The 288,358-nt window shown below is 33.2% G+C and overlaps 16 protein-coding genes across 20 annotated transcripts; 6 read left to right on the top strand and 10 right to left on the bottom strand.

The window, feature by feature from the left end:
- Window positions 1-15,562: 15,562 nt before the first annotated feature.
- On the top strand, window positions 15,563-22,707 carry LOC106713245 (eukaryotic translation initiation factor 5A). Of its 2 annotated transcripts, none has more exons than XM_014505997.2 (4): window positions 15,563-15,639; window positions 18,363-18,610; window positions 19,396-19,597; window positions 20,787-22,707. In XM_014505997.2, the coding sequence occupies exons 2-4, from the start codon at window positions 18,402-18,404 to the stop codon at window positions 20,856-20,858; spliced, it is 483 nt and encodes a 160-aa protein (XP_014361483.1). In that variant the 5' UTR covers window positions 15,563-15,639; window positions 18,363-18,401; the 3' UTR covers window positions 20,859-22,707. The 2 variants fall into 2 exon arrangements, with proteins under 2 accessions (XP_014361483.1, XP_014361484.1); XM_014505998.2 differs by having other exon boundaries at window positions 15,603-15,705.
- A 1,289-nt stretch (window positions 22,708-23,996) lies between these two features.
- Window positions 23,997-28,381, bottom strand: LOC106713178 (death domain-associated protein 6). The gene is made up of 6 exons (XM_045681381.1): window positions 28,322-28,381; window positions 26,500-26,836; window positions 25,979-26,429; window positions 25,102-25,364; window positions 24,686-24,878; window positions 23,997-24,376 (listed from the first exon to the last, which is right to left on the bottom strand). The coding sequence occupies exons 1-6, from the start codon at window positions 28,379-28,381 to the stop codon at window positions 24,106-24,108; spliced, it is 1,575 nt and encodes a 524-aa protein (XP_045537337.1). The 3' UTR covers window positions 23,997-24,105.
- Window positions 28,195-31,616, bottom strand: LOC106713172 (F-actin-capping protein subunit beta). The gene is made up of 6 exons (XM_014505889.2): window positions 31,580-31,616; window positions 31,072-31,456; window positions 30,637-30,836; window positions 30,236-30,347; window positions 29,251-29,398; window positions 28,195-28,399 (listed from the first exon to the last, which is right to left on the bottom strand). The coding sequence occupies exons 1-5, from the start codon at window positions 31,580-31,582 to the stop codon at window positions 29,271-29,273; spliced, it is 828 nt and encodes a 275-aa protein (XP_014361375.1). The 5' UTR covers window positions 31,583-31,616; the 3' UTR covers window positions 28,195-28,399; window positions 29,251-29,270.
- Window positions 31,617-46,656: 15,040 nt separating this feature from the next.
- LOC106713102 (atypical protein kinase C) lies at window positions 46,657-170,541 on the top strand. Its single transcript, XM_045681396.1, has 13 exons — window positions 46,657-46,917; window positions 55,003-55,663; window positions 162,516-162,566; window positions 164,329-164,414; window positions 165,214-165,413; window positions 166,255-166,405; window positions 166,633-166,853; window positions 167,216-167,396; window positions 167,844-168,056; window positions 168,436-168,603; window positions 169,148-169,263; window positions 169,832-169,958; window positions 170,372-170,541. The coding sequence occupies exons 2-12, from the start codon at window positions 55,045-55,047 to the stop codon at window positions 169,917-169,919; spliced, it is 2,094 nt and encodes a 697-aa protein (XP_045537352.1). The 5' UTR covers window positions 46,657-46,917; window positions 55,003-55,044; the 3' UTR covers window positions 169,920-169,958; window positions 170,372-170,541.
- Window positions 170,542-175,106: 4,565 nt separating this feature from the next.
- On the bottom strand, window positions 175,107-187,881 carry LOC106713101 (inositol-3-phosphate synthase). The gene is made up of 12 exons (XM_045681191.1): window positions 187,497-187,881; window positions 184,789-184,961; window positions 184,216-184,328; window positions 182,980-183,137; window positions 180,694-180,827; window positions 178,806-178,926; window positions 178,533-178,683; window positions 178,035-178,126; window positions 177,722-177,830; window positions 176,803-176,979; window positions 176,206-176,381; window positions 175,107-175,303 (listed from the first exon to the last, which is right to left on the bottom strand). Exons 1-12 carry the CDS (start codon window positions 187,614-187,616, stop codon window positions 175,208-175,210), a joined length of 1,620 nt encoding a protein of 539 aa, XP_045537147.1. The 5' UTR covers window positions 187,617-187,881; the 3' UTR covers window positions 175,107-175,207.
- A 1,252-nt stretch (window positions 187,882-189,133) lies between these two features.
- On the top strand, window positions 189,134-218,985 carry LOC106711300 (broad-complex core protein). Of its 2 annotated transcripts, XM_045681188.1 has the most exons (12): window positions 189,134-189,505; window positions 189,788-189,981; window positions 190,343-190,640; window positions 198,767-198,953; window positions 201,904-202,071; window positions 213,450-213,560; window positions 214,671-214,794; window positions 214,931-215,063; window positions 215,221-215,545; window positions 215,941-216,081; window positions 217,399-217,455; window positions 218,464-218,985. In XM_045681188.1, exons 2-12 carry the CDS (start codon window positions 189,788-189,790, stop codon window positions 218,907-218,909), a joined length of 2,184 nt encoding a protein of 727 aa, XP_045537144.1. In that variant the 5' UTR covers window positions 189,134-189,505; the 3' UTR covers window positions 218,910-218,985. The 2 variants fall into 2 exon arrangements, with proteins under 2 accessions (XP_045537144.1, XP_045537145.1); XM_045681189.1 differs by lacking the exon at window positions 217,399-217,455.
- A 4,690-nt stretch (window positions 218,986-223,675) lies between these two features.
- On the bottom strand, window positions 223,676-226,488 carry LOC106711302 (H/ACA ribonucleoprotein complex non-core subunit NAF1). Its single transcript, XM_014503601.2, has 5 exons — window positions 225,875-226,488; window positions 225,496-225,656; window positions 224,884-224,990; window positions 224,487-224,626; window positions 223,676-224,353 (listed from the first exon to the last, which is right to left on the bottom strand). Exons 1-5 carry the CDS (start codon window positions 226,258-226,260, stop codon window positions 223,735-223,737), a joined length of 1,413 nt encoding a protein of 470 aa, XP_014359087.2. The 5' UTR covers window positions 226,261-226,488; the 3' UTR covers window positions 223,676-223,734.
- Window positions 226,489-226,869: 381 nt separating this feature from the next.
- Window positions 226,870-230,786, bottom strand: LOC106711304 (fumarylacetoacetase). The gene is made up of 9 exons (XM_045681264.1): window positions 230,556-230,786; window positions 230,055-230,162; window positions 228,958-229,082; window positions 228,613-228,753; window positions 228,372-228,469; window positions 228,106-228,261; window positions 227,705-227,911; window positions 227,293-227,441; window positions 226,870-227,210 (listed from the first exon to the last, which is right to left on the bottom strand). Exons 1-9 carry the CDS (start codon window positions 230,637-230,639, stop codon window positions 227,007-227,009), a joined length of 1,272 nt encoding a protein of 423 aa, XP_045537220.1. The 5' UTR covers window positions 230,640-230,786; the 3' UTR covers window positions 226,870-227,006.
- A 518-nt stretch (window positions 230,787-231,304) lies between these two features.
- LOC106711301 (protein phosphatase 1 regulatory subunit 7) lies at window positions 231,305-236,205 on the bottom strand. Its single transcript, XM_014503600.2, has 7 exons — window positions 236,061-236,205; window positions 235,772-235,988; window positions 235,403-235,531; window positions 235,159-235,321; window positions 234,693-235,001; window positions 234,025-234,274; window positions 231,305-231,417 (listed from the first exon to the last, which is right to left on the bottom strand). Exons 1-6 carry the CDS (start codon window positions 236,065-236,067, stop codon window positions 234,077-234,079), a joined length of 1,023 nt encoding a protein of 340 aa, XP_014359086.2. The 5' UTR covers window positions 236,068-236,205; the 3' UTR covers window positions 231,305-231,417; window positions 234,025-234,076.
- A 441-nt stretch (window positions 236,206-236,646) lies between these two features.
- LOC106711306 (TBC1 domain family member 31) lies at window positions 236,647-239,225 on the top strand. The gene has a single exon (XM_014503605.2). It carries the CDS (start codon window positions 236,789-236,791, stop codon window positions 239,204-239,206), a length of 2,418 nt encoding a protein of 805 aa, XP_014359091.2. The 5' UTR covers window positions 236,647-236,788; the 3' UTR covers window positions 239,207-239,225.
- Window positions 239,226-239,676: 451 nt separating this feature from the next.
- On the bottom strand, window positions 239,677-243,031 carry LOC106711307. Of its 2 annotated transcripts, none has more exons than XM_014503607.2 (9): window positions 242,962-243,031; window positions 242,463-242,594; window positions 242,030-242,155; window positions 241,473-241,654; window positions 241,170-241,335; window positions 240,801-240,877; window positions 240,378-240,552; window positions 239,904-240,165; window positions 239,677-239,831 (listed from the first exon to the last, which is right to left on the bottom strand). In XM_014503607.2, the coding sequence occupies exons 1-9, from the start codon at window positions 242,971-242,973 to the stop codon at window positions 239,677-239,679; spliced, it is 1,287 nt and encodes a 428-aa protein (XP_014359093.1). In that variant the 5' UTR covers window positions 242,974-243,031. The 2 variants fall into 2 exon arrangements, with proteins under 2 accessions (XP_014359093.1, XP_014359094.1); XM_014503608.2 differs by having other exon boundaries at window positions 240,801-240,865.
- A 252-nt stretch (window positions 243,032-243,283) lies between these two features.
- On the bottom strand, window positions 243,284-248,837 carry LOC106711310 (26S proteasome regulatory subunit 7). The gene is made up of 10 exons (XM_014503612.2): window positions 248,650-248,837; window positions 248,530-248,567; window positions 248,206-248,379; window positions 247,729-247,868; window positions 246,654-246,822; window positions 246,129-246,261; window positions 245,270-245,396; window positions 245,043-245,139; window positions 243,930-244,138; window positions 243,284-243,586 (listed from the first exon to the last, which is right to left on the bottom strand). Exons 1-10 carry the CDS (start codon window positions 248,720-248,722, stop codon window positions 243,442-243,444), a joined length of 1,305 nt encoding a protein of 434 aa, XP_014359098.1. The 5' UTR covers window positions 248,723-248,837; the 3' UTR covers window positions 243,284-243,441.
- A 426-nt stretch (window positions 248,838-249,263) lies between these two features.
- Window positions 249,264-262,597, top strand: LOC106711299 (GMP synthase [glutamine-hydrolyzing]). Of its 2 annotated transcripts, none has more exons than XM_045681326.1 (16): window positions 249,264-249,371; window positions 252,084-252,206; window positions 253,014-253,200; window positions 253,698-253,815; window positions 254,284-254,440; window positions 255,641-255,784; window positions 256,325-256,421; window positions 256,722-256,810; window positions 257,364-257,518; window positions 257,770-257,950; window positions 258,060-258,194; window positions 258,705-258,876; window positions 259,723-259,840; window positions 260,415-260,529; window positions 260,867-261,058; window positions 261,759-262,597. In XM_045681326.1, exons 2-16 carry the CDS (start codon window positions 252,105-252,107, stop codon window positions 261,858-261,860), a joined length of 2,064 nt encoding a protein of 687 aa, XP_045537282.1. In that variant the 5' UTR covers window positions 249,264-249,371; window positions 252,084-252,104; the 3' UTR covers window positions 261,861-262,597. The 2 variants fall into 2 exon arrangements, with proteins under 2 accessions (XP_045537282.1, XP_045537283.1); XM_045681327.1 differs by lacking the exon at window positions 249,264-249,371 and adding an exon at window positions 250,033-250,064.
- A 571-nt stretch (window positions 262,598-263,168) lies between these two features.
- On the bottom strand, window positions 263,169-265,408 carry LOC106711303 (protein MCM10 homolog). The gene has a single exon (XM_014503602.2). The coding sequence runs from the start codon at window positions 265,307-265,309 to the stop codon at window positions 263,180-263,182; it is 2,130 nt and encodes a 709-aa protein (XP_014359088.2). The 5' UTR covers window positions 265,310-265,408; the 3' UTR covers window positions 263,169-263,179.
- Window positions 265,409-265,858: 450 nt separating this feature from the next.
- LOC106711309 lies at window positions 265,859-267,685 on the bottom strand. The gene is made up of 6 exons (XM_014503610.2): window positions 267,618-267,685; window positions 267,118-267,311; window positions 266,732-266,901; window positions 266,507-266,597; window positions 266,123-266,296; window positions 265,859-266,021 (listed from the first exon to the last, which is right to left on the bottom strand). The coding sequence occupies exons 1-6, from the start codon at window positions 267,679-267,681 to the stop codon at window positions 265,872-265,874; spliced, it is 843 nt and encodes a 280-aa protein (XP_014359096.2). The 5' UTR covers window positions 267,682-267,685; the 3' UTR covers window positions 265,859-265,871.
- Window positions 267,686-269,079: 1,394 nt separating this feature from the next.
- Window positions 269,080-278,231, top strand: LOC106711298 (tudor and KH domain-containing protein homolog). The gene is made up of 13 exons (XM_045681218.1): window positions 269,080-269,251; window positions 269,650-269,840; window positions 271,721-271,939; window positions 272,367-272,524; window positions 272,660-272,795; window positions 273,701-273,858; window positions 274,574-274,687; window positions 275,372-275,470; window positions 275,567-275,659; window positions 276,009-276,123; window positions 276,770-276,899; window positions 277,222-277,316; window positions 277,875-278,231. The coding sequence occupies exons 2-13, from the start codon at window positions 269,654-269,656 to the stop codon at window positions 278,159-278,161; spliced, it is 1,791 nt and encodes a 596-aa protein (XP_045537174.1). The 5' UTR covers window positions 269,080-269,251; window positions 269,650-269,653; the 3' UTR covers window positions 278,162-278,231.
- The last annotated feature ends 10,127 nt before the right edge of the window (window positions 278,232-288,358 follow it).

The raw sequence follows: 288,358 nt of genomic DNA, 5'->3' as shown, positions 1-288,358 counted from the left end.
TAAAAATTATCCTATGTCCGTTTCCTGGTTCTAAGCTACCTGCCCACCAATTTTCAGTCAAATCGATTCAGCCGTTCTTGAGTTATAAATAGTGTAACTAACACGACTTTCTTTTATATATATAGATAGATATAGACTAGCTTTTACCCGCGAATCCGTCCGCGCGGAATAAAAAAAAAAAAAAAAAACGGGGTAAAAATTATCCTATGTCCTTTTCCTGGTTCTAAGCTACCTGCCCACCAATTTTCAAATCAGCCCAGCAAAATTGTCAAATCGATTCAGCCGTTCTTGAGTTATAAATGGTGTAACTAACACAACTTTCTTTTATATATATAGATATATAAGATAGATTTATTGTCTTTTCATAATTATGTTTCTAGATAGAAATGTAGAATATTTAAGTAATGTGTCTTTTATGGACGTATATGTAAAAATTTGAGTTTTCGCTTTACTTATACTAATCTTAATTTACTTTTTCTAATCTTACTAATCTAATTAATGCGAAACTTAATAAGTAGCCTATGTGTTCTTCCAGACTATGTTCTACATTTGTGCCAAATTTCATCAAGATTCGTCAAGCCATTTCGGTGATACTTGCAAACAAAAATTCATACATCCATCAATCTAAACATTCGCATTTATAATATTAGTAAGATTTTACAAGGAATTCTTGATATCACATTATGTTTTAATAACTTCGACTTAGATTGTGATTTAAAAAACGAACGATTACGTAGAAATATTTACGAAAATGCATAAGCACGAAAATAACATTTTGTTCGAGTTACAAAGTCCAAGTAATTCGTAATACCGAGTATTTGAGGGTTCAATGGAAGACAACGGCATTTTTTGCGACGTAGTAATGATTGACTTAACAAGAGTCAAATTAAAGAGATTTCACTATATCATAATAATACTACGGTAAATTCTATAAATATAAACGGTTAAATTATAAATAAATCTAGAAGTTAATATAGTCTCGTTTAACGTTTTATCTCAGTTAGTATTATTATTATCATAGTGACATAACTTTATTTGCGGGAGGAAAATGGCAATGAAATTCAATTGCAGGCATTAGGAGCGGCGGTGACCCACGTGCGCATCCTCGCCAGTCGTCAGTATAAATGACATTAATGGTCCTATGAATCGGTTAAACGATGCGCGGGCGCATTCACTGCCGCGAATGACGTCAGCGCATAGACACAAGAACGAGGGATACTTGCTTCTTTTAATGTTTCATATATGTACATATATTTTTACTTTAACAATTATACCTATGAAATAAACAGATAATATTATAAGGCTGTTTTCGGTATCAAAAACTTATCAAACTAACATATTTTTTGCTACATTTTTTTTTTTTGTTATAAACTTAAAAATTGTAACGCGAAGGAAGCACACAAAAAACGCATGAAAATGCAAACATGACAAATGATCATTTTGTGATACAAAGAGGGAAGATTTGTCCTGTTTTTTTTTAAATGCACAAAACAATACCAAGGACCATTTAACATTGCATGTGATAAAAATACTTCAGCTACATTTTTTTATAGAATTTTACAACCAAATCTTAAAACAAAATTACTAGATAATTTCATAGACAAAACAACTAAAACTCTATTTCTGCATTCATTGTATCGCACTCTGATTGTATTGGCTCGTCCTGTCTGCGCGCGTGGGGTCGTGTTCCTGCTAATCCTGTTTACAGTGTCGTTGTCGCATTACAACACCCACCGCGACTCATCCGTGTCGTAACCGTGTCGCATCTGTGTCGCACCCGTGCATCATACGTGGAGCACCGAACGTACCCAACATCGCAATGGTACGGATAATTTGATATTGTTAACACATGACATACGTAATTTTGTTATCCGAATTTTCTTCGTTCAGTTCACTTGATTAAAAGTGACCTCTTATAATTACGACACGTTTAATTAATGTTAAAACTTATTTTTGTTATATAACATCCGAATTAACTAAATTTCCGTTAAAACAAAACGAAAAAAAACGCGATTTCAATTTGAATGTGTATGCGCAGATTTTTTTCATCTTTTGAATGTAGATTTAAATCAGCATTCAGCCACTTATTTCATTAAAGTAAAGCACATCAAAAAACCCACCGGGCTGTTCTTGTATTGAATATAAACGGGCAAAATTATTTATTAAACCTTTTTTGTAGACACCAGCCATCTTCCAAGGCGAGATTCTTGTCACCAATTCAAATAAAGAACTCTTTTGTTTGATGACATGTGTAGGGTGAGAACCGATTTTTAATCTGTGAAATATAAGCATTGTATATTTAACGTTCCGATTTACGCACGTGTAAAAAACTCTCTACTATTATAGTCTATTATAAAGTTACAACATAAAATACGTTCCCCTTAAATTCAAAGTGACCTCATATCAAAATTAAAACTTAATTAAAATAAAATCAACAATAATATTTTATAATCATCTGCCTACGCTAAATATTTCGCGGCATTGGTTAATTGAAAATTATCATTCAGTATCTGTAGACATTCGTTTGTGCAAATAAAACATGAAAGCAACGCCGAGTTAATTAACCCATTTGACTCGAATTAATCCAATTGGAAGCTGGAAGTTGGATCGAAATTAAGCGATACAGATATAATTTTAGTAGCAAATTGTGTTTGCCTTCGTTATTGAGATTCGTACTGATGTTTGAAATACGAATGCGCTGCTATAAATTATTTTTACCTTTGGATATATTTAATGTATAATTCTTTTTTGTGATATTCATTTCTTTCATTTCGGCCATTTACTTATTTGCCACCTTATAATATTAAAAAAAAAACATGTAATAACTTTAGTCAGATTTTAAACTAAGAATTTAAAAATTTGATTATCGTAGTTTTAATTTTTTTGCTTTTAAGAACTATTACTTCTATTTATATAGATGAAATAATTTAAATGTAATGTAAATACATAATAATATGTAGGATTGGTGTCAGTCGGAGTTGATGTTATTGAATTATGTTTAATTCACGTGGCGCGATGCCCCGGAGGACTCAGCAATTCGATTCAGTCAAGCAAAATTGTATTATATTGACGGTCGTAATCATAGCTGTGCCCTTGAATTACGTCTAACGTTGTAAATGAAATGTGTACCTAAATTATTAATCCTTACTATATAATATTATAAATGAGAAAGTAACTCTGTCTGTCTCAAATTCACGCCAAAAATACTGAACCGATTTAAATGAAATTTGTTACGCAGATAGTCTAGAGCTTGAGAAAGAATATAGTCTATTTTTTAACGTGAAAAAAAAGGGTTGTCCGGTTTTGAAAGTGGGAGGGTGGAAATTTGTATACGATTAAGGAGCAAGGAGATATACCAAACATACTTTTCAGAAACATTTTAACATCGCAATATTGTCTTTTATAAAAGCAGCCATGCTAAAAAACTAATTAAAATAGTTAACCCACCATTTTATGGGATACTAACTAAAAAGAGGGTAAAAGAGGCAACAGTATGAGAGAAAGAGAGATATATGTTCCGCAAAATGATCGTAAACAAACTAACCTTAATAAGATGTTATTCAAACTAAATTCATTGCTTATTTCGTCAGCAAACGTCGTAAAATGATTAAACCAAATCTTCCTAATATTACAAATGCGAATGTTTCGATGGATGGATGAATGTTTGAAGGTATCTCAAGAACAGCTCAACGGATCTCGATGAAATTTCGTATAGATGTAGATCATAGTCTGGAAGAATACATAGGCTTTTTACATTTTTTTTTAATTCCGTGCGGACGGTCGCGGACGCCGGAGACAGCTAGTATTTAAATAAAGAGTAGAAATAACTTAACAAAATATTAGTCAGGACAACTATCATTTAGTCTTCAATACATTAAAAAAAGCCGGTACATTGGCCTCGTAAAATGAAAATCAAAGCCATATGATATCAAATAAACTGATTAAATCCAATTGAGTGGAATTATTGTACAATTCGTACAACAGTGAGACGAAACAATCAATAATATTTAATGAAAGTGCCACAGCGGGCTTCATTTAATATCGAACTTTTACAAACTGTAATGGAGATCAATTGAACAGTTTAAAATTAATTATTAATTACGGACAATGATTCAATCGGGGCGCGACAATCCGATCGATCGAGATATTCATACAGCCAGTAATACAAGTGTTAACTACGAGTATTAAAATGTTACATTAAAAATATTTGTGTTGAGTTATAAAAGTTATAAGTACTTACTTGAAACTATTACAAATCTATCTCCGTATTTTGTTCTAATTAAATTGATTATTGTAATAATGTTTAATCATTTTAAGATATAAAAAAACATAATTTTTGTCAAAAAACATACAAAATAAAATACTTAAGTATTCATTTGTTTTTTACGATTGTTTAAAATATTTTTTTTCATAACAATAACTCTCTACACAACATATCAATAACCAATATCAAGACTGTTAGAACTTTATTTTATTTCCTAAGGGATTTCAAGATATGCGCATTGGTTCCTTATCTATGGTATGGTAATGGACAAAGAGGTCAATGAACTTAACAAACTTGATCATACCCCTTTATAAGTAAGGTATGAATACAAAAATATAGCGGTAACAATTTTCATATTAAAGGATATACGAAAGTGGTTATTAACGACGGCCAGTGACATCAGCAGTACTAGTGAAACTGTACATGCGTTGCCCGTTTTTGAGAAGCTCGCTTCTTAGAAGATCCTTTGTAGCTAAACCTAAAAGTGTCCTGATTTTTTACCATAATAATATAGTCATATACTTTTACGATGCATTTAATATGATTCAAAATTTTCAACTAGTTATTACAACTTTGTTAGCTTGAACATTAAACATTGCATATTTCATTTGTAACGTCTTTACGTAAAAATACGATTTATATTTTAATACAAGGGCAACCCTGGGTGTGCGCCGTCAATCATAATTTGCGTAAACTGGTCTCCCTGGACTTTAATCAGTTTAAAGCGTATGTTTCTTTAATTTCAATTTAAATTTCTTTTCCATTTTCAATAATATCAAATAAACGTTTTGTTTTAATTAAATGTGAATAAAGAGCATAAGTGGCCAAGAAAATCCCGGAGTTCATGCGAGTTTACACACATTTTGTTCGTTGGATGATTAAAATAATACTGTAAAATACTGTATGGATTACGTAGGTTAATACAATTTAGATATTATTTTGTTGTATCAACTTGCACATGATTGTTGAGCGAATCTTTGAGCTGAGTACAATTACGTTCAATTACATTGCGAACGTAATGTCGCGACGCAATTATTCTTACTTTATCAAATAAACATCGCTCTATGTGCTGCCGATGTTAATTCTGCTCGTTAAATATGTGCAGGCGCCACTAAGAAATTATCATCAAGTCTACCCTTTTCCTTACGGAAGGTAGGCACAGTACTCTTCCATACATGTCAGCTGTCATTTCTAAATTTTCTCCTTTCTTATGTCCACTTTTATACAATCTTGGATAGATTATCTACTTTCATAGTATATTATCATCAAATAATTATTAAACATGTCTTATATCTATAAATGCGAATACGAATGTTTATATGGATGGATGTTTGTTAGAAGGTATCTCCGAAACGGCTCAACGGATCTTGATGAAATTTGGCACATATGTAGAACAAAATCTAAAAGAACGCATAGAATACTACTAATTAAGTTTTTTTTAATTCCGCGCGGACGGAGGCGCAGACGACAGCTATATGTAATAAAGAATAACGCTAGGTAAGCAATGTGTAACATAACCCAGTAAATAACAATGCATGAATATGCGTATCCCCACTGCCCGCCTCCCCCAAACCGAGGCATTCCGGCTTTAACTATAGCAATAAGCAAACAACTCAATTTGCCCAACTACTTTACTATTCACAAAAGCCCGCCAAATAATACCCACCCCCTAGCCTAGTAGTTTCAAAGCTTGCATATAATTCTAGAACATACCCGTGCCAGGTTTAGTTGGATCGAGTTAGTGTTAAATTGTGAAAGCCTTCCAATATTGTACTTAAGCGCTAAATGAAATATTGCAATGAACTCTTAATTCAGTTTTCATAGATTTGCTGAATAATATTTTTAGTGTTATTTGAACGCTTTTCATCTCTATGGTGTAAAATGTAATGTCTTTGTAAATTTGAATGAAGAACAATGTAGAGTCAGGTAAAGTGAATACAGTATGCTTCTAGAAGCAAAAATTCTTTCATTGATTATGAAGGTACATTGATGATTGTCTTCTTTTTCTTCTTTTCAGCAACGTAACGTCTACTGCTGTGCATAGGCCTTCCCCAAAGATGGCCATGTTGATCGGTCCTGTGCAACCCGCATCCAGGATATCAGATCATCGGTCCATCTTGCAGAAGGCCTACCCACGCTGAGTCGCCCTGACCGTAGTCGCCATTCGAGTTCTTTGCGGCCCTATCGGTCGTCCGTTCTGCTGGCAATATGGCCTGCCCAATAGTCTAAAGATTTAATAAAAATAGTCTACTTCACACCAGAAACAAATTCTTAAACGCAACCTAAACCCATTAAGGTACAGAAAAAGTATAATAATTATAAATTTATATAACAAATAAATAACAAACACCGGAAACAGTATAATGTAATTACAACATTAATATCTGAGTTTAGTAGTAAAGTGGTAACACCGCAAATATAGTAACACTTACAATCCCAGATTAACAACAAAGGCTGTATCACACGGGGGCGGATCACACCCTGTCTCGCAACCCTCGTTAATAATAAACTATCCTGTGACACCATGCGCAATCGCACGCAATTTGCTACCTGTGAAATATTATTACGGGATACTCTGTCTACCCAAAAGCAGTGATATCACTCTAAGGTAATTACTAAAGTTCATATCAAACTGCAATTCTAATTTGTATATATTTCTTGTATTAATATTATTCTCAATCAATACTTAAAGTAAAAATGAGATAACAATAAAGATAACTTTTTTACATTGATCGCTTGGGACGTTGATTGATAAATTAAACTTATTCATTTGTTTTTTGAAGTGAAAGAACAATAATTATATCTTAAAATTAAGTTTGTTGTACACGAAAGTATAATCTTAATAACAAAACTTGTAATAAACTTAGCTCTTAAACTCTTTTTAACACAATCCGTCTATCTTTGTAGATACACCTGAGAGCGTAGCAAATTCGTAGAGCTTCGTAGACATCGTAGTCAAAATAACGAAAAAGATTCGTATACAAACCTTTCCTTATATTCATTTTGATATAATAAAGATTCATGTTTTATTTTAAACCCGTAGAATATTATAAATGTTTTTTTTTTAATTCTCCACCTCATAAATGTATCTAAAACTCATGTTAGCTAGCTAGCTTGCATTCTCAGGAAATGCTTTTTGGATGCCAGTAATAATGAAAGCTGCAAGTTCTGTCGTTTAATTAGTTTTAGTTTGGACTTGTCTTCGTGACGCAGGGACGCTTTCAAGTTTACATCTGGAGAGAATGCGACGGAATGAAAAGACATTCACTTGTTTTTCTTATTCATGTTTCTACTAAGAATTTCTATTTTTACGTATGTTTGTGCATGTTTGTTCGTCTCATTGTTACCCGGTGTAGTCTGAAGGGTTTAAACTGTTATTCTTTTCGTATTTTTTTTAGTTTTATACAATCAGGTTTACATGATTTTAAAATTAAGTATGACTGGGTTTATGTTTGGGATGCAAATAGGTTAGTTTGTTTGTACATTTGTTGGCGGACTAGTTTGCCTTATTACTCTTTATTATATATACTAGCTGTCGCCCGTAATTCCGTCCGTGCGGAATTAAAAAAAAAACTTAATAAGTAGCCTATGTGTTCTTCCAGACTATGTTCTACATCTGTGTCAAATTTCATCAGGATCCGATCACCCATTCCGAAGGTATCTTCAAACATCCATCTTAACTTTCGCATTTATAATATTACTAGCTTTTACCCGCGACTCCGTCCGCACGGAATAAAAAATAGAATAAAAACGAGTAAAAATTATCCTATGTCCGTTTCCTGGTTCTAAGCTACCTGCCCACCAATTTTCAGTCAAATCGATTCAGCCGTTCTTGAGTTATAAATAGTGTAACTAACACGACTTTCTTTTATATATATAGATATATAGATTAAGATTAGTAAGAACTAAGATTACATTGCCTAATGTTTTTTTTTAGTATTGTCGATATAACTATAATATCGTTTATGTAATGTAAAATGTATGAGTGGCATAGCGCCGGCCGGGGCAATTGTCCGCGGCGCCGGCTCCGATTGCATATCAATACAATAACTTGCTGTATTTGAGCCTAATTGAGCCCATTGCTCGTGAGCCCGCGACGTCTTATTGGCCTTTATTCCATTACTGGCCGCCGATTGATATCTTGTGCAGTGTGACGTTGATAAAACAATTGATTCGACGCCGTCGTGCAATTTTCCATATATTGACAAATTAATAACAATAACAGTCGGTGGCTCAATGTTTAAGATCTTGACTTGCAAACTGCAGGTCCTGGGTTCTAATCCCGCCATTTACCAATGTGTTTTTTGATTTTCGATTTACATATGTACATTTATCCGATGTTCGTACGGTGAAGGAAAACATCGTGATGCAACCCGCCACATAAATGCTAATTGCCGGGAGAAAAAGACGGCGACGCGGCTCGCCATCCGTCACGTTCCGTCTCTCGAAATGGCGAAAAATGGATTGCGGAGGTTCATTTGGTCACACTAAATGGAGGACCGTGATATCTGCCTAACCTTCTGGGTTACAGGCGTGAGTTGTGTGTGTGTAATAACAATATATTGATTTGTTTCAGATGTGACCGCTGTTAGAGATGTATGGAAGAGTAGTATTTGCGACAGACGTGTCTGATGTTATAGACATAAGTGAAAATAAATTGCAATGGTTTTTTAACGCCACCTTGTCTATGACGCAACTCTGTTAATTCGGCTGTTACTCATTTCGAAATCCGACTATACAAAATCTGCGCTCCTATACAAAGTGCATTTTTGAACTACGTTATATAGTCACTCCGTAGCAAATGCACCTTGTCTGGGGGACGCAAAACTCCAAATCAGAAAATTTCAACCTAAACCTTCCTATATCTACTTACGATTTATCAGGCCGTTTTACTGTGCGCCGTGTGACTTGCCGGTCACCTCTGATCGCACTATTGAAGATAGAGAGGTTTGCCGTTAATGGACTACGTCACAGACATGAACAACATCACCATCATCATCATTGTCATGTCAAAAAAATTAATATAAATATATGGGTAAATATATTTAACATAAGTTTTCTATCAACGTAATAAATCAATTTAGCTACCCTGCTGTTATTTTTAAATAATTCAACACAGCAGAAAATCACTTCTACAAAAACATATTGATTTGATAATGTCATCAAATACGCTTCCGTAATTACATCAATGGAATCGAACGGTTATAGTCTCTAGTTTAATGAAAAATAAAAAAAGGAGAATTTAATTAATTTTCACAATACGTATTATCTCCTTAGTTAATAAGATATCCGAAGAAATTACAAACAAATTAATTGTGTGTTATCATTTTGAATAAAATTTTGAACATGTAACAAATAAATTGTTAATTAATTAACGATAAAAATTAACGCGTAAGTTAATTATTCCTCGTTTAATTCATTAACAACATTGACAAAAATATTATGTAGAGATCCGTTTTATAAAAAAAATTAAACCTAGTTTTATGTCACTTCGATTCGATCCTTTACAAAACACTATTTGCATAGATAATAAAACATTAATTTTGCACTTATAATAATTTTTTGGTTGAATTTGAAACTTCACTAAACTTTTTTACACTTTACAATAGTATGTCGTTAGATTAAGCCGCTTTAACAATTAATTAACACATTAAAAATATTTACCTTGTTTGCGTCTGAAAATATTTTGCCGCGTTGTATTGGCGGGAATGTTTCCCGCCGAAATGCGTGTCAAAGATGGCGCGGTCACCGCGCGGACATCGTCACTCGCGTGCTAAGTCGCGGGCCGCGGAGCGACGACTGCTCCCTCGCTCGACAGACGGACTGCCAGTGAAACTGTGAAACCGCCCTCGCCAAACAAAACCCCACCCGCGCACCTCCAGCGTTGGCCCAACGACCAACCCAACACTCTACACCAATAGCCAACGTGTCTAGTGCCATCTTACACTTGATATTGCAGTTCGTTTTATCGCAAACAAATTATTTTCTATATTTTTTTTAAGGAAAATTAAACTTAATTAGAGGTTCATGTGAAAAAACCACATATTTGGTTTTATTTAAAGAGGGCAAAATGTTTTTTTTTTGTAATTTTAGGTTAGGTAATAGGCTCTCAATAGGCTCTCTACAATTATAGAGATAGTTAAAGATTAAGTTTTCAATGTTGTTTAACTTTTGTCTTGGTAAAATAGCCAACATGTACCATAAAGAACATTTTAGCACGCACCTACCCCTCCCCCGATCCTTGATTTAATATCAAACGCGGGCACTGATTCAGTTATGCCGAACGCAACTTCATCGCCCATCTTGCTTGCACCTACACAAACATCGTGTTGTCGTCTCCCTTCAACGTTTCAGCGTGCGTTCGAAATACCGACGACTGAAAGAGATGGAGTCGCCGCCGCGGACACTTCTTTCCTTCAACTCGATTTGCATGCGGGGTTCGCTCCGCAAACTTTATGTCCTCGATTCGTAAATTATTTATACGTTTGGAAATATTTTAACGGCACGCTCGGTAGAGAAAGATTGCCGAGTGACGGGGATGAGCGGAATTAAGAGGCCGGCCGGTCAGATTACCGCACCGGTGACATAATTAAATTGCATTTCTCTCATCACTTAATAAGATATTTTATAAATTAATAGAAAAAAATGCGGTTGAACTGAGATTATATAATGTATGGACTAAGTCAAGCACCCACTTTATCTTTCATAATATACTGGCTATTATAATTCAATACAGAAAATAAAGTAATTGACAAGCAAACAGCTTATTTCTACTACTATTGTACTTGTAATTCTAACGAAAAACACTTTAATTGAGGCTATTTCATCAATTATTTCCTATTGAGAAAAAACAACAAATTACTTTTTAAAAATAACCTAAATTCCAAACATAAAAAAAAACTTTATATGTATTTGTTAATCATTCTATTAGTCGAAGTAATTAAATCTTCTAGGTTAGCTTAAGTTCTCACACCTCGCCGCTCCCGAACTCCCTCAACAGTCGACCTATCCAATTACCTATCATCGTATTATCCGGCACACAATCAACTAACTTCCAACCGTGACCTCTTTACTAAACTCTTAGTTTACTCAATACAATGTTTTTAAACACATCTGACTTTCTTACTTATAAATGCGAATGTTTAGATGAATGGTTGGTTGGATAGATGGATGTTTGTTTGAAGGTATGTCCGGAACGGCTAAACGGATCTTGATGAAATTTGGCACAGATGTGGAAGATAGTCTGGAAGAACACACAGGCTGCTTTTAAGATATTTTTTAAGTGCGGACGGAGTCGCGGGCGACATCTCTCTGTTATAAATTCGATGATCTTCACTAAGATTTCATTATAACATTTCTAAGATAGAAGGGACTTGTAATTATTTCTTTTTCAATAGTAATTTATACTCATATTACGGTATATTTTTATTCAAATCTTTTGATTGTATTTTGCGTGCTTTTATTTGAAAATTATTTCGTAGTTGACAAACGTTCGAATTCGCAATTCGTGAAACATTAAGCTCAGTTGAAATGGTTAAAGAATTAACAGCAAAGCATTACAATAATCTATTGAAATAGGTTTTAACCTTTGCACATATTATTAGGTACCTACTAGTTAAATACTTTTTACCAGGATGATACGAAGGTAATTTTTTGGAGGTAAGTAAGTTTACTTAAGAGTAATTTGTAGATTCGTTCTATTCTGACATTCTGCAGCATCGACTTTGATTCGATTCGTATTCCTAATTTGTTTTATTTATTATAGGACGGTTACAAATACTATCCTTAATCATAAATTCTTGTAGGTACTAATGACGAGGTTGAGATTTTTTTAATCGATAAATGGCCATAAAGACATAATTAATCAGTTAAGTTGTGGTAAGTTGTTTCAATATTTCCAAGTGTGATTAAACGACTGCATTAAAAATAATTATTCGAAGTGAGATTAAAACGTAATAAGAAAATCGTAAAATTTCCAGCGGTGGAAAACAAAACGCCATTATTAACAAAATATACACAGACAATCCAAAATAAACTGCTTAATACTTGATAAGCAATCGCTTCAACGTCTGATTCTTTAATCATAGTACAGATTCAAAATATATTTTCTTACAACTGCCACCGTTTTGCTACTGCCTAACTTTTAGATTAATTAATTTTGATACTTATTCCTTAGGTAATAAAGATAGTGGTTTATGAAGTGAGTTGTTTGTAGCGGTTAACAAATCTTGGAAGAGGTGTAAGTGACAATAAAAGGAGAGCTTAGCTCTCGGCGCCGTCTTCAAGTGGAACAGTGCTGTACCGCCAGAGGGCGGCGGGGGAGACGCGGGGAGGGGAGGAGGTGAAGGAGGAGCCGGATACGGCCGTCTCGCTCCGGCGGGCCGCTAGTCGCGCTCATCCGTTTTATTTCTTGTTTGTCCGCCGCGCGCCTTCCCCATTTGCTACATAATTTATTTTAAGCGGGCACACTTAAAAAATTGGTCGAAACGCGTACGGGATGAGCGGGCGACGGGCGACGAGGCCCGGCCGGGGAACGATGATAATAATATGGCAAAATGATTTCATTTGAATTGCTTTTCGGGTAATCGTCGGGAAGTTAATGGCGCGCGGGGAGTCCCCGGCCCATTGTCCGTGCCACATTCATTTTCGCACTGAATTTATTTTCGCGCTCTTTTATTGCCACTCGAGCTTCAGTCATTTAAACCTCTCAATACATATTCTATGATGTTTGTGGCGTCCGGTTTTACAGCGTCGGCCAAGTTTACTGTCTTATTGAACTTGTTTTTTCACTTTTATACAAATTTTATGCCATTTTTAATATTCCATGATGAATCCTACACATATTTTTCTTTAAAAATCAATTAAAAAAACCAGTGTTATTATTGTATTCCGAAAATAAGGTCAGGCGGAATTCATTTGCGTCTTTCTGAAAAAAAAAAAAATAATTAAAAGGTTACGCATAAAGTGTTATAAAGAAATAACATAAAACAATTTTTCATTCATGTCATTTCTTTATTCCTCTAATATACTAATTATTATGTCTGAAGATTAAAAATGCGACTAAAATTATCTGAACAGCTCTAAAATTATTTGTTAGGAGGATAATCTATTGCTGAAACCCTTCTGTAACAACGTAAGACAAGCACTTAGCTTTAATTGTTAATTGGCTGGTGATATTATCTTGAGTAAGCAAGGGAATTACAAAGATTCATTTTAATTTCGAAATAATCTATCAAGCAGGTTTTCAGTCAGATTTATTTTCGGATTTAAATCTTAGATATACATATATGTACAACCATATATGTATAGATTTAAAATATTATTAAATCTAAACAATTCAATGCTTTTGAAGTACATGTTTACGGTAAAGATTAATTATGAAACAAATAAAATGTTGCTACTTCAATCAATAATTAAAAGACATTCAATTGATTAAAAAAAAACAATTTGTCTATGACAAATACAAAGCGCTCACGGACACAATGACTTGCGAAAACGCTTAATCGTTCCGTAATAACTACATCAATGGATCGGTAATTGTATATCTGTTGTGAGAAGAGTGGAGTGGAGGTCTACCCTCTAATGCCGAAGGGTTGCCTCCCCGCGAGTGATTTATTGAAGAAAGCTTTTAAACCCTTGCGGTCTCCGTCCATTGTTGGAGATTTGTGTCTTGTATTATGCGTTAGGTCATTACTGGTTATGCCCGGATTTGCGCTATTAATTCAATGTTCTAAAGTCATTCCTTCCTTTGTATACTTTTTGATATTGTTTTCTGAATCGTAATTTATGTATTTCTCTAAATATATATTTTTTAAATAATAAACTTATGCCTTAAGATTCTAAGTTTAACTTTTTCCCTGAACTTTATATGCCAGAAGGTCGGAAGTCTTCTGTTTTATGCTATAAAAGTTTTAACTTAATATTAAATATATAGATACAAACACTAACCACGTCTGAAACTACTGTAACCCATATACTAATCACCACTTCGGCGCAATGTGGTCTAATTTCGAGGTATCTATTTTTTTTTATCGTAGAAAGGAGTAACCGAGCAAGTGTTTAAAATCCATTCAAGACCCCTGTGGAACAAATTAAAATTATTGTGATTTTTTATTAACAGCTCTATTGAAAATTATTGTTTATTAACAGTGTTGCCAAGGACAAAAACATTTCCTCAATCCCTCCCTAAATTATTTGGTTGGTATAATTTAAATTTGTATTAATTTTATATTTAAAACTACTGAACTCTTGACAAGGGCACCGCGTGCCTTACTAGATGGCAATGGCTGTCTAAATACAAAAGTTCAAATCTTATATTCTGGTATTTTACGAAAGGGGTAAATGGCAAGAAAAAAAGAATTTTACTTGAAGTCTATCTATGAGATATTGATACATAGATTTATTGGATGGTAGTAATTCTACAAATTTAATAATATCGATTTCTTTTTGGATAGCGACGATCATCAAATCGTTTTCGTTGTTAAAATATGTTCCGTACGTTGATAAAATATTTAAAGCAATCGTTTACATTATTTATTTGATATAACTTTAATTTGATTTCCTTGTGGAAACTTGTTCATCTATGCCTATGGAGAGTTCACAGAACGCGAACTCTGTCGCCATCTATCGGCTGACATCCTATAATATACACTCAATTTTTTTGCATGTTACAAGCTCTAAAAATCCGCAAACGACTTTCATAAACCAAAAATTCAATAATAGTTAGTGTGTTGAAATAATATTTTATCAACGTGTGTGCATCATAGTAGATTATAATGAAAAATTAAGATTATAAATGAACGGATAAAACATCATGCAAAGGTAAAAATCTAATTTATTTTGTTTCAGTTAGTAAATCTAAGTTACTGATGACTGGACTGTGCGACTCTCTCTGCTTTTAAATTAGCTTACAATAATGTTAGCTTAGATTTGGCTAAGATAAATATTTTTTTAAAGCACCAATTTTCACATCTAACTTTACCTTGTCTATGGACTGAAAATAAATTCCAACATCATGCTTTCAAGGTACGCGTCAAAAAAAAAAACGCTAGTACTGCCATCTATTAGAAGTTTTGAACGCTCAATAAATGTAATGTCGATAAAACAGACCGTTTCCTTTTTCGGAATTTTCAAATTAAACGTTTTTATATTTTAATTTCCCATGAAAAAAAAAATATTTTTAATTATAAATTATTATTGTTTTTTACTGAAAACTACACTCACGTTAAAACTACGTTTTTCAACGAAAAATTTGTAATTCCCGCCTTCACACAGCAACATTCACACAATTTGTGAACCCCGCTACAGGAAGTGAGTGATGAAGGTGCTACGCAGGCGCAAATTGACCTTTCGGTTGAAGAACCCGTCGGTCACATGTGAGTGTCGATAAATATCTTTGTTTTAACGCGAATACGTTTTAAATATCATTAAAGATAGTTTTTGTAAGTATTTCTTGTGGTGAATATATTTTTGTGAAATCGGGATTCCAAATAAGTGTGGATTTTGTGTTATTTTCTAAAAAGTTATGTCGCGGCGCCGGCACGTTTGTCAAACTGCTATTTTTTTCTTGCGTTATCTCTATCATTGAAAATTAAGCTGATGTCCATGTCTTTCATTTAAATATTTAATGTGGCGCGCTTAATTTCGTATGATTATTTGATTAATGTGGGTAATTGAAGTGTGCTTTAGCCATCAGGAAGGTTTGGCTTAGTTATATCTATGGGACCACATGTTCGGATACTACACGCCTGTCTTGCATTCTCCACCTCATCACATTCAGGCTTGGATTTCTATTTAAAATCATTTTATACTGGCTATAATTTGTATCTTTACTAATTTATATGTTTTATAATCTTGTACAAAGGCTTCTAGTAATACGCTAGGTGGGGTTAGGACGTATACATTTTTTTTCACTAAAAACCTGTTAATAAAATTTAAATATTATTAGGTAAAATAGATTTTACCCTTTTATCCAATTTTTGGCTTTAAATTAACAATAATTATTTTATTCAATCTTTAAGCATTTAAGAAATCGCAAATGATTCACTCCATCTGTTACGACCTAAAATAATAAATTTTGTCACGTCACAATAGCAAAAATGTTTTATTTTAATATTTGTTAATACCATTTATTATAAAGCTGCCTTATTTCATTGCTAAAGTGTTACGAATTTAACATTTTAGCAAATATTTAAAATAATATTGGTATTCTTAACAAAGAAAGCTTCTACAATATACTTAATTTACCTAATATATTTAAATTAATTTGATAATCAGTAAGATTGACAAGTTTTTCATTCATATGTGGCATATGGTCTCTTGACAATTCTACGTTTTTTAATGTGAAAGTCATTTAATTTCTAACCTTAACTTAAATCAAGTCTCATTGTACATGTGTGTGGTTTTTAGATTACTGTAAAACTTTTCTCATTATTGAGGTATACAGCATTAAAAACTCATTTGTGATTATTGTTTAGTTTACTTTTTTTAATTAAATCTTGACATTTTTATTATTCCCTAATAAGTTTTGGGTTAAAAGAGATTTAAGTAATTTTAAACTATTTTCTGCCTTAAACCAATTCATACTATAACTTTCACTAGGTAGACAAATTGGTGGCGCTGAATTTGTGTCTTAACTCTTTTATAAGCCCTTAGAATTGTATTTTCTATTGAATATGCCATATTTTTTTTACCATAAATGTTAAAGCCTTTTGTTCAAGTTCATTGACACATGGGTCAATGACTTATGCATTAATTTTTCTTTACACTGACTCATTGCTTACAGTTATATATTTCAAGGTTGCTTTAGTTAGAGGGTCTGTAACATCTATTTAAATTCACATGGCCTTTACAATGTCAATGCTTATTGATTATTTTTTCTATTCAGAGACATCATCTCCATGACCTTTTCCCACTCACAATGGGGTCGGCACAAGGTTTTACAAACCTTAAAGTTTTGGCTTAAGTTTTTTGGCCAGCTGCCAGCCTGTCGACAACCCTACTTGGGAGGAATTTTTTAAAATTTAAAATAATATAAAATAAATAATTCAAAATACACTAAAAATAAAAACGTGTAAGAAAACATAAATAGAAAAACTTTAAGCTCTTGTTGCTGTAGTTACTGATCCCGTACTTCAGTGGTACTGTTATTCTTTACCACCTCTATATTCTTGATAATCGGTCTTGCATTGATCTTTCAAAACTTTATTCACTGAGAGATATCAAACTTCTGACGCCACCTGACATAATAAACAAGAAAAGAAGTCGGCCTATAGTGTAGATCTTTTCCGTGTGAATTTTTCTATTCAGAGTATCAATAATTTTATGGTATTAACAAAAAAATTCTCTGTTTGAAAATAAATTATTGTATGAAACTAATTTTTTTATACTTTATTCATTAGAAAGCTATATGAAATTATCGGTGTACTAAATTACATCAAAGTATTGTTGGGCAACATTTAGATTGAAAAATTTGATTAAAAGTTTTTAATTAGTAGATTGCAACACTGCTAAAAAAAAAAAATAACATTTAATCCTTCGCACCATTACAACGCAATCAAAAACTAACATATTACAAAATAATTATAAATACATAAAACAGAAATACAAATGCTACAATACTACAATATAAGTCAAAATATAAAAAAATGCTACAATATAAGTCAGAAAACATATTGATGATGGTACCACATTTCATACCACTTTCTAGATTATGGTTTATTCATTATAATAGCAAACTATATATCCTCAATTTGCGAGCCCATAGAGTCGCGATTGTAGTTTTAATACTGCTATCGTGCTGAGGGTACTCGAAAATAGAACACCAGGTCCGACTATGCGTCTCATTATACTTGAGTATTCTGAGATCACCGTTCAGGAGTACAGTACAAATTCTGTTACAATAAACATAATACACATTAGTAATTCTACTAATGTCTCAATGGTCATTTGAAGACAGGATGGTCCTATAACCCATTTTGATACCTAGACAGGAAATTATACACTTCTGTTTTCTTGACCTTTTCTATTCAGTTATGTTATTGATATGGTTCTCATCTACAAGACATTTACAATGAAAGAAATATTTTTTTTTTTACAGATCATTTCAACAGTAGTTAAAGCTCCATAACACAGCACAATGGGTGATATTGAAGATACACACTTTGAGACCGGTGACTCCGGAGCCTCCGCCACCTTTCCTATGCAGTGCTCCGCCCTGCGCAAGAACGGTTTCGTCATGCTGAAGGGGCGCCCCTGCAAAATTGTTGAGATGTCCACATCCAAAACTGGAAAGCATGGCCACGCTAAGGTTCACTTGGTTGGAATTGATATTTTCAACGGGAAGAAGTGAGTTTAGATTATGTCATTATTTTTACATTGCGGTGCGATTGGTTTTCATATCAGTAAAACTTGACAATTGACAAGGGCACTGAACATTTTATATACGAGCCCATAGAGTCGCGAGTGCAATTAATATTGTTCTTGTGCTGAGGGTACTCGAAAATTATATTTCAGTTCCGACTATGCGTCTCATAGCACTATTGCTCATTGGGATCACCGTCCAGGAATACAAAAGCAATAAAAAATTGATTGTAACAGTATTATACAAAAGCTTAGAAAGAACAGTTTCACATTACGATAAAGTAGTAGTTTCGAAATACTGAAAATTAAATTGTCTAAAAAGAGTAAAATCAGATAATTAAGAAAAATATATCACTCACAGAACTAATTTGTTTTTACATTTAGACTCAGTAACCTGTAGCTAATCTTATCATAAAAATTATCAAATTTGTAATTAAATCCCTTAAACTGAAAGGTGTGTCATATCTTAAGAATGTTTGGTAGATTTAATTGTTAAAAAAGATTTAGTTTAATTACTATTTATTTTATAGTTAAATGATTTACATATATATATTCGTATAATTTCTACTAAGCAATACATACTAGAGTTTGATTTTTTGTTACTAAACCACATTGCTTGTCCTTAAATAAAGAATTTATACTATTTAATTATAAACATTAATAATGCAGCAATCTATATCAAGTAATCCTGGTGTTTATAACCAAAATCAAATTTGGTATGGTTTTTATATACAACAGTTTTTTTTAATATCTTTTGCGCTTGTTGACAGATATGAAGATATCTGCCCCTCCACCCACAACATGGACGTGCCGCACGTTAAGCGTGAGGACTACCAGCTGACGGATATCTCTGACGACGGCTACCTCACCCTGATGGCGGATAACGGAGACCTGCGCGAGGACCTCAAGATCCCCGACGGCGACCTCGGCACCCAGCTGCGTTCAGACTTTGACAGCGGCAAAGAACTGCTGGTAAGTTTACTATGTGCAGTTAAATTCAATGGAAATTTGAAATTATGACATATAAAAAATGTACCATTTAAATACTGAAACTTTCTAAAAATTATCAGCCAGTGAAAGGTGTAAATGTGTGTTTTTCGGAATATTTATGTTACATTTGACCATACAGTCCCAAACAGTTTAAGCTAACATCAAAGAGATCTGCAATATTCTCTTCTAATAACTGATATTACTACGCCTTAATAGACCAGAGTCCTTGCTATTGATTCTTACTAGTATTAAAAATGCATTAAACACACACATTGCTGCAGACATAATTCACAATGTACCCTTCAGTATGTCATAATTGATAACTTTCTAGCCTATTTAAACCTGGTTGTAACTTATATTTTACAGTGCTCTGTAGGAAGATTATATATTTAGACAATTCTTTATTTAAAATAAAAACGTGCTAAGATATTTTGGTTTGTTTGAAAACATTACTGAAATTAAAGAGCAATTTAACGCCGTCGTAGACACAGTTTCATATTAATGTGAAAGTGAATGCATTAAATTATTAAAAATAATTAAACAATTCTATTAGACTATTTATCAATACATACATAGAAGGTTTATCCTTTATTAAATACTCTTTATTTGTTACAAAAATTTTGTACAAAATTATATGTTGCTTGTACAAGTATTGATTATTTTAATAGAATTATTCATAAGGCATTGTTTTGTTTGATACACAATGAGTATGTCGAGTATAGAGTCTCTGACAGGTTTTCATAGCTTGCTGGTGCTAAATTTACTCGGAAATAATAACTCTAACTACAACCTGAGCTAGTATTTATCACTAGCTATATGGATTATATAGTTTTGAGAACAAATATAACGTTAGTTCAATTTAACAGACGACCTTTAAACTTGCAACAAAATAACTTTCTAATGAAAGGATTTTTTTTATATATATAACTAGCTTTTACCCGCGACTCCGTCCGCGCGGAATAAAAAATAGATAACGGGGTAAAAATTATCCTATGTCCTTTTCCTGGTTCTAAGCTACCTGTCCACCAATTTTCAGTCAAATCGATTCAGCCGTTTTTGAGTTATAAATAGTGTAACTAACACAACTTTCTTTTATATATATAGATTTTATTTTTTATCTTTGTTTATTGTGATAATATACATACTTAAGTTATAATTTGTCTGTTTCCAGTGCACCGTGCTCAAGTCTTGCGGCGAGGAGTGCGTCATCGCAGTCAAGGCAAACACAGCTCTCGACAAATAAACAAACTCAGCATTTATAGGGTTTTTAACAATCGTACTACAAATATAATTTTTTTACAATCAAACAGCTCTTACATAAATGTAAAACATAATATTATATGTAATTTAACGGTAAAGAAAAAAAAAACGCGGTCGGGCGCGGCTCGAGGCTAAGCTTTCTTGAACTCAAGTACGAATGCACCGGATAGAAAACTGTTTATGGAGCCTTCCAGAAACGTCTATTATATTATACGCCGAGGTCGTCGCATTTATCAGCCTAATATCGCCCTGTTGCCTTAATAAACCCATTGAGTATATTAATACTGCACTGATTTTAGATTCCGTAGTTTGCAGTCGTTTCCTAAGGTTTACATGTATCGGGTAAGACTGTTAGCTGAGGCCGCGCCATATCCGCTCTAATCTTCATTGTTTGTCTTGTTTTGTTTGTTCTCTTTTCGCTTACGTCTACATAACGTTAAAGTTAAGTTGCGCTGAAATACCGACTGTTGGTAGATCGAGAGATCGGTGTGCGAGAGATAGAGAGCGATAGAGGTAAATTCTGTGTGGTCGGATATTATTGTTTTATAGTGGTGTTATTAACATAACGAAAAGTTGGACGCAAACTTGAAGTTCTTACTGATATTATAAATGCTAAATTGATTATACAGCCCACGTCAAAAAAGAAAAATTGAAAAAAAAAAACAGAAATAAAGGAAATTATTGAATGTGTTGTGTGATTGTTTAGTCCTTTACTTGGCATCGTGATTTCGATCACGCGGTTTTTTTTACTTAATATATTAACCCTAAATGTGTAACACTTGCCATCTGTTCAAATGATCGGTCCAATAGTCCAATTTGCCAATAAAAAAATCACCACCAACTCTGATAAAGACTGACAAACTGACCATTCGGAATCAATTGCTTCAGCCAAGACTGAAATTGCATTTGTAGATGAAATAGTACTTTGGAATTAGTAACTGTGCAGTGCTTTGGTCTTTCCTTGCTCTCTTTTTTTTGTTTAGTTTGAACAAATGTGATATGTTACACAAGGGCTCTGGGCTGCCGTAGTGCTGGTGACGTTAGGGTACTTTGACTGGTTCCTCTTGGACATGTGGACTCATCAATTTTATCATCATCAGATTGTCAAAGACGATATGATACGAAATTAATGTAAGAATGTAAGGTAAGGCCCTATAGGAGAGATATTTTTTTATACAGTTGAAATTCTTTCATCGCGAATAGACTATTCCTAGGCTGTTTTTTGTAGAAAAACAGGTAACCCTTTTTTTTAGTTTTTTTAAATCCCATTTAATTCATATAAATGGTATACAACGTGACTTTATTTGCTCGTCTTTTAATAAGGATTGTGTCTTTACTCGATATTTTCACCAAAAAATCGTGACTCAAGAATTCAACTACCCTTACATAATTCTTACTAATATTGCCAGTACTTTGTACTTGGAGAAAAAAAGATAACGTTTCTTATTTTTTAAGTTACATGAAATAAGCGCGTTGTTGTATCATTTTTAATCTACATCTATGATTGCATAATCTTTATTGTTTTTATACATGCAGCTTGTAATCAGAATTATTTTATAATTACAGCAACACTAAGGTATCTCTGTAAAGACATCGGGAGGTGTAAAATAAAATAATTTAGTCAGTAATAACTATTTTTTACTAACGCTGTCGTGTTCCTTCCCGATGACGTCATGACGGTACATTGAAACAGTCTAATGTAGAACTTATGCATTAAATGTGAAATATTCGTAACCGTTTAGATGTAATGGCCGTCGGTGCACCTATAATTTATTACGTATTAATGTTTCTGTCGCACACATGGTCCATAATCATTAATAGAAATTTAATGTGACGATACATATACTATGAAATTACAAAAGAACCATGTGAGCGAGGGCGACTTAATTATAAATGCGAATTATTTAGACTTTAGTTAATTTTTTAAGGGGGCGAAAAACAAGGCTTATATCTGTGTGAAGGTAAACTAAAGTTGTGTATATACTCGAGGTTCATTAGAAGTGATCGGAAAATTTCTACAGTCCAATAGAACATTACCCGACTAATGGTTGTTTTAATGTAAACATGCGAAAGATTACCGAATTTGATAGTAATGCCCTAATTAATATGGAACTCAGTAATAAGTATTTAACAGTCAAATTAAATCTGTACAAAACAACACCGTGACTTGTGATTTCTTTTAGTTTATTTTTTTAATAATATTTTTTTTTATTTGCAACTTCAACTTCACCTTATGGCCATATTGGCCACATTCTACGGAAGATACTTACGAAATTTGCACTTACTAATTTATCCAGTTATAGAAGTACGTCACAACTGCACACAGATCTGGAAACTTAAGTATAAAACAAAATCTGTATATTGTCCATGAAAAGTCATTTACCTTGCTATTTAACACAACGACGGGAAGGCTAAAGTGGTCCGAGAGAGGTCTCTGAAGATATTGCTGGTCTATAAATGTCCCAGCCTATGACTTAAAGGTTACAGCCACAGGACTAAAATTGTTCTATACTATTTATTCTTTTATTTTTAAATCATATTTCAAAAGAATGGAAGTGAAACTAAAACTTCATATAACATTTTTAATAAATGTCCCATACAATATACTTATAAACTCAACGTTATTTACATAAAACACTAATATATGTAAATCTCAATGTATAAGGTTTACATATGTTAATAAAAATTCGTTTTGTAGGTTTCTTAATTAGGTAGGTAATTCCATAATGCGGCTGGATCTTACGTCACTCGACATCAGACATTGAACAACTAAATCAATACATAGTATAAAACAAAGTCGCTTTCGCTGTATGTCCGTATGTATGCTTAGATCTTTAAAACTACGCAACGGATTTTGACGCGGTTTTTTTTAATAGATAGAGTGATTCTTAAGGAAGGTTTGTATGTATAATAAATGCATAATATAGTAGAGAAACACTGATAAATTTAAAGGTTTCTAATGTGAACGCTGTGAACGTTGTGTATAAGGACATTCTGTAGTAGGTATATTTTGCATTGCACCCGTGCGAAGCCGGGGCGGGTCGCTAGTAAAAAATAAATCATTTGAAAAAATGACAATTTCATAACTAAAACTTATTTTAGCAGACTTGTTTACAAAAAAAAATACAGACTAATTGAGAACCTCCTTTATGAAGTCGGTTAAAAATAAAATAAGGCACTGACTCGGAGGTGACCTGCTAGTGAGACGAGTTGGTGCGAAGTGGACAGCTTTATTCTTCATCTGAACTATCCGAGATCTCCACAACAAGGAAAGGATCTTCTATATCTTGAACTACAGCCGTGTAATTATCACCCAGTTCTTCAAGTTGTTTAATAACATCTAAAGACTCTTGTTTCACTTCAACTTTAACAATATTCTTTGATATATCTGCGGCATTTTCAGCATCCAAACAAATTGAATTTTCACTATCTTGTGTTAATGATTTACTTGATTCTCCATTATTTTTCTCTTTCGATGGAAATTCTTGCATCAAGGAAAAACTAAAAACACAATTTAACTTAAAAAAACTTTTATGAATTTAGTAGTAATTACTATATTGTGTTGATATAAACTATCGCTCGAGAAATCAGTTCCTACAGTTTTTACAATATACCTGCAGTTTATCTAACAATTTTTACAGAATAACTGAAACTTACTCTTTTTACATAAACTAGAAACCAGCTTGAGTTAGTTCTGTCCAAAAATTAAGTAAATACATTTTGTTTCTTCCAACGAGATATCTGTTGTTTTAAATTAGAACAAAATATATTTTGTGACTAGTCAATTTAAATTAGTTTATTGAAACTTACGTCTCTAAAATCTTGGATTCCTTTATATTCGCCTGTCGTTTATTTTCTTGTAGCCGCGCTTCAAGCTCCGGGTCATTGTCCGCAGGATCTTTGAGACATTGTTCTTGATCCACTAATGACATAAGGTGGTACCATTCTTGCTTTTGCCGCCGCTTTTGAAGCGCTCGACCGCACTGAGTAAACAATGCTGTGGCTAAAGAATTGAAAACATGTCACAAGAAATAAAAAAAAACTTATCACATTCTTGTAGGTTAATAAATACAACCACAGAAGCTTTTTTAAAGGGATGTTTTTTTATATTCATGCCTCTTGTTTGAGGTGTTACAGTGGTCAAGTAGGCTATTTGTAAAGCAGCAAAGGCTGCTGCAGGCTAATTGTCGTTTTGCTAAATTATGTAATTTAATTTGAACACTCACCTTCACTCATAACCCTTGCTTTATTCCATGAAAGTCCATCCTCTCTATTTGAAGTAAGTACACATTCAACAACATCATTGAAATCTGGGAACAAAGGACAGCCATCACTGCCAATGTTATTGTTTAAAAATGCTTCAAGTCTTCTGACTGGTCCCGGCGGGTGCCCTTCTTGTACGTTCAGTTTTATTTTCTTACTTCTAACAGACTCTGTGCCCATTAATTCACACCATCTCTTATACATATCAACTAAAGCAATTTTATATCTGTAAATAATGCTGGGTAATTAGCTAATGAACAGGCATAATCTATAATAATGTAAAATAGTTCCCAACAGACTCAATAAGTTGATGAAAGAGTATTTACTTGGGTAGAGTTTAAAAATGGAAAATATCAAATGTTTCCTTATAATTGTGCTAGTACAGTGCAACCAACTTATTTAGCTTGGTAAAAGGTGCTGCTATTTAGGTTAGTTCTGTCAGAAAAATGGTATAACCTAGGCAAAGGAAATTACAAAAGAAAAAATACAAGACAGCTAGTATATGACAAGGACCTTGTGACACTTTTTTGGTAGTGAGCTATCATAAATTTGTTTCTTTTGCCCTCTGTGTCAAATTACTTTGTACATCTTTAAAGTCAATGTTAAATTTTTATTTATAGATTAGATCTTAGCTCTAGCTGTCGCCCGCGAATCCGTCCGCGCGGTATTAAAAAAACGTAATATGCCTATTTGTTCTTCCAGACTATGTTCTACATCAGTACCAAATTTCATCAAGATTCGTTGAGCTGTTCCAGAGATACCTTCAAACAAACATCCATTCATCCATCTAAACATTTGCATTTATGAGTAAGAGAAAAAAATGTATGTAGCAACACTTACTTTTCACTAAGGATATATGGAGACGTAACCTTATCATTCAAAACTTCTCTCTTCTCTAACTCCACAATCTTTTTCCTAAACTTTGCCATTAACTTTTCCAATTTTTGAATCTCAACTTCTTCAGAACTATAACATACTTCACTACTTGGTATTAAAAGAGCATTTTCTTGATTAATTTTTGATATATTTGGATTAAAACCATCATTATTTTCAATATTTTCAGATGTGATTAAATTTGTAGAATTGGACATTGATTTTGTTTGTTGACTTCTTTTTTCAGTCTTATTTCCATCATTTATATAAACTATATCATCATTTAAAACATCAGGCTCATCAACAATAACTACAGGTGGTTCATAGCAATCTAAATTGATAACATCTGTTTTAACCTTTTTACTTTTATCGTGAACACTGTCAGGTTTTCTCTTTGTGCTCTCTTCTGTTTCTTTTCCTAGAACAATACTAATGTAACATGTATATTAAAATTTCCAAAGTTAAAGATCTAAATAAAGTATATTTACCTTTTAAATTTGTTGCCAATGTTACAAAATTGACTTTTCTCCTAAATTTATGTAACTTTAATATCTCATAGAAACCTTTTATGTGAGAATATCTATGTATTGGATCACTTTTTAATAGTTTAATAGTGTTGTTTAAAACCTTATGAAATTTTTCTGATTTACTATAACTCTTATCCATGTCTTTGTATGCAGGGATTATCATTCTTTTAAAAATTCTCATCATTCCATTTGATTCTGATTTATTTACACATGTTTGATATAGCACAGATAATAGTTCATTTTCTTTGAATAACTCATGCTCTTCTTCATCATCATCTAACAATATGACTTCATCAGGCTGTAATATAAAGTTACAGTGCAGAATTAAACCTCTATAAATCTAATCTAATAACTGAGCTAAAATAAGACTTGTATTAAAAATTATAATATTAGTAAGGTTTATGGTATCAAGGCCACCTATTTTATTAAGAGGAAAAAAACTTTTAATTTAGATTATTGACATTTTAATAAAATTTTAAAAAAATTACTAAAAACCGAAAATGCGTGTTCTGTCTCGTGTATAACGTAAATTGGATCATTTTTTATTATAAAATGTGATTATTATAAAAATGGTGAGTGTGAACATACCTGTTACTATGAAAAGTATGCAACAGTTTAATTTTTTTCTTCGAAATAAATTAAGGCCCAAAAAACAACAGTGTAAGAAATAATAACCTATCGCTTAGATTTCATTTTATGAAAAATCGTCATGCTTCGCTATTACATTGAAAAAGTAAAGTTTTACCGTTCTTTAGAATAAAACAAACAAGGAATTGGTAAAAAGTAAATGGTAAAACTGTTTCATTATTTTCGATAATTTTGTTCAACTGTGTCAATGTACCAAATTAACTCACCTGTGTATCATCTAGTAAATCAATAATTTCAACATTACTCATTTTAATATAAAAAAGTAATAAATAATATTACAAAAGGCACACAAACATATTCGAATTGGTTGTATTTTTAACACATTTGATTTTCATTGACATTGTCAATTTGACAATGACATTTCCGACCAAAGAGAAAGAGCCAAACCATAAACATTGGTCTTTGTGGCAACTAAGTTTTGTTTTTCGTTGGTACGTTTCTTGTACTTAGTCTATGTAAAATGTGGTGGATTCGATATAATTTATTAAAAAATGTTTTTTGAGAATTTGTCCACACATTTATTAATAAACTTCTGGAATTTTTTACGAAAAAGCAAAATATAACACCATGTGTTAAGCAAGAAGGTTTTGAAGATAAAATCTATCCGGAGGAGTGAGAAAAAAAATCTTATTAATATTTAAACAAAATTTTCAGGTTACTTTGAAATAAAAGACCAAATTCTGATAAATAAATCTTTTATTTAGAGAGGCCAATTTAATGCTATTGTAAACGAAGGTAAACACAATCCCTCCTTTTGTTAGCAGTAAACAATTCGTAACAATAAAAACTGGCAAATTATTATAGTTTTTAAAATTAGTATCAGCGATTATCGTTATACTGAATCTCTTACTATTAGATATATCTTAATTAAAAATACAGTATTCTTAGAAATAGAAAAAAATATTAAGCGATAAAATGCAATTGCAAAAATGAGATGGAAAATATCAAAGACAAATAAACATGTGATTTATTATTAATAAAATTAAATACAGATTCACATTCATTCTGCTTACATCACATAATAAAAAAAATCAAATTATACAGATTATTAATTAAAAGCACCATATATGATGCATTAAACATCAAACAAATTATGTCTTTTCTTACCCTTAATAATTCTTATTTTTTTTCTCACATTCTGTATCCAGGCTACTTTGACTTCCCAAATATTTTTGTTGTCGTTGCTAATACTCATCTAATATCTCCATCTCATCTGGAAAATTATCGAATTATTGATTTAACAAACTCTAAAATTATCACATAACTTAATATTGGTGCTTCTTCGTAATAACGATATTTACAAACATTAGCTACAATTTTATTTTATTAATATTATTTACTTTGACAGTGGTAGATGCCAGCAACAACATCAGTTGCACGAATTGGCCTCACTCAGTGAAATACCACGACCACACAGAAGACAAGCGTTAAGTGGAAGTAATTCCGCGTACAGTCTGACGAGTGTGGTCCCGGAGACCTAATTTTAGTCCTCTTTCCCTTCCCAACCCTTTACTTATAAGGAAAGGATGGAAAGAGGAGGTGGATTTGATGGAGGAGGAGATGCATAGGAAGGTTAAATATTCTCTTTTTGTGTCTCCTCCTTCGTCGATTAGATTAGGGTAGGCAACGCATATGCAATTGCAAATGTCTATGGGAGCGGTCGCTTCGCCGTTTCGGCGAAGTCATGTGGCCGCTTACTCGTTTGCCACCTTGTGATATAAAAAAAATCTTTACATCAGATTATGGCGTGGGTACATCTCGCTCCAATCGGGAGAAAAATTTGAAAATCGAAGTAGGTGATATTACCGTCAAGAGTGGGTTGTCATATCATACTATCAATTTAAAGAAAAAAAAATCCTTTTTTTAAATTTTATAATAATTAATAAACTTCTATGAAAACTAATCTTAAAAATTACTTATTTTAATAATTTTTTTAGTGAAATTTGGTGGAATTCGTTGCTATGACTATGGTAAAGTGTGGAAAGTCAAATTCTGTACAAGGTCACTATTCATTTGTTGAGTTATATTATTTAAATTGTGTTTTTATACCAATGTATTGTTTACCTATATGCAATGTGAGGTGCTCAGTCGGCGCGCACAACGTTGCGTCGCTGAAGCGCGAGGGCGAGGTCATGTTGCAGCGCTGCTGTCTTTCGAGCAACATCCGCAGGCACCACCGACCTCAGACCGTTCACTATGTCTTTTGTCTTACCTAAGTACATATTTCAAGTCAGATTTTATAACTCATTAGTTATACCAGTATTCATGGAATGGTTGAAATTCGACTATAATTAAGGATCAAATATTTTTTAAATAGGATATTTATTTATAATATATAGGAGGTCATTGGATTGAAGACGAATTTTTACAGTGGTAGACGCCAGCAACAACATCTGTTGCACGAATTGGCCGGCTCGTCCGGTGAAATATCACAACCACACAGGAGATAGGCGTGAAGTGGAAGTAATTCCGAGTTTCGTCTGATGAGTGTGGTGCCGGAGGCCTTATTTTAGTCCTCTTTCCCTTCCCACACCTTTTCTTATAAAGAAAGGATGGGAAGGGGAGGTGGATTTGATGGAGGAAGAGATGCATAGGAAGCTTAAATATTCTCTTTTTGTGCAACTCCTCTTTCGTCGATTGAGGGCCCATAGGCAATTAATTGCCTATGCGACCGTCCATAGGCAATTAATTACCTATGGACTTGCTTGTTTGCCACCTTGTTATATAAAAAGAAAAGATAGAAAAAGTCTAACTACCTATTTGCTTTTGCTAATGATTCAAATTACAATCCAGCTTTCAACCATTTTGGCGGTAATCCAGTTCTACATATAAATGGTACAAATATATATTTAAGACTAAACTACTCATTGGCAATAATTCATTAATTTTTAGGACAAGTAGAAGTTGCAAAACAAAGCAGATTCATCTGCCAAATAAAGATATCGTCTGCAATTGCGGATGTCTATAGGCAGAGGTTACATCGCTATTTCAGTAAATCCTAGTGACCACTTGCTCATTTGCCACTTAATAATACAAAAAAAAAACATACCAAAATAAATATCATTGAGTGTATTTCTGATCTTGTTCTCCATGTCCTCAACCATGCGACCAATGTTAGCAATGTGTGGGGTGATGTCACTCACTGCAGAGTCTTGTTCAGCCTGCAACAAACAACTGATTGTATAATAAAACTAGCACCCGTAAACTAGAGGGGTAGGCAGAGACTACAAATTTCCTTTACCATCTTGGCACACCTCCCTCATATCTAATTGTAATAAACTGTTTAAGAATAACAATAGATTTTATTCTATTTATATATAAAATTTTATTTTATAATATTAATATTTGTTGTGTGTTACCCAATTTGACATAAAAGGATGGTAACATTTTCCAAAAAAAGAAATATGATAAAACTGTGGGTTACAATAATTTACATAGGAGCAATTATACCTGTCTGGTTAAGCTTCCTCCTAGATTCATAGTGCCGCTGCCTTCCTTATTAGTCTGCAGCCACAACATAGCAGTTGAGGTCAGCTTGTAATGGGCATTCCTGCCTGAACTCTTCTCCACTACTTCCACAACATGGATTGAGTCCCAGCAACCTTTTATTTTTTGAGAGCCATCGCCAGCTTTCTTTATAAGTATCACACCTAAAAATATATTCACAATAAATGCAGACAGAAAAATAAACATGTAAATGTAAAAATAAGAGATTTGCAATTAATAGGTTTCTGAACCGTACGTAAAATTTCTTAATTTTTAATAAATCTACTTGCATTAACATTAATTTGATGTAGATTGAAACATATCCTCGTAGTTGTAGTAGGAGGTGGACATTAACCCGAAATATAATTTACAACATAAATATTAATGAGTCAACAATACCTGCAAAACCATGATCCATGTCCCATAAATACACAGAGCTAACTCCGCCCTCAAAATACATCTCACGATATTGATCAAATGCATGATTAGCATCAATTTCCAGCTTCCTCAAACGTTCTGAAGGCATTGAACCATCTTCAAGTGGCGGATCATATGTGTTAGACCATGGCGAACGGTACGAGTCTCCATCGCGGTTGTAATCGCAAAGAAGATAATCTTTCCCGTTGCTTCGGTCTTGAGCAATCTTCAAGGGTTGGTCTACAGACGACAACAAGTCTTCGCAAAGACTCGGGACTAGGTCAATTAAATCAGTTAGATTTTTCTCGATTTGTTGGGGCGGCAGCCGGCGCATTAAGTCTAATGCACAATCCATCTGTTGCTCTGTCTGAAATAAATATTGAGAACAGTTTAATATCAAACCCATCGGTAACATTGAGTATTAGTCATCAAAAACATAACAAATAACTATTTATAAATCGCTTCTCAAGAATAGAAAAAATAATTTTACCATGTTTTATTAAAATATTATACAATTTAACAACAAAAGATATTTTTTAGATGTTATTTTTAATCACAGAAAAAACTTAAATTGTAAATTAAAAACCCTTCTTCCAACTATGGATGGCAGCTATGTTTGACACATGCTTATGCGTTCTAAAACGTCCATAAAATTTATTTAAAATTCTCTTTAACGCTTGAAAGATTGTTGTATCCCATGTGCAAACAAAAGCATGAAAATTATACTACAAAATGAATATTACTTTCTAAATATTGGAATAGCTTTAACAAGATTATTTTTGGAAAATTTAAAAGCAATAGCTATTTTCATGTTTCTAAACATACTTAACTTAACTGTTGACGTCAAAACTTGTCGTTTTTTTCACCTGACTAAAATTTGTATATTTGTCCCACTTACACTTAAAGTTTTATAAGTCGATTGGGTAGAGTCCAACTATTTAACTGATTTACCTCAGTTTACCATTCCTTCCTTTTTCGCCGCTTTTAAAATCCCGGAATGTGAATCTGACAGTTTGTCAACTCAATGTTGTTGTGTCAAAATTTTGTTGATAATCCTTTTTTATAAATAGGTATAATACAATTATTATTTTTTTAATTTGATAAATGAAAATTTTTACTTACTTGTAAACTTAATATGTTACTATTCTCTAATCTTGTTTGTTTAAGGCATGTGTGTCTTTGAAAATGATTCATGTAATGGGAATGTAAACCATGTTTTAGCACCTTTGTCTATAATATTTCCGCCTAAAAGGTGTGCAGGCATTAAACTTTGTTAGTGACGGTTATGAATTAATTAATGGGTGCTTAATTTCTAGAGCGAAACGGCTTAGTAGATTAAAATTTTGTACTTGATCTTCTTTGGGTGTTTACTTAATTCAACATGATATTGAGATTGACGTGTACTTATTTTCAGAATAACTTTTGTGATAAAGTGCCAATCATTTAAACGAGTGTTAACACCCCTGACATGATGCCAACTCAACTGGTGCAGGACAACCACGCGAACGACGTGCGTGTAAAGACTGTGTACAATGGAGAAGTGATGATAACATACATCAAACATAATATAACACTTGAGGAGTTCACTCAAGAGATGATAGCAATATGTAGATTCTTACCGGACCAGGTCAGTAACAAGATTTTTAAAAATGTGAGATAATATGTAAACTTGTAGCATTCATTGTAAAAAATGAAAAGCCTACTTACAACCTTACTTTGATATATGTACAGTGGCATTTGCTGGCACTATTGCACCTGTAAAGCTACAATAATTTGAATATCATGTCACCAATGATGTGTATGTCTGTTATCTTTATGTTTCTTTTTTTATTATTTGTACTTGATTGTGCTTGAACATGCAATTGGTGTACCTTTTTAAAAATAAATCATGTACAACACCTCGCATAAAACGTAAATAAAAAACAGTAAAAAGTCACCTTTTTAGTTGATTGTATAAGAAAAAGTAGGTGAATGTATACAGTAGTTAAATAGTTTACTTAAGTATAAGGAACAAGGCAATGTACATTTTAACCTTTGTATATTTAATATGTACATTTATTTTTATTTATTCATACATGTTTGGATGATTTATTTTTAACAGAATTAGAATTCAAGAGCTTCTCTTAAGAATCTAATCAGAAAATAAATTTAAGCATAATCGAAACTTTAATTTATCATTTTCAGGTGTTTACGATGAAGTGGGTAGATGAAGAAGGAGACCCATGTACGATATCAACGCAGCTCGAGTTGGATGAAGCATTACGGCTGTATGAACTTAATCGTGATTCGGAGCTAACTGTTCATGGTAAGTTCGTTTACTATGTTTTATTATAGAAATGTACTAATTAAATAAAAATTATAATGATTAATATATCTTTTGTTAAAACAATATATAGGTTACGGCAACCAAAGCGTAGCTTTTGGATGAAAAGTGGTTTATAAACAATACTCAGTATTAATTATTAAGACTACCAGTTCTAAGAACTGATTATTCCAGGACTTTTTGATGTTATTAGATCCATTTTTGGCTTGTATTAATTTTTTTATATTAAATGCCTAATTGAAAGAACATGTTTGAATGCTACAACACTTCTAAATTATGAATTACTAACTGTCGCCCGTGACCATCCGCGTGGTATTAAAATATAAAACATAATAAGTAGCTTATGTGTTCATCCAGACTGATCTATATCTATGCCAAATTTTATCGAGAACTGTGGAGCCGTTCTGGACATAACTTCAAACAAACATCCATCCATCTAAACATTCGCATTTGTAATAATAGCAAGATAGTAAGATTTGTTACTAATACTATTTCTCACTTTTTAAAATTTATATGTGGGCCTACAAAATACCTGTGTTTGGGAAAAAGGAAATAAAAGCAATTGTCCCACCAAATGTATTCCAGTATTTGTTTGCTTATCGCGTTACGTGTGGAAGTGCCTATTTCCAGTACCGGCAGGCAGTTGCAGATTTACGCTATAAAATTCCTTATCTCGTCGCAATGCGAGTACCGCTCTTGACTATTACCATATTTAGAATGTCGCTCGGGCTGTTGGCCGATTTTTCCACACAGCTATTTCGCTCATTTGTACATGTTGAACATTTTGTTAAGTTAAATATATAATTTAAATTTGTATGTTTGCACAGTTTTTGTCGTAGGTATCATATTATTAATCTTGAAACATACATATTTTGAATTATGCGTGTTTCCTGCATAAATAAATGTACGCAAACTTTAAAGGAAACAGGGAAAACTTCGACCAATAAACAACTAATATTACGGTGTTGGCACCCAACGTGTGCCAAGTTTGTACTTTCGATGCTTTAGTGTAATTAGAGGCTCCTTAATTAACTTTGATGGCATTTTAAAGTCGATTTTGTACATCGTTCGTTTAATATTTATTTCAATGCCTTTGGCGAAATCAATTGATACTCTTCAGTTCTCTATTGCTAATAAATGTAGATTGATTTCGTTGCGCTGAAAAGCTTGGTATTGTATTATTTTATTGGCTGTCTTGGTCTTTGATTATTTTGTGTGTGTCTGTCTGTTACGCCTGGTTTACATTATGCCAAAATTAGTGCTAACATATAACTGTAAAACCAACTGACGCCAGTGAGCCAAAACTGTCCATGTCAAGACAGTGCTACTGTCCTACTGTTCTGGTATAACGTAAACTAGACAGTACTTAGTAATTTAATTAAGCGTTAATTTTATAATTTTGTTTCTCACTTTGTATAAATACCTAGAATATTGTATGAACTTTAAACTGTATAGAACAAAGGTATTGCATAGTTTAGGATAGTTTAGGAAGTAAATTCTTGGAAGATTTATTGAGGTAAATGTTGAAGTTGGGACACTCGTTGCGTAGTGTAAATAAAACGGAAGCGCCACAACTTTGAGTGCAAACGGGTCGTGGGCGCGCTAACAACATACAAACATTGGCGCCCAATGTTGGGCAAGTTTGTTCGAGTCGCGTTTGTCTCTGTCGTAATTACCGGTAATTTAATTAACTTTGATTGTGTTATGTAAGTTGATTTCAAATGCTGTTCTGTTAATTGAATAGCGTTGTACGGCCTTTGTCTGTGCATTTTTGAACCGCTGTCACTCGGAACAACAGAAGTTAATATAAGTTTTTTTTTAAATTGAATATCTTAATATATATAAATCTCGTGTCACAATGTTTGTCCTTAATGGACTCCTAAACCACTTAACCGATTATAATAAAATTCGCACACCATGTGCAGTTCGATCCAACTTGAGAGATAGGATAGTTTAAATCTCAAATTATAGTCGCAATTTTAATTTATTGCTAATTATTTGTCTGTTATTATTTGACAGTCACAATTATCTGTTAACTCCAAATGATTCTAACAGATGTCGATACCTTTCGACTGGGTTGAGTAAGTAATCAATAGATGGCGCTGCTATGGTAAATCTACGAACCGCGCGGACGGAGTCGCGGGCGACAGCTAGTAGAACTATATGTTTATATACACAAAAGAAGAAACAGTTGTCTTCAACATTAGTCTTTCTAAATAGTTTTATTAAATAATTAAGTAAATTAAAAAAAATATTAATTGCCAATTACTTAATTAATTACTTTATTAATTGGATACTTATTATCTTTGTATTTTATTAACAAGGTTGCATTGTCAACTTGTCTTTGTAAATGAATGTGCCGTGATACGATTTGTGTCACCCGCATATACAACACTACCAACATAACAAATTCATAGATAGATTCATTGCCTCAGTGTAGTATGCTTCTAAATTTATCACGCCTCTGAATAAGCTTTCCAATTCTATGTCTGGAAATAATAATAAATTTAACGTTAAAAAAAGACTTTTAATATTTTAGAAAAGTGTAAATGTATACAAGTTTTTTAATAGATGCACAATGAGCGAATTATGTACCAAGGACTGTGGCAAATGAAACCTTGTATCCCTGTCTATCCCACTGAGTTACAAGTTTGCTTATCGACGCTTTAAAGGTAGAACGTATGTTAAATTTGATGAACTAATGTAAATTGATTAAACGTAAAATTTTCATTAGCTAGCTTTTGGTTTTACCTTTGTCAATACAAACAAGCCACTTTTAAACATAGTAACAGTTGACAGTTAGTTTGTGGTTAATCCCAAATTTGTGTTGATTTGTTACGAATTAACTAATTTTTAAATAATTTATAAATAACATTAAATCAATGTAATGTCAAGAAAAACTCCAATTCATTGCACAGTGAATACTTTTATTCCATTTTCAACATTTCTAACGTTCAATTCTACTAGACGACTGTCTTTCCACTAGACGACTTATCACATCGACGGATATCCAACGACTGGCCGAGCTCCTGACTCAATAATCAAACGCTGTTTCAACCCCACCACTCTCAATCCATTCGCCGGAAGTTGTCACAAAAGAGTGGCGGGGTCGAGCAGTGCTGCCATCTAAGAAAACTAAAACTACCTTTTATAAAATTATTACATTCGGCCATCCTACGAAATGTGTAGCCTCCTGGCACACTGAAACATCAGGAACTCTGCCAATTAATTACTTACTAACTTAAGTTACTTATTATAATTTTGAAGCCAACATAATAAAATCTTAATTTAATTTAACAATATAACTATAATACAATATTATAAAACGGTATAAAAGTATCTATTTTCCTCATAAAAGTATTCAACCTACGTAATAATTATTAGAGACTCAAGTAGAAGCTCTTATGAAAGATTTAAAATCGCAAGTCGATCAATCTAACCAAGAGCTTGATAAAAGGCTAGACTTCCTAACGGACCAATTAAAAAACATTGAAGGTAAGTTATCTACGTTAGCTGAGGAGGCGATCTGGAAAAACGGACATCGCTACTTGAAGAGCGATTAGATACTTTGGAACGTTTTCCTCTAAAAACAGCCGTTGAAATAAGAAACGTCCCTGGTAAACAAGCAGAATCCAAATCCAATCTCCTACAAACTTTTGAGCGCCTAACTAATACTTTGGATGTTCAAATTGAGAAGAATGAGCCGACTCCACAACGTCTACAGTCGTTGTCGAATTTACCAATACTTGGACTGAAATGGATGTGCTAGAGTCTGTCAAAAGCACAGAAAAACAGAACTGACGAACTAAACTCCAAGCAACTTCCTTTCGTCGGAGAAGTCATTCCAGTTTACATGTTATAAAGATTAAAAGAGATTAGCAAAAATTAGAAGAGTACATTTTCTCGCCAGAGAATTAGCAAAGGCAGAAAAATACGCTCCCAGCTGGGTTAAAAATGGTAAAATACTTTTGCGAAAAACAGAAGGGGCATTGTCATTAAAAACGAAGATCAACTACATTCATTACGGACACAAAATAAAATATTCTACGTAGTACAATATTTAAACACATTTGTATAACATATACCGTCCATAATGTTATCTTGCTTGTTCATTTTATAAATGTAATATGTAGACACACTTTACTAAAACATAAAAATCAACACTCCCAAAATAATACAATTAACTGGCAACAATCAACTTACTCTTATCACACATACTACCACCGCATCATAGAAGTGTACAATGCCAGACATACTTATAAAATTCACCTTAGTTCCCCAATTTGTTTATCATACAAGTATGCTAACCTTGAAATTAATGTTCCATATTACGGTTGCTTAATTTGTGAATACTGGTACTGTGTAAACATCAACACACTGTACGGCCTATTACTACTACCATTCGAGAACATTATATATTACTCATGTACACTAAATTTATGAAAAGTTACAATAAAAGTTGCAATATACGTGTCATATTACTAATCTACAATATCTTATATACAATGATATAAATATCAATTTCACACTATCAACTAACATTATTAAAACTCATGACAATAAAAATACAACATCATTCCTCCAATAGTGTCAACTTCATGAAAACTGTTATTGTTACTTAATAACGAAGCACGAATTTTGTTTACAAAATCAAAACATACGTTTTATCAATTTAAACCTCTATTAATATGTCATATTATGTATACACATACTAAGGCACTCTGATGTTTTACAAAACAAACAGCCCTAAATTCATTTTTTTTTGTAGGAGTACTAATGTACCCTTAATTATATCCGACATACAAATAAAGTACCACACAATCTCAATAATTAATGATAAAATCGACAAAATTGTACCATCTAAGGCACAAACCTGCACATCTGAAGAATTCAACTCGTTAATAAAATCACCAACACATAAACTAAAGATTCTAACACAGAATATAAAGAGTATATTGTGCAATTTTAACGGTTTCCTATTACTTCTTTCCAGAATAGCAATAAGTCCTGGCACCATTATTTTATTAGAATGCTGGTTTAACAATTCTTTATGTATCCCTTAAATAAAGGGGTACAATACTAGTAGTCTAGAATTTAAAAAAAAAAACCAAAACGATGGCATAATGATATACACTAAAAACTATTTACACTGTGATTCCTTTGAACATAAACTTTCAGATGCTACCTGTATTATAACAAATAAAAAAATGGTATTATCCTAAAGTCCATTAACAGATCGCAATCATTTCATAATGTAATACCATTCCTTAAATCATTAGAAGAACTATTAATCTCATGTAAGAATTATAAAAAAAACATCGTAATAACAGGTGATATGAACATAATGTTCAAAATGCTCTCACCGACCACGATACCATATTCCTTCCTAGTCATGGATACTAACCAAACAAAACCCTTTTTCACTATCACTGTTACCAAGACTAATTACAAAGAAGTTTCTGAAACAAACAAAGCATCAGACCTCTCAAAAATATTTATTACTACTGATTGTAACTTGACCACAAACTATCTTTTAGATAATATATCTAAACCAATTACCAGACACAAAAAAAAACTCTGGATCTTGACAGGACTATTAAGGTGCATGAAAAATAGAGATCGAATGCATATGAAATTACGAAATCAACCTGTTAATTTTATTTTTATTGAGACATATAAACGTTATAGAAATCACTGTAAAACCCTTCTTAGAAAAGCAAAAGCCAATTATGAAATAGAACGTCTGAGGGAAGCTAGTAAAGCGAAAAATATGAAAATAACGTGGCGAATCATAAACGAAATTACACATTTTAAAACAATTCCCAAGGTATCACAAGATCTTCTAGAAAATAACCAACTATAAAAAAAAGCAGTCAACGATGTGAATAGTTATTTTGTTAATATAGGTAAAGCTCTCGCAGGAAATATTTCTCCCGACACTGATATAAGTAATAGTCTACAGCCAACTAATACAACACTAAATTCCGTGATCCTAACAGGTGCCGATATACCTGAAATTCTGAACACCATTAACGCGTTAAAAATCGATAGCTCCATGGGCTGGGACAATATTCCCTCCGCTGTATTACGCCAAAATAGTTACTTACTTGGACCAGTCATAGTACACATTGTTAATCTTTCCCTACAGTCAAGAGTCTTTCCTAAATCTCTTAAACATGGCAAAAAATACCTATGCACAAAAGTGATGATAAAATGATTGTTGGTAACTAAAGGCCCAATTCCATATTAACATATTTATCGAAGGTTTTTGAAAAGATAATTAACAATAGATTGGTCAGTTATCTAGAACACAACAACATGTTCTCTAAAAATCCATTTGGCTTCCGAAGAAATAGGTCGACTTCAAATGCTGTACTAACATTAACAGAATATGTCGCCAAAAACGAAGAAAGAAGAGTATTGCTCTATTTCTAAATCTTGCAAAGGCCTTTGACACTGTGCCAATACCGCTACTTTTAAACAAGTTAGAAGGTCTTAAAAACAAGGAATCAAAATGTTCAACTTAACCTTTTCAAAGACTACCTCTCGGATAGGACACAGAGCATAAAGATAGGACCTCATATAAGTGACCCCTTAACTGTTAGCTGTGGTGTTCCGCAGGACAGTATACTAGGGCCTACCCTCTTTCTAGTTTATATAAACGAGCTTTGCAACCTCCCAGTCGATCGCGGTATCATTATCACTTATGCTGATGATACAGTTTTAGTTGTCCAAGGAGACACCTGGCCTGAGACTTTTGCATCAGCCCAGGGAGCGTTTAACAACATCTCAATGTGGCTCAGAAATAATAGATTAACATTAAATATAGAAAAACAAAGCATGTAACATTTTCCATTAAGAACCCGCAGAATTTCGAGTCCCTCTTTCTACTTGCACATACCTCATCTACCTGCCAAAACAGGTTCCCGAATATCATGTGTAAATGCCAGACCATACAAAAAGTTACCTCAATTAGATATCTTAGCGTAATCAATTAACTCAGCGAATCAGAAAATTAACTGCAGTTTTCAAAACATCAGGGTTTGTGCATATAAAAGACATCATTAAAATGTTATATTACTCCCTATGTCAGTCTGTGCTAAGTTATTGTATTTCGTCTTGGGGAGGTTCAAATAAAATAAATCTTTTTCCACTCGAGAGAGCCCAACGCGGTATACTAAAATGCAGCACAAACCGCCCATACAGATATCCAACAGCTAACCTGTACAGGGAATGTAAAGTTCTTACAGTAAGGCAACTATATATACCGGCTCTTATCCTTCATCATCACTCATCAATTACATACAATCACGAGCTAATCTTCATTCAACGCTCCGCACATAATATATGTGAAGTGCCAAGAGTTCATACTACGTTTTCCGGAAAATTTTCATACTTCTTAAGCCCAATCTTACCTCATTCAAATGCAAAAGATATTATTTCATATTATACTCATTGATTTAATTGTATAGAACCTTTTAATCCTTGATACAAACATAGAACTTTACTTTTAAAAACGTACATAAACATACACACACACGCAATCATACATCAACACACATTCATCCCAACAAGCGTCCTTACATACACACATTTACTTTTATTCTCACTTGACGACGTCGAAGTAGATGACGTCGAAGGAGCTCTTTTCCTCTTTACTTTCCTCCGTTTTGCGTATTTACGCTTCCTTGGTGGAGTTGTAGGTAGCGTACCTCCAACTTAGTCATCGTCTGACGTCATATCTAAATGTATTAAATCCCTGGAATCATGTCTCAATCTCTCTTATTTACATCAAAGTTCAGTCTCAGTCAAATTTAAAGTCATTCGTTTCCTACAATCCAGCGAGCATCATTGCTCACTCAATCATTAAGTTCAGTCGTTTCTTACAGTCCAGCGAGCATCATTGCTCACTCAATCATTAAGTTCAGTCGTTTCTTATAGTCCAGCGAGCATCATTGTTCACTCAGTCATTAAGTTCAGTCGATTCTTACAGTCCAGCGAGCATCATTGCCCGCTCAATCAATATCCAGCGTACATCATTGTTCGCTCAATCATTATCCAGCGAACATTCATTGTTCGCTCAATCATTATCCAGCGTACATCATTGTTCGCTCAATCATTATCCAGCGAACATTCATTGTTCGCTCATTCGGTATCCCAAAAACATGATATTTCTCCACTGTTTAATCGTTCGAAGCGAGTAATTTCAATAGACATAAATACAAAAAAAAAAAAAAAAAAGTAAGTAAATTACCCATATTCAATTTCCAAATATCCCGTAAAACGTTTAAAATTCTAAAGAATTCAAAATAGGTAGCATAAATATAAATAAAGAAAAGTGAAAATACGAGTTAAAATCACATTCGATACTTATAAATCAATAAGTCATTAAATAAATATTTTTAATAATGACGTAAATAATGATCTCAATAAAAAGTCTTTGTAACACTAGCTTTTACCCGCGACTCCCTCCGCGCGGAATAAAAAATAGAAAACGGGGTAAAAATTATCCTATGTCCGTTTCCTGGTTCTAAGCTACCTGCCCACCAATTTTCAGTCAAATCGATTCAGCCGTTCTTGAGTTATAAATGGTGTAACTAACACGACTTTCTTTTATATATATAAGATATAGAAGATATGCATAATTTGTATTTTTGGAAAATAGCCGTGATCAAATGCAGTATGACAGTGTCATATTTGTGCAGTATCGAAAGAAAATAAAAAAAAATAAAAAAATTAACAAGCGTTATAGCTACTTTGTACTTTAAAGTAATTTTTTTTTAATGTAAATTAGTATTTAAAATTCTGAGGGCGTTCATACCTGGATTTTTATATCCCACTTCTGAAATGTCAAGAAAAACTCCAATTCATTGCACAGTGAATACTTTTATTCCATTTTCAACATTTCTAACGTTCAATTCTACTAGACGACTGTCTTTCCACTAGACGACTTATCACATCGACGGATATCCAACGACTGGCCGAGCTCCTGACTCAATAATCAAACGCTGTTTCAACCCCACCACTCTCAATCCATTCGCCGGAAGTTGTCACAAAAGAGTGGCGGGGTCGAGCAGTGCTGCCATCTAAGAAAACTAAAACTACCTTTTATAAAATTATTACAGTAAGAAGTTTTTTTTAACGAATAAACTAGTGCTTGGCCATAAACCGACCTGATGGTAAGTGATGATGCGGTCGAAGGATCATACGCACTAGCTTGATAAATGCTTATTGACCCTACTCTTGAAAGCACCCACGTTATAGTAAGGGAGGCGAAGCGGGGATTTTTGGATATACCCGAGCGTGGTAGTCTAACATAAGGTTCCTCTCCCTGTACCAAGCCAAGTAATGAAAAACTTATATGGTGCATTTCATTTATGGAAGGTGTACTTAATTGGCTGCAAAATTCCTGCCTTAAGTTTTACTGCCACGCTCGAGTAAATCCAAAAATACCTGCTTCGCCTCCTTTACTATTATAGCTGGACGGAAACACTAATGTCGGAAACTTATTCCAATATCATGGTTAAAAATCGCTTAACATCACATTTCATAAATCTATGTTGTTTTTGGAAGTTTTGTTTGAAAACCTATCGACGTCTTGTATAGGAACTAAAGTAAAATTATTGATTTGATTTGAAAAAATACTATTGTGTTTTTAAATATAAATAAAATACATATGGAGCGTCCTCATTGGAAGAGCAAACTGTATGTAATTATTTAATTAAGAATTAAAGAGAAAAACGTGTCTTCATATCAGACCTATTTTTAAGATTCCACTCCGTTCGTCTAATGACGTCACTTATTTTTTTTTGCAATCATTACGTTTTGAAAATTATGAATACAAATATGTAACCTTTCTTCACAAATTAATCATATTTACTATTTTATTTATAAATCCTTTGTGATAAATATTTGGCGACAAAGTATTTTTATTGATGGTTAAATGTGGAAATTTTCGATAGCTGCCGTACAATAGTTGATGAAATTTTTATAATTAACATATTGAAATTACGCAATATTATTTATTTTGATTAATTTCCAAAGAATTAATTTTAAATTGTCCCTTTACATAAGTATTCTTGGCCTCTTTCTTAGGCCTTATATATAGAATTATTTTAAAAAATAAGTTCGTTTTATACATTCGGTTTCTATTCAACTCTCATCTCTTTTTTCTGATATTCTAATGAAATTTAAAAAAATGTAACATCCTAAGGTCATGGGTTTAGTCTTGACCAACACCGGTCACGTACATGAGGATACCGCGTGGGACACTTTAAAATTTAAATGGAATCCCATTTCGTCAAATTGTTTTAGGCTTTTTGTAACTTACCAAAATTCTCACTTTTGTATCACTCTCAACTAAAAAGGTCGATCGTTGATTCTAAAAAAAGATTTATTTCAAATTTCGTTCAAAATAAATCTAAATTAAAATTATGATCTGTATTTATTGTATACTGGCCGATTTTAGGCAATTTAAAAGTAAATTGTTTTTAATTTGAAATTGGAACAGCATTGACGTTTTTGAGTTTCTTTAAGCTATATTTAGACCTGTAATTGCTAAGTAAGGTCGATTATAAAACCTGTTTTACTGAGGCAGTATAAATATGGTCAAAAGTACTGATTACAATCAATTTGAAAATTAATATTAAAATTTTACTTAGCTTTAAGTTTATTTTAAGATTTTTATTATGAAACAGAGACCTTAAAAGTAATTATAAGTTTCGGCTGATTAGTCTTTAGCGTGCCTCAAAAGAATTGATAACTCACATACTATTAGCGTAAAGGAGCGATTTCACTGCGATTCCGATCTGCCACTCAAGTGAAATCACACCTTAACGTAACAATAGCCAAAAAAATTGTTTTCTAACTTAATAAATACATGCACATTTCAGTTAATAAGATGGATTTCGTTATTTGTGTTATTTTAATGTATTCTTGAATACAGTAAAAATAACGTTCTTGAGAATTCTTCTATTTATTAGTAGATTCACGTAGTTTAACATTCAAATGATACGGGGTTCTGTTTGAGAAAATATTATGCTCTATTTATTCAGACTATACTGCATCGCTGTCGCACAACGTCTACAATATCGTGTCGGAAAATTAGTATAGATATTTACTTAAAAATATGCTCCTGGTTCTTTGACGTAACTTTTTTTTTGTCGGTACGTGAAAATGTTACTAAAATTATAAATATCAGTACTAAATAATAGTACTAAAATTATATACTATTAGTCTGGAAGAACACATAGGTTACTTATTACGTTTTATTTTAATTCCGCGGGGACGGAGTCGCGGGCGACAGCTAGTATTCAATAAATTCAATTAATATGTATGTAATTATAATACGTTGTAATATTGGAGTTCAATGAAAATAAAAAAAAAATTGTTTTAATGTTTTAAGAATTTTATCTCCGTCTACTTTGTAAATTTCATGTTCTGTATGTTACTACATAAACTAGTTAGAAAAGACAAATCCACATAAGGTATGCCAGTATGAACGTGCGAGTTGAATTACATAATGGCTTTTGTTCACAGTTTAGCAGGTGTTATATTTGTAATATAGGTAATTACGCAAACCCTAACAGATGTCTGAATGTAGATCACGCTCGTAGACTAATAACGAACACAATTAAATATAGTAGATAATTTACATATTTAGTTAATTGTTTAAAAAATAAAAGAACCCAGAGGCATGCTTTTTTATATTGAATAAGCTAGCGCCTGTCCTTGAAGAAACACGTAGTCCGGTGAAATGTAGAAATTTTAAATCAGTTTAGACGTTTATAAGAGGCGGGCAACAGTGGAAATGAATCAATTGCGAGTTACACTAGATCTAGATTTTAGTTTTTTATTATTATTTTGTATTGTATTCACTCGAGGGCTCTTAATCATTGGTTGCACCAGCACATAGAAGACAGGCTTCAAATGGAGGCAATTCCCTGTTTGGTTTGACGAGCGTGCTTTCCGTAGCCCTAATTTTAGTCCCCTTTCTCAATTCCGGATGGATATGGTCACTTCGCTATTTAGACGAATTCACTTGGCCGCTTGGTCGGACGCTATCTTATGGTATGGTTTTAGCAAAATCTTGTCTACAATCATTAATTCGTTAGCACTAAGCTTATAAAGTTTAGCGGCTTTGTAGTATATGTAATAAGTGGTCCCATTTTAAAGCTCGAAAATGAAAAGTCGCTGATAAAAACGGAAACATACCTCGATGGCCTCGTTTCATTTTCCCATCAAACGGAACGGGTCCCGTTGTCAACGTCCGCATGAGAACACACGTCCCGTGACGTCACGACCTCGTCCGCGCCAATTTGAGCTCATAAAAACTACGATCCGGTCTCCACTCGATATAATTACGTATCGACCAATGAGTGCGCTGCATGTAGCAACGCTGAACGAACTTCGAACTAATAAAAAATATTAATTTGGCTAGATAGAGATAGATATGCCCGTTTCAAAATTTGAACAGAACATAGGTGAAGCGGTGAATATGGATTGAACATAGAGATGAGAGATATTATATTTTGTACGAGTTACCGATCGATTGTGAACTTCGTTATATTATAATCAGGCTAGGTACTGTGGAAAATAATAGTCAAATTGATAATGTTCTTTTTCGTATAATCGTCATAGATAAAAAAACAGATGATTAAGTTTTTTCTTCTCACTTCAGAATATGACGAAATATTTTATGTAAACGAAATATAAATAAGAATGTCATAAAATAAAACATATCTGTTAATGAAGCATACGGACACGTCGGTTGAGTTATGAAGACTAAGTTATGTAAATTCATGTTTCGCAGTTCATTGTTCGCAAGCGTGATTATTGTCGTTTAGAGCTTTTGTTAGGGTTGCCCTATTCAAAATTTATGTATATTAAAATTATTACTATATAGTAGGTATCTCTTACGTCTCACCGGTGTCTACACCAAAGTACAAAATAATATCGAACTCTAGTTCGATCCCGGTTTGTATATATAATGTACAATATTTGTGACAGTTAATATGGTTGAAAACAGAGCTTTTGATCGGTGTTAACTAACCCATGTTCATTTTTTTGCCGTACTTAATTGATAAAAGCAATTAAGAGAATAAGTCTAAAACTTTTTCATAAAAGTTTAAAGGTGTAGTGGGTTTGTGATCACTTCATTGAAGCCTGCCAACCCTGTCCGCGGCGAAGGCCGTGACAGCTAATTGACGGCATTCGGTGGTGTGCGGGCCGCGGCGCGGGCGCAGCGCGCATGGGAAAGAAACAGTGGCTTTGTGAAAATCTGTGCGCGTACGCGTGTTTGTTGCAGTCACGCCGTTTGCGCGCGAACGCCCAACCGCGGCCGGCGGGCACATTTCGAAACGTCCGCGCCGCAGCAGCGAACGTACCGCGTGTGATCATGTATTTTGCCGTGTTTTGATTGTGATTACGTGAAACGTGCCGCAAGAATGGAATCGTTGACCTCGACTGTGCCATCGAATGGAACAACACTCACCGGTTCCAAAGAGGTTTTGTGTTTGTTTCTGACCAGCTTCACGGCGCGCCTTTTTGCTCGATGAGTTCGCGGGCATTCCCCTCTGTTTTTTTCTGACTTATACTTTGTTTACCAGTGGTGTCGTAAGATGACCCACATCCAGTGTAATTTCGAAATTCCTCCCGTTGATTTACTGTTGCGAGTTACATTCAATGTGCTCCGATAAGAGGAAGGAAGCATTGTTTACTTTTTTGTTGTAGTAAATTATGAGCGTGAATTTTCCAATAGCATGTTTCGGATTACAATTGTCGATATTTCAATGCGAAGTCGGTATCGAATTCCTTTGCGATTGTAATCAATATGCCATGTGAAATGGATGGATTGTATTTAAGTTTATTTCTAAACAACAAAGGCGGTTTGTATTAACTTTATCAGTTTCGTACAAACGCAGTCTGTTCCTCGAATTAAACGAAGTCGGTCGGGTTAATTGTGTATTAAAGTTTTGACCTTCTCAAGCAAACGGAGCAAAAAATTAGTAAATGGCCCCGAGCAAGGTCAATAAAATTGGTGTATAGCTTAGTTTTTTGGTCATGGAATCATCACTACTCGGCGTTTGTTATGATTCAACATCGCTCTGGAAATGGTTTCGTTTGATTACATTTTGCGGCCGTCGAGATTGTCCTGATTTATCGTCTTTATCCAAACGAACCGCAATCGCTAATGAATTGTAAATTTATCACTAAGTTCAATCGAAATAGGAATTCCTTGTCAGAATTATTTGCGTTATAATTTTTTGCAACTTCGCTCTAACCTTTATATTCATAGCGTTTGTTTATTCTTGATGTTCATTTTTATATTTTATCACTAGCTGTCGCCCGCGACGCCGTCCGCGCGCAGTTTAAAAAAAATGAAAATTAGATGTTGGCCAATTCTCAGACCTACTGAATATGTTCACAAAATTTCATGAGAATCGGTCAAGCCGTTTCGGAGGAGTACGGTGACGAAAACTGTGACACGAGAATTTTATATATTAGATTATTCTGAAATCATGTTGAAAAACATGTTATTTGTAAGTGCACACTACACATAATATTATAAAAACACGTGTACATTTCGGCAGCAACCTTAAAAAGTGTGTGAATGTACAACTGATTTATGATACATGTCTAGTATATACTCGTTTGTATTACCAGTTGCGTGAGTATGTTATAACCGGCGATGTGAAACGAGATTGACCTTTATTCTTTTAGTACAACAGCCTATTTTCCTATTCCCGATTGAAGCGATAACAGTAGCGGAACTGGGAAACGACCGACATTTTCATCAAACGATTTCTATTTAATGTTGTAATAATGCAGTTAACCATTTCTTTCGGCAAAACGTATAGTTGTAATTGTATTTTACCGTGCGTTTCCACTGCCAAAACAATTAGACAAAATCATTGTTGTCTCCCTCTTTTAAAATAGAAGGAGAGAGATGAATATTTATTCTATACACGGATCGACGTCGATCGTCAAATGTAAGTACAAGATTACATTTTGACAAAACATCTGACAAGTATTGGTACAAGTTTTAGGTTTTGGTACAAGTTCAAAATTTGGTATAAATTACTGGTTTATTACGTGTATTGAAATAGAAGAAATATAACTAGTGTTAATTCTTATTGTAATACATATTTGTACTGTTGCTTTGTAACAAATGGACCGTGAATACATAAAAAGGCTTGCAATTGATTCTACATTGACAAAGGTTTTTTAAACGCAGTCTAATCGATTTATTCATAGGTCAATGAACTCGAAACTTGTAAAAGTTCAGTTCCGTATTTAGATAACACTGCATCTACTAACATAACCTTTTGTGATTATGGACCTAACATATATATTAGGTTTTTTTATGAAAATTACTTAAATTAATTCGTTGTGTACAAAATTAATACACGATCCGGACGTATTATTATTATGCGGTAGTGTGTATGTTATGATTTTTAAATAATCTAAAATTGGTTTTCTCTTTTTCGTATATGTTAAAATTTAAACGAACACAGTATACAGTTATCTTACTTACTCTATCATACTAATATAATAAATGCGAATCTAGATGGATGGATGGATGTTTGAAGGTATCTCCAGAACGGTTCAATGGATCTTGATGAAATTTGGCACAGATGAAGAACATAGTCTGGAAGAACACATAGGCTACTTATAATTTTTTTTATTTCCGCGCGGACGGAGTGGCGGGCGATAGCTAGTCTATAATAAATGCATTGCTTCTTTTATATTAACGATTTATTGTAATTTTCAGTTATGTAAATAATTTTAACTGTGTTTAGTTATGAACCTTATTTCGTTAATAATATTAATGGTATATAAATAACATTTTACGCTTAAATAATAATCGTTTTTAAATGCATTCTCAATATTATTTTAATATTCATCAAATATAAGTATTCGTACTTCAGTATTCGTGTTTGTGAAACTTTCACTTAAGGCCGAAAATAACCAATTGCTGATACAAGAACGTTTCCGCTTCACTTCTTCAATGTATACGCGTGTCACTTTCCCACATATATTGATCCGGTATGATAGACAAGGATAGACGATTGGGTGCACTTAGCTTTGATTTAGAGAAAGTATTGACGAATGCAATAATTGCACCGCTTTCTAACGCTTGATATGGTTTTTTTCCAGTTAAGGTGTTATGGTGTTATACGACCTTGAAGTTATGTGGTCTGGAGTTTAGGTTAGTTTAGATGCAAGTAAGATGCAAACAAGTGTTTGTACTGGAATGTGGATGAAGAATCCAAAAATAACTATCTTCATTTTTAAATTATTTATTATGTTTTTGTTGCATTAAAAATTAAATAATTTTTATGACAAAATAGCTTTTACCCGTGACTCCGTACGCGCGGAATTACATAAAAATAATAATAAGTAGCCTGTGTTCTTACATTTTCTGATCTACATCTATGCTAAATTTCATCGAGATCCGTTAAGCCGTTCTGGATATACCTTCAAACCAACATTCATCCATACATCCAAACATATGATAATGTTAGTAAGATTAAGTAAGATTTTTTTTCTTTCGGTTTATGTACAAGTAATTTTTGTCCGAGATTACATTATATATTAAGTATGTACTGCCTGACTTTGGGCAAAAAATGTAACATACAATCAGTTAGAGGAAAAACATTTTGTTAAAACACAAATTAAAAGAACGAGTAGTTGCTTTGTCCAAATGAATAATATTATTTCAATTAAACTGCATAATTTGGCCATATATGGAGGTATGGAATTGAGAAAGTGATTCCCCGAAACTGGTCGTGGGTTAAATTCTTTGTGAGTATTTAGAAAGCCTTTGGAATTTACTTGATGCGATACGTAATAGGCATTTATGTAGTGTTAAATAAATTTAAATTACGATTAAAATGTTACCTTTACCATTTCTCTCATCTCTGATAAAAGAATTTGTATAAATGCTGCGTCATTTTGAAAATTAATTTTTCAACAAAATGGGATTGAAGGAAGATTGTCTTTAAATTATATGATTTAATTTATGCTAATACTAACAATATAGACTTTGCCTGGGCTAAAATGTTTCCTAATTATTACATCGAATCGTTAAAAGCTGATCTGATATTAGCGGAAACTTTAAACGGCTAAATACCATGTGAATATTCACACAATTATGTCATAGTTGTAGCTATTTGCGCCGGCAACCAGTCCGCCGGAGCGCAGCGCATTGACCTTACCAGATCTGTGTTAATGGTATATTCGCTTGTTTTATGGATGTTAGGCTATAACATCGATTGTTACGGCACGATTTGTTCGCGAATCTAACGATATGAATTTGTTGATTCTTCTGTGATTATATTAGTATAGGATTGTACTCTATTCTATTAAATATTAGTACAATGTAGCAATATAATGGAACTGTTTGTAGTTGAATTTCATTACAAAATGAAATGTATGAAAAAAAAAATGTTGCTTTTTGTTTTATTTAGATTTCAAGCGATCTAAATTTTAATTAGGTTAATGTGCTAATAATCAAGGTAAACGAGATTGGATATATGATATGAAAAACATATTATGTCGTATGCAAACTGATCTTGTGTGACGGATTGTGACGGCTTGATGTAGTATGTAACACTGTGTTGCGAAATTATTTTTATTTTATATCTAATTATTATAATTAAACTGTGAACATATAAAGTGTCTTATCCAATATGTTGGTTAAATAAAATTAGAATTAACATGGAACGTTTATTAAATTATAGCTTTTTAAGATAGTTAATTAACTAGCGGTCGACCGCACTTTGTCAGCGCGGAATTAACAAAATGGCCTATGATCATCATCAATCAATAAGTCTTGACAGACAGAACACTGACAAAAACTTAGTAACCAATTACTAAGGTTAAAAGTAACTCAGATACATTTTTTTTAGATATTATTATGCGTATAATACGCGGCAAAAAGGATTTACAATTGTTAGTTGAACAAAGCTGGCATGGTCGTCGGATATATGTTAGAAGGATGAAGTAGAATAAACTGTTATGGCTAGGGTTTCTAAATGTTTACCTTTGAGCATATTCATACAAATGAAAACTATTCTGTCCGGAAAATGGGATGTCCTCTTTTAAAGGATATGTACGATAACGTTCTACGCTTCGTACCTTTATAAAGTCGAGGTCGTATTAAAATCGACCCGTATGTATGTTACCGAACGTGTATTGAACGTAGTATTTGAGCAAATTGTGTGCTGTTTTTTTCTTTTAATATTTTTATGTCATATTTTATAAACTGCCAAACTGTGATTAGATATGTAAGATATAAATTGCTTGTAAATGTGGGCCTAGCACGAATATTTGTGAGAAGCGCCTTCTTATCGTGATCGTTAATTGTGTCAAAATAAGTATGAAGTTTTTAATGCACTTTACGCTCGCTCGCTGCACAAATTTTGTCAATGATGATACGATGGCGCTTGTTACAAACATGCGTGTTAGGCCCGCTATAAACAATCGGTTGAAAATAAAAAAAAATACTAGACTGAATAAAGACTGAATTCAGAATCGTTAGGTGACATTACTATATCGCACCTTTTGTTTTAGTTTCAAAATGACATCATGCGAACCATGTACATTGTTATAATAAAGTCGCTTTAGTGTACGTTTAGATAAATTATATATATTGTTCAAATAGAGACACGCGTTCATATTAACTGCTTCATATTTATGGATCATTTCAGTTGACATCATCGTTCTATCGTACTTAATTTAGTGATGTCTTGAGTACTAACATCAAATGCTTTCGTGATATACAACATTCACTTTTATGTTTGGGGAACAAGACTGATATTTCCGTGTTAAAATTTTAGACTGTGTTTCAAACTAGGATGAGATAAAAATTGGTTAGCTCTAATATTAGAAAATATTGATGGTAGTCTACGGGTCGTATTTAGCACGCTGTGTGCTCAATCGATCAAATGATTCTAGGACATAGTCTAGTCTAGGAAATGTTAATATTTTTGCACTGTGTATTTTGTTATGTGCATATACGATCGAATAATTTAATATATACTGTTTTTTTCCCCTTTAATATATTAAGTTGATAATACTTTAATGCAAACATACTATTTGGTAGTCAAATGTAGTCTAAACATAGTCAAACTTTGTGATCGTCTAAATATCTTTCTACTTTTTGTGATATACAAACATTTAACTGTTTATTTTAAAATTAATTTTCATAATAGCTTTGGGATAAAGCTATTTAATTCCATATCGTTTGTTCCTTATCGTGTCTTTTCTAACTTGAACCAAGGTAGACTATTTTTAAATAGAATCTCCTTTCAAGACTGTCTTGTTAAAGCAAGTCCCCAGAGGGTCTGATATTTTATAAAGAAAAGGTCGTTTTTAATGTTGTACTTACTCATCTACCTTAGGTTTGGGTCTTTGAGTTAAGTTTTTGATATAAGTTACAGATATATTTATGGAGCAGAATAAGTTACGTAATAGAATACTTAGTTATATTAATTTAAAAATATATGACTTGGTAAAGACTTTTTTTTTTATAAAATCTAAATAATGTTTACTAATTTATCTTTGTCGAAGCAAATGTTTCAACGTGTATTTAATTATGAGCATAGATATATGACGTCACTTCATTAATACATGTACTGTGACCCGCTTGTTTATTGTGATGTATCGTAGTATGGGAATTAGAGACAATTTGTAAGGCAGAGTCGTTAAACTCTAACATGGAACAATTAAACGCCTGGAGAGATTCTTGTGCGTTGTAATTGACATCGTGGGTACGCTACTCTGTGGTTTATACTGCAAATTGTTTTGTAGAGCAAGTGTAATTATACGCGATAGTATACCAGTTGGATGGTATTATTATGAATTTTGGTATTGCTTCAATTTTATTAATGGCTTATTATAAAGTGCGCGCGTTTATTGAACCTCTTTTTTAATAATACAAATAACATATTTATGGAAGTGTGTAAGAGATATTTGCTTTAGCTGCTTTAAAAAATCTACGCTACTAACGTAAATAATCCTTCGTCAATAGTTATGTAAATAATTCTAAGATTGCGTTTTCGAATTTGCTACTCTCATAAAAATGAGTACATTTTACATTTTAGTGTGTGTTGAATGTGTCCTCAATATTTGTGCCTACGAATATAATTGTCACCAATTGTGGTGTGCGGCTGCTGATTTAGATCCAATTAAAGTCACGATACCAAAGAGAGTATCACCAAAGGACAAATGGAGCTACTACATGTTAAGTCATCATAGAAATTTTCTGTTTATTTATCTTATTAAATCCCTCTTGTTCAAAAATATTCAAACACAAACATTAGTGATATATCCCGGCTATACATTATCTAGAAAAATTTACTAATTATGTACAATATGAGGAAATATTATATACTGTATGTAATATTTTCCATGCTTCATTGGACAGTAAATACGGTTATGGAAATCACATTGGCCTAGTTAATGTTATTAAATGGATACCTTGCGATGAAATACCACAGGTGCTTCACGCAGGTGTTAATTATTATCACGTAATGTGTATTATCAGGGTTTTTAATGATTCTTTTTTAATTTAGAATACTCGAGAAATAATAGCGACATGAATCAAGAGTATGAAAAATTGAATAAGAACATAGGTAATTGTAGTGATGTCCATTTAGTATTTGTTTACGTCATCGTTGAAAAAAGTCATGCGTCTCGTATAACCTATACGTGTCCTTTTGTGTTTCGTTGTAGTTTACGATTATTTTTCTTATAAAATAGCTTTGTGACGACCACATAAAATGGATATTAAGACCGGGACTGAGATTACGTACAGTTTCGGTGAAAGTACTCGTAAAATTCGAACGATTTTTTTCGGTGACGGGATATATGACTGATTGAAAAATACATGTGTAATTTTTTATCTACATGTTCGATTTTGACTTTCTGTATCTTGAACGGTTGGATTTATAAACGTATTCTTTCTAGTAGTGGAGGAAGAATACGAATAACTCCATAGATAGATATAGGCTTATTGATTTTTTATAAATTAACTAATTATTAGATTGCTTTCTATTTAGTGAACCAGTTCTTTAATGTGTCTACAAAACATTTGATAAATGATGCAATATTTTTTTTTATCTATATTAATCGTTATCATATTATTTTGTATTTGTCGTATACATCGGATAACGGAGGCGTATCCTTCAGATCCCGTGACAGCAATCGTAAAGTCAGTCTTTTACACCGTCTCCGGGGGGATTCCTTCGGCGTAAGGAAATTGCCCAAATAAAATGTTAACTTCGGGGTTAGACTTCGTTATTTCCGGCGACATGGCAACATACATTTTATATTAACAGTAACATTTAGGGTTGTGTTTTTCCGTAGAAGAATTATGATCAAGGTTTTGACAATGTTGCCGCTTTGGATGGCATGGTTTTGTTGGCTTTCACATAACTGATCTACTGTTTATTTTAACGTTGTTGAGATTCTTGTTTGTTTTTCGTATGTCTAATAAATCAACGTTGTCTTACCAAAGTTATGTCGATTGTTATAATTATGTGCTCGCTTTTGTCCGTAACAATCACAAAACCTCTTGATTTTAGTGCAAAGTGTTATTAATAGTGAAATGAAAAAGGAATGCAGTGATGGAATTTTTAACATACATTGGTACATTGAAGGCGTTAAAAATGATCGTGTTATCAAATATGTTCCGCGGAGGACCGCAGCAACATTTAGGGATGAAAGAAGTGAATAATACCGAAGAAAAAAGTGAAAAAAATAAAATTTCTAAACTAGTAACACAGAGTTCTTTGAGACTTAAACCACGAACTAACAGACAACATAAAACAGATGTAAACGAAGGTGAGAAACAAGAAATGGAAGAAGCAACGAGAAGTGAAAGAGAGAAACGATTGTCTACCAGCGTTGACGCAATAATTACCAAAAGAGATTTAAACAGTAAAGTGATATGTAGTGCCAAAGGTTTATTAGAAACTAATTTAGATGATTTATTTAATGACGTTCAGAAACTGGATGCTTGGACTGATGAACCAAAGAGTTTAGGAACGAGCGAACCGACGTTAAGTTTTAGTGATAAAAGACCGATAGACCGACACAAGCGTGAATCACTAGTGTCAGAAGATGACACGGCAGATGATACGGCGACTGATAGTGACTGTTTGGATGAGGTTGTCCGTGAACAGAGAAAGTGTATGGGTGCGCGACGATTGGGTCATATGCTGCGGAGAGTTATTTCTAGAAATGGTAAGATGATATTTGAATATTCTTTTTAAATCTGATATCATTTAGTTTCTGTCGAAAAGAAAATAATAAATAATGTTAAAAACATCAAATTATGACCGGCCAAGTCGTTGGTTGAGAGCGGGCAAATAGAAACGGCGACGGTCATTTATTTATTTTCAATTGTCGCAAATTGCTTCTCCCGCTTTGATTGAGGCACCGTTGTAAAACACTTTTGCCCCGTTATCGTTGTAGCTTCCTATTGAAATTGATTTGATATAGTCACGTGATTTATTTTTTGTTTCTGTTATTACAATACTGTACTTACTCATTTTACTGAAGTCGTCTAAATTTTATTTTCAGTAGAAGTCGATTGGATGAACTTCCAACTTGTTTTTCGTGTTGTAAGGTCCAATTTGTGTCAATGAAATTTTCATGTTTGTTCGAAACTCACATTCAAAATAGTAAATTTTCTATATCTCAGTCAATTTATCAGGGAAAGTGTCGAGACCAATATACTATCCCACAATGTCTATTATACTATAGTATTCCACAGTTTTGTGATAGACGTTACGGAGAAACTATTACTCTTTAAGATGTGGGCATTGGCAAAGTAAATTCAATTTATCTCTTGATATGATAACACATATTATAGACCATAATTTTTTTATCTAACACTAATGAAAAAAACTAGAATTTTTCCAACACAGTTTTATTGTATTCCTAACGCCATCTGTTAGAAAATTATAAACACAATAAGACATGTCATGTTAATAGATTAAAAAATTTTTTTTTATCTTACTTCTTACTAATATTATAAATGCGAATGTTTAGAATTTAGATGGATGGATGGATTAATATTTTTTTGAATGTGTCTCCAGGACGGTCCAACCGGTCTCGATGATATTTGGAATAGATGTAGGACACAGTCTGGAAGAACACATAGACTACTAATTAAGATTTTTTTATTGCGCGCGGACTTAGTCGCGGGCGTTAGCTAGTATTAAATAATTTTAAACACGCACCGATTTTACTAGTTCACCATTTAGGATTCTCTCTACACAATCAAAGTTTGTCGATCGCAAATAATCAAATATCCTAGTTCAAATAGCTAACATCGTGTGGCAATCGGACCTAGGTAATCCTCAATTCATCCGCTAATCTAGACGCACGGATAGGTTTCAGCAAATCTTGTTACTTTATCAATTCCACTAGAGTTGCATTTCGCCCGAGTTACCAACCTTAAGAATGACGGCAAGAATTTTAAGAATTTAGAAAAAGTAAAAGTAAGAGTAAAATAAACAATAAAACTGTAAAAACAAATAAGGAAAAATTGGGATTTTAAGTATTGTAGATAAAGAAATAGGTTACGCCGAAACAAAATGACTAGAAGATAAAAATGACTAGTTAAAAAAAAAAACCTTAAGATTAGCTTTTCAGTACGACGATGTCAAATATTTATTCTTTGATGGAAAATTTTTTTTTTTTTACTTTTAAAGTTTAATAATACAAAAACCTTAAAATATAATTAAGTTTGTCGATAACAATTACGTTTATGTCGAGATACTTTCTAGAATATTCTATTATTTTGCATAAGTTGCAGAAAAAAGTGAACCTAATAATTTAATTAGATGTTGTGAAATACGTTTGATAATTATAATATAGTTAAATCAATATAAAACTTCCATTTGATTTATTTTGTATACAAAAAAAGAGAAGCGTGTAATCGTGTCACCAGATGTTAACAAGTCAGAGATGTTCGCAATTATAAAAAAAAAAACTGATACAATAAGAATGGATGGAGTATGGATATGTTTTAGTTGGGTACGTCATTAAGCATGAGTTTTGCTAAGTAGAAATACATACAGATACAAGGTCTTTGAACTTTTGTGCCGGGACTCATTCGTGCAAGTAGGAGCGATGGCGTGGCGTTATTGTTTAAGTGTTGTTCGTTTATTGATCCCAGAGGATACGTGATACATCATTTGGATGCTGTTGTTTATATTTTGATTAAACTTCCAACAATGAAATGTCTCTGGAGGTTACGTACTAAATATGTAAAGCTGTTTTCGCGATTAAATTTATTTAAATAGCAAAAAGTTTTTTATAATGGTAATTTTTTTTGATGGTATTTCTTTGAATTTTTAGACGTTCTTTCAGGCTATTTAAAATTCTACATCTATGACCAGGCATTGGTATTATACGCGTCTAATTTATATCGATAAAGTAGACGCAAAAATCCATTTGGCTTCTAGTCTGTAATCTACATTAGAATCGATCGTATTGAATAATTCAAGCTAAATTATAAGTATGTATGGATAAACTGTAATCCCATAATCGGATTAAAACCAGCAGGCGATTGTTATTCATAGACTAGTAAGTTAAAGATATGTTTACAGGAAAACAAAATCTTGTTACACAGGGTGAGCGATTATATGTACGTGATGAATTTAAATAAATAAAATACAGTTTATTAACTAAAAACAAAACAAATTACACTTACAAAAGATATCAATTAAAGAAAAAAATAGTTCTTGGCTAATGGGAAAAGGCTCAGCTGATGCTGCCTCTAGCTTGTTACTGTAGGCCGCGCTGGTTTTCAGCCTCTCCCGTAGTTACTCTAACAAGGTGCAGATAATTTAGTACAGGGGCAGTTGGGAGTTCAGCCATTCATGCGTTCATGTGTGTGCGCATGTGTATGTAATTTATATAGGTAACTAGCTTTTACCCGCGACTCCGTCCGCGCGGAATAAAAAATAGAAAACGGGGTAAAAATTATCCTATGTCCGTTTCCTGGTTCTAAGCTACCTGTCCACCAATTTTCAGTTAAATCAGTTCGACCGATCTTGAGTTATAAATAGTGTAACTAACACGACTTTCTTTTATATATATATATATATATATATATATATATATATATATATATATATATATTCTTCTGACTTTTTGACAAATCTATTTATTTTAGTAGGCGACAGCGGATTAGGGCTATCAATTGAAAGGATGTTGCGTCTTAATAAAAAATAGATCAAAGAAATGAAATGAAAACGTGCTTTAATATAAATGGAATTGTAAAATATAGTTATTTGCAGTGGCGTGAAATGCGTTTATTTATTATCTAATGCGAGAGCGGCTTTCTCTCATTGTTTTAATTAAAACAAACAGAACAATTGCCGACTCTACTGTGACATTAAAAATGCTTTGTACAGATGTTAGAGAGTTAGTACAAGAAATGATTCTGAATAAAAACTAATCTACAAATATAAATTACTAGCTGTTGACCGCGACTCCGTTAGCGCTGAATTAAAAAAAAGCTTTGTAAGTAACCTATGTGTTCTTTCAGACTGTGTTCTACATCTGAGCCAAATATCATCGAGATCCGTTGAGCCGTTATGGAGATACTTTCAAACAAACATCCATCCATCTAAAGTTTTGCATTTATAATATTAGTAAGATAAGATTCTTGTCTTGTATATATTCATCGGTCACATTGCTTTATTATATCTCATTATAATTAAAACAAATGACCCTTTTCTTGTTGATATAGTTATAGGGATATAGGTTATTGTTGACATAGTGAACATTGCAGAGATGACGCCGGTTTGTTTAAGTAATGATATTTATTCATATGTGCGTCTCGCGATGTGTATCTTAGATTTACTTAATGATAACAGGATTTATAACTGTGATATAGATAAGTTACCATTTTCAAATTTATTGTTTATTGCGGTATTGCAAAGATGTGTGTTACATTTGAAAATATAACTAATTGCAAAAATAATAAGTATAAAATAAGTATAAAAAATAATAGTGCAAAAATGTAGAAAAAAAAGGATATGAATGTCAACTATGACTTTATTTTAAAGTCCCATGTAATTATATTAATATTTATTAACTTGATTACATTAATATAATCGTCTTAAATTTCGTAGACTAATCTTTTTTTTCATTAAAATTGAAGAGTTAAATCAAGATAGCGCTTCATTAAAGGTATTGGATGGCAGAATACCAATCGAGATTAATTTTGAAGGCTCAGCCGCCGCTTGGTTATTGTTTAAACGGCATTGCATTTTCAATTAATGCCAACCATCGCCCCTCGCCTTTTAATTATGATTCAACTTTAAATTGGAAGGTACAGTTGATAATTTAAAATACGCTGTATTCAATATTTAAACAATTATTATATCTATATGCAGATATACGCCCTTGATACAACATAAAACAACACCAAGGATAGGTAGAGTTAAAATAATTCCTAATAATAATCTCTTAATTCCGCTCTTTTTGAGTGTTTTATCAATCTTGACGGTATAAGTCCGTCTGGGACGTCCCCAATCAAAACTGCCACTCACTTTCGTGCCATGAATTGTGCTTTGAGTCACTTAAATAGATGTAGTTAAAGATTACAGGTTTGTTATTGTATAACAATGATTTGGTGCTTAGAGAAAAACAGAGTTTTAAAGTTCCTATATTCTGAGTTAGGTCAAAAGATGCGAAATAATTTATAACGCGAATTTTATATCACGTTTATAGGTCACACTAGGTAAGCTATAAATAGGTTCTCCGCAAATATAATATACTATGTGTAAAAGTATAAAAACCTGTGCTCAGTCGACCGCCTCTGCGATTGCACTGTCCAGGGACGGAATAAACCTAATAAAATATACCTGGCTTTTATTGTGATTCTTTGCCATTCGAATAATGTTATGTCAGCAAACTTATCACCTGCCCTTATCTCACTCACTAGTGTCGGCGTACTTAGTTTTTGTCCTACAGATTGATATACCTTTCGATATAGTTAGTACTATGCTGCACAAAATCTTCAAAAAAAAAGAGTTATATAATATGCATATCCGGTATATAAATTTGTCTGCATTCCTGCATTTTCAGTTACACAATATTTAAATAGCAAATGTTACTATTGTACAGTTAAATACAACAGTCGTATAATTAATAGTTGTTACATGTCGCTGGGACCAACTGTAGTGGGATTTCACAATTTTTTTACGGACAGTTACTCTCTGACCTACATCGCGTAATGCGATTTATTTGTCCAATGTGTTTGGATACAATGTACATTTAAACGTGTTTTTAAAGAGCAATGCTTTTGTTTTTGTAAAAACAATTTTTCGTATATGGGTTCCCAAAACACATGTACGAAGTACACGTATATTCATAATTGTTGGCACTTGTCCGATAAAATCGTTCCCCAGTTGTTTTATGGAACATTAAAGTTATGTAATAGGCAGCAATGTATACCATTTGAATAACTATAATATTCCAAGAACCCTTTTAACCGTTATCTGTCACTATCCCGAAACGGCTTCTATTGTAAACCGCAGTAATTTCTGGCTTCGGATATCGCCTAAGAATCCTGCTGTACATTGAGGCGCGTTTCAATGGCGCGCAATTTGGAAAGTGGCTGGTTTGGGCTCATACCATTGTTAGTCTTTACTAGGAATAGAGAAGAAATATCTGGACAAGACTTTGAGAGTGATAGAAAAATTGCAGGCTAAATTGTAGTGTAGTATTGTCTTCCTTCTTTACTAATAACTAGCTGTCGCCCATGTCTCCGTCCGCTCGGTATTAAAAAAAAAACTTAATTGGTACCCTATGTGTTTTTTTAGTTTATCATTAGCCATTTAGCCGTTATGGAGATACCTTCAAACAAACATCCTTCCATCCATCTACCCAAATAAATTTTCGCATTTATAATATTAGTAAGAGTACTAGATTTTTCCATATGATAATAAATTACTATACAAAAATTGAATACATATATAGGACAATTAATTATTATCCTTTGATAATAATTGTAATCATTTCGGTGTCGCTGTGGGCGGTTTAAATGAAATAGCAAAGTCAAATTCTTAAAAAAATATTTTACGTTTCGAAGTAAGTAAAGTAGGAGTATTTATTTTTTAATGTTCATTTTCACGAATCTTTTGTTAATTTTTTACAGACAAATTTTTCATAGCTCTTTACTAAAATTGGGCAATGGATGTTTTAAAATATGTTCATTTTAAAAGAACTTTATTTAAAAATATGAGTATTAAAAATAATATTCTATTTCTAAAATGATGAAGAGCATAATTTTATACTTTTGATGGTTAAATATGATTTTATTTTTCTATACCTACAATTAATATAATTTGAGTGTCTGTATGTTATAAAAAAATAAACATATTTTGAACACGCGTTGTTAAAAACTAAAACCGATTTTTAAAATTTCTGTCTGTTTTTCTGTTCCCAAGTCCGCGTTTGTTCCGGGTAATCTCCGAAGAGGCTAGACCGATTTTAACGGGACATTTACAGGAAGGTACCTGATATATGCAGGAGTAACTTGGGCTATTTTTTTTTTAATTCCACGCTGATGAAGTCGCGGACAACAATTAGAAGTAACTTTATTTTTAAATCCATTATTTTTATTGGCCATTCATGAATCGTTAAAAAAAAAACTGGTATCTTACCTTGGATATTCCGTACCGAAATACGAAGCATATTTTGTTTCTTTAATTATATTAAGATATTTGTTTCTTCAGTTTAACGGTAACATGTATTTTTATGTGAACCGTAGTTTAATATCTGTTCTCTTAGGGAAATACTATTTCACTCTTTTACGTGTCATTAATTCCGTTCTAGAACTACTAAGTTGCAAAGCAAATCTTTCAAATTGATTGCTTTCCGCGCTATTTGCGATCTAAAACAGGTTGTTACTTTCTTGAATTGAAAACGATAGATGCAAAACATTTATCACTCGAATAATAAAAAGTTTTAAAATCTCTCTTTTTAATTAAATTAAAGTTTTAATTTTATTCAGAGTACGTTTAAAGTACACTATCTATATATATAAAAGAAAGTGGTGTTAGTTACACTATTTATAACTCAAGAACGGCTGAATCGATTTGACTGAAAATTGGTGGGCAGGTAGCTTAGAACCAGGAAACGGACATAGGATATTTTTTACCCCGTTTTCTATTTTTTATTCCGAGCAGACGGAGTCGCGGGCGACAGCTAGTTATTAATAAAAATCTACGGCCAAAGTTATGTTGTGTTTTCTATCAAACTTGTGTTTTAAACAATAAGTTATCATAAGCAAACATAACTTTATTTAATGATTAATATTTTATTATTGTTACAGGTAAGTGCTGACCCCGTTGTTAGTAGGTAAAGTATGGTTAAATTTAAATTTCTTAAATATGAAGAAAAATTAATATTCGACTTATCTTAACTAGAGTTTACTAGAACTAGAGAAAATGGAAACTCCATCTTTATTAAAAAAATCCTATTAATGTATCTATATCTATCAACATATCAATTTATAACGAAAAAACAATTTTTAAAATAATTTTAAATATGCCTGCAAGACTACGTTTGTTCCGGGTAATCTCCGGCTGGATCAAATTTGACGGAACTTTAACGGGATGATATTAAATGCTATATTAAGAGCTTCTTTTCGTTTCTGCGCTGACAAAGTTGCGAGCGTCCGCTACAAAATAAATAAATAATATCCAATCTTTCCATATAAACGTTATTGAAATTCGCTGTAGCATAGAAGCAGTTAAATTGTACATATCTTAATATCTTGCGGCTTGTGATATTAAAAGAATCACATGTAACATGATCTCTCTAACGTAAAACTTCAATAAATCTCTCCAGATAAACTCAATTTGGCAGCGCAACAGTTGTAGACCTCGACCCGAGCGCATCGAAGTCTTATCTACTTGTAAAAATCTTTTACCACAGTTGCTTTTTACTACGGTACCGATAGCAGAAAAGCTTCGTTTAAAACAAGTTAATTTTTAACAAGATTTGTTATCCGTCGCTCTTGTTTTGTAAAACGTTCATAAGTACACTTGATTCCAGTAGCACGATACCTAAAGAATATAAGTGATAGCTTTCACCTGTGACTCCGTCCGTGCGATTTTAAAAAAAAAAACTTAGAAAGTGGCAAATGTGTTTTACAGACTATGTTCCACATCTGTGTAACATTTCAGCGAGATTCGTTGTACTGTTCTAGAGATACCTTCAAATAAACATCCATCCATCATTAGTAAGATATAAATGTAAAGTTAAACAGCTCTCTCTCAAATTGGAAGCCGACCTTATCAACGTGAAATATATGTCTGGATAGTATGCGTCAAACCCAAATGAAACGTCGTGTCGTCTGTGAAGTGACAGGCCTTGTCTTGTGTCAGAGTGAATTAACAGCTGTGAGAATACAGAGGGAACTCATGAAATAATTACGACTGTAAATATAGCGTTGGATGAGTTTATTATAGACAACGTTAGATCGATAAAGGTAGAACTAAATATATGAAAATTAAAATATCTTTTGTTTCCCTTTCTGATTGTTAAGCAAATTGTTAAGTAACATGTTAAAAAATTTAAAATTTTTCGTTTTTCAAACACTTATGTAAACAAATCAAACAATGGATCTAATAACACAAGACTATTTAGTCGCAACACAGCACAGACACAAGACATACTATTCTGAAGGCCCACAGTCGATCATTATCAAGGTGAATATGGGGCCTTTCATCAACGTACCCTTTCAATCGAAGCAATCTAGAGAGTGGTTTGAGCGGTTACATGTTACCTTATTGTCTACGAAGATGTTCTACGCAATATGTTGTATGGCCACTGATGATGGGTACCTACAGTTGTCTACATGTCCTTACGTCTATAAGGTATAGATTCTATGAAAAACGTAGTTATTATTATTAGATAACTTAATAGTCATTAGTAGTTATACATCCATAGCTATACATCCCAAATGAGAGGCTCGGAGCCTACCCTAAGTTACTAGGCCATAGTCAACGACGCTGGCTCAGTGCGGGTTGACTTCACATATCTCTGAATTTCTTCGCAGATATGCGCAGGTTGCATCACGATGTTTTCCTTCAGCGTAAGAACGTACCTATGTAAATCGAAAATCGAAAAAGACATAGGTTCATGGCGGGATTCGAACCAAGAACATGCAAGTTACAAGTCTAGTGCTTAACCTATGAGCCACCGATGCTCTTATTATTAACTAATAAAAAAATGGTAGATATATTATTTTTCCCGAAACATCATAAATCAGGAATAGGTACAAACAATTATTTTTTGTAGTTTGAATTTTATTATTTGAATTCTACCAAGGTTTATTAGTGGTAGGGGTTTACCTGAGGTGGAACTTTGGTCCAATGTAGTAATAAATAATAATTATTGTTCAGTGTATACAGTTTAACAAGAGCTAAATCAATTAAGGGCAAAGGGCGGTTATTTACTTGACAGTGATAAATTAATCTGCCCTTAGATCTTTATTAAAATAATGTTATAGAAGTACTTGGTAAAGCTAAATAATTGAAATAATCAATCCGTGCATATCTATGTCTACGTACCTTAAATGTTTTTTTTTAATTAATAAGGGACAATTTTGCTATTGGTGTTCACTGGACGTAATGAATACGACCAGCCTACCGATCCATCGGCCCAATAGTCAATAGGTAATGAGTAAAACATTTCCATGAGACCTGTCGTCGTTTGCAAACCCCCAAACTAATCATGAATTCATTATATTTAATTGTAAAACTAAAGTATCTAAGGTCACTATACATATTTTGTTTAGTTTAAATCTCAAATTTATGAACCCAACAAACATGTTTCCATTTTGAAACTAACATATATAAAAGAAAGCGCATGTGATACATTTGTGAGATTATGCATATTTTGAATTCCCGTAGGTGATACATTGAATAAGTAAAAGTTGCCGATTACCAAGCCGCTGGGGGCTACATAATTTAAGAGTTGCGGCTTCATTCAGGGCTCTGAATATTGTAGGAGCGCTCTCCGGTTATCATATTTCTCCGACAAAAATATCCCAAACCTACATTTTAAATTCACGCTTCGGAATACAGTACCATTATCATCTTTATCCCGTCAGAATTTATAATAAAATATGACAAAATTGTAACAAGATTGGCTAAAAATTTATAAGAACTTAGATTTTACTAAATTTCAAATGTTAATTTAAAAACGATTGAATAACTAGAATCTCTATAAATTGTAATATTGAAAATCTAAAAATAAAACATGAGGTTTTTAGGACGTTAATTAAAACGTCTATTTACTACAACTAACGATTCCAAAACATAAACAGAATTTTATCGCTGTAAAAAGGTTGCAAATTGTCGATGAATAGTCGACGAACAATGAAGTTTTAACGGCCGTAGCAGCGAAGTCTTAACTGCGGCCTTTATCGTTACCTCGCTTTCAACAGTTTTAATCGACGAGAATTCGTCTCGAAATTTCCGATATCAATGCCTCTTTAATTTTTAAGCTGAAAATTTATACGTATCTAGCTTTTACCCGCGACTCCGTCCGCGCGGAATAAAAAATAGAAAGCGGGGTAAATATTATCCTATGTCCGTTTCCTGGTTCTAAGCTACCTGCCCACCAATTTTCAGTCAAATCGATTCCGCTGTTCTTGAGTTATAAATAGTGTAGCTAACACGACTTTCTTTTATATATATAGATTTACTACACGTTAACAATTAAATATTTTGATGGAAGGATAGAAATCACGGAAAACGGAACATTATTTAAACTAAACAAGCGGTTACACTTTCATAGATAGTTGAGTCTCGCATCTGACTCGGTTCAAACCCGTTGGAGGTCCCCCTTCAAAGTGATTGCTGGATCTGGACTGGAACTGGATTTCTGGTTCGTACCACTTCACTACCCGTAGTACAAATCGTGAATAAAGAAGCATTACCATAATTATATTCAGTAACAGCTGAAGATTTCCGTTTTCACGATTTAGGAATAGCATTGGGCAGTTTAAAATATTTGAAATGTTTATAATATTTTAATAAGAACCCGGCCCTCTCGAGCGATGCGAAGCCTCTGAGAATATTTCATTCCAGGAATGGTGGCGGTACGCCATTTGAATTATTTAAACGTACGCCATTTGGGGATTTTTTTATATGTAATTATTATAAAGTAGAAATAATTGAATTTTTGGATCCCATTTTTATCTGTTCTGGAACTATATAAACAGAAAATTTAAAAAAAAACATAAGGCGATTAGTCCCATAGCTAGCTATTTGTTAGATGAGCAAAATGTCCAGTACAAAAGCGTAGTATATTATGTATATTAGAGCCAGATAAAACTAAAGAACTTTTAAAAAGAAAATGACTGAAAAAGCTGTACCCCAGAACTACTCAATATTGTATAAGGCCTGTTGCACACAACCTCGAGAGCGAAGCGAAACCAAACAAAATAATAGTTCCTGTACCAAACTTAGATACAAAAACTGATCATAGAGTTTGCTATCCAACAGATCCGGTTATTTATAACATCCTAGACGGTTCAGAACAAATCAAACCATTTTCCCATGCTTAATATCAAATTCGCATCGCTTCAGTTTAGATTCGTTTGTGCGCTATACGCCTAATAAGATTGTGACGGCGACGCGGCGACGTAATGCTCGCCGTCTCACAAACTTTTGCACTTCTAAATGGAGTTTATCTTAAAGAAGATTTATGATGGTACACCGACTTAAATATAGTTTTATGAATTGTCGGAAATTAAGTTGTTAAGCGCAAATTTTACCTCTTTCAAAGTTGAAATTTATATATTTTTTTTGTTTTACCAAATTAACACATTACTATTCAGCATTTTTTTAAATGTATCGTCATACTATAGTTTACTTATTTTCTACCTCTGAGCTTCTTAAATGTTAACTTTATTTAAATTAGATATTTATGTTTTTCAATATATTTATTTAACTACTAAAATAAAAAGATCGCATTACCGCTGTACACTAAAAATTTGTTTTCACTGAACGGATTTCAGTTCACAAAAGTGAAGACTTAATTTACTGTCTAATCAAACACGTTCTGTACGTTGATTAAATGATTTGTCATTGTGCTTTTGTTTCGAACAAACTACAAATATACAAACAACAAATACAATATATACAAACGACAAATATTTACTATGTATACCTTTTATATCTATATATATATGAATTGCTGTTCGTTAGTCTCGCTAAAACTCGAGAATGGCTGAACGGATTTATCTTATCTTAGTCTTGAAATGTTCGTGGAGGTCTAGGGAAGGTTTAAAATGCGAGAAAAAATTCATACCGCAATTAAGTCGCGGGCGACAGCAAGTTATGAATAAAAAGTCATCGTGTTGTATTGTTACCAACATTTATCTCATAATACGATTCCGGATCCCGTGTCAGATGACAAACAAGGTTATTTACACAAAATGTAATTTGACTATAACGTATAAGTCACTGAATTTGTGCGAAATGACAACGTTATTTTTAAATGAACAAACGATCTTTGGTTAAACATTTTTTTTATTTATTAAATAATGTAATGAACGAAAATGAGTGTGTACCGAAATATTATACAAAAAAAATATATAAAAATTGAGTAAATTTACATAATAATGATATCATCGTATTTAGCTGTGAGAAGTCGATTCCAATTTTGTTTGTACAAATCTCATTGTTATACAGATTAATTAAAAGAACAATAGATAATTATGAAAAAAAAAATGTTAGAATGACCGAGACCTTCAAGGCGTACATATTTGGATACCAATGTCATGAGTATAGTTCATGATTTGATTTTTCGATTTAAACCATTAGAATTCGGTAAGACTTATAAAAGGGTGGGTGTCCACGAATGAGCGTCCGTTCACTTTACCATTCATTATTTTATTTATTCATTTTCAATTGGCTTTCGAGCTTTTCGCTTAAGGCAATAGAGCATCCAATTTAAATGCATTCGTGTAGAGACGTTCGCCGAATCGATATCGATTGATGTATAAATAAAGAATTAAGGTGGACCAGCTCAAAAATATACGCCAGTACTATTCCTACAATATTTAATAACTGTTCTGTAACATTTAAGAAGCGATAACACTAGTACAAAAGTAAATAATGTGTAGAACTAACAATAACTTGACATGTCATGTGCACTGACCTTGATCACATTTTTATTTATAAAACTTTGATAATGCAAATACCGCCCCTTCGAATGTCCAGATCGACCTCATGTATTGGAGTGAAGTAAGTCAAGAATATGGAGGTAGTCATGAAGAAGATTCTATTTAATTTTTAGATATTCTCAAGTAGGATTGGTGACAGGCAGGCGGCCGGCTGTAAAAATGAAGCCAAATCTTTAATGTTTATAAAACCTTTTGCGCCGACCCCATGTGACTGGGATAAGACTAGGGAGATGATGATTTTTATTTCTATAAATTTTGACCATTCTCTTATCGATATCAATAAAAAATTCATTTTATTTGCATTATATAAGATGTTTTATTGTAAAATTGCTAACATATTTCTATGTTAATGTTTAAAATGCTATATAACGCACAATTTAACAAAATATCGTAAATCTTTACACGTAGAATATAGTAACATCTTCCTAGTATCCTATAATATTTCTCTGTATACTCGTAGCCGGTACAAGTGATGATATCTCATTTCAAAGGTCATTCCAATTGTTAGAGACGTTGAATATTGTATATATCTCTGATTTTTCTATTTACTTTTTAAAGAAATTGTTCTTACTGATTGAATGAATATTGAAATTTTGCACAGGATATCCAAGATCATAAAGTTCAATTATCATTGGTCATTGAGAATCTATTCACCGAAGTCAATAAATGTAGAAACAGTATCGAAAAAAAATGTCTGAAAATATCGACGCTGGAAAGCGTAAACGCTGTAACCCCGAAAGTATGAACTTTACAGGAGAGCCAAAAAATGATAACTCGTGAGCTGATACGCCTACAAGTATGCGGTATTTAGCAATGTTGTGTAGTTTGTGCTAACCTATAATAAAATCATTATCGTTTGATAATGGTTGAAATTATTAACGTGTGAAAAACATATTCGTGATTTCAAGGGTTACAGCGTTTATGCTTTCCAGCGTCGATATGTAATTTGCTACAAATCTCACTAATATGATATTCTTAAAAACTAAATATGTCCTTGATTTAACATTGATGGTCTGACGACTTTGGATCTCTCAATATAATGTTTTCTTTTTAAATAAGAACATCATATCATTTACTAGAGGACAATAACTGGTCAGTTGCGCAGTTTTGGAATTGCGATGCTATAAATGCGTATCCATTGCTTGTACTGAGCCGCTCAGTAAATTCTCTAACTAATACTAATTCGCTTCTATACGGACGTAAAGTTGCACCATTTCAATGGATAAAAATTGTACAGTCTATTGTACATTCGTAACGTAAGTTGGAAGTAATTGTTCACCGGAAGGATTTTCGTTAATTAAACTGTCGCATTTAGAAAAAAGAATAAATTAGTTGCTCATGAACTCTTACGACTAAATAAAACTGGATAAAAGTAAAACCAATGCTTTTTAAAAGATCTTAATTGAGTCGAGGAGTTATGTTTTTACAGTCCTTGTTTTTTCTCCGAATACAATGGATACGTCAATTGTTTTTGATTTTTCACGATCAATCATATTTTCCAAGCAATCACTATAGCGTTGTCTATACTTATATATTTAGTATACATTAGTCACTCTTTTTTTTATAAGTAGTGTTATTCAACCGTCTAATTTTACATAAATATACAATAGAAAATAATACACATTTTTATAAAACCTCGAGCACATTTGTGCAAAGCATGTATTTCATAAAGGACTATGTTGGCCGAGATAGCATTGCGCAGACCTCTCAACGTAATTAATTCATTTCATCTCGCAGAGTTGAGTGCTCTTGATTAATTGACGCCTTCAGTACATAAACGGATTAAATAATTTTTTAACCACACTTTGTGTTTAGATATTAGAAACAAAAATAAACAACTGTAAAATCATTAAATTGCAATGAAAACGTAATCTGTATTATTTCAAATAATATAGTTAGACACTGTTTAATTAGATATTTTTTTTTACCTTTTGGCTGCCGGTGACTGATAACATGAATGTCAACATGGTTACTAAAGATATAAAAGATCAACATGTGATAAAAGAATTGACATATTTTTAAGATAAAATGTAATTGAAACACTAACTGTGCTATTTCAAAAAATATAGTTCGATACTTTTTAGTTTAACACGTATTTTAAGTCTTTGACTGCCACAGATTAATATTATTGACGTCAACGTGGTTATGTTTCACCAGAAGTATGCCATGCCAGATATATTACCAGAATGCTTTCGGAAAGCATCACAAGCCAATGCCTAATAATGTTTCTATATCATGATTTGTGAAAAATCTGCGCCGGCGCAAGATCCACGGTATAAGGGTTGACTTATGTTTATGCTTATACTAGCTTTTACTCGCGACTCCGTCCGCGCAGAATAAAAAATAGAAAACGGGGTAAAAATTATCCTATGTCCGTTTCCTGGTTCTAAGCTACCTGCCCACCAATTTTCAGAGAAATCGATTCAGCCGTTCTTGAGTTATAAATAGTGTAACTAACACGACTTTCTTTTATACATATGAGACTAGTTTTTATCCGCGACTCTGTCCGCGCGGAATAAAAAAATGCACACAAGATAAAAAAAGTTCCTATGTCCGTCTCCTAGTTCTAAGCTACCTCCCCATCAATTTTCAGCTAAATCAGTTCGACCGATCTTGAGTTATAAATAGTGTAACTAACACGACTTTCTTTTATATATATAGACTAGCTTTTACCCGCGACACCGTCCGCGCGGAATAAAAAATAGAAAACGGGGTAAAAATTATCCTATGTCCTTTTTCTGGTTCTAAGCTACCTGCCCACCAATTTTCAGTGAAATCGATTCAGCCGTTCTTGAGTTATAAATAGTGTAACTAACACGACTTTCTTTTATATATAGATGTATTTGAAACACTACACACAGACACACACACACACAGATTTTTATGGTTGTGCTCTATACTTTTTGGCATTGTACTAATTGTACGCTAGTACTGCAATTGTAATATCCACATTTGATAATCTCCATAATGCAATACGTAATTGGGTTAATGCAATTAATCATTTGACCCATTGATCACGCTGGCGGTGAATCAAATCACTTGATTAAGTAATTCATGTATTACTATGCAACTTAAGCTATCTGATATTTCGAGACTCCTATGTCTCACACTTGGAATATTACGTAAAAGAACCTGTGACGAGTTTTTTGATTAATGTTTTTTTTCATCTGCCGTATCCAGAGCTATTTGATGCTTACTTAAACAGTCGCTAAGTCTACATGTAATGTTCATCAAATCTACAATAAGTCATTCCTTTTGTAATCACTTGACAGCTTTAAGTGCGGCGATATATTGTTCTTACGTCGTCAGCTTCAGTCGCTCGGATTTTAAGAATTTTGTAGATTCGTATCAGCCGTGTAGAAGCTATCCCTATACTGACTGAATCGACTACTCCCGTTGACGATTCAATGTTGTGTGTGTAGAAACTCGTGACTAAAGTAACAAATACGTGAGATTTGAGCCAACGCAAATGAGTCAAACTATCTAGACGAATTGCTGATGCTGACAAACGTATTTTTATATGTGTCAAATTGTATTAGTATTTCTAACATATTTTTAATTTTAATAACGACTCAAATATTTCTAGTTTCGTTCTTTTTAGTGATATCTTACATGAGTAATGTTGGGTGTTTAATCACGTTCATACATACGGTCTGCGCGCGGTTAATTTGAAGCTGGTCCATAAATCTTGTGGCGGTTGGTTAATAGGTGAGGTCCGAGGCGCACCGCAACGCGCATAAGTCACCAACTACCCAGTACTTGGACGTATACTTACTGATATGTTATCTGTCCTTTATATACGAAATAATGTATGTGTACCCATATACCTTTTACGGTTAAATTGATTTTGACTAGTCAGGTGTCAATAATTTCGTATTCTTCCCCTAAATGGGGGAAGAATACGAACTGTCTGACGGTAATGCTAGTCGCATTTTGTTTCTATTAGTCGATTTAAATATTTTTTTACTAACAGATTTGACTGCCTCGAACTTTGTAAAAAATGTCCTTTTGTAATAATTCTGTACATTGGCTTGTGTATTCGTATAGTTCGTCGTTCGTCGTTCAGTATACGTTTGAATAATTCCATGCGCAAGTGCTGAATTACACGCCTCCATGAATTATAGCTAACCTAATAACGGGTTACCAATTCCAGCCGTTGTGTAGCCGCTATATAAAATATTGATGAAAACCACAGGCATCGTGGTTCTGATGCTATATGTTGTTACTCAACACACTTGTATATAGCAATATTGTCATCTCTTTTGTTCTTTAAAAAAATGTGATACTAAATGTTTCTTTATAATAATCTCGGTAGTAGAAATATATATCGATAATAACATTCTCGGAGACAATAATGTTAATAAACAGTGCCGCGACCGGACAAATGTACGTGAGTGTTTTAGCCGCTTCCTATTTTAGTTAATGATAATGTCTCACAAAAGCTTGAATAATTTAAAAACAATGGTTTTTTGTAACAGTGCTAATTCAGTTTGGTATCGCTGTATTAGTCATATCCAATTGAATATGTAGGTCCCGCCAGTTATTCGCCAGCATATCAGTTGAATGGTTATACGAAACTAAAATTTCATACGTATATGAATTTTTGTACCAATTGAGGCTTCTTTGTAAATTTCGTAAAACCAGTTTCATTTTATCGAACTTAGGCCAGAGAAATAAAAAATAAATCAATTTTCTATCTAATCTATTTAAATTTACTGCGAAAAAAAAAAACAATACTTTATACGAGGGGAGGTCCAAAAGTTCGCGGAATGGAGGGGATGGAGTGGGGATAGGGTAGCTCGCTTAGTGTCATACTAATTGGGCACTCATAATTAGTATATATATAACATTTCAACCCTATAGTGCCATTCGTTTACGAGTACTCGCCTGCTGAACAAGTCAATCCGGAAGCAAACTGCAACTATGGAGAAAATTGAACATCGCGCTGTGATAAAATTCCTTACCAAGCAAGGAAAAAACGTTCAAACCATTTTAAATGAAATGGAAGCCGTTTATGGAGATCAGTGCCCTGGTAAAACAATGGTTTATAAGTGGCATGGTCTTTTTAAACATGGTCGAGATTCAATTGAAGACGACTCTCGCTCTGGGCGGCCAGCTGACGCCACCACATCAGACATCGTCGAAAAAGTCGAAAAACTTGTACTCGAAGACACACGTTTGAAGAAGAAACAATTATCTGCATTTGTTGGAGTATCAGATACAACTATTTTGCGTATCCTGCACGACCACCTGGGCATGACAAAAGTCAGTGCAAGATGGGTGCCGAGAATGCTCACGCCGCTTCAAAAACAGCAGCGCGTCGACGCGTCTAAGCACTTTTTGGAGTTGTGTGGAGACGAGCCCGTGCAGATTTTGGAGCGGATTGTTACTGGAGATGAAACATGGGTTCATCACTTTGAACCTGAGTCCAAACAGGAGTCCATGCAATGGCACAAAAAGGGTACACCACCTCCCAAAAAATTCAAGGTGTCAGAATCGGCGGGAAAGTTGATGGCCACTGTTTTTTGGGATTGTAAGGGAATATTACTCATTGATTATAAAGAAAAAGGTACCACTATAACCGGAGAATACTACGCACTCATATTAGAAAAGTTAAAGGAGTCAATTAAAGAAAAACGTCGAGGAAAATTGGCCAAGGGTGTGTTGCTTTTGCAAGACAACGCGCCGGTTCACAAGAGCCGAGTTGCCATGGCTGCTCTGCACACACATGGGTTCGAACCACTTGTTCACCCACCCTACAGTCCAGACCTGGCTCCTAGCGATTTTTATTTATTTCCAAATTTAAAAAAAGAGCTAAGGGGAAGGAAATTTTCCGACGATAATGAAGTGAAGGAGGCAATTTCGGCCCATTTTGAGGCCAAAGACAAAAAATATTTTTTCGATGGTTTAGAAAAATTAATTCATAGATCGAATAAATGTATTAGACTTAAGGGTGATTATATTGAAAAGGAAAAATAAATTTATTGTTATATTTCATTGACAACCCTTTCATTCCGCGAACTTTTGGACCTCCCCTCGTACAACATTAATATAACAATAGGTTGTAGCTAAGCTGTGGCAAGTTGCGGATAATTTTGTATAAAGTTTAATGCCAATGCAGAGAGCTCGCAATGCGACTGAACGTACTAATAGTACCGCATACTACTGATTGGAATAGCGTTTTGTATATTCTATTTTAAATATACTGTAAGATATTTGATGCAAAAGTATTTTAAAAGAATTAAACTAACAGCGAAACAGTGAATTTAACTCTACTTCATAATAATCCTCGCTGTAGTATAAACTTTAAGCGAACGTAAGTAAACAAAAATGTCAGACGTTACGCAATGACGGATGGAAAGAGACTGCCTCGAGCAGCAGCGCATACTTCCTTATAAAACCTTTTTTTTGTGTGGCTACCGTCAACAGTCCTAACACGGCTTCTCCTGACATGAGACCGTCCTCGGGCTCGTTCTTGCAGCATCTTCAACACTGGAATTCGTCTGTAACAATGGCATAGAGTCTTTCGATACCAGCTCATTGGCAGGCGCTATGCGGGCGCGCTGCTCGTCGTCAGGCGCTGCACTGGCGCGCTGCTCGGCAACAGGTGCTGCATTGGCGCGCTGCTCGCGACAGGTGCTGCACTGGCGCGCTGCTCGGCAACAGGTGCTGCATTGGCGTGCTGCTCGCGACAGGTGATGCACTGGCGCGCTGCTCGCGACAGGTGATGCACTGGCGCGCTGCTCGCGACAGGTGATGCACTGGCGCGCTGCTCGCGACAGGCGCTGCACTGGCGCGCTGCTCGCGACAGGCGCTGCACTGGCGCGCTGCTCGCGACAGGCGCTGCACTGGCGCGCTGCTCGCGACAGGCGCTGCACTGGCGCGCTGCTCGCGACAGGCGCTGCACTGGCGCGCTGTTCGGCGACAGGCGCGGCTGTGGCGCGCTGTTCGCGGCAGGCGCGGCTGCGGCGCGCTGCTTGTAGGCAGGCGCGGCTGTGGCGCGCTGCTCGCGGCAGGCGCGGCTGTGGCGCGCTGCTCGCGGCAGGCGCGGCTGTGGCGCGCTGCTCGCGGCAGGCGCGGCTGTGGCGCGCTGTTCGCGGCAGGCGCGGCTGTGGCGCGCTGCTCGCGGCAGGCGCGGCTGTGGCGCGCTGCTCGCGGCAGGCGCGGCTGTGGCGCGCTGTTCGCGGCAGGCGCGGCTGTGGCGCGCTGCTTGTAGGCAGGCGCGGCTGTGGCGCGCTGCTCGCGGCAGGCGCGGCTGTGGCGCGCTGCTCGCGGCAGGCGCGGCTGTGGCGCGCTGCTCGCGGCAGGCGCGGCTGTGGCGCGCTGTTCGCGGCAGGCGCGGCTGTGGCGCGCTGCTTGTAGGCAGGCGCGGCTGTGGCGCGCTGTTCGCGGCAGGCGCGGCTGTGGCGCGCTGCTTGTAGGCAGGCGCGGCTGTGGCGCGCTGCTTGTAGGCAGGCGTCGCTGTGGCGCGCTGCTTGTGGGCAGGCGCGGCTGTGGCGCGCTGCTTGTAGGCAGGCGCGGCTGTGGCGCGCTGCTTGCAGACAGGCGCTCTGCTTGTAGTCACGCGCAGCTGCGGCGCGGTGCGCAACACAGCTACATAGCGGGACACAAGATCCGACCAAATCCGCATCTATATCAATAATGGTGTCCTGGATTAGTTGATCATATCTCTTTATGGTTCCAAAACATTCGACACATAACTATGTACAGCAAGCGTCCCGCAGTACGTCCTCTACATGACATCAGTGGCAGCCCGCAGTATGCCAGATACTGAACGTCCCGCAGTCCGTTCAATGCCTTAATTCACAAGACCATGTAGGGCAAGCGTCCCGCAGTCCGTTGCCGATAGGAGCGTCCCGCAGTCCGTCCTCTACATGATATTAATGGCAGCCCGCAGTATGCCAGATGCTGAACGTCCCGCAGTCCGTTCAATATTTTACTTCAAAAGACCATGTAGGGCAAGCGTCCCGCAGTCCGTTGCCGATAGGAGCGTCCCGCAGTCCGTCCTCTACATGATATTAATGGCAACCCGCAGTTTGTCAGTCCAGATGACACCCTAGAGGCATCTCCTGATACAGAGCGTCTCACATTCCGTTAACAATCTTACTTCTGCAGTTGGCTATCCCGCAGTCTACGCAACGCAGAGCATCTCGACAATACATGGACAAAGCAAACTGAACTCATAAAGGGCATCAATGACTATTACGACATAATGACATACGTCTGACTCAGGTAATGGCTTAACACGCTCAGCGCAACCGACTAGCCTTACAAGTTCACTTTAAAATGAAAAAATCATGTTGGCATGTAACGTGTTAAATCTTGCCACGACTCGGCCTTACCTGACCCTCACTAATAAACTGATCGAGGTATTCAATTTCAAATTGAAGTATAGAACACATCTTTAAATTAATTGAAAAGACTGATGTCTTATTTGGCATCAAAACTTGAAATATAAAAATATTGGTTCGATCTTACCGCAGTACAAATTGAATAGATCGCGTCCACAATCCTGTCTGCTGTGAAATACACAGACAGCGCGTGAGCCTCACTGCCCACATACTCCCATGCAGAATACACGGCTTGGTCCACGCTACCCTTGTTTCGCAAACACTGGTACGACTTTGATATCGACTCAACTCGCTTCGACTACAACATTTATCACGGTAACGATCTGACATTTTTCTTTTTGCATTTATTTTCACGAAAATGCAAACACAAACACAGAGTGAGCAAAGCGGATAGAATCACGTGGATCCTATCCCACTTCTGATGTAAGATATTTGATGCAAAAGTATTTTAAAAGAATTAAACTAACAGCGAAACAGTGAATTTAACTCTACTTCATAATAATCCTCGCTGTAGTATAAACTTTAACCGAACGTACGTAAACAAAAATGTCAGACGTTACGCAATGACGGATGGAAAGAGACTGCCTCGAGCAGCAGCGCATACTTCCTTATAAAACCTTTTTTTTGTGTGGCTACCCTCAACAGTCCTAACAATACTAATATTAGAAACTGTAAGAGATTAAAAACATTAAGAAAAAAAAACTTGAGAGGTGTCAAGGGACACCCGGATGGAACGAAGTTCCTTTCCATTAATTAGTGAAGGAACCAATGTTTATTCTATGAATAAAAAACTTAAGTCTTCACAAGAAGTACATTTTATTTCTATGAATTTTCGTTATATATTGTCACGTCGTTGCCATGGTGAAGTAGCGCTCATTCGTCGTTAACATACTTACTATGGCAAAAAGTGTCGTGACAACTTTTCGTAAGAATTTTTTCCGTCTAGCCCCCTTTCACAACGCGCGATAAGGAACTTCGTTCCAATTATAAATGCATCTCTCAAACTCTGAAGAAAAAATATAATAATGTTTAAAATTGCAATTGTTTCAAAATGTAATTTTACGATGAAATTAAATGCAATGAAGAAATGTGGTATATTAGATGAAATGTAAATTCTATGTAAATATGTTCATTACTTTTTCCATTCTTCGCTCCCTTCGTTGGCTTTAATGGCCCTTGAGATAAATTTCTTTTGACATATAAATATCAAATGCATCCATCTTGTGTCCTTTCCCTCGTAACATTTTATGACTGTCCATATAATAGTTTGGCTATGTTTACGATCTTGTGACATTTAAAGTGAATATAAACCTAGTATTACATCAGCTAAAACATATTTACTGAAACCGTAACTTGAGCTATGTACCTAAAGAAATAACAGGGATGTCGATATCTTTTTGTGCAGGTGTTCTGGAAGTGGAAATTAAAAAAAAAATCTAAAGATTTGACACATGAATATTTATCAGAACTCTAATGTATTTTTCATATTAACAAGATTACACCATTGTCAGCTCATAGATGTCGAGGGGTTAGTCGCTTACCCTAGTTAGGTTGACTAAGTTATAGTTAACCACACTGGCCTTATGCGGGTTGGTTGACTACACACATATCTTTGAATTTCATCACGATGTTTTCCTTCACCGTAAGAACGTGGGATACATGTTCATATGAAATTTGAAAATCTAAAAACACAGTACAAATCGGGGATCGAGATCTAGATTTCGGTGTAGTTCGATCAAGCGTTTAACAATTGCACCACCGACACTCACTCACGGGATTTATTTTAATTAATTTTGAATGGTGAACAATATCAATAAGTGTTTTAAGTATATTACATTGTCGATGTATGTACAGAGAACTGTGAATCGTACACAAAGATACTATTAACGATAAAAAAATCCAATAAACGGCAGTAGGCGTGCGCCAAACCTATTTACCTTTGCAGGCGTTACCTCGCTTTACCGTGAAGAATGATTATTGTTATTCGTACGAGTATGGGAGGTGATTTTTTTGCAAATGCCTATGGGATTCATGCTCTTAATAAATAGGAAGGTGGAAATATTTTTCTTTTTTTTTTTTCATAGTATAAGGTGACAAATGAGTAAGTGGCCATATACTTGCAAATAATTATTTTTAAAAGATAATAACTTGTCATTTTTTTAACGTTAATACAGTGGAATATTCGTATCATGTTATTTGATATTTTTATATGTTCAAACATATGCAAAATGTACTTGTACGTACACAATACTGATTACACGCCGGACATGGTGATACTTGTCCCAAATGGGTGAAACAGCTCTCGGCATGCCCCCTGGCGGTACAGTGCACTACTAAATTGCACATTACTCGCTTTTGTTTCCACAACAAAAACGGTTGGTATGTTTCAAATGATCGTATAACATATTACTTTTGATGAAAAGTTTGTTCAAATGTATTCGGAACTCTTTCAAATAAATCTTTCATATTTTATATATTTTTGCGATTACGAATATTGGTTTTTATGTTGAGTATATAAAAAGCAATATTATTTTAATATTAAAATTGTGCTCTTCTATGTGCAATAATATCTGTTTTCTTATGTATAATTTGCGTAATAATTGCGTATTAACTGTATTTTTTGTTATGTAAAGATACATTATAAGGTTTATCTGCAGTGGAAATTTATATCAAGATATATAGGTACAGTAGTAACTTAAAATAACGATTGTAGTACTGAATGTATAGAAGGTAAGACTATGTGTTCGTACTGTGGTAGAGTGTACTTCAAACATTAATCAGCAGTGGACTGTGGTGTACTAGTGTCGCAGAGCCGCCATAAATAAAGCTATAACTTCGCCCGCCGGCGTACTCCAACCGCAGTTTGACTTAACAACCAGATTAAGTACATTTCGGCTTTGCACCATTTGCCGTTGAATAACTCTAACACACGTACTAGAATGTATCCGCTTATTCACCAAAAAATTGATTCACATTTTACACGGTCCTGTCTTTTTCTTTATAACGCAAAACTACGTATGTGCATTTGTTAAATTGAGTTTGTCATTTTTGTTTACACTTTTAAGCGGCGTTTTCAGCATAATAATATCTTATTCGTCTATAAATTTCTAACAGACGTCATCGCATTTATTTGGCATTTCTTGATCTTGTCACCTTTTATGCAACCCATGCAAAAATACTTTGTGTCAATAGAAAGCGGCTGGATGCTAGTCTTTGCAATTTAAAATTTCATAGCAATTTACATTAGTTAATTCCACACTCGTTAATTGAGGCGGAGCTGTAAGCATAGGTCAAATTGCAATCGCAAAAAGTATAAACAAACGTATAGCTCTTTCCATTCCCCGCTTTGATCAAACTTCCATATCTAGTTTGCTGGAGTTGTTATTTTTGTTTTGAGGCCGCGGCGGGACGTAAAGAAAGTTGCCAATGTTTCCACTTGCCGCTGTTCAAACTATGACGCGAACTAGTTTTAATAGGCAAGTTTTAATTGACTTTACTTTTTCGTATATTGAATATACTAAGTTCTACGCTAAGGTTCTTTTAATGAGTGAATAATCTCTACATAGAATAACAGTTTTTTATTCTCAATCGCTGTTTATTATTACATTAAGTCTTTTAAAATATAACTCCGTTCTTAATATAAAAATTTCAATAGCCTAGATTCTAAGCTCTAATTAACTAGCTGTCGTCCGCGACTCCATCTGCGAAAATTAAAAAAAAATTAATAAGTAGTCTATCTGTTCTTCCATACTATGTTCTACATATATGCCAAATTTCAGCGAGATCCATGAAGCCGTTCTGTAGATACCTTCAAACAAACATCCATATAAACATTCGCATTTATAGTATTAGTAAGATTAAGTAACTATTAATTAATTAGCTGTAATCGATATGTATTCATATAAAGCACCTTCTTAGCTAAAAATAAGAAAGAATAATATTTTGGTAACACATAAATAGCTAAATGTTAAATAAAGTTATAAAGTATGAACCGAAATATCAGTGTTGTTGCGAGCGTTACCTCATCTGTTATAAGAAGTCATCAATCATAGCAGCTGCCGGGGAGTTTGATGGCCAAATCCGTGAAATATCCAACGAGATACATTTATAGACCAATGACGTAGTTTTATCATATTTATACTAACTTCACACACATAATTTGTTGAAAAAAAAAATTCTTTGGTAAAATGTCTTGATGAAATTGAGATCGCTTGTAATTTTTACAGTAACGTCATAAAAAATTAATTCAGTACCAAAAAAATCTGTATTTTTAAGTTTAAATCGAAGGTAAACTTTCACAATATAAAAGCCTAAGAAATTTTCTGAACAACAAACAGTTTTATTTGTGCCATTGGCGTAAAAGCAGCACTCTTGAGGCGAGCACTGCGCTTGACTACTAAATACGCAAGCACACGTCGAACGAAGCTTCGTATCGCGTGTGTCGAATGCTGAGTAACCTGAGTATTTGCAATTCTACCGCCAAATGACATGCACTGGATTTTACAGTACTGTTGACTTACCAACTTTGGGTTTCCATTGTACCTAACATTTATATGAAACATACCGTCATTTACTCTATTTTAAAACATATAATAGTATATTTTGAATTTTATTAATAATTTCTCTCCCGCTCTCTTCGAGTAAAAATTTATCACATTAAATGTAAATTCGTAATCACTGCCTATTCCTTTACGTAACTGGTGTGAGTGAATATTCCTTTGTTTATAATAATTTTCTTTCACAACCAGTCACGTTTTGCAGCTTATAAAATTAATCTAAAATGTTCTTAATTGTATTGTCATTTTGTGTCACGTTTTAGGACTTTTTTTTTAATTAAAAAAAGATAATTCTCATTATTATAGCCGGCTTGGAAATAAGCAACCGTCAGGGCTTTCCTTAATACTATGATTGCGGATTAATTAATTTAACTTTGTTTACTTTCTACTTCTTCTGATTACAACGCAATGGAAATGAAAATCAATATACAGTCGAGGACGTTTATTTCCTACCCTATTTGATCACAAAGCATTAAAATCGAATACTCTCATAGCAAAATATCTGTTAAATTATAGTTTCTATCCTGAACAGGAAGATAAATATTTTTTTTGACTGCATTTTATATTATATACGAAACTTGAAACAAATAAAGTCTGTTGTACGAGTATTTGGTCTCGAAATTACACCATTTTGTATTTCGCAACAGTACGGAGTACAAAAGCGAAATGGTAATGATAATTACAGTTCATTTGCTTAAACATTTTAATTAGGTTAAAGATATATTAATTAATAAATATGGCTTATTGTAATCACTTTTGGATACTACAGAGTGTTTTATATTAAATGAACATTTAAAGCGTTAGTTTCTAAGTAAGTTTCTAACTAAGTAACACTCGTGGAAACATATTGTTATCTCTGTCGCTTTCAGAATAAATGAGAGGGATGTAGTTTTTGTACAATATTTCTATAACAGAAACTTTTGGTATAACAGATTCTGATTACAAAAATACTTTAAAATATGTCCTAATCTTATTTTTTATTATTATCATAAAAATGAGCTCTGCCTTGACTTTACTTGTCAAAGATAAAAAAAAAACATTTTAGTAATGATACGTATAAATACACGTTTACGAATACCGAATTCTTTTAAATTTTACTAATATAAATGCGAATGTTTGGATGGATGGATCTTTGTTTGAAGGTATCTTTGGAATGGCTTAACGGATCTGGACGAAATTTGGCATAGATGTAGAGCATAGTCGGTAAGAACGCATAGGATACTAATTAATTTTTTTTTAACACCCCGCGTAAGGAGGCGCGGGCGACATCTGGTTTAATATATTTCTTACTATTGACATTAACGAAATCCTGTGAATTGAACCAAATTACTGCAATAATCGTTGCTAGTGATTTAATTTAGGTATGTCCGATGTCAAAGGTTAATCGATATCAATTCGCTTTACAGTACAGCGTCGATTTCCTCTCATTGATACGATTTACGTTACAAAGCTTACCGCGCAGAGCTTCATGCTAAAACGTTTGATTCTCTAGTCCTTTCATTCGCAGCTTTAATTGAAGTAATTCTCTACAGTATTAGTCAAATAGTCACTGATTCAAACTCATTGAAACTACGTATTTTAATTGTAACAATTGAAAAAAATTGAAAAATTATTTTACTACAATTCAAAAATTAAGTATACATTATACCTATACAGTTAAGATAAGAAACATTATTTATGGGTACAAAAGGCTTGTTTATAAGTAGTGACCAGTATCCTCGCGATACCGCGAAGATCCTGCACTTGAATTTTATCAAAGATTTGTTAGACGGCAATAAATTAACTAAAATACGCATGTTCAAGTGTCGTTGCCAATTGTTTTTAAAATAATAATGGCTTGTATATTAAATCGATTTTTACAGGGTAGTGCGATTCTATTTGTATTCTTCCACAGACCGTGGTTTTCTGAGACCAAAATCCCCGTTTAAAACTTATAGTTATTTCTGTTTTGTCAAAGATTTTTTTGATTTTGATCTTAGAAACCAACGGTTAATGTAGTACGTACAGTTTGGTATGTGTTATATTAATTTCTTTGTCTGTAAAAATATCTTATTTGGTATTAGAAATCGTTCAATAATTTTGAAATTTCCTTCTCTCTCTCGAATATGAATTGCCTGTAATATATTGCGAGAAGTTATATCATTCTCGCCGCTAAGAAAAATGAGTAGATCGCGTGGCGCATCGCAACGCGCGACCCGATATCGTTTCATATTCTGAAGATTCCTCGCAAATTCCTTAGATGTCGATAGAGTCTGGAGCTGGCTAGCGCTATTAATATTGCTTCCAGTTTTACTATAATATACTTGGTATTACTTTAGTTATTAATATATGTCGAGACCTTAAGCTCGATTTCTGAAAAATATTCAACTTATATTAGTGTCTATTCCATCGCTACGACGAAACTGTTTAACCACAGACCACAACTTAAGATAAATTTAAACCAAGATAATTGTATACGTGTTCTGCCCTAATGTTCGATTTTAATTGATTGTATATTTAAAATATGTTTAATGAACGTAACTTAATATAAAAATTACTTTGAAATTCCTACCCTTCCAACGGGAAAGGGAGATTATTTTCTTTAAAAGGGAGCAAAAAAATAATAATAAAGCAGCATTAAAAAGCAAGTTTACGGGTAAAATTTTGAGGCGGAGTTTCAATTGCAATTAAGAGGAAGGCGAAGCCGGGTCGACTGCGCTCATTAAAACTTCTTCATTATCACGGTCCGTGGGGAATGGGGCTCTTATTGCGACCGCAAAACTGCTATTTTACAACGAAACGAATAGAAGTTAATAAATATTTGGTGCGCTATATTTAGCTTGTCGTCAATAACATCAAACGATTATTAAGTTTAGTTAATATTATGCATACAAGAAACGTTTACATAATGGAATTTTTTGTTGATGTACAATGCAAAAATGAAATTTCATATTATCCGTTAATGTCCTTGTTACGATTTCTAAGCATAAAAATACATAACGTTTTGTTTAAAAAAAAATTGTTTTAAAATGAATACAGAATGTTTTTTGTCATTACCATAGCAACGCTTTTCCAGGTGCAATTATCTCTGACTTGGTTTTTCTAGCGCTCGTTTTATTCGCCGAGATATGAACGCGTTTTGTCATTCCTAATGACGCAAATTAGTGCAGTACAGGTGTCACCACTTGGGGCTTCTTAACGAGGAAGAACCAGGCTCTTTATGTTTTTTGAGAGCTTTATAACCTGTGCTATCTTTGGAATAACTTTTTGTTTTATCAGCAGAATATATTGCGTGATATATTTATAATTTGATGATTTCAAGATTGTTTTAAATAAGTTTTCTTTGTGTACATCAATATTCTTTAGAACAATTTTATTTTAAACTACACAGACTTTCCTTTAAAGCAATCAACTTTTTATATTTCTATATGAAACGATTTTGCCATTGTCTTTATAAAGGCAACGTGTTATTTTTCAATAGAATATTTCAAGCACAATTTATTATCCTCTCGACACCGACCTCCGTATCTTTTCAAGAAACATTTACCTTACATTATTCTGTGCAGTTTTCTTCGCTACCAGCTAACTGCCCAGACTGATTTAATGCATTTCATGTACACATTTAATAATTTATTGTCGAAGTTTATTGAATTGTTACCATTAAAATTATCTTGTTTCCAAATAGATTTATATATTTACATAGCTTTTATTGGAAAAGTATAATTTTATATCTATTATTTATTTTGCGATTTTGAAAATGTTGTCAGCTATAAAGTGTAAATATTGGATTATTAATTATGTCCTATTTTAGTATATAACCCAATGTAGTTTAACTGATGGGAAATTTAAATGTAATGGTTTTAAAGTAAAAAATGAAGTGATGTATTTGGAATTTTTCTTGATTCGCAAACGACATTTTCTTTTACGTGTTCATAACGCGTCACAGGCGGGTGCTGAGATCGGCAGTAGAATGGGTCGGTGGGAGTGCGACAGGTGCATCTGATTGACTTATAGGGTGAGGAATTAAGTTACATACCAGATTTTATGTTATATACTACCGTCATATTCTTTCTTAGGTTTAATTGTTGATATACGTTTATATGAAGCTATATTGAAAAACTAAATTAACTTTTTGATAACTTTGTTTTCATGACCAATAAAGTAGTTACGCTACGATAGTTAATCATGTGTTCGTTCTATAGAAAATAAGAACCAAATATTTGTGTAAATATACCAAAATTGCTACATAGACTGTATTCAAAAGTAACACAATATTTTACAGAGTAACTAGAATTAAAATCAGAGATAATCAGAATGACAAAACACATCTGAGTATTTAAAACAGAACCTGTACATTAGAGTGCAATTATTATTCGTTTCGTTCCTGTTCGTTCAGATCTGTGTAATTCAATTTACACAAATATTGAATTGATGCTCTTAATCTATATATATAAAAGAAAGTCGTGTTAGTTACACTATTTATAACTCAAGAACGGCTGAATCGATTTGACTGAAAATTGGTGGGCAGGTAGCTTAGAACCAGGAAACGGACATAGGATAGTTTTTACCCCGTTTTCTATTTTTTATTCCGCGCGGACGGAGTCGCGGGTAAAAGCTAGTAGGAAATAATGAATCACTGCACCGAAAACTTTTTGAATTAATTATCAACTACTGTTGTGTATATATGTATATTTATCATTATAAACTACTTATTTGAACATTTCTTGTTTTCAGGTAAGTTACTGACTGTTTTACGTTAATTTAGTAAAAAGGGTCCAACAATATTAGATATACCTTAAATGCTGCCAATATCTTCGACAACAGGTAAGTTACGATTATCAAGGATAAAACTGAGTGTTTCTTGTCACTTTTTATGGAAAAATAAGCATTTTACGTACTTTAAGGTACATAATATTCAACAATAGTTATATTTTAACTACAGTTAGAAAATAAGTCATCGTATGATAGAAGCTATTCAGTGGCGGTAATCAGAGTGTGACTGTTCCTGTAATAAAGAAGTTTTAATGACTGCAAGCGGTCCGCCTTTACTTCCCCTAATTGCAGTCGAATCGTGCTACCGTATTTTTTACTAAAGTTTTTCAATTCTACATAACATGTCATCGTCATGGAGACCATTTGAATACTTAATACTTAGATACGTAGACAAATTTCGATGGCGTCAAACACCGATGGTATACTATTGCAACAAAGGTATCGTACCTCACTTCGTTTAAATCGCAGGAATACGTAGACAGACATAGTATTGTCTATGGAAGTATCATCATCATCATCATTAGCTCACTACACGTTCCCATTGAGGGGCTCGGAGCCTATTCCAAGTTAGGGCTGACTAGGCTATAGTCAACCACGCTGGTCTAGTGCGGGTGGGTTGACTTCACACATATAATTGAATTTCTTCTCAGATTATGTGCAGGTTGCATCACGATATTTTCCTTCATCGTAAGAACGTCGGATAAATGTACATATGTAAATCGAGAATCGAAAAACACATTGGCACATGGTGGTATTCGAACCCATGACCTGCAGATTGCAAGTCAAGTGCTTAACCCCTAAGCCACCAACGCCATATGGAAGTATGGTATTTTAAAATTCCAATTAATGATGTGTTAAAATTCAATAAAAAAATGGTCACACATACTACTCGACTTTTCTTTATATCAGTTTTTAAATCGTGCAAACGTATTTCATATTTTTGCTTCCAATTTCCTGCCACCACTGCATGTGTATTTATTGACAAGGCAAGTTAAATGAAGTGCAACTGACCATCTCACGCCCTCGCCGCAATAGTTCACAACTTTGGCCACACGCGGCCGGTTGACAAACACCGCAACTTAAAGTCGCCTACTTTGTACTTGTACGAACTTTAACTATTGAAATATATGTTTTGCTTTTTTATTTGAGAAAAGTTTTAGTTTTATAGGATTAAGTTTTAACGATCACTTAAATTTATTACTTTTTTGTAAGTGTCAGCGGATTTTCTGTACTAGTTTAATTTATAACACAAAAATAGAGACATTAAACTGCAAAGAATTGGCTGCTGAAACACAAGGCTCAGCCTTAGTTTAAGGTCCAAGGCTCACACATAATTGTGTGTATGAGTTTCCCAATAAAGCATTTATTTATTTATTATTTTTAGCCGACTTCAAAAAGAAGGAGATTATCAATTCGACTGTATTTTTTTTTTTTTATGTGTGTTACCGCGAAACTCCGCCCCTGGTGGTCCGATTTTGATGAAAAATATTTTAATCGAAAGGAAGTGCTTGCAGGTGGGTCCCATTTTTTTGTTTTTTTTTTTTAAATAACTAGAAGACTAGTAGATTTTGAATATAGCTTCAAAATTTGTTGCGAAAATTAGGGACATTTTTGCTTTCAGCGCTTACGTAGGCTAAACTATAGGACCTACATAAAAATGATGTATGGCGAATTGTAGCTGTTTAAATGTGCTAATTAAAAGTCTGCGATAGCATATATCTATATTTTATAGTTTTCTCACAATAACCATTTTTTTCTTCAGAAACATCAATTAAATTCATGCCCTATTTCCGACGCTATTATTCGAGTTCAGTATTAACCCTTATGTAAATAAACATGTTCATTATCAAGAGAATTTAATGTAGATAATATTTGCAATTGAAACTATATCATTCTGTCTAATAGTTTAGGAGATATCGTAAGAATAAAATTACGCGGAAACGAAAAATGCTACACGAAAAGCACAATTTTGCTTTCTGGGCTTACGTAGGTCAAACTATATGACTTACATAAAAATGATGTATGGAGTAATTATAGATCCTTAAATTTGCTCAATAAAAGTCTTCGGTGGCATATATCTATCATCTATGGATGTCTCACAAAAACCATGTTATTGTGAACAAACTTCGATTAAAATGCACACGAAAAACAGCGTCGTAAGCTTACGGCGCTATTATATTATATTCGATATGAATCCTTATCCAAATAAATATGTTTGATGGCTAGAGTATTAAATGCAGATTACATTAGCCTTTAAACTATGTAATTCTGATCAATAGTTTAGGAGATATTAAATAATTAAAAACTACGCGCATTCGAAAAATGCTACTGCGGCGCGCGGCTGGACAAAATTATAGGCACGCTACGATGTATTAGTTCGTTAATTTTCAATTTGTATACCGATTTTGATAATTATTTCATTGTTTAAAGGATAAGTGGTTATCTGGTGCATTCTAAATTAGTTTTTGAATTGAATTACACGCATATCAAATAGGAAAGTCCTTTTCTTTATTTGTCTTATTTATGTCTTTATACGTATTAACGAAATATGTAATTGAACTTCAAATTCACTAAAAATTGTGAAATAAAACAAAAATTTTAATAATAAAAAAATAGCCGACTTCAAAAAAAAACAATCTCAAACAAAATGCACTCAAAAGTAACATAAAAAAACAATCTCAAACAAAATGCACTCAAAAGTAACATAAAAAAACGAATTTCAAACAAAATGCACTCAAAGGTAACCTAAAAAAACCAATTTCAAACAAAATGCACTCAAAAGTAACATAAAAAAACAATTTCAAACAAAATGCACTAAAAAGAAACAAAATAATGTCATGAAAACTCTCTAAACTCTAGTAGTTAGTAGTAGGGGCTCAGTTTTCCGCAACTCCACGACAAGCGCGTATTTTGCGTGTCTCTAAACTCTAAAGAAAGTTCTCTTCTTTCTTGTAATATGTCTATATTGTATAATTATTGTTATTTTGGAGTCGGTTTCGGCCTAAGTAGGGACATAAACGTAAGTATGTCTAATACATCTCAAATATAAAATTTCATCTATTTACTTCGTGCATTTTGTTTGAGATTGTTTTTTTATGTTACTTTTGAGTGCATTTTGTTTGAGATTGTTTTTAACAGAACGTTATTGCTAGAATAAGGTCAACAATATTTTTGACATCACTCAATGGGCAAGAAATTGGACCTCTTAAATTCATCAAACAAATTTGAGTACAAATTTGAGAACAATATATACAAATTCGTTTTCTTAAGACTGAATTTGACGTTTAAAAATCTCTATATTTTTGGATAAAATAAATAATAGCAATTATTATCTTCTTTACATGGCAGGTGTTATTCGTGCTCGTAATTACGTTACCCGGCTGCACTCACAATACGTTTTCATTAAGCGCCGAAGCCGACATGCCGTCAGCTGATATTCTCATATCCATTTTTTACAGCCGTCCGGCCAAATGCGTCCCGTTCTGCCTGCGAAATTAAAAATATTTCTCAATATGAAATTTGTTAAAGTCCACTGTTTGCAGTTTTTAAAAATATTTTTAACTTTTATAATTAAAATGAATTTTTTTACTTCAATTTTTAAGGGGTTGTATGTGTTATAAAATATCTGTACGAAATTTAAGCAAATTTGTAAGAGATGATACTTAATATTGGCCTAGCGCCAGTCAGTTTCTTGTTTATTCAAATTAACTATACCATGTTTGGTAACAAATATTACACAAATCGTGCCATCTTTTGGCAGCCATAAGGCGCTATATGTTGGTAAGTTCACATAGGTCTTGGTATCCTTCAAGCGTCTTTCACGTCTAGACATTTGAATTCAAGCGTGGTCTTGACACCTCGTTATATTTGGCCGCTTCGTTGCTTCACTGCTTCCGGTGAAGAGGTCTTCACATTCGATGGAGCAACCCTGACTTGTACTAGGTACACATGTACATAGATTTAGTATTTTTAGGTAGATAAGCAAAGTGTAAGTTGCCTTGTGTTAATTTTTTTTACCTCGTCTTGTTAAGTTTTGTGAGATTGTAATGCTTACCATCTAATGATCATAATTAGTAAAAGATTGATTTGTGATAAAAGTTTTTAATTAGATTTTTTTTTTCGATATCGTTTCAATCAAGCGTTAAATATGTTTTAATGCAATGATCTAAATCATAGACAATCAAACACGGTCTGTTTATTTTATGTGTCAATGCCGTATATAAATAAACGTACGTGATCAGATGGGGACTGGCGTTTAGTTTTATCAAGATTCATGGACAATCTGTGTGCGTACAACATTTGTATGTAAGGAGTGCACGGTTAGGAATAGGCACATACAATTCCACATAACAATGGCGCGGCAATTGGAGCGCGAAAGTGGTCCGCCTGAACAGAGCCGACTGGTAATGCTGTGGGCGTGTTGCTAAGCGATAGCGATTTTATAAGTATATATTTTAAGTTGTAAAATAAACTTTATTATTGGGATTGAAAGTCGTTCAGAGAAAAGGAGTCAGCATTATAGCAGATCTCATTTTCAATTAAATTAACTGGAGAGTTTTCCCACAATATTGTTTTGAATATCTGTCTTAGATGGAAAAAAGTTACGATCGAAACAAGGAATGTGCACGAATACGCAAAACTCTGCTACATAAATAATAACGTACGAATAAAAGCTGAAATAACTATTCTCAAAGTGCCTGTTTACCAAAATAAAGTTAGTTTCTTTTAGAAAATAAATCGAAAGAGCAATCTTTTTTAACGTTTCAATACTTGCTTGTAAAATATAAAAAAAATGGGAAATGAAAACGCTATCGCTTGTCAACGTAAACGTATCTGGCGACTAGACTGCGGCGCCACTTTACACCGCAAACATTTTGATTGAAGCGTTTTCGGGACACTTGCGCTCCTTCGTCGTTTAAATCGGATTGGTTTTTAATACGCTATATTTATATGTGTTTGACACAAAGTCACATAACTTTAAATAAAGCGATCGTTCCTTTTACCATGAATTAAAATATTTATTTACTTTTCTTAAGTTGAAATTTATTTACAAAGCTGCTTCAGCAAAGTGGAACAGCTCAAAATTTTTACATATTATTTGTAAGTATGCAAGCAATATTATTTAATAGTAAATTTTCCTTTGCTATATCAACATATTGCTAACTTTCTAATATTTTCTGATTAAATCACAATAGGGAAAGGATTTTGTAACGCCATTTCTTAAGTACGTAAGGTTAGGGTAAGTGCTGAAAACGTTTGAGGAAACGTAGGCCGGTTGATTAATTGCGGCAAAGGGACGGGTTTCACGTTGTACCAAACGAATTTAGGTCATTTGTGAAAGATTCTGAGAATAAATTGTTAGAACTTAATACAGTTTTAGTTTAATGATTGGTTTCTTAATTACATTCAGCAAAAATAAATGGGTATTAATTACAATGACTTTACGAGATCAAATTTTTTATCATTCCATCCCACTGCATGTCACACATTGATTCTTACTAAAGTAAACACGCAAGACGAGGCAATGGCACTGAAGTTCCTTAATCTTTATTAACCTAAGTACGTTGGATAAAATGTTGTATCCTTTTTTACGTGTACTGTTTTATTAAAGCCTCCGTAGAAAAATAAGTGTACCATATCTTTACTTTTATAATATTAGCATAAAATGAAACTGGAGCATAAACTAAAAATTATAAAATGCCAGTTGTCGCTCGCGGACGGCCGCACGAAACTAAAAAATATCTTAATTAGCTTAGTAGCTTATGTGTTCTTCAAGACTATGTTCAACATCCATCCCACGTCGAGATCTGTTGAGCCGTTGTTGTATTCTTTTAACAAACATCCACCCGTACATCTAAACTTTCGCAACTATAATATTAGTAAAATTAGTAAGATGTTTTTATCATTCGATAAAATTATTAATTTGTTACTGTTCTTGTGAATGAAAATTCCTTTTTAGGCTTTTCCCGACTTCACATTTTGCATTTTCAGTTACTTTTATTCCTTAAAGAAATATTATTTTAGAAGGTCTTTTTAGAATGTGGGAAATGTAGGACACAAAGGCAATTCAGTCTTTGTTCTGCGCGTTGCTTATTTTGTTCCTTCTATTGAAGTCTATTTTTTGTTGCTGTGTTGTCACTTTGAAAAACACTTTACATATACACATTTATGTCAACCGTTTTCGTACTGAAACACGACTTGGTACAAATCGTTTTATGTTTATTTCAAAAATGTTTTAATCGACAAAAAAATTGCGATCATAAGTTAATACATTTTTAAAATATAACTTTAACACTTTTAAAACATAACCTACAACCATTAACTTCACTTGTTTAATTTGAAACACGTTTTATATTAACCTGTAAAACTAGAAAGTAAAAGGTAAATGCGGAACGGAAAGTACTGTTACCGTAGCGCCGCACTGATCGTAGCACGTAGCGATCTCGTGTAGCAGTCGTAGCACGTCTACAATTGATCGGTCATCTCTACGAAACCGCTACAAATAGATGTAATTCAACATTTATTTGCGAGCCCAGGGCCTAGGTGTTTAATTTTATTTATTCAACATTGATTTTTAAAAATAATTTTTAAATATGTATAGGTTACCCTTCTTTTTCTGCCGCAAAACTGCGTATTGTAATTATTTGAGAGTTATTCCTTATCTCAGTAAAAATAAATACTATTTTCACTCAATTGTACGAGTGATTTACATACGACATTAGTAATTTTGTGTTATATTTCTTAGAGAAAAGGTTACGAGTTGGTGTGGCGATTAGTGAGTTTTTTACTAACAAAAATAGTACACGTACAAGAGTACTACACATTGGATAGGCGGCGCGAACATCCGAGTGCGCGAGACGAGCGGCGCGCGTCGGCGCGTTAATTTTAAACTTTATCTGGCCCGGCCGCGGATGGTATTAATTTTTGTTGTTGTTTGTTTTTGAAGTTTTAACGAAGCAATATTCGTGGCCCGGCGATGTTCAGTAAATAGAATTCATTCGTTCATAGATGTATTATCAAGAAAATAAATCCAGTTCCTTTTAAGTGTTTAGTTTGTTTCAAAATTTATTTCTTGTAAATTTATACATACTGATAACTTTCAAATGTTTCTAATAAATGTGAATAACATTTTATAAATATTTAATCGTTTCATGATATTCGGGCAAATTACTGATGAAAAATTGATGCTGTTAATTTAACTGCTACGACAGCACCGCCAGTAATTCAGGCTTCGCGGTCGCAGACGAATAGCAAATGTCATAATCATATGATAGGCTCGGCGCAATGCGCCCACCTGTCGGCGCGCGTGCGTCCGCCTTGACGTCACTGCCGACCGCGCCACGACTTCGCCAACCGCGCCCGATGCATAATAACAGATCTCTGCACGAATGTAACCAGCTACATCTGATGCATATTTTTCCAATCCAACTAGAATGATATTTAAAGTTTATAAATTTTGTTAGGGAATGAAATAGTGAGTGGCCGCGCGCCGCCTTTTATTTGGTTGTTAATCTAAGATAAATATTACATCAATCGGAGGGTGGGGGCGGGGCGGAGTAACGCGCGTGCGCGGCGCGCGTCCCGGCCGCTGGCAGTGCGACTCCGGCCGCCGACCGCCGCACACTTTCCCGCGGCCTCCCGGCGGCCCCCAGCCGCGACAGACACGCGGTCTCGCTTCTCTCCCGTCACCACTGACTACCGCCACTTCTCCCGCGCTATCCATCATTGCGTAAGTTTCACAGCAAACCTCATCTCCTTTGACAATCCCAAGTAACGCACGTATCGATTGTGTGCTTATCGTATGGGCGAAACGCTGCGTGTGAAGTAAATAGTGGCCAAATCGCCGGGACAGGAGTGGCTCCCGACTAATGGGGTAATCCGCGACCGCGGGCGCGGTCTTGTAACCCTATAGAACGAGTGCTGTTTGACCTTAAAACGGCGCGCCGAGAAAAAGTTCGCGTTAGCGTGTTTATGTTTGTAGGTTACCGTGTACGCTGTTGTTCCAATTTTTTTTGGTTCAACTGTGCACTAGTTTCATTTTGGAGCGTATCAAAACACTTTTCGTGCGTCTTTTCACTTTGACAGTAGTGGCCCACTCGATAAGATGCTTACTGTTGTGCTCATGCTGTTTAACACGGTCATTTTGCAAGCAGTACTCAAGCATACGCTGTTCTTTTCATTATTATTTACAATTCAGCACTTTTTTAATAGGAAAATAACTACAGTTTTGAATGCATAAGTTTTGTCTTGTAAAAAAATATTGTAGCACATTAAAATTCCTTGAGTTTACTCAAGTTTTTTAATCGTGTCTAATGACTTTTCTCACTAATTAATGACTTTGGCGCTGAAGGCATTAGAAATTCGGGAAAAATGTATACGAAGTCTCGTCACAACTTGATAAACACTTCATTAAGAATAGCGAGAATATTAAGCGACTGAAACTCATAAAAAATATATACCGTATATAGGTAATTTTATTAAATTTTTACTGTTAAAGTTTTTATATCTTTTATATATTTGTCACGTTTTAGCACGTTGAGATAATTCTACTAAGAAAATGTTTTGAGAAACAAAAATATGATTTTAAAATCATTTACTTAAGAGCTGAAGAGAAATCAGACGAACCCCTAAAAAGGGGCGTCAAACGATATGCGGTCACTAATTTGGGCCTTGTATCAGTCCAAAAATCATATGTTCCATATGATCGTAATTGCGTTTCAAAAATACGCCTCGTGCACAGTTGCGATATTATTTTTAATAATATCTGTCACGATTTATTAATGCCGGTCCCCTGGATGTCTATAACGGGTTTTGTCTGCGTATAAAACGTACAAAAATTGCGAAAATAAAACTTTACCTTAATTTAGTAAAAAAGATAAAATTTCACTTGTATTCTTCAAACCATTATCATCATCCTGCCCTACGGAGGGTCGACACAGTATGTACTAGTCATCCATACATCTCTATAAGCCGTCATATGACTGAATTCACTGCCTTCTCTGGTATATCCTATTTCACACAATCCACCCCTTACTTTCTTAGATTTTCCTTTTAGTTAACTTGTATTTTTAAAATATCAAACTAAAACATGAGTCATAGTTAAAATGCATTAGTTTAGTGTGTCATTGCAAACATCTATTTAAATTTCACCCTACATTTGCGTTAGAATGCGGTTTATGTTAATGGAGCGTGCACGTTGACTTTCAAGAAGGAAGTAGGCGAGAGCCATACTCGATATGAGCTCTGGTCACGATAGCTTAGTACTGCTACATAATAAAATACTATAAGAATTCCATCAAAAACAATAAGAATTGCTGGGAATTCATCAATTTTATTTATAAATTTTAGTCCTATCAATTCCAAAAAACTTCAATTCAGAAATCTAACCAATTATATCATTTAAAATAGCTTTTATGGATTTATCATAATCCGAAAAAAAAAATATTTTTACATTAAAAAAAATAATTTTATTTGTTATTTTAATTTGCGTATGTTTAATAAAGCAACATTTGTTTTTAAATATTAAAATCGCTTATGAAGAAAGCTTAGTATAAACCGATTGCTGATACGCGTTAAAATTTTTATATAAATTCAGTTCAGTACCGACTAGAGTAGATCGCAATTGGGCGACCGCCCAAGGCACTGGACATAAAGGGCTACCATAGGTCTGCATTCCACAGTCTCACGTAACCCTGTCAAACCCTTGAAGGTATGGCAAAAAAGCGGGCTCCGTAGTAATGTCGCCTAAAACAGGCAATGTATGTGATTATAAAAACAGTCAACTCAGTCAGTTGAATTTGTTACTTATTTCTTCCGTTAAAAGAAATGCCACATTCTGTTATTTTTGTAGTTTATGTAATTTTGTAACGTATTAACTCAGTTATACTTATCTCTCTTATTTGAGACATTAAGGTGGATTTGATTTAAATATTAAAAGTCTCCTACGCAATACGTCGCTAGCAATAAATCTTTAAGTACTTCAAAGCGTCTCTGACGTCGTAAACTTGGGGAATTAGTTGGTAGTTGGATGGAAGTTTGCGATACGGTAATATTGCTCATTTTATATCAGTACTTCCAGTGTTATAGCTTATTTGTAGTAAATTCAATTATTTCACATTCGGTAAAATAGCGATGACAAAACACTATTTAAATTGATAGTTCCTTAATTATCGAGAAAAACATAAATTATCACGTTTTTGTTAAGTACGTGGTATCATTACAACACATGTTCTTTACCACGATATTTATTATTCCTGGTTGATGTCAAAGGAGATTTAGGGTTGTATAATAATACCAATTTAAAATCCCTCCTCTCCAATGCCTAAGGCGTTCGTGCGATCAATCCGCCAACTCTCTATCCATATTTATAATCTCATCAATCTTTGCAGCCATCTAATACGTCAGCATTCTTTCGGAACTTCGAACGTGTAATTTGAAAGCAATAAGTGTGATAGAAAATGGCGTGGGGTTACTGGTCGGCGTCGTCAGTCCTACCCGACCGCGGACGTAGTCCTCGTCGCGCGGGCACCTCAGTGGTGCATTCCCATCCCAACCCGCCCACGGCCCGTGAGGTGCTGGAGACACACGATGAAAGTATCATACATACCGCGTCGACGTCGCGCGACAGCCGCGACCACTCCGCGTCGCCTCATTCGTCATCCAACGGAGGTCACTCACATCACCAGCACGAAGTGAGACATGCGGTGCCCGCTAGTGCTCTGTTCGGTGAAAGTTTCGGGGAGTTGTCTCGGAGACCGTCGCTGGATTTGGGTTCAGTGCGTAGTGCGTTAGCGTCGTGTTCGGGTGGGGGCACGCTAAGTGCAGGTTCGACACTGACGCGCGGGGGTACTCTGGCCGATTACTTGCCGCCGACGCCGTGCCCGCATCACCACCGAGTCTACGTCGACCATCATAAGCACTACGAGCAGCCGATACAGCCGGTGCACGTCGGTGTACCGCACCACTCGCATTCGCACGCATCCAGCCGACATCACACCGACGATGAAGATGATCTCGAGCCCGCGTATGCAACAGGTATGCTCAGTAAAATTACTCTTTAGTTTCTGAAAGCATTAATAAATAAATACGATATCATATAGAACTGCTGAGCAGAGATATCCACATATATTTTCATGTGGAATTCCCATATTTAAGTACCAAATGATGAAAGATTCTTAAATTATTTTTTCATTAATACATAAAAAAACTGTCACTTTAGCTGCATAAAGTTTTTTAGTATACGATGAACATTTCCAACAATTTCAATAAAATCCTCTATTGAACTGAAACATCCCTATGACTCCAATAACCCTTGAATGATCGGAAACAGAAAACGACAGCGAATAGGAAGTGAAAATACTGAAAAATTCATCGCTTGTTAATTTTCAATCGATACTTGAACGCTTACAATTTAACTTTATTACAAAAAGAAACATTGCACATTGTTTTTGAGAGATATTGCCGATGTTTGTAATTTTAAGAATTCATCATGAAAATGAGGAGAATAATACACACCGTCTTATTAAGTTTTCAGAAAAATATAATATACTATGGGGTTGTTATGTTGACTATATTTATATATATACTACTTTGAGATGTTAAAGTTACGAAAGGTTACTTTTAGATGTTCCTTGTACTACAAATTTACTACCACAGATTAGATGGTAAATTAATTACTCCCTATTATGTCTATTTAAAATGGCTTTACAATATAATAAATCTTTGTATAATGACCAGCTTTAAAGCCTGTTATTAATTGTGGTGTTCGTTAATATGCTTAGAGCCCACGTTTACCTAAGTTTTAGAAAATATGGAATTAAGCCAATTTTATTTGCATTTATTTAATAATCCGTGTATTTTTGTATAAAATATCTCTTACACTTACAATTACATTTAATATACTTCGAATTTTATTTGATATATTTAATGTCAAAGGTTACTTTAGAAAAGTTTGCTTTGTGAGTTATTAATATTGTATATTGGATTTTTGAACTGTCATTTAATTAAGTGTCCATTTATTACTTGATAAAATATATAGAAGTTGATTCATTTATTCATTGCTCCTTTGAAGTCGTAAAGTTACGAAATTAGACTATGTAGAGGGAGATGTGGTGGGAGACTTCGGAATCATACATCTTTTTCACGTTTTTTTTCTTTGCATATTTTTATTCAAAAAGCTTACCTGTTTGTAAAATCAGAGAACTTAACTCTGACTATTCATTAAATTCGTGATGTTGAATTTTTTTTTTTTGTGACTGACGAGCCACTGTTTGCCTTGAAGAGGCATTTACAGTTCCACCGGGCTTGAGGTGGCCGAACGCAGATGGCGCTTAGCCTTAATGGTCCGGGAGCCAGGTGCATTTTCAGTCAATTATTTCCTCTCGAGCGAAACTTCGTAAAATGCATAAGGGACATATACTATGAATACTCGCGACCGTCAGCTGCGACTACGTGGGTGGGGTGGGCAGTGGCAGCCTCCCAAACATGTAGAAAAAAATATTTTTTTCAGTCATTTCCTCTCAAGTAAAAATTTACCTGGTGATCGTTTATATGCTACTATGAATGAAAATTAATGTCAGCTTGTTGTACCTCGGTGGAAAGTTTGTCAGCTGGTACCTTGAAAGGTGTAACGCAACAGCATCTATGACCTACTGAAACTTATCAGCTGACGACTTTTCCCTTGACTTACAGCTAGCTGATTTTATTTATTATTTACTAGAGTATTTTAACAATTCTCTGATAAATTTTCATCCGGGAGGAAATAACGTTTCTTAAGTATATTGTATATACTAGCGCGGATATTGTGACGACACACTTTACATTACACTAGCACGGACACTTTGTCGATACACGACACATATTTACATATTAATTTCACTACATTACGCATAATATAATTTCTTAAAAACATCTGGTCCCGCGGTTCTTACAAATTGCAAGCCGTTGTAAACAATAGTGCCATAGACATTAAATCTTTTATGGCTTCCGCGGCGCGGTGAAGAAAGCTGGCAATAAAATAGATAATCTGTAACTCTTTGTTTAGGGAATGTTGCCTGCACTTTTGCCTTTAAAATATAATTGTTAAAATGCTCTAGTAAATAATAAAAAAATCAGCTAGTTGTAACTCAAGGGAAAAGTCGTCAGCTGATAAGTTTCAGTGGGTCATAGATGCTGTTGCGTTACACCTTTCAAGGTGCCAGCTGACAAACTTTCCACCGAGATACAGCAAGCTGACATTAATTTTCATTAATAGTAGCATATAAACGATCACCAGGTAAATTTTTAGTTGAGAGGAAATCACTGAAAAAAAAAAATTTTTTTTCATGTTGAGGAGCCAGCTGACGTATAATCCACCGTGTTATGGTCAGCTGACTATGTTTTTCTTTCAAAATACTACATAAACTATACTCTGATAAATTTTCAAATGAGAGGAAATGACTGAAAAAAATTTTTTTTCTCCATGTTTGGGAGGTTGCCACTGCCCACCCCACCCACGGAGTCGCAGCTGACGGTCGCGAGTATTCATAGTATAAGTCCCTTATGCAATTTACGAATTTTCGATTGGGAGGGACTTGGTCATGAAAATCTGTGGCTGGCTTCCGGACCATTTCAAGGTGCCAGCTGACAAACTTTCCACCGAGGTACAACAAGCTGACATTAATTTTCATTCATAGTAGCATATAAACGATCACCAGGTAAATTTTTATTTGAGAGGAAATCACTGAAAAAAAAAATTATTTTTTTTCATGTTAAGGAGCCAGCTGACGTATAATCCACCGTGTTATGGTCAGCTGACTATGTTTTTCTTTCAAAATACTACATAAACTATACTCTGATAAATTTTCAAATGAGAGGAAATGACTGAAAAATTTTTTTTTTGTCCATGTTTGGGAGGTTGCCACTGCCCACCCCACCCACGGAGTCGCAGCTGACGGTCGCGAGTATTCATAGTATAAGTCCTTTATGCATTTTACGAATTTTCGATTGGGAGGGGATTGGTCATGAAAATCTGTTGCTGGCTCCCGGACCATAACCTCGCCGTGATGTTGAAGTTTTTCTGATTGCTTTTAATCATAAGATATCGCTATAAATAGAATATTTGTACGAATAACGTTAGTATTCGTTTTTTAAAACACGATAGTGCTATTTGCATGTAGTAAATCGAATTACAAACCTGTTTTAACAGGCTTAGACTAGTCTCTCTCGTCAGTAACTCTTTAAACAGCATATCAACTAAGATTTAGGTCGAACGTAATCCAGTTTGTAATGATGTAAAATACGGCTTTAAATATTCCTACCACCTATGGAATAAGTCGTATAAATGAAGCGATGGCAAGATTAAGACTAGTTTACGGCTCCTTTGAAGTCGTAAAGTTACGAAATTAGACGATGTAGAGGGAGACGTGGTGGGAGGTTTTAGCTTTTATTATATTCACGATTTTACGGATTTAAAGAATTTAACATTTAAAATCACTATTATTTAGTATCATCTCAAGGTTGTAATGCTCAATGTAAGATCGAGCATGTTTGGGTTTGATTTATAGGTATAATTGAAAATCTTTCTAATATTATAAATGCGAATGTTTAGATGGATGGATGTTTGTTTGAAGGCATTTCCAGAACTCAACGGATCTTGATGAAATTTGACATATATATAGATCACAGTCGGAAAGAACATATCGGCTACATATTATGGTTTTTTCCCCCGCGGACTGAGTCGCGGACGCTACAGCAAGTTAGAATCACGATCTGATCAGTCGAAATCTGATCAACCGTATGAGCCGTTACATACAAATCTTCATACATAAAACATACACACGTTTGAAAAAACATTACCCTATTTTGTGTCGGGTAAAATCTATCAATATAGTATGGATGAAATTCTAACAAATAAAATGTTTTGTGTATGCGAAACAAACGGGAAAGTGTCTACATGTAATGTTTGCAAGAGGCAAACATTGTCATTGGTTTTCGAACATATATCAGAGCATTAGGAAAGCGAAATCCTCTAATGTTTACTGCTTTCTAGAGATAAATATGAGTTGTGAGTTATTACACTAATGTATTAGGATTTTGCCACTACGTGGTTGAAATTCGAGTAGAATTATTGGCATTCCTTTATTAATTTAACAAATAAGTCTGAAATAGATCCTACTTTGATGTATTGAAACATATTCTCATCTCTCTCACTTAGACTTAAATATTTTAACACAATTATTTTGGCAGTCAAACTCACGGTAATGGTAAAAATAAACTTACCTTAATTATTATCAACCTGCCTTTATCCCAACGGCCGTCATATCTGACTGCTGACTACATTCTTACGCATATCCTCTTGTAAAAGAAATATAAACTTACCTTATCACTCTTTATTCGTCCTTTCACAATTGTATAATTATCGAAAAAATTGGGAAATTCTGGAAATTATTTTTACCAATGAAAAATACTCGTCCCCTAAAATATATGAAAAAATAGTACTGTCAAACCTTTGTCAAACCCTTTTACATTAACGCCATGACAATCAATCTGTGTAAACTGACGTACTGGAGCAGTATGCGAGTGGTTACCGATATGCAGTGCCTTTCACTTTTAAAAGACAGGACCTGTCAAGCGCGCTCATTCCCCTCTGTCACATAAAAACGAACAATTTGTTCTAAACTTGCTTATGTGCTCATTTTGTGTTCACGTGAATTTTTCAGTCAGTATACGTTCATACGTTTCCATGTGTCAGCATGATATGCACATGTTTGATTATCTTCTAACTCACCATCCGGGAAAAGACGCAGAATTTATTTAGTACCTACAACGATGCTCTTTGCCTTGTCTTGTTTCTCTATAGTCAATGTACAGTGGAATCAACGGCGAAAAGGTTATTATTTTCTCTACACGGAACTGCGCTTCAAGTAATTGGAAATCGGAATCTATTTTAATTGAGTTGACATTGCAGCGGTCTCTTTGTGAATTTAGGTCACGTATACATGTTTTCGCGTTTGTTTTCTACTTTATATAGTGTAGCTAGGGTATATTGTGGGAAAAAAACCTTCGAAAGACAGAAATTCGAAAAGAATATTGAGCAATTTAAAAAGAAAAATATTGTAATGATTGCTTTTCGTATTTCTATACCTCAAAAACATAAGACAAGTAAAAATAATTTTTAAACAATGTTTGCTATGTGAATATTTTTAAGGTTATCGTAACATAAGTTCAAAGATATTAAACGTTGACGTTCTCATACCAGACATTTCGTATTCACGATATCAATATTAAATGGAGCCAAATAAAATGTGTAATGGAATCATTTTTTACCTTAATGTTTATGACGTCACGGCTTTCCAATATTTCGCCGTCTCCCGCATCATAAAGGCACATATCTCAAAGAGAGTTGTTAATTTCCTTACTTACTTTGTCAGACAGACGCTGTGACACTGATAATATTTATTTTTGTTTTTTTTTTACGATTCATACGGTTTATTTTACGAGTCGTATTTCACTCTTAATTTTAAAGAACAGATATCCAGGTATGGTTTTTTTTTATATAAGAGAATTTTTTTTATAAAAAAAGCTATTTCTGTGACATTAGGCTGGCAGCACATTTGAATTTCGTCGGGTGCTGCGGATATCAATGGGAGTCGGTGATCACTCAACATTATGGACAACCGCTTGTGTAACCACATATCTTTAAAAAACTTGGCTTTGTTTGTCGTCAGTTTTGGCCGAAGATATCATAATAGAGTAGTCCTAAATAGCTTCGCTGTTTGGTCTTCGTGTGAAAGTAGTTTAAGTGGTTATATTGTCTTGTGAGGGCAGTATTTACGTTTATCAGCGTGATGTATCAACGCAGTTTCCGTGTCGTTGCGTCGCCCGTCGCCTGGCGGGAGTTCAATGAGTCTGTACTTTATCCGGCTACGCTCCGATCCTATCGACCCAATGACTTGTGAACTTAATACTAAGTTACACTAAGATGGACGATTTCTTTGTCAAATTTTTCATGTAGCAATACTTCTTAATTAAATTACTAAAATGTATAACATTTTATTGGTTTTTATGATTTATTTCGTTGTCCTGATGTTCTATAAATTACTTTATTATGTTTAGTGTGAAATTGAGCCTTTTTTTACTTACATTTCAGACATTATAAATTTGAATCACAAAGTATTATTAAAACTAGGAAACTTTTCAGTTTTATTCCAACACTTGTTTTTGTTTCATGATTTCATAATACAATTCCTTATCGTCAACAAGGACCGTATTTAACGTGTAGAGTGGTGCACTTAGCTAAATGTTTTCGCACGACGCGCCCCCGGCGTCGCGCCGCTGTGGTTACCTAGCTTTATTAAAACCAGACACGACAGCATCAAAGAGGATTAGATTTGTTAAGCGAACAGAACACTATACTTGTTTTTAGTCAAGTGCAATATTCTATATCAGGAAATAAACTAGGAAAATCGTTTGGTTTAAAATGATTTGATGATCTGTATTTCTACGTACAGCAGCTTGAAATTAGGAATTAAAAAAAAATTCTTCATGCTATTTTTAAAGGAAATATGGACACACTGAAGTAATTTGTCTTCAGAAGAGACATCTTTGGAAAGTCAGCTTCTATCCGTTTTTTTTAAATATATCATTGTCTAGGTATGCTATCTCACAATATGCGCAGACTCGTTGTAATATCTCATATATTATTTATTATAAAGACCGTCTGAAACTTGACGTTATTGTCTTATTTTAATTTGTTTCTTCTAGCTTTGAAAAAAACATTAAAACACAAGAGGCACACATAAAGTAACAAAATGTGCAATCATGTTTCTTAATCACTAAAGAAGTAGCAAATGCATAGCTCGTCATGATTTCTCAAATAATGGAAATTATCAAGGGAGAGAATAAATTTCCTTACTGTCGCTAGACGAATTCTTGAATGAAGATTTCTCCTACTTAATCATCAATTAGGGTTTCGCTTAGTGACCATTAAACAACTTTCAGTTTGTAATTTAATTTGATATTCATTAAGTAGAGCATTCGGTAGAAGTTTAGTGTTGTGTTACGTTAATTATGAGGGCTGTTCGTCTTATTTCAGTAACGTATTTGTTGCCTCGCTGCGACCTAGTTTCTGGGGGGCGAGGGGCAGGGTAGCCACTGCCGCGTTTTCATTTGGCGTCTAATGTAGCGTAGCTAGTGATGTGATAATTTGTTTTGTTAATCTTTTTCAATACAAGCTATGTCCGCGACTTTGATAGCGTGAAATAGTGTCTTTGGGCGGCATTTCCCTATTATTTGAAACGTTGAGGATAAAAATTTTACTAACTTTGTTTTAGAGAAATTGTTAGTCAAGATCATCTCGAGCGTATTGCGCGCTAAAGTTCCCAAAAACAAGTGACAGATAGCTGTAGTGAGGCGACGTAAGCGTTGATATTTGACATGTCTAGTGCTGCGCCGATACACCGGCACAGTGTTGATTTTTGTCTCTAACATTTGATTGTCATGTATAATAATATCGAGTCATCCGGCTAAAACATAATTTTTAAGCTTCTAGCTCTAAAAATGAGGATAATTCCATAAAAGTTTTCATTCCCCTTTTACCTCTTTACAACCCTTTCTTCGCATTAAAAGTAGCATATGTTCTTTCTCAGGCTCTAGACAATATGTATACCAAATTTCATTTAATTTGGTTCAGTAGTTTTGGCGTAAAAGTGCGACAGAGTTACTTTCGCATTTGTAATATTAGGCAGGGAGTAATTTTTTATTATTGAATTTTTAATTAGATTAACCATTATAGATACAATATTATTTGAATTGTTTAATTTGATTTTTCATTTTAAAGGTACTTGATTACCTTGTATGTACTGACAGACCTATTAAATCTGGCTAAATAACATTTAATAAACATTTATCGTGTAAGTATATTTTTGTGTATTTCATTTTTAATATTATTTTATATCGGCACTGCTGTCGTATTTTGCTGTAGCTCGTTTATTTGATTTCATCCAAATCTCCAGGCAAACGAATCTCTTTACTGATGTTAATCTCGGTTAAGTACAAGATTACGGTTCGCATTCATTGTGCTGCGTCCTGGCAAACACGATATCATTTATTTGGACCCAGCAATAAGGCGTGGAGCAATATTGTCGTGGTCTATTATACATGTCTGTTGTATGTATATAAACTGTATATGACACTCTTCAGACATATTTGAGAAATTGTTGTCTAATAATTCTTATCGTTTTCAATTTTTTAAATCATTTTTCACACTAGTGTTTTGTTGTGTTGAAATCGTTATGAATGTTTTTTGATGTAATTAAATAATTTCATAATTAATTTTTAATTAAAATTGCTTTTCTGTATTCAAAGCTACTACTAATTTAATTTATGATAATTAAAAAATGATTTCATTTTGAAGATATGAGAAGTACAAAAGAACGAATGGAACCGAATCTTTGGGTCGAACGTAATTACTCGTTCTATTCATCTGCAGATAAACATAGCTCAACGATGACCTGGATCCTGTCATTCCATTCATTCTTCCATTTGTCGTTCGCTCGCACCCATTGTAAGTGATGCGTATTTAACCCTTTTTTTCAACGTTTTAGCAATTCAAACTTATTTTCTATTTGAACGAGCAATTAGTGCGAGAAGCCTTTTCAGTCTCTTTAGAATGCTTTGTCCTTTTTCTATCTCATTATCTCTTTTTAAAAGTCTGACTGTTGTCTAAACTTATTTATCCTTTGATAGAATTAAATTGCGAGGAATTACTTCGGTTTCCACTGTCGTGATACTTGTATAAAACATATAGTAATTAGACACAAATATAAATACCTCAAAATTACTTGTTGGCAAGTAAAAAGTAATTTAAAAGTTAAAATATAATTCCGTGCGTAATTTATCTTAATTTAATGAGCCTTAAATAATCCTTTATCGATATTTGAACCGTTTCTCATAAAACGTTGAAATTAAAATCAGGTAACATTGAAGGGCGTAACAATAGGGGTGAATTAAAGTAGGCCATTAGCGGCTGGTGGCGTGTTTGGGTACGTTGGGTACGGAGGCGATCTTTATGCGTTCAATTAACATAAGCAACGCTATATGTAACGTATATTTAACATGACCTACATTGTTCGTTAGGTCACTTGTGTATTACTTGGTTTTCACAGAGTTTTCACAACCGTGAAATTTTCAAATAGTTTTCCTACATATAAGAAAACTTCACACAAAAAATTACTTTAGGGGATTTTTTCGTTTATATTTTGTTTTGGTTTTATTTCTTGAACTTGTTGCTTTCTGATATTATCAGATAAGTTAGTGAAGTGAAGACGGTTATTTGTGTCCATTGGTTGAATTTAAATATTGGGCATTTTGTTTCGCCGCCGCCCATTTCCGACTACGGCGTCGGTTGACTTTCGAATAATTTATTAGTTCTTAAGCCGACCTTTTAAGAACTGACTTTTTAATTAAGATCAACCCTAATTTATTACCATTTAAAGTGTTTGTAGAGAAATTTTAGCCTTAGCCTTCATTTTTTTTAAACATTTCAACATAGAGTTTATGCCAAGCCCTTATGATAAAGTTTCTAAAGTATTAACGAAAAAAAGCAAAGCAATACCCCAAAAAAGTAAGACCAAAATAAAAACTACCTGTTTGGAAACATTGCGATTACTTCACACACATTTATGTACAGTTTTTTTGATAAGTATAAGCAATTTAATTTTAATTTTTCTTCGTTCGTATTCTTTTTTCCATTCTACTTTATGCCACTAAACTCAAGGCGTAATGTATCTTACATTTACTTGTTTAAATTTGTACAACCATAATATCTTTGAGAACTTAAACCCATCCAGAAGTTTTACAATTCTAAGGCAGCTTCGGATCCCTAATTTAATTTATTCCATGATAAGTGTCTCCGGGGGTAACGTTTCGAGGGGATGGGTTACGCAACTGGCTGGATACTGAAAGGGATAATGTTCGAAAGTTTATTTCTTATTCAGGTAGCGGCGCGATTCGTTAGCTAACGCTCGACCTTGAGCGTCTCCGCATCGACCCTCTCTCCTAACACCAGCATCTACTAGCTACATATGTACTCTTTAGTGTGAGATATTTAAACCTGAACCATCGTGGTGAGTCGCTTAATCCAATACGACAAATTTTTTTTTAAACATTTTTGAAATATACTATGGAAAAAAATTAAAAGATATATCTGCTTCGTCACAGAACCTGAACAGAAATTTTATATAAATATGTTTTTATTTATATTTATCAAAGAAATAAATCAATACGACACATTTGCACGGAACCATTATAAAATACATTACCTAACGTCATTAATACGAAACGAATTAACTGTAAATTTATCGTGGGTCGTGTGAAATTGAGTGCCATTTTGCACATACAAGGGATTACAATTACAGGGGCCGTGTTCCATCTCGAGGATACGCGGATTGAATTTTTACGATTCTCTTGAACGTCCTCTATTAACTGTCTAGAGTACACCTGGCGGTACGGTGTCTAAAAAATACCTGCCCCACTTTCCGCCCGAGTACTAAATTCTCACTTGATTTTGAAATTAAATGTATCTCTTTGACTGAGAGAAATTGTATTAAAGACTGGAATCATGAAACTGTATTTTATGTTAAGCGGTTTTCTATTCAATAATTTAATGAGGAATATATTTGTTTTAATATTTTAACGACATTAGATCTAAAATTTTAACTTTTACGAAGTGTTTTCTACATACTCGTACTAATATTTTAAATATATACGAACGTACAATTTAATCATTTTTAATATGTTTATCGTCATAGTAATATAAGAGTCTGTTAAAACCATTTAATATTAGTGAACAATTAGAGTATGAAATTGCAATTTGATCACGTGCCACAGGAGCAAATACCAGGCTAACATAAATCGATGGAGTAAGATGATAACGAGGCATCATCCGGCCGGTCGGTGCCGGAGCGCACGAAATTACCCGCCTATTAGATGCGGGTTACGTGAGCAATATGTAAACTGAAGGCTAGCGTCTAACACCGCAAGTGATAAGCGAAAGCGAGCTTCAATTAGTGACCTTTATCTCATTTTCGAATTAGAAACGTTATGTTTCTCTTTCATTGTTCATGGTATATATCTTGTGCTCTATCTCTGGAAACTCTATCTTGTTATGAAGTAACTAAAATCGCTTCACTACGAGATGAAGCAGTTTCAAAATGGCAGATTTTGAAAAAAAAAATACTGAACAAGAAAACGGGTATGAGTATTTTATTATGTAATCACAGAAATTATGTCTAACCCAAAGCATCTTAATTTTATTTTGATACTCGAAAGAAGGACAATTTAAGAGTTGTGGGCACATTTCGTCGCTTGACTTGTAAAAACGCTATCGCTTGCTACGTGACGCGTGAGTGCGAACCCTTGTCGATGGGCTTGTATCAGATTGACGTGCAACAGACGCGACAAGGAAGCGAGGTGTTGCGATTTCGCCTGTCTATTACTAGGTCATGACAGTAGGATTACTCATGCTTTATGTAGCTAGATCGTTATTGATGAATGTTTAGAGTAGTCATGTCTTTGAATAATACGCATCAGTGCAGATAACTTGCAGAATCTGGTAGTCTTATTAAGTATATCTGCCAACTTCGCATTTAGTGTTGTATTATCTTAAATGTGAATAAAAAAATACAGTGAAGGAGTAAAAATTTAATGTGTAAAGGTCAATGGAAACGTATCTTTATATATTATATACTTAACTTTGAACATTGCTTGTTACTTTCTGTAAAACCTCGTTTCTTAAAACTCAAGTTATATGAGCCTTTTGTATCCTAACAATGATGTTGATAATGGATTCAAGAAATTACGTCTCTTGTCCTCTTTTTTCTTTAGTCAACGACAACTCTTTTTTAGTTGTTTTTTGTGTGCGGGCTTTTGTGATACTGTCTTTGTAAATCATGTAATTATTTAGACGTACCCTTAACAAATGTATTTTATAAAGAACTATTTGTAGTGAAATATAAATCTACTTTAAAATGTATATTTATCAATGTTTTTTGTTTCAGGTAAGTTGACGTAAATGTATGTCTTATTGTATTCTGGTAGGTATGATTAATTGTGTAATTTCTAATATTTTTAATTTATGCTTTTGTTTTAAGAACATTATCAGCTATGACTTATAGTAACAAAGTATAAGACAATGTTCCATCCTGAAGAATGAAACGCGTACATTGTCTCGAAACCCTCCTTAAACCGTCAGCAGTTACCCCCCTCCCATGACCGCGTTAGCTAAAGAATAGCTGTCCTATTTTTTATACGAGACCTAATTCTTTTGCCGATTTCGAGGGAATTAATCTGAATGTATCTCTTTCAATGCCAGCTGTGGCTACATTAAGGCGTTGAAAGTTAAGATCCATTGTTCGATGAATTCGCCGCTCGATTACAGTCGTTCGCTTTCGGCCAGATTGAAAATTTTCGATGTTTTCTTTTTCTCGAGTAATCATTTATTTGGAATTATTTTTATGAGATAAATGGAATATTAAAATTGTCTGTAGGTTTATATATTATGCCAGATATTTTCTTGGTTGTATAATGTTGTCGGATATCCGACGTTCTTACGGTGAAGGAAAACATCGTGATGCAACCTGCACATATCTGAGAAGAAAGTCAATGATATATGTGAAGTCAACCCGCACTTGGCCAGCGTGGTTGACTATGGCCTAGTCACCCCTAACTTGGGGTAGGCTCCGAGCCCCTCGGTGGGGACGTTTAGTGAGCTGATGATGATGATGATGATGATAATGTTGTTATACGTATAAAAGTTTAGGTATAAAACAATGAAGGGCTTTGTTTGTAAAAATACGAATATAGTTCTTAATCTAATATTATAAATGCGAAATTTTAGATGGATAGGTGAGTGGATGGATGTTTGTTAGAAGGTATCTCTGGAACGGCTCAACGGCTCTTGATGATGTGTCTGGAAGGACACGTAGGCTATTGAAAAAAATCGCCGTCATCAAAAAACGTTCCTTGATTTATTGCCGAATCATGAACATAAAGTTTTCCAACATATTTCACAAAAACACGTTCGTGATAAAATTTGACAATGTTTTCTCAACGAATAAAAGCTCGCCATTTGAAGGGTTGTTCGTAAAGTAGTCTTTACTATTTGCATATTCAAACTCGCGGATTCCGTAGTAACTTCTTAGAATATTATATTAAAGATAAAATTAAACACCGCTAAGGATCTCCCTTTAATGAACACTTACGGACTCTGAGTGCAACAGTAACGTTGTTAACACGGTAATACTTTTACCCGTAAGTACCAGGAGATCATAAATCGTAAGAGTACGTTATGATGGCATCGTAGCTTTTGAGCTAAGCGTAGAAAATTATCCGGCTATTAGGCAAGCTACGTGCATCGAGTTGCATCAAATTGATCCGACTGAATTGTGGTCCAAGTTATTCCTTTACGTGGATTTTGGCTTCAGTCACTTTATGTTGAGTCGCTCAATTTTCAAACCTATAGATACGAATGACTAAAGATTCTAATTAAAATTGTACGAGTATGTTTTTATTACATTCTTAAATTACTTTTTTAAAGAAAAATTATAGTAAAATGTAATACATTTCAGGTATTTCATCTTCGTAGATAAAATCGCGAAGACTTAGATCAAAAAGACAAAATCTCCGTTTGAAACGTTATCTCTGTTTTGTCAGAGATAATGTTTAATGATACAGTAGTTTTGGTTTCAGAAACCTGCGATAAGAAAACATATCTATGAAATGAAAGAATATGTGTATTTATTTGAATTAATTACGTTTTAGTTGTAGTATTTAGTAAAATACCAACACATTTATTAATGCTTACGATTGCAGCCAATTCTTTTTAGTTCATTTTGATCATTGGCGAGAGAATATTTATAAACTTCCAGATGGTTTGTTGTGAATGCAGAAATAGTGAATAATGGAGCGTGTTATTGCCGTGGATTTCGTTGTTTAACAACGAACAACGGAATCCACGGCGCAATAACGTTGTTTGTTTCGGCGAATGAAAGGGAAACTGCAAATGGGATGCGGATTATTTGTTTTGCTTTGCTTTTACTCATTTATTATAAGCCTTTTCAATAAATGATTATTATTCATTGTTCTTGGAATGTATTTCGTTAATTATTTTAGCGTTTAGTGTTATTTTAATCCTCTTTATTCTTACATGACTTGGCCCTGATAAAAAATTCAGTATTGTAGATTTTATTCCATTTAAATTTAAGGTTCAAATTGGAAATCGAATCATGGAAACTTGTTGCTGCGAGATTGCATCTGGTCGACATTTAGTGAAGCGAGACGATGGATATCTGCGTCCATTCCTCCGGTTTGAATAATGTAACGTATTTCAGGGCGTAGACATTTCCTTTTACAATGCTGCCTTCCGAATACTTTTTTAATCTATCGATTTTGAAGTTAACCTATTTGTATTCAGAACATGTTTTCGTCTTTCATTACAAATTCAAGTTATGAGCTATAATTTTAGTTGTTATTATTTCGTTAAAATATTATGGCAAATTAGATCTTCGATCATCAGAGTCATCACTACCTTCTTGATCATGTCACCTTTCACGAATTCCATCCATCTTTTCCTAGGTCTATCTCTACCAACTTACCCCTTCACACTCAAAGTTCTTTTCACATGCAATTCTTCCCACTTCATAACCTGTCTATACCATAACCTTAAAATATTTACTTTGTTAAAGTGCCTAATCCTTAAACTATCTAAAACTAATTACATATTAAGCGAATAAAAAATAGCCACAATAAATTGCTTAAGCAAATAGTACTTAATGAGTCTGGCTTTCAAAGCTATTATTCTCAATTAAGGTGATTATAATGGCAGGGGCGGCTCACGTAGTGTTTTTACGAGCTGATCTTGTGCCTCTGAGTTTCGGTACGGACGCTTAATTTATATACATATCCTAAGTTCAACCTTAGTACACCTATTCTTCGTACTAATGAATTTTGTTAAAGTAAATATTAACTATTTATATATATATGTAAAGAAAGAGAGTTGTGGGAATAAAATTAACATTTAAGGGACATTTTACATTTTTTTTCTGATTTCTAGTTATTGGTATCCGAACACGAATTAACTCTCTTAACTTAAAAAATTCAAGAGTATATTCATTCATTTTCATATTAATTCTAAAATTACTAGGTAAACAATAAATATCTTGCAAAACATTATTTGTCACATTTTGTCCAAAAATTTTAATTAAAAATATTCCCCTTATTTCAATTTTTAAACAAGCACTACTTAATTTATTACCGCAGCTGTTCCGAACATCTTTTTTGCTCACAAAATACAGACGAAAAAATTTCAGATAATATTTTCGCAAGGAATGGAAGTTTGCTATCGGGTAAGAGGAGTGTTAGACGAAGTGGGCCACCTTGCTATTTGCATATTCAGACCCCGACACACCGCAGAGTTGTAGTTTGAGAGTTCAATTTTATATCTACAACGTTAAACTAATGTCGGTTGAATAAGATTTGCATGGACAGAGGTTTTTACTCTATTGACACACATTTTTTTTTTTGAATTCGAGGAAAAGTAGACCGCTATGGGCGTTATTTAAAAACAAGTCCAGTTACACATTATAGTCTCTTATTTTCACTAGAAAATGACACTACAATAAAAAAACTATACTATAATTTCTTTTGAGTACGTGTGTTGTAGGTTATTTATGGCTTTAAACTGTGTAATAAATTAATAGTGACCATAACATGACTACAATGGACTAGGCGGTCATAATTCAAGTAGAGTCGTATTCAGCGACAAGCGTTCTCGATCAATATGCTGAACGAGTCACAATGAGTGCTATGAATACGGCCCAGAATACTGAGACTGAAAACGATCCCACTGTAGTGAGACTATGAATATAGGCTATACAGGGTGTGAGCACTGTTTGTGCAGGTGTACTCTCCCATTGTTTGTGTCCCGAATGGAAATTGCAACCGTCGAAATGCGGGACGCAACCGATGATTATTGCATGTATGAAATTTCAACTAATTAATTATTGATTCATTAAGTACATATTGCATTTTTGATTAAATTCATTGAACATATGATTAGATGAAAGATTATTATTACTGATTTCAAATTCCGTATAAATTATTATTTAAGTTATAATTTGAAATATCTCAAAGGTCAAATGCTGCTTAAATTAGAAATGATGCTTATATGATGATATATTTAAATAAGCTCGTACATTTTAATTTTCATAACTAAGGTATTTATTGTAAATTAAAAAAAAAAACTACAAGTAGGTTTTACTTCTAATCGATGGAATATGAGACAGATTGAAGTAATAATTGCAGTATTTCTACGTATTTTTTTGACTTAGTACCTACGCAAGTCTTTGTTATTCTAACAAAGGCGTCTCTTAAAATCGTTACCTAACGGTTAATGGAATAAAACCTGACAATTTCTATTATTTAATTACAGTTTTTCTTTTCGTTCGTTAACTTTGATTAAGGAAATTAATTAAGTTAATTTTTAAAGCATTTTAATGTTACTTATATTCCATTCGCCAGTGTTTGATCCATTATTTCAGTCACTTTGGAATTTGTTTCCAGTTATTATTTTATTCCAAGAAACTTACAATTAAATTATTTTACTCGGTTCTCAGTATTGAATATTGGGTCGCATTTCTGAGAACTTATTTTCCTCATGAGAATTGAAATTCTGTGAGTAACGCAATTTACCTTTTTTCTTTATGGAACGCTTTAGTAGGTATTTAATTTACTTAAGGTGGAGTTACACTATTAGTTTCAATTTGGGTATAGCAATTTTATTGATTATTTTTCCTTAAAGTAGATTAACAATCTTTTAATATTTTCTTTCCCATATCTAATAAGGCTTTAATTTTTTTATGTCAGAAAATGTTAAATATTAACGAAAAGAAAAAGTTCGTAACCTAAATAAATCAATGTGCAAATTATCGAGTGACCACTTTTCATGTGTCGACGTTGCCAGGGTTATACGTATAGCTGGCAAACTGCCCGCTACGGCGGTGCTACGTCTTTGCTACGGAAATTGCGCAATACTCAACTAGAATTGCTTCAAACTTTAACAATTTCAAATTAGCTGCGTTATTATCAAAGTCTTTTTTTTGGTATACATCAAATCGACATTCAAAAAATTCAAAACAATCAGAACGGAGAGTGATGACAGTTGTTTTTTTCTTGTGAATGTTTCTGCAGTGGAAACTCACGATAAACTGGGCATTTTGACATTTGAATACAAGCCTACATAATTACAACATACAAGTATGAACTCGAAGCTAGCTGAAAGCAATTTGACCTTATTGTGATTAAATTGGATTTCCGCCAAGCAACTGTGGGGTATGGCCATATCAGACAACAGCCAACTCATACATACTTAACAATTTTATTACAGTTCTTCGCCTCTTACTTTACGAGATTCTACATATAGTTTTAAAATAACAAATATAGAAAACGAAACAAAACTTCCTTTGTCTTTTGTTTGATGAGTTCATTCTTTACCTTTCTTATTTCCCTCTGAATTTTCCTGCACATTTGGAACCATCTAAGTCTTTTTAATATTGCATCACTACTACCATAAATAGATAGAATTATCCAAATTATTAATAAATTTACAATACTAATATAGTTTAAACTAACTGTCGCCCGCAACTGCTTCCGCGTTAGAGTAAAAAAACTTAATTAGTAGCCTATGTGTTCGTCTAGACCAGGGATTTCCAAACTATTTTGGACAAGTCACCCCTTTTTCCAAATTGAATCAAAGGCCCACATGGCCAAATTACCTACTTTTAAGATCAATTATTGTTATTATTATTTATTCTGACTTAGGTCAATAGAAGAAGACAGAGTGATAATTAGCAATGGTGTAAGTTCAATATTGACTCCTTTGGGAATACCCTGCCTAGACTATGCTGTATATCAAATTTTATCGAGATCCATGAAGCCGTTCTGGAGATACCTTCAAACTAACATCCATCCATCCATCTTAACATTCGTATTTATAATATTAGTAAGATTAAATCTGTATAAGGGTTTTAATCAATGTAGGGTAAAACGACGCGTGAATTTCAACACATAACAAGATTGTAGCCATTTAATCGTTTTTATATGCATATGCTAGTTGTAGAAATAGTATCGGCGTCAGTTGGTCGGGTATCGAGTTAACAGCTGACCGCAATGCGATGTTTAACCGTTTGACTGCGTTAAAGCTGGCCCCGGCTTCACAATTAACCGGACACCGCCCCGACGTAATTCAGCATTATTACGTTCAATCGGACTCTTGCGGTCCGTTAGTGACGTCACGAGTTATGACAGACATTGAGGTTGTACGTCGATTTGAAATTTAGATATTTACCTTTGATCTCGTGGTTATGATTACTGCAGAATGGTTTACGCTGTTATTATGGAATTGTATCAGGAATAGAACATGGTCGTGTTGACTATGTGAAAAAAATTATCTTTTCGTAGTAATTTTATCTTTATATAATCCATACATTTATTCTATTGCAGAATAAGTTTAAATATAAAATACATAAGCAATGGAATAAAAAGTCTAACCACAAATCAACAATGAGGGATAGATTTTTTAGTGCGATTATTTCTTTTCAGAATAGATGTTTTCACAAACGATTCACTCGGCGATAGCTTTTTAATCTCTATTCAGATTTCTGTTGTCTACCTTTTATTGCTTTTGTTCTTTCGAATAATTGACAAAGCTTAGTAACACAATTGCTGCATTCAATAAATAATAATATTTGCTTCAAATTTTATAAAAAAAAATAGAACAACAATTACTTTAAATAAATTGTTAACTTCGCAGTATTTTTTTTTTGAAAAAGTAACACTTTCAATTATACCATGCCCTGCAATACTGCTTACGCAGTTTGACTGCAGGTTACTCGCTTTATTATTATATACTCGCTATTAGTTATTAAATTAGGTTATATTAATACAATTAATTAACGTAAATGGTTACAACGTATTTGACAAGTGGTTTTTTTAACCTAACTTATACTTAATTATTTTTAACTAACTTATGCAATACTTTAAGTTTTGTATATGTCTTTATTAATCGTTTTCATAAATTTGTAATCAAACACAATAATTAAAAAAGAAAGATAAAACATATTAATAAAATAGAAGTTAACCGTGAGTCAATATTGTATATAAAATATATAATGGTGCTGAAATTTTAATTTAGCCAGCCGTTACAAAAGCTAATAATATTGTAAAAGGCAATTCTAATAGGCTGCGAGAAGGCTCTTAACTTGCCTTAATCAAGAAGCTCTCAACGCGCGACGTATCTGCCTTCTTTAAGCAGCGAATAATGACTTAATAGAGACGCTACAGCAATAACGATTTTTTTTCTATTCTATTATCTAAACGATTTCTTCTGTTTTTATGTTACTATAATATATTATAGTATATATAATATTATATGTAATTTTATATTATATTACTTGTAAGGTTTTATGGCAGGAGATTGCCATAAATCTTAAATTTTAGTTAATGTTTTCAAGAAAACCTTAAACAGATGTTTGTAATGTTTAATATACCACCTAATAATTAAACTGTGTCACATATCTCTGATATAACAAAAGAAGACATCAGAAAATCTTTTTGATGTTACCAAAATTTACAAGTCTTTGTAAAAAAAAAAAAAAAATTCTATGTAGAATTATTAAAGTTTCTTCTAAAATAGTAACAAAGAAGCGACTTTTAAAAGTTGCTAAATGCTTTATTCTCTTTGTCGCAGCGTGCGTTATTTGAGAGAATTTGAAGTGGATTTGTAACTTCCTAATGAGAGTGAACCTCCGCTTGCCGACGCCGGCGCCCTTTGTGTCCTCATACGACATTGTCTGAAAGACGTTCATTGTCTCACAATAATGGAATCTTACTATTCATAAAAATAATTAGCATACAAAGAATATTACGTTGTTAGGTTTCAAGAAAAGTGAGTTTTCCATTTAACTATCCAAAAAAAGGTCAATAAAGAGGTAATTGATGCTGTAGTCGACATTTTTTTTTCTATAGTATTTGAGTCAGGCAACATTGTCTTTGACGTCATGAATAATGTGGCCTAAATTATTAGAGCTTGACTATTTTTTCTCCCTATTGGGTTTTAGGATAAGAGATTAGTTCCTTGTTTGATCAAAATATCCACTTTTCGTGTTTATTTAAACTCTAGGATAAGAAGAGTGAGCTGTGTAAAATCAACGATTAAATCTATATATATAAAAGAAAGTTGTGTTAGTTACACTATTTTTTAACTCAAGATTGGTGGAACTGATTTAGCAGAAAATTGATGGGGAGGTAGCTTAGAACTAGGAAACGGACATAGGATCTTTTTTATCTTTTGTGCTTTTTTTATTCTGGGCGCACGGAGTCGCGGGTAAAAGCTAGTTTTGAATAACTAAAATGCTGCGTCAGTAACCGTGGACATTTTGCTCGTTCGAGTGATTTACCAAGCTGTCTCCTTTGTTCAATAATTCTTCTGAATGGCGGTTTTTTAAATTTATTGCTTTCGAGATAGAACGAAGATGGACCGCTTTCATCACTATAAATTTTGCTTTTTTTTGAACTTCAATTATATTTGATATTCATACTATCACTCGGCACTTCTTTCCTTGATAGTTCAAGAGTAATGAAAAGATTTATTTCCGAAGTGTTTTCACTGTAATCCAAAATTAATCCAAAAAATTTTTATATATCAACAAAGTTAAGTAAATTACCGAAAGGAAAAAGAAGAACTTTTTTTTATAGCAACAAGTTGGCAAACGGGCAAGTGGACACCTGAATTCTCCAAAATAGCGAAGTGAGCTTTATAAAGACATTAGACTATTAATATTCCTGTTCAATTTTTATTTGTAACTTCTTCTCGAAACCAAAGTTCATTAATTTTGCAGAAAATAAAAACATCCTCTTCTCGTTGTTTTTAAATACAAGTGTATGAATAAAAGTGTACTATAGAAATTTATCTGTGTATTAAAGTGAGGGAGCATATTGAGTATAACTTGGAAAATTAAACAAAGAAATCCAAGAATTGCTTACATAGACTGAAAAGTACATCGGTCGAAGAATAGAACTTAATGACAAAAGTTCTACGTAGTTTATTCTATAAAGAGTTATGGCATTTTATTTAGTTTTCATTTACTTTCTTATAATATAATTACATAGGAAAAACATCTCAAAAATTTAAGTATAAATAAAATAGTAAAGATGTTATAAGTGCTACATACATATTTTTCCCATTGTTATACGTGGCAGTGGTTTTAAAATTTTACAGAAATAATTTCATTATGATGTAAAGCTCGTAACCTAAATAAATCAATTTGCAAATTCTCAAATGACCCGCTTTTTATGGGCAACGTCTGTGCCAAAGCTCACGCCGCGCTATCGGTTGGCACGAGGCCACCGATTACATTTGAAAAGCTATATCACATATTTTTCCCGTTTTAAGTGCCAGATATGGATTGTGGTCATACCAAACGTATTTTAAATTAAAGGTTGAGATGAATTAAAATATAATTTCTTTTGAAATACATTACTTTCATTACTGAACATCTATATATATAAAAGAAAGTTGTGTTAGTTACACTATTTATAACTCAAGAACGGCTGAATTGATTTGACTGAAAATTGGTGGGCAGGCAGCTTAGAACCAGGAAACGGACATAGAATATTTTTTACCCCATTTTCCATTTTTTTTTATTCCGCGCGGACAGAGTCGCGGGAAAAAGCTAGTTTACAATAAGAGGACAATTTGTGTAATTTTGTAACGAACAAACTACTAGACAGATTAAACAAAATCTTTCGCCGTTTAAGTGCTACATTATCTCTAAATAATGGCTGAAATATTTTTTTAATACGTTGAAATAATAAATGTCCACCCATGCGAAGTCGGAACGGATCGCTAGTCGCATATATAAGTGATGTCCTATATTTTATTACTTCGCTCATGTTTTATGTCAACTTCATTTTAGGGCAAAAACATAAATATGGTAAACAAATTAGGGTTAAGTACTACTTAACCTTTTATAGGCAACGATCAAATATATTTACGACGACTACAATCCATCTAATGTTATTATCATAAATATTACTTATTACTTTACTAATATTATAAATGCGAAATTTTAGAGTGATTGATGGGTGGATGGATGTTTGTTTGAAGGTATCTCCGGAAATGCTCAACGGATCTTGATGAAATTTGGCACAGATGTAGAACATAATCTGGAATAACACATAGGCTTCTTTTAACGTTTTTTTAATTAAGCGCGGGCAGAGTCGCAGGTGTCAGCTAGCGATAAATATTAAGCGTGCATTATATATTTTGGTAAATAAAATTATTACATTTAATTGTTTTTTGTGTACCTCGATATTAAATAATACTAATTGACTCAGCCGTTGAAATGCCAAAGTTAAAATTTTAAATTATCAAAATAATCGCAAACAATGTCGTAACGAAAATATAAACTTTAATTGAAAAAAAATTAAAGCACATATCGTCTATAGCGTCCTCTGTACATCGTACTAGTTTACTTACTACTTAGTAGTCATTTAGAAATGCTTAGGGTACAACATAGAAGCATTGTTTGCAGGACATGCTCTTACACAGTTCTATGGCCAGGTCAAATAAGCCTTAATATCCTTACTATATCTATACAGCAACTCAATTTTAATATATAAAGTTTATTCCTAGATAGAACAATTCTATTGGCGTATGTCGATGTTGGAAGATTTTTATAAAATTGTCTTTGCATTCTGTGCCGTCACCTCGTGTGATATTTATCGCTGTGCCGTGTGCCGACGGTTCGCAACGCCGCTCCACCACTTTATTGGATTGTACGATAACAAGCTTCCCGCATTATAAAATATCTGACTATATTTTATAGAAAAACTAGTATAGCATAATACCAACGTAATTTACTTTTAATACTGTTACTGTCTCTTTCACCCCAATATTGCAACCCCTCTGATTTTTATTAAATAACAGAGATAACAATTATGTTTTGCTGCCGGTGTTACTTGAAATTCATCGTTATACTTGATTTACATTATGCCAGTAATACCAGACTGGTTTATTTTCTATTTGAAATAGAAGACGAAGGTTATAATCTTATCAGTTATTTTTCTGAAAGCAATTTAAAAACTCATTTATTCTTTTAATAAGGCTCACTTAAATGCTTTTAGTGTCACGAAAATAATGACAAGAGACGGCCCGCAGGCTGGCAGACCCACTTCTCGAAACGCTATCTGAGTTTTAATAGAGTTTTCTTTTAAAGCGAGACCGACCGTTCAGATAGGCTGGGGCCTCTTTCCAACAGATGGCGTAGACGCGTTAATAAAGAAACTTTTTCACTGCGTCAGCGGCCCTTGTATGTGACCTCTCCTTTGTCTCAAAAACTTCAGGAACTGTTAATATTGCTGTAAATTAAATAATGTGTCCGATAGTTTTTATCAAATATAAGTAATTTAATTTTTATGTCTGACACGAAAAGAGTGTCATAAGTTGAACATCTAAGTTTTTGGAAATGTGGAGTTAGCTTTATTTTATAGAGATTTCTCTATGCGAAGAAATGTGCGCAGTTTTTCTTTAACTTGATTTTATTTTTTACTGTATCAAAGAACAAAAGTATTTCTACAAAATCTATTTTTTGTAAATACTCAGATCTTTGAATTTTTAATGGTCATTTTCATTGAGCATTAGCTTTGAATGGGGCTTGCTTGGCGCTCGCTTTGATAAGGGCTCGGTTCACAACAGGTGTCGTCGGCGTGTTGATAAAGGCGCTATCTGCGTTAGGAGCCGTCGAGCGGTCGCTTCAGAGAGATAAAACAGGCGCATTTTAACGCCGACAAACATCGCCTCCGGTTGACGCCTTGTTAATGTCCCGAGTGGTTCCTAAACGCTCTTTATTCAAATAACAAGAGTCAACATTGCTGAAAAAGATTCAGAAAAATTTGTAGTTTTTTTAAATCCAAAAGAAGATATGTCTGATCTTTATTGTTTGTTTTGATATTAGAGGAAACAATAAAAAGCTAATTTTATAGAAATAAGTATGGGAACTTATAAAATTAATTAATTGCTTATTTATAAGTAAGTTAGGGGTAACTGGGCCAACCACACTGGCCAAGTGCGGGTTGACTTCACACATATCTATGAATTTCTTCGCAGATGTGTGCAGACTTCATCACGATGTTTTTCTTCACCGTAAGAACGTCGGATAAATGTACATATGTCAATCTAGTCGAAAAACGCATTGGTACATGGCGGGAATCAAACTAATGACCTGCAGATTACAAATCAACTGCTTAACCCCAGAGACGCAGACACTTAATTTATTTATAATTTCAATGTTTTTTCAACCTATTAATTGATAGAATTTATTACCATTCAGCCAATATTATTTAGTTCTTTAGTATTCTTATATAAAATTAACGTTACATTACATTATATTGTGGCAATGTAGTTATCATACTCCTCCGAAACGGCTTGATCGATTTATATGAAATTTTATATGCATATCCAGTAGGTCTAAGACTCGGCTATCTATCTATCATATACCCCTAAGTGATAAGGGTTGGAAATTTGGCACCGATGTAGGATATAGTTTGGAAGAATAAGTAGGCTACTTGTTAAGTTTTTTTAACTGCCCGCAGACAGAGTCGCGGTCAATAGCTAGTTATCTTATAAAAATAGACAGTATATTTTATTTTCCATAGATAGAGTCAAGGCATGGGCTTTTGTTGTATTCCTTAGAGAATTTCCCTTATTATTTCTTTGAACAAACTTAACTCGCCCCGGGAATCCCAAGACCTTTTTAGATTTCATAATTTCATTAGTTTTCTTTTATATAGTTTGAAATATTTTATAATAAACCGATTCTTAAGTAAATTTATATTTATTTTTTTAATATTTCATATTTGTACGTGCATTTTTTTACTATATCCGAATTATTTTTTATACATTTTATACTTAGCTAACCATTAAAGGTGTAGTTCTCTAAATAAGATCCAAAATCATACGACACTTTCAACAAATGCGTTGGGAATTAAATTGAAGTTGCAGGAAACTTGTATAATAAAGAGCAACTCGCCGCTTACCGACATTTCCTCTAATGTTACAACTTACCACATTTATTTGAAGTACAAAATTACATTGCGGTTATTCTGAAAGCCTGGCCCTTTGTATAAATGCCGGACTTGTTAGTTCTGTCCACTTGTTATTAATTTTATCCATATTTTTGTTGAGGATAGACTAATTATAAGAAATAACAAATTGGTATTAGCAAATTCTAAAGGTCTGTTAATTGTAATTTTGCTAAATATACCAACATTTCTTATGTTTAGTATAGAATTAAGTTTCCCATCTCTTTTGCAGACAAGGAGTTTGCGTTCTGCCAAAGAGGTGGCATACTGTCCACCAAGACCTTTGCCTTTTGTAAAAAAAAAAAAATATCGGTAAAAAATAGTAGCAGGATAGCGCGCGGGAATTTAACAACGGATTGTAGTAAATTAGAGTTTTACGGATTTTTTTTATAAATATGTATATAGTTTAAACTAAAGGATTTAACAACGAACAAAACGCATTTTTGGCTGCCGTGCTGGTGTTTTCAATTTATCTTATGTAAATATATATTATAAAAATAAAAAACTTTTTGGTATCTCAAAGGGTTCTAATAGATAAGAAAAAAGGACAAAGAATATAAAAGAAGAAACATTAACAAGGACAAAGTTTTTCGAAAGGTAAAAACATAAAGGCGGATAACAGAGGAGAAATCTCGAAAGAAAGAAGCGTAGGACGGCAATTTGCTTAAAGTTATTTACTTTAAGCCTCCATTTGCACGGGCGCTTTTTTAACGCCGCGTTAAAACTTGGCGTTGGCGGCTCTAAAGTGATGAACGCTTTAAAATCAATCTTGTTTCCTGCATCCAGTACTCAAAATGTAAGAAACACTACGCGATAAATCGTCGCGTTTTAAAAACGTTACTGTATGAACAGATACATGGAAATGTATTTGTTCTGTTTGAACGCTGTTAAAAAAACGTTGGATCGAAACGATGTGTTATGTTTGTATCAAAAACTTATTCGTCAAAGGCCTTCATGTCTCGTTGCCGACCACAGCCCGCCTTTTCCTTGTCTCCCGAAGTGCAAAAAACACGGCTCGCTGCCACTGAAAAGTATTCTAAGTTTCTTATATAACTTTTTTTCAACGCGTGTAATTTTCGCCGCATGAATTAAATTCCGAGCCACACTTTAACCTCGGTGTACTTTAAGAAACGTTAGAAGGCGGGTAAAATTCATAAAAACTTTTTTAATTTAAGGAAAAAATAATAACGTTCCTCTTATTAACATTTTAACTGACGCACTCAGAGACGTTAAGTGATCACTAATGAAACTTAAGTCTGCATGCAGTAAGCGACTGTTCGATTTATAAATAAGATAATTCAATCATACTAATATTATAAATGCGAATGTTTAGATGGATGGATGGATGGATGTTTGTTTGAAGGTATCTCAGAAACGGCTGAGTGGATCTTGATAAAATTTGGTACTGATGGTACTGTAACTGGTACTGTTGGTACTGATATAATCTGGAAGAATACACAGGCTACTTATTACGATTTTTTTAATACCGCGCTGACGGAGTCGCTGGCGACAGCTAGTTAAAAATAATGAAGAACAAATTAAAAAATGCTCGTGACTGTTGATCTATCTAAAAAACCAACGACCGCTTTTGAAACCAATAACCAATGTATTTAAGCGTGCAAAGTCATTCCACGTTCCGGTCCATCGAACATAAATAACGGCCTACAACTGGATGTAGACGTAATAAATAAAAACAATATAGAAGCTAAATCGGAATGTCCATTTGAACGGCGCCGGTGTATTTGAAATCCTGTTAACTTTAACACGATAGTGTTCGGGGCACTATTATGTCGGGATAACTTTTTAACGTTAACTTTTAACTGTTTAAATTATGAATTCAAACGGTACAAACCGTACTCAGAATCAAATAGTTGCTAAGATTGCCCTTATTGTAAAATTAATATAGGAAATCTTACACTGACGATTGTTTAAATTATTCTTAAATAACTCAGTGGGATCAAGTGTTTATAATCGACTAGCGGTTGCCCGCCACAGACAGACAGAAATACAAAAATGGGTTTTCCTTATCAACAACGCAAATACATCATGTGTACGAAATATGGTTCTTTTACAATATTACATACATACACTCCTATATGTACTGATAAGTAAAGTTAAATAATTTTTTTATACTTTATTTAAAAAATACTTAACATTTATTTTAAGAAAATGTTTGAAGTTTTTAAAACGTGTTTTAAATATAAAATAGAAATGTAAAGCTAGAAGTATCTTTTTTTACCCTTTCACCTATTCGTTTTTCTATGTATTCGGTATAAACCATTTCAAACTTTCGTCGACGAGTATCGGTCGAATAAATTCTATTATTTTTGTCTGCAGCCGCGTTGTTGAACGAAATTCAATTTTTCCCCCTCACAAGTGCGGGTCTGATGAAAAACACGAGAGCCTTAATTACTGACTTCTAAACGAAATGAAATTGAAAAACGTACTGGCCAAACATTGGACGGTAGTTCAATCAAATGTCGACATCGACAACTAAATCAACAGGAATAAAGAGCATCACTACATTTTATATTCATTGAATGTATTATACGATAGATGATTCTCAGCCTTCTTTTGTTTTACAAATCGATGCCACTCGAAATAATTTGTAAAGTTTTGAATTGCTATTACATATGACAGTTTTAAAGTAGGTAAATATTTAAAATCGTGACTCAATTGAGTAGACAGATCGTGATAATTTCGACATTGCACACATCTAGCTGTTGTACAACAATAAAGTGCTCTACATTGGTCATAATCGCGGATATATTAATTTAACAATATAGGTACCATATTAGGTTAGTTACTATGTCTGTGTTTTGCCATTTTTATTCAAAGTATAAAAAGCAACAACATATGTGATCTGTTCATCGGAGCTCTACATATTCTGCAACATGACATCACAATCGCATTGTTGGCAGCCGAGAGCTGACTAAATTAAATTTTCACCTCTGCCCGTCAAATACATTTCCCGATGGCCTTTATATTGACTTTATTTCTGAGCTCCTGTCACTTTTAAAAATCTTTTCGATGGAACATGTCATGTCCATATTATTCACGTCGAAGTTACAAAATATATTTTGTAAAATTGTTTGAAAGATCAACAACTATGTGTCCTCCTTAATTGTAAAAAGAATGTATACCCTGGGAAAAAACGATAATTATTTAACTCACCGACCCCACATTCAGTAAAATAAGGATAGTTAAAATACAAGAATGTAAAATTTTAACCATGTTTAAAGTTTTTTTATTTACTTTTAACGAGTATCTAGTTTGAATCTCGTTACATGAAATGACGACCTATTAAATTTTAACATAATTTTGTAATAAATTTCAATGTTGGCACTTTTTCAAACACACGGAACTGGATGTAAGCCAAAATCAAGTTAAGACTCTCACGTTTTTCATTACGTCTTACTCGCTGACTAAATCAAATTAGCTTGTAGCCCGACTGTGGACGGAAATTGTGTGATAGGTGACTCGGTCAGTACGGAACTAATTTTGTTAAAACAATTTGTTATCGTGTAGTTCTAAAGTCAGGGATCAAACTTGTATTTAATCCAGTTTGACTCTCGATCCTAAGATTAAAGAACTATCTTTAGGCTATAATCTTCTTTTGTTCTACGCAGATAAAAGTAACTGCAGAAAAAGAAAAATCCTGTTTTTTTACGAAAGTTTTATATGTAAAACTTCAAGAATCTCTGAAATTGCCTATGTGTTTGCTTCTTAATACCTTAAATGACATTACTAGTAGGTGCTACAGGATGCTTTAAATATTATAGTGTAGCCTCTTATTAAAACTCTATATTCATTCTCTACATGACCTATTTCAATTAAAAGTAGGCAACGCATCTGCAATTGCATATGTCTACGGGTAGCGGTTGCTTAACTATTTGGGCGGACTCAGGGTGGTTTTTCACCTTTTAATAAAAAAAAACTCTTTATAATAGAAAAATGCAACTTAATATACAATTTTATTGTATTGAAATACGTTAACATCATGCAATGAACTTTAGCGGGTGCCGCTCTTTTGAATTGCAGATTACAACATTTGTCTAAATAATGTTGCGAAACTTTCCAGACAATTCAATTTTGCAACTGGGAGCGCTTTACATCGCTCCTCAGTCGTTCGTTATTTAAAACTAAATTAGTAAGCATACAGTGTTGCTCTATACAATGTGAGAAAAAAGAACTATAATCTTCTTCATATTAAAATTCTATCAGTAATTTGAGGATTTTTATGTATATGTGTCCTGTGTAATCATGATTCCTTGTTTACTATTTGCAATCAAGTGGAAGGCAATGACACTAAAAATAAACAATTTGAACATTCCTCTTTATTTATTTATCAAGTAGACGTTCACTCGTTACTTCAAGTGAAAAACAAAACACAAAAGGTCTTTTGTTTCTTCTGTTTAAATAAAAGTAGAACAAACAAATAAGAAAACAAAACTTATAATCAATAATATCGGTGCAAGGCGGCGGTGGGTACTCGCTTGCAACTTGGCCGCATGTCTCTACTACCGATGCCGTTGCAGTTTAAAACTTTAATGACTGTTATTTACCCCTACTTGTACAGATAAATAGCGAAGCTAGACAATATTTAATAAAATACTTTTATAATATATAATTTAGATAAATTTCGTTACAAGCTAGATATGTTATCTACAAAACTCAAAAATATTTTTAAATACTAAACTCTAAATAACGTAATGTTCCTGAATAACTGAAATAATGTCATAGATCACACATTTAGAGTACAATCATTTTATGTATTCAAAATAAAATTCCTTAAAGTCAGAAAACAAAGTTATAAAAATCTCGCTCCAAACTTTATCCATTCCCGTGAATAATGTCACATTTCGGTATAAAATATGACATGAAACAATATGAAATAAAGAGGCCGTCGCAAGAGTAATGTGTTCGTGGCCATTCCGCGCCGGGACGTCCGGAGTTTGATGCATGATGTTTGGATACCAACGTATTTTGTTTAGGTCGAAAAATATTCGTGATACTATTTTATGTATGATATTGATCTATCGTTTAAACTTTCGTGAGACATCATAATTAATTAATTAAGAAACGGCTTAACTCACGTCTGATCGTCCGGTGACGGTACTGACTAGTTTCGGACTCATCGGATTCCTCGGATTAAACACTCGCCCTGAAGATGGACCCCCGATGGGTCCGAAACTAGTCGGTGCCGTCACCGGACGATCAAACGTGAGTTAAGCCGTTTCTTAATTAATTAATATTGATCTATCACCGAAATTTTAAAAACTTTTATACAAAGTTTACGTTTTCTTTAATAATAATATATTGCACTGTATTCATTTTGTTTTTATAAATAATATAATATGTGGGTAACGTTGTTCTAATTTTGTTATTAATGGTACATTTCTATTTCAAAAAATTTTGTAGAATACATTTTCGATCAGTTCTCAAACTTCGACAAATTGCGTTAAAAGAAAAAAGAAGAATTTTGTGTTAAAAGAAGTTGAAATTTTGATAACTTCTATTTACGTTTTACGATTCTATCTTTTTTTTTAAAGTAAATTTCTTTTGCGGCCCAAAGCAATCCAATTTTAATACATTACCGCGGCTTACATCCGTCGAAGTAATACGTTGTAATACGGAGTCGCGACCACGACGTACAACGGAATTCAATTTCATCGCCCCAGAAAGCCTCATGAAAATATAAGAAGCTTAACTTGATCAAAGCCTTAAGAACACATAAATGTTTTTATAGCAGCTGAAAATCTTTGAACACCTCTCTGTCAAACCTCGTCCATGGTCTCTGCCTACGGATATTGTTGTACCATATGGTGTCATATTATGATCGTAGACTATATTGAAGTGAAGATTACGCATCTGTTGATTTCTAACTTCAATTATATATAAATGAATAGTATTGAAGTATAAATAAAGTATACGAACTTGGAAAGCTTTCAACTAACTTCACTTCCTTTTCTTTATTTGTTTTAAACAAAGCACAAAAAAGTCTTGTCGTAATGAAATTGGCTCTACGGAAGCAAAATTTAACTCGCTAAAGTCAATGTGAAAGTTAGCCGTCGAGCATCACATGTTAGATTAGTTTTCGATTTCCCTCCAGCAACTTAGTTTCCGGTTAAGTCAACGGCTATCCAAATGGGTTTAAAGGATTTTAGCATTGTTGTCGGATATTGTATTGTTAGATAGCCTTTATCTATTTAAAGCTGTTACAAATTACTCCTTAACACTAGACTACGGAACTCTAGTAAAGTACGTCTGTCAATGTTTTTTTGCCTTAAAATATAGGCAAAAATTTAACACAAAGTAGAAATAATATGAGATATACGTGTAGATGTTAAAATATTTTAGAATAGTATATAAGTAAGCCGAAGCTTTGCTGATTTAATATACACTTCGTAAATTAAGTTAATTCGGGTTTGGGGAACGACGTCCTGAAATATTTATTATCTGATAAGTTACCTTCAAAAACTCCTTGCGGAAATTACTCGAGAGTCCCGAATAAGATTAATGTTATTCTAAAAATGTCTTTGGTACAATATTTAAAGTAAAATATGTAGTTTTCTTGAATTTTCATTATACTTCATTAACTGTATGCGTAGAGACAAAACTCGTTTATGAAAATTATTAAACGTGACGTATAGGAAGTTCATAAAAGAAGGATTATTAATTTTAATAAATAAATCGATAGGTCTTACGTATAAGGGCCAAACATAACAATTTTTTTGTGTTAAAAGCTACCTCTTAGTTTATTGAACAACATGCACTAAACAAAATACACATTTACAGGTATAAATGTATTTTTTTTGCTGAAGTAAAAGGGTTATGCGGCATCTTTTCATATGTGATTGAAACTTTGAGAGCCTCTCCTGTAAAGTTGTCAATTTGCATATTGGCACTTATTCGGAGGAGCCATCGATATTATTGCCTTTTAAAGTTTATATTACGTTGAATTTTTTGATGAATACAACAGTCTGTAGAAAGCAGGTTGCAATAACGTTGTGAACCTGTATTTTAAAAAAGTGTTTAAACATTGATGTTATGGGATTTAGCTCGCTATAGTCGCATAAATTTTCATATGACATATTTCATACCTTAACCCATTGTGTTAAGGTTCAATATAGTTCTACAGCTGCTGTAATACATTGTATTTACGCAATACACAAAGCCGGCGCAACTGTAAAGCCTCCACTCGTAAAAATTCCAATCGCGAACGGAATCATACTTTATGACTTCGAACGGCTCTACGACGTGAAAATGAAAACTTTCTACTCCTTGATTTCCTACCGATTTTCGACGAGCTATGAATATTTCAAAGTATGCGAAAGTCGTTTAAGCTTCAATATTTCTTAAGAATTTGTTTTAGAATGTTTTGTTATTTTGTAAGCGGTATGATTTATTTAAAATGTATTAAAATTAACATTTTCATATGGAAGTTAATACAATATTGAAGTTTTCATTTTTCAAAAGAATCAATGCAAGAATTCCAACACGATTCAGGCAACTTGAATTAAAAATCATTTCAATCGTTGTAACACTTGTATAAAAACACATTATTATTTCCATTCATCGTCTCTAAAAAATGAATATAAAATCTTATATATATATATATATATATATATATATAAAAGAAAGTCGTGTTAGTTACACTATTTATAACTCAAGAAAGGCTGAATCGATTTGACTGAAAATTGGTGTTATAATATTTGTACAGTCGAACTAAGCAAGAGTTTTTTGATCCCGACGGACGACCTCCACAAGCGGGAATCTCGGGTTAGAAGGAAACCGTTCGGTCCCTTCAACTCTCTCATCCAGGTTCGATTTTCGACAATGGAATTTAATTGTAATATGCACATAAAATTTGCAAAGCAAAATATTAAAAGTATCATGAATGTTTCTCGCGTATCTCGTCTTTTGATATTTTTAGCCGACAGTCTTATGTGCTTTCGAGCATTACGTCCGTTAGCTACAAAGGAAGCGCTCGCTCCTCGAGTGTTTACAGTGGCCCCGTGCCCGCGACTCTCTATGCTTTAGGTATACAAAAAAAGCAATACATTCTTGACACGTTGCTGTTTTATTGGTGTTGACGGGATAGCTTCGAGTCAAGGCGAGAGAAATCTAACTTTGTTCTTCTATTTAGAGATTTTTGAACACGTTCAATGTCGCTATGATTTTCACGCTTAAAAGTAAACTTGCAGAACGAGTCTTGGCTCCAACCGTGGGTTTCTGAGAGCTAAATCTCCGTATAAAATATTATAAATATTGTTTTGTTAAAGATGATAGAATGATAAAGATGATCTAATATATAAAATTCTCGTGTCACAGTTTTCGTTCCCGTACTCCTCCGAAACGGCTTGACCAATTCTCATGAAATTTTGTGAGCATATTCAGTAGGTCTGAGAATCGGCCAACATCTATTTTTCATTTTTTATATATATATATATATATATGGCTTCAGAAACCCACAGTTAATATGTTAAATAAAATTTGTCATAACCACTATCAGAATTTTAGTCAGTGTTTCCTGTCTCTATTTAATTTATTTTGTAAAACCATATTGTTAAAATTCTAGATACACTTAAAATTAATCATACATTTAATTACCGATAAATACATGAAATTGTTTGACAATGATTAAATGTTGGACATTTTATTTGATTTGTAAAAACTTTGTCAATTCTTCGTTCGTTAAAAATGATGGCAAGCTATTCAAATAGATAGGACATTGTCAGGCGGGCTATAGAGTAAGCACTTAGCTCTGACAAATGTTCTCAACGGCCCTGACCCACGATGAAAGGCGAGACATTCCCCAGCTAATATATCAAACAGTTTCGACGAACGACCATCAAATTTCACGAACTAATGAATCTACATTTACATAGATCCCTGAAATTCCAAAGGAAAAATGTACAAGAGAATAGACTTTTTTTACGACTCACTTTTGTTATCGTCGTTTGTCTACTTTTTTGACTATAAGTGTCTTTATATACTATTGGTTATTAATTTATCGTTGTCATAGATGAATTGGGAGCGTCGGTGGCTCAGGGGTTAAGCACTTGTCTTGCAATCTGCAGGTTCTGGGTTCAAATCCCACTACGTACCAATGTGTTTTTCGATTTACATATGTACATTTATCCGACGTTCTTACTGTGAGGGAAAACATCGTGATGCAACCTGCACATATCTGAGAAGAAATTCAATGATATGTGTGAATTCAACCCGCACTGGGCCAGCGTGGTGGACTATGGTCTAGTCACCCCTGACTTGGGATAGGCTCCGGAGCCCCTCAGTGGGGATGTATAGTGAGCTGATGATGATGATAGATGAATTATAGTTGATCATTATATGTTACAATATTCGTAGAATTCGTTATACATACATAAAATACTTATATGTAAAATTATTGCCTTTATATTTATATATTCTTCCTTAAACGAACATGTATACGTTCGAATAAATGTTAGGTTTGGGACTCAATAAGTCAATTATAAAGGTAAATAAGGTAGAAACCGCAGTTACGCCTTCTGATTTTTGTTGGCTACCGCTGCCCCTTAGTCAATATTGTATTCCAACGATATAGGACAGAGTATATTATAGAGGGAAAATAAATATATATTTTAGATGGAAATAAAAAAAAAAACGCCAATCTTACTAAGCATACAGAAGAATATTGAAGAAACGAAAGTGATGTGCCAAGGAGGAGATGTTTCTAGTCTTTGTCCGCTTGGAATTTAAAAAGGTTAACAAAATTTCCCAATGTAATTATAAAATAAACGAATCTTATCTATATAAAATTAGTATAGAATTAAATATTTACGATACATTAATTAATATAGGTTTAGCAATTAATATACGAACAATAACCCCTAGAGACCAATTACAGATCCGTAACGATTTTACTCAGTATAAAATATATAGAAAACAATATAATAAATACGGGCCAAATAAGCCATTAAAATTCCCTAAACGATTGTACATCAATTGGTAATTAGTTAGGAAAGAAATATTTTATTAGTATTTATATCTCAAAGGTGTAATTACATTTTTTAAAGCTATTCGAAATGTTCTGAAAATAAAATCGTGTAAATTCTTACCGTTTTTAGAGTAACATTTTTCTAATCCTTTTAACGGATTTATATGCACTTTGTCGCACTCAACAAAATAGGCCAATAAAACTCAATGCAGCTAGAAACTATTTCTCCTTTATTTAATACCTTCTTCTCGTTCTTGATTTTGTAGGAGCAATGGTACTGAAGTTACCATACTTTTATATGCATTATGAGATATCTACACTATGGGAGACAACTTAATAACTCTAGAGTGTGTAAAATTAATGTAAATTACTCCGATTAAATATAATTTATGTGAGACGGTTTTACGTCATTAGTATAACTTCTGACGTCGCTGTCGAGACATGGGTGATACTTGTGTAAGCTAAAGCGTGTGAATTCAACTTGCAGTTTGATATACAATAATATTGAGTACGTGATTCTAGTGATTTTCATTAAATAGCCGCCTTCGCTGCAGCGTGCATTATGATGCAAATGCGGCGTCGCGTTGCCGCTGCCTGCGGCGAAACCGCCCGAGACCTACTGTAGCCATTCTAAATAATATTACTCTATCGTTTTATATTAGACCTAGGCTTGGGATTCTATTGTGAGGAAATAATGAGCGTTTTCACATTGCTATTGTTAGTTCTTGAAATTTTTAAATGCAATTTCAATTTTATTACCTTTAAATGATCTTAGATTACATGAATGCTCTACGTTTGTTTAAAATCTAACTTCAAATTTTTTTAACACATTCATGTTGACATCTGTATGAAAAATATGTTTTTTCTCAACTGTTATTGAAAGCCTACTTATCGCCTCGCCTCCGTCGTGTTAATTACTTCTTAGTGGTTTTCAAGATCACATCGTCAAAATCATCTTATCTTCAATATTAATATTTAAGTAGTTAATTTCCTGTGAGTAATACAAACATTCCAGTAAGACTGGGTGTGAAGGAGAAGACTCCATTTAAATTCGTTTTTAAAAGAGTTAAAACGCTTTAGTTTTTTATCTTGGACCACTCCATTGAAATAACGGCGAGTGTTCGCTTTATGAAAATCCGCACCGGACTCGCCTCGCAGCATCCCTCTGTTTTATTCTCTTTGTTGCTCTCTCATAATTTTCTCTACTTTTTTACGGTTACAGAAATGTTGGATTTTTATCTGAAACGATAAAAATTTAAATATTTCAAGCGCACGATGTTTATGATATCTTTTATAATGTAGTAACATTTTTTCATTATTACAATTTTGTACTAGAATCTATCTAAAATCTATACAATTATTCAAACTTTCGTGAGACATTATCACTAACTTATATAGAAACGGCTAAAACACTCACGTATATACCGGATATATATACGTGAGTGTTTTAGCCGTTTCTATATAAGTTAAAATCTATACAGTTATATAAAATGAATTGTTTGTATGTAATATCAAAAAGTCATATTTTGTACACATGATGTGTTTGCGTTACTTATAAAAAAAACAATTTTTTAAGTTTTTGTATTTGTCTGTCTGTACCGTTTGGTCTGAGTAATCTACAAAACAGCTGAACCTATTTTGAAGAGACTTTTACGGGGAGGTACCTGATTTATTCGGAGTAACTTTTTTTTTTTTAAATCAACTCTGACGAAGTCACGAGCAACAGCTAGTTTTAAATAAGTTTCATTTTATAGTATTCTAGCTGTCGCCCGCGACTCCGTCCGCGCGGTATCAAAAAAATAAATAATAGCCTAGGTATTCTTTATAAAGATCCGTTGAGCCGTTCTGGAGATACCTTCAAACAGTTCTATGCAAAATTATGTCTACCAATTTAGGTGAATAATTTGACATCAGTTAAGCTTTTGTTATCTAATGATCCAAATATACGATAAGTTTCATCGATAAAATAATAACGTATTGTATTTTACAATCTCTTCTGGAGTTGTCGATGCGTTCGTTTCTTTTTTTTTTGTTACGGCTTTTCGCCTCCGCCAGCCGTTCTCATTACGGACCTTTGCCTCTGAGAGTTTTCGTTTTGTGCCGGCAAAAATTCGGCAAATATTTCATACCAGACATGAACTTTAGCCTTTTTTATTGCGCCGCTCGTATCGTAGAGCCCTAATTGAATTGCAACTGAAATCTATTGTCTTTTACTTGCTCAGTGATGTGATTAATTTGTTTTGTAGTGCTGGTTGCAGCCATTTGTTTACTGCTTGCATTTTGATACTATTTGCTTAGTTGATTTAATTAAAAATCTTTATGCAACGGCGCCCTGCGACTGTTATCGACCTTTCTTTGAATGTAAAACAAATGCTATTTTTAAAAGACAAACATAGAAGTTTATGAAAAATATACTGAAGATACTGGCCGTTATCAATTTTACCTCCTACTTATACACTAATTATTTCTCCTTTGAATTGTAGACTTTTTTTCTTTAATATTTCTCTAGAATAAAAAATATAAAATAAACCGCAATTCCGCTAACTTTATTTCCCGCTCGTCTGCACCCGCACTAACTTTGTTGGTAACTTAGTGAACCGTCTTTGAGCCGAGCCGCTAAGAACTTGTTCTTTTTACGATCCAAATTGTAAAGCATTATTCACGGTCCTAGTCGAAAAAAATTAAATTGTAACATTGTCTCATATTTTTACATACTACTTTTCTCTTGCGTATAATTTATGCTAGATACTTCTAGCAATTTCTGTCCTCCAACGTTCAATTTACTACACTGTGCTAAAGTATTTTGTGATGTTCTTTTAAAATTGGAATTTACCTGATAATGTACAGAAATTTTGTATTGAACAAAATGGAGACAAGTTTCTACCTTTCAATAACTAATGTGAAAGTTATTATCATATCTTATGAACTTAGAGTACAGAGTTAGGACGAAGTCCCACGTAGCGTGAAACCTCAAGTTGGTAAGTAGGGGATAATCGCTCCACGTAGAGTGGGGATTTAAAACTATCTCGCGTGTCTTATCCCCTAGCGCCGTGGCTTTTAACGATAGTTTAAGTTTTAATATACTTACAATATGTCTATAACGAAAATTTGGTGTATTTAAGATAAAAAATTCTAGTTAAATCAGCCAAAATCTGGTCAGTGTTAAACTATACAAATATGTAATAAATAAATGAGTATATTCAAGTCATAGTAAATTACAATAAATCCATTATCATTACATTTTACAACAAAACTATATTGCTACTTACTAGTACTAACCGTAGGTTCCAAAATCTCTCTATGAAACTTACCGTTATCCCTGTCACTAACTTTAATAAAACAGAGATAAGAATATGTTTTAAACGGGAATTTTTGGTCTCAGAAACCAACGATAATTAGAACACAGTTGAATACTTAAATACTCACGTAGTCACTCAGTGGTAATAATTACTGTTCTGTAAAACGCAACGCTTTACTTGTAAATCTGTTTATTTTTTTATACGCAACTATAACAAGACACTACGAAGCGTAATAACTTTTGGACAACACAAACTTGTTAAAAACATAAAAAAAAATATGTTAAAAATATGTTATATATAAAAAATATGTTTAAAATATGTTATAAAAAAAAATATACGACTCGATTTAATCATAAATAATTCACGGCGCCAATATGTGCCAGTGCTATTTAATGCCACCAACGTGGCGCCATCTATTAAACATTGATCTGCACTTAAACAATTACTTACACATTTATTAATCCAAATCTGAAATCCCGTTATTATTTATCATAAATGGTCAGCTTTAGTTTCAGCGTAATATATGGTTGCGATAAGCGCAAGATAAAGCTACAATCCGTCGAGATTATTTCGCTCGTGTGTGCTGAAGCCTCCACTTTAATTAATACATAGATCAGACGAAGTGATTATCCGTAAATCATAGTGTGAGTAAATCCATATTAATATTATACAGGCGAAAGATTTGTTTGTTTGTTTGCATTGAATAACCTTCGAAACTACTGAAATTCTTTCATTGTTGGGAAGCTACACTACCCTGATATACATAGATTATATTTATTACTTGATTTTTTTAAATCCGCGCGGACGAAGTCGTAAGCAATCAACAGTATTGCATGAATATTCTTCTATATTATGTATTAAAATACATTGATGTATTTTTAGAATGACATAATAAATAGGCAGTAATAAAATTAATTGTAGTAATAAAAATTAGTCCGCTTACGTCATATGTTATAATTCATTGTAAATAAATAATTAACATCTAATAGATATAAAACATATTTATATTGTCTCATAAATAAGTTGAAAATCGCAAATAAGGAGACAAGGGGACCATCCATCAAGCAGAGAGTCTTTTAAAACCGTTGAACCGTGTCTATAAATTAATAATAACTTTTGCATTGCCTGTCATAAACTGATTAACATTTCTTTATATTAAAAGGTGGAAAACGAACAAGCGGCCTCATGAATTTCCCGAAATTGCAAAGCGACCGATGCCGACCGATTGTTGCGGGATCTAGCACTTTTATAAATCTAAAAAAAAAACACTGCAAAAAATCTAAATAAAAACTATCAATCTTCAGTCATCAATTTCATCTTATATTTAAAGAAAAGAAAACAGCTAGTTACTTTTTTAGCGTAAAATTCAAATAATCTCATGCATATTGTATCCTCTATCCTGCAGATAATCCGAAATATCCAATGCGATGTCACAAGCGTAACAGCATCAACATATTGAGCAGGTTTAGGGCTTTCAGTTAAAGTTTATTTTAGTGTAATCCACCATAAAAATATCTTGGAAAATTAATGTTTTTATTTACTTCATAATATTCATATTCAATTAATAATAACATTAGTGTACTTTGTACGACTAGTGAGTACGTCACTAGTCAAATTAAACCCGGCGTAGCATTCATTAAAACGTAGCCATGTCGTAGACGCGACGTAGCAATGACGTAGCGCCTTACTCTGACCTTCGTTCTTTACTCATATGTCTGTGTGAACTATAATATTAAATTCGTATTTTTGATTTAAGCAACTCTATTGTTTCATTATAATGCACTTAGGTAATACTTATATTGACACCTATTTTTATCCCTCACGTTCTCTTTGACAAAACTGACATAGAAATAATCTTACCAATATTATAAATGCGAATGTTTAGATGGATGGATGGATGTTTGTTTGAAGGTATCTCCAAAACGGTTCAACGGATCTCGATAAAATTAAGCATAGGTGTAAAGCATAATTTGGAAGTACACATAGGCTACTAAGTTTTTATATATAACATAAATATCACAATTATTATTTCTAAAATTGTTTTATTTCATTATTCTACGTACGTGACATAACACAATGTTCTATATTGTCACGTACGTGATTTTAAGATAATATAAATGCTCCCATATTCTCGTGAAACGGATTGCATAAACCCCCGCTAACCATTTGAAGTTGAACAATCCCAGCCGTGCTTTTAAAACTAATCTGCGTATATGTTAGAAGTTATGCGACAAACCGCCTCGGTTATTAAGCATGGATTAAGTTCTAGATATATTTAAACAAAAAGAAATAACTATTGAAGTTGAAAATACAGAAAACCTGTATTTCGATTAGACCTGGATAACAAAATAGTATCAGTAATTCTAGTCTTATAAATTATTAGCTGTCGCCCGCGACTCCGTCCGTAAAAACGTAATAAGTAGCCTGTGTGTTCTTCCACATTATGTTCTACATCTGTTCCAAATTTAATAAAGATCCATTGAGTCTTTTCGGAGACAACTTCAAACAAACGTCCAACCATCCATTAATGCATACATCCATCCATCCATCCATCCATCCATAATTAGTAAGATTATTTGTTGAAATAAGTAATTGAAACATTCACCAGTTAATAATTTGATAAGCCAAAAAATATTTTGATTTCATCGGCTCATGGATACGATATAATTTAAATTACAAAAACAAAATTTGTTTAAAATTGCAACTCTCGTGGTTCGGACAGCGTTTTACATCGCGGCGGTCGCTTTTGTGAATGAAATTATAAAATGAAATGTGTTTTCAGATTATTCAATGTTTGTATTCTTTTAACACTTATTCGATAATGGAATTGTATTTATAAATATACTTCAATAAATAACCTTCACCGGTAAAGAGTAAGAAGAACATAATAATATAAACCCACTAATTTAATTAGAAAGAACAGACTAGAAGTAAGAATATGTTTAAAAATTTTCTTTTATTTCTTTTTAAATTGTATTATTCGGTAAGTATGTACTTAACAACAGCTAAAATAACTTTGTCTCCATTTCACTATTGGAATCTCAAAGAAGGAATACTAATTAAGTTACAACTTGAAATCCATTAACTTTTTGTACAACTTCAAAGCGGAGTGATTAATGTGTTTGTAGTTTTTAGTGATTTGTTGTTTGCGATACGAATTTGCATTGAATGCTGCAGTAAGATAAATTTATCAACTTCGTCTTCAAAGTATAATTAATATAAATCAGAGATCTTAACTTGTTTTCTAAGTAGATTTTTCCATATTCACTGGTTTCGATAAACTATGATAAACCATTATATTTCTCCTTCGAATTGTGAACTCTCAATTTTATTTCCCGTCATCGTAAAACAAGGTTTTCTATGGATAAAAGTGGGTCAACTGAACCACTTTGGAAATCACTGTTACTTAAATATGAACTTCGTAAAATTTCAGGAATTATTTATGGTAGAGGTATTAATATCACGAAATGAATCCGAAAAATTTAATCCCCATATTTCCAAAGCGTTATTTTTAAATACTGTATTATATATAAAATTCTCTTGTCACAATGTTAGTTACCATACTCCTCTAAAACGGCTTGACTGATTGTTATGAAATCTTATATGCATATTCAGTTGGTCTGAGAATCGGATACTATATTTTTCATATCCTTATTAAGTTTTTTTTTAATTGCGCGCGGATGGAGTCGCTGGCAGCTAGCACCGAAGATAGAAATATTATTCTATTTTCAAAAATCAATGTTATCTTATGTTTATTTAGTTAAAAGGAATTATTTAATTTATATAGAATGCTGCGACCGCGGTTCGTGAACTCTCATCTTTGATCCTTTTAAATGAAACGCAAATTATTAATTCAGGCCTGCTCGGGGCGTCCCAACAGTGCCATCCCCAAATCTTCTCGCAAATACAATTAACATCAAATATTTCAAATTGAATTAATATTTCTTAGATCAATTTTAAGTTTGCTTGTACTGTTTTTTGCGTGAGGAAACGCTATGTTTCTGTGCACAACGATTTTTGAATCATTTATACATACAAAAGTAAACAATAAAAATAATGTATCACAAACTTAACTATATAAATGAACAGACAAAATACATGTATTAATAAAAATCTTTGTTGACAAGCGACAAAGTAAGAAAACTTTTCTTCCGTAGAAAATATCACTCAATCACAGTCCATATAAATAACAATACATAGAACTTACTGACATTTACATATGTACACAGATGTAACATATATAAACCTTACGAAAAATTAGGATAGGTTTTGATTTAGTATTACTACATATGTCGTAGTACTATCACTACATTTTTTAAATGTAGTGTATTTAACGATGTAACGTAAATTCAACTTTTGTTTTTTTTATATTTTCTACCTTAATAATGTGACGTGTCAAAACAAATATTTATACTAATAGTAGCTGTCACTCGCGACCCCGTCCGCGCTGAATTAATAACAAAACTTAAATAATTGCCTATGTGTTCTTCCAGACTATGCTCTATATCCAAGCTAAATCACTTCAAACTTTCGTGGTTTTTACTAATATTTGAACCACAATTTTTATTTATTTATTTATTTATTTATTCTTTAGCACTTTTATAAGTACAAGGAGGACTTAATGCCTAAAGGCATTCTCTACCAGTCATCCGGTATATGAGAGGAAAGTATAATTATGTGCAGGGCAGATATGAATTGAAGATACAATTTTACTAATACAATATTATGTAATACAGTAATATATTAGAAATAAATAGGTATAAATAAAATATTGTATATAATATTAATAAAACATTGTACATGTAGAAGAAAAAGAATAAGATAAATAAAAGCTCTAGATTAATAAGTACAATAATAAGCTTAAATTTTACTAATTTAAAAACTATTTCAAATATTAGGTCCTTACATATGAAATTGGCGTTTTTCGTACTGGCCACTTTAATCACGAATTTCTCCTCTTTGGTAAGGAATTCCAAATTCAAATTTGTACAGCTATAGACTCATGTATTTGTGGTTCGATGACCGTCATTCATTTGTTTTTTTTCTTCTGTTTTTTTCTGTTTGCGTCACTCATTTTACAAAATGGAAAACTTAAAATATCGCATTATTTACGAGTACGAGTTCCGCCGTGGCACTAGTGCTGCGGAAACGACTCGAAGGGTGAATGATGTGTATGGCGGTCGTGTTGCAAAAGAAAACACAGTTCGTTTTTGGTTCCAACGTTTTCGTTCTGGAAATTTCGATCTGCAGAACAAGCCCCGTGGACGGCCTGAGACTCAAGTTGATAATGAAGAGTTGAAGGCTATTGTGGAAGCAGATCCATCGCAAACCACGTCCGAGTTAGCTGCAGGCTGCGATGTTAGTGATAAAACTGTTTTAATTCACTTGAAGCAAATTGGGAAGATTAAAAAGCTTGAAAGGTGGGTACCTCACGAATTGACTGAAGCAAACCGGCAAACGCGCGTCGACTGTTGCGTTACATTACTAAACCGGCACAATAATGAAGGTATTTTAAACCGAATCATTACCTGTGATGAAAAATGGGTTCTTTACGATAATCGGAAGCGCTCAGCGCAATGGTTGGATCCTGGCCAGCCAGCCAAATCCTGCCCCAAGCGAAAATTAACCCCAAAAAAGTTACTTGTAAGCGTTTGGTGGACTAGTGCCGGTATTGTTCATTACAGTTTTCTCAAATCTGGCCAGACTATTACGGCTGATGTCTATTGTCAGCAATTGCAAACCATGATGGAAAAGCTAGCGGCTAAACAACCTAGGCTGATCAATCGCTCCACGCCACTGCTGCTTCACGACAACGCTAGACCACACACTGCGCAACAGACGGCTACTAAATTAGAAGAGCTTCAATTGGAAAGTCTAAGACATCCTCCACACTCCCCGGACCTTGCTCCAACAGATTACCATTTTTTTCGAAATTTGGATAACTTCTTGCAAGGGAAAAAATTCAACTCCGATGGGGCAGTCCAAATCGCCTTCAAAGATTTTATTGATTCCCGTCCGACTGGTTTTTTTAGTAAAGGGATCAATGAACTACCTATGAGATGGCAAAAGTGCATAGAAAATAATGGTTCATACTTTGATTAATTAAATATATTATATTAAAAAATATTCGACTTTTTGTTCCTCCCATACAAAACGCCAATTTCATATGTAAGGACCTAATATAAAGAAGTAGTAAGGTAAGATAGTGTATTTTAAGGCAACTCACAATCTCGCAAAATTAAATCTTTCGTTAGTTTACATCTGCCAATGTATACCTCTTTGTTCTCATATCAAAGTTATTGAAAGCTTTATTTAGTTCGCTGTCAGGGCTATAGTACCGGACTGGTCCGGTAGGGGGCGTTATGTGTCAATAACTGATGACAAGCTATCCGCGTAGACAAAACCGCCTGAAGTTGATGTATAGCCGCTGCGTCATCGCTCACAATTAAACGAGTCGCAGAGAACAATTTATTTTGTTCGACGAGGGACCGATATCAAGGAAAATGTAGTCGAAATAAACTTGTTAACTAACTTTAACGTTTATATTATCTGTGCTTTACATTTGAATACAGTTATAGCATATAAAGTACTCATGTTCTACAAAATAATAGATACTTTTATCATCGAACTTAAAGTAGGTTCTATTCCAGTAGTCTAGTTAAAATTGTAAAACTATTATTGTGTAACGCTGATGTACTCACATCTCATCTAATCTATATATGTCTCTATCATAATGCCCATGCTTCTGAAATGACAAACATACTATTGTGGGCTATCCATCATAGTGGGCGTGGTGAGAAATTGTGAACCATCGGTCAGACGCGACGCCGAGCAGATTGATGGGGAGTACACATAATGACTCAATGAGTTCCGCTCAGGAGCAAGTCTCACTCAAGTAATGTAGACCGCGTTTGAACAATATTGTTACTATCGCAAGCTATATATATATAAAAGAAAATCGTATTAGTTACACTGTTTATAACTCAAGATCGGTCAAACTGATTTAGCTGAAAATTGATGAGGAGGTAGCTTATAACTAGGAGACGGACATAGGAACGTTTTTATCTTGTGTACATTTTTTTTATTCCGCGCGGACGGAGTCGCGGGTAAAAGCTAGTTTTTAATATACCTAAAATCAATATGATTACTCAGGAAAGTTGTATATCTTTGAAATCTTTGAATTAATTACTAATTACTAGAAGATTAAAAATGTGGCAATGTCTTTCAGCTTTAAAAGCTGAATAATTGTTGCACAAAGTTTTTCTGTGTGTCCTTGACACAAATTTTCAAGAAGAATTTCAACGACAATTAGTAAAATCTATATATATAAAAGAAAGTCGTGTTAGTTACACCATTTATAACTCAAGAACGGCTGAATCGATTTGACTGAAAATTGGTGGGCAGGTAGCTTAGAACCAGGAAAAGGACATAGGATAATTTTTACCCCGTTTTCTATTTTTTATTCCGCGCGGACGGAGTCGCGGGTAAAAGCTAGTTTTAAATAACTTTTTATTTCCGTTATACTACGATGATATAAAAAAAAAATCCATACATTCATTTTTTTATATTTCTTTTTTATATCAATTTTTCAATGCTGTGTAATGGTGCCAGTAGTATACTGTCATTATTAATATAATATTCTCAATACCATCACTGTTACTGTCACAGTAATGGCCGTTTATACAACCTGCAAGCAATCCATATTACTTGGTCACTTGGCAGTCGCCTCTGAGATATGGCATGTGAATGCTGTGGCCGCGCATGGCGAAGATCAACTGATAATTGTCCGACGACAACCGCTTGAAGCTTTCAGTGTATGGCGATTTAAGTCGTACCAATGTTTTTGTAAGACAATTCGACAAGCGAAGTGCACCGGATATGGCAGTTAGCCAACACCCGCAGGATTTCCGCTCACCATGACCCACTTGACTGCCGCAGTAACGCTGCATACAATACTTTCATCATGATTAATATTCTTGTATATATAACTAGCTTTTACCCGCCACTCCGTCCGCGCGGAATAAAAAAATGCACACAAGATAAAAAAGTTCCTATGTCCGTCTGCTAGTTCTAAGCTACTTCCCCATCAATTTTCAGCTAAATCAGTTCGAGCGATCTTGAGTTATAAATAGTGTAACTAACACGACTTTCTTTTATATATATAGATGTAACTATAATTGTTCGTTGGTATGTTGCACTTGAATGAATGGAATGGTCCCAAACCACTTTTTTTTCTTTTCAAGAGTTTGAATTTTACTTTCCGGAAAGAAAAATATGAAATCGAATATTCCAAATACGGTACATAGCTTAGAAGAATTTCCCAATTATAAATATTAGGGTTACGATTTGTTTTCTTTCCCGATGTGTTATACTCGTAGATGTAGATAAATGAATTCGTTTTTTTTTAATTAATTAATTTAATTATTTCATCTAAAATACTAAAGAAATGTTTAGGATGATAAAATCTTCAATTAACTAACTCGTGTGACTATCTTATCAAGATATATCGGTTTATCCGTGTTAAGTCAGCATCGCTCTTTGTGTTATAAGAGCGTACATATTGAAGAAGTTTTTAGGGATCGGTCCATATAAGAAATGGGAAATACTTTTTTACATAATCCCCTGCAAGGAGGATTACGGACGCAAGTAAACTTTATTTTAAACTAGCTGTCGCCCGCGACTCCGGCCGCGCGGAATTTAAAAAAATTTTTGTTAGTAGCCTATGTGTTGTTCCGGACTATGTTCTACATCTATATACCAAATATCATCTAGATCCGTTGATCCGTTCTCATCCATCACACAGGGTATCACTCTTGTTTGGACACCAGTCCCTTACCCATAGGGAAAACAATAAAGTTCTGGAGATACCCTCAAACAAACATTCATCTAAACATTCGCATTAAAAATAATACTAAGATAAAATTTACTTACAGTACTTTGTGGGACAATATTTTTATTGTCCCCCAAAATAAACTACCGCGCGGTTTAATAAATCATAAACATTGCCGGAATAAATCACACGTTTTATTTACTACATGAATTATTAATATCATTAATTAAAACATTACTTTTGTTGAATTAAATACCTTAAAATATACAGTTATGCATATAACCAAAAATAAGTAAATAGATGAAATATTGTGATATGTATTAAATATTATTCTTGAATATATTTTAATATTAACAATATAATTTAAGTTAACATGTTTATACAATAACCCGATGGCCAGACAATGTATTTTCATAGCGCAATAACTTAATAAAGTTATGAAGGTTACCAACCGCCCGTTGCGCTGGAAGTCCGATAATAATAAAATATTGATCTTTAGGGAGCTGGAGAGACCTCCCACAGGACATACGATTGTTTCGATACTTAATTAAGATTTATCAGCTCTTATAATATCCGATTTTTTTTCTTTTCATTAAAAAAGGATACTGGCAGAAATTATACTAATCTTTTTATGCATTTTTATTTATCTTGCTATAGATTAAAAAATCACTAATAAACCTTCAATTTACACCAGTGACTAATGCTATCTTACTAAATTATAAATGCGAATATTTAGATGGATGGATGTTTGTTTGAAGGTTTCTCCAGAAAGGCTCAACGGATCTTGCTGAAATTTGGCACAATAGAACATATTCTGGAAGAACACATAGGCTACTAATTAAGTTTTTTTTTTTTAATTCCGCGCGGACGGAGTCGAGGACACCTAGTATACTATAAAGTTTCTCTATATCTCAAAGCAAGACACTATTTCCAACACCGTTACGTGACTTGAATTATAAGAAAGTATTTAATAAAGTGCGCCTTGCTGTGGTTATATGTGATTCTATTAAATCATGTTCATGCTTGGCAAAGAAATTGATTCTCATATTTATTTAATTTGGAATCATTTCGTACTTCTCTTATTTAACAATTACAGATAGCAGTTATCTGTTGGTGTGTTTGTAGATCACAATACTTTAGAAGCTTTTTATGAGCATTTAATTTCGTATAAGGAACTAAACTAAAAAAATATGTAAATTATATTTCTTTCACATGATGTATTTACTTAGCTGATAACGCAATTTTTAACATTCTGTCTGTCTGTATGTCTCCGGAACGGCTGTACCTATTTTGACGAGACTTGGATGTGAAGGAAGCTGATGCATATGGGCATTTATAGGCTACTTTTAAAACTCCGTTCACGAATTTGCGAGCGACCGTCAGTTAAAGAATACTTGTAAAGATTCTCGGCATATACATATTACACCTTACTGCGTACTCTCAACAAAACTTGCAAAGAGCTTAAATTTGCTTGTTGAAACTAAATCTTAGCGATAAAATTAGTCTACAGGCTTTGTATTGCCAACTAATATGTACCACAGATGGCTCTACGGTCGCTGAAGCCAAAGCATACAAAATGATGGCAGACGGCCAACGAGTCAGGATTACAAAGGGTGACCTAGTTATTGTTTTGTGTAACAAAGACAAGGATATTCTAGGTAAATCATTTCAGGTGGTAACTGTCACCAACGTTCGAAACATTTTCTCCCGTTTTTTTTTCTGTGTCGTTTATTACTGTACTATACTTACATTTTTCATTGAGTTTATCAACACCCTGCCATTACAGTGACAATGTTTATTGTATCTATACAACTAAGTGGAGTGTATTTTCTTTGCATATAACGAAAATTCAGTGTTTAAAATATTTGTCTGTCTGTCCACAAATACGCGTTTGTTAAGGGCAATCACCAAAACGGTTGAATCGATTCTGACAGGACTTTTACTGGAAGATAGCTTAGATGTGCGGGAGTAACTTAGGTTATTTTTTTCATTATTCTACGCTAAAGAAGTCGCGGGTCAGTTAAGTAATAAGCACTTTAATTTATAGTCCTTTATAATCTTTGGCATTGACTTTATTTTCGTATTAAAAATATGCTATTTTATGACGCCGATATTTTCAATATAACTTACTTTGGTACACACATAAACTTTGTTACACAAACTCCCGCTGGGATAGAGAAATTGAGTTGAGTAATAAAGAAATTTAAGTATGTAGTCACGTTTACTTTGCGAGCCTTTTATATAAGGAAATTGTTTTTATATCGTTTCACTACTATACTTACTACATGATACTAAGAGCATATATACATACATACATACATACATACTGCAGCTGACTAACGATAAATTTATCTATATATACAGTTAATACAATTGGAGTGTCAGTATGTAATATTGAAAAAATAATAATTTTTAGTGTACATGATTTATTTTCTTTACGTAAAATGAATAGTTATATCTTAGTATGACCATAGATTGTCTTTTACTTCACCAACGCCACAAAATATATATCAAGATGACCATTTAAATGAATTTCATAACTTGCTTTAGAATTCAAACGTGGAATTCTGTGTTAAAATATCCTCAGTATGTTTAAATCTCAGCCTTAAAATTTAATGCATTAAAGTAATTCTTCGTATTAAATTCATTTTCGGTTCGTAATAAAAGAGGCATGTTAATGTGTTTATTAATTCACTTATAATTAAAAAGCGTGTTTCCTTTGTAGTATAGAGCTGTTTTGAAAGTGAATTTCAAAGCGTTACATCAAAAGATTAATTAGTTCTTAAAGTGTGCGTAATTAATTTGGTAACGCCCTCTACCTGCGACGCTCCAAACTTTTATAATTCGCTAATCTCACGCAGAGATAAGGTTCTCGCAGATCACACTCAGCTAATATAAAATTACTGTTAGCGAAAGTTTTTGATCTAATTAGTGAAATTATCTTTCTAATTTTTAGAAAAAATCCCAACAGCTCTTGACATTTAGATGATTTTGTTGATTAAAGTTTATTTTTAAATGTTTGAACATTTAAAAATAAACTTTAATCAACAAAATTTACAATATCAGTAACAATTCTGATTTTCTCAGATGGAAATTGATAACTTTTCTATTCGTAGAATATTGTCCTTTTTGTGGAATATTTTTCAGTAATCTATATATATAAAAGAAAGTCGTGTTAGTTACACTATTTATAACTCAAGAACGGCTGAATCGATTTGACTGAAAATTGGTGGGCAGGTAGCTTAGAACCAGGAATAGGACATAGGATAATTTTTACCCCGTTTTTTTTTTTTTTTTATACGCGCGGACGGAGTCGCGGGAAAAAGCTAGTTTAACTACTAAATAACGTAGTCAATGAAAATTAAATGAATTTAAAATGACGCCATTTATTTTAAATGCTAGTTAAAGATATGAAACTGTTCCTTTGTTGTCTTTAACTTAAATACGCCCGAGTACAAATAGTACGCCAATTTCGGGACGTTACATTAGCATACATTCACGTTTTGTATATCTCTGGTACGGAAACATATGTACAAGCTAATATATCATCTATTACGTTGGAATACAGTTTATATTTGCAAAGTTAAATTACGCACGTCGAGTGTACGTTTAATTTATGTTCGGCAGTTTGTTACCATGATAACAGACAATATAAAGGATACGGTCGAATGAAAAAGCAAAGTTCCCATTTTGAAATTCGAATTTCGCTCAGATTTGAGTCTGAGTTATTTATTTAAATTGATCGTTTCGTGTGGTTATGATTATAAGATACGCAATTGACACCAATGCCTTTATTAGAACTTCAGCTTTTTGGTTAAAACAATTGGACGAAGCAAACGAATACGGTTTGAATTTTACTTCAATAGATAAGTTAAAAATAATAGAAGATACTAATGTTCACTAATTTTTGTTTCAGGTAAGCCATCAGCGAAACAAAGTGATAATTGTTACAAAGGTATTTTTGCATACATATTTAAGCGAAAAAACTCTTAAGATGTTCTTAATAAATATCGTTAAAAAATCCTACATAATGTAACGTTTAAAAATAATTTTATCGTCATAGACAATACCCCTTATCTACATACAAAAAGTGAAATCTCTAATACCAAATCAAATATGTTTGGCCAAACATTTGATCAAACAGTATTTGATCTTTGAGATAACGCTGTTTTGTTTCTTTTGTTGATACAGAGCTAACAATCGGGTAGAAAGGGCACCATTGTAAATACATCATTGATACACTTTCATATCTGGGTAGATACGAGTACCTCCCTACCCCACGATCACCCAGCCTTGGGAGATATCGAAGGGGAAACTAGGCCACTGATACGATGTGCCAATATTTTGCGACGCGATCTCATTCAACTCCTTATATTCGATATGCACGCTTGTTTATTTGTTTCATTTTTCTTGCTTATATCGCGCTGGTAGTTGAATATTATGTGTTTATTATTTTTACATACTGAAGTGAAAAATATTACTGGTTTTATATTTGTGACGATTTTTTTTATATTCTTATATTTTTGTGGTGAATAAATATAGTGATATATAAATATATAGTTTGAAAAACTAACATTTTACAAATTATTGCGAATAAGGCGTAAATTTTAGACATTTTCCTTTTAGACTAAAAGTGATTTACGCATACAATCAGTTAATTTAATATATATGCATTTGAAGTATACAAAAATATTAATTTTTAATCATAATGTACTCAATAATTTGTGAAAAAATAATAGATAGAATGTATTGAGTGTAAATAATGAAATCAAAATGGTTCGAAATAAAAACGAGGATTGTTTATTGGAACTTTTTTCGCTACTCTGTGACCAAAAGAAGCCTGTAAAAAAGTGGCGTGACGTAAGGGGTAAGTTTGTGAGCAGCCTGAATATTGAATACGAAGCTTCGTAATTCCCTCGCTCCCGGTGTTTTTTTTTAATACTTTATTATCTACGGGTACGTTGTTCTTTATGAGTCCGTTTTTACTGGTAGCTAGATTTTTTTTTTATTTTAAACCGTTGTTGTCTTTGTTCTCTGGTTTATTGTATTTGTTCAGTGAATTTATATAACTTAAATACTATTTTCCTTTATTGCACTATGCTCTTTATTTATATTTGTTAAGATACGTTTATTCGTGAATTTTTTTTAAGTGAATCATTGATCTTTATAAAGTGTTGTTTATAATTTAATTTTTAATATGTTTTATATGATTAACCCTGGGTTTCTGAGACCAGTCTCTGGAAAAAAACGATAGTCATCCCTGTCATTATCTTTGACAAAACAGAGATATGTTTAGACGGAGATTTTGATCTCAGAAACCCACCATAAATAAAAAAACGCTTGTCGAAATTTCTTCTTCTTCTTCTACCAGTGCGTCTTCAGTATTGAAGGTTGGCGGCTAACTTGGAAAATTTATTTCTATCTAATGCGGTGCGAAACAATTCCTCCGCTGACCTAATACCCGTCCATTCTCTGATGTTACGTAGCCACGACTTTTTCCTGCGTCCTGCGCGTCTCTTGCCCATCATTATCAGCTGAAGTAGCTTATACCTATCATGCCGGAGTACGTGTCCCAGGTATTCCACTTTACGCTGTTTGACGGTCTGCATGAATTTTCGGCTCATACCAACGCGCTGGAGCACCGTCTCATTTCTCACCTTCTGCGTCCAGCTAATTCGGAGCATACGGCGATAGCACCACATTTCGAATGCCTCGAGGCGTCTCGTGTCGAAATGTGTTAAGTCGTATTAAGTCAGTAATAACATTAACGGGTTACAGTTTAAAATCAAATAGAATATACAATACATAACATCTGTTTTTCAAATGGGGTAAAAAAGGTTGGTTATGTTGAGTTAAAAATTAAAAAATATTGATATTTAATGTTTTCATAGTATAGTACGTACTTGTAAATGTTACCTCGTAAGTTAAAAAAATACAAAAAAAGGTGAAGTTACGTTCTCAGCGTGGCTGGAGTGTTTGAATCTAGCATCGGCTCACTCGACCTCGAGCGGCGCGTATATTTGGACAGCTCCAGGGCTGCACTCCACACTCTTGTAGTTATTTCGATTTCGAGTATGTTTAAAAAAACATGAACATTTGCAAGTATACAATTTTAATACAACCCTGTCTGAATTAGTACGGAAACAATTATTAGCTGAATGAAAAATAATATCACTCATTATTCGTTTTGATAACAATGGTTGCAAATATTTTTACTTCTGAATGTCAAAATACAGCTTTATACGATAAGTGCTCTAAGATATCCATTAAAGATGATCTCATGTATCGTAAAACGTAAGAATAAGCAAAATTTCCAAAGAAATCATTTAATTTCTGGTATTGTTGACTCCACTAATAACAAAGCGACTATTATCATTCGCTCCACCTAATTGCAATGAACGCTTATCAAACGCGATACGAGATCGTGAAGCGTATAAGCGATAGCGACCAGTCGCCGGCAAAACACCGACCGGGTCGTGTTTACACCGAAAACAAAACTGTCACAATATTTTACACATAACCTCACCTTTGACATTTTTACGCGAAGTTACTAACATAAATTTAAATCGAAACTACTAGTGATGTGACCGTGAAAATGTGTTTATCGATATAGTTATAAATAAGTACGCGATGCGGTCTTTTTGGACTGAGTTTCTTACCGCAGCAGCTAGTCATCCCTTCCCGGCTATCCCCGGCGATATACCCACGTCGTATGACTTTGATCACACTGAAGAATGTTTGTATCGATTTTTTATATGTACAATTTTTTTTCTTTATTGCTTATTTTTACGCTGTAAAAATTTATTATAGTAACATATATTTTAAACTTTAACCCTTTACTGGGTTCTTTTATTTATTTTTGTTCTGGTTAGTTCATTAAATTTGTTTTTAAGGATTTTTTTAGTAATCTTTTAAATAAATAATCAAATTAATCGACATAAATTAAGTTATGATTTTGTATTGATATTTTGTTAACTTATCTTAAACCTTTTTTTAAGAATTTTCTATTTTATTTCTTCTGGATTACTTGATAAACCGAAACCGATTTAAAACTAAACATCATTTTAAACGGGACTACAAAATTAAACAATAGAAACTATTCAAGTACTTTATTGTGATAGTGATAAAGTTGAAAATGGTGGTTAATTTGTATCAAAGTGATTTGTTTGCCGTACAAGATTATCTCCGGCAAAGCCTCTTATCTCGTATCTCAATCGAAGCTGAGCGTCGAGCGTAATACAATAACCATCGCCTCCGTGTGCCTTGCTAATGGCTCTTAATTGATTATTAACGCTACGTCTGACATTCTACTATAACTAATGTCCTACAATACGAACGAAATTCGAATTGTAAAAATATTCGCGGTATCGATTTAGTAAACTCGAATGGATTTTTTATTTAAAAGCGAAATGTGAGACTGTAGTAAGTGTTGTTTTTTCAAGATATTTTTTTTCATTGCAAATTATTAAGAATATAGAATATATTACGTTTATTGTTGGTTTATTAGAGGCTAAGTTACCAATTATACTAACATTAAATATGTACTTGTTTTTACCAATCAAAACTCAAGTAATGTAATATTATTTGTACACTAAACAGTGTACCAAATTTAAAAGCAATAAACCATTGCGCAAATACGTTTTTATCGCGCTGTTATCATACCATTGTTTCTTATCTTCGAATGTGAGCAGTAACATGTCCTTACGCCCACGTAATGAACCTGGCGTACAAAACTCAGTCACAACTATCAGTGCTATTTTCACCGCAGATGAGTTATCTCGCCACCGTGACCATCTAAAGTTATCTTATCGATAAAACATCGATATTTTTTTACAATCACGCGCGCAACTCTATCGTTTCTATTGGATTAAATATACATTTATCTAATCTCTTTAGTTCAAGGCATGTGTCTGAAACGAATTGTTCTTACTGTGTAATAATTTAATGTGTGTTATTTTCTGAAATGTGATTGTGATTTGAAATTGTGCTGCATTGATAAAGGATATGCGAATCACGTCTGTGTCTTGGTCTCAAACCGCCGAGTGCATGACAGAATGCCTTTGGAAAACGTTGTACTGCGGACTTAATGCTTCTCAGAAGTTGACATTCGCTCACCATCTCTTGTCGCAGCCCTACCCGTCTCTAGATGTCGTCGTTGCCGCCCCTACGATAGCCAGACACTGTTGAGTATACATTTTAATTACAACGACATCTATTGTTTTAAATAAATACTAGTATCGAAATATTATTTTGGAACGTAGTTCCTTATCGCGCGTTGTGAAAGGGGGCTAGACGGAAAAAATTCTTACGAAAAGTTGTCACGACACTTTTTGCTATAGTTAGTATGTTAACGACGAATGAGCGCTACTTCACCATGGCAACGACGTGACAATATATAAAGAAAATTCATAGAAATAAAATGTACTTCTTGTGAAGACTTAAGTTTTTTATTCATAGAATAAACATTGGTTCCTTCACTAATTAATCGTAAGGAACTTCGTTCCATCCGGGTGTCCCTTGACACCTCTCAAGTTTTTTAGTATATACATGATTATTTTAGAACATGTTATAACAGCACCAGTTAAATTATCTTTGTCTGAATATATCGCTTTATTATACTTTCCTTTTTCCAGAAGTATATTTAAATTTGAAAAAGAGTATCTTGAAACGTAAACACATTCTGACGGCATTCGAATATAAATCGAGTTTTTACGTCTTCAATCGAGATGGAAAATTTATACATGTCGTATGAATGAAACTAGATATGTTAATGAATAAATTTTTCTTGGCTTTCGTGGATATGATTTTTAGTAACATATATATCGAAGACAACTCATACATATTCCCCAACGAGGTACTTAGAGTATACCCAAGTTAGGGTGATTATGGCGTAGTCAACCACGCTGGCCCAGTGCAGGTTGGTTGACTTCACCGATATGTGCTGGTTGCATCACGATGTTATGTATATTATGTCGGATAAATGTACATATAAAATTCGAAAAACGGAAAAAGGCATTGGTACATGGCGGGATTCGTACCTGAACATATAGATTTTGGTCCGGTCTGGTCAAGTGGTAAACAACTGGGCCACCGACGTTCTGTTCCATATGTACTATGTAATATGTATGCAATAGTAAAAATAATACATTTTTCTCTTTAAAGTTTGATCAGTAATATGCCTAAAACTCCTTTTATTTAATTTTTTTATTTATTTAAGCTGTTACTCTATTTAGTTGAAATGTTTTATCAGTTTGTGAAATTATCATTAATTTCGTTATAACATTGCATAATTATTGCGAATAATGTAGAATTAATGTAAAAACGAACGTTTCCTTTGCCGATATCCGTGTACAAAAATATTTTGTTATCTCAGTTTCCCAAAGAGAATTGACAACATGTTTTCGTATCGGTATTTTAGCAATGAAAACGCATGTTTATAATCATTAAACATCGTGTTCGTTTTACGTTGAATTAACAAATGAGGTGGTTGAATGTCCCTCTGATTGGACATATTGACGGATTTCACGCTATTTAGGTACCTATACGTGTAAAATGAATGTTATATGTTTTATAATATCTACTGACACCAAACTGATTTAAAGCAGTACACGTATTTTTAAAGGAGATATAAAACCTACATTATTTTGTAATTTCAATATGGCATTTGGTTTGAAATTTTTTTAAAGAAAGAAATATGTAAGCACTGAAATTATAGAAAGGTTGATGTTATGCGTACATTAAGTTTGACTATGGTCAAGTATTAGGTTACTTAACCTATTAGAAATTAAAAACAAATAAATTTAGTCATTATTTGATGTTAAAATACCACAAAAAGTTTGTCCATTAAACCAGTAATAAAATATGTATATGATAAAACGGTTTTACTTCAGAATAATTTATTTTATCGAAACATAAATTTTAACACATTAAAATTACCTTTGTTTTATTTTATGACAAATGTGAATAAAGATATTGTAGCTTTAACGAAATATACTCGTTACAAGCTCGCGTGATATTTTGTCAGAACTTGAAAACAATTTCAACGGTCCCCATACTCGTGTTGAAAAAAAATATTGTTTAAAATTTAAAAACAGTTAGACAACAGAAAAATATTAATGGTTTTTAGCATACTTTTATATAATATTTTGTAATTGTCTTTGCCTTTACTCTCTTCTTTGTAAATTTCTGTTCAGCAACTTTCTGTTGCCGTGCCGAGAACCAACATTCTTAACATTTAAAAGAAATTACTCAGATACATAAATAATAGAATTAAGATTTGAGTTAAACTTAATAGCTCAACGTTATCTAAGTTTAACCGGAGAACAAACATAAGGCGCGTTCTTTGGCTATTTATAACGTGTAGAGTTGGACAGTTTGGCGTCCTGCCACATCTACGACTGCGGACAATGGCCAGCTTGGATAATGCCTGCTTTATCAAGTCTTCTTCCTTTATACAGTTATGCTGCAGATGTTCGTGATGTATTTGTAAACACTTACCATCGGTTTCTGATACCAAAATCTCCGTTTAAAACATATTATCACAGAGATTTTGGTTTCAAAAACCCACGGGTAGTCCCTCAATGGTTAACAACTCTATTAAAGATATTTTCTCTGAAACAAATCGTTATTTTCCACTACCGAAACACATGTAAAAAACATATTTGAATCTCAGTCTTCGTAATGTCTTCATGTCATGTACATTATCTAAAAATAATAGTAAAATATATGAATTTTTATATACAGTTAAAGTTAGAGTGAAAATAAATCAGAGAATAACTTTCGTGTAAATTATTTATGTTAAATAATTACAGTATGACTCCAACTTGAAGGTATTATAGTCAAGTTCGCACCTCGATACACAATATTAAAAACAACTGTTCATTTTACATGTCAGCTTATCATTGAAATATCAAATTATTTGTTTGCGTGCGTCCACCCTTGGTACTTTATTCATATCAACGTGGCTTTACAAAAACTCCTCGCTAATTGCAATTATAACTTTGGCCTTAGTCATGTTTTTGACTGAATACATTATTTTGTTACAACTTCCTCATTCAACGCTGATTGTGAATGCCACTTATAAAACTTACTTAAACACTATGTTAAGTTATAAGTTATTTTAAATACTACTCAACATATAAATACAGACTGATTCTATGATTGCTCTTATGTCATCTTAGCTCAGTCAGTTTATTGGTCGAATAGGATAATAATAGGAAACGTAGTTTGCGCTACAAAGGTCACATTGAAAGCCACACTTATATCGAAAAAAAAGTATCCCGTCTGTTAAATAAATAAAGATATTTAAACCTAACTTGACATTAAAATGTCATATGACATATAACGATATAAAAATATCCATCATATATCATTCTTATCTCAATCCTGTCCAGAATCGTTAATCAGGTGAGCTTTCTCACAGAAGGGAGGAGTGCAATTTGGCGAGCGGCCGCGCTACCGTACCGTATAGCCCTGACCCCGTTTAAAAATACGACCGGACACTTGCAATGAAAAGAACTCGTATATTCTATACCTTAAGCCCCCTTCAGCGTTCTGAGTTCCGTATATAAATTGATTTACAAGTCTTGTAGCGATTAATATCTCAATCCTGTTTCTGTTAGAAATTGACAATGTACATAAATATTCAATCAGTTAAATACCCATAAGTATATAAAAACAGCCAGTACAGATAATAAATACTTATAAATATTTGTATATCCAAATCTCTCGTACACGGAGTGAGAGATTAAATGTATGTTACGCGAACCAATATGTATTTTTATTTTTAATATTTATGTATTAAACAAATTCCATTATAGATTAAAATTTACTTAGACTTTGTTAACATTTCAATGCACAAAAGAAAATCGTGCTTAATTGAATTAAAAAGTTATATCAAAGATAAGGTTAATGTTTACGTTAAGTTTGTACGTGGTTTCATCTAACTTTATATTGAAAACGTTTATTGGTAAGTTTGTAATACGCGAGCTCAGCAACATTCGAGTCAGGTCTCGGGTAAACAAACCAATCGAATGATAAGTTAAGAAGAAAACTTGTTAAAGTACGTTCATTCGCTATCTGTATTTATACAACTTGCGCCAAAACGATTTTGATAAGAATAAATACTGTATTGGCAGATTTACTTTGACTTTATTAATCTTACTAATATTATAAATGCGAAAGGTCAGTTGGATGGATGGATTTATGTTCGTGAAAGAAGTAATAACACGTCAATGTATAAGTTTCGGAAAAAAAGTTGTAATAATTAAAGGAAAAATGTATACGTATGTATGTTCTACAATACAGTTTCTAAGCAAGTGTGCCCTTTAATTTTACCAAATTATTTTTGTTGCACAGTTTATGTTTGCCGTAACATAAAGTTAAATGAAAGTAGCCAGAGATATTCCGAGTTGCTCGACCAGCAATAAAGATAGCCTGAGCAGTAAAAAATTAATTCGCAGTCGGCATGTTTGTTTAGGTTTTGCCGTCAATGGACGTTACTGAGAACGTGCCTAAGTATGAAAATCCAAGGACAGTTAATTTGTTTACATAACAACTGCCAACAATAGTTTCAGCTTCAAATTTAATTGTATTTACTATTATAATTGACATGATATTCATGAGGTTGTAAGGTTCTAGATTTTTTACTTGATACTTCAATTTTATTTTTAGTTTGTGCACAAGAATTTAAAGTAACTTTTCTTTTTCTTGTTCTCTATTGTATTGTGTATAATGAATTTACATACATACATCATTTATTATTTACTAAAAATATATAAAAAATTCTCAAGAAATATCTCGAAAGCACAATAGGTCTAGAGATAAAAACGAAGCATGTTACATTGCTTTAAAAACTCAAGTAAGTGGTACCGTGTACTGCCTTAGCGATTGTATTAATACATAGTATTGTCTCTACTTAATCAAAGAAAATGAAAGGGGTGACAATATGTTTTATTTCAACAATAGAAATCTACCTTAAAGATTGGTAAACCCCAGCTAAACATGTAAAATCGTCGACTCAAAGCATATTTCTTGTGATAGCGACAGCTGGTGGTATAGAGTCATGCGGTCAAGGGTATACTGCGACAGCCTTTTGTTTTCATTAATTTCTTGCTTTTGTTAAACCGCGAACGGAAAGTTGGCAAGTGGAACGAAATGCGGTTCCCAAAATGAATAAATTTTTAGACTTTTTGGCAACTTGTCCTAAATAAAGAAATATTTGAAGAGTCTACAATGTTTGACTCTTCAAACTGTGTTGAGTGTAGAACACATTATGGAAGAACGCATAGGCTACTAATTAAGGTTTTTTTTAATTCCGCGCGAACACTAGTATAAAATAGATTTCTTCTTTTACATGTTATTTAAACAAAGCAACGGTAAAATTATCCTCTGTGCATACCATAAAAATTATTAAACAAGCGCTCAATGCTTACAAAGTTAAAGCATTTTTGTATAAACTCTTTAGAATTTGAATTTTCGTTTACAAAGGAATAACTAGAGAGGACAAAATTTTCTACAAATTACTTTGTTCGTTTAAACCCGTAATTTGTGATAATAATTACCTTTATATTTTATACTCTGTTGAGTCTATAAGTATTAATTAACACTTTAAGTTTCATTTTTTAACAATATAAAACATTTTAAGAAATGTAGTGTTTTTCTACAAAAAACTAGCTTGTGTTCCTTGCATTATGTTTTAGAACGTCTGTGTGTAGTCAACCTAAAGCAATATTTTACTTTGCTTCGTATAAGTAAAAAGGAATTTCAGTTACGACCATTTGTCTTGCGACTGTCCTTGGCGGCGACGCGGAAATAAGCTGGAAAACACTAGAAGAAATTGCCGAGCGAAATTTATTCCTAAATGTCATTTATACGCTTTCGTTGTAGATAAATTGTAAAAGGATTTGTAAACGTTAGCTTACGTCTCTAATGGTGTTATGGTCTTTTAGAAGAATATACGTTTAGAAAGTAATCCCAATTTATGGATCTTTGTGCACGTTCTTTTCCAGTGAACTTTGCTTATAGAAAAGAAAGAAATTGTTTTATTTTTAAACGAAGATATTCAAATTTATGTATCGATAGACAGTACAACTAGAGCAGATATGTAATCCACGACCTGTTACCACTAGTAAATAGTTTAACATGCCCACAGAAGTAGCATTATTTTGATGCATTTGCTACTAACGATTATTATAAAAGTGTTTCAAATGTCCGTTCATTAACTGATTTTTTTGAATTGTTTTTAAAAATAACAAAAAACCTTATCGGTAAAGAAAAGAATACGGTAGTTGTAGAAACATTCATTATTAGTTTAAATCCGAGTTCGATTTGAAACTTTCCTACTTTAATGGAAACTTTTATGTAACAGAAGGAAGGAAGGAAGGATCGTTGGTATTTCCATTGTTATTCCTACTGAGTAGGGAACTATTGATAAAGTCAGACGTAATTAACATTGTTTATTGGAAGTTAAAATTGTTGGAAACTTTTTAATTTTATTTTTTTATTATTTTTGTTTGAGTTGTATACAGATTATATTGTTTTCTGTTCTGTTGAAATTCGGTATTTTATATTGTGAAAATATCATTTTTTTATTATTAGACAAAATATTTTGTATGCACGTCAATTTTTATAAGGTTTTTGAAAAGTTCTACTGGTGAAATGTTTGTAAATTTTCGTTTTTATATTTAAATAAAGCAACGTACAACAGTGGCTTTACATTTTAAAGCGGTTAACAAAAAAAGCAGGTTATAGTTTAATTATAAAATTTTATTTTATTACACCATAGGGGCTTATAAAGTGTTGTTTTACTAACGTTATATAATAATAAGCCATAAAACGTAATGGTCGATTAAATGTATATTATGATTAGAAACCTTTATGCCATTTTCCTCGTTTTGGAAGTAAAGGCTTAGCGGTAATGGCTTGTAAGATGCTCGGTTCAAAAGCATTTTTACGTTGATCCTGTGTACCTCTTCCGTAATTACAGTGGTCTCGTGATATCCATAACATTGCTCTTCAATGGTAATGACCAAGATACTTCATAAAATTTTCGTATAATGTGTCAGGTTAGACCAGACTCGCATAGGTTTGTAAGTTAACCATACTTTACATAACCTTAATATAGCTGTTTCACTTTTCATGACGTAAATATACTCCAAAGCATAAAGAACGACAAATTAAATCAAATTTACGACAAAACGAGGTAAGTAATCGGTAGTTTTAACAGGCTACAAATCCAATTGCATGCAACTAACGTTCCGACTTCTTGCAGGGATTGTACAGGACGTTACAGTTTTCCTGTAGGTACTAAGTTATCAAAAAGCTTTGCGGTAGAAAAGAACACATTGCAGTGCAAATAAATACGCTATTTTCAACTGTTGTCGCCTTCATTCATACGGACGTTTTTTTAACGTGCGTAAAAAGGCGTTTAAGTAGAACAAATGCATTTCCATGAATTCCGTTCATACGGCACGTTTAAAACACGACGCTTTTTATGGCGCAGTGTTTTATTTTGATCGCTCTGCGAACAGAACAAGAGTGGTTATAAAGCATTCGTCTCTCGAGAGTCGTCAACGCCGAATTTTAACGCGACGTTCAAAACCGCCTTTGCGAATGAACGCTAAATGAGCGAATTAACTAAAAAACATAAAAGTTGCTAATTCTTATCTTTTAGGAAAATTTTAATTCAGTTATTGTAACTAACTATTATTAATTGTAAATTATTAAAACTTTGTTTTCATAAATCAAATTTATTGATGAAAAACTATTAAAAGTGTGGTAAAATAAATTAATATCATGTAAATTGCTTGTCTAGATGTTATTGTATGAAGTTATTCTAAATTCAACGTTCTGAAAAAGCAGTTTTCAATGTCGATTCTCCGGCGAAATGTTTCTCTTCTCTCGTTACGTATCAAATGGCTTTTTACGATTACCAGTTTCTATAGCCTTGGAAACGTTCTTAAGTTAACGGACCTAATTTTATTTTATAGCGTTGGCAATAGGTTAAATGTCCAACGTAATATAAATTATACTTACGTCTTTTTGTGAAACTCTATTATTATCCAGAAATATAAGACTGTTGTAATATTTACGTTTAATTTAATGAAATTAGTAGTAATTTTTATTTATTTATTTACTTCTATCTATGCCTAGGTTTTAAGCGTTGGTGTCTCAGGGGTTAAGCACTTGACTTGTGATCTGCAGGTCCTGGGTTCGAATCCCGCCATGTACCAATGTGTTTTTCGATTTACGATTTACACATGTACATTTATCTAATGTTCTTAAGGTGAAGGAAAACATCGTGATGCAACCTGCACATATCTGAAAAGAAATTCAATGATTTGTGTGAAGTCAACCCGCACTGGGCCATTGTGGTTGACTATGGCCTAGTCACCCCTAACTTAGGGTAGGCTCAGAACCCCTCGGTGGGGACGTATAGTGAGCTGGTGATGATGCCTAGGTTGCACTCGGTTTAATTATAAATAGTCTGTTATATGTAAAAATAATTATTCACATCCGAATCAGAATTTTTAAGTCATCGATTAAAAAAAAAATATAATTGTAAAAATTGTGGGCAACTAGTTATAGTTGTTTGAAAATAAAAAGTAAGCATTATTAAAAGTAAGCTGGCAGTGGATCAAACCGATTTGATCCTAGCAATCGTTTTACGATCAATCAAAAGTCTATCGTGTAAAAAGTTTATTGCTCAACTATACGATATCAAAACATTTTTATTACGTTTTTTTACCAGTTTTATACAAAAAAGGAAGCATTTTACTGATTATGTTTTGTGTTTATTTAATTTATCTGTCGGGAAATTCCACTGCAACTTATTTATTATATCTTATTCACTTATATTGTACAGTTGTTCAGAAATGTACATTGCATTGTTGTATGAAGCACTATTGTTACGACCGCAGACTGTGTTTCTGAAAACTGAGTTATAAATAGGTTACCTTAACACAATTAATTTCATCGTTCACTGTAACACAACTCACTATTCAAAGTATGAACAAAATATGTTACCGTTTTAGTTACATGAGTCCATTTAATGACATCAGAGGTACTAGCAGAGGGCCTAGCATGAAAATTTGCGAGAAAGTATTCGTAACGACAAAATTTGTATTATATTTGTATCGTGCGTTAAGTATAAGGACAAATCTACGAAATCAAATCTATTAGTTATAAGGCTAGTCTCCACTTTCAATGGTTCGAACAATTTACGTTCACTTAATATCACTTAGAATGGTCTTGATTCTCAACGACCCGAAATACGTAATTGGCCGAGACATCTGCACGAGTGGACACTCGATTTGCCACCGAGACTCGCCTGCAGCGGACTTTTAAATGAAATACCTCGTTAAATTTCTTCTGAAGATGCATTCTGTATTTATTTTAACGCATCAATTTAAACGACCCCAGCATTATAAATGTGATACCAACTAGTTTACAAAATAAATTTGACAGATATAATTTTAATCTATATAAATAAAAATCAACCTTTGTCACTTATGCGTTTTTAAAGCTCTGAATAAAATTTGTTAGAACTGGTAACATGTTCTGACAACTCCGTTACAAGTAATGGAATAATTAGGTGAAGACATTAAGTACAATAACGTAGTAAGTGTAAATCTTTCTTAAAAAATAAATCTAAAAATGTTTAACTGCTATTAAATAATGCATTTCCTACCAACAAGCTTTATCTTGGTCACATTTCCCTAAAGCAATAGAATGCAATTTGGCAAAGCAAATATAAGAAAGCCTCGGACGCTCGTTCGCCGCTCTTGTTTGCAGAACGTTCACCATGCTTAATATTATTAAAGTCATGTTCCGTATTCGTGGGTTATTTGTTCCAATGTTCCGCATATTTCCAACGTTATTTGTTCCAATGTTCCATGTTAACGTTGTTGTTTTGTTCCAGTGTTCCCGAATGTTCCCGCGGCGCCGGGGATGCCCTGCGCGGGCGAAGATCGTGAGTGTTGACTCTTTATATGATTGTTTTGATAGTGGATTGGATTTTATGTTGACCCATAACATGTGTGCGTTTATGCAAAGATAATAGTTTTGTTGAATCTTTTTTTGTATTTGTATAACCATTTTATATCAGTTTATGAATACAAAAGAGCTTTAGAATTGTATTTAATACATTTGTAAAACTTTTAGTATTCATTGTTCTTATAGTAGAAATTGGCAAACGAGTAAACTTAGCTGAATTTGCTACTAAAAGATTGATTGGACGGAGAAGGGGACGTACAGATAGAAGATAGAATATTTTCCGTTCTTGCACCTCCCATCTCCCTTTACCGATTTCTCTAAATAAAGAGCATCTTTGTTAGCCATTTAAAGAAAATGGAAAGAATTATAAATGACACTTCTTAATCGCTATCGTAAAGGTGGAGTCGTACATTTAATCAGTACGATTACTTCATCACTTGAGTAAAACATATTAACGATTGAAAAATTTCGCCTTAAATCGATAAGATTATGTGTATAAGTCGTGTAGTGTGCCGCACGTCTATCAGTGGCTACAATGTGTATACGAGCAAATGTCTTGTGCGTTTGTTGCCGTCAAATATCTGACAGGTTTGTTTGATTGTGTGTGAGAATTTAGTTTGTTGCAATAGTTAATAATAATAATAAATTTCAAAACACAATTATTATACACATACTTTAGATAGAGACATCCTCTTAAGTAATTACATACTTGTGTAAGGATGCCCCGTTCTTCCATAACATGAAGTTTTATACATTTTTATTCTGTTACATTTCGTTATAACTTAGCTAATACATTGCATGTATGTTTGCTTTTAAGTGTTAATGCGCGTGTGTTTGTTGTGTGCGTGTAACTGCAAATATAATATAGTTACTGCTAATACCGATCGAATTGAACACCTTCTCCCTTTTGAAGTCAATTATAAAGCAAGAAACCGTTTATGCAGTATATTGTTATCTTTGTATAGTTGTAAATAAAATGCAAAGAAAAAAATTATAAAAAAAATACATAATGCCAGAAATCTTTGACCTAATTACGAAATAAAAAGTAAAAGAAAGTAGAATACTTAATTCTTTTAATTAAATTAACATTTCCCTTAAGAATTATTAATTAATTAAATTCATAAGGAATTATTAACGTCATAACAAACCGTTGTTGGCAATTTAAAGGAGCAATTAACACTTTGTGCAAATATATTTTGGTGTCGCAACTCCCAGCGCCGGGTCTCTTCGCATTGTACAACTCGGTGACCCAATTCTTTTCCAACACTTACAAGTATCTAGATTAAAAAATAAAAACGCGAGTTGCCATATTAACAATGTTTAAAATTAATTTAATCTTAAGATATTTAATTGCATTGTTTATGGACGTATGATGTTGATTTTAAATACTGACTTAATTGATATTTAACATTATATGTATTACACATATTTATGTGTTTGTGTCTCTATAACAATATGTCATGTCATGCGGAATGAATGTGTCATGGGTTGTAAATAGTCTCGTGAAACAGCTGATATTTTACATGCTGCTTTTGTATAAAAAAAAGCTGCGTTACAATACAATACGCTTTTTATACAAACAATGCGAAAATATTTACAAATATATTTTTTAAAAACCTACACTAAGGGTTTTCTTAGTAATTAGCAATGACAATAATTCTTAGTTTCTGTATTTTTTGTTGTACCTACATTATAACTATTGTAAGATTATTACAGAGGCTCGTTGTATGTTATTACAGGAAGCATATATAGGAGAGGCGCGAGGAGGTGGCGGAAGCTATATCGCGTCAATGGACACATCTTTCAAGCTAAACGATTTAATAGAGTAAGTGTTAAGTGTTAATAATTTTAGTCCACGTTCCCTTTCCACCCTTTTCTTTTAAGGAAATGATGGGTAGTAGAAGTGGGTTTGACGGAGGTGGGGATGCATAGGAAGAGGATATATCCACTTTCTGTGCATTCCCTCCTCTTTCGATTAAAATTAGACAACGCATTTGCAATTGCGAATGTCAATGTGCAGCGGTCGCTTCGCTGTTTAGGCGGACTCATGTGACCAAGCGGTCGTTTGCCACCTTATGATTTAAAAAATACTACGGCTGATTACGTTAATTGTTTAAAGAAAGGGTTTCCATTGTTCAAACACTAGGATAAAAAACATATTGTTCACACTTTAATTTTGTTTGAAAAAACAGACACAATATGCTGTTATACAATGTGTCAGGTCAGTGGATTTTCACGTAGTTACACTTTCCTATGTTTCCATTTTCCGTAAATAAAATTATTTTATATTTAACAAGTTATATAAAAGTTATTTATCCTACCTTTTTTCAATAATTTTAAATTAATTACAGTCGTTACTACGTTTCAATTTATATACAGCACTTTGGAGTTTCATTAAGATGAGTGGTATGAACAACTCGAAACGTCGGAAATGGAAAATAAATAATTAACAATTTGTAATATTAATTTAATTAATATAAAGTTTTGAGCGTAATTAATTAAGTAACCATTTTATTGTTTACCGGACTGAAATAATAAAATTTTTGGTGTTTTTTTGTAGCCTAACGTCATACAGCTTGTTACATTGTATTTTTATAATAAAATTTATTTTTATCGTGTTCCAGCGTGCGTTCTGCGCGTTCTGCCAGGACCGTATCTGGGGTCTGGGTCGTCAGGGCTTTAAATGCATCCAGTGCAAACTGCTCGTGCACAAGAAATGCCACAAACTGGTGCAGAAGCCCTGCTCCAATGAACACGTCGACCCCGTTGAAGTCAAAGAAGATGCGAACGGAGAGGGTACACTTGGCAGAGCGTCTTCTGTTCGGTAAGTTATTTCATCCTCAAACTATGCCTATATGATGTCAGTTGTTAAACATACATGCTGGCTGGTTCGACCGAGGAAGTAGTAGGATCTCACATGAATATAGACCAGAAGGAAGGTTTTAACAGTGGTAGATCCCGCAACAACAATATTTGTTGGGTGCACGAATTGGCCGGGTCGACCAGTGCAATACCATGATCACACAGAAGACAGGCGTGAAGTGGAAGTAATTCCGCGTTTCGTCTGATGAGTGTGGTACCGGAGGCCTAATTTTAGTCCTTTTTCCTTTCCCATCCTTTTCTTAATAGGAAAGGATGGGAAGGGGAAGTGGATTTGGCGGAAGAGGGGACGCATAGGAAGGAGAAATATCCTCTTTCTTTGCGTCCACTTCTCCGTTAGTAAAAGGTAGGCAACGCATCTGAATTTGCGGATGTCTATGGGCAACGGTCGCCTCGCTATTGCGGCGAATCTAGGTGGCCGTTTGCTCGTTTGCCACCTTATGATATTAAAAAAAAAAAAAAAAAAAAGGCAAGTACTGAAGTAAAGGCTGGCATCTTATCCGCAGTTCCTCTAGTGTTGAGGATGTTCTTGGGCGTTAATGATCGCGTGGTTGTTCCCGCCGTTTGTCTCACTTACTCACTTATCTCCTAAAAAAAATCTGTTTAAATTAAGTGAGATGTCACAAGCCTAATGCTTTGGCATTTGAGTCCTGTTTTCCCAAAATCCCATTTTTTACGTATAAAATTTAAATAATAAACAAAATTCACTTCAAAAATAGTCTAGATACTAGATAGAATATGCTATAGATAAAGGTATAAAGCTAAATTATATATTTGTGTGTCAGATCGCGTGCGGAGCCCGAGCCGCTACCGGAGACGCCGCCCGCGCCGCCCGCACCAGTGCGCGCCGAGGACCTGGAGCCCGGCTCACAGCGACACTACTCACTGGAAGACTTTGAGCTCATCAGGGTCATCGGACGCGGCTCCTACGCTAAGGTTAGAATATCACATGAGAATATACTAAATAAAATTTACTGTAACGAATGTGAACTCTAATTTACTTTGAAGAAATCATATCTTAACTTTTTACGTAGCTTAGTGTAGATAAGTAGCACAAAAATAACTTATATTTAAGAAATACTCTTGTCAAATCGATTACATATTACGTAAACTTGTAAATTATATTTAGTAGAGATATGTATGTATGAAGTTGCGTATTGCAGGTGCTAATGGTAGAACTGAAGCGTACGAAGCGAGTGTACGCAATGAAGGTGATAAAGAAAGCGCTGGTGACTGATGACGAGGACATCGACTGGGTGCAGACGGAGAAGCACGTGTTCGAAACCGCCTCCAACCATCCCTTCCTCGTCGGCCTGCACTCCTGCTTCCAGACGCCCAGCAGACTCTTCTTCGTCATTGAATTCGTTCGCGGCGGAGACCTAATGTTAGTACACTTGTACAATATTACGAAGCGCTGCTAAAAATTGTACAATGCTATGAAAGATATTTAAAAAACATCTCTAATTTTATTTGCAGACGGTACTTTTTTATATTTGACATCAAAATATGATTCTACATCTTTTTGTAGTCATCTTTCTCTTACGCCAGAAATATATTGGTCCTTCGAGATAAATACTGCTTGTTATCAACTTACGATCGAAGATTATGTTTTTCGATTGCAAATATTTAAATAGTTTATATTTGAACCGTTAAGATTGAAATTTTTAACTAAAGATACTACGGATAAGGAAATTTGGTCCTTCGAGCTGGATACTATTATCCAAGTCAAGAGTTACGTTTGTTCAGGTTCCACATGCAGCGTCAGCGGCGGCTGCCGGAGGAGCATGCGCGATTCTACGCTGCGGAGATCTCGCTCGCGCTGCACTTCCTGCACGAGCGCGGCGTCATCTACCGCGATCTCAAGCTGGATAATGTACTGCTCGACCATGAGGGTCACATCAAGCTTACAGACTACGGCATGTGCAAGGTTAGTGCAGCATAAGACTTCGCCATTTTTTATAGTAGACGAAAAGACAGTGGTATATAGAAGGTTCAGCGACTTTTACACTTTCAATATCGTCTGGTACAAAGCTATCCGAACACAACGTACAATCCTTGAATGCCATGAGAATTGAAGTTGGAAGCCATATTATACAAGCTCTTACCCGCAACTCTGTTTACACGGATTTAAAATAACTCAATTAATATCCTATATGTTCTTCAAGACGATGTTCTACATCTATGCCAAATTTAATTAAGATCCATACATCCAAAATAATGGTATTTATAATATTAGTAAGGTTCATGTATTGTGTTATTCACCTCCTTTCGCTTATCAGGCACCATATGCATTGTTTAAGTTTACCTCCCAAGTTTTTACGTACCTGCACATCCATATGGCATCTTTCTGTCACACCTAATGTCTCGTGTACAGGAGGGAGTGCGTCCAGGAGACACCACCTCCACTTTCTGTGGTACTCCCAACTACATAGCTCCGGAGATCCTCCGCGGCGAGGAGTACGGCTTCTCCGTGGACTGGTGGGCCCTCGGAGTACTCACATACGAGATGTTGGCTGGTCGCTCGCCCTTCGACATCGCGCAGGCAGCTGACAACCCAGACCAGAACACTGAGGATTATCTATTCCAGGTGACATACACATTTTATATTATGCTAACTAGCTATCGCCCGCGAATTCGGCCGCGTAATTTAAAAAAAACTTAATAAGTAGCCTATGTGTTCTTCCAGACTATGATCTATATATGTGACAAATTTCATCAAGATCCGTTGAGTTCTGGAGATACCTTCAAACATCCATTCATCCAAACATTTGCATTTATAATATTAGTAAGAAAGACAATTGAAGATGTAAGTGTTTAATATAAATAGAAATAAAATATTTACCTTTTCTAATCTTTCCTTCATCGTAAAGGACTCAAATTAGGTTAAGTTATAGTGATTTTTTTATAGCTGTAAAATATATTATCTTATTTTTCAAGGATAATGATCTAGCTGAATATATTGTCAGGTGATCCTGGAGAAGACGATCCGTATCCCGCGTTCTCTGTCGGTGAAGGCTGCCTCTGTGCTGAAGGGCTTCCTCAACAAGAACCCGGTGGAGAGACTCGGCTGCGGCGAGGGCGCATTCCTCGACATCGTCAATCATCCCTTCTTCAAGAGCATCGAGTGGGAGATGGTGAGAGATTAAATTACAAAAGCGAGAGCATCGGTGGCTCAGGTGTTAAGCACTTGACTTGCAATCTACAGGTCCTGGGTTCGAATCCTGCCATGTAACAATGTGTTTTTTTATTTACATATGTACATTTATCCGACGTTGTTACGATGAAGGAAAACATCGTGATGCTGCACATATCTGTGAAATAATTCAAAGATATGTATGAAGTCAACCCGCACTGGGCCAATTTAGTCACCCCTAAGTTAGAGTAGGCTCCGAGCACCTCAGTGGGGATGTATAGTGAGATGATGAGGAAATCACAAAATTCTTGATAGATAGTCACTAGTGACCAGGGAAAGATCGGTCCTCCTCATAGATAAAGAAGTTATTGATAAATCTGAGCTTTCTGCAAGACTTTAGAAAGATTTCTTTAGTTATTTAGAGAAACGTAATTACAAGTGTCAATAATTTGGTTTTCATGTCCATCCATGTTCCTTTTTTCTGTAATTAGTGAAACTTAAAGAAACTTAGTGAAACTATGAAGTATATTGCTTGTGTTGTTCAGTTGGAGCAGAAGCAAGTGGTGCCGCCATTTAAACCTCGGCTGGAGGGAGAGCGCGACCTCGCAAACTTCCCGCCGGAGTTCACCGACGAGCCTGTGCACCTCACGCCAGATGATGAGTCAGTACATGCACCTCATACTGACCTCACACACACCTCACGAACCTCACATACGCCTCACACGAACCTCACAGGAACCTCACAGAAACCTCACACAAACCTCACACACACCTCACACACGCCTCACACATACCTCACACAAACCTCACGAAGATCACACACGCCTCACACAAACCTCACGAAGATCACACACGCTTCACACAAACCTCATGAAGATCACACACGCCTCACACAATCCTCACGAAGATCACACACGAACCTCACGCAAAACTCACACATACCTCACATGAACACTTATATACTATTACAATGTCATATGCTTGCTATTAAGTCGAAAAATGTGATAACTTAAATTTCTAGTAAAATGGGTGTGGGTCGAGTATAGTCAGTTCCACTTGTGTCATGTCCCGCCCCCCCCCCCCCCACATCCTTCAATTTACGTATTTAAATACAATATTTTGAGGTAATAATCAGTCTCAAATATGAAATTTTCAAATTTTCTTTAACACTTGCAGTGACTTCAATCCTATGGCATGTATGTGTTAAATATTAATAATGTTGTTTGCAGCACTGTGATAGCGGACATCGACCAGTCTGAGTTCGAGGGCTTCGAGTACGTGAACCCGCTGCTGATGTCGCTGGAGGACTGCGTGTGACAGCACGCCTGTCGCCTGCACCCATACCATCCCGCGCAGGTACATACAAAACATCTAGAAACCTTGCCCTTTACAGACATAACACGAAAAAGATGAACCCAAAAATTACACAGGTCAACAAAAAAAATTTTTTTTTTTTGGGTTTCTGTTCTCTTGCTTAAATTCTGATTCTAGACACTGAAAAACACTTAAATATTCATATTTAGTTCATAAAGTTTGCTTTGATCTGATTTATGACGATAAGTATGATTTTATTCATTTCATAAACAAAAGATGGCAACAAAAATTGTCCTAGTTTCTACAAAAGCAAGCTTTAATCGGAAAAAAAAATTTTCCTTATTTTTAAGTTAGACCCAAAAATCGTGTTGACCGGTGTTATAAGTAAAATGCACAAAATTCGAAACACAGAATATCGCAAATTTCTCCAAAATCTTAATATGTATGTATCTTAGGCTTATGGCTACGGCGCCGAATCGTCGTCGTCCGACTACGACTCTGTTTGCTCCGAGCTGCCGGCGCGCAAACCAACACTGCTGCAGCACATGTTCTGTCTGCCGCTCAACTGACGCCGCCCGCGCACGCGCACACACCCGCACCCCCCGCACCCCCCACACCCCCCACACCCCCCACACCCCCCACACGCAGATGACACATGTCACGAGACGTCACTGTGACACCTGTCACCAGTGACTAGTGACGCGCCTTCAGATACGCCCCTGTTCTGCGATACCTCCCTGTAAAGTGTCAACTTTGTACAGTTTCTATAGATTGAGTATAATTTTGAGTTTACTTCCTTATTACTTTACTATTTAAAGCAAGATTCATGTGTCAAATTTAGTTTTATTTAAACTATAAACTGACATGGATATTTAAATTATATTAGCTCACTAGCTACTTCCTGTGAATGACAAATAGTGTAACAATTTCGTCAATCCTTTTTGACTTTAAATATTCATTTTACAGCAATATTTTAAGCACTGTTTGAATTTTAGAGATAAACGTAAAAATGACGTAATATGAGTATTTAATTTTTTTTCCTTAACAAAATCAAAAATAATTATAAAGGTTATAGGGCGCATCGAAAACTGTAGTAAAATTGACACTTTTCAGGGCAATGGTACGTCACAATGACAGCTGTCAAAATAACCCGCGAAAAAATTGTGTGTTTTTAAATGTGTAAGCAGCAACAGATTATAAAATATATGCTAAAGGCCAAAACGAATCATTGTCGAGTGTGTGAGCAATATTAAAGTGCGCGAAAGTGTATTATTTTGATTGTTATTCTTCTTTTTATTAATATTAGTGTTTTGTTTTAGGAAACAATTGACTCGAAGCATTTAACACTTTTTTAATCTATGGTAAATGTCATTTTTAATATTTGGTAACTCTTTTATGTTTAATAATTAAAAACGATTAATAGTTGCGTTAAGAGAAACTTTATTTTAGACACTGCAATAATTTATTATATCAATATTCCTTATTTTAAATACGTCATGTATTTACTGTGGTTTTTTTCTATAATTTATTCCGCTCTAAACATTTTTATACAATTTTTGTGAGTTGTATAAGTTTGTGTATATTATAACATACAAAGTGCGCGATGGATGTTTTTGTGTGCGATTTAAAAATTTAAAAATGTATGAGATTGGGTAATGGCGGAAGAAATTGATAAATATATAAAAAAGTTCGAGATATATGTATAAGGAAAAGTATTATTCTATCTTAGAGCACAATCTTGTATAGAAAGTTGCAGTTTGCGATACACAAATCTTCCTATGTAGTTAATTAGTTCATAATATTCCCAAAGTCTCATCTTTGGTGCTCGCTTCTCTGTAAATAATTGAGTATTATTCATATAAACATTGATAAATACCAGAAATATTGTAATACTTAATATTTTTGAAACTATTGTAGTGTCTATTCATATTTTCTTTGAGAACGATGGTGTTGCTAGTTAGAATTGTATGTCTTTTGCGGCAACACTGATATTTTATTGAAAAATCTATAAATTCTTTGTTTTTATTTTTAGTTTTAATTCATTAATTGTTAATTTTTAAATCATTCATTCAATAGTTGTTTATTTTTACAAAAAAAAAAAATAACTACGCCTTAGTGTTGCCGCAAAATAAGATTGTAAAGACATTTGTAATCAATTTAAAAAAACAAAATTTCGAAGCAATAAAAATGTAGTATTTATTGAGAGGTGAAATGCTCAAATGAAGGCACGCGAGGAATTAAATACAACGGGACGTGTATCGACCGGCTCACATCATCTCCTAAACCTAGTAAACTTCCTAGACGTAGATACCAGCTAGTGATGTTACACTTGTGGAATCTAGTGTAGCATGTAACCTTTTATCGATATCGATACATATTAATATGTTAATAATTTTTTTTTACCTATTTTGACTTACATGCTACACTTATTTCTATGATTTATTATTTGACGATATACAAAATGATAGTATTTTTTATATTATTGTTTTGTATTTCGTGATATTTAAATTAATATATTCCATTTCCTATAGTAGGTCCTGTTATCCTCTCTAGATGTACACCAACACTTAGGTAGCCAACGAATTCTATTATAAATTATAAAAAAAAAATTATATATCGTGCACTGAAACAAATTTGAAATCGTGTATATTGTAAACTTATTACTTTATTTAATATTTAAAAAAAATATTGTTAATGGTAGTATGAAGTGACTATGTAAAGTGATTCGGAGCTCAAATGTCCACAGATTATTCTAAATAGCGTGTAGTATCTATTAGTCGTTTTGCACCGATATTATTATGTCTGGTTCACGCGGCGTGGTTTCTATGTACGGTTGGTCCTTCGAGCCGGATGTTGCTTGAGTTATCAGAACGAGTTAAACTCTCTAGTATAACGAGGGGGGGATATGGAATAAAAAAAAAGGTCTTTTTTACTTATTTCAGTGACGTGAAAAATGTTTCAGTTTTTGTGGCTGTTATTTTGTGTGTATGTAAATACACTAAGACATTAAATAAAATGTAATTTTACCTTTTTATTTTGGGTTAATCCCCAAATCTTAAACTTTATTAATATTGTTTTTTTATATAAAAACGGTAGTGACTTATTAATTGTAGGCTCTTCGTGTGTCTTTTAAAAAGCTATTTGCTTTCCATCTTTATATTTTTAATTCGCATTTTTCTTATAAATATTAATTCAGTTTTTAAGGCGTACTTTTTTGCGGGTCGTTCTCAGTCTGCGCGGGATGATTTTTTGTATTTGATTAAGTATTTAATTTTTAGTATTTTGGTACTATTTAGTATTAACACTTTAGTTTAGTAGTTAGTTAACATTCCATCACAAGAAGTTATGACAAAATATACTATCTATAAAGCGTAACTGATCTTTTAATATTATCAAAGTTATTGAATTTTGTGTTGAATGATGTCTTAAAAGGAATTTAACCTTTTAAAAGTTTAATAAAATTGTATTTATTCAATTTTGAAATAAACACTATGTTATGTAGATTTTTCGCTCTAGTAAATGTTATATTTTTTACCAAAAAAAAAAAAACAATCATGTAAAAAGCACTAACTGCATGACAACTAACTTTTTTTTAAGACGGATTTGTTACGCGTTAAGTTTAAAAACTTAGAACAAAATTTATTCTAGTTAAGTTTTATAAGTTCTGATGCATGAAAACACGTGTAAAGCCAAACTATAATTGTACACTTTCTACACTGTAATTGTTTTATTTTGTATAATTAACCGCTGTATGGATGTGTATGAACAATTGTTGCAAGTTGTATGGCTTGATGCGAGATCGCTACTTATTGTCAAATTAGACTGGAGACAATGTAACTATTCTATGCTTAACTGAAAAATAAACAATGATTAATCTATGACGTCTTTTTTTACTCACTGAGTTTCCGCAGACGGAAATACAAATATATATCTTTTTTATCTTTCTTTTCTTTTCAAAGAAAAAGAGAGAGTCAACAATATTTCAAATTACTTTTTCAGAGGAATAAGTATCAAGTGAAATAGAAATATTTTTTATTAACTGTTCCTAAGATGATTTTTCATTCAAATTTCGATGCGATAGATGGCGCTGTTATTTTTTTACCCAAATTCTTTATTAAATACTGAAAATTAAACCCAAATGTGATAATATAAGATTTATTTAATACATAAAACACACAGATTTGCAATTTAACAATACAATTACATATCCTTTTTTTTAACTAAAATCACTAAAATCTTTCAACATACATTTGTGAATTACGTACAAATTGAAATCTGTAAAATAGAGCCACGCTCGAAAATAAATATAGAAAAAAAAACATAATATTAAAGCATCTGATGCAATTTAACGCCAAAATAATTTAAAAAAATCTTAAAGAATACTGAATTTTTTTTAATACTTTCTGAAAATATCTAATTCTAGAAAGGTAAATATAATGGAATGCACATAATATAGAATTCTATATGCATTTATCTTTTTCTATGGTTATTTAATTTAAACAATTTGTAAATATATCCAAATGTAAACACTTCAAAGTATTTCAATGAATTCATGGCTTGAGTTATTAAGATATGTTTTTAAAAATAATATAAATCAGATTTGAATTACACATCGAAATGAAAATTTTGTCTACCCCCCTTTTGATATGGGCTTAATAGTTTTCAAAATAACAAAAAAAAAATACGTAAGCAAAATATTATTTATAAGATTTGATATTCGAAAAAAAATATTTCAAACTTTAAAAAAAACTTCATTAAAACCCAATTTTAGTTGTGTCCAAAACAATTTAGATTTATAATTATAACAAAATTTATATGTATTTAAAATAAAATTATAAATACACAGCCAAAAAATATGCTAAATAACTATGTAATATGTTTTAATACTGAATGAAATGTCTTACAGAATAAGAAAAATATAATACTGTCTATATATAACTCATAGTATATAATATTTATTCAAAAAGAATAATACTATAGAAGTAAAGAGATTCAAAGCTAACATATTGTAACATATATTTGTTGAGATAACATATGAGATTTAAAACACAATAAAAAGAACAAAATTTCACTAAATTACGTAAAATATTTATAAAAGTGCATTATCATTTGCGCTTCAGTAAAACAAAAATAAAAAAAAAACCGTGCAACTTTGTGCTAAATAAAAAGATAAATAAAATTTTCTCCTAAACTAAATACTGATTTAATTAATCTAATAATAGATTTTTTTTCTCTGCTGTTTCATAATATGATGACACATTGATAAGTATAAATGTATGATTGTGTATGAGTTACTGGGCGCCATTTTGTGCATGTTTCTGACGTTTGTTGGGCGGTGCTCCTGCAAACATGGCGCCTGACTGCAACTCAGCGCGCAAGAACGGCACCTGTTAGGGTTAAATTAGAGTTGAAATTACTGAAACTAAGATTTTTTTTATAAAATAGTAATTATATCATTATGAAATAAATACTATATACTATGTATATCTACTATATAATATGTACATCTATCCGATGTTCTGACGGTGAAGGAAAACACATATCTGAAATGAAATTCAAAAGATATGTGCGAAGTCAACCCGCACTGGGCCAATTTAGTTACCCCTAACTTAGGATAGACTCCGAGCCACTCAGTGAGGACTTATAGTGAGCTGATGATGATGAAATAAGCAGGTTATGATTCTAAAGTATTAAGTGACAACTATGACCATACATATAATGAAACAAAGTTAATTGAGAGAGTAAGAGAGACGTTGTTAACACATTTCATTCCGTTGGAAAATTTGTCGGAAATACGAATTTTATATTTTGCCAGCTGACATCATCTCAGCATGAGCTGCATTCATAATGTAACTTATTTTTACAATGGTAGACAAATAACGACTTCTGTTGCACAAATTGATCAGCTCGCCCGCTGCAATACCACAACCACACAGAAGATAAGCGTCAAGTGAAAAAAAAATCCGCGTTTCTGATGTGTGTGTTGCCAGAGGTCTATTTTTAGTCCTGTGGTTAAGTGTATTTGACAGAGGAGGAGATGTTTGTTAGAAAGGGAAAATATTCTTTTTCTGTGCGTCGCCCTCTTCCACCGATTAAATGTAGGCAACGCATCTGCTATTTTAGATGTCTATGGGCAGCGATTGCTTCACTATTTCGGCGAATTCAGGTAACCACTCGCTCGTTTGTCACCTTATGTTTTAAAAAACGAAGAGTGAGTGAATGAATGATTGAGTGAGTGAACGAATGAGTAAGTGAATGATTGAATGATTGAGTGAATGAGCGTGTGTACCTTGTGTTCGAGCTGCATGTGGTGTATGGGGCGCAGGGCGAGGCAGGCGCGCATCATGTTCTCGATGGCGGCGCGCTGCTTGCCGAGTGCGTTGACGACGGGCGCGCCCTCCGCCACCAGCGGCGCCTTCAGCAGATACGACACCAGAGACAACACAGCGTGCAGACTTTGCCACTCTACAAACATGCACAACCAAATTTTTGGTTTAGTAATAACAAGATGATCTAGATTGAAATCTCATATAAAATTCTCGTGTCAACAATTTTCGTTACCATACTCCTCTGAAACGGCTTGACAGATTTTTATGACATATTCAGTAGGTCTGAGAATCGGCTACTATCTACTTTTCGTACTCCTAAGTGATAAAGATTGTTAATTAGGCACAGATGTAAAACATAGTCTGGAAGAAGACCACATATTAAGTTTTTTTTTAATTGCGCGCGGACAGAGTCGCGGACGACAGCTAGTTAACATATAATAATTTCTTGCTCGGTTTCTTCGTTTAGGTGTATTTCGTTTTGAGTTTCAAACTACAATAATAGTTGAAATTCCTATATTTATTTTATGAGTGAGTGAGTGAATGAATGAATGACGTACCTTCCGTGTCGTCCCTGCGCAGCTGCACCCTGGAGAAGAGTTCAGTGAGCAGCGCGAGGTCCAGTATGAGCGGGGTGGCGAGCAGCGAGTCCTCGCAGGTGTTGTGGACAGCCAGCGTGTTGGTGCCGTGCAGCAATATCTCCGACGTGTACTCGTCCATCGCACGCTTCGAGTCACCTAAGATACAAAGATCAAGTTTAACAGTGGTAGACGCCAAGAACCAGAATGAATGGGAAGGGGAAGTGGATTTGACGAAGGGGACGCATTAGAAGGGGGATATGTCTTTTTTCTGTGCAGCTCCTCCTCTATTGGTTAAAGGTAGGCAACGCATCTGCAATTACAGATGTCTATGGGCAATGGTTGCTTGACTATTTTGGCATATTCAGGTGGCTGCTTGTTCGTTTGTCATCTTATGATATAAAAAAGTCAACAAGAACACTTACTAAAATATGTTAACTACTGCTCCTTATGTCTAAACATATTAAATTACTAGAAGACAGATAGATATATAGAAGATAATATAAAGTGATTGTATGAGTGTATAGCTAAGAAATACCACCGTGTCCGAGTCATTCATTCAATTATTCACGATGACTGAGAATGAACGAATGAAATAATGAATGACGCAGCAATCTGAGTGCAACTAACTGAGACATTTTTTAATTTTATCTGACATTTGGAGAATACAAGTTTACAGCATTGGAAACCAGTTATATCCAGTTATCATTATTCCAGTCCAGCTATTGAATCAAACACTGGATTATAATAGAAAAAAATGTAATCCCACACTAAAATACACTCTAAGTTCCAATGTAGGTCCAATATATTCAAGTTGTGATCCAGTCTGGATTCATTGATGTACTATAATACTGAAAATTTAACTTAAGTGTAATCAGTAGTAAGATATTATGTCACTCACCGACATAGGGCACGTATTTGATGACAACGACATGGTCGGGTTTCTCCCCCGGCTTGTACAAGATGTTGTTAGACTCCACCATGTCATCTACTACATTGCTCTTTGTTATCTGAAAAACCAATATAACATTAAAATATGCCACCAAATATATACACAAAACGCAAAATCAATATTCGATCTGAAATCGATCCAAAAATTACTTTAATATTAGTTTATATAAAACGGAGTAGGAAAAAATTTCGTTAGTCTTAAATAGATCGTGTTTATGAACCAAATTTTGAATTGAAATAATAGAGGAATAAAGTTTTATCACCTCTTTAGAGCGGAACTGTTTTGGTGCGGAGAGATTCTTGCCGTCATTGTTACCAAGGTGGTTGTAACTCACGATGGACACTGGCTTCAAACCTGAGAGACAATATTATAACAAATTAATTATAGTCCCACTAATATATTTGGCCTTGTAAAATAGTGCTGTTACTGCGATAACTTCTGTCAGAGAGATTCTCCATAGAAATCTTATTAATATATTAAAGATTCGAAAGTTTAGAATCATGTATGGATGTATTTGGAAGGTATCTCCAGAATGGCTCAACAGATCACGATTAATTGGCAGAGATATAAAATATAATCCGAAATAACACATAGACTACTAATAAAGTTATTTTTTTGATTCCGCGCAGACGAAGTCGCGAGCAACAACTACTAGAAAATAAAGAAAAGGACACAAATATTACAGAACTGTCGTCTGTCGACAGATGACTATATCCTTCCATCTTATAGTGGAATTATTCTAAGGTATTGTATTCCTCACCAGCAGTGACGAGGAAGTCTACGAGCACAGACTTGAGCTTGGTCTGTCCGGACTTGAAGTCATCCCCCGCTACAAAGACGCCGGCTCGCTCCGCGCGCTCCACCACTCCGCTCACCAGAGTGTTCTGAGGCGACCCGTTGATGTAGCAGCACTGCTTAAACATAACAACAAGAATAAAACATTAACCATATAAATTAAGAGAATAAACAGTCGGTTTGAATCAAAATACAGACAAAGTCAAGAGCAAGAACTAGTAATTATGAATCAACTCACGCCCTCGTCGATAGCTGCCATAGCAAAGATGGTGGAGGGCGAGATCTCTGTATCGTTGTTGCGAAGCGCACGCTCTAAATTGTCCGATGTATCGTGCACACCCGCGCGCACTTCACAGAACCTGTGACACAACACAACACTCTTACTGTTCCCACTGTCAATATACTTGTTCGTAAACATATCACGGTTAAACAGAACATAGAAATAGGAAAAGAAAAAAGCAGAGAAAGAAAGAAAAGAACATTAGAGATTACTTATAACAATAACATAAAAATATTTAGGTGATATTTTCATTAAATGTGTGATTATCTAAATATTTTATTAGATATTCTAGAATTTAGTATTTGATTCATTGAGATTTGAACATTATAGTGATGTGTAGTACAAAATATTTGGTGCATTCTTTACGAATTAAAATGCAAAGAATCCAACCGGTCAATGTATTACGCCAAGATTACAGGAAACCTGTTTTATACCAAATATCACGTTTTTTAATTTCCATGGAGTTTATACCTCTGATATATTAAAAAGAAGTAGCGTTTTATGAAATTTTGTTTTTATGGTGTCATATAAAAAATCACAAGATATAAGTCAAAAATTAGTGTCATAAATAGGAAATTTTAAAAATAGGGTATGTGTAAAGTGTAAATACTTATTTTTCTTACCACAGCCTTTTAAGACAGTAGCCTATTTACACAAAAATGTATATGTATTCAAACATTTATCTTAAACTACTCCATATTGTTGTAAATATAGTCATACGTTAGTACTAATGCCATAAGTTTTTGAATTAATAGATTTCGTAAAAAAAAAATTATTACAATCCAAACCCGCTATCGCTTATACACTATAGTAACAATCTTAAGTTCATCGTGACGTCGGACGGTCTCAAGCGAGCCGGCACACGTCACACTATCAACGAAATGATCAAGATCATTGCACCCAGACACCCAGCCATTGATAAACACTCATTCATAATTCCGCAACACCATACAAACTCGAATTAAATCAGGTCACATTAACACATATCGACTTGTCTCTGTCAAATTGTCTTGTTCCAGTTTCCATTGAAATGTATTCATTGAAATAAAACTTCTGATAAAATCAACCAGTGTATTTTAAATTTGTTTAAAGATAAGCCGAGATCTTATCTTACTAATATTATAAATGCGAATGTTTGGATGGATGGATATTTGTTACAAGGTATCTCCAGTACGACTCAATGGATCTCGATGAAATTTGGCATAGATATAAAACATAGTCTGTTTTTCTGTCTGTCATATTTTTTTAATTCCGCGCGGACGAAGTCGCAGGCGATAGGTAGTTGTACATACATTACTTATAGAGATAACAGTTCCATGTAGTGAGAGTCGCGTGACTAGAAGCTTTAGTGATAAAGGGGTGTAATCTTTCAACACCTTGTTGACTCTCACACTTTAAATTATTATGTGTAACATCTCTAATGTTGAGTGCAGAATTAAACATTCTGCCAACGAGATGGCATACTGGCCAATACTACAAAGACCTTTGTTTTTTTTTGTATTAGAAAAAAAAACGGAATGTAGTAATTATTTCAATTTTATGGAATGGTAGTGTAAATAGTAAATGGTAGTGTAAATATGTAAACAGTGTTAGTTAGTTAGTATTTAACATAGGAATAAAAAGAATTTTTGGCTGCCGTGCTGGTGTTTTCAATTTATACATGGTCCTTCGAGCCGGATACTATAGAAAATTAGAAATTCGATGCATTCTGGGTTTATTTCTATCCAAAATTTAATAATTAAATTATTTTTTCTTTGCCTGCACTTGGACCATCTAGCACTTTAAAAAATTTTGCAGCTAACCAGGAACCACCTTAAAATTGCAAAATGAAAATACTGTGACTGACCTCTCAGTGTTGGCTGTCCAGAGCACAATGACACTGTCCAGTTTGTTCCTGTCGCGGCAGTCCTTGATGTCGGCGCGCACCTGCAGGTACTGCTCGTAGCGGGAGCCGCGGATCAGGTTTGTTGCACGGTCCGCCTGAGAGACAAAGCACTCGTTGTTATTACTTTGCTATCAGTCGCAAGCTACAAAAGTGGTTACAGGATAGTGTTTTAGGAAGAAGGTTAACCCCACCGAGTTAAACTAAACATAAGTACAATAGTGGACAGACATCTTGACGGTTCTCACAGAACGAAAAGAACTATAAGAGTTTATTTTCATCGTCTTGACTATAAAATTTGATACAGAGAGTGTTAAGAATTTGGCCTAGTTTTTAGTCCTAGTTTGTCGCAGATACCATCTCTCTATCTCCCTTTTCTTAAAATCTCGGGCCACAGAACACGTATTAAGTTGGTTCGGTTTTTATCGTAACATCAGATTGCATGTTCCCTTGAATTTGTAACATACATCCAACGTCTCCATTGACTAGAAAGCGAACAAAACAAAGAAAAACAATGAGTGTCAGAGACGTTGTAGAAAAGTTTACAAAACATACTAACGCCCAGCATACATAGAGCCCTGGCAACAAACATTTTTCCACGCGGCGCGGTGGCTACGGAAGTGTTTACAAAAACAAAGGTAACCCGATCTAAAAAGCATTGGATTACTGCTAACTCCGCTTAACAAGTAGCCTGACACACATATAATGAAATACGATACCTAACTTCCATAGAAAGTACTGGAAACCGTAAATACGAGGTGTGAGCAATTCTATCCGACTTACCATAGGTTTCTAAGACCTAAATCTCCGTTTAAAACCTATTGTCCTCTCTGTTTTGTCAAAGATAATGACAGGAATGAAGATATGTTTAAATAACAGGCCTTTTTTACTAATTTTTTTTAGTATTTCTAAAAAAAATCATCATAAAAACTGAAGGCATTAAATTATACAAATAATATTTTTATAACAAAAATATGAAATCTGAAAGCCTTAAAAATATTTTCCACACAGATCCTATTTTGTACAACATTAGCTTTGCAAACTGACTACGATCAACCTTTAAATTGACTTCCAGATATCGAGAAATCAACATCAATCATACCAGCTGTCAACATCTAAAATGGACGAAATTCTATTTTTAAACTGTATAACGTGAACGGTAGGATAATAATGTATTCTGGAATATTCCACGCGACGTGTATTGATTGCGAGCGTCCTTACATACAGAAATATATTTATACAGTTCACCGTAACAGAAAATCAATAGTTAGCGCTCATGCAATATGGCGGTCAGGAATAAATAACACTATGAGTAAAGATAATTTGAGGAAATTATGATATTTTGTACCTATAACACATTCATTGATACTTCAATGTTCAAGTAAACTCGCAGGTTGAGTCATTTTCACATATTAAAAAAAACTCGTGGGACAAATTGGTGGCAGTTCACGTGTTAAAAAAATCCTAGAAAGAATTTTTAATGATACTATTAAAATCATATTGTTTTAGAGACATTTATATAACTCTCAAGAGATATGAACTTCAGTACCTTTGGAGTTGGCACGTCGGGAACAAGAATACTCTTGTATGTACATCACGTGTCAAGTAAAGTATAGTACATCGTATCAGACTGACACACATGTCTTAGTTTGCTAGGAATAAAATTTAGCACTAATTTGTAAACCTCTTCATCTTAATGTGTAATTTACACGTGCTCATATGCAAAATTAATCGTGACAAAACATTTATAAGGATATAAACTAGGCAACAGACTAATTTGTTAATCAAATGGAAATCTTAATTTGCCATTAGTTTATTTATATGTTGTCCAACACTTTATATGCATATTTAAATATACATACGTTATTTACATAATAATATTTACATTCAGATGACCTATAGACCAAAGAAACTAATAGCTTAGCTAATTTTATTGGACCACTTCTACTTTTCATTTGGTACAATCATAGAAGTGTGTGAAAACTTCGTGATAACATCCGTTTGTAATTTTTTTTTAAACAGAATAAACAATTAATGGAGAAGAGAAGATACAAGTATAAAAAATTATGCCATCAAAAATTAAAAAATTGCAATCAAATGTCAGCCGCTAGACGAACTTTACACTAGATTAAGACCCTTTTCTAATAAACAATTGGACGCATGAATTGAAATCGTAAATAAGCCACAAAAATAACAATAGCTAACGGGACCAGTGAAAATAGAGTCTAAAGGAGTGGAAACACTTCTGACCTGGTTAGCAGCGATGAAGTCTGGATCATAGATTGCGGGTCTTGGCTTCATTGCCGACATCTCCTTCTTCAGCTTCTGTTGCAGGTCGTAATCGATCACCTTTGCGCGCACCATTGACTCCGCCAGGTTCAACGGACTTATGTCCCAACCGTCAATTACTGATCAAAAAAAAATTGTGTGAAGTGAGAGGATTTCAATACATCTTTAATTACCAAAAAGACGAATGCTTTGCCATACTTTTTGGGATAAATCTGGAGAACGATGTTTATGAAGCATAGAAAGGTATATTACTAGCTTTTGTCAAAATTTAAATTTATAAGACCTTTGTTCATAACAGTACATCTATCTTCTATCTATATATATAAAAGAAAGTCGTGTTAGTTACACTATTTATAACTCAAGAACGGCTGAATCGATTAGACTGAAAATTGGTGGGCAGGTAGCTTAGGACCAGGAAACGGACATAGGATAATTTTTACCCCGTTTTCTATTTTTTATTCCGCGCGGACGGAGTCGCAGGTAAAAGCTATGAATATGAATAAAATATTTGTTAACAAAGAACACATTTCTGCAAATTCTACGAATTACAACGTTAGAAAAAGTTCAAATTTTAAAATTAAAACATAAATGAAGCTGTAGAATTACTATTGAAATCTATTAAGGTTAAAATAAAATTAGTGTTGAAAACACTGAAATGTCATTAGGTCACGGGAACTGACCTATATCTGCCAGCCTCTGACCATGACCCTCACAGTACAAAATCAATAGCATCCTATCCGGCCGTATCATCTGCAAATACCTGAATGACCGACTTTGAAATCATTGCGCTTGTGTAAATAAAAACGAAATGTTAGTCAATGAGTTTGTTTACCACATCTGTTTACTAAAATCGTATTACGTATCTGGTACATGAATTCCTGGTAATTTCTAAACTGAGTAACTTAATTATAAATGTATGTACTGTTACTTTATTTAGACTTATGACCGGTGTGGATTGCGAGTTTTTGGCTTCACTGGCTTTCGACCCTGGATATTAGAAATACTTTATAATTTTAGTTCAGGTATATTTAAGTAGAAATGAACATGAATGTAGAGGGGTACACCGATAGCGGCAGACCTAGGATGGATTGCCTAAAAGGTGATATATGAGAATTGAAATGATGGCATACTCGATGTGGCGATAACACTAAGTGAGGGGGATAAGGAGAGGTAGATTATGAATCGAGTAGGACTTACCTAAGTCGTCGGGATGCACCATAGGCAGAAGTTCAGACATGCCCACGTACACATCATTGCCGCTCTCATCAATACCCAAACGGACTGTTGACGCTTGAGTTATTGAACCGTACCTATTACAATAAAATTTATATTATATTCTTACCTTTAATATCAGAACTCTTTAATGCAGCACTAATGCATGCCGGAAGTCTAATTTTAGTCCGAAAAAAAAAAGAGAATATATTCTCTTTCTGTGGGTTCTTGCGTTGCCTACCTTTAATCGACAGAGGAGGATATATGCTTTTGCTATGCGTCCCCTCCTCTGTCGAGTAGGCAACGCATCTGCAATTGCGGATGTCTGTGGGCAGCGATCGCTTCGCTTTCGAGGCTTATTCAGGTGGTCGTTTGCTTATAATATACAAAAAAAAATTAGGAAAAGTAAGTTGATCGAATCACAAAAGAAATTGTTTTATAAGTCTATATAGTAGCAGATATATACGGACTTTAGACGACAGCTGAGAAGTCTAGAAAATTATATTCCTGGATCATCGCTAAGTCTATAAGTGTTTGCAGTAAATTCGTGCTGCTCACCAATTGGGATCCATTTTCCCATTCTTGGTTTGCCAGGAGAGCTGGTGTCGGTTGGCGAGGACTGCGGCCGTAAAGGTGGAGCCGTTGTTGCCGCCCCAGCCCACGAGCATGATGCCCAGCCGACCAACCTTGCGGGCGGTACGGATACATAGCGAAGTCTGGTATGGTTTTACCTTAACAATAACAGAGAGAAATCATTTCTTAGTCACAGGAAACTTTTAATAAATTATTTTAATGGAATATACTTGTTCCCTATTAATAATAGATCTCGATCCACAAATTATTATCATAGATATTTATATTAACAGTTTTAATCCATATGCTGCTATTAAACGTTGTAATGATAGTTATAATGAATGAAAACCCGAGTAGATCGATCCATTTTGTTTTCACTGTAAAAAAATCTTCGGATTAATCTTAAGTATCTTAGTACTACAAGATAATCCTAGACTTATTAAATATACTAATAGCTGTTTGTTTATATGTATACAAATTTATAACAAGGTACCAAATGGCCTGAAGATGTTAAATGCCAGACAATTTCAACGGGGATTCTATAATTTATTGCTTGGAAGTGGTATCTATATCGTAGAGGAATTTTTGTGTGGTTGACTTATGATAAATCTATGTGCTTCTGCATGGTATATATTTTTGTGAAAATTGTATGGTTTTTGTAAAAAGATGTAATAAATTAATTTGAATTTGAAATTTGAAAAGATCGATTATTGAATACGACCATAAAGCTAAAACAAATATATGCAAGCGACAAGATACACGTGCAGCCGACATTGATATAAATTACAATAAATTAGCTTGGTACAAAGTTACAGTAATTAGAATTCAAAATTTGTTGCCAACTTGCACATACGTGTGCACAACATAATTTATTAAGATTACATTGTTGCATACATCGTTTTAATTTATAAAACTACGAGCTGTCGCCCGCGACTCCATCCGCGCGGAATAAAAAAAAAACGTAATTAGTAGCCTATGTGTTCTTCCAGACTATGTCCTACATCTGTGCCAAATTTCATCGAGATCCGTTAAGCCGTTCTGGAGATACCTTCAAACAAACATCCATCCATCTAAACATTAGCATTTATTAGATTAGTAAATGTTGCAAGACGCTTGCGTTTTCATATTTATGTTAACATTTCGTGATTTTAGCATTTTCATATATTAAAAATGAAGTCAAGTGTCAAAAACAAGGTTCGATTCTCTGCGTACATTATCTCATAGCAATATTATTGTACAGATGTTTCAACAGTGGAAACTCACAGTAATGTTAGTTACTCATGAGAAATACTATAAATATATTTCGCTCAATTAAACTAATGTCTTTCAATAAATCTCGAATTGCAGACGGTACAGTAACGCGACGAGATATAAGACGGTTTATCGATCCAAACGTCTGCTCTCGAATGTTCAGGAAACAAAGACAATATCAAACAAATCTTTGGTATTATTTATATATATAAGACAATTTTTAAAAATACATCTACATATTGCAGATGTCTATGTGTAGCGGTCATTTCGCTATTTTGGCGAAATCAGGTGGCCGCTTGCTTGTTTACCACTTTATGATACAAAAAGAGCATAATTTTTCAGTGAGTTATACATATAATCCAAAATCTCTGTATGACACAATTAAAGCTTCCTTTAACATGTTTCTGGTTGCCGTTTATGAATGTATCATCAACTTGCAGTACTGCAAGTGTTAAACTTCTTTTTTTTCAGCTGCAGTCGAAATGGATAAACAAGAGTCTCTCACATAGAGTTTTCATTCTAACCAGAGTTTATCGCTTATAGAGATTATCTCTTGGGACGGAACAATGACTCTCACATGTAGAGGTTTTTTACACCTTATCCACATGAACATAATCTAAATCAGAGATTCCCAAAGAGGTCGATATTGGACTTAAATCATTCCTAATTCTTACTCTGACTCTCTTCTTCGATTGACCTAAGTCAGAATGAAAAATAATAATAATTGATCTTAAAAGTAGGTAATTTGGCCATGGCGGTGTGAGGTAACAGTTCATTTTGGAAAAGGGGTCATTTTTACAAAATAGTTTGGGGATCCCTGATCTAAGTCATAAATTTTTTGTATCCAAATTGGTGTAGTACACTAAATAAAGTATTTCTTAACACTCAATATTCAATTAATAACTCATGACTGTTGTGTTCTGAATTTAAAAAAGTTACAAATTTTAATGCAACTGCAGGTTTTGACACAGTATTGGCATTTCTTTTGAGACATATTGTTATCTCTCATATTCATGTTGAAAAAACAGAGAGATTGATATGTGTCAAAACAAGTGTCACTACAGTGAAAACCCGCAGTAATAGTGTAACAAGTGATGGTTATATCAAATAATTCAATCTTTAACCATTAATTCAAATCAAAACTGAGAACTGTCTCACAATTATTTTTAAGTTAAAGATGTAGTATGCCTTTTAAATTCTTACGTAATTTATAAGTTGTGAACATGTTGATAAAACATGACAAAAGTATTGTATTCACAAAACTTGCATCAAAATATTATTCTACATAAATGACATATAATATGCACAATTAATAAACATATATTTTAAGTGCGACATGTCTAGATCGCAATGAAATTTAAAAAAAAAAAAATTTAATTGATAGAAAAAATTATTACACAAATTGAGGGTAGGTTAACTCAGAAACCGCATATTACACTTACCAATAACTCATTATCCTTTTTAGTAACTAAAGTTTCTTCATACTCATAATCTGCATAAATATAGTTTTCAGTATATTTCACATTGGGTGAAATAACTTGTATGTTTGAACTTTTTTCCATGTTTCTTTCAGATGCTTTTTCCTTAGGTTGTGCCACAAAAATTCCTTAATTAACCTTTGAGATAACGCATATGCATTCAAAGTGTTTTGATCACAATATACTTCTGTCGTATTATGGATTGAATTAAATTCCGATCCTAGAAACTGCGAGCTACACAGGATAATCAGTACACAAACATGGACCTCAAAACCAAACCCGGCTATTTCAGACTTGACACTTGACTCACTTGAGTAAATTGAATGAATGTGATTTGAAAATTGCGATTGCGAACAAGTGAGTAGTGAAGTGAGTTCTAAATGAATTGAATGATGTTGAGTGAACCTCATGAAGTTCGAACGAATGAATGAAACTAAAATGTTGCCAGCACAAAGGCACATAAATGAATTACACAGATTACTAAACTATATAGTTGAATTTTTAATAATTATCTTCTTTAGATATTTTCAAGTTAAAGACGTTATTCAAATGATTTGTTGTAATTCGTAAAAGGATACTTTTGAAACTTGACTATTATTCTTTTCAGAATTTTATAATATCGTAAAAAAATCATTAGAAATCTTAATTTTCTTATTGTTTTTATCAAAATAGACACAATTAAATTAATTGTAAAGAAAGTTGAGAGAAAAACATACACACATACGTAGTTACAATGCTATATTGAATTTATCAGGCTAACAGCTATTTTATACAAGAACAAGAACATACAAAAAGTTACGAAGGGAGGGGCAGTTTTCTTATTTATATTGAAACTGGTTTTTAAACTTTATTGTACAAATATAATGTACTGTCTTTTATACACACATTAATATTTGTTGCAATAAATTGGATAATAATGGTATATAGTGCAGAATGTATATGGCTTTGTATTTACTTAAAATACTGACGCACGAACTTACATAATATTTCCTTAACTATTCAGCCAATATCAAATTATTTTTACATACATTGAATGGATAATATGAATAAGACCATTCAAAATGATTATGTAGCCTACTGAAGCCTAATGCAGACTATAGAACTGCGCATCTAATTTCTTTATTTTACAATGTTAACAAAATATTGTCTGTTGAACAGACATTCTGAGCCGCAGACGTTTTCATATACATAAAACATGCATTCGATGACAGGTAGGTACTTATAGGTTATTGGATGGAATCTAATAAAAAGAAGACTGAACTGTATCCGACTATTCCCTTGAATGTTTGGATGTGTGTGTTTATTATGATTGCTGTGTGTTGTTAAAAAAAGATCATAGAACACTTTTTACAATAGAACTTCTCGTCTTCATCCGACAATTTATTGTAAAAAGCGACCGAGTTAGGTTTAGTTTAACTTGAAGTAGAACAGTACAAAATTTAATCGATATAAGTTCATTTTATATGAATTAAAAAATCATTACTTTATTAAGTAATGAAAATATAAAAATGTTTAATCTCATCTTAAACAACTACTTATACTAGATGAGAACTTTAACAAATCCCTACTAAACTTTAAGAATTTTTTACATTCATGTTTTTAAAATCTAAGACTAGTGTTTTCAGTTAAATTGCTCAAATGCGAAGTAAAATAAAAATATTATTAGTACGCCATCCAAGTTTTACGTTACTGGTTGCCGGAGGAATGTATGTGCGCTAGTGTACAATTTATAAAGTTGTATATATTTAATTACGGTATAATAAAGCATGCGGGGGGCGAGGCGGCGCGGCGCGCTCTCATATTCCGTATATTGATTGTGTGCGAGGGGGCCGGGGCAAGGAGGGGGCCACGGCGTGCCCCACTCTGTTTTTTACGACACGGCTTTCTGTGTAACATAATAAGTATTTAAAATTTTTGTGAAATGTTTCGGTGTTATTTGTGAAAATTCGGGAAGTCGGAAAAGCGTAAATAAGGTGAGAAAATCGCGTTATGAGGGTTTTTGTCAAAATTTCCGTTTTATAAAATATAATATAAATAAAATTTTATAGTTCTAAATTCCGTCAGCGGCGCGTACCTACAGTATTACACTGTCATACCGCGTACGTATAGTGTTTTTTACGGGCATCGTTCTAAAAATAAGTTGTAATAATTATAATTTTATGTAGCGGTCGCAGCAGAGACGGTTTTCTGTCGATTTTTTATTAGACGTGAATTAGTGAGTGAATTGCGGTTGCTAAGTGTTTGTGGTGGTGCAGATGCAGGGGATGGTGAGCGACAAGACGTTCCACCTCAAGTGGAACAACCACCTGCAGAACCTGAGCCAACTGTTCACGACCATCTACTCGTCCTCTGCGCTCGCAGACGTCACGCTCTCCTGCCGCGATGGGACCCTCAAGGCTCACAAGCTCGTCCTGTCCGCTTGCAGCCCTTATTTCGAACAAATATTTAAGTAAGTCTTCATGTCTACTTTTCTTTTCTATTAAATAACATATTTTCGTTTCGTGGTATTTTTTTGAGAAGCTCACATTCTATTTTTACAAAATAGTTTGTGCAGATGTGAAATGTTCGATAAAATATAATGTTATTCGTCGAAATTTTTGAAACCAAGTATTATTTCGGTATTTTAAATGAAACAAATGTAATATTAATGGGGATGTAATTTTTGTTCATATTTTGTTATCTTATGATAACAAAGTATGACTAATTTTATTTTTCTAAATGATAATCAAACATTTTAGGATTGACTTGCAATATAAAGATATATTTCCATCTTTCATGGTTATTCATAAAAAAATATTTTTTTCTCATAGGGACAACCCATGTCAGCATCCGATTGTTATACTCAAAGGAATACCATTCTCGGAGATCAACCTCCTCGTGGAATTCATGTACAAAGGTTCCGTTGATGTACAAGAACTGGATCTCCAGTCTTTGATGCATACTGCATCGGAGCTGGAGATTAGAGGTCTGGCTTATGAAGCCCGAGATAATGCAGCGCAGCTACTAAACGTCAACTTGGAGTACCCATCATACTCACAGACTGTCACCGCAGTACCTACACAACAAACATACACACAAGCACGCACAGATGTGGAAAGGCTTAAACAGGTGAGTTTATATTTTTTTCTATTATTTGGTTATTTAAAGATGTAAAATCTTTTTTTTAATATTACTTGATTTCATCAATTAATAATTATGTTCTACATCATTAAATTAAAGTCACCTACTATTTTATTTTTTTCTTTTCTGTTAATGATACTGGCCATTAGTAATTAAAAAATAAACTGGAATATGAATATTAAATAGTGTTCTATTAACAAAACGTGTTTTATAAATTATTATCTACCTAAATCTATATTAAATATTGATGTAGATGTAAATATAATAACTAAAGAAATGTCAATTGGTAGAATTTTTAATTTTAAATGTGAAAAACTATTTATCATTTTTATATACAAGCACAATAACACAATAGTTAACCATATGAACAACAAATTTAATGTGAAGATTTTATAGCGTTTTATGTTACACAAATAAGATATGTAACTGTAAATTGCTACCATCTTGTTTTAGATGGTGATTCAATTGCTTACATGTTATACACATGTATAATTTAACTTCATTGACTCAATTTATAATCATTAGTTTCGTTAAAAAAAAAACAGAATTAAACTTTGTGTTTAATGTTCAAGGAAATGATAATGTCAAAAAAGTATTTGATAAATTCACTTGTATCATGTTTTTAGTACAATAAACTTACTCTGAGTTGAGCTCGAAGTAAATATAAACATCATTATGTGCAATGTTTTACATAATAGATGTTATAACATACATATCTTGAACTATGTTATACCAATGTACTGGCTAGGGCCGCTTCACATTAGTAGATATTTTTGTACAGTATATCTAATATATAAAGTTCTCGTGTCGCGGTGTTAGTGGTTAAACTCCTCCGAAACGGCTTTCCCGATTCTCATGAAATTTTTTTGTGCATATTGAGTAGGTCTGAGAATCGGACAACATCTATTTTTGATACCGCTATTGAGTTTTTTTAACTGCGCGCGGACCGAGTCGCAGGCGACAGCTAGTAACACAATAAATAAGCTTATGTCATTCAGGAATTATGCATTTTCTAGTAGTTTTTGAGTCTATATAAATAAAGTACATTCTTCCGGTCTCCCTTTTATAAAAGTATAGTGGATAGTCATAATATTGAGGGTTCACTACTTGTGGTTTTGGGAAAAAACAACTTATAGTTTATGGTTCAAGTTAAATGGTTAAGTTATGCATATACCATATCTCATTTTAACTTATCTTAGTTGAATAGTCCCAATCTTGATAAAAAGTTTCCTTTAAAGGCCCTTATCCGTAGTACAGATATAAGCCAAAGAAAATATAGCATTATATATCATGACACATAAATGACTCATTGATTTCTTTGAATTTATATATTTATCGATTTTTTAACCAAGGTTGTAATTAATTGTGTTTTCTATATATTTCGTGTTTTAATTTTTTGTTAAACTTTACTGGTAAGGGTTATTTATTATTTTAGTAAAATGAGATGGAACTTCTGAAGTTACATTTTTTAATTACTTTAAGATTAATAATATTCAAGGAAGTAAATAATTATGTTATAAAATGTGGCCTTAATCTATATAATTAATGTGAATGTATAGATGGATGAATGGATGTTTTTATGAAGCTATCTCCGGAACAGCTCTATGTTGATAAAATTTGGCACAGATGTAGAACATAGTCTGGAAGAACACTTAAGCTACATATTAAGTTTTTTTTAATTGCCGCTCGCACATAGTCGCGGGCGACAGCTAGTCTCATATAAGATGAACAAATAAAACATGCCTAACTTTAATACTCAATGGACTAAAGCTCTAGTATCATATAGGGTATGAGTCTGTATGCTAGGCTTGGATAGATGGTCTGGGATAGGTATGGAGTATGGCTATAGTATAGCTTACCCCCCGTGGCTCCGCCATAATGCGTCGGAGGGCAGTCAGGTGGGAGACTCTTACAGGAGGTATGGAGTATGGAAGGATATATGTTAAAAGTAAAATATATTACTAAAAGGGAACAATTTAATTACAAGTTTTTTTTTGTTATGTTATAGTTAGTTATGTTATATATATTGTTTAAATGAAAACAATAGCGGTTATCGACTTATATTTGATGAAGTGGTACAATTACAGACCAGGTACAATGTTTTTTACGATATTTACGATTTTGTTTTACGAATGAAAGTTTATATATATTTGGTATTTAATGACGTAAACAATACGTGACGTGATTTGAATCGATCTATTGGAAGTTACATCGATAGGCCTCGTAGAAATGGAGGGTAATTGAAATAGATGTTGCCGTGTTGCGTTTGGCAAGCGTGTTGGCAGCCGAGTGCTCTGTTGCTTAACACCTGTTTTATTTATTATGAATGAATTATCACATGTGACAGTACCATACAAGTTCTCTTATACTTTGTATCGCAGTTTAAACAACCCCTATATAGGTTTCTGAAATCATCCGTCAAATTATGTCTATTCCGAAAATCATTGGTTTCTTCGTTTCGTTCCTTTTTCTTCTGCGGTCTCGTTAGAATTTTTAGATGTATTCTTAATTTTTTTAACCGAATTTAATTATTCGGCTGGCGCAGTGACCCAAAATAGGTCTTGCCCTCCGATACCAAAGAACACCAACGTCAGTCATGTCCTGCGCCATCTTAATTTAATAAATAAACATCTTTCTGTTAGATGCTTTTGATTTCTCTATATTTTTTTTTGTTGATAGTTTTATGTTAAGACTAAATGATCAGTTAAATCTACATATGGTCCGTTAGGCAAGTTTGCATGGTCTTTAGAAACAACAGATTTCAGCTGACGTGTTTAAAATAAACAAAAAGTCTAATAATAGGATTCGTCATGGGTGGCAGTGACTAATGATTTAAACATCGCAATACTTTGATGTCTCACGATTTTAATTTGCTGTATATAATTTATATTTCTTATTATATATATAATATAATTTAAAATGTACATACAATGTTGCACCGAGAACGGACTGCGTTAGAATTCCAGAATTTCAGGATGTGTAAGACGTTTATATGTTACCCTTAACGCATTTGAAATAATTTTCACATTTATTAGTATATGACGGAATTAACCCCAAATAAATAATTATTTTACTCCTTATTAAAGGATAAATTCAGGATTCGTAATGTTATATTTTGTTCAGATGAGTGGATTTTTTTCGGATGCGCAAATTAACCAAAATTATTTCGTCGAATTCTTGTGACGTATTAGCAAATATTGCAACATTTTTGTACATATGACGTAAGTATACTATATTTATTATCAGGTATATTGCAAATAAAAAATATACTTTAAAAATATAAACGTGTGTTTTAACCGGATATTAAGTTAAAGAGAGATGTTTAATTTTTCACTACTGTAGAGGGGAGACTACGTAAATCTCTTAAAACGCGTGCTACTCAAAAGGTCAAACACGATCTTTGACCTTTTGGTGCCATGGAATTGTATTTTATTAAAGGAAATCATACTTTAACAATATAAAGGATCATAAAAAATAAACTATGACGAATTTAATAATCGATATTTATGTTTTTCATATTTATATTTTAAATATTATAATTAGTTAATTTTATTCCAAATAATATTAATATAATTGAAAAAGTATTAAGACGACATAATTCTTTTAAAGTTTTTTATATTTTTTTTTGTAAATGAAGTTGGTTATATTTTATCTGATAATTTTATCATAAAACAAACATGACGTCATAAACAACTAGATATACAGATTTCTTGTGAAAATAACGCACACATACATCTAAAAAAGTATCTTATTTAACAGTAATAAAGTTGTATTGGAATAAAAGAATGTATTTAACGATAATAATATAAAAAAAATGAGCTGTATGCTGAATGTCAAAAAAGTCACTTTGAAAATACGAAATCTGTCGTTTTTTTGTATTAAATTTCCTTTTTTTTGACAAAAAGTAAATTCGACTGTAGTATTTTTATTTGGTTTTTAAAAGTTTAATAAATACTCACTATTTATTAATTTATTTTTATTTTTTTTAAATGTAAATTTGATACTTAAAAATATTAATTTAACCGGTTTTTAACTGTATAATTAAGGTACAAAAACCATTAATATAGGTTCAGTACCCTCCTGATAGTCGAACATAAATCTTATATAAATGCGAAAATTTAGATGGATGTATATTTGTTTGTTAGTCGGTATCTTCCGAATAGTTCAATGGATCTTGATATAATTTGGCACAGATATAGAACATAGTCTGGAAATACACGTAGGCTACTTATTTTTTTTTAATTCTGCTCGAAAAGAGTCGCGGGCGATAGCTATGATAAATAACTTTTCCAAAATATTTTCAATGTCAACGACGTAGTTTGACAGTTTAATTAATATGTTAAATACGGTTCCATTGAAAATTAACATAATGTATAAGTGCTTCAAAAAAACTGCAGGACGGTTGCGAAAATGTAAACGAGTAGTAATAACGATAGGCAATATCAAAAGTGTGTTAGGTCATGGTTAGAATTAAATAAAATATTTTCCGAATGTATATGCTTTAGTATCAAGCTAGTGCTTAATGACTCAAAGCTTTCTAAACTAGTCTCAAGGGCTACGTTGATTAATTTATAAATTCAATTTGTGACGTAAAACTACCAACATACAAGAAAACTTTAGTAAAAATATATTCCCACTATAATTTAAGTCCTACGTAAATAAAAAAAATATGTTACGGAGAACGAGAAATATTATCCGAGTTAATTTAAAAGTATTATATCTTACTTGTTATGGATGGATGGATGGATGTTTGTTAGAAAGTATCTCCAGAGCCCTTAGACGGATCTCGCTGAAATTTGGCATAGATGTGGAGCATAGTCTAGAAGAAGACATAGGCTACTTACTAAGTTATGTTATAATTCCGCGCGGTCGGAAATGCGGGCGTCATCTAGATTTTTTTTAAATATTTATGATGTGTTATTACACTTACTCGAACCATCGTAATATTATGTATTGGTATATTAGATAAAAATATAAAATGTATATAAGCTATAAATGGATTAAATACAAAGAGAGACGGTAATGTTCTGTTACAAAAGACAAACAAAAGGTGAAATACGGCCGTACACTTTCATTAATGCATTTCTTTAGAGATAAAATCTACACGGATACAAAAGCGTATTAATCTAATACTTAAACTGACATTGTTAGTCTGTACAATTTTTAATTTACCATTAAGTTAAGCATTTTATATCAGGAATATCAGCAATAATATTAGTTTTATACTTTGAACAAATAATACAAATTATAATGGAACTTAACGCAGTCAACATCTCCCTGCCCCTTACCCTAAGGAGGATAGGCAAAATATGTACTAGCTGTCGACCGCGACTCCATCCGCGCGGAATAAAAAAAACCTTTATTAGTAACCTATGTGTTCTTCCACACTATGTTCTACATCTATGCCAAATTTCATCAAGGTTTGATGAAGCGTTCCGAAGATACCTTCAAACAAACATCCATCCATCCATCCATCCATCCAAACATTCACATTTATAAGATAAGATTTTAACTTAGTTCATTGACTCCATACACTTAATATTTGCAATACATTTGATAATTCACTCATCTACTAGCCCTGGTTTTGTCCGGGTGGTAATTAACATAAGTCTGATCTCTTTTCTTTATAAATAACCTTCTTGATAACGAAAATCGTATTTTAATCCGTTTCGTTGTTAAGCAGAAAATTGCAAGACAGAATTCCCGAAAAGAAACTGTCTTATATGATTTATAGAATAACAAGACAGAAACTGTAAAACATAAATGTAATTAAATAAGACAAAATTAAAAAAAAAGACAAAATTAAGTACCAGTTGTTACAAGACGGCGTCTTTTGTTTAAATCATATAATTGCAAAATAATGTTAAAGAAACTTAATAGATAAAATCGCTTTTTGCCAGTTCTTACATTTAGCGTTCATAGAAATGATTACATCTTACAATTAAAGAATTTGCATTCGAGGTTCATAATGGCAGGAAGTACACTCATTTTATATAATTTATACACACCTGAATTTGATAAAATGTAATGACATATTCAAAAAAAAAATTACACAATGTTTTATCAATTTTTTTTTACTTTATATTGTTTTTTTCTGCCAGCACTGATGATTTTTACAAAAAGATTTCGAATATTATTATATAATATACTATATAAATTAAAAAGATTTTGGGCCTGAATTTATCTGCGTGCTTTTCAAAAATTCTGTAATGTAATCTAAGTGTTTTTGTTAATTTACAATTAATTCTAGTGCAGGAAATATATTCCTCTCAATCATATATAAATTTTAATGAGAACAGTTTTTTATGCACTTACTAGTTGTCATCCGCGACTCCGTCTGTGCTGAATTAAAAAAAAACTTAATAGCCTATGTGTTCTTCCAGGCTATGTTCTACATTTATATCAAACTAGGTTTTACCCGCGACTCCGTCCGCGCGGAATAAAAAATAGAAAACGGGGTAAAAATTATCCTATGTCCGTTTCCTGGTTCTAAGCTACCTGCCCACCAATTTTCAGTCAAATCGATCCAGTCGTTCTTGAGTTAAAAATGGTGTAACTAAAACGACTTTCTTTTATATATATAGATTTCATCAAGATCCGTTGAATCGTTCCAGAGATACCTTCAAACAAACATCCATCCATACATCCAAACATTCGCATTTATAATATTAGTAAGATTTTGTTAATTTTGTTGTTTTATTACAAAATATAACCAAATAGAACAAATCACAAAAAGCAATGACGTTAGTCTATTGTTTTTTCAATATTTACGTCAATCATTTTCTTACAATAAAGAAGTCGAGGATAAAAAGTTTAAATACGTTGAAAATATTTAGTTCTGTGATATATCCATTGTTGGTTCTGATTTTAACTATTTGTCTGACCAGTGGAAAATGGATTACGCACTATTGCACTTGTAGCTAACGGTACAGACTGCATAAAGCATTCTGTGTGATCTCAGTATTCATGTTTTTTTTTCTAAAATTTGATATATTTATGATGTAATCCGGAAAATATGTCTGATGTCTACCAGGTGGGTATAAGTATAAATAAATGTCCTTTCGTTTAATATTTATATCTACTTCAAGGTATTTCAAACGTAATTTATAAATATTATTGTAGTTTAATCAAAATAAAAGTGCACTTTAGGTATATTATATTCTTACATTATGTTAAACAATCGTATGGTTTTCTTTATTTTAGAATATCTTTTTATATTTTTGTCACGTTTAAGTTAAATGTAATATATAGTGAAAAAAAAAACACCTTTTATTTAGTAAATTAATAAACGAAACTAAAATTTAATAGAAGATTTAAAGTCAATGCTGACATTCTATTACAGTGACAACACAGTCAGATCTTAATTTTCCATGCACTTACTACGGTTTCAAATTGTCCTTATTTGAGACAACAGTTGTTTGCGACGTCGTCAGTGCGGATTTAAAAAAAAATCGGGGTCTATATAATGCGAACAATCAAAGTTTTCCTCAAAAAATAAATTCCTTTTTTCAAAAATAAGGATACAGCATCCTGAATATTATATATGTAAATAGGTTTTTGTTTTAAAGCTAAAGTGTTATTTAACATTTTCACATTTAACTAGAAACAAAGGAATCACAACAAAAGGAAATGTCTTCCATACAGAGTATTATTCCGAATGACGTCGAATAAAATTATTTAATTTTATGACAAACATTTGTATTATTCGTCCATCGTAGGTATTAATTAAAGAGCAAATATTATCAACTTGAATAAATTAAACATTATTAAATTCAAGATAAATATTGTATACCCGATAACTTTAGCTATAATAATAAAAATTTTGTATTAACAACATGATAAGTTTATTATTGTGTGTTGTATTTTTTTTTTATCGTATTTTACGTCGACAAAATTGTCATGTTGATTTTTCGTATTTTAGAAATAATTTATAATTAAATTATTTAATTTAATCATGCTGTATATATAATCTTTAAGATATATATTTATTTAGACTATCATCGTCAGTTCTTCTGCTACACTTTTTTTTACAAACAATAATTAATTTACGCAATAAAAATAAAATAACCTGTTTCATAATAGGGACTTGAATTAACAGTTTCTTTGTATTTTAGATACATCTGTATCAGCAGTCAATGATGCGAGCGGAAGAGATGCGCCGGCGGCGGCGGGAAGACACGCCGGGCACAAACACCGCCGTCAACAACATACTGGCCGCTGCTGCCAGGGAGATGGAGGAGGCCAGGCAAGCGGCCAGGAACAACGAGCGTGTGGTGGCCAGTATTCAGACTGAGCAAGAAGGTTTGTTAATAAAAGTTTTGTGATCAGTACTACTGTTTAGCAAAAATGTTTTCCGCAATGAGATGTCCTGTGGCCAGTATTCCCTAGCAGAAATGCTTGTTTTTTAATCGTCAGTTTGTGGCCAGTGTTCAGGTCGTTCAAGAAGGTTTAAGGTTACAGATAATTTATGTGATTTAAAAATAGTACATTTAAAAAAAATAGATTGTATACTGAAAACATGTTTCGCAGATACAATAGTATTTTTATTACATTTAATTAAACAAATAGTGTTCCCGCCGCGCGTTTGCCCCCTTCTCTTATAAAAAAAATATACTTAATTAAATTGACGAATAGCAATCACAATATAGTGATGAAGCATTCACCTCACGCTTTCTACGATGTTGGTAGCGTCATTACACCGTTTCACAGTTACACATTGTGTGGATTGCTTTCGAGAACGATTGACGTCCTCTGATTAATTACTGCTGGTTATAAAATAATCCCCCACTACGATTGTGTCCGTTATACGTACAAGTTTAATTAAAAACTTCTTGTTGTTATTTAATTAAATTATGGAAATTAAGGGATCCCCTTTTGCTTACCATATCACAATATTAATAAGCAAACTAATTGGAAGTTCTTGAATATATAATACGTAGAATTGACTTAGACGATTGTTTCAATAAATAAACCATTAATTGAGGTTTTAGCTAGTAATTAATTTAAAATTTCAAAAAAACTACTACGACGTTGTTGGGAAAAAATGAATCAAATGTCACCTAAGTCATCTAAATCGGCCAAGTCGTTTAGGCTGTAGGTAGTCACAACGGAACGGAATTCCGTAATCACGAATAATACCCTCCCAATAGAGAGAAAAAAATATTAAATGAATATTCCGTGTATCGCAAATTTAAAAGAGAAATCTTTTAGTAATATCTTGTCGTAAAGAGAGTTATTCGTTTTGAATAAACAATGTAACGACTGCGAAGGGCGTAGAGCTCAAGATGGTCGGAGAAATATTAAGGTCGATCGCTACCTACATAAGACTTGTTCCAACGCACAGGAAAAAATGTACGAGGTATTAATTTTTTATGAAGGACAAAGTTGTTCAGTCATTTTAAAAAATATATACAATAACTATACATCTATTCCAATAGTAAATGTCGGCTTTTTCTTCCGAATGAAGGATAACATTATTTTTGTATGTATAAAAAAATCTCCATTCAATCCATCAGTTTAATAGAAATGAGATACATATATAGTTACATATAGGCTCCTACGAAAACTATCGTAAGCCACAATATTGCTATTTACCCTCTGTTTTATGTCTTTTAAATTAACTAGAGAAATACTTATTTCTTTGTTTTAAAAGTAACGTTAGTAAAAAGAATTGAATATATTAGTAGCCTATTTGTTATTTTAGTAGTCTATATTTCATGAATTTTACTAATGTCTATAGTTTTGTTTTGCAAAATTTGCGTTTCAAATATATGATAATTTCCGTTGGAGCCATTGATATTTCACTGGCTGGCAATGATATTTATTGTCTAATTATTTTTTTACAAAAGTTTTAATGTTTAAATTGATCAAACAATCATGTATATTTTTAATAAGTCTGTGATCACAGCCTTTAAAGGTAAAGTTATTTAGATATATCTATTATTTTTATTTTAACCTTGTGATAAAATACGCGCACAGTAATACATTATTTTTCAAAAGGAATAAATTAAACACATAAGTAAATAAATAAACTCTTATAATGACAAAGAAAGTTTTCACAATAACGTTCTATTTACCATTGTATTAAATAGACTGTTAAAAGTATCTACTAGTGTAAAGCTGGGTATAGACTAGAGCATTTACTTGTAACAAAACAACGAGCCGCTACATGTGTCTCACCTTTTCACACAGACTTGCTTTGGAAACTATGCTCTTACCTGTATTATACCATTCGTAAGAGCGTTAAAATACATAGACATGCTTGAGAAGATGCTCTAGTGTATATTCACTTTAATGAAATTAATAAATAAATTCAAATGTTACAATTATTACCGAAAGGTTAACAAGTAAATAAAGCTTACATTAGAGTTAGTAGATTTGTCTTTAACTATCGCACTCAGAGTCATTAAGGAATCACTAAGAATCCTATTTTTAACATTACTAACTTCAAGTAAAAATTTTGCCGCTCCATTATTGCTATTAAATATCGGTAATTTTTTTTTCTACTATTGAAATGCTTAATAAAGTCAATAATAAATATTATAACGGTCCCTCAGGTCGTTACACTAACGAAATAATTATTGAACGCTGATTGGATCAGATCTAAATCATTCACAGGCGGATGTAAAGTATAAAGAAAATAATAACATTTACAAAGCGTTACTAATAATTACAGCATTTTAAAATATTATCTTTTCTCTAGACTAAAGAAATCTAGGTATCCTAGAGATGAATGTTTGTCGCTGGCTGGATTTTTTTCTGTAGACAACAGTATTCGTATGTTCAGAATGAAACCTAAACAGAATAAAGAATTCGAGCCTCGTCTCATTTATTTGAATCAGAGGCAATTTTTTCTATTGCCTGAATGTTGAGGTGCTCCAAGGATCAATCTAACCCTTCTTCATTATTCAGTCGCTCTTCTATTTACCAAAAAAAAAATTGTAACGATACTCTAAATGTAATTGAAAATATTTGTGTATAGAGTTCACGTAATGTGTCGCCTTTTTATAATTAAAAAAAATTACATAACTAGGCTAGACCCAAAATGGCCCTTTGCCTCCGACAATCTTACTTCTAACTATCTTATTTAGATTGATGGATGGATGGATGTTTGTTTGAAGGCATCTCCGAAACAGCTGAATGGATTTTGATGATTTTCTTTTAATTCCGTGCGGACGGAGTCGCGGGCGACAGCTTATAATACAGTAAAGGTATCTACCTTTATTAAATGATTATTGTTCCTATTCTATAGGGAGCACGGCGACAGAATCAAAGCGTGAATCTGAAGAGGATCGGCCCAAGAAGCGTGTGTCCATTCTGTCGCCTGATGACGACAAGCTCAGAGCCAAAAAGAAGATGACTGTGCGCTTTCAAGAAGACAGTAAAACTGAAGAACGCCCCAACAAGATCACATCACCGGGTAAGTTTATGAATTTTGTTGTATGTAGAAGCTCTTTACCGTACTGAAATCCAAGAATAAAAACTAACATAGTTATTAAAAATTTACATTTTTCTTGTGTCTGAGCCACATAGTTAAATGTTGAATTTAAATTCGTTTTATACTTCCTACTTAATATTATATATACGAATGTTTGGATGGATGGATGTTTGTTTGAAGATGTCTCCGGTACGGCTCAACGGATCTTGATGAAATTTGGTATAGATGTAGAACATTGTCTGGAAGAACACATAGGCTACTTTTTATTTTTTTTTAAATTCCGTGTGGACGCAGTCGCGGTCGACAACTAGTCTTTTATAAAAAATTCTCAATCTGACTTGATCATTATTGTTTTAAATTGATATTTAATTGATCACAATTTAAGAACGAAAAGTACAAGACGGATACAGTCTACGTTTGGGTTATACATAATCAAATATGGTTTACCGGATCAATTTTTTTGTTAAGTCTAGTCTCGGGTTAGCGAACAATGTATAATATTAAAATAATTTATAACATAAGTCTTGTAGAAGCAAAAAAAAATGCGCTGACATTTGAAAGAGCAGTAACTCGAAATGGGTTTTTATTTTATTAAAAGCAAAAGCGCGCTGCCCGCAGAGCTATAGAGCAACGATCGCCGCAAGGTCGGCGATACTAACTTTTACTAATCTAATTACTTGAATATCAACTTAACCCGTATCGATTTCTAGGCATAGGAAATATTATTATTATGTCACGTTTGTTTACTTTCTAATGTTATTAATATTATAAATGCGAATATTTGGCTCAACGGATATCGATAAAATTTGGCATAGATGTTGAACATAGTCACGTCTGGAAGAACACAAAGGCTACTTATTTCGTTTTTTTTAATTCTGCGCAAACTGACCGAAAGCCAGTTATTAATGCGAATATTTAGATGGATGTTTGTTACAAGGTACCTACCTCTAGAATGGCTCAATGGAACTCGATAAAATGTGGCATAGATGTAGAACATAGTCTGGAAGAACAAACCTATAGGCTACTAAGTTTTTTTATTTTTTATTAATTACGCCCGGACAAAGTCGCGGGCGATAGCTAGTATATAATGAACATTTAACACAATAGAATACCTAATGAGCTTCAGGAGAATCACAAAAAAACACTATAATACTATAAAGGGAGACAGATAGAGATATTTTCAATTATTTGTTTACATTTAATCAAATCATTTAAAACAAACTTTCTCATATTTATCTACTACTTAGTTATATAAAAAATGTTAACCAAATGTACAAGTTTACTAAATAACGTAAAAAAACAATTTCAAACAAAATTCACTCAAAAGTAACATAAAAAAACAATTTCAAACAAAATGCATTCAAAAGTACCATAAAAAACAATCTCAAACAAAATACACTAAAAAGAAACAAAATAATGTCATGAAAACTTCTTTCTTTCTTTCTTCTCTCTTTCAAAAACCGTCTAAACTCTAAAGAAAGTTCTCTTCTTTCTTGTAACATGTCTATATTGTATAATTATTGTTATTTCGCAGTCGGTGTCGGCCGAAGTAAATAGGTGACATTTTATATTTGAGATGTATTAGACATACTTACGTTTATGTCCCTACTTAGGCCGAAACCGACTCCAAAATAACAATAATTATACAATATAGACATGTTACAAGAAAGAAGAGAACTTTCTTTAGAGTTTAGACGGTTTTTGAAAGAGAGAAGAAAGAAAGAAAGAAGTTTTCATGACATTATTTTGTTTCTTTTTAGTGTATTTTGTTTGAGATTGTTTTTTATGGTACTTTTGAATGCATTTTGTTTGAAATTGTTTTTTTATGTTACTTTTGAGTGAATTTTGTTTGAAATTGTTTTTTTACGTTACTTTTGAGTGCATTTTGTTTGAAATTGTTTTTTTACGTTACTTTTGAGTGCATTTTGTTTGAAATTGTTTTTTTTAAGTTACTTTTGAGCGCATTTTGTTTGAGATAGTTTTTTTTGTTTTGAAGTCGGCTATTTTTTTTTTCTTAAAATGTTTGTTTTATTTCTCAATTTTTAGTGAATTTGAAGTTTAATTACAAATTTCCTTAATACGTATAAGAACATAAATAAGACAAATAAAGAAAAGGACTTTCCTATTTAATATGTGTGTACTTCAATTCAAAAACTAATTTAGAATACACCAGATAACCACTTATCCTTTAAACAATGAAATAATTATCAAAATCGGTATACAAATTGAAAATTAACGAACTAATACATCGTAGCGTGCCTTTAATTTTGTCCAGCCGCGCGCCGCAGTAGCATTTTTCGAATGCGCGTAGTTTTTAATAATTTAATATCTTCCAAACTATTGATCAGAATTACATAGTTTAAAGGCTAATGTAATCTGCATTTAATACTCTAGCCATCAAACATATTTATTTGGATAAGGATTCATATCGAATATAATATAATAGCGCCGTAAGCTTACGACGCTGTTTTTCGTGTGCAATTTAATCGAAGTTTGTTCATAATAACATGGTTTTTGTGAGACATCCATAGATGATAGATATATGCCACCTGAGACTGTTATTTAGCATCTTTAAGGATCTATAATTACTCGATACATCATTTTAATGTAGGTCATATAGTTTGACCTACGTAAGCCCAGAAAGCAAATTTGTGCTATTCATTGTAACGCGATGTAGCATTTTTCGTTTCCGCGTAATTTTATTCTTACGATATCTCCTAAACTATTAGACAGAATGATATAGTTTCAATTGCAAATATAATCTACATTAAATTATCTTGATAATGAACATATTTATTTACATAAGGGTTAATACTGAACTTGAATAATAGCGTCGGAAATAGGGCATGAATTTAATTAATGTTTCTAAAGAAAAAAATGGTTATTGTGAGAAAACTATAAAAGATAGATATATGCTATCGCGGACTTTTATTTAGCACATTTAAAGAGCTACAATTCGCCATACATCATTTTTATGTAGGTCCTATAGTTTAGCCTACGTAAGCGCTGAAAGCAAAAATGTCCCTAATTTCCGCAACAAATTTTGAAGCTATATTCAAAATCTACTAGTCTTCTAGTTATTTAAAAAAAAAAACAAAAAAATGGGACCCACCTGCAAGCACTTCCTTTCGATTAAAATAATTTTTATCAAAATCGGACCACCAGGGGCCGAGTTTCGCGGTAACACACATAAAAAAAAAAAAAAATACAGTCGAATTGATAACCTCCTTCTTTTTGAAGTCGGCTAAAAACGGTACGCAAAATTTTGAATACAATGCCCCCGCCGGAGCCTAATGACGAAACACAGCCCTCAAATTTAGTCTGTGCAGAAAGTTTTTATACTACTTGACGTAAATATACTATGTATTAAAAGAATCAGTTTAGGAGCTGTACATAAGCCTTCAGGTATATAAAGCACTAAATTATTTCCACAGCTTTAAAGTTGATAACACATATACCTCTGTCTCTTTCATGTCCCAATAAAAAACTTAGAAAACAATGCGTTTTGTTACTATCTTATGGCAAAATACATTGTAAATACGTATTGCAGTTTTGTAGCGTCAAATAAAAATGTTATTCCCAGAATTTCTCTATAATATAGAAAATATCTTTGGCTACTCAATCTTTATTAGTCATATTTATAGTTGAATACGAAGAAAGTTCAAACGGGTCTAACAATACGATATAAAATCGGGCGCGGAGCTATTTCTGCCGGGTTTTATGTGAAGCTGGAGAATAAAAGTAAATCGACATGAAAGCCGCTCCGAAACAAGTTCCAGAAGGGTTTTTTGTATTAACAAAACACAATAACTCATTTTATTACTATTGCTCTCTTTTTTTCCTTTGTTATAATTTTATTTTCTTAATATTTTTATGTATATTGCAGATATTCAGAAATGGTTTTGAGTTCGTAGAATTGTTTTTAAATTATTATGACAATTAGTACCTGATTTCTTTGTAGGATACCGCTTCTACCGTAAGTTTCTAATAACGAAACATCTGTGGATTTTTTTTCTATTCTTGGGAGAAAAGAAGATTTTTCTTTGTAAAAAGCGATCCAAAATACGTTAAAAATAAAAACCTCATCTAAAACATAGGTTTGTCTATTTTATTTAGCTTTCGCCCGGCCAATGTGTTTGCACAGAATTTAAAAAAAGGTGAAATGTATTTAATTTGTTACTTGAAACTATGTTCTATATCTGTGCCAAATTTTATTAAAATGAGTTGAACTGTTGCGAAGTTATCGAGTAAATATGTGAATCAAACGTATCCCACAAGAACTGTAAACATTTCTGGGATCATAAGTAGCCTATGTGTTCTTCCAGACTGTGCTCTACATTTATACTAAATTTCATCGACATTCTGAAGATACTTTCGAACAAACATCCATCAATACATTTAAACATTCGTGTACTTATAATAATAGTAGGGATAAGTAATGTTATAGGTAGGTATTTTAATTTATTAATATTTGCCTCATCATTCTTTTTAAATATTTAAAAAACTATTAATATTCTCGAATGACTGTCAATTACAACTTTACAATGTACCCGTTCTTATAAAGTGATTTAATATTATTTATCAATTCTTCGGATTATAATTTCAATGACAAATATCGGGTTTTTCCTTTCAATTAATATATTAATGAAATTCAAAAGTAAAGTAACAGAAAAAAAATCTTGTTTTTATAATATTGATATATTGATTATTTAAAAATAAAAACCGACTCCCTCATGCCTTTATGTTGCGGTCACAGGTAGACAAATAAAAAAATACAGGTCGAATTCAAAAATCGATTGTTCCATTTTAAAACATAATGGCGGTTAACAGCAATGACTGCTAATAGTTTTGAATTTTTCAAAATGGCGGATGAGTTTAGTTTTTTTGTGTTTCTCAAAACCGGATAATAAAATCGCTTTGTTGTTTAAAATATAACCTAATTATATATTATGTTAACAAAAAAACATCAAAAAATTTGTGGAAACGAGTTCGCAAAGGTTTTTTAAACAATTATCATTTTCGGCTTAGCAAAACCTATATTTTTCAACATATTTTTTTTGCTTCAAAACTTAACGATAGCGTCCATTTTTGTTTTCAAAATATAGTTATTTATACAGTAAAAAGTTTAATAAGTAACAACGTTTATTTTAAATTAGCTTTTACCCGCGACTTCGTCCGCGCGGAATAAAAAAAATTTACACAAGATAAAAAAGTTCCTATGTCCGTCTCCTAGTTGTAAGCTACCTCCCCATCAATTTTCAGCAAAATCAGTTCGACCGATCTTGAGTTTAAAATAGTGTAACTAACACAATTTTCTTTTATATATATAGACATTAAACAATACTTTGCAAAATTAAAACTGCGATATTTACCTTTTTTTGCCAAAATTTATATTTGTCATAATTTTATTTGTGCCTCATGTTCATAAAGAATCATCACTGTCAACAGAATACGAAAAACCCGTATTGCGTCACATTTAATTTAACAAAAAAATATATAAACAAAAAAGAGATTAGATTGGTATTCGTCGGAATTATAGCATAAAAAAATCCATGTTAGATAATTTATTATTTAAAAAATAATCTACCAAAAATTTACGTCATTACCGTTATTTTTTCCTTCGTAATTACTAAATGTACCTAATTGGAATACGAAATATAGAAGTAATATACAATAAATAAGCTTTAGAAACCCTCCTTAAAATATGAAAATAAAAATTTCCATCCAATTCTCAATAAATATTTTGTATTTTTAAGAAAAAAATTCCAAGATAAAACTAGTAAGGTACCACTAATTTGTAAGTTTATCGTAAATTAAACTAAATAAATAAGGATCCAGTACTTCTTAAGTGCTCTGTAATAAAATAATATCAGAAACGTAAAATGTTACGGAATATTATTATTTTCTTTTATGTTCTCTTTTATTTAGAGGTATAAAAGCCCAAAGCCAATATTATTCTTTTGTTCTTGTATCTCGTTGGTCAATCATAAAACCTTTTTTTTTTTTGTGTATCTTTAAAGATATTTCATGTAAAAGCAAAGCAATTGTCCTATTTTCTGTGTATTTGTTATGACTCAGTAAAGTTGCCGGCTTTGATATATAAATTACTTTGTTCATTTTTTGTTATTTTGATAAAGTGCCTCATAAAGTTAATGGAATTTTTTTTATATCCCATTTACATTTTTTGGTAATATAATTTTAAGTGTCATAATATTCAGCTTTTGGTTTCTATTTTTTTATTTTTGTATGAAAAATATATATTTTTTTACTTTTATTGTTACTGTGTATACTGTTTAATAAATAACCTCCCACGATGGTATTAAAGCTTAATTTAAAAAGTTGGCATGACGAAAATTTTAACGAGGGAATTTTTCAACTAAGCCTGGGAAAACTTTATCTAAAATTACTGAAAAGTTTCTATGTGCATACATCAAAGTAAGCGTATGTGTGCGTTCATGTGTTGGTAAAGAAATTTAAAAAGTTTTTACCACACGTGAGATACAACCAAGTAAAATTATGAAACGCTTTATACGATCAGATTTTTATTTCCGATGCGGGTGTTTTAATGAAAAAAAAAACAGGTAAATTTCGACTTTAGTGTTTTATACTGCTGTAAAACGTTTAAAATGATATTTTGAAGTGCACTAAACATTATATTTACGTATTCAAGTCGCATGTCTTAAGTGCTCGTCAAATATAAAGTAAAAAAAATAGTGTTGGCGACCATTGAACCCTTGGTAAGAGGAAATGGGTTGGAGTGAACATAGCAGTATTCAAAAACTTTATAGTCACGAGTACCAAATGTTATTGTTATTTAGTTAAACAATTCCAATTAGATTCCCTTTTAGTTAAAATAATAAATAATCTTTAAGCCGTAGCTTGCTAAATTTAAAGACCTAAAAAGCAAAGTTTCAATTGTGTTCTCCTAAAAAAAATCCCTAAGTTAAAATATTAAGTTTGATAAATCATTGAATTTGTACAGAAGTTAAAGTAAACTGTATATTTTTAAGTAAAAAAAAATCGCAGAACACGTACATGAATAAAAAAGTATTAGAAAGAGAAAAAAGTATACATTTAGCTCGAACCACGTACACGGCCGTCAATTGTCAACATTTGTAACCGTTAGTTGAATCATAATTTACCGTGGGTTTTCACTGCTCATTATACCTGTCCTAAACATATCGTCATCCCATTCATCTTCCTTGAGAAAAAGAGATAACATTGTGTTTTTTTGTATGTGTTTCCGCAGTGAAGACATGCGGTTACATTGTAATGTTATTGCATGTAAAATAATTGATAGACTGCGGTACACCGGATCGACAATAATTTAGTAGAATTTCTTTCACTGTAATTGTTATAATTACCAATGTTAAACCAAGTTTCATGTGTAAAAATCGTTAACTCGTTCTTGATGCTCATGAATCATCAACCCATTTCTATGAAGTTTTTACTAAAACAAAAAAGTTACTTTTTTATGTATAAATTTTCACTATAGATAACTAATAATTATTACCTTATTATAATCAGTCCATTGGAAGAAACCATTACAAAATTTTAGTTCAACATTTTGTGATTTTTGGACAAGTATTTCGGCAATGGAAACCAACGGCTATAAAGTAAAAGACAACATGTTTAATATTTAGAACATAATTTTCTCACATTCTTTTTCATTTTTTAATTTGTATTCCTTATCACTGTTATGTATCATTCATTAATCATTTTTCTTATTACATTTTTTTTATCTTGTTTAGTCATCTGACGTTTGTGGAAAACCAAAAAATTTGCTTTGTAATTTTACTGAGGAAATATTTTTTTTATTTTATTTAAAAAAAATCGTATTCATAGACCGCGAATACACGAATTTATTTTATTTTTAATTTCAAATATTACTTATAGTAAGACCTTGTATGTGTTAGTGTGAATACGTCAACCCACCCACTTCCCACTCACACATAAGCAAATATACTCAAAAGCGCTTCAATAAACATGCTTCTTAATAAAGCGTTATGGACGATGTTTATTTATTTTAATTTTGCGCACATCATTGTTAATATCACATTCCGGCTGTTGTTTTATAATAAAACAAAAGTGTAGACAATGACTGACCGGACAACAGAATTTATTAATCACGAATATGTAGTGGAATTGTCTACCGTTTCACGTCACCGTTATGATGAACCGTAGACGAAATTATGTTATTTGGCAAAGTACCGGAAAATTACCAACGATGGGACATTTTTTTTTTCACCGAGAGTCATGCGAATATCATGATTTCTGAATTCGATCATTTTGTTGTTATAATACTAGTAGCTTTTTATTTATCCTACTTTCTCAATTCATGTGTCGCTTAAGCTAGTACATTTCATAGACTAGATGTAGACTAAACAATTCTATATACTCATAACTAGAGTTTGCTAGTCTAAAATTGGTTAACTTGTCTAAAACTCTATCCGTTGGTTTCTGAGACCAAAATCTCTGTATAAAACATATCGTCATCCCTGTCGTTATCTTTGATAAAACAGAGATAACAATATGTTTAACCGAGATTCTGGTACGATACAACCAGGAGTGTAGATATTGTCTCAATAATAATGCCATTAATTTGTAATATCTCAAACTTTTATGATTAACTAGCTTTTACCCGCGACTCCGTCCGCTCGGTATAAAATAAATGCACACAAGATAAAAAAGTTCCTATGTCCGTCTCCTAGTTCTAAGCTACCTCCCCATCAATTTTCAGCTAAATCAGTTCAACCGATCTTGAGTTATAAATAGTGTAACTAACACGACTCTCTTTTATATATATAGACTAGCTTTTACCCGCGACTCCGTCCGCGTGGTATAAAAAAATAGAAAACGGGTTAAAATTATCCTATGTCCGTTTCCTGGTTCTAAGCTACCTGCCCACCAATTTTCAGTCAAATCGATTCAGCCGTTCTTGAGTTATAAATAGTGTAACTAACACGACTTTCTAATATATAATAACATTTGTGATTATTTGAAATGATGTCTAACTCGTTCGATGTTTCCCCTTGATAATTAAAATAATCTTAATATATATAAATCTCGTGTCACAATGTTTGTCCTCAATGGACTCCTAAACCACTTAACCGATTATAATAAAATTCGCACACCATGTGCAGTTCGATCCAACTTGAGAGATAGGATAGTTTAAATCTCAAATTATAGTCGCAATTTTAATTTATTGCTAATTATTTGTCTGTTATTATTTGACAATCACAATTATCTGTTAACTCCAAATGATTCCAACAGATGTCGATACCTTTCGACTGGGTTGAGTAAATAATCAATAGATGGCGCTGCTATGGTAAATCTACGAACCGCGCGGACGGAGTCGCAGGCGACAGCTAGTAAATGTATAAAGTATAAGTACAATGTATAGCATATATATGTAAAGCTTGCTACTTTCAATTTTAACTTTATAGTTTGAACTGAAAAGTTTAACTGAAAATTTTGCCTGATGAAATGGATTAGTGAAGGTGTAACCTCAGTGGAAAGAGACGTTAAGTAATTTATAGCGATCTTAAGCTTATTAAATAAAATTGAATACAATTTAAATATATTCTCTATTATATGGTTTCGATAAATAAACAATAAATTGATTTTAAACTTCACGTTAAATGCAATATTATTTTGTAGTAGTAAAATGTTTGATATTCAAAGTGTATGAAGGAAATGCTGTTAGCGAAAGTCATTACGTATTATTGAGAATATTTACCCACTGTTATATAAATAGATGGCCGAGTAAATGGTTGATTACGAAATAGTTCTTTAGGTAAAATCGTTAAAAATTACAAAATAATGCATATTTTAAATACATTGTAAGTAATGTAACATCAAAACGATTTTTATTCCGAGCGGACGAAGTCGCGTGTAAAAGTTAGTTTATTTTTATATTTGAAAATAGAACATTGATATAAAATAAATGTCTATTTATTGAAATGTTAGAAAGCACGTGGCCAATTCATGCGTACAATAATAAAGTGTTACCGTATAAAATTGTTTGCCCACTACACCTTATAATACATAAATTACACACTTGTACTTGTACATAATAAATAAGCTACGGCATAATTATATCAAATGTACGTGTCGCTATTTCCTAAACTGTTGCATAAAGTCGGAGAGTGTGTGAGTATGAGTTCTGTAGCATGGGAGCAAATTATAATTTGTACTATTATCAGTCTTGACAAATATTTTAAAATATTTTTATGAGTAAAATATTAAAATAAACATATTTTTTTTAAATATTACAATTTTACTGTTCCTATCAATTAAAGTCGATCCTGGATAAGTCTCGACGAACGACCTCTATAAGCGAGAATCTCGGGTTACAGAAAAACGTCTCTAAGTAAGAAAAAAAAACTTGAGAGGTGTCAAGGGACACCCGGATGGAACGAAGTTCCTTACGATTAATTAGTGAAGGAACCAATGTTTATTCTATGAATAAAAAACTTAAGTCTTCACAAGAAGTACATTTTATTTCTATGAATTTTCGTTATTATATTGTCACGTCGTTGCCATGGTGAAGTAGCGCTCATTCGTCGTTAACATACTTACTATAGCAAAAAGTGTCGTGACAACTTTTCGTAAGAATTTTTTCCGTCTAGCCCCCTTTCACAACGCGCGATAAGGAACTTCGTTCCAATATCACGAACCCTTGGACTCTCACTTATCCATTCGACTGTATTTTCATCATGATGACGTCACATTATACCGCGGGTTTATACACCATTTTAATTGAAACGCATTACATTTATTATGATTGTTAATTTTTCGCGACTCACGTCCGTGTAAATCGTTACGCCATTTAATATTTTAACACGAATTGTTCGACTAAAAAATATAATTACTCTAAATTGGAAGCGGTTCTTGTGAGAATTACATAATCTTTATACATGTTAAACAAAAAAAAATAAGGAACACGGTTTTTACAAATTACTTTATGTTCTGCTAAAATCTTTGAATGCATAACAATTAGTATGAGGGAAAAACCATGCATTATGTTAAACGTTTTATTTGACTTATCTTTTATAAAAAAACTATACGATTTACAAAAAAAAAAATGTAAACCCGTCATAATTATAAAAATAATTTAAGTTACTGATTAACCGAACAGTCAATATTTACTGGATTAGTTCATCCCGTACATTACTTGCAAGTAAAACCGTGAGTTTTCACGAACTAAACACTCACAACTATATCAATATGTTTTTGTTCCGGTAAAACTAATAGTATGCAAACTCTATATTTCAGCAAAAAGATTTATGTCTATTACCTGCATCCTCTTCATTTGCTTTGTAAACTTAATCTTACAATATTTTTTTTGTAATTTTCAGGCGCTGGTATAGAGACGAGGAATGAGCTGGAGACAAAGCAGGGCGGCATCAAAGTGGTGCAGCTTGCCGTGCTGCAGAAACCTACCAACAATGAACATGATGACTCCGATGGTGAGAATATTTTTTTTTTTTTTTTATATCATAAGATGGCAAACCAACGAGCTGCCACCTGAATTCGCCGAAATAGCGAAGCGACCACCCATAGACTCTACTCAGTAATACTAAAAAACTTTTTTATAGGTATAATACTAAACCTGAAAGTAAAACCTACCTAAAATTGTAGCCTGAGATTACGTTTGATCCTGGCACACCTCTCTAGCCTTTTCCACAGTCATAAATGTATGCATACATGCACTTTGGTATTAGTTTTTTTTTAATGTCTTGGCGGCTTCAGGTCATCGGCGCGCTGCGCAGTGTCCTCCCCCCCTTATCCCCCTACTCGCACGAAGTTAAGAGCCGCCAAGATATTTGAAAATACATATATTCATTAAACAATAAGATCGAACCCGCAGTGATCAGTTACTAACTAGTAACTTTAGTAATTACTGAAACTTTCATATACTTTGAGACACCATAGTAAATCCATCGCAGTCAACAGAACTTGCACTTGATTATGGCCACCGAGGGGGTTTTAGTGAGTCAAGTCTCACATAACCCAGTCTTTCCCCCAGGAAGATTTCCCCGTCAACAAAAAAAAAAGTCCTTGTGCAGCCGGTCATGTGGATTTTTTTCTCGTGTGTTATACATTTTTTAAATGTAACTATTCGTTATCTATGTAATTTGTCAAATTGAAATTCGTAAAATGTTTTTATTTTCATATGATTGATTACTGTACATTTTATCATTAAAATGTTACTTATGTACTATCACATATCTACGTTATGTACTTTATATATTTGCGTACGCAAGTTAATTCAGCTAAATGGAAACGTATTTCAATGAGGTACTTCAGTGAATAAATAATACGGGATTGTTTTATTAACGTATAATAACTTATATGTGTAATTGTTATTCATTCTACTATCTACCAAAAAATAAATTTAATTCTAATTTAGTACTGTTATGATCAAAAATTGAAGTCATTTTACACAATTCACTGAATTAAAGGTTCACGGATGTTTACGTCCGATTCGCTTTGTGAAGCGGGTCATTGATACACGATACAACTAATCTGTCAAACCTGTAACGACAAAGAATATATAAATTATACTATAATTCCAGAGAAAGCGGGTAAAATGGGTATGGAGGATGACGAGGAGACGGATTCCAGTGGGTCCATTTCGGACTCCGCTGCTAATGACTCGCAGGACGGTCGGCCGCACGTCTGCGATATCTGTGACCTAAGGTAACATATTCAATAACATCTCTGAGTGCCTAGAACAGTACGTTTTGTTCCTGTGTTCCTAGTACCAGAAAATAATTTTAGGCTGGCAGGGAATGAAGAAATAGCCGCAGAAAGATTGACACATTGGTATTTTCAGGTTCCAGCGTTCGTCTCACCTGTCGCGGCATCGACTGACGCACACGGGAGAGCGACCCTTCACCTGCGGCGGCTGCGGACGATCCTTCGCCCGCTCCGACAAGCTGCGTGTGCACACCAAGATCTGCGAGCGGGTGAGACATAGAGACAGACAATGCCCGAATAGAAATTACGAAATGCAAAAATCAATTTTAAGATTTCTAGGGGAAAAACAATTAAAAATTTTTAGACATTATATTTTTTAGTAATATTCTTACGGCTTTCCACATAATACTATTCTACACAACACAGGAGGACCCAACAGTAGACATGACCAACGAGATACCAAACATAAAGCGCGAGAACAACTCCGAGGTAATGTCAGGCATGGTGCGCACCACTCACCGAGAGTCCGGACATCTGGTGTTCACACCCAGCGGGGACGTGATGCTGCCGCCCCACGCGCACTCCGCGCCCCACACTGCCCCGCACTCCGCCCCACACTCTGCCCCACACTCCGCCCCGCGCGATGACCTCGAGCCCCCGCGTCGCGGTCGCGGCAGACCCCGCAAGACCCCGCTGCCCCTCACACCCAAGATAAAGAAACGACGCGGACGACCCCCCAAGACATCGCTCGGTGAGTCGCAAGTAAAATTATACATTTTATATTCTTACTTTGTATCTAAAAATGAACTTAACTAGAATTATTTGATGCGATGACTTAAATCTTTTCAATTTACATGACCCTGTCTTTATCTGGATCCCGAATTTGGCGTGACAAAACTCAATTGATTTTATTTTTTGTACCAGCATTCAATAGTCAAGTGATAGATAAGGATTGTCAAAACTTCGAAATTAAAAAAAAAACTATTTGGTTAAAAAAATAGCATTTAGCCGACTTCAAAAAGAAGGAGGTTATCAATTCGACTGTATTTTTTTTAAAATTATTTTAATCGAAAGGAAGTGCTTGCAGATGGGTCTCATTTTTTATTTTTTTTTATACGTAATGTTTTTCGTTACATATAATTCCAGATATGGAAGGTTGTGTGCTGACTGGTGGCACTGTACTAGGTCCCAGTCCTCAACAGATGCCGCAGCTCGCGGCACCCCAGCAGCTGCTGCTGAAGAAGAAGCGCGGTAGGCCGCCCAAGAACTACCTCCTGCCGCAAGGAGGTAAACTACCTATCACCTCTTATCATGTTATAGCACCTTCTGTTTACTTCTCACTAGTTATTTTTAGATACTAAATATTACCACATATTCTTTGTATATTGTAAAATGGCCGTATTTATTTACTTATGTAATTTAATCAAAACAGACTTTAGATGAATCTATGTATTTCAGATAATAAAATTAATGTGTTAAAATTAAATTAAATAATTTAGTTAAAATATATCAAAGATAATCTTAGTTTCGTATTTCGTTTGTTGCAAAAACATTCTCTGAAAATTCCCTCTTAAATCATAACTCAAATGAAACGATTCGGCTGACATTAACAAATATACAAGATAAATTAAACCTTATTACATTGGAATAAAGATCAAAATTACATACATATGTTTTCCTACATATAGCTTGAGAAGTGTAGCGGAAATGTTATAATAATAAAGGCAATGACTCAAGATGAATGTTTTTTGTTGATGATTAATGTGTTTGTTGAATTATTGTACATACACGTGTTGTGTGTGTGTGTGTGTGTGTGTGTGTTTGTGTGCAGCAAATCACTTTGCCTTATAGCGGATTGCTTTTCCTTTATTTGCAATGTCATTTCTATTCGTTATGTTTTATTTATATAAACTAGTATTTGCCCGCGACTTTGTATGCGAGGAATTAATAATTATAAAAAAAAATATGTGACCAGCTTTCCAACAATGATTTTTTTAAATTGGTTAAGTAGTTTCGGAGCTTATAGAATGCAAACAAACAGACAATTAAATCTTTACTCTTTATAATATTAATATAGATAATGTTATATTCGTGTTACGAATTTGGTAAATTAGTATTTTTTATTCAGCAATATTTTTTTTTATTTCAGTAATTAGTATTTTTTTAGTCAAATTTTCGTGAGACATTATCATTAACTAAAATAGGAAACAGCTAAAACACTCACGTACATTTGTCCGATATCGGCACCGACTAGTAGTAGTAGTCGGTGCCGACATCGAAGTGCGGTACGTGAGTGTTGTAGCCGTTTCTTGTTTTAGTTAAATATTGCATATTTAATTAGTTTTGTCTATTTGATTTGAAATACATTTTTGTTAATATAAATAATTTGAATTATATTACGTATTCATTAATTTAAAATATAAAACATATTGAATAGAAACGATAATTTGCGCTTACTGGTATGTCTTGATATTAAAAAAAACATATACTAAATATTTTTTTTGTATTAGATTTGTAAACTGTACAATTATTGGATTTTTGTTAATTAATAAGTGTTGCCAGTAATCGCATTTGAGCCATGCTAATCGGCGAGTCTTTTCTTAGGTATGGATATGGCAATACCGATGCAGTACGGACTAGCCGCAGAAATGAGCAAGTTTTGTTAGTATCCCAACATTGATAAAGCATGAAGGACTAAATTTAAGATACAAAATTTTATTATGGGGTATATTGTCGGTACTAATCGGTATTCTTATGTAGTTAGTATGTTCTTATGTAGTTATATAAATTGACTAGCTGTCGTCCGCGACTCTGTTTACGCGGATTCAAAAAAATAACAAGTAGCCTGTGTATTCTTCCAGATTATGTTCTACATTTGTACCAAATTTCATTAAGATTCGTTGAGCCGTTCTTTAGATACCTTCAAATATCCATCCATCCATCTAAACATTCGCATTTATAATATTAGTAAGATATATGAAAAACCTATTGTTGATTGAAAACAAAAAAAAAATAACTGTTGTGTTTCAAAACATTTAAAAAAATGAAAAAACGATAGTAAGAGTAATAACTTCATAATTTAATTAAAATCAAATAAAAATGTACCTTTAAAATAGAAGTCAAAAATTGCATATGAAACTTTATTATCCTATTGTTACTTTGGTTCAGGAGTTAAGCACTTAACTTGTCTACAGTACCTGGGTTCGAATCCCGTATATGTCAATGTGTTTTTCGATTTACATATACGGTGAACGTATGGTTAGTTGATGATGGTTCTTTTAAAAAAAAAATAACGTGTTTCAGAGGTATAAGGGATCTTCCATTAATAACACTAACATGCTTGCTTTGCAACATCTCTAACGAGCATATCACATTTATATGTTATCAAAAGACTTTAAATTAAGCCAATAACTTGTTTAATTAGTTAATTTAATGATAAATTAATTGAACAATAACAATATCGAACTTTCTGGTTACTAGAATTACTACAATTTTAATATTATTTGGTCGAAATAATCACTTTTATTTTGGCTCAATTTAAAAGGATTTCATATATCAGCATGAAAATAAACTAACTAATATAAAATAAATTATTATACAAGTTACTTATCGAATGCGATTTTTTTTAATATTTCAGTTATAAATGAAACTTGAATGAATTTTTTTCAGATGGGAGACCAAATGAGAATTACAACGCTACAAATCTACCATTCGGAGACTTCTCCTATCTCACTGAGATGATGTACAACCCTCTGGCATACTCTTACGGAGTGACAAGTGTGGACCCTGACAGGAATGTTGATGCAGACCAGAGCGTCAACACGGAGACATCGCACGACAGGACCATTGACGTGTCTGACTCCTCATCAGATGACGAGGACAGCTCCAGAGTGGAACCGGAGGAGAACGTACCCGCCGTCGCCATGGAAACGCAGATAATGACAGTAGGTGACTGTCAGATTGTCAAACTACCCCCCAATAATGAGGAGAAGGAGGATAAAATGGATAATGGACAGCAGGAGGTGAATGTATCCACTTCCACCCCCAGCTCGGTGACAATCACCCCCATCACCACTGTGGGTGATTGCACCATACGACCTGTAGAGAACACATAATATGTACCAATACTCCTGATCTACCCAATTGTAAGGCCGAGCGGTAAGTAAATGTACGAAATTATATATCATCCTTCAGTTAAACTATTTTTTTTTTAATTATATCGCCTTATTGGCGATATTATTCTTTTGTTGTAATCTAGTTTGAATTCAAACTAATTTATTACATTTTTTTTCTAATTAATTATGATTATGTAAAAAAATTGGTAAATTCTAGTGTTATATTGATTCAAAAAAAAAATATCGAATTGTTTTTTTTATATTAATTATATTAATTTTGTTGACTGAAGGATATATTGAAGTTCGTAGTTTTTATTCGTGTGTTATTGTATTCGTCATTTCAATAATGTAATCTTAATCTTCGATTTATGTAGAAATGACGAAATATTAGTCTTCCGGAATGTTATCGGCTTTAAGAACAAATAAAAGTTCTAAATGGGTAGATCATGTGAGTTATTGTGTTGGCATTTTTGTATGCTATAGACATACAACCACACATTTATTAGCCTCGAATGTGATTAATTCGAGGGAAGCTACGCGATTGGTTGATATAATGTCACGTGACATGAATCAACCAATGGGATTGTTTGATTTCTGATTGACGATTTTTAGATATAAGTATATTGCCTAAATGTGACGGATTCTCTTATGATGTACGTAGATGTGCGTATTGATTTGCTGTATGTGTTAGCGATAAATAATTTCATTCGTATAACTTACACGTGTTCACTTTTAAAATTAGGAAAAAATATTTGCCTTGATCGTTACGTGTAGTTAAGTCTTCCTGCCCAAGAGGCATATACTATCAAGATGGAATCACGTCAGTCAGTGCGAATGCTGTCACACTGTCGTTATGTACGCGATTTTAAAACTCCTAGTTAAACTAACTGTTTAACATGCATTTAGATCGATGGTAAGATGTGTTAAAAAAATTACCGAAGAAATTAACCATTTTAAAATAAGCTTTACTTATCATCAGAAGAAATATGGCATCAAAATCACGTCTAGAGATGATCTTAAATATTTTAACCGATACATAGCCATAATAATAAGGAAAATAATTAGTTTTTAGGATACTTTTATGTACTACATTATATACTATATGATGCCATATTTTTCTAATGTTATAATAAACAGTGATACTCAAACACGACCTGATACCGAACAAATTGTCACAAGCTCGAGATTGCTCCGCGAAAATGCACCTTATTACCGTTCAATTAAGTTGAATATTCAATATCGCAAAATTAAAAATAATAAAAAGTAATTTATCTCTAATACTTTATGTATTTACCATATACAGATGTTACATAATATGGACTCTAATTAAATATATAATAGAGTACATAATCAGTTTTATTAATTAACATATCAAGATGTTCAGCTCTCGGTAATAAAGTGTGCGGGTTCAGTCTTGTTTAGCAGTTTACGTATATATAATAAACATATAGAATTATAATATTTTGAGATATTCTACATAGAGGCAGCATATTTACTAAGTAATTTATTAATTAGTATAATATAGAATACTCTTGCCTTAGTTTCCTTTCACCAATGAAATATCTGGATCTGATTAAAATCTAGTGGTTCTAGCATTCCACGAACAATTTTTTTTAAATTAAAATTGTAAAATACTCAATAACTGAGTGATCTAAATTAGTAGAGCAGTAAATCGTAAAAATAAGTTTCAGAATGACGTTAAAAATTCTAAAAGTTTAGTGGATGCGCACGCTATTTCGCCTTTCCCAATAATTCTGTGAATATTAGAAAGTAGGACGTAGTGTCTTAGATATAAAAAAAAAAACATATTCTAAATATTTTAAACATGGCAACACCACACGAACAAGTGATACGATAGCTACTTATTTTTAGCAGAACATAATGTTTATGACATATATATTTCTTTAATCGGATTTTTGCCTGTAAACTTAATGATAATCATAGTATTAAATTTAATGTAGTCGTGTAACTTGTGACAGCTAAATCTGTGCTGTGAGACAGCTCCGATTGGTATATTTCATTTACTTAAAAAAATTACACTTTTTAGTTCATTTACAGCAAATTTCATTCCCTATCAAAAAAAAAACAGACAACAAATATATTATTTTCCCTTTTTCATCAAAAATACAATTAATGTGATTTTTTTTTTTGGAAAAATATTTCGACTGGTAATTCATAATTATTTTTTTAATAATTAACTTACATTCAAACAATTATAATCGTTTCGAGTTACATTTACTCTTTAATTATAAAGATATCTTGAAAGTATTACTCGCTATAAAACCTATTTTGAAAAAAAAAAATATTTCTTTATAATCTGTGTACAGTAGTATAGTTCCTATAAAACATGTAATCGATGCAAAATTATAACCCTTGCAAGTAGAATAAAACGTAATTTTAATTTCATTTATAATATGTTTAGATTTAAGTTTTATATTCGATCAATTTAATGTAATATTAGCGCTTCACTACTAGTGTTACGTCACATCTTATTTATAAGTAATTTCGTTTAACTATAATTATAAGTTTAAACGTATTTGACGGAAGACTGCTCGGTACGATAACTACGTTGATTTTAACGTCGTTTCGGCCGGCTTTGCAATTTAAACAGTTTTTTTTTATTATTAATTCTTAGAGCCCCGAAGAGGCATTGATCGTCGTGAGTCTCATGGCAAGCTAAGCTTTCGAGAGTTTTAATTTTAAAAACGAAAGAATCTGTATTTTTATAATAAAACTAAGATAAGTTTACATTACTCCCTTATAACGTATCTTGTATCCCACATATTAGAGTAGTTTAAACGTCTAGGTTATGTTTACTAAAGCCCTATTGGCTCTGCGTTGACGTTAAAGTCTTGTTTACATTATGCCAGTACAGTAGGATAGTAGCGCTGGCCTGGCATGGACTGTTTTGGATCACTGGCGACAGTCAGTGTTATGCCTGTAATTTTGAGCTCTACTGTACTACTGTACTGGTCTAATGTAAACCAGGCACAAGTTTAAGTGAATTTCACTTGAAACTTCACGGGTCAAGGTCGTTTATGTTATTCTGTAGCTTTTTGTGATCTTTTTACATATAAAAAAAGAAAATATTTTACTTTTCTACCTCTTTTTTATTTTCAATTATTATTTTTTTTTGGATGAATCGCAATTTTACTTTTCTTATACCTAATAAAAAAAATTAAAGATCATTTATAAAACTTTTAATTGAAAGTGTATTAAATCAATCAAATAAATAACTTGTTTATTATAGTTTTTGAGAGCATGTAGTGGTTTAATCAAAAAATTTTTTTTCGTAAATCTTTAAATCGCGAATATTTAGTTTCAAATCAATTTTTAAACTTGGTTGTATTTAGATGTTGACCCGTGATCGTACGGTATAGTTTAGTTCCGGAGTATTTGATGGAATTATTTATGGAATGTTTGAGATGTTCGCTGTTTGATTGCATTTATTTTAAGTTTATTTCTTGTTGTTTTCATTGCGATGGTACAACTATAAATATGTAGTACCGTGACTTTATGAAAATTTACTTTAAAAATATTTTCGCATAACTAAATATCTTTTGTTACACCATTGTCACAATTCGACACAAATAAAGTCGTATACAAAATATGTTAATTTTAACATTTGACAGGTTTTTTTGTGTTTTTTTTCTTGTGAACAATGGGCAAATCATTGGGATATTATGTTTAAGATTGGTTTTATTTCAAATTTTTAAAGACAAAACAGTTATATGTTAAAAAAAATTAAACCCAACTTGTAACAAGCACATACATTAGTTACGTCAAAAAAGTTTTCTAGATTTAGGGAGCTAAAGCCATATTGTAATTTATTGGAAGTTTAATTTGTAATAAAAGAATTTTTGCAATTTATAGTTATTAATTTTGGTCAACATAATCCATCTTGTGCACATCACTATTTTTGACGTAACTGACGTGTGTGATTGAAAAATGGCGGGAAAATTGTTTTGTTCAATTTTGCTTGTTTTCCAAGTCCAAACATTACTTAGTTTATAATAACAATGGCTATTTCAAATGTTTTAGTTTATGGAAGCTGTTTATCTAATCAAGGGACAGTGGCTGCGAAATTATTATGTTTAGTTCTAATTGATATATTTTCTACTGTATTCCTGTATTGTGAAATGTTATTCATTTTACGTTGTGATCATGTGAGTGCAAAATTTGTTTATTGTAACCAGTTTAATTTGACCTTACGTCAATATGAGGGCAGCAGAAGTAAAAGCGCATGTATTTTTTCTGCGTAGTCCAAGAGCAGTATTTTTTAGCTGTAATCTTTATTATTATAACTTTTTTTTTATATTATAATTTTTAACATTTATGAAATTCGATCGTTAGTTTATTTCTAACAATGAAATATTTAATAAAGAAATCATAAAATAATTGGTCTTTTATTTAAAAAAAAAATGTACAATTAATAAAATTGGAGTGTTTGTATGTAATAATGAAAAAAAATACAATATTTCGTGCACATGGTTAATTTTCGCAAATTCGCGATTGTTCCGGGTAACCTCCGAAACGACTGGACCGATTTTTACAGGATTTGGACTGGAAGGAAGCTGGTGTATGCGACATTAACAAACTTTTTTTAAAATTCCGAGTCGATGAAGTCGCGGGCAACTGCTACTTTTGCGGCAACTATAGCATGACGATAAATGAAAAACTCATTAACATAAACACAACTGCTTTATTTTATATAAATATAATTTTATATTTGGATACCACACTTTAGTATTGTTAGAACGTTTCTCAAGTAAACATTATATGACAGGATATATATTACACAGATTATATTCACATATAAATTGAGTTAGGTGCCGGGGGGCGGCGGCGGTCTCCGCGCCCACTGCGGCTGTGGGCCCGGCGCTGTGCAGAAGCCAGCGCCGAACACGGGCCCCGCCTGCGGCCTCAGCGGCGGCGGGACGCTCATGGGCGGTATGGGACCGAACATTCTCGGTCTGCCACCGAATTGGTACGAATCGCCTACGAACGGAGGAGGAATGTAAGGATCAAAAGGCGGGACGCACATCGGTGGCCGGTTGAAGGGCGGCGGCCTAAAAGGTCGGGGAGCGGAGTCGTTGGGGTGCGGCGGAGTCCTGGTGTCGTTGAACGCCCACGCGGACCACGGACTGACGAATCTGGTCTGGGGGTTGGTGTTCGGTCGTCGGCCCGAGAAGGGGTTCAATCCTCCTCTCCCGTACCCGGCATCATATCCACCAAAGCGATTGCTACTCTCTGAGGGTCTTTGGTTTCTCCTATCCCTCTTGGGCGGTTGGCTATTGGTTTTGCTGGTCTCCCCGCTGTCGGTCTTCTTGTTCTGTTCCTTGCGGGCGCGGTTGGCGCGGCGCTCCTCCTCGTCATCGGAGTAGTCCACGTGGCTCGGAGGTGGCTCGATATCGTGCAGCCATGACGCGTCGGAACCTTTCGATCTGGAGAAAATTTCAAAATGAATGTTTTGATTTATTTCACACAAGAAAAAGTAGATTCCTTGTTTAAATAAAGTCTAAAATACAAGTACTCATGCATGCAGTCATGTAATGGTTGAGTTAGTTTTGTACTGACTTCATGAGCTCTGTGAGGAAGACGTAGTTGGTGTGGTCGCGGCTGCGCGGTGCTATGTACACGTCCATGCCGGGCTGCACTCCGCGCTCCTTCACGTGATCCACAGAGTTGAACCTCACACAGTAGTGTGGCTCGGTCACCTAACATATAGTGAAATCTTTGATTACAACAAGGCAGTAATAAGTACCAACAAATTCTATCTGCAGAAATAAAATTAGAAGCTCATTATCTTGTCCATCTATTAGTACAAAAATATCAAAATATATACAAATTTGGAAAGAAACTCGATTAGCAGATGGCAAAATGTTGTCTACAATGCTATTCACATATTGGGAACTTAAATAATGAGAATTTAGAGGAATCCCAGTTAAATTATTAATCAGTAATGTTCACTCACAGGTCCAAAAACATCAAACACCTTCCCCAATGCCCGAGCACCATTATCAAGGAACAATATGCTCTCTAAATCAACGGCCGGTGTTTCCGGCATCGCACGAATTATCACTGCAAATAAACAGGATAAATAAGATAAGATAAATCTATTTCCCCTAATGTTAAAGAATCATAAAATACAATTAAACCTGGATAAGCGAGAAACCTCTACAAGCAAGTCATTGTAAGTCCCAACAGTGTCTCCATAACCAAGAAACTCAAGCAAATGGAACCATTCCTTGGGGTCTTGCTTATCCAGGTTCAACTGTACATAGTTTTGATAACTGAGGGGTACACAAGGGGATTTCTTTAATTTGTAGAAACTAGTAGAAATATTCATGTAAAAAGTTATTTATCAAATAAAAAATAGTCACACTTTAGTGCCAAAAATTCACATGTGCAAGTTCACTTTAATACAAATCAATTTTAGTTATTATAGTCTACTTTATTTACAAAAATATTATTAGCACCGAAAGTGTCTAATTGTCAATGATTTATTCTGATTAGAAACATTTCACAAGCCTAAATAAAATAACGAAGTTTGGGGCAGTGTCATGTATAATGTTAAATGTCTCACCTAATCTATCTACAATGTTTAGGATGGTGCCTATCTTGGTGGTATCCTGGGCCGGCAGGCTGATGGCAAGGTCTTCAATGGGCGGCAGGTCATCCAGACCCAATTCTCCATGAACCTTTATTGGTTCCACTTTACTTGGTTTATTGTCACCATCTTCATCACTAAAGTTTAAAAAGGTTAGTAAGATTATGTTATTTGAAAGATTGTCAATGATTAAATTCATACAAGATTAAATGAGCATTGTTTGCACAAAATTTTATGATTTAAATAATAAATTCAATTTAATTTAAATAGTAATTACTATATTTACTACAAATTTGTAAAATTTGCTATACTATTGATTGCTACAAAAATCTTTGATAAAATGTAGTACACATACCCACTAGAATTATTACTCTCCACAGTCTCATTCCAACCCTCATCGTCGCTGGAGTCGCTCGATGGGGTGGAATAAGATTCACTATCAACATCTCTATATTCAGTCACTTCATAATTAACTACATCACTGTCCGAATCATCTATTATCATATTTGTTGCAGATTTTGTATCTCTCTCTGCCGCGGATGACAACGGGCCGTGGGCGCAAGCATTTATAATGTTATTTTTTAAAACCATTTCACTATGTTCCGTGTGATCGTATTCTTCACTGCCGATTTGTCCACTCGAAGCTCCTTCAATATCTTCCGACTCAGAATCTGATGTGCCGTAATCGCCAACGAGACTTCGCGGCACGTTTTTATTGTTTATTTCGTCGTGTTTTTCCATGGTGGTACAAAAATGGAAGGTATTTTTCAATGCCGTCCACGATGAGTATTGCAAAAAGTATTAACAAAGGATTTGAAGGAAAAAAAATTACACTTTTATGTAACCATATCTTGACAAAGATCCATATGAATCGCAACTATTCTCCGCGAAAAATGCAACCACGCAAACGTGAAAATGCAAAAAACGATGGAAGAACAGAAAACAATCAGTAACAATAAAATTATGACATTTGACTACAATTCGCACAGATAACATTATACAGGAGATGTATGACAGTAATAGGGATGTGACTTTTTCGTAGTTTTTACTATATCAGGTTTTCAAACTACAGCACTTTGGTACGCGGCAAAAATACTCGTATACAACAATATAAAATATGCAATCATAAGAAATAATTGAAAAGCTTGAGCCAGTCTATCGTTCGGTTGGCGTGACGCGGCAACAACAAACCTCTATCCACACACTTTATGTATGTAATTTATAATTATTTCCCTTAGATCTTAACACCTATTCTGTAAACTTTTATTGTTCCACAGGTAACCATATTTAACATTTCTTGGTGTTAAGAAAATGGAATGAGAGGATAAAGAAGGAACAATAAATTTCCGCAGCTCAGAAGTATTAGCACTTTTATTAACGCGTATAAAATATTTATTGAATATTTAGATACATCTGTTTAGATACATAGTTACATATTATATAGATCTTTAGTAAAGGCATAAAGTTGATATATTTATAATTTTACTTTATTCTTGAAAAGGTATAGCAGGAAGTAACTTTCCTTCGCAACTACCGAAGCCGATTCTTATGCCGTTTTCGTCTAAACAATACCCGCGCAGAATTATAGTGTCGCCATCTTGTAGGAATTTTCTTTCTTCTCCATTAAGCAAACGTAAAGGTTTTGTTCCTTTCCAACTGAGCTCCAACATACTTCCGTATGAATCAGAAGTCTGAAAATTATAATTTTTACGGATTACGTTTTTTTAAAGACTATAATAATAATGAAGCATAAATCATCGAACATAGACTGACATCGCCACTGATGGTGCCGGAGCCGAGCAGGTCGGCGGGGCGCAGGCTGCAGCCTGTGACTGTCTGCTGTGCCAACTGCTGCTTCACCGTCCAGTACAGGAAGCGGTAGTTAGAACGGCAGATGGTCGTGGCTACGGGGGAGCTCTCGGCTGAAATTAATTATGTTATTACTTGTAACTGAAATATATAAAAAAAAATAAGTGCACAAGTACAATATTTTACTTGTGCTTTTAGCCTTTTACATTTTTAAAACATAATTTTTCCATTTGGGTAATTAAAATGCTGCTGTTTGGAAGATTTTTCCTGATCTTGAGTTAGGGACTTTATTCCTCAAATTTTATGTAGTTCTGTACTCATAGCTACTAAAAAAGGTCAATATTATGACGAATGTATTCATAGAAACATTACTCACGTCTTAAATCAACTTCAAGTTTAATATCAAAGTTGAAGTTATCATCGTGCCGCAAGTAAGGGAAGGGCGGCTTGTCCTGCGGGTAGTTGTCTACAATGTAGGGGCGCAGCGCCTCTATGGTCACGATCCACGGCGATATGCTGGTACCCAGGTTCTTAGCTGTGAACGGCCCCAGAGGAACGTACTCCCACTTCTGGATGTCACGAGCTGAAAACATTTTAAGTAATCTACTAAACAAACAAAAACAATATATGGTCAAAATGACCATACGTACTGTGGTCTCTATACAAGCAAATACCTGTAGATTCGATATTAACTTTCGAAAGTGAATTACTTCTTAACATTTCTAATTTTTTTCAAAAGAAACTATAATTGAAATTTTTTAAGAGAACTTTTCTTACCACTCCAATCATTCATCAGAACAAACCCGAATAGTTTGTCCTCAGCCTCCTTGGCAGTGACCCTCTGCCCGACACTAGTGGGGGGACCACCCACAAAGCACGCCATTTCTAACTCAAAGTCCATTAGACGGCAGGGACCAAAGTGAGGATCGGCACCTATGACAAATTATATAACGAAATGAAGAATTCGTTAGCCTTCTTAGCGATTTTCAAATTAATTCAACAAACAATAAGGACAAGTGATATTGTTTCAAATTTTCGCCTACCGTCAACTGGTAAAGTCTGTCCATACGGTCTGTATATCGGCGTTCCGGACACCACTATTGAACTACAACGGCCGTGGTAGCCGATTGGTATGTGCTTCCTGAAATGTATAAAAATACCTTCGCTACTTTGAACTTTCTGGTTTCCTATATCTGAAGTGTATTAGTAGACAGGACCATATTATTTATTAATTTTCAATAGATGTCCCAATCTCATTAATTTTTAGATGTATAAAATACTAACCAGTTAGAGGGCAGTGCATTCTCTTTGCCGCGGAACATAATACCCACGTTGGTGGCGTGATGTATGGAGGAGTAGAAGTCAGAATAGTCCCCAATTTCGGCCGGGACGTGCATTTTTGCCTCGCTTTGTTTGACGAACGCTCTGTAAAATGAAAGTCAAATTAGAAGTAATTTCTTATGGAAATTACTTTGTTCGTAAATAAACAAAATTAAGTAAAGATTATTAACTAACAATATGGACATTTTTAAATAAAATAAGGAGTCATAGCTATGGTGACTGAAGATAAATATTTTCTTTGCTCTTTCTTGGAAGTCCAGTTTAAAAAAAATTATAACGCTATCTTACCGTTCTCTAAGGTTAGTGTCATTCTGTACAGTTGAATTGGAAACATCTAGGAGGCTTTGTATAGTACTTCTCGCTTCGAGCCAATGTGGTTTAGTCAAGCCCATAAAGGAATTCAATTTCTCCTCCTGAAATTAAACTAATAGGTTTGTGATAATACGAACGCAACGAAAAAAAAAACAGATTTCAAACATTTTGAAGTTTTGTGAATATAAAAGAAACATTGGCCCCATATTTTATAGACTTTAATTTTGAAAAATTCTTTTAAAAATATATGTTAATTTCATGATTATAAAAACGTCATCTGGTTTATATTAAGAAATTACAGCTTGTTTTACTAAATTTCCGCTTTTCAGTTTTTTAAAACATTAACTATAGTTACATACAATATGTGGAATAAAATTTGGTTACAGGTACGAATCCATAGCATTTGATCATCAATTTTAAATTCAACGAATTAAATTTTAAATTACATATGCGAAATAACATGACTAAATTAATTAACAATTTTGTTTCGCTTTCGTTTTTTTAGGTGATTACAATAATTTTTATAACACACGATATTTTATTTCGCCTGCATTGGGTTATTAATAGAACTGTGGCACATTGAACTTAAGCATGTCCTTTCATTCGTTTATAATTATCAGCTTGTATAAATAAAATGCACGACGTAACCGAAACAATGGGTGCCAAATAAAAATAAAATATATATTTCCGAAAGTCGAATGCAAACTAAATTGAAGTGCCAACAGCCTAATGGTTCAAAGTACGGACATCAGATACCGTGGTCAAGGGTTCGAATTCCGCCATTCGACTTTTGTCGTAAACCATATCGTAGCATAAGCCTCTTCATTAGTTGGAATGGTACAAGCAATATTAGTAAATAGAAGCTAGATTTTCTTATTTCTTTAAGTATAAATATGATAGTTATATGGGTTAGAAAGATCGAGAATAACTTGTTCGAATTTTTAAAACCGGTAGCAATAAAAAATACCGACATTAGGTTAATTTAAATTTTAATACAGTTCATTATAAAATGTTGTGCAATGACACACCTCCTTAGACCATAAACAAGAAATTAGCATATTGTTTACTTGTACCTTAAAAACATGTTGTTTGTCCTTCAACAAGGGTCCGTTGAATAAATGAGATATTACATTCAAGTCTAGGATCCATTCTCCTATTGCGACTCCAATATGTTTATCTGTCTGGAAATATAAAAATATTATTATGTTAAATCTATTAACTATCAAAAATAATAACAAATAGTAAGCGGTAGGCAGAAATTATGGTTTTATTTTCGGTATGACCCTAGTGTTTATTCTATATTAATAAAATTGAACAATTGCAAAAAAATCCATGGTTTTATCTTTAGAGAGATTTTAAGCGGTAGTTATAATACTTTAAAGTGGTAACAATAACAACATCGGGTCTTTGGATTGTCAAATTTACATTTATTAATCTACAACAACGTTAAAAATGTACATTTTTACGATGCTTGTTATTGGAATTATAATTTTAATTTACATTTCCACACAAATGAAAGTAAACTGACTGATTAGAATATCTTTATTACTGGTATTAAAAAATAAACAACTTACATTCATCGGCGATGTAAATACACCGTAAGGAAGATTTTCAATTGGAAAATCCGAATTTGGTGAATATTCGATGTACGATTTCATTTTGTTTCACCTATGTCCACTGTCCAACTAAATGATTTTGTTATTCTACGATTTGTAGAATAGATAAACTTGTTTTATTTATGTAAATGTAGTTGACGAACGAGTTATAAAGCCGGCCGGTGCGAATCGACTGACTGGATTCCTTCCGTCGCCAAGGTCTCAATTACATCGCGCTTATTTGTGAATGTGACACTATAGAATTCCACTGTTGAAAAACTCGTATTAAAACATATTTCTATATCTCTCATTGTCGTTGAAAAAATTGAGACAATAATATTTTAACACTAGTGTTACGGCAATGTAACTGGATCTTCACGCATACCGTCTGTGTCAAAATGCATAAACATAACCTAAATAGAGTTAATTACCTCTTTCCATTGTTATATCTGAAGCAGTATGATTAGTTATCATTTTGTTCCATACAAAAGTGCATTGAATTTTTGTACATTGATGAAATCAGTTGCCGGCGTCGGTTTTTCAACTAAAGATTTGTGGGTACATCCATGAGAAAATTAAATAATTTCGCTTGAGAAAAAAACTCCTACAAAGATTTTTATGTGGTAGTGACAACCCGCGACAACTTTGTTCCCATTATGCCATATAAAAAAAAAAGCAAAACACAATTTATATTTGAATTTACTTTATTACATCAAATAAATATGCGTATTTACATGTCGAAGTCGACTTTACTAAGGCTAGGGAGCAGTTGGTCCTTGCGCAGGGTCTTGCGGTTGAACGTTGTGCTCTGAAGGAGGCGTTCGTGAGATTCCTTGACTGCCTGGAAACATGCAAGCGTTGGTGTATGACAGAAATGTTAATTCTTTGCTTATATAAAACGAAACTTTTTGTGCCAGCTGTCACCCGCGTGGAATTAAAAAAAAACGTTATAAGTAGCCTTTTTTAGTGTTCTAGATGTTTTACATCTGTGCCAAATTTCATCAAGATTCGTTGAGCCGTTCTGGATTACCTTCTAACGAACATCCATCCATACATCTAAACTTTCGCATTTATAATATTTGTAAGATTCCTTGAACTCTTTATTATCGTTAAAAGTTATTTTTATAACTTGGTCATTGGTGAATTTAAGGCGCAATAGAACCGAGTCTAAAAAAATTTGGTTCGAATCTAGGGCGGTAAAAAAAAACAACTCTAACCTTATTTCTTAAACTATTTACGACTACACAATGACAGAGCAAGTTAATTATGTACTACCTAAAACTAAGACCTCAGAACTGATATACCTATAGCCTATAGGCTAGGGGGATTAAATCTTTCTAATATTATAAATGCGATTGTTTAGATGGATGGATGGATGTTAGTTAAAGGTATCTCCAGAACGGTTGCATGGATCTCAATGAAATTTGGTATAGATGTAGAACACGGTCTGGAAGAACACATAGGATACTAATAGTTTTTTTTTAATTACGTGCGCACGGAGTTGCAGGCGACTGCTAATCTCCATATAAATTCGATATTGAATGTTTCTTTCATTATTTAGTAGCAATGAACGTATATTAAAAACTATTATTTCTTAAACTCTCGCTCTCATGTATATTTCTAGCAGACAAGTCTACTGCAGAATATTTTAATAATAAGGGAATAATTAAAAATACGATAGAAGGTATGATAACAGTAAGCGTTTATATGACATAAATAGTGACAATTCTGTGGGCCTAATACGAATATTAGTGATAAAAACCTTCGAATCGACATCGACAATTATATTAAAATTAGTATGAAATTTTTGGTGGTGTACGTCAGATACACTGTACTTATATTGTCGATAACGATAAGATGGTGACTGTCATAAATATTCGTACTAGGCCCACATTTTATGGATGGTGTGATACATACATTAATACAAAGAAAATATTCGGATATGAACATTTTCCCCCCATACATTACAATGTTTACAAACGAAAGTAAGTAAGTAAACTTTATATCACTATGCTATCGAAATATAAGAAATTAGAATTTCAATTTTCATAGTATATAGTTAAAGAAATTTTTCTTTTTTTTTATAGTAACCAAAACATTATTGAGTAATATTTTTTAAAGAAATAATAGAGCAGAGTAAATTAAGAAGAAAACGTATAATTTAAACAGTACAATAAACCTATATTACTATAGTTTGTTTTAAACGAAATTGCCTCTATATCACTTCTTACGGGCAATGTGGATAACTAGTGCAAGGAAAGGCACTTTGGTGATTCGTAGTAGTTTGCTTACAAAAGAAATAGGAAGCAACTAGTTAACTTTAATAAATTCCAGACATTCTTAAATAATCATCTTTCAGCTGCCATATTTTAAATCGGCTTAGAAATTATATGTATACTATATTTTGTACACATTTAATAAATGGTATTATGAAATGGACTTGTTTGGAATGATGGGGGCACTACTACGCCCCCGGTTTCGATATCTCTTTTCCCAAACCTCCTTTTCTAACGTCTTCACTTTGTGAACTGCCATCTAGCAAACTGTTCGTTTACTTTTACATTAAAAAAAGGTAATATATCCAGCGATTAATACATGAAATGTAAATGGTCCCTGGATACTTACCGCACAATATACAGTTCAAATAACAACATATTTACTTAGGAACTACTATTATAAGACAATATAAATGTGCGACAGTTCAAGCTAATGTAATACAATGATATTTAACCTAATTTACTAAATTTAAATACTTAGTGTACATGAAAAAATGCTGATCTTTTTCTTAAAGGGATGTTCCAAATTAGGCGACATTAAAATACAAACTTAACAAAAGAAACTCCTTTACATACTTTAAAAAAAAAGTTATGACTTTATATATATATATATATCTCTATATCTTCTTATGTTCTTATGACAGAAAAAATTTAAATGGATGGATGGATAATGAAGTTTGTTTGATGGTATCTCCAGAAAGGCTTAATGGATCTTAATGAAATTTGGTATAAATATATAACATAGTCTGGAAGAACATATAGGCTACATATTGTTTTTTTTTTCTAATTCCGCGCAGACGAAGTCGCGGGCGACAGCTAGTTTAATATATAATACAGCCTAAAACCAATTGGGATAGCAAAATGGTCAAAAACCGTGAAAACTGATTCCTGTAAACTTCAAAAATAATACAAATCTAATAATGCCTTATTTTACTCCATTCCTTTCTCACCCTTTTCTTATAAGGATAGGATGGGGAAGTGGATTTGACGGAGGAGAGGACATATAGGAAGAGGATATATCCTCTACTCCTCTGTCAATTAAAGGTAGGCTCATTTGCCACATTATGATAAAAAACAACTTTATAATTTTAAAATAATTCAAGGACTGTGTCATTTCGCAGAACTTATTTAACACTAGGATTTTATTATTTCAAAATAACAATAATTTTTATCTTAATACAATCATCGCCTAATTTGAAACTACCCTCATCTAACCAACTAGCACTACGCTACTAATGAGAAACCATCGCCTCTACACAATGTGGCATCAATCTGCTGCAGCGAAGGAAGGCAGAGCTTCAGTTTTCTCCTGTACGCTGGGTCTGATGCTAGTGGGTTCCTCTCCAGGTATATTGTTGCTATCTTCTTGTTATCTTTTAAATATTCTACCGATGACCATTCCGATATTTGGTTGTCATTTAACTGTAATAAAAAAATATTAAAATTATAAAAGTTGATTTGTGAAATTTTTTAGTAATACTAGCTGTCGCCCGCTACTGCGTCCGCGAGCAGTTAAAAAAAAATGGGGAGGGGGTATGAAAAATAGATGTTGGCCGATTCTCAGACCTACTGAATATGCTCACAAAATTTCATGAGAATCGGTCAAGCCGTTTCGGAGGAGTATGGGAACGAAAACTGTGACACGGGAATTTTATATATTAGATTAATCTTAACACAATTAGTGCCGCCACTTACTTTGTAAGTTTATTATACAATATGAAATTGCAGTAGCATTGAAAGTGTTAACATTCAACAAAAGAAACTATTTTACAATTATTAACAAAAATGTTTAGATGTTGTTATATATACATAAATAGCTTTTAGAAACTTTTTAACTCACCCACAACTCTTCTAAATCACTCATATGTCTTAAGTTTTCAATAACCGTAATCCTGTTCATAGCTAAATCTAACGTTTGCAGCTTTATCTGGTTATCTAAATTCTCAATCACTGATATACCATTCTCTGAGATATATAGTTGTTCTAACTCTGTCAACTCTTGTAGATTCTCAATCTTTGTAATCCTATTACTTTGCAGCACTAATATCTCTAGATCTCTCAAGTCTTCTAGATTCTGTATTTTTGTAATTTTATTCTTTCCCAAGTAAAGTTGTTTTAGTGTTTTTAAACCGCTGAGATTTTTTATTTCCTGTAAATAATGACAATGTGACAATAATAGTAGATTTAAACCCATGACTGATTGATTGGATGTCTGTACCCTTAACCACTAGACTATTGCCCCTTAATGTAATACAGCCAGTCTCATTATAAGCAAAGAAAGTATGAAATTAAAAATAAAAACACACCCGAATTCTATTGTCACCCAGTTCTAATAATTCTAGCTGAGGTAGATGATTAACATTTTTAATTTCATTTATTTTATTAGAGCTCAAAAATAATTTCTTCAATTTCAATAAATTTCCCAAGCCCGTGATTTCTTTGATTCTATTAAAAGACAGGTCCAGTATTCTGAAACAAATAAATAATTTTTTTACAACATAAATATAAATTTTATATGTATAAAAAGATGTAATTAAAAATATCACTTACTCGAGGTTAACAAGGTTATCCAAATTCTCAATGACAACAATTTGATTGTCATACAACTCTAGTTCAACTAAAGTGTGTAATGTATCTAGACCCTCAATCTTTTTAATAAGATTCCATCTTAAATATAATCTGCAAAAATGGAATATGATAAACTTAAGTAGATAACTTATTGACAAAAATTATAAGAAGTATAAATTTGTTATATCAATTTCTCAAAATCCTTGCCGAATACCATGCTGTAATTTGACATCACTTTACAAATTTGAACATCACAATTTTGAACAATAGGTAATGTAACCCAAATATGTCAAAATAAAATGGAGCTTCAAACAAGATGTATTCATTAGGATGATTATCATGTATTCATACCTCTCTAGGTTTTTCAAGGGTTCCAGATTCTCAATCTTGCCAATCCTTCCATGGTTCAAGTCGAGCTCTTTGGTATTTTCATTTACAATAATTATTTCCTGAGTATCAACGTCTGCCGGCGGAGGAGGAGTGACTGGCGGTGGTGGGGAACCTTCGTGTTCCATTGCCTGACCCTCGTTTGTGTTTTCGTTCTTATTAGTCGGCGTATTCTGATTTTCTAGGTAATTTGAAAAAAAATTAAGAGATGGGGACTTATTACACTAAAAATATTAACCTCAAGGAGACGTACCTGCCATAGCTAATCCTGTTCACTAAGGAAACATGCAAATATGATTATAAATTGTATTATTTACAATAAATTATAATTTCTTCTGTGAATAAATTCAATCATATAAGGAAAATTAATAAAACGATAAATGATTCATCGATTGACAAATTGACATTGACAACAAATTGAACAACATTGTCAATTCATCGAAAACGATCATGTCGATGTGTCGATATTATTCACAATTATATTTTATTAACTTATGTAAAAATCTTATCAATTAAAGCTGCAATTGTTATAAATTATAATAATGAATGTGCTATAATATCTTTAAAGTTTAACGTGGTCTACTAAATTTTTGTTCATCAGTCATCACTTCAATGAAACGTAATTAACCCATATGTAGTATTATATTACATAAACATATTACCAACATTATTACGATTTTACAATTTCGGGTTTCTTATCTATAGTAATTTTTAATTAACAGTATTTCAGTAATTTTCTGAGTTACTAAGTTGAATGAATCGATAATTTATTCGTATTCGATTGTCGTGGATTACTCGTGGACGTGACATCTTTGACATTTAAGTTTAATACTGTTTTGTTTTGACTCCGCCAAAATTTAAATTTTTATCAACATAAGTAATTAAAAGGTTTTATTACGACCATTGCAATGCAAATGTGTTTATCCGATGTTTAAGTAAAATGTTATTGTGTTATCGCGGACGTGTCGTTTGTTCAGGACTATGGAGAACGGGAGTCATTTTGATGGAGACAAGATAGAAAAATTTGATATCAAAATAAAGAAGAAGCCGAAAGATGGAGTAATACTGCAGCTTCATCACACTGTTCGAGATTCGCACGGAGACTGCCGTCGAATTCGTTTTTCACTAGCTGTATTTGATGATAATCAGGAAAAGCTTGCGTGTACTGATAATGCAGGCAATATATTTATTATCGACTTTTGTGATTTAAAATTTTGGAAATTAGTAAATCATGGTATATGCACAGCTCTCCACTTTGTACCCGATAGACTCGACGCTTTAGTCGTTGCAAGTTCAGATAAATTTGATCTCAATTTCTTAGATACAGAGACTGGATGTGTATATCTTACATTGAGTGGACATACAGATCATGTGAAACATATATCATTCTCTAAAACCAAGTTAAACAATTTACTCACTGCTAGTCATGCTGAAGCTATTTTATGGGAACTTAAAAATTGTACAAAATACTTTACTTTAAATACTCATGTAGGATCACAAATTCAACAGATAATGTTCACACCAGCAGGTGACTATCTGGTTGCATGCTTTCAAAATGATACAGTGCAAATATGGAGACATGATACAATGAAATCTGTGAAACAAATTATTCCAAATGGCTTGAAGCATATAAAAAATATAGAATTCACAATGAATGGACGAGCAATGGTAATCGCAGGATTGGTACCTAAATTGATTTTGTTCAGCATGGATACATGGAAAGCTGTGAAGTCTATAGACTTAACTAAATACAATATTAAAGGTGTACAACATGTTGCATTTGTACCTCAGATGTTTGATGGTGGTGCAAATAAAATACTTGCAATTTTAAGTAGCAATTGTACTCTTCATTTACTAGATTTAGATACGCAAGAGCTTATTACTAACATATGTCCTCAATCCTCAAGTATCAAGAAGTTTGTTGTAAGTCCTACTGGAAAATACTTTCTGTGTATATTACACCTTGGAGAAGTTAATATATACAATTCATCATTAGTTATAGAGAATTCTAAGGATGTAATGGTTGCTCCAGAGAAAAAAGAATTGCCAGGTTGCTCTACACATGCATATCAATGTAACATACAACAAACTTTAGCAAATAAATCAGCAGTTGAACAGAAGATGCGTGCATGTATGGATAGTGCTAGATTGAGAAGAATTCTAATGCAATACGGTGAATATCCAGATAAGTTCCGTTCAATTATATGGAAGTCTCTTTTGATCACACCAAAAAATAAAGTAGCATATTCGGCTTTAGTTGATAAAGGAATCCATCCAGCATATAAGAATATTGAAAAACAGTTTACAATACACAGCACTGTCACACTGAAGAATTTGAAAAGATTACTCTCATGCCTTGCACATTGGTGCCCTCTATTTGGAGTGATGAAGTTCTTACCTGGTTTTGTATTCCCTTTTGTAAAGGTGCTGCAAAAGGATCCTCTTCTTTTATTTGAGTGCGTGGCAACTATTCTTATGAATCAATGTCAATTGTGGTTTGAATATGCACCATTTCCACCTATTAGTGTTTTAGCAATGATTGAGAACGTGCTCGCTGAACATGATCAGCAGCTACTTGATCATTACTGCCAGTTGGGGGTGACAAGTCAAATATATGCATTGAAGATTTTAGAGACAGCATTCAGTGAGGTCCTTACATGCACTGAGTGGTTGGTCCTATGGGACCACATACTTAGCAATGAGCCAGCTTACATTTTAATGATTGTTGTCTCATATAATATTGTACAAAAGAATGCTATCAGGAGATTAAAAACCGTTGACCAAATTGAAAAATTTTTTCACCTACAAAATCCAATAAATATGAAAGTGTTTCTTAAGAAAGCTTATGTATTTTTGAACGATACTAGTGAAGACGTTCATCCGAGGCGATTTTTTAATAGTTTTGTTTCGTTAGAAAAAGGTGGTTGTTATCAACAGTTTACTGGGTATCCAAAAGCTACAATATGTTTGAAATTAGCAAGAGAGAGAAAGAAAGCCGTCAGTGCAGATAGATATACTCTCAGAGAACTTACAAAGAAGAGCCAAGAGAAAATAATTAACGAAGGAATTAAAAAATTGGATATTGATTTCGACAAAGACAATGATAAAGATGTAAAAGATGAATACTACAAGAAGCACAGGCGAAAAAGTACAGTCCATCTACAGAATAAGGACGAATCCAGAAGTCGGGTTAGAGAGGAATTCTTGAAAAACGTTTTCTTCACATCCGATTTGGGTTTGAAAATAAGTAAAGAAACTGCGGAGTCAATGAGGACACGCAGATTTCGTGAATCTATACGGCCAAAGAAAAAAAGAAAAACTCCTGAAAAAATTCATTCATTAGAAAAGGAAGTGGAGAAATTAATTAAAAGTTGTTCAAATTCAGATACATCCGATTGATGCTTAAATTATTTTTATACAGCCAATGTCATTTATAATTTAATCGGCAAATAATTGTGTTCACCCCGATTGGTGGAAGGTGAATAATTTGAAAAATATTTAAAAATAAAAATAACGTTTTTGATAGTTTCCTATTTTAATTACCTTTGGTTTGCAAGTTTCGGCATATTATTCAATGTTTAAAAAAATAACGTCATACTTATGTTCTAATTACTGTTTTAAATGCATTTACGTAACGCGATAAACATATTCACGCCCGATTATGCAAAACGGTAAATGCAAGCAATATATTTGTGACTTCAGTATTATTTGGTCATACGATTGTTACACTGTTCTGAGATTTATTTTAAGACCATTCCAAATAAAAAACAGCTTGTAGTTTAAAATTTAATATATGTTATCAAATAAATTACAATTAAAATTTCATATCTTTACTAACAATGAAGATGTCACATACTTTAGGATCTTATCTATTCCCTTTTAAAAGAAGATGGTCTTGGTATGGTTGATTTGATGTGACTGTATTTTTTCTTTGTAGCACTGAGGTTTGGACTGGATTTAGATGTGGCGGGTTCATTAACTTTGGGTATACGGACCGGCGTAGCTATTTTTTGCTTGAAAATCACTAGAATGGAAATTATTAAAATTAATGATGAAAAAAATTGCTATCTTTTTCTACCGTAATAAATTTACTTACTGTTTAATTTATTATTTTTTGGATGTGATGCTCCATTTTCAGCTTTGGAATCAGTCGTATCTTTTTTAAGTTTGAGAAATTTGGGTGAAACTCGACGGAACTTCGCTATCTTTCCTTCTTTCGATAGTCTCTTGTTAGAAAGTAGGTCGGATGTAGAAGCGCGCTCGGCGTATAATTTTTTCGATTTAGGGAAGTCGTAACTGGCACGTCTTAGCCCCGAGAGGTTTGGACTTGATGCAAATTGAACTTTAGAAGATTCTCCCTGTAATTATAAAAATGTTTTGACATACACACTTAGATTGGAGACTTGTACATAATATAATGATCGGAACATTTTTTTTTTTTGAGATTTTTGGCTCTATACATTACCATGTTCGGTCCCCGTCCCCTGCCAAATTAAGGAATAAGGCCTCCAAAAATCAATACAAAGTCTATGTTTGAATTCGAATATGTAATTATAACTGTAAGGCATACCTTTAGTAAGGATATCTTCGAGACATCCAAAGCGAGGGAGGACATGGAGGTGTCACATTTGCCGTCTTCTTGAATGTCTTTCACAATATCAGCCAGCTTATTCCGTAGACTTTCTGCATGTCTTTCAGCGGATATAATCTTCTCTAGTAATTTATTTTGATGACCTTGTATAGGGCTGGAATTATTAATATTTATTAAGCTCAGGGGTTAAGCTCTTGACTTGTAATCTGCAGGTCTTGGGTTCGAATCCCGCCATGTACCAATGTGTTTGTCAACTTTCGATTTCCATATGTACATTTATCCGACTTTCCTACGATGAAGGAAAACATCGTGAAACAAGAATATGAAAGGGATGATAATATTGTACGACTCTAATCAAGTTTGTATGTTTTTACATATTATTAATATTTAAATAAAGTTCACCTCGATGTCTTGTTGCGTCGCGTAACGCTGTCCGGCGTCGAAGATAAAGTGTATGTACTCTGCCTCTGGTATGTAAACTGAAACATTAGTCAAGACAAAAAGGAAAAGTAATGGTTTTTTAAATTGAATTCATTGACATTTACGGGCTTAGGTTGTGTCTAAATGCGTTTGTTTTGATTTAATTAGTACCAAGAAAGACTAATTAGGACTTTTTTAGGCTCAAGAGAGGGTTGACTCTAATTTTAAAAGTTTGATGTAATGAATATGACATCTGAAATTTTATTATACCATAGTTTTACTTCTTGGATGTAAAGCTTACATTAAAGTATGTTTTAACCCGACATAAAATATGTAAATACGAAAATTTACCTTCTTTTTATCCATCGTGTCATGAACATCATTACACGACATGTCGGTAGAGACATGTTTTTGCAAAGGCCCCGGTGCCGGCAGGTTCTGGTCGTTCGTGTCTTTGGCAGTCAGCGTGTCTAAAGATCGGTAGCGGGTCGGTGTTTCCAATGCAAGTTGAAATTTACTGAAAGTGTAGTTTCACCTACAGTCAGCTCTCACCTGATCTACACTTAAGGCCTCCCTCAGTGAGCCATTAGCGAGCCTGAATCTCAATAAAAATCTAAGTTCTTATAAAAGCTTACAGTAGTTTGTGACTCTTACCGTTTGTCCGGAGTTTTCATTTCGAGCATGCTCATCGATTTGTTTTCCATTGAGTCTCGCTTCGGTTTCTCCAGATCAGATTCGCTGTTTTCTTTTATGCCGCGCATCATATCGAATAACTCTTTAGTTAAACGTTCGCGATATTGTTTCGGTAGGGTGCCGAGAAGGCTACTGCCATACTCCTAGAAAAAAAAAGAAAATTATTGAGACCAAACTACACTGAAACTTTAGCAACGTTGATGTAGTGGTTATGCACTGGACTTGTAAGGTACAGGTTGTACTTTCGATCTTTGCTATGTACCAAGCTTACTAATATTATAAATGCGAATGTTTGGATAGATGGATGTTTGCTTGAAGGTATCTCCAGAACGGCTCGACCAATCTCGATGAAATTTGGCATAGATGTAGATCATAGTCTGGAAGAACACATAGGCTACTTAGTATGTTTTTTTAATAACGCGCGGACGGAGTCGCGGGCGACAGCTAATATGTTTGTATTTTTGTGAGATTGTGGTATTTCACTGGGCGAATCGTTACATTGCAATATTATTATTTACCGTCTCTAATTGCTTCCCTCCTGTCATCCCCGACACTTGCCAGATCCCGCTGTTCTGTTGCTGCGTGCTCGCCGGGCACGAGCATGATAGATTGTTACTTTCCAATACCACATGCAGACCTGAAGTCTATAAAGATACTCCTTAATTAAACAGTTTTTATGATCTAAGTCAATAAGAACAGTTGAGCTATCTGATAAATTGAACACCGGTTTATCGTACAGTCGATTCAACTTACGATGAACCTTACGCTAAACTAAACCATTTACATCAGTCAGTCCAGTCATTTCAGCAATGAACTATTAATTACGTGATCTGTCAAGCGACTAGTTGAATGATTAATCGAGCGTCAGTCAATCTAACTAACTGAACAATATCTAACTAACGATTGTGTATTAATTTGCAATGAAATTGTTATATCATTTAATAGACTTACGGGGCAATTGATAACGACGGTTCTAGCAGGTCCATCTTCACTGGCGTTGCCATCGGTGGTGGATAATGTCTTCACGGAGTAGCCCAAGCATTGTAACAAAGCACACAACTCTACCGCGTCACTGTGTGTTTCCTGAAATATACTTAGTTTGTTGGAAGTAAACTAAATCACTTTACTGATTTGGCTAACCGTGCGTTTCTAAGATCAAAACTTCCCTATAAAATATGTTTCATTCAGAGATTTCGCTCTTAGAAACCCACGGTAAGAAAGGTACGTATTTACGTACGATTAGTGAGTCTATTTTGTTTGTTATATGCCCCATAACAGAATGTCTCCTAGTTTAATTTCAGATATTACAAGTAATTTATTTTGAAAAATCTCTCAAGTTAGGTATTTTCATTGGTAAATCAAAAATTTATTTGTTGTTGGAAAATAATTATGTAATAATTACAATACATAGGTATGTAACACATAACAATAATATGAAATTCACACTTACCGTTTCCGGCATCGTTTTCTTTCATATAACTAGCTTTTAATGGAATACTCTTTCTTTATTATATTATCTTAGGCGATATTTTTTTCTTTTTTATTAATTTACTATCACTTCCCGACACGATGTATGGCGAAAAACACATGACATTTGTTTTTTGACATTCGCTAAACTTTATCCCTCAACATTTACAACTACCCACAAAAAACTTCGTAAAATATTTGTCATTGTTAATTTTCAATCGATTTAATTATTCTCGATATGTGTGATAAATTCAAATAGCGATATTAGTTAATTTTTTTGGTAATTTCTTTCAATAAAACAAGAGTTTTATACTTTCATCACTTTATTAAATATTGATGTTAAAATGACCGCTATTAAAATGTAAGACAATTTTAACCTCTAATCTTTGCAACTTTGTCAACGGATAGTCATAGATCAAAGACAATACAGACTGGACATTTTTTAAAGAGGTTATATAACATTTTAATTATAAGTCATGTAACGCGGCGTGGCTGAGAACTTGGCGTAGGACTTGATGACCTTGTTGACTGCCTCCAGGAAGTCCTTCTCTGTTGCGACCTTGCGACGCGCGCGGATCGCAAACATGCCCGCCTCCGTGCATACAGACCTGACCAAGACATTTAGATTATTATTAAATATAAATAATAGCTAAATATAAAATAATAGAATTAAAGCCAAGAACAAGAGAAATCCACAATTTGTGTTTTAATTTTGTTGTTTGTTTATTATTATTTTATTTTTTTATGTACACCTTTTCGTGTCCTTAGTTTTAATTATATTAGAGATCTTCAGGTTTTATTTTCTTTTAATGTTTTAATTGTATTATAAGTGTTGTAATGTCTTTGAACGGATTAAATGTCTTATTACTATTAATTTTTTTTAAAATTTATATTAGCAAATTATTGTTAATAAAAAATACATTTTGACAGCAATTTTGGCCACATTTTTACCTGATTTCAGCCCCCGTTGAATTAGGACAGAGTCTAGCCAATAGATCAAAACGTATGTCACGCTCAACACTCATAGAGCGGGCGTGGATGCGGAAGATGTGCGCGCGGCCCTCTAAGTCCGGCAAACCGAACTCCACCTTGCGGTCGAGACGTCCGGGTCGCATCAGCGCCGGGTCTAGAGTGTCCGGACGGTTCGTTGCCATAAGAACCTATAAAATGTTCAAAATTGAGGTACACACCTATACCAACATTATAAAGAGGAAAATTTTTATTGTTTGTTTGCATTGAATAATCTCCGAAACTACTAAACCATTTGAAAAATTATTTCACTGTTGGGATTCTACACTATCCCTGGGTGAAATAGGCTATATTTATTCCTAGATTTATTAATTGCGGGCGGACGAAGTTTTGAGTCAACTGCTGTAACGAGTCAAATTTGTGGGCACAACAATAACTACTAAATATTATACCTATATATTAACCTATAAACTAGTAAAATTGAGCTTTAGAAACGACATATTTATATTTACAAACAAATAAGTTCTTTAAACGTTAGCATGCTGTCTGGTGTCTAATGACAAATGTTGCAAATGAGTTGAGTTTCTGCATTATGTTTAATCTATGAGACAGTCTCTCATAGATTAAACATCTTGTCTTGTATAGTTTAATTTGTACTGCAATGTGTAGCCTTGTCGCTTGTTTCATAGCGACAAAGTTGTTCATAGCAGCTACAGTTCACTGTAGGAGAGTTGTATCAGAAATCAGTCAATACTTGTAGATTGTTTTCTTTCTTTGCTCTCCAGACAAAAAAAAATATTAAAAAAACAACAAAGTAACATTCGCTCTTTTAGGTTTTCTTAATATTTTTTTTTATTAAAAAAACTAGCTATCGCCCGCGACTCCGTCCGCACGGATTTAAAAGAAAACTTAATAAGTAGCTTATGTGTTCTTCCAGACTACGTTCTACATATGTGTCAAATTTCATCATGATCACTTATTCAATTCCGGAGATACTTTTTAACATCCATCCATCTAAACTTTCGCATTTATAATATTAAAAGTAAGATTCCGTAGCAACTTTCTAAGAAGTTTCTATACATTTCTAGTGCTCACCTTGATATTACCGCGAGGGTCGAAGCCATCCAACTGGTTGATGAGTTCCAACATAGTTCTCTGCACTTCATTATCCCCACCCGCACCGTCATCAAACCTTTTCATAGACAAATTTTACACTTAGTTACTATGAGTTTCCATATTAGAACAACTTGTATAAAAACTCATTGAAAACTTAGACGATAACAAAGCTGTGGAAATTCAAAATTGATTAACTTATTATTTACCTAGCACCTCCGATAGCGTCAATTTCATCAAAGAAGATGAGACAGGCCTTCTTGCTGCGCGCCATCTCGAACAACTCGCGTACCATACGAGCACCTTCACCTACATACTTCTGTACCAACTCGGAACCTGAATAATATATTAACAATTTTATTCATAACCAGAACAAACCAGAAATTAGGTTTAGAAAGTATAAGTATCTTATGATAAAACTAGCTGTCGCCCGCGACTCCGTCCGCGCGTAATTTAAAAAAAATTGCCTATGTGTTTTCCAGACTATATACTACATCTTTGCCAGATATCATCAAGATCCATTCAGCCGTTCCGATGATACCTTCAAACATCCATCCATCCATTTAAACATTCGCATCTATAATATTAGTATCAAGATTATTAGTAGTACATATAAAAGTTCGAGATATATATATATTTTTTCAATTTGGGTTACAAAACGAATTGTACTTCAACAAAGTTTCCTTTGTCACATATCTTTAGTAACAAAGTGAAAAACAACCTTGAAATAGTTTATTCTCGGAGAGCTGTATCAGAAATCCATCAATACTATAAGATAGGATTCTTTCTTTGCTCTCCGCTGCTTACAATACAATTAGTTTGAAAAATTGTCACATTAACATCTTTTGTTCACAATTTGTGTTACATTTGATCTTAAGTGTTATAATTTGATAACATTGAATGTTTCATATATCAGAAGCTCGAAACATCGCACAAGTTGCTTTGCAGAACACAATTTCACACAAATTGCACCTTGCAAAGGGGCGTAAAGGGATGTGGGGGGAGGGCACTGCGCAATGCCCGGATGACCTTGAACTGACAAATAGATGGTAATCCTTTTCAACTCACCAATAACCCTGATGAAGCAGGCGTCAGTCCGATTGGCGACAGCTCGCGCGCATAGTGTCTTACCCGTGCCGGGGGGACCAAATAGCAACACACCTTTAGGTGGTTCAATACCCAACTTGACAAACTTCTCTGGCTGTTATAATAAAAAAAAATGAAAAACTGATTATTTATGGAAGAAACAAAAAAGGATGTCATCATAGCCTTCAAATCCTTTTAATGTTAATAAAATTCAATATGATTAGGTGAAATTTGAAACACTAAACACATTTTTTGTGATTTTTAACTCTAGTGCAGTGTTTCCTAAAGTGGGCGATAACGCCCCCTTGGGGGCGTTTGAAACCTAGGAGGGGGCGATAAGGGGCCCAAAAAATGGGGAGCATTGAAATTAATTAAAGTAATGAAATTGTGGTTTTTAAGTTTTAGGGCTGAATAAAAATTAGGAGCGCTCTGAAATATAATTAATTTTCAAAGGGGGCGGTGAAAGAAATAAGTTTGACAATCACTGCTCTAGTGTAAAAGACTCACATGCAACAATGGTGTTTCAACAACTTCTCGCAGCTTCTCAATTTGTTCCTTACATCCACCAACATCACTATATGTTACATCTGGCTTCTCCTCTACTTGCATCATGGTGACTGTCGGATCTATCTTAGGAGGTAGAGGAATGTGGATCTGGTATTTGTTGCGGTCAACACTAAAAATATTTTTTTTTTACATTATTGTTTCTGGACTCATCATTAAAAGATTATTTTAAGAAATTGAATAAATGTTAGATTAATTTAGTACAGAATACGGATTTTCATAGTTAATATACTTATTAAAAAAAAACCATTGTAATTCCAATCATTCTTTTTGAAATAAAAAGGGATACAGTTTTAAATTTTTTGTATTCACATGTTTTTTCTTATTTTTTTTTTGGTTTGGTTTGTATTTGTATGTTGCATATTATAACAAGTCTGATTTGATATTAATATGGTCAATATATTTGTTTGAATAATAATAATATAGTTCAATATAATATCTCAGTGTTCAAACTCTGTGTCGCACCAAGTGAAAGTATTGAACGCAATATTTTTGGGAAATTGTGTCAGAAAATGCTAAAACTTGGAAGCTACTTTCCAATTTAATTCCCAATAAAAAAATTACAATTATATGCAGAAGTTAACTCTTTTAAAAATTTAATAACATTTTAAAATTATGATTGCCATAATAGTGTCTAAGTTGACTGACAAATATTTAATAATAAATTATTTACAGGATTAAATGCATTAATTGGAAGACTAATGGGGTATTTGATAGCAACCAAACCTCTTTTATAATGAAAACAAAAAATAATGTTAAAACTACCTTGGATTAGCCTCACCCTTGATATTAAATCTATCTATATATATAAAAGAAAGTTGTGTTAGTTACACTATTTATAACTCAATATCGGTCGAACTGATTAAGCTGAAAATTGATGGGGAGGTAGCTTAGAACTAGGAGACGGACATAGGAACTTTTTTATCTTGTGTGCATTTTTTTTTATTCCGAGCGGACGGAGTCACAGGTAAAAGCTAGTAAATATATAAATATATGATAGAATAAATAAAGTACCAACCCTACTCTCATACCCTCCTCAATATCAGTAGGAGCCACAGAGTCCGCGAGATCAACCACAAATTTAGCAAACTGCTTTACATTTATGATATATTTCGGATCATTGGAATCTGCGTTGATGATTTTTGTGCATCTTGCAACCTTAAAAAAAAAAAAAAGGAAGTATAAAACATCAAATATTAGTATTACATTTTTATGGATCAAATAAGAAAACAATCAAAACACAAGAAAAGAAAAGTGGTGAATGAACACATAAAAGTATCTGGGTTCCTACAGTTAATATGGATGTTTCCCGTTGGGCTGAATGGCCTTCGAAACAATTAGGCCAATGGAAATTTCTTTTTCAATGAGGATATTAATACATTTTGTCATCCCTCTCATACACTTTGGAAAACAGAGACAACATGTTTTAAATACAAATGTTACAGTAGTGGAATTTCAGTGGAAGTCTTTCAAGATAATGAAATTATAGTTTTACCTGTAAAGGTTGTTCATTCTGTAATGTTTGTTTATCAGCAGCCAAGTCCCATAATGCTGGTGGTGCAAGTCCTGTGTCAGATTCCTTTATGCCTGTTAATTCATTGACCCTCTTCATTACTGTTTGAATACCATCTTCGACTTCCTTAATAATTTTAGTATATTGTCCTTGGCCCTAGAAATAGACGAATCTCTTGGTAGTTTGACTTTTATACTCACCATTTAACTACAATTTGTAGCAATACTAATTTCTAAGTAAAAATGCAAAGTCATTACTCTTACAAAACAAATATTCTATGTGGCGAATTTAATTTTAAATACTTACATATGACTTTAAAAGTGCAATATCTCCCTCATCAAGTGCTGAAAGTAGACCATAGTTATAGAATACATTATAAATGAAAATTATACACAAAGGGTTAGAAATTATAAACGAATAAATTACATTTAATCTCCTTTTCTGGCTCTTCTTTGTCATCTTTAACTTTTCTCATATCATCTCCTAAATGATCCGGCATTTTTGTTTATTAATTTTATTAATCAAATCAAATCAAATAAATAAATTTATATTTTAGCTTTATAAAGTACGAAAACGAAATTCATGAACGTAGAGTAAAAATTGACTTTGATAATTTATTTCATGAATTGTCATACATTGACCACAGCGTATATAAATCGGAAATTCGTATTTTTATTTTTGTCTATTAAAAAAACGATCTTTAAAAACACTCCGTCTTTTTATAAAAGACAAATCGTTGGTTATTTATCTAAATTTCGTTAGATAGGTAAAAATAAAATGTTCATATTATTTAAAATTGATTAGCCAGCTGCAGCATAGAAACCATGCCCGACATACGATATATCTCCTATTTTTACGATACACTATGTTGTTAATGATATCTTATCTTTAGATATCTATAAATATAATGTTTTAATGCGTTTCTGGCTACTTTATAATTTGATTAAGCAAAATCAAATATTTATTGATATTTTACTTTCTTTTCATAATTGAAATGTAACTGAACGCATTGACAAATCCTATTCGAGCGCCACCTGGCGGTCTTTTTTAGTACTAAAATTTTGTATTCGTAGTGCTGAATGGAGAATCACATTTTTTCGTGTTTTTAATGAATAATTGCTTTTGAAATCTAGAATATTCAAGTTTAGGTGAGAAATTATTTTACAAATATTTGCTATATTCTAGTGGTGGTAAGTGTTATTAGGTATACAAAAGTTTTTCCCTCATCATGACCCAGAATGTAAGTAATGTCAAACCCCGGTTTTACTTGCAATTTGGATTGCATTACGTGCATTTTAGATATTAGCAAAAGCAGAAATTATTTCCTTTTTATTGTAGTAAACTTACGGTTGATCGTCCATGCTGACGTTTCATGTGTATATTGTTGAGATCACAACGCGGTATCGCCCGGTCTTCGTAACATTTCTTTTAAGAATGTCTGGAAGAATGCTCAGATTTATCTCGGTGTTATCTGTTAAGATATCTTTTCATCTCCAATATCTATTCATTTTGTACAAGATGAATTACAATTCGGTTTTTCTCAATATAGAATTGTAATGTTTTGTATTTTGAAAAAGGTTGGTATTTGAAAGGTCTTTGTTACAATTTTGTTAATCATCTTGCTAGCTTTCGCGGTTTATTTAATTTTTAAACGTCACCCTGAAATCAATATGGTTGGATTACATCATTTTCTAGGTTTATTTGCTTATGGACAAGTGACCTAATGTATACTGATAAGTATATTTTTCTAACCTTTCTTGATATTAATTTGATAAAGTGTTAAAAGGTCAAATTTGATAGTCTGTTAGATTTCAGTTGACTTCTAACATTTATCTAATAAGGTATGTAGGCTTAATTAAATTTAAATTTTTTATTTTAATGAAAATTAAAATTTAAAATAAATTTAAATTGAAATTCATGTTATAAATATAAAATATATTATGTTTAAAATATTCTAATTGGAATAATATCATAAGTTAACCAGTTTTTTAATTTAACAAATTACATTAAGAATGAAAAGGTTATACAATGACCATACAAAAAACAACAACATTGGTCTTCCATTGCACCAACTATCAGAAATGTTTGTCCAATGTTTGACAATACACTTGTGCATGCTTCATTCATTTGGGATGCTTTCTATAAATAACCATACTGCAGTCTTCAGTGTGAACAACACTTGTCTTCCTTTATACATGATTTTTAATAAAGGGAATATTTTTTCTGCATTTGTTTGTGTTGTGTGAAAGTTGTGTATTCTGTCATTTTGTAAAATAATAGTGTGTCAGTGCAAAATGTCATTATATCCTTGTTCAATGCATCTTATGTGCTTTTTATTGTGTTTTGAATGTTGTGATGTATATTTTTAAAAATATCTTCAGTAAGGTATGTTGAGTTTGCTGGTTACATATGGAATAAATATTCATATTGTATATGTAAAATTATTGCTAATGTAATTCATACTTTAATTTCTTTATAGTTGGGTTTAAATTTGTTAGTTGCTTTATAAATATCATTTTTAAAGAAACCTAATTTAAATATAACAATTTATGTTTTTAATTAATTATAAAAAGAAATTAAAAAATATTTTCAATATATATATTATTATTAAATTAAAGTTATTTAAACCTTATTATTATATTTAATGGGATGAAATATAAAAAAAAATATGAGTAATATTTAATTTTATTAGTCTTGTTTGAAGTTATCATAGTTGCATGCAGAAGATTTAGAAATGTGCATATTGTTGTAGGATTAAATGATTGAGTAATTGCCTCAACTATTTTTATACAGCTCTTGTATGACTAAGGGATTTCACTTTAATACTATTATGATACAAAACAATGCTAATACATTTTATGTGCTTTATATAGTATATGATTGTATGGTCGCTGATATTGCTGTGTATAGCACAATATTTAAAATCTTTTTCCAATGCTTTTTATTATACTTATACTTGAAAAAAATTTGCAATTCAGTCCAGTTTTAATTGTGTAGGTATTAAGAAATCTACACATGTATCTGTCGCCAGCGACTCCGTCCGCGCGCAGTAAAAAAAAATGAAAAACTAAATGGGAGGGGGGGTTATGAAAAATAGATGTTGGCCGATTCTCAGACCTACTGAATATGCTCACAATTTTTCATGAGAATCGGTCAAGCCGTTTCGGAGGAGTTCAAGTTCGAACCCCGTGACATGAGAATTTTTATATATAAGATTTTTGTAACAAATAAACTCAACAAGTACTCGACGATTTCTTTCATCTCTGAGCAACATAGGCTAGGCCATAGATGGCTATTCAATGATATTTTGAGCATGTCACTGACCACAAAAATTCATTATGCACTACAAAAAAAGTGTGAAGTAGGTAACATAAGAGGAGCGAATTAGAGATACCTATGGCAATGATCTCAATAATCACAAAGTCAACATTACTTAATGGCACATCTATGAATTCATTATGATTTCTTTAGCAAAATGGTATGTAAATGAAGGTTCACAATCCCTAATCTATATATTTAATATTATCATAAATCTCTAAAAATTAATATTTCGGTCGAAAGCTGGAATGGACCAATAGTAATAATTAATACTATGTTTTAGTTAGATTGTAAACTAACAGAATTTACAATCAGTTGGTAACACCTCATTACTCATACCTTCTAAGAATACTCTAATACAAAGAAGCTTTTTGTTAAAATATTGCAAAGCTTTGTTAAAGTTAAAATTTTGTGACAAGTTGATTACTTAAATGAATTGGACTGGCCGCGTTGATTTCAAACTTTAAATTCAAGATAGTTGTGTTGTGACCCTAATCCGACTAGATTATGTATTACTAATATATTTGTTTTGTGATGAACAGTGTTGCGGGCGAGTCGGCGAGATGCACACAGCTAGCGCCGAGGGTCAGTACCGCGGTACCAATGGGTCTACGCATGGTAGAGACAAAGTCGCCATATTGGATGCCGGCTCTCAGTATGGGAAGGTACATGCATATCAACACTTTTTTTAAATATATATATGTCTCCTTTGTGTATGTATGAAAAAAAAACAAATATAAGTTATAAAGTGATAAGACTAATATGCAACATATTTTTTAATGTACTTGATTATTATTTCTTTATTATTATTTTAAAAACAAGGAAGTTAAAGCAGATATTTATCAATATTTCCAACAAGGAAATATGTTGAAAAATATGTTATCACTGCTTTTTTTTTCAAAGCGGAATGGTTACTTTATTTTAAAACAACTTCAAAAAGAAGGAGGTTATAAATATGTATGTATATTTTTTTATTCTTTGGTCAACAATCGGCCCTTGTTTACACAGTTGGTGAAGTTTGTTAGGGTGTAATGTTTATATTCAGGTAAGGCTAACCTTGTTACAAACATTCCTGGGAACTTAGTCTAATGACCCTTTATTCCACAACATGAATTGTTTTCTATAAATTGAACATTAGTTATTAAAATTGATATTTTTGTTGTAATATTTATTCTCATACTAGCTTTTACCCGCGACTTCGTCTGCGCGGAATAAAAAATAGAAAAAGGGGCAAAAATTATCCTATGTCCGTTTCCTGGTTCTAAGCTACCTGCCCACCAATTTTCAGTCAAATCGATTCAGCCGTTCTTGAGTTATAAATAGTGTAACTAACACGACTTTCTTTTATAGATATAGATAAATAAGCCACACTTGTTATGGCTACAGAATATGTATGAAATTTGTCAGTCTGTTTATATAATTTCTGCAATCAATTGAAATTAATTATACTTTATATGATTTAAATTTCCCAGGTGATAGATCGTCGAGTGCGTGAGTTATGTGTGGAATCGGATATATTACCGTTGGACACTCCGGCGTACCATCTCAAGGAGGCTGGCTATCGCGCGATCATCATCTCTGGAGGACCCAACTCTGTGTATGCCGAGGATGCGCCCAGATACGATGCGGATATATTCAAGATAGGGCTACCTGTACTAGGTAAATATTACAAATTATATCCTATGCACAATTTAAAAAAAAATTGTCATAGGGTTATTTTCATGTTATTAGATTTTTAAATTCTCCTTCTTTTTGCACCAACTTAGTTAAAACATAATAACAAAAAATATTTTCAACTTTTAACTTGTGAAACTGTAAAGCTTAGTTAATAGTAAACCAATTAAAAAATTAAAAAAAAAATTATTTTCAAGATATTTTAGGGTATTTCCTGTTGGGCCGATTAACCTACCAATCCATAGAATTCATAGAATCGAATGGACCAATGGTAATATTTTTTACTCTATGGACTAAATGTGTCCAATAGGAAAAAAATCCTATTAGGCTAATTGATCGGCAGGCTCATCACTTTCTAAGAAACCTCCTCATTTTAAGACATAAACCTCTGTAATTTACAATATTGTTTCTAGTTTATAAGAGTACAAACATACATTGATTTTTATTAATGTATATTTAAGATTTTGATTGTGTTTGTGCAGGTATATGCTACGGTATGCAGATGTTGAACAAAGAGTTTGGTGGCTCAGTGCTGCGGAAGGAGGCTCGCGAGGACGGACAGTATGAAGTCGAAGTTGAGACCACATGCCCATTGTTCAAGTAAGTTGTTACCACATTTTACTATGGATGTATATTTTCTTTGTATTTTTTGACAGGAAATGTGAAGTAAATGAAATGTTTTATGACTGATTTTTTTTTCGTGTTAAATTTAGTTATAATTTAGTTGTCGCCCATGACTCTGTCAGCGAAGAATTAAAAAAAAAATCTTTTAGACTGCCCTACATCAATGCCACATTTCAGCGAGATCCCTTTTCCATCCATTTGATCCATTCATCTATGTAAACTTTTTCTTTTTTATTAATAGTAAAATTATGACATTTAGTATTGTCTATGGTGCATATGAATATTCATACAGACAGCATCTTACCGACAGATAGACAGAAAAATGTTTTTTGTTTTTGTGAGTTGATTTTTTTTATCCAGACTGGTCGGTACCATAGTGAATATATGGCTTATGTTTTTTTAATGATTTTTTTTTCAAATGTTAACTTTTTTGCCCAATTCCAGTCGTTTGGAGAAACTGCAGCCAGTGCTTCTAACTCACGGGGACTCTGTGCAGAAAGTGGGTGAGAGGTTCCGTGTTGGAGCTCAGTCCAGCAACCATCTTATTGCTGCTATATACAATGAACAGATGCGTTTGTATGGAGTGCAGTTTCATCCTGAGGTAATTTTATACATATACTTTCTTTTTAAATCTCTATTGTGAGACGGTTTTGCAGTGAATTTATTTTATTTATTTATTTAAGCTTTGTACACAATATAATTTTTGTAACATTACATTAGAAATGCGGTGACGTATTGAGTTTGACTCTAAAAGAGTTCTCTTACGGCTGACCACATAAAGAGAGGATGTTTATCGTAAAGTGATCGGAATATCTGTGTCTGAAGTTAGTTTTTTTTTACTAGAAACTCAAATTGTTTATGATTCCAGGAATTAAATAAAACAAATTTTTGTAGCCTAAACTCTCTATCGAGCAGATTTTTGTGCTAGTATCTTAAATTATACTTTAGCAATCGGATAGCATTTAATAGACAGTTTCATTTATACACTATGAAAAGATTTTTATATGTTTAAGTTTTTTTTTACACTTTACTAGCTGTCGCCCGCAATTTTGTCCGTGCGGAATTAAAAAAACTTAACTAGTAGCCTATGTGTTCTTCCAGACTGTGTTCTACATCTATATCAAATTTCATCTAGATCCATGCAGCCGTTCTGGAAATACCTTGTAACAAATATCCATCCATACATCTAAACATTCTCATTTATAATATTAATAAGATTATTTTTTTCATTTTGTCATTAAAATTTTACTTGTTCTTAATGTGTATTTGTCATGTTGGATTACCTTTTTTTATTTTCTTTTACATGTAATTTGTAGGTTCTTTTGTATGGTCATTGAAGTGGATGTTATATAATATAATAGACTGAGTTCCTTTCATGTTATGCAATTATTCAGGTGGATGCAAAAGAGCCAACTGTAAACCAGCGCAGGGACTGTTTAGGCCATCTCTGTATACGCAGAGTTGGTCACCTTTTACCACATTTCTCTTAAATCTTAATATATATAAATCTCGTGTCACAATGTTTGTCCTCAATGGACTCCTAAACCACTTAACCGAATATAATAAAATTCGTACACCATGTGCAGTTCGATCCAACTTGAGAGATAGGATAGTTTAAATCTCAAATTTAGTTTTTTTTTTTTAACTGCGCGCGGATGGAGTCGCGGGCGACAGCTAGTTATTTTTATAAATATGTGCTGTGATTTTTTTTCTTTTGTATCTGTGTATAAATGAATTTCTTTCTTTCTTAAAATTAAATTAGTATATACTTGTTAAGAAGTTAATAATGTTGTTATTTCAGGTGGATCTAACACCGAAGGGTAAGCAGATGTTGTCAAACTTTTTGTTTGACATCGCAGGTCTGACGCGCACTTTCACGTTGCGTTCGCGCCGCGAGGCCTGCGTACAATACATACGGGACACTGTCGGTGATCAAAAAGTACTCGTAAGTATAATACATATTAATAACTAGCTTTTAGCCGCGACTCCGTCCGCGCGGAATAAAAAAAATGCACACAAGATAAAAAAGTTCCTATGTCCGTCTCCTAGTTCTAAGCTATCTCCCCATCAATTTTCAGCTAAATCAGTTCGACCGATGTTGAGTTATAAATAGTGTAACTAACACGACTTTCTTTTATATATATAGATTTTGGATTGTTTTTATGTAATATCCAGAAAAATAATGAAAAAGGGATTTTTTTAATTTTTGTTTGTATAACAAGACAGTGTTTGTTCCGGGTAATCTCTGGAATGGCTAGATCTATTTTGATCAGACTTGTATGTGAAGGTAGCTGAAGCACGCGGGCATGTTATAGGCAATTTTTTTCTCAATTCTGCGCTTACGAAGTCACAGGCGCTAGGCAGTAAATATATCCTGTAAAGACTACTCAATACTCAACTGCTGTACTCATAGTCGTTAAGTGATTTGAAAAAAGGGCTTTTATAACTTTTATTTCTAAAAATATAGTTTTTTTTATTACTTTAGGTGTTGGTAAGCGGTGGTGTGGACTCCACAGTGTGCGCAGCTCTGCTTAGAACAGCACTACGCGAGGATCAAGTTATAGCTCTTCATATTGACAATGGTAATATATTTTTTAAATGTTACAATATATAGAAAAAAGAAGCTTTACTCATTTGTATTTTTATGATATAAAAAATTTACTAACATTAGTTAACATAAAAAATATTACTGCATGAAAACATATGGATACAAATGTTTCTTGTTAAGCCGACTTAACGTTTCAGCGGCTCAATAGATATTTTTTTTTGGAGTCAATTGGCAATCCAAAAATATTCCCATTGGACCTATCGATTGGTAGATAGATTGGTCCAATGGGAAAAAATCTATGAATATATTTGAATTGAAAATGTTTTTATGATAGGATTCATGCGTAAGAACGAGAGTGTGAAAGTGGAGAGATCACTGCGGGAGCTTGGTGTACGTCTACATGTCATTAATGCTGCACATCAGGTATGAAAATTGTGCATCGTTGGACAAAATATGACACTGTCAAGATGACATTGTTCATATATCTTCCGACTGCCGCGAGATATTTGTCGAATATATATTTTTAATACAGTTGGTCAAAAAGTGGGGTAAAAAGAAAAAAAAAACAACCACGAAGTTTTTACAAAAAAAAATTAATAGAAGTTTTTATGATTCATGCAAATGTTTCTGAAAAGAAATTATTAATTTGTTTCAATATCAGAATTAATGATTTGATTTAATGAGTTAGGTTAGATTTCATATCAATAAAAAAAATCTACTGAAGACTTGACTGTATGGGCATAGTTCCCTTTGCCTACCCAGAATGGGTGAAGAAAACAAAAAAAAAATCTCAGCTTATATTCTTTTACGGTTGGCGCCATTTTCAAAAAAAAAGTATTCTATTATATTGCTTTATTTTTTCGTATTCGTCATTGCAACTTGTTCCGACTGTGAACAGTAGACATTTGTCGGAACTCTTTTCAATTACAGACTTTCCTTACTCGTAATTAAATATACTATTATTTGTATGTTGTAGTTCCGTCAAGGCAGCACTAGTGTACGTGATGCTGGAGGACGAGCTCGACACACTCCTCTGCTCTGTCACACCACCTCGCCTGAGGACAAGCGCAAGATTATAGGCGATGTTTTCATACGTGTCGCAGAGCAGGCAGTACGAGACCTAGACCTGCAGTATGTACACAACATACCTCAGCTCAGACATTCTAACTTAACCATAGATTACTAATCTCTAGAAATCTAATTATTTTATTTTTTACAAATTGACGTAGTTTTTTAATAATTTTTAAAATTAATTAACGTAACTACATGAAGATTTTTAATTTTCTTGCATGAAATAGTAAAATATGATGCTTATTTGCTTAATAATGTGGTAGTTTACGAAGTCACCTTTTGCTAATTACCTTGTCTATTGTCTTGTTCAGAGAGGACCAAGTGCTACTCGGTCAGGGTACGCTGCGACCGGACCTGATTGAGTCTGCGTCCGCGTTGTGCTCCGGTAATGCGGCCACCATCAAGACTCATCACAACGATACCGAGCTGGTGCGCGTGCTGCGGCAACGAGGACGCGTTGTTGAACCCCTCAGGGACTTTCATAAGGATGAGGTAAATAGATCTTTAAAAAATTTGCGTAAACGTAGAGAAATTAAAAAAAAATTAATAAAAAAAGCAAATTTTTTTCTTAATTTTTCTAAAAATCATGTGTATATTGAAGGTGCGAGCTCTGGGTGCAGAGCTTGGCCTGCCTAGTGCGCTGGTGGAGCGGCACCCGTTCCCTGGGCCGGGGCTGGCTGTGCGCGTGCTCTGCCAGGAGGAGCCCTACGCAGAGCGCGACTTCTCTGAGACACAGGTACTCACCGCCATCTATATGTCACCTGTCAAACTTGTTTGACTTTGATAGAAAAGGCAAAAATAACATACTCGTACAGCCACAAGTGTCAACTATAATTTTGTACTATAATATAGTTCTTTATTGCAGTATTTTTATGTATATAGGTTTTTTTAATATTTTCAAAAATAAAACAAATATAATTTAACTAAATTAGAATAGTAGAGTATTACCATGAATGTTATATAGAGTCAATTACAAGAATTCCATTACATTGTCAATCATCATTAACCTGCCATTATCCCTATAGAGGGTCGGCACAGTATGTACTACTCCTCCATACATCTCTGTCATATCTGAATTTACCCCCTTCTTACTCATATCCTCTTTCACACAATCCATCCATACTTTCTTTGGTCTTCCTCTACCTTTATAGCCATCCACATTCAATATCATTACTTTTTTGTTTATATGAACATCATCCCGTCAATAGTTGAAATAATAGTGTTCACAATGTGTATATTTTGTTAGGTAATAGTGAAGATAATGGTGGAGTACGCGTCCATGTGCGTGAAGTCGCACGCATTGCTGGGTCGTGTTGCTGGTGCCACCACTCCAGCTGAGCAGGCGGAGCTGAAACGTATCTCATCCAAGTCACCTGTAGCAGCCACACTGCTGCCTGTACGCTCCGTAGGAGTACAAGGTATTTCATCATAAACATCAAGGGTCTTAGGGTCTTTCAAGAAGCGATCACCATCTGCAATTCCTCTGGTATTGCAGCTGTTAACACCTTGGTGTTCCCGCTGTTTGTTTGTCCCCTTTTCTTATATAAAAAAATAATTAAAAAGATAATCAATGCAAGCCAAGAGAGCCCTATACTATCTCATATAGTTTACAGTTTTGTGGTACACTTATTTATTTATAAGTGTTAACATTGGAAAAGGCAAAATGTTCAAATAAATGAATACAATTACGTCCTATAAAACTATTTAAAAATAATTTGACTGCAGGACCAAATATTATTTTTAAATTTAAATTAAAAAAAATCATTTACTTAGAAACCATTCTTTCCAATTTAGGCTTTGGCAGAATCATTTTAATGTTATTTCTAGATGTATTTTATATCATATAAAATCTTTTTTTTATTCTTATAAAAAATATGAATTTAATTACATTACAATTTTATTGTATTTATACAAACGTCATCTGTTAGAAAATTATAATTAGGAACCAATATCTATATATCGACGCTGGAAAGCATTAACGATGTAACCCTTGAAATCGCGAATATGTTTTTCACACGTTAATAATTTCAACCATTATCAAAGGATAATGATTTTATTATAAGTTAGCACAAACTACACAACATTGCTAAATACCGCATGCTTGTAGGTGTATCAGCTCACGAGTTATCATTTTTTGGCTCTCCTGTAAAGTTCATACTTTCGGGGTTACAGCGTTTACGCTTTCCAGCGTCGATATATTATTTCATTATAATAATGTATACATTAAAATATATAATTTAAATAACAATGACACATGGGTGCAGGTGACGCGCGCACATACAGCTATGTGGTGGCATTGTCAACGGAGCGCTATCCACCAGACTGGCAGGACATGCAGTACCTCGCACGCATCATACCGCGTGTCTGTCATAATGTGAACAGGTACAGTATTCAATATATTACCTTAAAACTATTAAATTTGAATCATCTTTCATTATAAGTACAGCCACTGTTAGACAACCGCCCATTGACATAGACCAGTGTTTCCCAAAGTGGGGGAGATAACGCCCCCTTGGAGGCGTTTGAAACCTAGGAGGGGGCGATAAGATGCTAATTAAATTGTGGTTTTTAAGTTTTAGGGTTGAATAAAAATTAGGGGCGCTCTGAAATATAATTGATTTTCAAAGGGGGCGGTGAAATAAATAAGTTTGACACACTTAGACAGAGAGACTTCACAGGTCTACGAATTACACAATCTCATGTAAATCTGTTTTTCTCCCACACAATGTATGGTAAAAAAGAGGGCGTTTTAGACATCTCGCCCATTAGAGGTAAATCTGTTATTGCGTACAACAAAAGAGTGGAATACTTTGCTGTTAGTGTTTACATCTAAGTATGATGCCTTTGAAGAATAGAAAGAAACTAGCGATACCTTTATTTGACCATATTATCACATATGATATGGGATCATTGTAAAGCGCTAGTAAAACAACGATATTCTGTTTTTGTATCGCAGGGTTTGTTACGCGTTTGGTGGTATAATAAAGGAGCAGGTGACTGACATCACTCCCACCTTCCTCACTCAGCACGTCATCTCAACACTGCGTCAGGCCGACGACCTCGCCACACAGGTCTCTATAACTTCGATTTTTATATAAAACCTATATACATATATGTCTGTATAGTAGACTAGCTGTCGCCCGCGACTCCGTCCGCGCGCAGTTAAAAAAAAAATGTAAAATAGATGTTGTCCGATTCTCAGACCTACTGAATATGCTCACAAAATTTCATGAGAATCGGTCAAGCCGTTTCGGAGGAGTACGGGAACGAAAACTGTGACACGAGAATTTTTTATATTAGATATAGTTGAAATGAAAATTTTTATTACACTTTTAGTATAATTATTAATTTTTATTTGTGTAAATGGATAAACTTTTTCTCTGATCGCTTATATGTACGTATACGCAGGTGTTGACGTCCAGTGGATGCGCGGGACGTATAGCGCAGATGCCGGTGGTGCTGCTGCCAGTGCACCTGGACCGTGATGCTGCGCTGCGCGCGCCCTCCTGCCAGCGCTCGCTCGTGTTGCGCCCCTTCCTCACCGGGGACTTCATGACGGGCGTCGCCGCGCTGCCCGGATCCGACGCCATGCCGCAAGACGTGAGTAAACACCACTTACATCAACACACAGTGCCCTCGACAACTTCACTAATTCTAAAAACCCACGACAACTTCACTAACACTAAAAACCCTCGACAACTTTGCTAACACTAAAAACCCTCGACAACTTTGCTAACACTAAAAACCCTCGACAACTTTGCTAACACTAAAAACCCTCGACAACTTTGCTAACACTAAAAACCCTTGACAACTTTGCTAACACTAAAAACCCTCGACAACTTTGCTAACACTAAAAACCCTTGACAACTTTGCTAACACTAAAAACCCTCGACAACTTTGCTAACACTAAAAACCCTCGACAACTTTGCTAACACTAAAAACCCTCGACAACTTTGCTAACACTAAAAACCCTCGACAACTTTGCTAACACTAAAAACCCTTGACAACTTTGCTAACACTAAAAACCCTCAACAACTTTGCTAACACTAAAAACCCTCGACAACTTTGCTAACACTAAAAACCCTCGACAACTTTGCTAACACTAAAAACCCTCGACAACATTGCTAACTCACAGCGCCCTCTACAACTTCGTTAACTTGCAGCGCCATCTACAACTTAGTAAACTCACAGCGCCATCTACAACTTGGTTAACTTGTAACGCCATATACACCTTTATACCAATGTGGAATTAAAAATTGTAATTATTTATTAAAATTATGTATTTGTTTCTTGGTATCAGGTTGTAGACAGAATGCGCAAGGAGTTGATGAGCGTGCCGGGCATCTCTCGTGTTCTGTACGACCTCACACCCAAACCGCCCGCCACCACCGAGTGGGAATGATCACCCGTCACGTCACGTCACGTCACGTCACGTCGTACCACGACACGTCTTTTATATATTTTTTTACTGAACGAACGCACTCTAAGGCAGTGGTCCCATTCTCACTATATTGAACGGTTTTTATAATGTGATGTGAAAATATTTGCCTTAAGAATTTTGTTCTGTTAAATATCAAATAAAGGTGTTTTTTGTTCTTAATTAGAACATTTGGTTTGCGACTATTATTTTTAGTGTAGCGTACAATATGGTTGAGAGAGGCGTGCATTATTTTTCGTCTTGTTTCTGTCTATGCCACTTATATTTAAAATGGACGAAAAATGCTGCTTGCCATCTAGCATATAAACCTGTTATACTAATTGTTAATAGCTAAGTACGCAAATCGACTCCAATAGTTTTTTTTTTTTCGTTTTGTGTGGAATATTAGATATTTGTTATCACTTTAGAACTTGACGCTTGGTAAATGGTGTTTTTGTTATATGTCTATAGTTTTGCAATGGTAAGACTGTAAATAAAATTTTCAATGTAATAAATATAAATAGGATCACTGCCTAATAATGAATTTGTAAATAGATTGGGTATAAAGCGACACAAGGTATTGGTGTCCATTATCTTTAGCTCCATTGATCAGTTTTATAACAACATAGTAATTTATTGTAAAAGGCTGTGTAAATTATAAAGAGCCCACAAATACTGCGCACGTTGAGGTCGATTAAAACAATTCTTGTATTAAATCATAGAAACATTGGTGTTTTATGAAATGGTTCAGTGTTATTGACTGGAAGTTTCATAATAAAAATTATATTATGCTTTATTTTCAATAAGTTTTTTTTATTTATTTACCTTATCAGTCAACAATATAAATTACTTGAACAATACAAAAGACATTTACACATTTTTGAACATATCGACGCTGGAAAGCATAAACGCTGTAACCCTTGAAAACTCGAAAATATGTTTTTCACACCGTTAGAACTTTAGGAAGAAACGATAATGATTTTATTATAGGTTAGCACAAACTACACAACATTGCTAAATACCGCATGCTTGTAGGTGTATCAGCTCACGAGTTATCATTTTTTGGCTCTCCTGTAAAGTTCATACGTTCGGGGTTACAGCGTTTACGCTTTCCAGCGTCGATATATATAAATCGAGAGAGAAATTGATTTTCACACATTTCAAATTATTATCAAAATTTGTAAACCTCCCAAAAAAATTATTTGAGTTTAGTAATTTTATAAAGAGAAATGATTTAAGCCTATTTTAAAAATTATAGATAGATCACAAAATAATTTAAGCTACATGCTAGTTAATAAATATTTTTATGAGTCAGGAACCATTAAATTAATATTTTTGCCAGTAGTCACTCCACCAATAAAAGTTTCCTCTTCCCCTCTAATAGACAAACTATCACAGTGAGCTACTTTCTTTTCTCTCATCATTGCTGCTCTCTCCCATCTTGAACCTCCACAGTTACTACATGAATGTAACGGCAATAATTCCAAAGAAATTGTCCTATTACTACAATCCAAACATTTGAAAAATCTTTTAAATGTATCTAATACTTTAAGAGGATGTCTCTCATCTTTACAAAGTTGAGATGCAGAAAATGCTGTATACTTGCATTTAGTGCACCTCACAGCTTTGCACGCTAATTTATATGTATTCAACATCTTTTCTTCCATAGCTTCTTTCTTTTCAAGTTTATTAAAGTATTTTTCTTGCTCATCGTCTTCATGTTGTTGAATTAGATTCTGATGAGCTGATGTTGCTTCAAGAATTTTTTTAAATCGTTCAGACATTGTTGGTTTGAAGTTTTTATCTTCATTTGGTTTAACTTTTTTGCATACATTTTCATCAGTACCTGAAGTATTTAATTTATCTAAAGCTCTCTTTTTCCCTGCTTCAGTTCCCTTGATGTTGTTTGGATCTGTTTTCATTAAACCGCCACTTCTTTGAATAAGTTTTATAGCATTTAACTTAATCTGTTCTGCTGTTTTCTGTCTGTATGAAACACTCAGATCAATACTACCATTGCCTTTCAAGTTAAATCCTCTGCCTAGTTTTGGAGAATTTGCCACCTTTTCAGCTAAACTCAGTTCTGTTTTTGAGTTACAATTTGAACTAGACTGTGTTAATTTATTAAGTCGTACAGAATCTGAGATTCTTTGTGCTGTTGGACTATGTAATGTTGTGGTATTACCTTTCAATGAACCTGCTCCATATGGTGCTTTATTGTTCATTAAGTTGCTGTCACTTTCAGATTTGTAGTAATCACTTAATGACATTAGCCTATTTTGATCTTTCTCTTTTATTTTTTTATTATTGGCTTTTGGTAAAGCAGAATAAGCTTTGCCACCATAAATTACAGTATTTTTACCTAAGACTTTATTTTGCAAATTAACAAGACCTTTCCCCATAGTCGAAGACTGTAATTCCTGCCTTTTGGAGAATTTTTGATATTCTTGCTTTACATGGTATACACAATGTTCACATTTATTTATATTCACGACAGCTGTGCAGGGCTCCCCATTTTTCTTTTTACTCTTACATATTCCAAAGTCTTTGGATTCTCCAAGGATCATCACCTGGTTAGGACTTGTCACACTGAGGCAGGCCTGGTCAGCGCTATTCTGTGACCTATCCAAAACATTAGGGTTCAAAACTGCTACAACAGTTCCTTCATTTGTTTTCCACAATTCATGATAAGCTTTTTGAAATAAAAACATTGAAATAGTTTTTATATCATCTTTAAGATCGCTGAGAGTCCAAATTAAAAATTGGCTACCTTTTTGTGACTTTTTAGGTAAACTTTTCCTTACTATAACTCCAGCAATGACCCAGTCTTTTGACAAATCTTCATTTTCCACATATCTTTTAACTCGAAGCATGTTTACAGCTTCTCTGCCTTGCATTCTATCTAGCAGTGCAGCACTTGATACAAGTGGTCTAGTGATACGAATGCCGAATATAGGATCTGTAAAAACATCTGATTTGTATTTATTATTGCTACCATTAGTGTCGGGAGCTCCAAAAATGTATTTCGTTTTTTGTTCATGATTATTTACAGCTTTCTTTGAGAAAGAACTATGACCAGCTAGTTTTACATCAATATTAGCCTGACGCAATCTTACTTCAAAGTTTAACTTCTTGTCTATTTGATCTTTTTCCTTATTATCTAGCAATTTCTTCACTTCTGCCCCATAGTCGTTATATTTTCTTTCTGTATAATTTCTTTTTTCTTCATCGTCAGATGAGTCAGTGTCACCATTATGAATAACTGAGGCTTTTAAGGATTCACTACTGTTTGGTATATTTTCTAAGCAATTCGCTTCTTCGAAAATGTTCACTTCTTTAAAGCACGGTGGTTTTTTCTCAGTTTCTTCCTGTTTACCATCCAAATCTGCGCACAATAATTCTTCGAGTTGTGACAAATCATCTTTCTCATCCATATTCTATGTTTATAATACGAGTTAAGGAAGCCTACAAAGTAAAATATAACTTTTAATAACTTTCGGCTGATTATTGTCTGATTACTTCTGTTGCCGCCAAAAACTTTGACAACAGGATTGATTATTTCAGTGACAGTGACAGCAACTCTTCCACTGAAGTACTTTTTTATTTATTTATTAAGGCATTGGATATCGGTGTCTTTTAGCCTTGTAGTACTTGGTGATACCATAGCAGACAACTTTAGTTCAAGATAACTTTAGTGTGGCCATTCAGAAAAGATTGCTAAAAATGTATTAAACTATTCCAACCCTAGTTTTAATATTTTACTTAACATTTATTAAAAAAATAACATAGAAAAAATACTTTTTTGGGGTACGTTTTCGAATAGTTGTAGATTTTCAGTACTAATACTACTGTTCATTCTCCTCTGTCAAGGAACATAAAATCAAAATTACACAACGGTTTAAAAACTATATTAAAAAAACAATGTGAAAAAATTAACATTATATTAATTTTAGATTTTAGAAATAGTAATTAAGACGTCATTGACGTTTAAATTTTCTAATGATTACTACACTGACGTCTCTGAGGGAAGTATAAGTCTAAATAAGCCTCTTTTCTGAGTTTTTTCTGTATTTCTTGAACTTTCATAATCTTCAATGCGGCCTTGCAGCTATTATGGGCATGCGCGAAAAAGCAATCTCGGATTGGCTGTAACAAAATATATAAAAAAGTACAAAATAATCCAAATTCAAAATATTACCTGCTCCTAAAGGGCATAATACTTGCTTTAATATGTACCGAAAATTTACCTTGAATTCAGCGAGTTTATAACCCTGGAACTTTGCTAGGCAATGCGTGAAAAATCTGGAATAATGTTTTCTGCAAAGGAATATTCTGTTTTCGTATTGCCAATAGTCACCCTGAGCGGAGCATGACCGTCCACACGCGGCACAAACATCCAAATTGTACGGTACACATTTAATCTGAAAACAAACTCTTCGTTACTAAGAGATTTGTATAAAAACTAAGTAACAAAAGTTAGTAACGACAATTACTTAAATGAGAACTTAATATAGGTACAAGTCGACGATGAAAATTTTATATACCATTATAAATTGATAATCCGGCCTTGTATCTAGCGGCTATGTAGGATATGTATATTTTATTTCAGTCTTAGGAATATAAATTCATACCTCAACCGCGCATCTTAATGTTTTTTTGCCAGAGAAACTATAGGCAAAATTTAATGTTTTCCTTTTGCATTCAGGATAGTAGTCGCAGGGTCTAAGAACAAAAGAAAAATTGCAAACTATTAAGTCAGTGAGTAATTGAGACTAAATCATTTTCTTTTAAATAAAAAGGCTTTTCTATTTTTTTCTTCGTCATACTTAAAATACTAAGTATATCAGGTATCTTACGCGGGATAGTCCTTAGGTGTGAATAACGGTTTCCTTTTGGAGAGGGAGTTGAATGGGGCACAGTTTTTCGGGATAGGCTTTTCCGGTGGGATTTCCCTCGGCGGTGGTTGATATTCATGTTTTTCCTTCCAACGTGGTGTTTTCGATCCGTAATATAGCTTGCTGTATATCTATTAATATTTTATAAAAAAAGTTTAAAATTAGCGATAAACAAATGTTTCTTAATTTATTATTCGTAAATTAATACGTTATTACGTTGTAGTAATTTAAAGATCTTATTAAATTTCGTACTTATGTTGAGCATGTTAATCGTGACGACAAAGTTTTGTAGAAAAGCTTCCTTTATGCTTCTCGAATATTCTAAATTTAATTAGTACAATGCTTACCCTTTGTGTTATACGGGAAAATGCGTCTCGAGTTTCATTATAAGAGGCCGGACCCACATTGGGTTGGATCTCTCTAGCGATACGTCTCATAAAAGGATTTAAGCAGGGGCCAGATTGTGGTAGCACTTCTCGCTGTAATCCAGTCCCGAAGCATACCCGAGGTGGCTCCTTCTTTGTTATCACGTATTCGAAATCTGAAAAAATCTTTTAATATTGACTTACAAAAGATGTATACTTCTGAGGTAACCAAGTGAGAGCTGTAAAATACTGCATTCTCATTTCAGAATCTAAAAGGTCAAATAATAGACCTTTGGATTTAAGTAAGAATGCAAAATAGTTAAGGCAACCCTTATCTGTGTTTTTAAGACAGCTAAAAGAAAAAATAGACGGAGGTCAGAAGAAAAGTTTGACGCAGAAATGCGGGTAGTTTCACCACTTTAGTTAGCATTTAATAGTTCAGTTAATCTTTACACTTTCAAGTTAAATAAGACCGTAATTACCGCCGTGAAACGCCTCATGCATATTATTTGAGCGGAGATATCGACGTTTATACGGCCGCTGCATGTTGGCTTTCTACACGAACTGATCATGTTGGGGTTCGTGATGCAAAGATAATAAAAAATATGACAAATCTGTCTGTGAATGTTTATTGGGGCGCACGCTCAATGCCAATTAGGTTGTATTTAATTTTTTATTTCAATAAACATTCCTGATTTATGATGTCCTAAGAAATTAGTAAAACGATGAAAGGATAAATGTGATACGTAACGCATTTCATTTAACAGTAAAACGAATGTAGTTTCTAGATGTTTCTTAGACCCTCGGAGTTGGATGAGTTCTAAAAATTAATTAATTAATTAAGAAGGGCTTAACTCACGTGTGATCGTGAATATAGCAATAGTTAGTCATCTTATAGGCGAACAGTGATTTGCATTTGAAGTGATAAGCTATCACATAAGTCATTATAAACTCTGTTTTAATCGGTGTCACTCCACTTATTTTTCCAATAAATATTTCTTAATAAGAACCGGACCGAACGTTTGGTTTGAATGCTATGTATTAACAAAAGTAGCCTAGTGTGTACAATAATGTATGAAAATGGGGATTTCCAATAACTTTCAAAAATTATTGCCACCCTAAGCACAAATCGTGTAAGACAGGCATGCCTTCTTTTGTTCGCGTTATAAGAAATTGGTGACATGAAAATTGCGGCGTCCAAATCACGAAAAACAAACTATATTAGTCAAAGTTACCTTCGGTTATATCCCATGCCATTTTTTTAGATGCAGAACTGACATAACATTCATGAATTTCACATTTTTTACTGTTATTCTAGGAGCAACAGGATTGAATATACGTAGGGAATACTTGGGAACACGTAAACATATTTCATTTTATATTTTATAAAATTATTAAAGTTTCAATATAAATGTACGTATTTAATAAAGTTTACATAGAATATCACACTAAGCAAAATTAAATGATACGTAATTCGATAACACAAAGAAAAATCTGTTTATGAAATGGCTAAATAAAATGTCATTTTTTAATTCATTTTTTTAATAATACATTTCAGGTATAGACATCTTCAGTCTCCTCAAAATATTACAACGTTTTGAAAACATTTGGATATATATTTACGTATGTGTTTTAGGTGGTTAGTTTCTTTGAAACATTTTCAAAATCAAACAATCAAACTTTTGAGGTAGAGGGTAGACAGAATGTAAAACACTAGATCAGAAAATCGATGAAAAGCCAACGGCTTGATTTTTGTTTTAATTACTGTTCACAATCAACAGCTGTTTCGTAAAAAAAATAATACTTAATACGGCGTCCTATTTTAACACAACTAAATTGTTTAATTTCGTTTAATAAAATTAATTTAAAGTACCACTCTCCATAAACGTGGTTGACAGTTACTAAAACTAAAATGTCAACATGACAGCACAGTCATTGACAAAGTCAAATAAATATCCGTTTTTGAGAGCGCGTTTGTATAATTTTCCAATACGAACTATTCGATACGACACACGAGTTATTTGTTTTGATACGATAGCTATTAATAACGCGGTAGTTGCATTGTGAATAATTTAGTTAATAATTGTTTACGATAACTTTTATGTGAAAAATAAAGGTAAATTTAAGTTTTCTTGGCCTACTTGTTGATGGTGTCATATTACTTTCCAATGTTACTTTTCTCGCAATTATGTCATAGCTGCTAATAGATCACTTTGTATGTGCAATAGAAGTTTCAACTGAATAAATGTTACCGGTATTTTTTAATACTTAGGATTATATAACGTATTATTTACGTTTTTTGAATATTTATAAAAAGTGGCACTGGAGAACTTGGTTTTCCTTATGTTTCACTACTTCGTTGTGATAATACGATCGTAATAAGGATATTAAAGTATGTGTCCTTAATTTTAAGCTGTAATGAAATAATCTATAAAATATGTCACTGTTATGTGTATATCAATATTTAGTTCTCTCAGTGTAATGCTTATAAAAAAATTATTTCTGTTTTTTCAGTAAAATGCCTCTAAATACAAAACTGTTGTTGCCCGCTGCATTGGGACTGTCCATCGTCACAGTGACTGCTTTCGTGGCTTATTACATATTTAAAAAGGAAGAAGAAGAAACAAGTGAAAAGACGGTGAAAGCACCAAAATTAAACACAATTGAAGTGTCTGTACCAAAAAGCATTGTTCCTGCATTAATTGGTAAGTTTAAGCATAAGGTCTTCTTATGTAAAAAATAAATAAATAAATAAATGCTTGAAGTGCCAAAACTTTAAAACATCAGTTGCCTGTTTATTTTTTTAATTAATGATACTTCCTATCACTAATTAATTCTATAAGTGTTATGAAAGGAAATGTTATTTTTAATTAAAACATTATGTAACAAAAATAATATTCAATATTAAAAAAAATATTTCAACTTATATACTTTAAATCTTACTTCTTACTAATATTATAAATGCGAAAGTTTAAATGGATAGATGGATGTTTGTTTTAACAAATCTTCGGAATGGCTGATTGGATCTTGATGAAATTTGGCACAGATGTAGAACATAGTCTTGAAGAACATATAGGCTACTTATTGAGCTTTTTTTAATTCTGAGCAGACGGTGTCGCGGGCAACATCTAGTTATTGTTATATAATAAATTGAGTATAACAAAATAAAAAATGCATAAATCTGTCACAAAGTAATCAGTTACTTTGTAAGGTTTTATTAGGCACTGTTAGAATAAATTTTAAATTATTTAGACAAGTTTGACTCATCCAAGGTTGCAAGATGATATAATTTGTTTAAACAGTCATTCTTTTGCCAGTGACTAAGTTTATTTTCAACCTCAATAACTAAATAAACTTTGTATAATTCATTTTAAACTAAATATAAAATGTCTAACACTTGCACAATTTATTCGCTGTTGGCACTGACTAGTTTCAAGTTCATCAAAGGCTTTTTTTCAGAGTGAGTGAGACTGGCATTATTTCGTAATTGTAGCCTATCTCTCAGTAATAGCTGTTTTAAGTTTATAATGATGTCTCATAAAAGTCTAAATAAGTTAGTGACACACGTTGATATCATAAAATTATAAGTAAGATATATCTATGTTTTTTAAACTTGATGTAATTTTTAGAAATGCACATTGAAATATAAAACCACTAATGCTTCAATGGTTATTGAAATTTAAAGCTGTTATTCAATACAGTAATGACTCAAAAATTATTGTAATTGATACTTGAATTTTTAAAGTAATCATAAACAATCACTTGAATTGACAAGGTTGATTATTATAGGTGAACTAGCTGTCGCCCGCGACTCCGTCCGCGCGCAGTTAAAAAAAAACTTAATAGGGGTATGAAAAATAGATGTTGTCCGATTCTCAGACGTACCCAATATACACACAAAATTTCATGAAAATCGGGAATGCCGTTTCGGAGGAGTTTAACCACAAACACCGCGACACGAGAATTTTATATATTAGATTTATCATATTAAACATTACAATGGGTCCTACATATAAGGACAAACAGACAACAGTTACGACTTAGGGACCTTCAAGAAAAGAGCGTATACCTTCCTTAAAGGCCGGCAACGCATCTGCGATTCTTCTGGCGTTGCGGATATCCATGGGCGACGGATCGAATAATTCTCGGTCCGTTGCTCGTTTGCCCCCTTCTCTTATAAAAAAAAAAAATAAGGGCCAAAGTAACAAATTGATGACTCATACTTTTTTGTGTTAAAAGTTACCTCTTAGTTTAGTTAACATGCTCTAAACAAAATACACATTCATAGGTATAGGTGTAAATGTTTTTTTTGCTGAAATAAAAGGACCTATGCGGCCTATTTTCCTATACGGTTGAAGCTTTGAGAGCCTCTTCTGTTAAATTGTCAACATGCACATCAGCCCTTAATCATAGGAGCCTTCAATTAAACTTATTACATTTACATATACATATATATCTACAAATATAATAAAATAGGTGGATCATGGTGGTCATTGGTTCACCATCCCTGCCTTAGGAGTATCACTTAGAGATAAATTAGTTTATATCAATAGAAGGTACAGTGACCATTGAACTTTTTTTTCAGGTCGAAATGGCTCTAATATAAAGGATATAGAGAGTAAATCAGGTGCAATGATCCATTTCAAGAAGTTCAGTGACAAGGAGTATGATGTATGCATCATCAGGGGTCGGGGTCAAGCCACGCAGATAGCGGAGACAATTATACAAGACTTCATAAAACAACAGCCAGTTATTGAGACAGATACAATGTTGGTGCCGGGATGGGCTTGTGGCAGGATTATAGGTAATGTATAGTGATGTGATTGTTAAACTTGAACACATAGATTTCGTAGAAGCGACAAGTGTGGAGCGTCAGTGGCTCTGTGGTTAACCCCTTGACTTGTAATGTGCAGATCCTGGGTTTGAATCCTGCCATGTACCGTTGTTTTTTGATTTTCTATTTACATATGTACATTTATCAGACGTTCTTACGGAAAACATTGAGATGCAACCTGTACAAATCTAAGATATGTGTGAAATATACCAACAGCATGGTTAAATGTGGCCTAGTCATCTTTAACTTAGGGTAGGCTCTGAGCCCCTTATTTGGGATGTGTAGTGAGCTGATGGTGAAAAGTGTGATAGGAAGTGGTAGAGAAATGGAAATCTATTATCCCTGCTTTTCTGGGTTATATTTGTATTATGTAGTAATGAACTTTGCTGGCTTTTAGGCACCGGAGGTGAGAATATAAACAACATAAGTCACAGAAGCGGCGCCCGAGTGAAGATCGAAGGTTCACCATCTGCAGAGAGCAGCACCCAGCGGCAGATCTCTTTCCGCGGTACAAAAGAGCAGATCCAGGTTGCCAAGGATCTGATAGAGAACTGTGTAAGTTACATTTAAACTCCTCTAGTTATTTTTGAATCACTGTACATTTTTCCATAACTACGTTTTTTGAGTAAATCATAGACAACAATGTTGTAGACAACATTAAACAGAGAGATTAAATATGTGTGTGTCCAGGTTGCGCAGGAGAAATGCCGTCGCGAAATAGAACAATCAAAGAGGACACCTCGGGTCACTATTCCACCACCATCGGAACCTCAACCTCAGGAGTCCCCAGGTAGACCGGCCCTCAGACATGCAAAGTGTAAGCCTGGTAAGACTAACTGCATGCTCGTTCGTCCTGTTGTTGCACATTGTCTATGGCTGAAAGGTATCTGTCAAAATTACAACCAGTATTTGACCATAGACTTAGTGTTGCCATACCTGAATAATTTATCTACTTTTTTAAAGAAAATGTCTTTCAACCATAGATATGTTAAGCCTGTTTTCAGTGATTGCAGCTTTTATTGTGTTTTATTACATATTTCGTCTTTTAGAAGACTTTTAAAAAAAATATTTCACCTCAGATCCAAATAAATTGGAAAATGAAGAAGTTGTAAATGGCAACAATGTTTTTCCAGCGAACATCGATTTAATTGAAGGTAGTGTGATAAATATCTACAGGGTGTTTTTTTTAAGGGAAAATGTATGGGTTTGAATTTTTATAGTTTTGCTTGTATATTTTTTTTTATTTGTATCACTGGCATGTTTTTTTTATGCACTTGTTTTGTATTTGTATGCAAGCACATCATTAGAAAACATAGTATGTTTTGAAAGTATGGGAAAAGGAGATTTGATTATTTTATATTGCCTATTGTTCATGGAAATTGAAATATTTGTGTGGGTAAATGAGTTTGTTTTTTAGTATTTGTAAGCTGCATAGTATAAGGATTGGTATATTTTTGTTTTTTTTTTATTTTCTAGTATATTATATTATAAAACTTTGGTGAAATGATATTATATGGTAATTAGTAGTTTTTTTTTAAATTCTATTACATATTTTAGTAATATTTGTTTAGTTTATAATAAAAATCAAATGGTAAGTTAACGCAACAAGCTGTCACAGTAAGACTAATGTTTAAACACCTACATTTCTATGACAATTTTTCGATTTAATTTCACTTAAATGGGTAGGAAATAAACGTCCTCGACTACATCGACTTATTTTTAACCTCGTAGAGGCGAGCAGTTCCTCAATCGAGGTGTATGTGTCAGCGGTATCTTCTCCGTCGAGGTTCTGGGTGCAGTTCGTGGGTCCGCAGGTGGCACAGCTGGACAATCTCGTCGCACATATGACAGAATATTACTCTAATAAGGAGAATAGAGCTGCACATGCGGTAAGTATATAAGCATAGATATCAGATAATGTCATTTCTTTGCAGTAAATTATATGAAAGTTAGTTGTTTTTTTGAGTCGGATTTCATCAATTTTTTTACTGTGGTAAACGCCAGCAACAACATCAGTTGCACGAAATTGTCCTCGCTCAGTGAAATACCACGACCACACAGAAGACAGGCCTCAAGTGGAAGTAATTCTAAGTACAGTCTGATGAGTGTGGTACCGGAGGACTAGTTGTAGTCCTCTTTCACTTCCCACCCCTTTTCTTATAAGGAAAGGATGGGAAGGGGAGGTGGATTTGATGAAGGAGATGCATAGGAAAGTTAAATGTTCTCTTTTTGTGCGTCTCCTCCTTCGTCGATTGAAGGTAGGCAACAAATCTGCAATTGCGAATGTCTATGGGAAGCGGTCGATTCGCCATTTCGACGAATTCATGTGGCCGCTTGCTCGTTTGCTACCTTGTAATATAAAAATTATTGAGACAGTTGAAATATTTTACTGAAGTTACATTCAGAGGTTAATAATTTCTTAATATATTATCTCTATATAAAAGAAGTCATTGTTTATTTATAAGTGAAACTTATTTTTACTATTTGTTATAAACTTCATATCCAAGATTTTTTTAGATATCTCATACAAACACTACTATATTATTTTGGTGTTATTAGTCAATATATATGAGAAGTGTATGATGTGTGTGTGTTGTATGACAGCTGCAGACAGTAAGTGTGGGGCAAGTGGTGGCGGCGGTGTTTCGTCATGACGGGCGCTGGTACCGCGCTCGAGTTCACGACATACGACCCAATGAGTTCGACGCTACTCATCAGGTAACCACCACATGCTTCACCACAAACTCACTTCCTCACTTCGATTTCCCATTTATTTGAGCTCAGTTAACTCGATTTTCTCGACTCCTAGAATAACATTCATCACATAATCTATATCTATATATATAAAAGGAAGTCGTGTTAGTTACACCATTTATAACTCAAGAACGGCTGAATCGATTTGACTGAAAATTGGTGGGCAGGTAGCTTAGAACCAGGAATAGGACATAGGATAATTTTTACCCCGTTTTCTATTATTTATTTCGCGCGGACGGAGTCGTGGGTAAAAGCTAGTAGTTAACTAAATTAAAATTGCAATGTGATGTGATCTGGAATTCAGCTTACGGTTGACATTTGTGAAGCAGATCAGTAAACCGACTCACAGACAGTTCAATTTATATCTACATATTGTTATGACTTTTGTTTAGACTGACTTGTGAATCAGTTAAAGCTCTGCGTCTCATATAGTTATTTGCAGCTCACGGCTCATCGTGATGGCTGCCAATTTAGTAGTTGAGCCGTAGCTCAACGGTTCAAGGCTATGTGACCTTATTTACACACTAAGACCGCTAAAAACATTGATTTGAAGGGTGTCTGTCAAATGTTGCCATATACACTTTCAATTTCTACTGATCTAGAATATAAAATATTTTATTTATTATCAATTATGTATGTTTTGTGCAGGTGGCGGATGTGTTCTTCTTAGATTACGGCGACAGTGAATACGTCGCTACACATGAGCTCTGTGAACTTCGCGCTGATTTACTTCGGCTCAGGTTTCAGGTGAGTTGTTTACGGATTATATTAATATATATTAAAATTTGGTAGTATTTTTATAATATATTCAATTTTTTTTTCTCTCACGTTCTCTATGGTTAGGCAATGGAGTGTTTCCTAGCTGGTGTGAAGCCTGCAGGTGGCGCTGAGCGCTGGAATTCGCAAGCTATCGAACGATTTGAAGAATTAACACAGGTAAAGTAATTACTGTGTTAAATTGCTATTAACTTTAGTAAATTTAAAGCCTTGAAAACTTAAACTCTATTATAAATTACCAATTCATAAACCATGCAATTCAAAATTTTTAAAATATAATAATAAATATTTTACTAATATTATAGATATGAAAGTTTAGATGTATGGATGTATTGATGGATGTTTGTTACTAAGTTTCTCCAAAACGGTACAACGGATCTCGTTGAAATTTGTCACATATGTAAAGAACAGTCTGGAAGAAGCTACTCACAAAGTTATTAATTGGACGCGGACGAAGTTGCGGGCGATAGCTAGTTTTCATAAAAAATTGTCTTGTATTTCTCTAAAGGTGGCCCGTTGGAAGCCTCTACTGTCCAAGACGTGTACGTACAAGAAGTCAGTCGCTATGGTGGGAGATAAAGAGAAGGAGATACCCGGAATCAAATTGTTTGATGTCACTGAAGGTAACGATCTCTTTTTATATTAACATTTATTAACTTGCGAAATACTTTTATACAAGAATTATATAAATTTTGTAACCATACTTAAGTTAGTATTATCGAAATGTTCACATAATAATATGTCTTCTCAGTTTTCTTCAAAGAGAGAGAGAGAGAGAGGAGGGAGAGAGAGTGTGTGTGAGAGAGAAACATTTTTTTATGTGAAAGTTGTTTTTTTAATCGTTTCAGTACAGAGACAAACGAACAAATATTTTGTTTTTATTTATTGTATCTATATATATAAAAGCAAGTCGTGTTAGTTACACTGTTTGTAACTCAGGAACGGTCAAACTGATTTAGCTGAAAATTGATTGGGAGGTAGCTTAGAACTAGGAGACGGACATAGGAACTTTTTTTTATTTTGTGTGCTTTTTTTTTATTCCGCGCGGACGGAGTCGCGGGTAAAAGCTAGTTATCAATATTAGAAGACTGAAGAAAGTGTGGATGGATTGTGTGAAAGAGAATTTACTAGACTAGAGAAGGCAGTGAATTCAAATATGATAGAGATGTATGGAAGAAAAGTACATATTGTGCTGACCCTCCATTGGGACAACGACAGGTTGATGATAATTTAAGTATTTATAATAAGTATAAGGTGTTGTTTGTACAGAAGGCACTGTGGAGGTGGGCGAAGCGCTGGTGGAGGAGGGGTGGGCGGAGCGCAGCGCTTCGCCCCGCCCCTCGCCGCCCCCCGCACGCGCCACACCCAACACCCCCTTCGGAGACCTCGGCAACTCCAGGTAATACACATTCCTTGTTTTTTTTTTTTCGTATAAAAAGATATGACGTCACTATCAAGTTAGACCATGATTAAGAGGGGATAAGTATAATTTTGTTCCATTTTTGTTCCAAAGAGAATACTTTTTAAGATCTGGTCCATTTTTTCTTAATAAAAAGATACAATTTAACTTTGTATGTACCTTAATTGAAGTACTTCATTTATCAATTTTACATTTTTCTAGTCCCTGGAGGGGGGGGGGGTTGCTGCTTAGAAAACCCCTTTAGGGACATGTTTTATATGGATTAATGTTGAGGTGGTTGTTTTTTTATGTAATTTTAAAGAGTGCTGGGCATGTTGCCGAGTACCCGCTCTTCCTCCTTGCCCAAAGACCACAAGGATGATCGCAGCGAGGATCAAACGCCGGAACTAGTCAAAGGTAAATAAACATTTTTTTTTTAAATAAGTCTATTGTATTTTGACAACCTACTTTTTTATTATACTTTTTTATCAATTCGACTGTTTTTTTTTATATGTGTTACCGCGAATCTCCGCCCCTGGTGGTCCGATTTTGATAAAAATTATTTTAATCGAAAGGAAGTGCTTGCAGATGGGTCCCTTTTTTTTTTTTTTTTTTAATAACTAGAAGACTAGTAGATTTTGAATATAGCTTCAAAATTTGTTGCGAAAATTAGGGACAATTTTGCTTTCAGCGCTTACATAGGCTAAACTATAGGACCTACATAAAAATGATGTATGGACGAATTGTAGCTCTTTAAATGCTAAATAAAAGTCCGCGATTGCATATATCTTTCTTTTATAGTTTTCTCACAATAACTATTTTTTTCTTTAGAAACATCATTTTTCGAAATACACACGCAAAAAAAAGATAATTAATGTATTTTTTTTCGTAACACTGGCCGGTTATATTATTTTTATTTGAAAATAGAATATTAGTCATCAATTTTTTTTTTTTTTATTATATATTTTTTTCTAGATCTAACACCGATATCGCCGTCGAAATCTCTATCGTCAGGTTTAGAGACGTCTGACAAATTAAAATCTATATCCAATTTTGATTTATCATATTCCGAATTCGGTAAACCTTCACAAAATGGTTCCGATGAAGATTTTATTAATAAAGAAAGAAGTAACATGGAATCAGACATTTCATCAGTTCCCAGCACACCGTCGTTGAAGACGAGAGATGAATTCAAAGCGAATATGAACAGAATCGACTCTCATCATAATAATTTGGAGGCGTTAGGTCGGTCGCAACATTAATTATGTTGTCTAATGCGTTTTCATTGTAGCAATATACAAAAAACATATAACTCAGTTGACATATGTATTTATACGACATCGGAACAGTTAATTTGTTGAAGACTTTGAAATGTTGTAAAAAATATTTTCAAATTACAACATGTTTTATGTGATTGTTTCGTGCAGTGTGAACTCATAGTGATACTTGTACCTATATCAATTTAAAAATAGATAGCGGGCTATCTCTGAAATTCAATTGAACACTTTTTTTCTGTATACAACATATAATATATTTCAAAGTCTTCAAAATTTTAATGTAGTCGTTTTAATTAATATAATGACATTGTTGATTTTAATATCCAAAAAAAAAATTATGACCATCAACGATAGTTTTTTTTTTTAGTATTAATAGTCTGTGACTTTATTTCATGGCAACACCAACTTCCTGTCATCATATGTCATTTTTTGTAGTCTGTGATTGTAAATAACTGCTGTTATTTTTTTTATAAGTAGAAAAGCTTTAACATTGTCGCTTTGTAGATTTTGTATGAGAGATTGCAAGTAAGGAAATAAGTTGAAAATGGAGTCAACGAGACGAAAAGTTACTACTCCGAAAGTCCCTAATTGGTCGGTAAGGAAGACCCTGAGTGCGGCACTTAGTGATTTAAAAATATATTTCTCCGTTTGATAAACTTTTACAGCAAAAAAAGTTTAATAAAATAATCCCTTTGATGTTAACTTTAAAGTCAACGTTCGCTGCCTAAATGGTGCTAAATTAGAAAAAAATATATTTTTTTTTATAAAAAAGATACTTAATAGTTTTAATTATAGTCTGTGGTATTCGCTTTTGTAAATAAAAAGCAGTGCCATATCAACAAGTACAAATATTTATTCTGTTGTGATTGATATGTTTGTATGATTTGTAGATAAAGCGGGCCAAAAGAGGTTTTTTTTAAATTCTATATATGAAAACTATAAACGTACATACAAATTAAAATGAAAAAAGGAAATAGATACAAAATAATTGAAGTATGTTTATACAATAGGTAAAAAGTACGTAGTAACTTAAAAAAAAAATGTTTTTTCATGAACAGAAAAAAATATTTCTCCCGCTTTATCTATAATTCATGGTTATTTAATTATATTGCTACCTCCATATCAAAATTATTAAAATTAAAAAATGACGTAAAAATATCAGCAAAAAAAATAGAAAGAGAAATTTTTTGTTATTTCAAATAGCTTTCTTATTTTATTTGTTAAAACTCAACCTGCCGTTATAGGTTAGTATTGGTCGTTAATTAAATATGGAGGTAGTACATATTGAGTTATGTTAATTTCTAATAACTCGAATATACTGTTAAGGTTGATTTTTTGTAAGAATTTTTAAATAAAATACAATATTTAGTGCCTTTAACTTTTATTTCTATTCATGCTATCCACCAATATGACTTATCATTAAAAGATTTTTCGTACATCATTTAATGAAAATTCAATCGGGATCATTTTTCAATTCCTAGTTATTGGTAAGTGTTAATAATGACAGATAAATTGCTGTGTTGTGATTGCAAAAATTATACAATTAACTTTTTTATTGTCAGTGAGATTGTTTGGTTAACGAATCAGTTATGCAACCGGTACTGCGATTGAATAATAATTGCTTTTACCGCCATTATTTTACAACATGGCCGCTATCGAAAAAATAATAATTATGTAAATGCGGTGTTGGGCTCGTTGGGACTTGGAACAGACGAAACATTAAATAAATGTCTATTTTCAAGCTCCGTTATGGAAAAATCTAATACAATTGTGTTTTTTATTGTAAACATATACTTCAAACCCCTATTGGTCTAAATAAGACCATAATTCTGGTTTTTATTAATTTTTGTTGATTATAAAAAGGCTTTAACCATTCCAAACTACCTTTTAAACGTTCATATATTACAGCGATTTCCTTACAAAAAGGGATACAAAATATTCGCTTCAGGTATTTATATTTATAACAATTATTTATTATTTACTCTGTGTGGCCCCGTGTATATAAAACTGGCATTAATTTTATGAGACGCATTTTTACATTCCATCGATTTTTACCAGATTCCCAGAAATTATATTTAATCCCTACTTTATTGTGAATTTAAACATTTCTGTAACATTATTTTGTAAAAAATTTACAAACAATTTGAAATGATGTGTAACTACGACCGTGGAAAAGTACAAAATGTATATTGTTTCTACATCTGTTTCGTAATAAAATGTACTAATAGCTTTGGCTCAAATTAATCTCGTGTGAACATTTCTTACTCGAGACAAAAACGCAATCGAATCAGTATACATCGATAAACTTTATGACTTACTAAAGAATAAGTCCCTTTAAAATAAATTTCGACTTAAATATTCGAGTACTGTACTGTTTACATTTTATTTTACATAGCGGCTGACACGACTCTAATTATCTTGTCGCAAGATAGACTAAGAAACATCCCTATTCATATAGCATAGACATTCGATGTGTACCTGAATGTACCTTAGTCTAATCGTACCTTAAACCTTACACTAAATTTACACTAAGGCGTTTAACAACTTATGACAGTTAAAGCCCGTTTTAACGTTTATTCATCTTTTGTACCTCGTGAATTAATAAGTATTTTTTAAAATCTGTATTGTTAAAACTTAAAAGTAACATTAGGCCATTGTCGCACACTGTTCGTTCAACTTGTATGTTGATGGATGGATGAATGTTTGCTTGAAGGTATCTCCGGAACGGGTCAACGGATCTTGATGAAATTCGGTATGGATGTAGAACATAGTCTGGAAGAACACATAGACTATTTATTAAGTGTATTTTTTACATATAAATATGTAAAAATAAACCGACGTGCTAAGGAGCTTTTCATCAAGTACAAGATATTATACAATAGTAAATGAAACGTTTCACTAAAAGCCATTACTTCTTGAGCAATGGCTTCAAGTGAAGCAATAATGAAATGCTTTGTTTCGTGAATATAATGATAATTTACTTCACAGCGGAAATGTTTCTCGTTGAACTGGGAACAGACGGGGGCGGGACTTGCTTAAGAGAAAGCTAAGGCATATTGAACTAAGCTTTCGAAATTGAAACCTTTACAGAACTACCTACAATGCTGGTTAGAAAGGCTTTAGTTGATACATGTACAGGGTAACAACTAAAAGATATACCAAGAGATAATAAAAAAGGAGGGGGTAAATTTCACTAACAATTGCTGGCACATTTACCTTATAGGAAAGTAGGGATGTAAAAAAAAATATCGATGTTTAAAAAATCGATTTAAAAAAAAATCGTTCCATAAAAATCGTAAAAAACCTTAAAATAATCGATTTTTTAATAATCGATTATTTTTTTTAGATCCCTATAGGAAAGTATATTACCAAATTTTTACGTCGTTTATGGAAAAATATCGATTTTTTAAATGTAAATAAACAAAATTAATAATTGTAATCAGTTACGATTAATTTCATTTACGGTTACTCTTTTTCCATTTTCGGATTTCTGACAGCGTTAGTTACGGCTATGGTTACGGATCTGGATAACATCGATGTTGCACGCAACTGTTATTGTTTTGTCACGGACTCGTTAAGTGTGAAAACGAAAGTGTTATGCAAATGATCGTGCTGGTGTGAATTGTCTTCTCACCTCGCTTTGAACCATCTGTTGAGATTGTTTATATGTCTCTAGTAACTTAAAAACATTTATCTCTAGCATAATTAAATTTTTTGTCGCATATCCCTTAATTGGCTTCGTCGACCTCCGAACTGGTACTCTTTTTCTTATTTAAAGCCTCAACGGGGTTTTTTATAGTCTTACGGATCTACCTACCCCACTTTAACAATCACTGATCTGCAGTAACGAAGAAAGCGAGATTTCTACAGCGCCTTTTTTACCAAGCCTGGGGGGGTAACAGGAATATGTGTGACTACAGTCTCACAGGGAGACATTCTCAGACCTGTGGCACCCCTTTCAGTTCAGCGCCCTGGACGGTCGTCCAACTGCGCCCTACCTTAACGTCGGCCTTGCTGATCTATAGTAAATGTAAAGCTAACCTGACAACTTGAAAACTACGTACCCATAGAATTGGTTGTGAAAAACTTAGGACCTACAATGTTACTTTGGATTTTTGCAGCTCAAAAATAGCTAAAATAAATAGCTAGTTAATTGCCACAGTAACGCAATAGTGAACTTTATTTAACAGCATACATTTGTCTACGTCAACTTCATATCCAGGGAATTGGTTGTGAAAAAAAAATAGCCGACTTCAAAACAAAAAAAACTATCTCAAACAAAATGCGCTTAAAAGTAACTTAAAAAAAACAATTTCAAACAAAATGCACTCAAAAGTAACGTAAAAAAACAATTTCAAACAAAATGCACTCAAAAGTAACGTAAAAAAACAATTTCACACAAAATTCACTCAAAAGTAACATAAAAAAACAATTTCAAACAAAATGCATTCAAAAGTACCATAAAAAACAATCTCAAACAAAATACACTAAAAAGAAACAAAATAATGTCATGAAAACTTCTTTCTTTCTTTCTTCTCTCTTTCAAAAACCCTCTAAACTCTAAAGAAAGTTCTCTTCTTTCTTGTAACATGTCTATATTGTATAATTATTGTTATTTTGGAGTCGGTTTCGGCCTAAGTAGGGACATAAACGTAAGTATGTCTAATACATCTCAAATATAAAATGTCACCTATTTACTTCGGCCGACACCGACTGCGAAATAACAATAATTATACAATATAGACATGTTACAAGAAAGAAGAGAACTTTCTTTAGAGTTTAGAGGGTTTTTGAAAGAGAGAAGAAAGAAAGAAAGAAGTTTTCATGACATTATTTTGTTTCTTTTTAGTGTATTTTGTTTGAGATTGTTTTTTATGGTACTTTTGAATGCATTTTGTTTGAAATTGTTTTTTTATGTTACTTTTGAGTGAATTTTGTGTGAAATTGTTTTTTTACGTTACTTTTGAGTGCATTTTGTTTGAAATTGTTTTTTTACGTTACTTTTGAGTGCATTTTGTTTGAAATTGTTTTTTTTAAGTTACTTTTAAGCGCATTTTGTTTGAGATAGTTTTTTTTGTTTTGAAGTCGGCTATTTTTTTTTCTTAAAATGTTTGTTTTATTTCTCAATTTTTAGTGAATTTGAAGTTTAATTACAAATTTCCTTAATACGTATAAGGACATAAATAAGACAAATAAAGAAAAGGACTTTCCTATTTAATATGTGTGTACTTCAATTCAAAAACTAATTTAGAATACACCAGATAACCACTTATCCTTTAAACAATGAAATAATTATCAAAATCGGTATACAAATTGAAAATTAACGAACTAATACATCGTAGCGTGCCTTTAATTTTGTCCAGCCGCGCGCCGCAGTAGCATTTTTCGAATGCGCGTAGTTTTTAATAATTTAATATCTTCCAAACTATTGATCAGAATTACATAGTTTAAAGGCTAATGTAATCTGCATTTAATACTCTAGCCATCAAACATATTTATTTGGATAAGGATTCATATCGAATATAATATAATAGCGCCGTAAGCTTACGACGCTGTTTTTCGTGTGCAATTTAATCGAAGTTTGTTCATAATAACATGGTTTTTGTGAGACTTCCATAGATGATAGATATATGCCACCTGAGACTCTTATTTAGCAAATTTAAGGATCTATAATTACTCGATACATCATTTTAATGTAGGTCATATAGTTTGACCTACGTAAGCCCAGAAAGCAAATTTGTGCTATTCATTGTAACGCGATGTAGCATTTTTCGTTTCCGCGTAATTTTTAATAATAAATTTTTTAACTTTTGCCTTTCATTGGCCATCTGCATCTCGTGGAGTTCCTTTCTGCAAGCAATTTCTGTTTCAGATATTTGCAGTGCTGCACTTACAACACACACAACTATTATTATGTTTTAATTACATCCAAATAACAATTTGTGTATCATAAACAATTAATACTAGTTTCATCAACATCAGTATAATAAATTTACTGTGATTAGATTGTACTTTTTTACTAATTGATTGTTAAGATTACCTATCTCTCTCTACACTGAATCTTGTTTGAAGTACCAAAAACACATATAAATATTTGTTACTATAGGTATGTATCATGATAAAAAATAAAAATTAGATAAAAAAAAAACTATCTCAAACAAAATGCGCTTAAAAGTAACTTAAAAAAAACAATTTCAAACAAAATGCACTCAAAAGTAACGTAAAAAAACAATTTCAAACAAAATTCACTCAAAACTAACATAAAAAAACAATTTCAAACAAAATGCATTCAAAAGTACCATAAAAAACAATCTCAAACAAAATACACTAAAAAGAAACAAAATAATGTCATGAAAACTTCTTTCTTTCTTTCTTTCTTTCTTCTCTCTTTCAAAAACCCTCTAAACTCTAAAGAAAGTTCTCTTCTTTCTTGTAACATGTCTATATTGTATAATTATTGTTATTTCGCAGTCGGTGTCGGCCGAAGTAAATAGGTGACATTTTATATTTGAGATGTATTAGACATACTTACGTTTATGTCCCTACTTAGGCCGAAACCGACTCCAAAATAACAATAATTATACAATATAGACATGTTACAAGAAAGAAGAGAACTTTCTTTAGAGTTTAGAGGGTTTTTGAAAGAGAGAAGAAAGAAAGAAAGAAAGAAAGAAGTTTTCATGACATTATTTTGTTTCTTTTTAGTGTATTTTGTTTGAGATTGTTTTTTATGGTACTTTTGAATGCATTTTGTTTGAAATTGTTTTTTTATGTTAGTTTTGAGTGAATTTTGTTTGAAATTGTTTTTTTACGTTACTTTTGAGTGCATTTTGTTTGAAATTGTTTTTTTTAAGTTACTTTTAAGCGCATTTTGTTTGAGATAGTTTTTTTTGTTTTGAAGTCGGCTATTTTTTTTTCTTAAAATGTTTGTTTTATTTCTCAATTTTTAGTGAATTTGAAGTTTAATTACAAATTTCCTTAATACGTATAAGGACATAAATAAGACAAATAAAGAAAAGGACTTTCCTATTTAATATGTGTGTACTTCAATTCAAAAACTAATTTAGAATACACCAGATAACCACTTATCCTTTAAACAATGAAATAATTATCAAAATCGGTATACAAATTGAAAATTAACGAACTAATACATCGTAGCGTGCCTTTAATTTTGTCCAGCCGCGCGCCGCAGTAGCATTTTTCGAATGCGCGTAGTTTTTAATAATTTAATATCTTCCAAACTATTGATCAGAATTACATAGTTTAAAGGCTAATGTAATCTGCATTTAATACTCTAGCCATCAAACATATTTATTTGGATAAGGATTCATATCGAATATAATATAATAGCGCCGTAAGCTTACGACGCTGTTTTTCGTGTGCAATTTAATCGAAGTTTGTTCACAATAACATGGTTTTTGTGAGACATCCATAGATTATAGATATATGCCACCTGAGACTTTTATTTAGCAAATTTAAGGATCTATAATTACTCGATACATCATTTTAATGTAGGTCATATAGTTTGACCTACGTAAGCCCAGAAAGCAAATTTGTGCTATTCATTGTAACGCGATGTAGCATTTTTCGTTTCCGCGTAATTTTATTCTTACGATATCTCCTAAACTATTAGACACAATGATATAGTTTCATTTGCAAATATAATCTACATTAAATTCTCTTGATAATGAACATATTTATTTACATAAGGGTTAATACTGAACTTGAATAATAGCGTCGGAAATAGCGCATGAATTTAATTAATGTTTCTAAAGAAAAAAATGGTTATTGTGAGAAAACTATAAAAGATAGATATATGCTATCGCGGACTTTTATTTAGCACATTTAAAGAGCTACAATTCGCCATACATCATTTTTATGTAGGTCCTATAGTTTAGCCTACGTAAGCGCTGAAAGCAAAAATGTCCCTAATTTCCGCAACAAATTTTGAAGCTATATTCAAAATCTACTAGTCTTCTAGTTATTTAAAAAAAAAAACAAAAAAATGGGACCCACCTGCAAGCACTTCCTTTCGATTAAAATAATTTTTATCAAAATCGGACCACCAGGGGCCGAGTTTCGCGGTAACACACATAAAAAAAAAAAAAAAAAAAAAAAATACAGTCGAATTGATAACCTCCTTCTTTTTGAAGTCGGCTAAAAACTTAGGATCTACAATGTTACTTTGGATTTTTGCAGCTTTAAAATAGCTAAAATAAATAGCTAGTTAATTGCCACAATAACGCAATAGTGAACTTTATTTAACAGCATACATTTGTCTACGTCAACTTCCCCATATCTTTGGTCATTAAGCGAATTTCTGCTCGCTGCATCATAAATATTATCTATCTAGGCTTCGCGATATAATCTAGTGTAGTTAAAGATACACTGAGCTATTTTGTTATGATTTAGCTTGACTTTTAAGATTAATCAAATAAATATCAAATGTCAGTTATTTAACTAGCAGTTGCTCGTGACTTCGTTCGCGCGGAATTAAAAACATCTAGTAATAAACATAGCCCGGGGATAGTGTAGGTTTTTCTGTAATAAATATTAATCCTAGTTTTTAATTTTACAAAAGAAAAATAATTTTAATGTTTGCCGTCGATATAGAAATGAACCTATTGTTACAGAGTTTAAAAGGACGTTACGTAACTGTTCGCTTGGCGGAGCGCGGACAATCGTAAATTGATGGAAAGAAAATAACGAATTGGAAAAGAAACTTGTAGGCAGCCGACATAATCACTGAAAGCTTTGTTTATCATTTTAATGATGGATTGAACAAGACATAAACGCTTTTGTATTCGTAAAAAATAGTACAATCGGTGTGCAGTGTTGCCATCATATGAAGTCTGTTAAAAATAATCCGACTTTATTTAATTCGTTTTTTTTTTTTAAATCCAAATTAAGTTATTAAAGTAAGCTTATTATTTTAATAATAAATTATTAAAACAGAAATACTGCAGATTATTTAATTTTATTCTCTAAATTGAAGGATATAGGATTCGAAATGCGGTTGTAAGTTGCAAGTGGTCTAAATGTTTGTGTCTGTCGTAAGTAATGCATGTCGGTGCATATTAAATGAAAAGTTACACAACGCGTAACTACGCCACATTTACTTATAAGCAGAGTGTATTAAAGCATTTATTAAAAATAAAATTTCGATAAGGTATTTGTAGAACAGAAGAGCTTTTCGAAATGTTTTTTGAATGACCATCATCGATTGGAATAAGTAGCCAGCGTCGTTGCGGTTGCGGATTAATGATTTTTGAAATTTATTTTTCTTTGGTCTATCAACATCTGATGGTCAATTGCTTGTTGATTCATTAAATATCTTTAAGACTAGAAAAAAAATTAAAAGCTTAGGTTATAGTTGTCAATTGTTGTTCGAATGTGCTGGAAACAATAATGGAAAAGAAAGATAAATCATACGTATTGTTAAACAAACTGCCATTATTTTTTTTTGTTCTTTGTAATTGATTTTATATTTTACTTAAGTACAAACTAAAGATAAAATGCTTTTGAAATTTTCTTGCATTGATCAGTGGGTGGGCATTAACAGGCGTGGGCTTGACATTTAAATGTCTAGTTTGTTCTGTAAATAATCACAGAGCAATAGAAGTAATTACCCTTTTATACGATAGCTAAGAGCTTTGTCTACAGTTTGGCCCACGCGTTACTTATAATACCTGTGTTCAAATAATTATACTATACTATCTGTCGTACGGGACTCCGTTCGTGCGGATTTAGAAAAAAACTTAATGAGTAGCCAATGTATTCTTCTAGACCAGGGATCCTCTAACTATTTTGGACCAGTGACCCCCTTTTCCAAAATGAACCACAGGCCATGGCCAAATTACCTTCTTTTAAGATCAATTATTATTATTATTTTTATTCTGACTTAGGTCAATAGAAGAAGACAGAGTGAGAATTAGCAATGCTTTAAGTTCGATATCAACCACTTTGGGAATCTAGACTATGCATCCATCTAAACATTTGCATTTAAAATATTAATAAAATATACTACTAATTGTGGTTGTGGGTAGTGTTGGTAAATTGATGATTATTGCCTGTCGCATTAAAAATAAATAAATATATCATTTAAAAAGTTATTTGGTGCTATAAAGATTGCTTTAAGCAATTCAATGATCTGTGCAATAAAATATAATTACAAGTTTTTTT

The sequence above is a fragment of the Papilio machaon genome, chromosome 15 (assembly GCF_912999745.1).
Source record: "Papilio machaon chromosome 15, ilPapMach1.1, whole genome shotgun sequence".
In the NCBI taxonomy this organism is placed as follows: domain Eukaryota; kingdom Metazoa; phylum Arthropoda; class Insecta; order Lepidoptera; family Papilionidae; genus Papilio; species Papilio machaon.
This window is presented reverse-complemented; position numbering and strand designations above follow the sequence as displayed.

Coding starts and splice junctions, on each gene's coding strand:
- LOC106713245 (XM_014505997.2), top strand. CDS start 18,402: ATGGGTGATATTGAAGATACACACTTTGAGACCGGTGACTCCGGAGCC. Junction 18,611..19,395: donor GATATTTTCAACGGGAAGAA/GTGAGTTTAGAT, acceptor GCTTGTTGACAG/ATATGAAGATATCTGCCCCT. Junction 19,598..20,786: donor ACAGCGGCAAAGAACTGCTG/GTAAGTTTACTA, acceptor GTCTGTTTCCAG/TGCACCGTGCTCAAGTCTTG.
- LOC106713178 (XM_045681381.1), bottom strand. CDS start 28,381: ATGAGTATTAGCAACGACAACAAAAATATTTGGGAAGTCAAAGTAGCC. Junction 26,837..28,321: donor AAGTAGCCTGGATACAGAAT/GTGAGAAAAAAA, acceptor TTTATATTACAG/CCTGATGAAGTCATATTGTT. Junction 26,430..26,499: donor ATTGGCAACAAATTTAAAAG/GTAAATATACTT, acceptor GTATTGTTCTAG/GAAAAGAAACAGAAGAGAGC.
- LOC106713172 (XM_014505889.2), bottom strand. Junction 30,837..31,071: donor CATGGATCATGGTTTTGCAG/GTATTGTTGACT, acceptor ATATATTTTTAG/GTGTGATACTTATAAAGAAA. Junction 30,348..30,636: donor GAGGAAGCTTAACCAGACAG/GTATAATTGCTC, acceptor TGTTTGTTGCAG/GCTGAACAAGACTCTGCAGT.
- LOC106713102 (XM_045681396.1), top strand. CDS start 55,045: ATGGAATTTTTAACATACATTGGTACATTGAAGGCGTTAAAAATGATC. Junction 164,415..165,213: donor AAGCTAAACGATTTAATAGA/GTAAGTGTTAAG, acceptor ATCGTGTTCCAG/CGTGCGTTCTGCGCGTTCTG. Junction 169,264..169,831: donor CACCTCACGCCAGATGATGA/GTCAGTACATGC, acceptor TGTTGTTTGCAG/CACTGTGATAGCGGACATCG.
- LOC106713101 (XM_045681191.1), bottom strand. CDS start 187,616: ATGGAAAAAAGTTCAAACATACAAGTTATTTCACCCAATGTGAAATAT. Junction 183,138..184,215: donor GGTGCATCCCGACGACTTAG/GTAAGTCCTACT, acceptor TTTTTTGATCAG/TAATTGACGGTTGGGACATA. Junction 178,127..178,532: donor AGACTTCCTCGTCACTGCTG/GTGAGGAATACA, acceptor ATTGTCTCTCAG/GTTTGAAGCCAGTGTCCATC.
- LOC106711300 (XM_045681188.1), top strand. CDS start 189,788: ATGCAGGGGATGGTGAGCGACAAGACGTTCCACCTCAAGTGGAACAAC. Junction 202,072..213,449: donor CAACAAGATCACATCACCGG/GTAAGTTTATGA, acceptor TGTAATTTTCAG/GCGCTGGTATAGAGACGAGG. Junction 214,795..214,930: donor TGCGATATCTGTGACCTAAG/GTAACATATTCA, acceptor TGGTATTTTCAG/GTTCCAGCGTTCGTCTCACC.
- LOC106711302 (XM_014503601.2), bottom strand. CDS start 226,260: ATGGAAAAACACGACGAAATAAACAATAAAAACGTGCCGCGAAGTCTC. Junction 224,991..225,495: donor AAACATTGTAGATAGATTAG/GTGAGACATTTA, acceptor GTTTATTTGCAG/TGATAATTCGTGCGATGCCG. Junction 224,627..224,883: donor TGTTTGATGTTTTTGGACCT/GTGAGTGAACAT, acceptor ACTATATGTTAG/GTGACCGAGCCACACTACTG.
- LOC106711304 (XM_045681264.1), bottom strand. CDS start 230,639: ATGAAATCGTACATCGAATATTCACCAAATTCGGATTTTCCAATTGAA. Junction 230,163..230,555: donor TATTTACATCGCCGATGAAT/GTAAGTTGTTTA, acceptor TTATATTTCCAG/ACAGATAAACATATTGGAGT. Junction 228,470..228,612: donor AATGCACTGCCCTCTAACTG/GTTAGTATTTTA, acceptor TATACATTTCAG/GAAGCACATACCAATCGGCT.
- LOC106711301 (XM_014503600.2), bottom strand. Junction 235,002..235,158: donor TGGGTGACAATAGAATTCGG/GTGTGTTTTTAT, acceptor CATTATTTACAG/GAAATAAAAAATCTCAGCGG. Junction 234,275..234,692: donor GTGATTTAGAAGAGTTGTGG/GTGAGTTAAAAA, acceptor TTTTTATTACAG/TTAAATGACAACCAAATATC.
- LOC106711306 (XM_014503605.2), top strand. CDS start 236,789: ATGGAGAACGGGAGTCATTTTGATGGAGACAAGATAGAAAAATTTGAT.
- LOC106711307 (XM_014503607.2), bottom strand. Junction 241,655..242,029: donor GAGGGAAGCAATTAGAGACG/GTAAATAATAAT, acceptor TTTTTTTTCTAG/GAGTATGGCAGTAGCCTTCT. Junction 241,336..241,472: donor ATGAAAACTCCGGACAAACG/GTAAGAGTCACA, acceptor CTACACTTTCAG/TAAATTTCAACTTGCATTGG.
- LOC106711310 (XM_014503612.2), bottom strand. CDS start 248,722: ATGCCGGATCATTTAGGAGATGATATGAGAAAAGTTAAAGATGACAAA. Junction 248,568..248,649: donor GCCAGAAAAGGAGATTAAAT/GTAATTTATTCG, acceptor GTCTACTTTCAG/CACTTGATGAGGGAGATATT. Junction 245,140..245,269: donor GACGCTATCGGAGGTGCTAG/GTAAATAATAAG, acceptor GTCTATGAAAAG/GTTTGATGACGGTGCGGGTG.
- LOC106711299 (XM_045681326.1), top strand. CDS start 252,105: ATGCACACAGCTAGCGCCGAGGGTCAGTACCGCGGTACCAATGGGTCT. Junction 256,811..257,363: donor TCATTAATGCTGCACATCAG/GTATGAAAATTG, acceptor TGTATGTTGTAG/TTCCGTCAAGGCAGCACTAG. Junction 259,841..260,414: donor GTCTGTCATAATGTGAACAG/GTACAGTATTCA, acceptor TTTGTATCGCAG/GGTTTGTTACGCGTTTGGTG.
- LOC106711303 (XM_014503602.2), bottom strand. CDS start 265,309: ATGGATGAGAAAGATGATTTGTCACAACTCGAAGAATTATTGTGCGCA.
- LOC106711309 (XM_014503610.2), bottom strand. CDS start 267,681: ATGCAGCGGCCGTATAAACGTCGATATCTCCGCTCAAATAATATGCAT. Junction 267,312..267,617: donor GCATGAGGCGTTTCACGGCG/GTAATTACGGTC, acceptor AGATTTTTTCAG/ATTTCGAATACGTGATAACA. Junction 266,297..266,506: donor CATTAAGATGCGCGGTTGAG/GTATGAATTTAT, acceptor GTTTGTTTTCAG/ATTAAATGTGTACCGTACAA.
- LOC106711298 (XM_045681218.1), top strand. CDS start 269,654: ATGCCTCTAAATACAAAACTGTTGTTGCCCGCTGCATTGGGACTGTCC. Junction 274,688..275,371: donor AGTTCGACGCTACTCATCAG/GTAACCACCACA, acceptor TGTTTTGTGCAG/GTGGCGGATGTGTTCTTCTT. Junction 275,660..276,008: donor GATTTGAAGAATTAACACAG/GTAAAGTAATTA, acceptor ATTTCTCTAAAG/GTGGCCCGTTGGAAGCCTCT.